The sequence below is a fragment of the Cervus canadensis genome, chromosome 28 (assembly GCF_019320065.1).
Source record: "Cervus canadensis isolate Bull #8, Minnesota chromosome 28, ASM1932006v1, whole genome shotgun sequence".
Taxonomy (NCBI): domain Eukaryota; kingdom Metazoa; phylum Chordata; class Mammalia; order Artiodactyla; family Cervidae; genus Cervus; species Cervus canadensis.
Genome location: NC_057413.1, coordinates 4,017,561 through 4,297,417, shown reverse-complemented (window position 1 = coordinate 4,297,417; position 279,857 = coordinate 4,017,561). Strand labels below are relative to the sequence as shown.

The 279,857-nt window shown below is 48.9% G+C and overlaps 4 protein-coding genes, 3 long non-coding RNA genes and 1 other non-coding gene across 14 annotated transcripts; 4 read left to right on the top strand and 4 right to left on the bottom strand.

The window, feature by feature from the left end:
• Positions 1-8,780: 8,780 nt before the first annotated feature.
• On the top strand, positions 8,781-15,244 carry LOC122429734. Of its 2 annotated transcripts, none has more exons than XR_006266118.1 (3): positions 8,781-8,999; positions 9,828-9,954; positions 13,632-15,244. It is a non-coding gene; the product is annotated as an uncharacterized LOC122429734 (long non-coding RNA). The 2 variants fall into 2 exon arrangements; XR_006266117.1 differs by having other exon boundaries at positions 12,281-15,244.
• Positions 15,245-45,622: 30,378 nt separating this feature from the next.
• On the bottom strand, positions 45,623-68,575 carry RIOK1 (RIO kinase 1). 2 transcript variants are annotated; one of them, XM_043450983.1, is made up of 17 exons: positions 68,302-68,575; positions 65,432-65,636; positions 64,569-64,659; positions 63,662-63,731; positions 62,265-62,307; positions 60,440-60,532; positions 59,130-59,242; positions 58,942-59,022; positions 57,707-57,793; positions 57,176-57,313; positions 56,669-56,772; positions 56,349-56,455; positions 56,031-56,096; positions 54,721-54,840; positions 53,868-53,921; positions 52,535-52,687; positions 45,623-51,487 (listed from the first exon to the last, which is right to left on the bottom strand). In XM_043450983.1, the coding sequence occupies exons 1-17, from the start codon at positions 68,370-68,372 to the stop codon at positions 51,377-51,379; spliced, it is 1,707 nt and encodes a 568-aa protein (XP_043306918.1). In that variant the 5' UTR covers positions 68,373-68,575; the 3' UTR covers positions 45,623-51,376. The 2 variants fall into 2 exon arrangements, with proteins under 2 accessions (XP_043306918.1, XP_043306919.1); XM_043450984.1 differs by lacking the exon at positions 52,535-52,687 and having other exon boundaries at positions 45,623-46,830.
• Positions 68,576-68,853: 278 nt separating this feature from the next.
• Positions 68,854-107,067, top strand: CAGE1 (cancer antigen 1). Its single transcript, XM_043450731.1, has 9 exons — positions 68,854-69,040; positions 73,776-74,278; positions 85,460-86,488; positions 89,124-89,273; positions 91,450-91,560; positions 96,762-96,842; positions 97,025-97,132; positions 100,527-100,631; positions 107,023-107,067. Exons 1-9 carry the CDS (start codon positions 69,028-69,030, stop codon positions 107,065-107,067), a joined length of 2,145 nt encoding a protein of 714 aa, XP_043306666.1. The 5' UTR covers positions 68,854-69,027.
• LOC122430228 lies at positions 95,414-95,549 on the bottom strand. The gene has a single exon (XR_006266301.1). It is a non-coding gene; the product is annotated as a U4 spliceosomal RNA (small nuclear RNA).
• A 5,942-nt stretch (positions 107,068-113,009) lies between the features above and the next one.
• On the top strand, positions 113,010-129,331 carry SSR1 (signal sequence receptor subunit 1). 2 transcript variants are annotated; one of them, XM_043450985.1, is made up of 9 exons: positions 113,010-113,195; positions 115,647-115,759; positions 118,288-118,375; positions 119,571-119,833; positions 121,505-121,581; positions 122,349-122,427; positions 123,837-123,930; positions 124,199-124,213; positions 127,075-129,331. In XM_043450985.1, the coding sequence occupies exons 1-9, from the start codon at positions 113,117-113,119 to the stop codon at positions 127,140-127,142; spliced, it is 876 nt and encodes a 291-aa protein (XP_043306920.1). In that variant the 5' UTR covers positions 113,010-113,116; the 3' UTR covers positions 127,143-129,331. The 2 variants fall into 2 exon arrangements, with proteins under 2 accessions (XP_043306920.1, XP_043306921.1); XM_043450986.1 differs by lacking the exon at positions 124,199-124,213.
• Positions 129,332-151,702: 22,371 nt separating this feature from the next.
• LOC122430167 lies at positions 151,703-153,959 on the bottom strand. The gene is made up of 3 exons (XR_006266251.1): positions 153,123-153,959; positions 152,504-152,593; positions 151,703-152,409 (listed from the first exon to the last, which is right to left on the bottom strand). It is a non-coding gene; the product is annotated as an uncharacterized LOC122430167 (long non-coding RNA).
• A 1,215-nt stretch (positions 153,960-155,174) lies between these two features.
• Positions 155,175-276,379, bottom strand: RREB1 (ras responsive element binding protein 1). 3 transcript variants are annotated; one of them, XM_043450980.1, is made up of 13 exons: positions 276,249-276,379; positions 216,285-216,400; positions 212,579-212,701; positions 211,777-211,989; positions 207,605-207,694; positions 206,423-206,586; positions 188,168-188,312; positions 187,510-187,646; positions 174,817-175,006; positions 171,125-173,984; positions 165,103-165,264; positions 159,575-160,375; positions 155,175-158,531 (listed from the first exon to the last, which is right to left on the bottom strand). In XM_043450980.1, exons 4-13 carry the CDS (start codon positions 211,945-211,947, stop codon positions 158,020-158,022), a joined length of 5,232 nt encoding a protein of 1,743 aa, XP_043306915.1. In that variant the 5' UTR covers positions 211,948-211,989; positions 212,579-212,701; positions 216,285-216,400; positions 276,249-276,379; the 3' UTR covers positions 155,175-158,019. The 3 variants fall into 3 exon arrangements, with proteins under 3 accessions (XP_043306915.1, XP_043306914.1, XP_043306916.1); XM_043450979.1 differs by lacking the exon at positions 276,249-276,379 and adding an exon at positions 275,499-275,900; XM_043450981.1 differs by lacking the exons at positions 165,103-165,264; positions 276,249-276,379 and adding an exon at positions 275,499-275,901.
• LOC122430166 lies at positions 194,253-199,648 on the top strand. 2 transcript variants are annotated; one of them, XR_006266249.1, is made up of 3 exons: positions 194,253-194,650; positions 197,236-197,357; positions 199,545-199,648. It is a non-coding gene; the product is annotated as an uncharacterized LOC122430166 (long non-coding RNA). The 2 variants fall into 2 exon arrangements; XR_006266250.1 differs by lacking the exon at positions 194,253-194,650 and adding an exon at positions 194,945-195,059.
• Positions 276,380-279,857: the final 3,478 nt, after the last annotated feature.

Genomic DNA, 279,857 nt, shown 5'->3' with positions numbered 1-279,857 from the left:
CTCCTGGAGCTAACTCATCATCTTACAGTCATGCATGGCTTGCAAAGCCAAAGAGCCCAAAATGGGTTCAAATCTAGATTTTCTCATTCGCTAGATTGCCGATGGCAGTGATTCCCACCACACGCTCTGTATCAGGTCATCTGAAGGAGCTGGGAAAACATACGCGTTTCCTGGACTCCTTTTCCATGGATTTCGACTCATTCATTCCAGGGTGGGGCCTAGGCATTTAAATGTTTTAATACTATCCCCAGGTGAAGCCAGTTAGATGAAAATCAGTTCTCCACGGCTCTGGTTCTCCAGGCCGGGTACCCACTGGAATCACTCGGGGGAGCTTCAAAAGCTACAAGCCGGAATCCCATCTTCACAGGTGTGGATTCACCTGGTCTGAGGCTCAGCCTCAGCACAAAAGCTGGTGACTCCAGCCTGTCACCACAGATGAGAACCACTGCTCATGGGCTCCATGAACCTTGAATCTCTGTATCAGTCACCTCCCAGGGAAACTTCAGGGACCTGCTCATGGCCATTCTTAAAATTCCAGAGCTGACCACGGATAATAAAGGCTTGCTGATAGACTTGGCTGATGAGGCTTAGTGTTAATGGACAGGTGAGAAGGGAAGGGCGAGCCTAAGAAATAACGAGCATTTAGCATGAAAAGTTCCCGAGGGTGGAAGATAGTCAGTCAAGCAAATGTTACCTTATTTACAAACGCCCAGGTGGCCCTTTTGGAGCAGTAGAGGCTACCCCTCCTAAGCCTGGGATCTCCATAGTCCCAAAGATGTTTCGAGAGTGGGAATGAACAAATTCTACCAACCTTAACTAATTCCTATCACAGACAGAATCACTCTTGACTGAGTCTAACAGTGATTCAGGCTCAAGGCTCTGGAGAACAGGACAACTAACTTACCAGACGCTGTGGTCTGTAGGGGAGAAACTGAGGATGTGATCATGGAGAATATGGCCCACCGGTTGGAGTTCATACCCAAGGAGAGCTATTTTCCTGAAGGGATTTGAGAAGACTTGTTGTTCAGTTGCCCAATTGTGTCCAACTCTTTGTGACCCCATGGACTGCAGCAGGCCTCCCTGTCCCTCACCATCTCCAAAAGTTTGCCCAAGATCAGGTCCATTGCATCGGTGATGCCATCCAGCCATCTCATCCTCTGATGCCCTCTTCTCCTTCTGCCCTCAATCTTTCCCAGCATCAGGGAAGATGACTAAGAAAAACAATTTTCCCCTTCTACGTTATTGAACAAGAATAAGCGAACAAGTAGGCTAGCCAAGCTGTCTAGGCTGCATAATCCCACATCTGGAACACGCACGACAGGGAAGGAATTTGTCACCATATTAACAGGACCTATAAAGCCTTTATTGAATTTGCTTCAATATTGCCTCTGTTTATGTCTTGGTTTCTTGGCCACGAGGCTTATTGTGCCATCTTAGCTCCCCAACCAGGGATTGAACTCACACCCGCTGCACTGGAGGTGACGTCTTAACCACTGGACGGCCAGGGAAGTCTCATCCAAGTATTACTTTTTTCATGAGATAAAGGAACACAGCCTCCTTTTTAAAAATGTAATTGCTCTCAAGCTTGGGGCAGTGATGGTCCAAGGCACTCCTGTACCTGTTGGCACGCGGTCAGGAACAGCAGGTTTGTCCTGCTTTATGAAGATCCAGCAGGTCTGGTGCTTTCATAAGCAGCTGGGGATTTGGCAGTCCTGGGGATGTGCTTGCCAGGCTCAGCAAAGTTGGTATCAGACGCGTGACCGATGAACATGAAGCTCCTATAACTAGGCCATCCATCCATTTGCTGCCAATTCTGACATGGGGATAAATGAAGCACTTTTTTTTTTTTGATGTGGACCATTTTTTAAGTCTTTATTGAATTCATTACAATATAGTTTCTCTTTCATGTTTTAGTTTTTTGGCTGCCAGGCATGTGGGATCTTAGCCTCCAGACCAGGGATGGGATCAAACCCCTTGCACTGAAAGGCCAAGTCTTAACTGCTGCACCACCAGGCAAGTCCCTGAATTAAGCATCCTTCATGCTGGGCAGCCATCATTTGTTTGATAATGTTAAATATGTGGGGATGTGAGGGGAAGATCGCTTAGAAAGATTCACACTCTGGCTTTCCCGGGCACTGGCCGTGACTGAGTTGGCCACAACGTTTGTAAATCAGATGCAAATAGCACGTGGTTTGAAAGTCAGAAGATGCAAATGACACTGGGATGAGATTTTAGAGAAATTCTACGGTTGAGCTTCTGTGTTTGGTTTACCTGCTAAGCCCCATGAATAAAAGGGGCCAACGGAGGTGTCCAAGTAAAACCTCAAATGTAAGGTCTCTTCCCTCGGATACCTCCAAATCTTCAGCACCATCTACAGACTCCTTTTAAAAAACCTAAATACTCAGTCTCCTCACCTGTCCATTGCCTCCGCCTCGTTCCTGAATGTTCTCGCCTCTGCTATTGCTTCGCACAGATATTCTTCATTCGGTACTTTTCTGAAATGAAATTCCTGCTCCTAATATTCTCCAACCCGAATACCCGTCAATATCCACCCCATTTCACTGCCATCAGAAAACAACACAATCAGGAGGTTTTCTTTTCTTCCTAACTTAAATGCCGTCTGTTATAAGAGGAAAGGTAAACAGCTTGCCCTCCAAAAGCACGAGGATACACGAGGTTTTCACACGTTTGTTGAAGGAATGAATTTCCTCTCAAAGAAGAACGGAGGCAGTTTAGAATGATAACATACTTGAGTTTACATGGATTCATTTTCAAAGCCTCTGAGACTTGCAGCTCCAGATGGGATCCCCAGAACTGCAGAATGGACCTCTCCCGAGAATTTCTTAAAAATGTGGCACCGTGGCCTCCTGCTTCCTCCCTCTGCTCCCTCCCCTTACACACACCCCGCTGAACCAGTTTTAATGAAAGTTCTAATTAAAATCTACAGGCAACTATCATGTCATTCAAGTTTGAGAAAAAATTGTCTAGAGCATTGTCTCCCAGCCGTGGCTGCAGGTTGGAATTGATAGGGACTCCAGAATACAGATTCCCCAGGTTCGAGCCCCCAAGAGTCTGATGTTATCAGTCTGGGATTTAGGATTCTTAAAAATGCCCGCAGTGTGCAGCCAGGGGTAAAAACCACTCCCTCAGCATCCTTGCCAGAGCGCATTAACACTCTTGCAGGACGTTGTCCGTCAGCGTCTCTCCTACCCAGTGACTTGTCCATTTTCACTACCCAGCCTTCCCGTATCATATTGCTTCTCCTCTTCCAAGAAGTACCTCCTAGCTTTATTTGCCCATAAATGTTTACTGAGCACCTGGAATTTGCATAAACACAAAACCTGTTCTTAAACTTCCTTTTGCAGTAAATTATCTAAATACTCTTTCTCAGGCTCTTTTTTTGTGAATCCTCTTTTCTAATTTTGTAAGCATTCATTGTTGCCACTATCACGATGGCTTATTATTTTCTGAGAGAGGGAAAGAAAATTAATTACCTTTTGCCCAGTTTTAAAACTACTTGAGCATATACACACTACAAAATCAGCAGATAATGAGCAGACTCGCTATTCTATAATAGCTATTAAGAGAGAAGAACATGAAAAATTACATATATATATATATATAACTGAATCACTATGCTATATACCTGAAGCTACCAACATTGTAACTCAACTATCAATAAATCAATAAAAAATCAAGTAAAAATCAATAAAGTAAAAGTCAATAAAATCAAGTAAAATAAAAGGAACAGGACTTCCCTGGTGGTCCAGTGGTTAAGAATCTACCTGGCAGGGCAGAGGACATGGGTTTGATCCCTGGCCTGGGAAGATTCCACATGCCTCGGAGCACCTCAGCCCCTGTGCCCCAACTACTGAACCCGTGGTCTGGAGCCCTTGCTCTGCAATAAGAGAAGCCCCTGCAGTGAGAATCCCGAGCACCCCAACGAGAGAGGCTCTCCCGCGCGCCACACCCAGAGAAAGCCCACACAAAAGCAGTGAAGACCCAGCTCAGCCAAATCAATAAATTACATTTTAAAAAATAAAATGGGGTTAGAAAAAAAAAAACCAATTTAAGAATTGTTTTGAACCAGAGAGACATCAAAAACTGATTATATTTAAAAGCAAATCACTTCTGTTCCCCAGCCTTTATAAAGGTATCATTGTCCTGCCTTCAGATCCCGTCTATAACAGCTAACTCTTGTAGAGGCCTTGCGCTGGCCATGGCGCTGGGCTCAGCGCATTCCTGTGTTAGCTGTCTCACTTAATCTACCCAACAGCCCTATGAGACACATTCTGTTGTGGCTTTTTTGTTTGTTTTGCTTTTGGGGGCTTTGCTCTTTGTTTTGACACCCCATGCAGCCTGCAGGGTCTTGGTTCCCCGACCCCTGCAGTGGAAGTGTGGAGTCCTATCCACTGGACTTCCAAGGAAGTCCTGAGGAACATCTTATTGTTATCCCTATTTTTTGACGTGAAAATAGTGGCCCAGAAAAGTTCAGTAACTTGCCCAGCGACACCCAGCTTGTCTTCTGACAACAGCATAGAAACCCAGGCAGTCAGACTGAGGACCTGCCTCTGATTTGCTGTTTGTTCTGTCGAAGGTGGTGTTTGGGGGGACGTGTGAAGACATGTCTTCGCATTCCACCCCACGGGGGAGCCTCATATTCTGTCATCATTTTCCACGATGTTTTAGTTCATCTTTTTCCGAACCTTTTTCACACTTTAATCTGTGGCTTATAAAGCAGTTTCCCAGGTATAACTCACTGTGAAGCTTAAAAGGCTTTCATGTTTGGACAAATTTCTTTTGAAGGTTGAGCAAGATAAGAAACAAGTTCTGACTAATACAATGAAAGTCTAAATAAAGAAGCCCTGAATAGTTTATAAAGAAAATTTCCCCTCCTAACCAAATGCAGTTTTAAATGTTAATATCTCTATTGAAGAATAAAAGATAAATCAATGTAATACATAGCCTCTGGTCAGCAGTGTGTGTGTGTGTGTGTGTGTGTGTGCGTGTGTGTGTTAAGAAAAAGGTGAGAACTTTTAAAAACACCAAATTGTATAAAAAAGGCATTCTTTGTCTCTGGGCCTCCTCTATAACCATTGAATTTTTTTTTCTTCTTTTTTTGCCTGCACCTCCTGACTTTCGGAATGTTAGTTTCCCCAGCAGGGATGGAAGCCAGGCCCTCAGCAATGAAATGTCAGAGTCCTAACAGCTGATCTGGGATGGAATGCCCTTTAACCATCCAATTTTAATAGCTCTTTTCTATCCTCCTCTCAGCTAGGAAATGATTTCTTTTAATCCCTTCTGGCTGTTGCAGAGCAGGATTTCCCAACCTGGGACCTGCTGACAATGTAGTGTGGAGAAGCCTCAACACTGTATGGTTTTCAGCAGCATCTCTAGTCAACCAGGGATACTCACAGGAAAGATTAATGCTGACGCTGGGGCCCCAGGCCTTTGGCCACCTGATGCGAAGAGCCGACCCATTGGAAAAGACCCTGATGCTGGGAAAGACGGAGGGCAGGAGGAGAAGGGGATGACAGAGCATGAAGCGGTTGGACAGAATCACCGACTCAATGGGGGCTTCCTGGCTTCGTCGGTTAAAGCGCCTGTCTGGTAAACAGGAGATCCTGGGTTTGAATTCCAGCGAGGCCTTTCTCTTGGGCTTCCCTGATGGCTCAGAGGGTAAAGTGTCTGCCGGCAATGCAGGAGCCCTGGGTTCGATCCCGGGGTGGCGGGGGTGGGGTGGGGTGGGGAAGATCCCCTGGAGAAGGAAATGGCAACCCACTCAAGTACTCTTGCCTGTAAATTCCCATGGACGAAGGAGCCCAGTAGGCTACAGTCCATGAGGTTGAAAGGAGTCAGACACGACTGAGCACCTTCACTTCTCATCTCGTCATCAGTGGACATGAGTTTCAGCGAACCCCGGGAGATAATGAAGGACAGGGGAGCCTGGCGTGCTGCAGCCCATGGGGTTGCAAAGAGTCGGACACAACTTAGTGACTGAACAGCAACAGACTGGTCTACCCACTAGATGCCGGGGCACCCCCACCCGGGGGCACCCCCATCCTCCCCTAGACCCCCAAGACCCTGTCACCCTCACCACTGACACCAACTGTGACAGACAAAAATGACTTCAGATCTGGCTGCGTGTCCCCTGGAGGTGCAGAGCAGAAGGAGAGAGTCCCCACATAACATGCCCCCCGAGCCCAAGTAAGAACCACTGTTCCGGAAATAGTTACTGGAATTGCAAAATCACACATGCACGTGTTCATACTTCAGCCCAAATACTGTCTCAAAAACCTCGGGTGCACAGGCACATCTCCTCAGCATCTTCCCTGCTCTTCTCCTTGTCTGACTTTCTTGGGCCTCCAGCACCAGAGAGCACATGAAGGCCTTAGGGGCTCCGAGAGTGTGATTCTGGGGGCTAGGGGCTGGGTGGGGTTCTGCCCTTGTGGCCACCGTAACTGCACACCGGCTCATTCTTGCAGGCCTCGCTCTGAGACTTACGCGGACGGCGCCTTAACCCGTCCGACACGACTCCAGCTGTTCCTCCTAGAAAACGAATGTCCAGTGGGGTCCATAATCGCAAGGCTTCTCTCTGCCTTACACACATGTACCTAAGGGTAAAGCAAGACTCTGATACATCAGCAGAGAAGACAGAATACATGCAATAAACGCGCTGACTAGAGACGTTGGCTCGTCTGTACTCCACGTGCGTCTTTGTGGTGCGTGTATTCAGAGGTGTACATAGATGTGGTGGGAGTTTATTGTTTTCTTTGGGGGATCAAACTCAAAAGGACACGTTAAACAAGACTGCCCATGGCCAGCTTCTCACTGACCTTCAGCCACGATGCCCGAAGCCTCAACAGGACAATAGCCACTGCTACTGAGCCTCTAGGGTCGGCCAAGCTCTGTGCGAAGAGCCCCGCCTGAGTGTCTCACTCAGACCTTGAAACAGCCCATTCCACAGATGGCAAAAACCTCATGCTCGTTGAGTAATCTGACCAAGCTCATCTTTCTGGCAAACCTTGAAACAGGGATTCAAATCCTGAAGGTTTGTCCCCAAGGTGTGTGTGTATAGATTAATGATGGTAGAATACACGTATCATCAAGTCGCCCATTGCACCCATCCTTAGGTGTACAGTTCAGTGGCATTGAGCACATTCACGTTGGTATGCAGCCATCATCTCCAGAACTTTTCATCTTCCCAAACTGAAACTCTGTCCCACCAAACACCAACTCCCCATTTCCCCTCCCCCAGCCCTTCTACTTTCTGTCTCTATGAATATGACTACCCTGAGTACTTCATACAAATGGAATTGTGCAGTATTTATCTTTTTGCGACTGGCTTATTTCACTTCGAAGAATGTCTTCAAGGCCCATCTATGTCATGGCATATGTCAGAATATTCTCCCTTTTTAAGGCAAATAATATCCCATGGTGCCTCCCCAGGTGGCTAAGTAGTAAAGAATCTACCTGCCAATGCAGAAGACGTGGGTTTGATCCTTGGGTCGGAAAGATCCCCTGGACAAGTAAATGGCAACCCACTCCAGGATTCTTGACTGAGAAATTCCACGGACAGAGGAGCCTGGCAGGCTACAGTCCATGGGGGTCTCAAAGAGTCAGACACAGCTGAGCAACTGAGTACACACAAAATATTCCACTGTATGTACAGACTACATGTTGTTTATCCATTCACCTATTAATACACGGGATATATCTAGTTTCTGACTACTGTGAAAAATGCTACTATGATCATGGGTGTACAAGCATCTCTTTAAGATCCTGCTTTATTTTGGAGTATATATCCAGCAGTGGAATTGCTGGGTCATATGATAATTCCATGCTTAATTTTTTGAGGAACTGTCAAAGTATTTTCCACAGGGGCTGAATCATTTTACACTCCCACCACCAAGGCAAGAGGGTTCCAATCTGTCCACATGCCGGTCCCACTTGCTTTCAAGGTTGGGAGGGTTTTTTTTTTAATAGCAGCCACCCCTCAGGTTTTCAAAATTAATTATATAGCAAGCCTTTCCCTTCCAGAACTTTTCTTCTTAAGTCAGTAGCAGCTGTGCTCATGAGTACACACAATGGAAAGATCTTGATCACAGTGCAGGAACTTGTGAGGCTTCACACCCATTCCCCTCCTCTCTGCACTCAACTTGGTTTCTTTAGGTTGCCAGGATGGATCATATAAAACCTCACCATCGCTCTAGCTCCCAGCTTCCTTGATGTCAAGGTCTGCTTTTTTTTTTCCTCTCTCTTCTACACTCTCAGGCATCTCTGCAAATGAAGTTGCTCAGTCGTGTCCAACTTTTTTCAACCCCATGGACTGTAGCCTATCAGGCTCCTCTGTCCATGGAATTTTCCAAGCAAGAGTATGGAGCAGGTTGCCATTTCCTTCTCCAGGAACTCTTCCCTACCCAGGGATTGAACCTGGGTCTCCCGAGCACTTAGGAAACATTTAGAAAAGAAAGTAAATTGTGTTTCCAGAGAGGTCAGCCTGTTTTGACTCCATTCACTTTAATGGGAATGCTCTTTTCAGGAGACCTGTTGCAACTTGATCGAGGGAGCCTGGTGCAGGCACATCCCCCACCTGGCATTCGGAACCTGGGCACAAGGCGTGGCTGCCCCTGCAGAAAGCCGGGGGTGAGTCAGGCCGGGCACCTCCCCGCAGGGCCCCACCCTGGGCGTGCCGCTTTCCCCTCCGTCTGCTTCAGCCTCTCAGGCCTTCCCTGCTTCCAGCCTCCCTGGGAAGCTGGGGCTGGAATTATGTGGTGATGAGTCACGGCCCCCTGGAGCCCTGAAGGTGAGCCAGCCGCAGCTCCACCAGGACTCCGGGAGCATCCGGACCTGGGCTCCGGGCTCAGAAGCCATGACAGTCTCAGAGCAAGCTCTAGTCCAAAGGCCTGCTGGACAGAGCTGCCCCTCTCGGAGGGAGGGCCTCTCCCGACCTGGAGCGAGGCCAGCTGTAATCAGGATGCCGAAGGACTGTGTGCTCGGTGAGGGCGGTCAGCTGGGTTTGGGCAAATGCTGACGCGTTAAAGTTGCCTGTTGGTTGGTGGGAATGCAAACTGGTGCAGCCATTGTGGGCAGCAGCCTGGAGGTACCGTAAAAACCAAAGTCAGCTTATGCTCATATGCTCTGGCAATCCCGCTCCTGGGCATATATCCAGACTAAACTATAATTAAAAAAAAAATGCACCCCTATGTTTATCGCAGCTCTGTTTACAATAGTCAAGATATGAAGACAACCTAAATGCCCATAGACAGATGAATGAGTAAAAAAAGATGTAGTACATATACACAATGGAATAACAGCCTTAAAAAGAATGAAATAATGCTATTTGCCATGGACTTAGAGATGATCATACCAAGCAAAATAAGTCAGACAAAGACAAGTACCATTTGATATCCTTTATATGTGGAATCTAAAAAAATGATACAAATGAACTTATGTACAGAACAAAAAGATGCACAGACACAGAAAACAGATTTATGGTTACCAAGGAGGAAAGGCAGGGCTGAGGGAGGAAGGATAAATTAGGAGCTTGGTATTAACAGATACACATTACTGTATAAAACAGATCAACAGCAAGGAGCTGCTCTATAGCACAGGGGACGACACTCAATCTCGCAATCACCTATAATGGAAACGAAGCTGAAAATGAATATGTATTTGTAGGTGTAATTGCATCACTTTGCTGTATACCTGAATCACTGTAAACCAACTATACTTCAATAAGCTAAGTTAAACTAAGACAAAATAAGTTGTATGTACTATACGATAAAAATAAATTTAAAACAAAAAAATTATGTGGTTTGTTTAAGCAATAGCACAGAGGTCAGCAATGTGGATGGACCTGGAGATCATCAAACTAAGGGAACTTCGAGAAAAAGAAGTCCCATGTGATAAGAGAAGTGGGATCTAAAACTGGATACAAGCGACAGAAGCGTGGTGAGCAGGGGAGAGGACGAGCCTGGGGGGCAGCTGGGAGGAGCTCTGAGGCCGTGGGAAGGAGTGTGTGCGTCACTGCGGGCGTAAGGGGGACTGAAGGAGACACTGTGAGTGATGTTTTACAAACAGTCAGACACAGAAGGCTGCATGTTGTGTGACTTCAGGTACAGGAAACGTTGATCGCGGGCAGAACACTTCCAGGCAACGCTGGCCCTCGGTTTTCTCAACTATAAGATGAGGTTAGATCAACTGACCTCCACGGTTACACTTAGTTCTGACTCTTGATTCCTTATTAATAAAATGACTGGACAGAAGAGAACCCATGTAACCGGGGCGGGGCGGGGGGGGGTGGGGGGGCGGGGCTGGTGATCCCTCCGTTTCAGCAGTGCTGAGATAGAATGAGGATAAACCTGGAGGTTTGAATTCTTCTGTTAGTTTGAGCATTTACCTTGGGAATGATCTTCTTGTTTAGTCGCTAAGTCGTGTGTGTGTGTGCGAGCACATGTGTGTTCAGTCACTCAGTCATGTCCAACTCTTTCTCCACCCCATGAACCAGAGGCCAGGTTCCTCGGCCCATGGGATTTCCCAGGAAAGAATACTGCAGTGGGTTACCGTGTCCTCCTCCAGGGCATCTTCCCAATCCAGAGGTCAAATCTGATCCCTGGGAATGATCTTAGTGAAAGTGAGTGAAGTCAGTCAGCCGTGTCCAACTCTTTGTGACCCCATGGACACCAGGCTCCTCCGTCCATGGGATTTTCTAGGCAGGAGTACTAGAGTGGGTTGCCATTTCCTTCTCTAGGGGATCTTCCTGACCCAGGGATCGAACCCAGGTCTCCCGCATTGTAGACAGATGCTTCACCATCTGAGCCAACCCTAGGGGTCATTAAATCCTACAGGCCTCTGTTTTTGCATTTCTAAAACCTGGCAGTTCTAGTAGGTGGCGCCTGTGGTCCTTCCCACAGAAAGTGTGAGTTCCAGGGACTGCCTTGGTGGTCCAGTGGCTAAGACGCTGCACTCCCAATGCAGGGACCTGGGTTCAACCCCTGGTCAGGGAACTAGATCCCACATGCTACAACTGAAAGATCCCACTTGCCACAGCTAAGACCCGATGCAGCCAAATAAATAAATGAATAAATATTTTTAAAAACATTAATATTTTTAAAAGATATGTATATATTTAAAAATATACCTTGATTCATGGACCTAACATTAGGGGCTCCCCTGATGAGTCAGACAGTAAAGAATCTGCCTGCACTGTGGGAAACCTGGGTTCGATCCCTGGGTGGGGAAGATCCCCTGGAGAAGGGCATGGCAACCCACTCCAGTATTCTTTCCTGGAGAATCCCATGGACAGAGGAGCCTGGCGGGCTACAGTCCCTGCAGTTGCAAAGAGTCGAACACGACTGAGTGATTAACATCTATTTTTTAAAAAGACTTTATGGATTTAGAAGGGGCACAAATCAGCCACCACTCTGGCTACACCTGAGGTGTGATGAATGGTGAGAAAACAGTTGAAGAACCAAATGAGTGAGGCAAATGCAGTTGCTCTGTTTGCGGGGAGTTCTGGGACGCTCACTGCAGGAGAGAGACCTCCCGCTCCAGCACTAAGATGCTGGTGCGAAGGGACGCCCTGTGGGCGATGCTGCTTCAGGCTCAGCAGATGGCGTGGGGCTGCCCGTGGGCTGGCGCAGAGGTGAGGCTGGAGGCAGGGAGGTCAGATGAGAGGCTGATGCAGTCATTCCAGGTGCGGGGTGACGGGGGCCTTGACCAGGGTGGAGGCCACAGAATAAAAGCAGGAGACGAAGGGGTGTGCCTCGTGGTTGTTCCGGGCACCTGCCCCAGCCGAAGCCTCTCTGGGGACCACATTCCAGCTCCAACTGGAGAACAGTGAGTCCTCTGGAAACGGGAAAGGCGGTGCTCACCAAAGCTGCGTGCGCGCATGCGTGCTAGGTCTCGTCAGGAGTGTCTGACTCTTTGTGACCCTGTGTGCTACAGCCCACCATGCTCCTCCTCTGTCCAAGGGATTCTCCAGGCAAGAATACTGGAGGGGGCTGCCATGCTCTCCTCCAGGGCATCTTCCCGACCAGGGTTGGAACCCGCGTCTCACGTCTCCTGCACGGACGGGCAGGTGGGCTGTTTACCACTAGTGCCACCTGGGAAGCTGTGTAAGGGGGGCATGTAGGTCCACGGACATCAGTGATTCCAGACAATCCCTTTTGCTTCAAGGCTCTTTCAACTCAGCCCCATCCTGGCTCTGTAGCTGGGTCCTCTCTTCTCTCCCAGATACGTGAGTTACCCCAAAACAGATTCTTCTTGGTTCACACAGGCGTTAAACTCACTCCCACTGAGTCTTGGAGGATGAGACAGTTGTATGGCATTGTTAACTCAATGGATACAAGTTGGAGCAAATTCCGGAAGACGGTGAAGGACGGGGAAGCCTGGCGTGCTGCAGTCCCTGAGGTCTCAAAGGGTCGGACATGACTTAGCGACTGAACGACAATCCCTCATCACACCATTTATACACCTACCAGGCTGCCTCTCTCCTCTTCCCTGTTTGTGGAAATCCTGTCCATCTTTGAAGCCCCGGGTTACACACAGCCTTGTCCACACAGCCCTCGGTGACTGCTACTTTTCAGGTAGCACTCTGCCCTTGATGCTTACAGAGTTTCTGCTGAGGGTGGTGAAAGAGCTTTGAAAACAGCAGTGATCCTTGTTCAACATAGAGAATGTACTTAATGCAACTGACCTGTATGCTTAAAATGATTTAACATGGCAAATTTTCTGGTAAATATATTTGACACCAACACATTTTTTAAAATAAAAGAAGAGTTGGCAGGGTTTCCCTGGTGGCTCAGTGGTAAAGAGTCCGCCTGCCAATGCAGGAGACACAGGTTTGATCCCTGGTCCGGGAAGATCCCACGTGCCATAGGGCAGCTAAGCCCGTGAGCCACAGATACTGAGCGCACACACCATAGAACCCAGACTCCACCAAAAAAGTCACCACTGTGAGAAGCCCGTGCATCACAGCATAGAGTAACCTGCACTCACCGCAACCGGAGAACGCCTGCTCACAGCAATGAAGACCCAGCACAGCCAACACTAAATAAATAAACCGATATTTTTAAAAAACAAGAGAGAGAGAAAGCTACATAGAGTTGTGCTACCTCTGCACAGGGATCTGATTTCAAACCCTCCTCCTCTTCTGGGATTCACCATCTGTACGTAGGAAATGGCAACCCACTTCAGTACTCTTGCCTGGGACAGAGGAGCCTGGCGGCTTAGAGTCCATGAGGTCGTAAAGAGTCGGACAGGACTGAGCGACTGAGCTCGCACCAGGACAGCACTGCCTGCACCCTCGTCTGCCCCCTGCCCCCGACACTGGTCTGGGGCTGCCGTTTTCTGACCCATCTCTAGAAAAGCATGAGTATTGAGGTGATGTACAAGGCAGTGCTTGGCACACTGTAGATGCTCAAAATGTGTCTGTGAAATACAGAGAATTCCAGCTCCCTGTGAGACGGACAAAGAAGTGTGAAGAGGGGATGGTGAGGAGGAAAGAAAATGGCATCCCAGATACTGAAGTTTACATTCAGCTTTCAAAGAGAGACACATTTAAAAGAGAGCATGTATGGCCCTTATGTACTTCCAGCCTCTTGGAATATCTCTGTGGTTTTATTTAGATGATGCTAAACCTTCGACTGGATCAGGAAGCTGATTTTCAGGGATCTGTATGATTGAATTTAAGAGTGAGCTGCCTGCAAATCAGACATGTCCTTGAATATTTAAACCTCCTAAGTGATAAAGGTCCTCCTGAAAAGCACAAATGAAAAATGAAAAGAGAGCCTTTCGTGTGAGTATGAAAATAGACACACATCCTTCTGCATAAGTGACGTTTGGTTAGATTTCATGTGGTGTAGATTTCATTACTTTGCTTGATTTTCCTTTATTTTGTTTGATTTGGTTTATCTGGCCACTCTGCACAGCATGCAGGATCTTAGTTTCCTGACCAGGGATCAAAACCATGCCCCCAGAAGTGGAAGCGCAGAGTCTTAACCACTGGACCACCAGGGAAGTCTCGATGGTCCTTTATTATGGTTTCTCTGTTCTACTTGGAATATACTCCGCAGAAACGTTGCACAACTGGCCCTAAAGATGACTTGCTAAGAGGCAGCTTTTGTAGGTAGGTAGATTCTATTAGCATCACGTCTTTAATTACACAACATATTATATACTTCACACATGTAATTATTCATTTATGGCATTATGCCATCCTATAGATAAACAAAGACTTTGAGAACATTTACTAGCTTTTCTGGGAGTGTCCCCAAAAGGGTGTAATTTCCATTCTAACCAATAACTAAGATGGAAACAACCCCAGGAGAAGATCATTAACCTGTTGGAGTAAAAGAAGTTCAGGAATTCCCCTCATTAATTTTTTTTGTCTTTCAGTGTAAAATTGCAGAAATGTTGATCACACTCACATGAACAAAGGACAGTCCTGTGTTGGAAAAACAAATATAAACAATAAAGGATACAATCCTGTATTCAAGGAGCTCATAAGATAGCATGGGAGACTGGCATTTATGTAGGCCATTAAAATATTAAAGTCTGATAAAGACACAAAAAGAAGAGAGGGGTTGAAGGATGGTGATGGTCTTCATGGGGGTTGGAAAAATCAAAACCAAATACTGAAGAATGAATAGGCATTTTCATGGCTTACAAAAGTCAAGCAAACACTCCAGAAAGAGCAAAAAGCATGTGCAAAGAAACCCAAAACAGAATGAGGAGTAGTGGGCTTGGGACAACTCTGTAGATCTATCTTGCTATGAAGGTGAGTGCGAATTCATGGCAGGTGAGACTGAAAATACACGATAGGGCCAGGGCTTTCTATATTTTATCATCAAACGTAATAACAGGTAATTCATCTTCATCTTTACATACACAACGTTAAGTTGAGTTATTGGATTGTAAAAGACAATAGCGTTCGAATGAGCGGTCCCAAGAGGAACTGAACTGAGACTTTTAATGCTCAGGGATACTCTTCAGAGAACCAGTAGTATCAAAATAAGAGTCTCTCAGGACTCCCCCTGGTGGTCCAGTGGCTAAGACTCCCTGCTTTCAATGCAGAGGAACCCGGGTTCGATCCCTGCTCAGGGAACTAGATTCCGCATGCCGCAACTAAAAGTTCACCAGCTGCAACCAAAAATCCTGCAGGCCACAACAAAGACCAAAGATCCTGCGGGCCCCAACTAAGACCTGGCACCACCAAATAAATTAATTAATAATTGATCATTTAAAACAAGAGTCTCTCTTGCCACTCCCCCAGCCCCAACTTAAAAGCTCTGTTTGTCACAAGTAAGCCAGGCAGAAGAGGGCCAGTCAGAGGTGGAGCTGAAAGACCCTGGGCCCTGCTGTGGGCGGCTGGTGTCCTGGGTCTAGAAGGAGAAGATGTGGAAGCAGTGTGTGGCAGGTAGGACGTGCCCCTTGGTAAAGCAGTCTGGAGGACGGGCAGTTCTTAGACCAGAGTCCAGGCCCCTGCAGGGGGGATGGCTCCCCGCCTCCAAGGAGCTGCTGCTGGCAATGCTCTTCGCACCCCTGACCACCTCCCCGCCTTGGAATCTATCAATACTCCCTCTCCTGACGCCTTCTGCTATCTCTGCTACTCAAGGCGGCACAGAGCTGAGACCACCCAGAGCTGCCCCGGGTTGATGGGGGCCACACGGGGTGGGGGCGGGGCACTCTGCCTCTCACTTCCTATTTCCCTCTGATCAAAACGTGGCAGACTTCCCTGCTGGTCCAGCAGTTAAGATGCCTGATCCCGGAAGATCCCACAGGCTGCGCAGCAAGTAAGCCTGTGTGTTGCGAGCACTGAGCCCCGCGCCATACAGACCGTGCTCTGGAACAAGAGAAGCCACTGCCGGGAGAATCCCGCCCGCCACAGCTAAAGATACACGGATGTCCAGTGCAGCTACATCAGGAAATCACGACAGGGCAATGGATGCTGCTGCTATCTCTGCCTCCAGGAGGTGACAGTCTCGCTGTTATCATCCCCCAACACAAAGGGGGAAACCGGGTCCCCTGAAAACAGGTATTCCCGTTTTCAATGCCCCCCTAGCAATGAAGACCCAGCACAACCCCCCAAAAAAATAAATGACAAAAAATAAATAAAAACAAAAATTTGGTTCTAAAAGAGATACCTAAATACCTCATATCCAATTTCAAATCATCTTCCACCCACCCCACTCATGATAGAGTAGAAACTATATCCTCCGTTCCTAGAGCAAAAGCAAAACCCTGTGGTAAAGTTTAACAAAGAGGTTCTCAGCTGAGATGAGCTTCCCTGATAGCTCAGTTGGTAAAGAATCCGCCTATAATACAGGAGACCCCAGTTCGATTCCTGGGATGGGAAGATCTCCTAGAGAAGGGATAGGCTGCCCACTCCAGTATCCTTGGGCTTCCCTTGTGGCTCAGCTGGTAAAGAATCCACCTGTGATTCGGGAGACCTGGGTTCGATCTCTGGGTTGGGAAGATGCCCTGGAGAAGGGAAAGGCCACCCACTCCAGTATTCTAGCCTGGAGAATTCCATGGACTGTGTAGTCCATGGGGTTGCAAAGACCCCATGACTAAGCGAAGACCCCACAACTAAGCAACTTCCACTTTTTCTCAGCTGAGATACAGAGATTGTCGCAGTTATTGAAATGGAGCAGGACCCTATGGTCCTTGCCCTCACCCCTCCACGTCCTCTGCCTGCCTTTTGTCTGTGGAAAACTTTAGTCGAAGAATAAGTTTAATCAGAGAAATGAGAAATGCAGAAACAAAGGAAAACAGTCAAAGGAGATCAAATAGTAATAATGTAGTCGTTAAGCATCATCAAGGACCTTCAGTTCTTTCTCAAGGACTACGAATAATACTCAGAACCATAACCAGGGAGCTGTCTTATCGATACTAAAACCCCAGGTGGAAGCAGTTAGCTACATGGTGACCAGACCGTACCCACGACACAAGCTGCCACAATTCTGAGACTTGGCCTCAAAGAAATGGGAACCCATGGACCCTGGATCCGAAGATTAAATGTACCTAAAACAACAAGATGACCCTGGTCCGCCACCGCTGACCAACCTGAAGATGACTGGCAGAGCCGACCGTCTGTTCCTGCACGCGGCCCCTCCTTCCGTCTGTGAGAGCTCTTGCCCCACTGGTTGCCAGAATGGGCGGGAGGAGCTGGCCTTTGGACAGATGTCCACCTCCCTCTCCTGGGTGCCGGCTTCTGAAAATAAACTTTCTTTTCCACCAACCCGGCCTGTTTATTGGCTTTCTGGGTGGCGAGCAGCCGGACCCCAGCACATACACTTTTTCAGTAACATTATTTGTGGCCATGTAACAAATCATCAGGCTACAGTCCATGGGGTTGCAAAGAGTCAGACACCGACTGAGCAACTAACACACATACACACACACAACAAATCATCTCGAAGCTTGGAGTGGGTTGCCATTTCCTACTCCAAGGGATCTTCCCGACTCAGGGATCAAACCTGCCTCTCCTGCATTGGCAGGCAGATTCTTTACCACTAGTGCCATCTGGGAAGCCCCTCAAAGTAAATTAAGGTGAATGTTTTCACTAATCTGGCTAATCTCAAGGTCCCTTTTGACTTTACCACTCCAGTATTCTTGCCTGGAGAATCCCATGGACAGAGGAGCCTGGTGGGCTACAGTCCATGGGGTCACAAAGTGTCAGACCCAACTGAGCACACACACACACAATTTATTCTGAAGATTTGACGAGGAAAGGAAGATCCCCCTGGGAGTGTTTGCTCCTGAGTCCCTTTGGCCTGAAAAGACCGAGAGGGTCTACACCGTTCTAAGTCAGCAAAGGTGATGTAGGGGATTTCACAAGGGATTGCTCTGTGTGTGTGTCCTGACGGCCTGGCAACGCTGCTGGTCAGGACCAAGCCTGCCTCCGTGAACGGCCTCCTGGGCCAGCAACCCCTCATTAATCTTAAGACTTAGTAAGCCTGAGAAGCGAGCGGGCACACCTGTCTCTAGGGAGCAGCTGTGGGTTGGTCCATGTCTTCTGGATTCCTTCCAGCTTCTGGGTTGGCTTTTTTCTTGCAAATCAGGAATGGGTGTGGGACACAGCAAGCTTCTGACCCCCACCTGCGGCAGCACATTCATTCACCTGCCAACACAAGCCGCAGCTTGCAGGATCAACACTTCACTTCTCTTGTCTAGAGATTTCAGACAATCAGGCCCCCTTCTCATGAGGCCCATATAAAGAAATTGCATTAGAGGCTTCCCTGGTGGTCCAGTGGTTAAGTCTCTGTGCTTCCCCTGCAGGGGCCATGAGTTTGATCCCTGGTTCGGGAAGTAAGATCCTACAGGCCATGAGGTATGGCCATAGAAAAATAGCATCTTTTATTTGAGGAAGGAACATTTCAATTCAGGAACATAGGAAAAAAAAAAGATGAAGAAGAAATTGTGTTAAAAACAAGAATATATACCCCAAACACAATTTCCACCTCTCTCCCTACCTACCCACAAATACTCATGGAAGTTGAATTTCAGAGCAGCCATGCGTGTCTTTTAGAAGATTAGCTTCCTCCCAGTCAAACCAACCAAACCTGCAGCGTCTACTTCAGGTCTTAGTGACTTCCTTTCTTTTAGAATGTGTCATGCTCCCATCAGAGGCATTAAATCTTTCTCTTTTTATGAATTAAAATGTCACAGCTAGGAATTACAACTCAACATTTATCTGCCCTCATATGCCACTTCCTACCTGAGACTTGCAAAACTTTCAAGATAGAAGGACAGCTCACACAGTAGGAAAAAGATAACTCTGAGTGAGTCTGAGCACGTCATTGTCCTCTTCCTGAGATGGTATGTGCAGGGCCAGCACGCTATCACAGGGACTCTTTCAGATCCTTTCTTCCTCGAGTTTATGATGGATTACAGAAAATGCCGAGGACCGTCCCCAGTTTGTGACAGAAATAAGCGTGGTGTGTGATCCTGGCTCTCCATGGTCATTTCTGAATGTTAAGCCTGCCAGTATTCTATTTTCTATTATCTTTCTGAATGAAGCAATAATCATCTCATTATTCTGCCTTTTTTTGATATTTCCTTTTATGCTTAAAAACAGCATCTTTTTCAGATTATAAAATTAGTACTGTTCATTACAAAATTCTAAAATATGAAGAAGTTATGAAACATATCAATCCCTCTACCAAGAGATAATTTAGGAAATTCCCTGGCAGTCCAGTGGTTAAGACTTCACCTTCCAATGCAGGGGGTGCGGGTTCATGCCTGGTCAGGGAGCTAAGATGGACCACATGTCCCACGGCCAAGAAACCAGAACGTAAACAACAAAAGCAGTATTGTAACAGGTTCAGTAATGACCTCAAAAATGGTCCACATCAAGAAAGATCTTTAAAAAATAGATAATGTAATTGCCAATATCAGTTTTGGTGAACTTCTCTTTAGAGTTTTTATGTAAAATCATTTTCCCTCCCCCCAAAAGCCGCCTAGCAGATAAATCAAAAGCAGTTTTCTCATTCTTGACCCACATCCACGTGGGATAACACGACTGGGCCTGGTGGCCAGCTTGTCCCACATGCCACCAGCCCGGGTGCTCCCATCACAGCCTGTGGTGTGGTCCAGCCACCTGACCCCAGCTCCTGGGCCAGGACCCCACAGGACTGCAGGCTGGGGTTTTGAATACTTGTTTTCAGTGCTGTTTGACCCCTTGGACCTGGGGAACAAGGACTGAAAAAGCAACTCTTCAACTTTGCACCTAACATAACAAAAAGCAAGTAAGGCTTTCCTAAATCGACATGCTTTACTGTTTTTGATGCTTTAGAAATTGATCTAGAGTTTTACTCTGCCTCTTTTAAATGGCAACGTTTCCAAAGACAGGGGCTTCCCAGGTGGCTCAGACGGTAAAGTGTCTGCCTACAATGTGGGAGACCCGGGTTCAATCCCTGGGTCGGGAAGATCTCCTGGAAAAGGAAATGGCAACCCACTCCAGTATTCTTGCCTGGAAAATCCCATGGACAGAGGAGCCTGGTAGGCTACAGTCCATGGAGTCGCAAAGAGTTGGACACGACTGAGCGACTTCTCTTTCTTTTCTTTCTTTCTTCCAAAGACAGGAGATGATACCAGAGAGCAGGCACCTTGCCCCATTCCACATGTATCAGCATGTGGACCTTATCAAGTGCTCAACGAATGTCCACAAACACTTAAATGACATTTGTCAGACTCTGGCTTCCTCTCTGGAGGGAATGGAATCAAAGCTTGAGATTAATACAAGCAACAGTAACGAATGTGATCACACAGCAAGAAGAGTGATTAGCTTCACTTTCTGTACCTTAAACTTCAACCCACCTTTAAAGTTTAGGTAGCAAATTCTACTGATTTTACTATATTCTTCTATCTTCTCCAATTGTCTAAAACTTGGGTATCGATGTTTTTGAAAAACAAAATTATATTTTAGAATGTTGCTATTTAAAAGAACCCAGACACTTCATACTCAGTAGGATGATCCGTTAAAAAAAAAAAACAACCCAAAACAGAAAATAAGTGTTGGCAAGGAGCTGGAAGCCCCCGGTTGACTCCGTGGTAAAGAATCCTCCTGCAATGCAGGAAATGGGAGTTTGATCCCTGGATGGGGAAGATCCCCTGGAGAAGGATATGGGAGACCCACTCCAGTATTCTTGCCTGGAGAATCTCATGGACAGAGGAGCCTGGGGGGCTGCTGTCCACGGGGTCGCAAAGAGTCGGACACGACTGAGCGACTGAGCACAAGGATGTGGATAAATTGAAACCAAAACGATATGGAGGTTTCTCAAACATTTTAACATAGAAATTCCAGATGATGCAACAATTCCACTGCCGAGCATTACCCCCCAAAGAATCGAAAGCAGGGACTTGGAGAGTTATTTGGATACTCATGTTCCTTTGTTGTTGTTTAGTCACTAAGTCGTGTCCGACTCTTTTGAGACCCCGTGGACTGTAGCCCGCCAGGCTCCTCCGTCCATGGGATTGTCTAGGCAAGAATACTGGAGTGGGTTGCCATTTCCTTCTCCAAGGGATCTTCTTGACCCAGGGATCGAACCTGCCTCTCCTGCACTGGCAGGCGAGTTCTTTACCACTGAGCCACCAGGAAGCCCACTCATGTTCCCAGCAGCATTATTCTCAAGAGTCGAAAGGTGGAAACAACGCACGTGTCCACCAACAGGCGAATGGATAAGCAAGTTGTGGTCTATCCACATAAAGGAATATAATATTATTTGGCCTTAAAGAGGAACGCAATTCTGACACATGTCACAACATGGCTGAACCCTGAGGATATTATACTCAGAGAAATAAGCTGGTCGCAGAAGGACAACCACTGTATGATTCCACAGGTATGAGTTTTTTGCGTCGTCAGATTCATAGGAAGAAACAAGCAGGGACGTCGCTAGAAGCTGGGGGAGGGAGGGAGGGATGGAGTTTGTGATTAATGCGGACAGAGGTTCAGTTTTTTGTTGCTGTTCAGTCGCTAAGACATGTCTGACTCTCTACGACCCCGTGGACTGTAGCCCGCCGGACTCCTCTGTCCATGGGATTTTCCCGGCAAGAATACTGGAGTGGGTTGCCGTTTCCTTCTCCAAGGGAATCTTCCAGACCCAGGGATCGAACCTGGATCTCCTGCATTGCAGGTGGATTCTCTATCACTGAGCCACCTGGGAAGCCCCAAGGTTCAGTTGGGAAGATGGAAAAGCTCTGGAGATGGATGGTGGTGACGGTGGCAGCAATGTGAAGGGACTTCATGCCGCTGGTTTGTGTTATTGCATGTTTTCCACAATTGAAAAAAGAGCCATAGTTGAGTCCTGCTGTAAAGCAAAGTCTCTTGAATGACGTCAGGCATCACACCACCTCCCCCTCACTAATCTGAGATGCTTAGATTACATATACTGAATTCTCTGAAGCCAGGCACACCTGGGATGTGTTTTGCTCTGGGAGCTGCCCGTTTGCCATCACTTCTTCCAGGAGATTCTATGGAAGCCCCTGATGTACAGACCTTTCATTGCATGCTTGTGTCTAAAACCCACTTTGCGAGTCATGGCCATTTATTCACCTCCATCGCTGTGTGTTGTCAGATGTGTGAAGACCAATCTGCTGCCTGACCACGTCACTGTGTATCTGCCCCACCCCCGGGGGCTGGGGCCCAGAGGCCGTGGGCCCCCTCTCATCACGGAAGCATAGGGAAAAATTCCTGCTCCTTTCACCCACGGGTCTGTGAGTAACAAGGATCTGCCAGCCACAAATGAAGCTTCTTCTGACTCATCCATGCTGGAAGCTGCTTTATCCCCCTCGCCCCACCCTCGTGGCCTGCCGGTCTTTTCCCAGACAAGCCAGGGACAGAGATAAAAGTGGGCAGTCCAGGCCAGAGAGCAAGGAGGCTGCTGAGCGAGGCGCCAGCCACAAAGGCCCCAGTGATGCTTCCAGCTGGGGCCACGCCTCTCACCGGGGACCACAAAGGCCTTAAACACTGGCTTATGAGTCCAAGCAAGGCCCTGGGAAATGACTGGGCTATTCTCGAAGTCGGGGAAGCTGAGGCACAGTGAGGATCACGGTCGTGACGGGCATCACGTAAGAAGACGCTTCAGTAAGAACTCGGGGGCTTCCCTGGGGGCTCAGTGGTTAAGAATTTGCCTGCCGACGCAGGAGACACAGGTTCGATCTCAGGCCCAGGGATAGCCCACATGCCGCGGGGCAACGAAGCCCATGTGCCATAACTACTGAAGCCCGTGTGCCCTAGCGCCTATGCCCTGCAAAAGAGGAGCCACCGCAATTGGAAGCCCGTGCCCTGCGACCAGGGAAAGCTCCGGCGCAGCAACAAAGCTCCAGCACAGCCACAAATAAATAAGTAAAATTATGAAAAACAAGGATGTGAGACTTTCACATTATGTTTAATCCTTCCTCTCTCACCCTTTTTCCGGCTATTTTTTGGAATCGGCTTCATATTCTCAGGGGCTTCCCTGGTTGTTCCGACGGTAAAGAATCTGCCTGCCATGCAGAAGACCCGGGTTCGATTCCAGGGTCAGGAAGATCTCCTGGAGAAGGAAATAGCAACCCACTCCAGTATCCTCGACTGGGAAATCCCATGAACAGAGGAGCCTGGCGGGCCATAGTCCACGGGGTTGCAAAGAGTCGGACACGACTGAGTGACTAACATTCTTTCATATTCTCAATGGAGGGGAAAGGGAATAACAACTTTGTACAAAATATATAAATAGCCACCCAAAGCTTGAGGAGAGCCTGGAGAATTTTGGTTTGCGTGGCTTTTAGGACAGCTCTGGGACTTGCCAGGTTGACCAGTGCTTAGGACTTCACCTTCCAATGCAGGGGGCGTGGGTTCGATATGTGGTCCGGGAGCTAAGACCCCACGTGCCTCATGGCCAAAAAATCAGAACATAAACAGCAGAAGCAGTATTGTGACAAATTCAATAAAGATTTTTGAAACGGTCCACAGTAAGAGAAAAAAAAAAAGCAAACCAAAAAACCCCTTAAGAAATAGAATAGCTTTGCTTCCTACACTCTCCCAGGAGTGTCCTCTTCTGAAAGCTTTATTTCTTACAATATCAGTGTCTTTTCAGAAGGCAGGCTCCTCAGGTTATAAGATGGGGTGTTTCTCAGAACTTAACACTCAGAAAAATGACCCAGAGATCGTACTAAAAATGCAGACTCTGATCCAACAGGCCTGGGAGAGGGCTGAGCCTCTGGATTTCTAGTAAACTCTTAATTGCTGCTGGTGGTCCAGAGACCACACTTTGAATAGCAGGGAGCCAGCCGGGACAGCCACTCGTGGACACTGCATATCTCGAACAATCAGACATGGAGCCCATCCATTGCTGCCCTCAACACCTTTCTGGGAGCTTAATTATCTGAGCCTTTAATTATTCTGGGGCTTCCCTTGTGGCTCAGCTGGTAAAGAATCCTCCTGCAATACAGGAGACCTGGGTTTGATCCCTGGGTTGGGACGATTCCCTGGAGAAGGGAAAGGCTACCCACTCCAGTATTCTGCCTGGAGAATTCCAGGACTGTATAGTCCATGGGGTTGCAAAGAGTTGGACATAACTGATCGACTTTCACTTTTGCTTTTTAATTATTCTGAGTTTAATTATTCTGCCTCTTCAGAGTCTGATTTGCAAACCATGCTCATGTTAGCACAGTACTGGGATGATGATGATGTAGTTGTTTAAAGCCTATATACACTAGGGAGGTGGTTTTATCTCCGATTGTACTTAGAGTTAAAAGACATGCTCCTTCAAAGAGTACTACCAGGTAAAATGGTCTGCTAAGCAATGTAATAGACTGAAAAAGAGAATAAAATTAGTAGGAGGTCACTTAAGTGAAAAGAAACTACCTTTCAAACCAACCATCCATGCATCTCAAGAACAGAGTCCACACACATAGGAAATTTTACTGTGTATGTTTATCAGTGTCTGACATGACCCTTCACCTCTGCCAAGTTATTCATGCACCCAGTGGTTGTCAAGGCAACGCTGATAACCAGCAGTGACTTCTCAACGTCCATGGAATGCTGGAGGGATCGTAACAGACTCAGTTTGAAGCCTTCCAGCCAGTCACGCTATAAACTAAAGGACAGCTGAGGCTCTAGGACAGTTTCTTAGTAATTAGGTGTATTGCTGAGTCTAGGACCTTCCCAAGCCTAAAACCTCAACCCCCAGCCTCCAGGAACAGGAGACAGTCACCGCAGGAGGAACCCTGCCTGGGCTATACTGGCCCGAAAGCAAGAACGGGGACAAACATGGGTCTGCTAACATCTACTGCCCACCAGCCCCTCTCCCCGCCCCCCTGCCCCTCCCTGCACCCCCTGCCTCTCCCCACCCCCCACCCCCCGGCCTTGGCGAGGGGAGGATGGTGGAGATGGAGCTGATGTTGCCCCCAACACACTCCACTGCCCCCTCCCCAGCTGGATGAAGGGGCTGGCTTGGAGGGTTAGGGGGCAACCTCCCCAGCGCTGACTTCCCCTAGACAGCAAACTTTCACTCTGTCCACAGATGCCTACAGCCCACCAACATAAAACTTCACTCACCTTTTTCTTTAATATTGAGAGATATTTCAAATGTACTGAAAAGTGCAGGTGATTTTGCTAATATGTAGGTACTAGCTTTATCAAATATCGACATGAAATGTTTTCAAAAGAAACCAATGTCCAGGTAGAGTTAGTATTCCCTGAGTATTCGCTACCAATCCCTTTTCTCTTCTTTTTTCCAGAGCTAACTATGACCATGACTTTTGCTAGTTGTCGTTCCCCTGCATATTTTATCCTGTGACTTCAGTTGTTAGTGATAATACAAATATGTTATCTTTTGCTTGGCTTTGTATAAATGCATGCCACTGTATGCAGTTTCTTAAAAAACTTTATTTCACTGAAAATTATGTTTATGAGATGTATCCATGTTGACATGTGTGTTCATTCATTTAATCTGCTGTACAGTATTCCATTGCATGAATTAAAAACAATTATTTACCCACTCTCCTGGCCAAGGGCACTAAAGTCAATTACAATTTTCACTCTTGCAAATGAGGATGCCATGAACATATTTGTGAAGTCCCCTTATGCGCAAGTCCTAGATTCATTACCTAGAAGCAGAGTTGCTGGGACACAGAATGGCATAGCTTTCTTTCCAAAGTGAACCAGCTTATGCTTCTACAGGCAGAGGGGAGGCCTCCTATCTCTCCACATCTTTACCAACACTTTGAATAGTCAGACTTTACAGTTTCTGCCCATCTAGTTGGAAGAAAATGGAATCTTCCTCCCTCTTTAAAAACAGCCTCATTGACATATATATTCAGAGACCATACAAATCATACATTTAACGTGTGCAATTTAATGGCTTTGAGGTTACTCACAGAGCTGTGCATCCATCATTACAGTCAATTGTAAAATATTTGGGGGGTTTTTCTGGCAGTCAAGTGGTTAGGACTCTGTGCTTCCACTGCAGGGGTCACAGGTTCCATCCCTGGTCGGGGAACTAAGATCCCACAAGCCTCATAGCATAACCAAACAACAACAACAACAATAAAAAAAAAAACCTGTGAAATATTTTTATTACCCCAGAAAGAAATCCGGTTCCTTTTAGCTGTCCCCCCATACCTCCCTCCTCCCCATCTCCCCAGGCCTAGGCAACCACCGACCTGCTTTCCCTCCCTGTAGATTTGCCTGGTCTGGACCTTTCATATGAGTGGGACCACACTTTCACTCTTTTCACAGATTCCTACAACTTGACCACACAACGTTTTGCTTAGTGTTTTTCTTTAATTTGGGGGAAGATATCAACATGTGGTTGGTGCCCATTTTAATTTGTATTTTCTAATTGCTAGTAATTCAGACAACGTCTTCATAGGCTTATTGGCTATTTGGGATTCTTCTTCTTGAAATTGCATATTTACATTGTTTTATACATTTTTAAATAGGATTGCTTCCCTTCTCCTTGTTCATTTGCAGGACTTACTTCAACATTCTGTGTTAATGTGTGTGCTCAGTTGATGAGTTGTGTCTGACTCTTCTGTGACCCCATAGACTGTGGCCTACCAAGTTCCTCTGTCCACGGGATTCCCCAGGCAAGAATACTGGGGTGGGTTGCCATTCCTTCTCCAGGGGATGGTCCCAGATCAGGGATGGAACCCTCGTCTCCTGCATTAACAGGCGGGTTCTTTACCACTGAGCCCCCGGGGAAGCCCCTCCATATCCTGCACAGGGATCCTCTTCGACTCTATATACTGCTGATATTGTCGGAAGACAATGCTCCCTGGATTTCTCAGGGTTCCCTGCAGTGTCTGGACCTTTCTGAGCAACATGTTATGAGGGTAGAAAAGGCTCCCTTCTCCCCAGACTCATTTTCTCTTCGTTTTCTAAAGGTGATAAGCCCAGAGCCATTTGTTTACATTCCAAGTGGTTGTAAAATCCCAGAGAGCATCCTCTCCTCTCCCCAGAGTGGAATGCTTTAGGTCAGAGAGCAAAGGTCTCTCCCTCTGTGTCCAGAGTGGGAAGGAGGGACGGGTGAGCCCTTGGCATCTACAGCTCTGAGAGCCCTGGATCTCCAGCTCCTCCCAGTGGTACCAGCCCCTCCCGGGCCCATCTGCCCTCGGCGTGTTGCCTGCTGGGAGTTGGCAGTAAGACTGACAATGTCAGCAAATCATCGGTCTCTTCTCTGATCCAGAAACCTCATGCTTCCAGTCAGGATACTAAATGAAGACAGATATAAAAACTTAACCAAGGGACTTCCCTGCTGGTCCAGTGACTAAGACTCTGTGCTCCCAATGCAGGGGGCCCAGGTTCCATCTCTGGTCAGGGAACTAGATTCCATGTGTCCCAACACCGGGAAGATCCCAAGTGCTGCAACTAAGACCTGGCCCAGTCAAGATAAATAAATAAATAATACATACTTTAACTAAAAAAAAAACTTAACCAACATCTTCTCCTGGTCTGGAGCTTATCTTTTCCCCTTGTTTTTGTTATCCTTTCTTTTTTCATTGTAGTAAATAGACATACATAAAATTGACCCCTTTAACCATTTTTTAGTGTAGGTTTCAATGGCATCAATATATTCAGTGTTATGCAACTATCAACTCTCAAAACTATCCATTCCTAGATGCTTTCCATCTTCCAAAACTGAAGGTCTTCACCTGCTGAACACGAAGTCCCCCTCCTCCCTCCCTCAGTCCCTGGCAAGCACTGATCTATTTCTGTCTCCACAAATTTGGTTACTCTGGGACCTCACATAAGTGGAATCAAACAGCATTTGTCCCTCTGTGACTGGCATATTTCATTCAGCAAAAGGTCTTCAAGGTTCACCTGTGTTGAGGCATATGTCTAAATTTCCTTCCTTCCTGTTTTTCAAATCGTGGTAAAATATATATAATAGAGAATTTACCATTCTAATCATTTGTAAGTGTACACTGCAAGGAAAGTAAGAGTCGCATTGTTGTATAACTATTATACATCCAACCCAGAACTCATCCCATTTTGCAGAACTGAAGCTCTGAATATCCATCAAACAATAACTTTCCATTCCTCCCTTTTCAAGGCTGAATCCTATTGTATTCACTGTGTGCATACAGCACATTTTCTTTACCCATTTCTCTGTCCCTGGACACTTGGGGTGTCCCCAGCTTCTGCCTAATATGAATAATCCTCTGTGAACATGGTGCACAGATATCTGTTTGAGTCTCTGCTTGTTTATGCTGTCTTTTAGCTTTTTTATTTTTTTGGTCTCACTGCATGGCATTTAGGATCTTAGTTCCCTGACCAGGGATCGAACTCCTCATTGGAAGTGCAGTCTTAACCGTTGGACCGCCAGGTAAGTTCCTTCTTCTTTTCTCTTTTTTTAAGTTTTAACTCATTCATTTTTTTTACTCTTTCCTGTATGGTCTGTGCTTTTTTGTTTTTTATCCCACGAAACACGATTTTTTTATTTATCACGCTTGCTGCAGTGGCCTGCCTATCTCTGGTTCCTGTTGTCCTAAAATGATAACGTGGAGGCTGTTCACACCTAACTCTGGCTCTAAGCCAACCTGCTCAAACCCAAGCAGTCAGGGCTCGCTGGCTGATTCACTCCAACCTGACCCCCTGGACCCACTGTCCAGGCTCTTCCGTCTGCTCCCCTTGGACCCAACCCCCGACTCGCAGCTCCAGCCTCAGTCTGGCTCCTCTCGGCTGAGTCCTGCCCACTCTCATTGGTGGTTCTAATGAACAGCCTTGTGCCTGAACCCAGTCCCAGAGCCTGGGGCCTCGTGGCATCTGTGCCTGATTCCCCACACCCTCCCCATACCGCCCCGCCCCCCGTCATCGGATTGCCTGAACCTACTCGGCGGCTTGCTCCAGGTTCTTTCAGAACCTCTTGCAGGCCAGGGAGGTCTTAGATGGCCTGAGTCTTGGGGGAGGGTCACTGCTTCTTCCCCAGCGCCGTTTAGACTACAATCAGAGGTACTTACGTTCTTCATGAAACAAAACTGACCATTATTCATTCTGCCTTTTTTATGTGAAAATTAAATCAAGAAAAGGAAAGCAAACTAAAATAGAATCGGGAGGCCAGAAGGGGCACTTTCACAGCCCTCACACTCTGCATCATTCCATCCCAACAGGAAGAGGTTTTTTTTTTTTTTCTTGGCTGAGCTGCGTGGCTTGCAGGATCTTAGTTCCTCAACCAGGGATCAGGGATCGAACCCAGAGCCCTCCTGTGGAAGTGCAGTGCCCTAACCACTGGACGGCCAGAGAACTCCCTCAAAAAATATGTTAAGCAAGTGTGTATTGAGGAGCTAACAGGTGGCCAGCCCTGAAAATGCAAAATAAACAAACAAACCAATTGAAATCGAAGTCTCAAACCTATGTTCACAGCAGTACTATTCACAAAAGCCAGAAGGTGGAAGTAACCCAAGAGTCCATCAATGGATGAGTGGATAACAGAATGTAGTCTATATGCACAATGCGGAATTAGTTGGCCTTAAGAGAGGAAAACTCAGGACTTCCTGGCGGCCCAGTGGTTAGGTTTCCATGCTTCCAGTGCAAGGGGCTCCGGTTTGATCCCTGGTCAGGGAACTAAGATCCAGCATGCCACACAGCACAGCCAAAGAAATAGAAAAACAAAACGAAATGAAAATCTGCCATATTCTACAAAATGGATGAATCTGGAGGCAATTATACCGAGTGAAGCACACTGTTACAAAAGGACGAATACTATATGATTCCACCTAAATGAGGAGCCTAGAGTGGTCAAATTCATAGAGACAGAAAGCTGAAGGGTGGTTGTCAGAGACGGTGGAGAGGACGGAATGGGCATTTAGTGTTTGATGGGGACAGAGGTTCATTTGGGAAGATGAGAAAGTTCTGGAGGTGACGGTGGTGGTTGCACAACAGTGTGAAGGTACCTAACGCCACTGACCTGAGAACTGCAAAGACTCCATTCAACTCCCTCTCTCAGAGACCTGCCCAAACTTTAGCTGGCTATGGCAGTCTCAGGCCCCATCCCTGGAAAGACCCCACTGCCCCCACCCACCCCCCTGCTGTTTTCTAGAAAAGCTCAAAGCTGCCCAAAGAAATTTACCATTTACCCAGCCAACCCCTTATTGATAGGCTTATGATCTCTCTTTCTTGGGGAATTTACTGAAAACATCAAAACAAAACAGAAAAGCTTACAATTGTAAATCCTTCCCCTGTCCTTCTGAGATGCAGGTGTTTCTATTACAACCCAGGATGATTTTTCTCAAAGACCTGAAAGCCATTCCTTTTAAGTGTCATCACCAAGAAGAACAGGGCCTCCGACCGACCCCCAGTGTCTGGGGGAGGGGAGAAGCCTCGCTGAGAAATGCCAGCTAGTGAACACAGCGGGCCTGATGGCATTTCTACTGACCAGCCCTCTCATCAGCGTTTTGTAAGGTTTAATTTCCCTGTCTCTGCTTGAGCCCTGCCTGCCGCTCCTTCCCGCTGCCGTTCTCCCTTGACGGTGCCCAGTCACCTCTGGCAGTTCAGAAGGAGCTCAGCTATTTCCCCCTGAGGTGGGAAAGAGTTCAACCAGATGCGCTGTCTAGTGAAAGAAGCCAGGCACAGAGCCACAGGATATCAATATTTGTTTAAAGTGGGGAGGGGCAAGGTTTACATACATATTTGCCTGTGTACATAAAACCTGCGAAAGTCACATAAGAAACTGGTAATGCTGCCCTTTAAAAAAAAAAAAAAGTTGCCACTTTATTCATTTATTTATTAATTCTTGGTTGCACCTCGGCATGAAGGATCTTAATTCCTCGACCAGGGATCACACTCACGGCCCCTGCATTGGAAGCATGGAGTCCTGACCACTGGACCACCAGGGAATTCCTGGCAATAAAGGCTTTTTTTAAGTTAACTTTTGGAGTGGGGAACTGAGTAGCTGGGGGTGGATTGAAGGGGAGTAAGATATTCTTCTGAGTCTTTTGAATTTTGAAACATGTGACTGATACTGTTTCCAGGTGGAAAAGATTTACATAGCAACAAAACAAGAAGAGTAGGGCCAAAACAGAAGTGAAGTTGCAGAATTGCAGGATTCTTTTGTCTTTTTAGTTGAGGTGTAATTCACATATCATAAAATTCACCATTTTAAAGTGTACAATTCAGTGATGTTTAGTATAGACTGAGAGTTGTACAACCATCACCACTGTCTGGTTCTGGAATATTTTCATCAGAAGGAAAACCCGTTAGCTGTTAGCACTCCCGGGTCCCTTCCCCTGAGTCCTCGGGAACCACTAACCTGCTTTCTGTCTCTATGGATCTGTCAACTCTGGACATTTTGTGTAAATGGGATCATACAACACGTGGTTCTTTTTTATTGGCTTCTTTCACTCAGCAAAATATCCAGGTTCACCCATGTGGTAGCATGTGTCAGAATTTCATTTCCTTTTATCGCTGAAAAAAATTCGATGCTACGGATATACTTGCTTTGTTTACCTGCTGATGGACAGCTGGGTTTTTTTCCACTTTGGGGATGTCATGAATGTTGTTCAGTCGCTCAGTTGTGTCTGACTCCTTGCCAACCCCATGGACTGCAGCACGCCAGCCTTCACCATCTCCCAGAGTTTGCTCAGATTTATGTCCATTGAGTTGGTGATGCCATCCAACCATCTTGTGTCATGAATAACACTGTAGAAATGCAAAATTCTGGCGCACACTGAGTCAGATTTCCTAACACTCAATATCAAAACTGGGCAGCATGTCCAGCTACAAAATGAATGTTTTCTGTACACGTTTTAATACACATTTAAAATAAATTCTAGTGCAAATGTGAAAAGGTCAAAATTTCACTTAAGTCAAATCTTTGCTTTTCTGTCCCACGCACTGTCACCCACCTGCTGCGTTTCTTCTATCCCTTCCTGCCTTCTCGGTCTTCTGCACCCTCTCTCTCTCCAAAAGCCCAGTCCCTCCCCGTCTCCCCCATCCCCAACAAAATAACTAAATTTTCTTCCTCTATTAACAAATATTTACTTATTTATTTGGCTATGCGAGGTCTTAGTTGCAGCATGTGGGATCCAGTTCCCTAACCAGGGACCAAACCCAGGACTCCTGCATCGGGAGCTCGGTGTCTCAGTCACTGGACGACCAGGGGAGTCCCTAATCATTTTCTCCTTTACCCGGCATTTTTTCATTCTGCTTCTGTTTGCCAACATATGTAATCATTATTTCCAAACTAATTCATCCTGGAAAAAAGAAAATTAAAAGCTGGCACTCGGGAGCTGTCTTTGAATAGTCACATTTACCATTCGCTGTTTACCTGCAGGCCAAGAGGTCTGTTGAAACCCGCCTGCCCCGCGGCTCCCACGAGCCTGAAACTGTGGTCTGTTCAAGCCCAGGTTCACTGGGCTCCGGAGACTCTCTCAATGGAGGTTAGGATCAGCAGCAACTAGACTGTATGCAGCTGCAGATAAGATCTGGAGAAGCAGGAGGGCAGGCTCTGTCTCACACACACACACTCACACACACACACACCCCACAGGCTCCCTTCAGAGTGACCTCTCTGCCTGGAGTCTTCCCTGGGAGTCAGAGTAAACACGAAAGATAAGGGCTCAGGTGCTTCCGAGTCTGATGCCATCGCGTCCATCCGGCCTCCGGAGAGACTTCCAAGGAGGGCAGGCCTGGTTGACCGGAGACAGGTCCTTGGGGCCAAAGGTCAGGCTTTCAGGTCATGCTGGTACGGCCTGAATAAAACCTGCCGGATTTTTAAATTATGTCATTGCCCTTTCCGTGGCTAACGTGCTCTTTATGGGAACACAGAAACACACCTCTTTCAGCTGTGTATCACGGCCTCTGTATCCCCGTCTGCCGGGAGCGGCCAGCACCCTGCCTCTCCGGGTCTCCCACCACAGGGCTCACTGCTGCCGGTGCCCGGCGCGGTCCACCCTGCATGGAGACCCAGCTTGATCTCCGCCCTCCCCGTCAGTCACCCCCAGCTCTCACGCGTTCCCGGGACCAGCAGGACAACGTCCCGACCCTGAGCCTGACGCACAGACCTGTACGACATACCCCAACGACGTCCCGTCTGCCTTCACCGTTCTCCGCTCACACCTCCACCCCAGCCGAGCGGGCTGACTCCCTCTCCTCTGAGCATCCCAGGCTCTTCCCAGCCTCCGCTCAGACCACACTCTACTCTCTGACCATGATGCTCTTTATTTCCCTGTTCAACAAATATTTACAAAGTCCCCACCACGTCCTCATGGGGCGACACAGCCAGTGCAGATGGTGTAAAGACACAGCCCGTTCAAATGCAGCACGCAGAGGGTGTCGGGAGCAGGGCTCTTGGGGGGCAGAAATCACTGGGGTGGAGGGGACAGGGAAGAAAACCAGGCACATCGAACTGCTTGCCGTCAGCAACTGTTAGGGAGATGCGGTCCCCGCCATCCTAGAGCAGAGGCGGCGGACACCGAGCTCGTGGCGAGCTCATGAGCGGCCGGCCACCACCCTGCAAGGCTGCCTCCTCCCCCAGCCTCCCCAGACCAGACGGACCTGAGGACGGAAGCTCCTGCCCCCTGCCTTTCATCTGGGGAGTCACTGCCTAAGCCTTGTTCTGGGTGGCTTTTTTAAACTTGGTGTGCGTGTCTCGTCTTGCCTCCCCAGCTCTCCATGTCCCTGTGGGCAGGGTGGAGTTCCATACACGCTGTTTTGTACAGAGTAAGCAGCCAATAAATACCTGCTGAATGAGTAAGTGAATGCATGTCGGGGAATGCGACCCCGTGGACTGTAGCCCTCCAGGCTCCTCTGTCCATGGGATTTCCCAGGCAAGGATACTGGAGTGGACTGCCATCCCCTCCTCCAGGGGCTCTTCTGGACCCAGGGATCGAACCCAGGTCTCCCTCATTACAGGTGGATTCTTTACCAGCTGAGCTACCAGGGAAGCCTAGGAATACTGGACTGGGTAGCCTATCCCTTCTCCAGGGGATCTTCCCAAGCCAGAAATCAAACCGGGGTCTTCTCATTGCAGGCAGATGCTTTACCAGCTGAGCTGCCAGGGAAGACTGTGTCCTCCTAGCTCCTGCCTATCTATCCAAAATCCATCCAAAAAATAGCTCCATAAAGCACAGAGGATTGCTTTTCCCTGTTTTACAGGGAATGCTGAATAGAGTCATTCATCTGTGACCTTAATGAGGCCTGCATTCTTCTGATCAGAACCGCTAAATCTTTAGCAGGCTCACTGACCTAGAGAACAAGCTGTGGTTTCCAGTCGGGAGAGGGAAGGGGAGGAGCAACGCAGAGCTAGCAGATTGAGAGGACAAACTACTATATACAAAACCAGCTACAGGGACATGTCACACAACATGGGAGACATTGTTGTTTAGTCGCTACGTGTCCAGCTCTTTTGTGACCCCAGGGACTGTAGCCTGCAGTCTCCACTGTCCATGGGATTTTCCAGGCAAGAATACTGGAGTGGGCTGCCATTTCCTTCTCCAGGGGATCGTCCTGGATCAGGGATCGAACTCACGTCTCCTGCAATGGAAGGTGGATTCTATACCACTGAGCCACCAGGGAAGCCACATAACCAATATTTTATAATAACTATAAATGAGGTTAAAAAAAGGGAAAGTGTTAGTTGTTCCGTTGTGTCTGACTGTTTGCAACCCCATGGACTGCAGCCTGCCTGGCTCCTCTGTCCATGGAACTCTCCAGGCAAGAATACTGGAGTGGGTTGCTATTTCCTCCTCCTGGGGATCTTCCCAACCCAGGGATCGAACCCAGGTCTCCCTCATTGCAAGCAGATTCTTTACCATCTGAGCCACAGATTGGCCTATTAAAACTGTGAATCACTAAAGAAAATTGTGGATCACTATAGTGTACACATGTAACTTACATGATATTGCACAGCAACTATACTTCAATAGAAATACACATACTGGGTTGGCCAACGAGTTACCCAAATGAACTCCTTGGCAAACCTGATATATGATTAAGAACAAAACCCACCATATATTGGTGGTTGGAAAAATTTTCATAAAATAGAATTTATTTTATCTCATAAAAGGGGGCCTGATTACCCTTCCTTAATAACCATAAAGTCTCATTTACACTGAAAACACACAAAGTGGAGCGCATAGGATAAGGGTAAAAACGCATGTTCCCCTTTTACATGTCATTTCTCTCTTTTGCAGGGTCGGCAGTGATTTCCGGAGGTTTCCCAGGTGGCTCTAAGTGATAAAGGACCCACCTGCCAACTCAGGAGACATAAGAGACGCTGGTTCGATCCCTGGGTTGGGGAGATCCCCTGGAGGAGGGCATAGCAACCCGCTGCAATGTTCTTGCCTGGAGAATCCCCATGGACAGAGGAGCCGGGCGGGCTACCGTTCATGGGGGTCACACAGAGCAGGACACGACTGAGGCGACTTCGCGTGCACGCATGCGCAGTGATTTCTGAGTATGCACGCATGCGGTGATTTCTGAGCACTGGGCGGTGCTGCCAGAATCACAAGACACGTACGCAGCCTTGCCCAGCTCAGGGCTGGCCTCTTCCCAGAGGCTGGAGAGCCCAGCTCCTTCAAAGCCAGGACACTGAAGTCTTGGAGCAGCTTCGCACTCAGCAAAGGGCTGGGGACGCTCCACCCAGGCCCCAAGCACTCGCCAGCTTTTGTCTCTGGGAGAAAACGCTGCTGAGTCCTAACTGAATGTGCAAGGAGATTAAAAGTAATTGAGGGAGACCCAAAGCTCTGCTCCCCACCCTTCTCCTCTGGGCACCTGCGGCTCCCTGCTCCCGGGATGCCTTCAGTGGGAGGCGGCCCTGGGGAGACCACCCCCTTCTTTCAGGCTGCCCTCCATCTCTTTACTTCTCTAGTGGTTTAGTTGGTAAAAAATCTGCCTGCAATGTAGGAGACCAGGGTTCGATCCCTGGAGAAGGGCATGGCAACCCACTCCAGTATTCTTGCCTGGAGAATTCCAAGGATGGAGGAATCTGGCGGGCTACAGTCCATGGGGCTGCAAAAGGACTATAGTCCATGGGATTGCAAAAGGTCGGACGTGACTGAACCACCAACACTCACTCACTCCGTCTGGGTGACGCAGCTGGAGTCTTCCTCCAGTCCTGCGGACTGCTCCTGGGCACTGTCCCACCTGCCTTCAAGGTTGAAGGCAGTGTTCCCTTCCTGTCTTGACTCCTCACGCTCTGTCAGGCAACCCCAGTTTTTCCTATAATGTCAAACCCCCCTCCTGCCCCTACCCCCAAGTGGCAACTCCCGGATCTTCACATCCCTTCACACACTTGCAAACTCATTAATCCCCCAAAGCATCTCATTCTCTCCCCCAAAACCTGATCCCGCCCTCCTTTTCTATCTTGATGGCTTGAACTGCTGTCTCCCCTGCTACCTGCCACCAGGGCCGGGGTCCTGGGAGTCAGCGAGATGCTCCACCTCTGCTCCTGTCTCTACAGCTGCATCTCTACGTGCTGTCAAGCGGGACCCTCTGCATCCTGAGCCCCACTGCCTCCGCATGGCCCACTTCCTTGTCAGCTTCCAAAGCGGCTCCTTCGTTTCCAGAGTGGCTCTTGCCCAGTCCGAATTCCACATGTTGGTCAAAGGGATATTTCTCAGATGACAATCCGATTATGTTCTCTGACCGTGTAAATTCCTTTGGTGGGACTGTACTGCCTAAACCAGTGGTTCCTAAGCCTGGTTAACAGAGCTGAGAGCGTTTTAAAATGTTATTTATTTTTTAATTGGAGCATAGCTGCTTTGCAGGTTAACTGTTTCTGCTGAGCGACAGTGTGATCGGCTGTGTGTGTATTACATCTCCTCTCCTCCCGACCCCAGCCCGCTAGGTCGTCCCAGAGCCCCGAGCTGAGCTCCCCATGTCTTACCGCAGCTCCCCACTCGCCATCTATTTTACACCTGGTAGTGTGTGTATGTCATTGGACCTGAGAGCTTTAAAAAAAAAAAAATTGGAGATTCAGAGGACCAAAGAACGGCTGTGTTGGGATCTCCAGTGAGTAGTGAGAGGGTAGCCCCTGCCCTGGGCCTGGTTTTGAAAATCACTCGCCTTAAAAATCTACTTTAAATCCTTTTGACGCACCTCGGCTCCGACACCTGTCCTGAGTAGCCGTCCTGAATGATCTCATTTCCCACAGGGACAGCCCATCTCTGCCCGGAGCCCTGGGCTCACTCAACGCCCTCTCCAGCTGAAGGCGACCTGCACCCCCAGGCGAAATCAATGCCGTTCTTCCCTGGGTCTCTTCTAGACCTTGTAGCGGAGAAAACCTTCACATACCATATCGTACCTCTAGGGCGTTTTTTAAAAAGATGCCCCTCTCTCCAGCTGGGCCATGAGGCAAGTCTTAAATAGCTTTGCCCCCCTCAAGTCTCAGCACAGAGCTGGCACACAATCGGGGCTCAATAAGTAGGTATCAAATGCAGGGCTAAGTGAAGGTGAACACATTCTTTCCACCCCCAGGATTTTACAGAGATGAAATAATATGAAGAACCACCGATAATTTTTACAGTTTCTGAAATTTTAAAATTTCTGAAAGCCCAGAAACTTGCCAGTTTCTGCCTGAAGTCTGACATCTCCACATCATCACAACAGATTTTCTTTCCCCAGGATCCTCAACCAGAACCTCCAAGCAGCGCTGTCTTAGGAGAGGGAGACGTCAGCTCAGGTGCAGACAGTAAGGGATAGCTCTGTCTGCAATGATTTTAAAGACAGTAGTAAGCCAATTAAAACTCCCTCTGCTTTTTATTGGGACTTCTCTGGTAAAGAATCCGCCTGTCAATGCAGGAGATGCAAAAGACGCAGGTTCAATCCCTGGGTCGGAAAGATCCCTGGGAGAAGGAAATAGCAACCCACTCCAGTGTTCTTGCTTGGAGAATTCCATGGATAGAGGAGCCTGGGAGGCTGCAGTCATGGGAATGGCAACCCATTCCAGTATTCTTGCCTGGGAAATCCCATGGACAGAGAAGCCTGGCAGGCTACTAGTCCAAGGGGCTGCAAAGAGTCAGACATGACTGATCAACCAAACAGCAACAAAAACTGCTTTTTATTTTCACCATGTGCTGGCAATTCTAAACAATGTGAATAATAAAATTCTGTCGGTCCTCTGCCCACCATGTAAGCCTGTCTTCTCATGTTTCTGTCTTTGTTATTATAAGTGAAGATATGTATGATCTTCAAAGCTTTATCAATAAGAGAGAGAGAGAGACCTGAAATCTGTCCGTGATGTTATTTCTACCTCTCCTTCACTTTCCTTGGCTGGCTTTGAAAAGACTCTTAGAATAACATAGCAATAAAGAATTACCCATTCATCCAAATATAATATTTTTGCTTCATTTTCTCTTAGGAGCTCACACCAACGAAGTTAGAGATGGCCAGGCCACCTCTGCTGTGTTTGTATATCCTTCCTTAAGCAGACAGTCCTGCTAGAGTCTGAGATGCGGTTCTGGATAAAGACACATGACGAGCAAACCTAGCTCATTTCATTCCTCCTGAAATGCTAAAAACCAAAGAAACAAAACTGGCGCAGGGCCAGGGAGAATGAGAGAGGAGACAAAATAAAACTTCGGAAGCTGGAAACGATGGACCAGTGGTAAGCAACTTGGCTGACCTGAAAGGGCTGAATGTTACCAATGAGGGAAGCTGAGCACAGCTTGACTTCTAGCCTGGGATCCTTAAAAGATGCGGGAAATGGCAGCTCTGGGATCTCAGGTGAGTCAGTCACCCAGTTATGTCTGACTCTGTGCGACGCCATGGACTGTAGCCAACCAGGCTCCTCTGTCCATGGGATTCTCCAAGCAAGAATCCTGGAGTGGGTTGCCATTCTCTGCTCCAGGGGATCTTCCCGACCCAGGGGTCAAACCCACATCTTTTATATCTCCTGCATTGACAGGCAGGTTCTTTACCACTGGCGTCACCTGGGAAGCCTGGGTGACCTCCTTTCATTGTCCTTTGTTTTCTGGGGACACCTGGGTTTCCATCACGTGGAGGCGGGGCTCACGCTGCCTTCAGGCGCGGGCAGCCTCCCCACGCCACACACCCAGCCTTCAACAGCTGTATCCAAACCACCCCTAATTTGCCTCCTCGGATTGCTCTCCCCTCAATCCACACGGTCCGGAAAACAGATTCCTGCGCCTGCCAGGGGCTGATACTGGCTGGCAGGAGCCCAACCTGAGGCAGGTGGACCAGGGCCGCCTGCTGAGGCTGGGAGGGGCCTCCCTGGGGCTTGAAGACAAAACAGCTGAAATTTCAAACCCCAAATGCAACGTTCAGGGATCTTTACTGCACTTGCCTTCTCGTAGGGGCTTGCCCTTTCTTTGTCACAGATATGTTTTCCTATCATTAAGATCTTTAAGGATTTTTTTTTCTTTCTTCCCAAGACTCCTGATAAGCCTGTTCCAGTCAAAACAGCCAGATTTCCTCCTCCCGACACCTTGAGAGACTGTGCCTCATTCTGGCGAGCTGCCCCCAGAAAACGCGCTCTCTGTGCCCCAGGCCCAGACTCCAGCTCTCTCTGCACCATCCTGGGGCCTCAAAGCCATGCCCCAAAATCAAGGGTATTCAGAGATGCCAGGAGAGTGGATCCAGCTATGGGCCAGGGCTGCTCACTGCTTTTCTGTTGAGGCCGCTTTCTTTAGACTGGCAGGCACAGCCTAAAACCCAGCAGACACATAGCAGACTTGTTGAGAAACCGGGGAAGACGCAGTGAAGTTCCTGCAAGAGGGGCGGGGAAGGTCCTAACAGAGGGCGCTTCCCAGGAAAAGCAAGGGCCCCAGCTTTTTACCTTCCACCAAGCTGGGTAACTAGGGCTTCCCTGGTGGCTCAGTGGTAAAGAATCCGCCTGCAGTGCAGGAGACTCGGGTTAGATGTCCTGATCGGGAAGATGCCCTGGAGAAGGAAATGGCAACCCACTCCAGTATTCTCGCCTGGGAAGTCCCATGGACAGAGGAGTCTGGGGGGCTGCAGGCCACGGGGTTGCAAAGAGCTGGGCTCGACTTAGGGACTAAACAATAACAGCAATAACAAGCTGGGTGACTAGGTGCTCGGTTGGCTGCCTTATGCCGAAAACGAACCAATCAACCCAACAAAAGTCAGCCAGAGAGCAAAACCAGAAAGCAACCACTCTGCAAACAAACCGCGGATCTCCTGGAGAATCCTGACTAACCCTGGAGACCAGCTTGCCTGGGGGTGTCTGGATCCACCAGGGGGAGGGGCGGCCTCGGCCCCGGCCCACTTCCTGGGGGGAGTGCTCACCTCTTCACCTGACTGGGAACGCCAGCCTCTACGGCTCGGGTGCTAGGTGTGGGTGCCAGCTCCCCAAACCAGCTCTGCCTGAGCCCCCAAGCAGCACACCTGAGATCCCATGCCCCAAAGCGGGGAGCGGTTTCCTAAAAGGATGACGCCGACTCCTCCCACCGTTTTAAGCCGGGGCGGGACCGGCCCAACCGAACTGCCAAGTCAGGCAGTTTGGCCACCGGGTTCCTCCACCCTCCCCTTTGTAAGCATCTGCTCGCTCCCCACCCGACCCCTCTGACACTCCCTGCCCTCCGCCTCGTTGAGGTTCACTCCCCAGAAATTCACTACGTACAGTTTGGTGTGAATTTATCTTCAGATGAAATAAAACCCCTCATCAGCTCTTTTTCCAGTAAATTGCTTATAGCTAGATTTCCCCCCTCTGGCCGCTGCGTGGCGGGCAGGATCTTATTTCTCTGACCAGGGATCAAACCTGTGTCCCCTGCAGCAGCAGCAGCTGAGTCTTAACCACTGGACTGCCAGGCAAGTCCCACCCCTCGTCTGCTCTTAAGACTCTCATCCGAGGCAACGTGTTGGTGGTGAAGGCCATTTTCTCCTCTCTGCTCCCAAGGCTGTCTGTAGACTTGACCACTCGCTGCAGAGTCCTCATCTTTTAAGTTCCCAATTATCCTGTTTGTGAAATAAAACGTATTCATTCTGGAAGAGGGAAACAGAGCAAGATACCGACACTGCCAGGGAACTTGCCCTAGCATTTCCTCGAATTCTGAGAGGAAACCAATTATTAATTGAGTACCATCTTCGTTTCAGATGAAGGAGCAAGTTCAGACAGTTTGGTTTGCCCAAGTTCAACTAGCAAATAGGGGAGGTGGAATTTGAAATCAGACGTCTGACTTGCAAGTTCAGCACTTGCAACTGGAAGAGGCCTTAGCAACCACCCTTATTAAGGAGATGAGGAGACAAGGACTTATGTCAAATGACTTTTCCAAGCCCAACACACAGGGAAATCCAGCCAGGCGGCAAGTGTATCAGCCTATGCATGCGCGCTCAGTCGCTCCGTCGTGTCTCACTCTTTGCGACCCCATGGACCCCCACCAGGCCCCTCTGTGCATGGGACTTCCCAGCCAAGAGCACTGGGGTGGGTTGCCATGTCCTCCTCCAGAGGATCTTCTCGACCCAGGGATCAAACCCGCGTTCCTGTGGCTCCTGCACTGAGAGGTGGACTCTTTACCACTGAGCCGCCAGGGAAGCCCATATCAGCCTATAGGTTTTTGTTATTTCACTTCTCTCTTCCTCCAAATGGCTTTGTTCTCTTTATTGATAATATTGAACATGCTGTTTACTAAAGACCATTTAACAATTCTTCAGAGGGTATAAATTATAAATAAAAAGGAGTAGAAGATCCCAGATTAAATTTAAGAGTTTCTTAATTCAGATCTGGGACTTTTTCAGTTAGAACATGTAGGCTCTTACTAACATCTGCCTAAACATGAACAAAACTGCAAATGAAATGGGTGATCCCGTAGGTTCTATGGCAGTGCTGGTACAATGTCATAACTTGCTGTGAGCCATCCCAGTAGAGTCAGAATCTTCTTAGAAAAATCCTTCAGCCTCTATCCTTCATTTTATATGGAACAGCACCTATTAGTAACTAGCTAATACTTAATTTTTAGAGACAGGTACGGTGTGCTAAATGACTTGTCTGCATTAAATCTCATTTAATTCTTACCGTAAGAAGATGGACACTGTTACTCTACAAGCAACAGTCCGCCAACACTAGCCTTACTAGCAACGGGTTTTTAAAGACGCATCACGTATTTTTGGTTGCACTGGGTCTTCACTGCCGCGTGGGTTCTCTCCAGTGGCAGTGAGCGGGAGCCTCTCCAGTTGTAGCGCGTGGGCTCCTTATGGCCATGGCATCTCTTGTGGAGAACAGGCTCCAGGGCACGTGGGCTCAGTAGGTGGGCCACACGGGCTTAGTTGCTCTGGGGCAGGTGGGATCTTCCCACACCAGGGCTCGAGTTCGTGTCCCTTGCAGGCAGGTTCTTATCCACTGTACCGCCAGGGACGTCCTAGTGATCGTCCTAAGATACAATTATGATGGTCCTGGTGTGGACCTCGGGGACCTCAGGCTAAACGAGGGGCGCCACTTCCTGGAACGTTGACGTTACTTGACGGCAACTGAAGACTTTTCCCAAAAGTTCTTTACAGAAATTTATTATGAATGCAAAACTCACGTGGATTCTGTCTTTTAAGCTAAAACAAGAGATCAGAAAAACACGTCCTGTCTGGAGGTGGAGAGGAAGGCAGCTTCAGGCTGTGTTCTTCTGCCTCAGCGAATCCTCTTATTTTTCTTTAAGGTGGACCATTTTTAAAGTCTTTATTGAATTTGTTACAATACTGCTTTTTTTTTTTTTAACCTTTTTGGCTTTTTGGCTCGGGAGGTATGTGGGATGTTAGCTCCTCCACCAGGGATTGAACCTTCACCCCCTACACTGGAAGGTGAGGGCGTAACCTCTGGTCCACCAGGGAGGTCCCTCAGGGAATCCCTTTTGGCAGAAAGTTTGAGGGGCAAACCGAGAAGGCCACAAAATACTGGGGTGGAGGGGTGGGAGCAAGTCTTTAATGTCGCCTTTACGTGTTTAACATTTTTTAAGAGCCCTGTTTCCCCTCATACACTATATGATCGGTATTTAGGCCAACTGGAATGGCAATTTTACTTTCACAAATAATATATATATATATACATTTGAACATGAAGCTTCAGAACTGTCTTATAGAAGATTGGTTGAGATAGATTCTGGGGAAAATTTTGCTCATTCCTTCCTTCACTCATCCCTTGCTCTGTCCTACACACCACATAGTCACAGATGCCATTTAAAATGATCTACCCCACAAAAAAAGTAAACAAAGGTGAAATTAATTCCAATTTACTCTATTTCACCCAATATATGCAGAGTATTATTATTTCGCAAGTAATATCAAAAAGTACTAAGTTACTTTATATCCTTCTTTTCGTACTAAGCCTTCACAATCTGGTGTGTATTTTACATTTGCGATCCAGACTAGCACCATGGCAAGGACCCAGGTGTCACCCGTGGAAAGTGCAGCACAGGAACCATCAGGGGGCTTCACCTCTTCAAGGTCTGCATCTCACAGATGAGGAAACTGAGGCCCAGAGAGGCGAAGTGAGCCTCACAGTTAACAACGGATCAGACTCCCAATCCAAGGCTCTCCATTTAAAATGTGATTTTAATACTGAATACTACATGCCTATGTTTGGGTCATCATTTTTTAAAATTAATTTTTATTGGAGTTGCTTTATTTTTATTAATTTTTAGTCTAAGTTTTATAGTTGCTTTATTTATTGATTTTGAGTCTAAGACTCTTGAGAAGTCTTTGTGTGTGTGTGTAGTTGATGTTCTTTTCTATAAGTATGTGTCTAATTTTAAAGTAAAACAAACAACAACTGATTAAAAAGACTTTCAGGAAATGTTATTCAGCAGCTCTTTCAAAGGACGAGTTTAAAAACCAACCATCAAGCATGCACCCTCATCAGGATCCATTAGTTTAATCCTTCTTTAGTGTTAGTCCCTCAGTCATGCCCAACTCTTTGCGGCCCCGTGGACTGCAGCCTATCAAGCTCTTCTGTCCCTGGGATTTTCCAGGCAAGGATACTGGAGTGGGTTGTCATTTCCTTCTCCAGGGAATTGTCCCAGCCCAGGGATTGAACCCAGGTCTCCTGCACTGCAGCCAGATTCTTTACCGACTGAGCTATGGGGAAAGCTCTGAATCCTTCTTTAAGGGGAATGGAAAGACTTGAACTTGACCAGCCTTCTGCTTCCTACGCAGTCAACAGCCCACAGCAGGTTCCTGCAGTTCGCAGGACGTTCACGATGAGAATGTAGGCACACACCTCCCTCCAGAGGAACAAAAGTTATTGCAGGACAACGAACAGAATCCCCGTCACAAAAAATAGTGCAGGGTAAACACACAAAAACCTGCCTTACGGGATTATGAAACAAGTGAAAAGCAACGCTGGCCTGTGTGGTAACTGACACCTTAAACCCATTTATTGCGTTTTTTAATAAACACTCTTAAGAGATGGAATTGTAACCTGGCCCCGTGGCCTCTGAAGGACCTGTTCTAACTTACTGATCTGCTGCACTTTTTTTTCTTTGTCAGTTGCTTTATCAATTTTATATAAAGCCAGAAATCAAGTAGATGGTATAAAATGTGCCGTATCCATGGAAAAAACATGAGATATCTTTGAGCATGAAATCCGAGAGGCGTTTGGGCGTCCTGATAAAACGATAGCATTTGGCTTAGCAATATCCAGGACGCCTGGAAGACAGTTATTTTAACAATCGATGGCTGTTAATTATTTGCCCTCACACGTTACTTTGTGCTTCATACCTTCTTCCTCAAGCCTTCCTGAGACCCCCTTTTTTTCTAAATATACATTTTTCACACATCCCTTCATTAAAGTCATCCACTTATGCTATGGTTTTTAAAATAACAGAATTGTAAAGAAATTTGATGACCATTTTGTGTGATGAGAAATGCTCCCATGAAGCAAAGTGGGTTATCCATTCCAGCATCCCCTCCCCACCCCAGCAAGCCTGGCCCACGCTCACATGCTGGGCGGCAGGGGGCAGGCTCCCGTCACTGCTGATGTTGGCATCATTTAGTGAAAGAAACCAGGCTGGGCGAGACCAAGCGCCTCCTGACATTCACGCCCACCCCTGGGGCTAGGGTACGCCCTGTGTGTTACTGTAGGAAGTCATCAGCTTCTCAAACAAGCGGAGGAGGTCGTGTTCAAGCTTAGGACCTTCCCTTGAGGAGGAGGTCAAGACAGGGGAGTAGGAAGTGGCGCTAACACCCGCCCCCCCACCCCCCCACAAAAATACATCTGTATCTGGAGGGATTCTCACAGGACACCACCAGACCCACCTCTGGTCATCAGTACGTCTTCAAACTTCCAGTCTATACTTGGGAAGAGATGGCAACACATGTGCATGATGAGCCTTGGCGTCTACCAGGTCTCCCCTTCTCCCATGTTACGGTGAATTGGATTTCTGAAGAAGGCATCAGCTGACCCATGGCTGCCCAAGCACGCTGGCTAACACTGCTGTCAAACGGTCTCACGTGGGCAAAGTCAAAGCCACAGCCCAGGTTCAGACGCACCCGTCCCCTGGCTGGAGAGCTGTGCTGATGCCGCGGTTCTGGGGAGCAGAAGGCTGCAGGGGTGCCCTGTCCCCGACGCTGCTCAGGCTGGTCACCTTAAACTGGGTGAGACCGGGTCACTGGACAGAGGGCTGGAGGGCATGACTAGTCATCATGGCTGGGGGAAGGGGGGGAGGCAGGGCCCAGGGGGAGAGGGATGCAATTGACGTCACAGCCCCATCTTTTAAGAAACACAGTACATCATTCACTTAAGTATTTATTGAGCACTTACAATGTTTTAGACACAATTCTAGGTGCAGGGACACAAAACCGAACAAAGGTAAAAACCCTTGTCCCCGTGGAGCTTATTCTAGTAAGAGGTTGGGAGGTGAGGGAAAGACACATGACATGTGTCAAGAAAATGCAGACACGTACGTACAGGCAGAACGCGGACACTGTGTGCTCGGCTCTAGACCACGACACGAAGCGACTATCGTGGTAGAACAAGTTACATGGAGTTTCTGGTTTCCCGGTGCATATAAAAGTGATGGTCACACTTGAGTGCAGTCTGTGTGCAGACATTATACCTGAAAAAGTTCATTTAAAAATCCTTTATTGCTAACAAATGCTAACCATCACCCGAGTTGTCGAGGTGTAACCTTTTTGCTGGCAGAGGGTTTGAAAGATGGCAAGAATTACCTCGTGACACAGGGGCACAAGTGAGCCAGGGTGCTGGGAAACGGCAGTCAGACGCACTCAACATGGGGCTGCCCCAGACCTTCAATCAGTAAAAGAACCTCGGTATCTGCGAAGTGCGGTAACGCGGGGACAGCCTGTCGGGTAGCCTGTTAGAGCAGCTTTAGAAAAGCAACGCAGAGCAAAGGCCACCAGGACTGTAGGAGCCTCAGCTGAGGGGGCAGACCGCACGCCAGGGAGTGGTCAGGACAGGTCACTGCGAAGGGGACGGTCAGGCTTGGCAGAGCCAAAACTCAGGGCAGCTCAACACACACGTTCTGGAACTGCCTCCACCAGGGGAACCGGAATCTCGAAACCAAAAGGCATGTCAGGGTACCGGAAGGCACTAACAGTCCTCCTGAGGCCTTCCTCTTTGGCCCAGATGATTAAACAATTAAAGACCGGGCCAAAAAAAAAGGTTACTTAAAAAGAACAAACAAAAATACAGACGCTTGTATAACACAGTACAAGTATGTGGCATTACAAGTATGTGGCAGGCCCTGTTTTAAGTACTTAATAGAAACTTCGATTAAAAAAAAACCCCAGCTTTCTTACAGAAATTGTGAGAGAGAAAAGAGTGTAATGAATCCCAACACACCCATTAGTACTCTGTCTCAGCAACTGCTGACCTGCTATTCTTCTTCATCCACCGCTGTCCTTTGGGGACTCAGGAAGGATGGAGAATTTTGAGTCACAGGCATCCAATCATTTCACCCAGTGAGACTTCAGTCCAGGCTCTGAGGGAACCATGTCAAGCATGAATACCATTATGACATCTGGTAAAGGAACAATCCCTTACTATCACCTGACATCTCCACGCTTGCTTTTCCCTGTTTATCTGAAAAGAAACCCCAGAGAGCCCATCTTTTTAAAGCTGGTTTCATCTAACCAGGGTCCAGCTGAAATCCACAGCACTGGGACACAGCTCTTAGACCACTTTTCCTTTTTATTAGACATCTCTTTCCCTCCCCACTGCCCTTTTCCTGAATTCCACTGACCACATCCTCCCAGCATCGCGGATCCTGCTCCTGTGAGCTCATGTTTCCTGTAACCTGACAACCGCAGCAAGAGGCTTCGCGGGTTGAGGTCCAACCTTTCTGGGGAGAGGCAAGGTACTGTCTAGGGGTTTCCGTGAACCTCTTTTCACACCACTGCGGGAACATCGAGGAAGTCAGTGGCTGAGTTCACTTTCACTGGCATGATCCAGCCCCGGCCAAGCTCCCCTGAGCTCCCCTCAGTGTCCTTCACAGGAACCCCATGAAGCAGGCACTGTGCTGAGCTCCATGCACTGGTGGCATCTGACTGCTTCACAGGGTCAGGCTCCCCCCTTCATCGCCCTGAGACGCTCCCCCGGGGCCGTGGGGACAAACGTGGCGTCTGACGCCAGCAAAGTGCCTCATATTCTCAACTGCCCCTCTGGGGGACCCCCTTTCCTTGCCCCATTTAAACGCTGGCTGTCCGGAGGGCAGTGACATCATCAGACACCACACCCCCCATGGTTGGCCCGCCCGCATCCCAGCCTGCTGGAGACTCAGGCGTGTCTCTCATTGACTGTCTAAAACCAGGCCTGTCCTAATCCAGGACGGCCCTTCCAAAACGCCGGCCTCGGTCCCCTGAGCATCTAGCCTTCAATACCCTCCGCTCCCCGAGGCAGCCACGAGCCACAGGGGCGCCTGTGCCCGGACAGCTTTAACCGCTCGCCCCTGCCCGCCCCCCTCCAGCTGAGGCACCCGGGCCCAGGGACCTGCCACCCTGTCACCGACAGGTTCACGACCCCAAGAGAGCGATGTGGCAGATGTGTAAAGTGTCAAATTTTACCCCGAGATGCTGTGGTTGTCCGGCCTTGAAACTACTATGTGGTAATAAGAAATGCAGAAAGGCTCAGAGAGCTGGAGACAGCTCTGCTCACCCAGATTGACACCCCTGCTATTCTGGAAAAAAAGGACAAAGACTAGTGTGGCTCCTCCAGGCAGTACGAGGGCCCCCTCCCGGCGGCCGCGGCTGCCAGCCGTCACAGCAGGAAGTAGTGTGATATAGAAAGTGAAGGAAAGCTGGAAACCACAGTCACCAAGTCCACAAGTTTTCATTACTCAAATTCAAGCCCAGAGGTTCCCACAGCGCTTCAGCTGGGACTAAGATCTCCGGAGAACACGGGTGCGGGAAAGCTATCTTTTCCTTTGGAAACCAGCTTAAATGATTTCAGACCCAACATTATAACCTCCCCCAGAAAGTTGATAAACGCCCTTATGTCCAAGGCAACACAAACCCAAAGGATATGAAAGTTAAAAACTCCAACCAAAATGCAGGGACTGTAACAACCTAATCCAATTCAACAGACAGAACATGGAGCACTCTTGTTTTATGACCACCAGGGGTTGAAAACCTTATCTATCTGACGCAATCACAGGAAATCTTCACAGGAAATTATACAGTGAGGATCTGCTATAGCTTCTGGACTTTTAGAAATGTCAACCTTCAGAGCCCACGACACTCAAGATGCCCTTCGACTGAGTTTTTACCAGCTTCTAGAAGAACTTTCTCAGCTCTTCACTTTCTGAGCTGAGAGGTTAATGAAATCATAGCCACAAAATAGGATGGGCCCTCAACCAAGAAACAGCAAGCTGCTTGCACTGTATTCAACACAAACTAACAAAAAGAACAGATCTTCTCCAACCAGTCTTGGTACCAAACTACAAAACTCTCCAACCTTGAGTCCACCATCACCAAGGAGAAGCAAAAGTTGAAGAAAACTTGATGTCGGCCCCGAAGGCGGACTCGCGTTTGATCAGACCCAGGCAGCCGGCCGCCGAGGCGCCCACCTCTTCACCCCGAGACCAGGCTCAAACACTGTGCTCCCGGGTGGGGGAAAGGGCCTGTCCCTGAACTGCTTCATCAAAGGAAAAATAAGGACTCGGGCTGCAGAGGAGATCGCGGTGACTCTGCGCTTCCATGAAACCACCCAGATCCCTCACAGTCAACTTTGAGAGAAGAAACGCCTGCATTTTTTAAGGGATTAGAAAATCGACAAAATAGGACAGAAAACCAGGTATGTCCAAAGTGGACAAAATGATGTCCCGGCCTTTGGGCCAAGAGACCCCAAAAGCTCACCCCTGCAAATGGAAAAGTCACTGCACAACCAGTGATTCAGGGACAACAAACCCACCAGGTGCACAAATTCTATTGCGATGGGAGCCAGAAGGGGGCTCTGGACGTTTACCTAAGACGGGGCTCCTTCTTCCAGATCTCCTGGCAAGAGTCAAACAAGGGAAGTGGCATCAGACCCGTCCAGCAAGAAGGCTACAGTGGTTCCCACTCAGCCACAGCTACAGCCCAGAATCCAGACGGGGAAAGGGCTACGTCAGCACGTTGTCAGAAAGAAGGCGCCTTGAGCCAGAATCCCCCTGCAGGCCCCTGTCCAGGCGCGTCATAACCCACTTCCTCTTGGCAGCCTGTGATGAGGGCTGGCCAGCCAACCAATACTGGCTCTGCCCAGGGAAACTGATTCCAAACTCAGCGGCTGCACTCGATTCAGCAGAAATGGCACTGAGGAGCCTGACCACCTGGATGAAGCTCACCTGGCCGGGGAGGAGGCCCCGGCCCAGGCCAGAGCCAGAGCATCCTGAAGGTGACGCCCCCGAAAGGGCACTGGACTGCTCAGCCCCCTGTCTGTTTTCTCCTCTGTTGTGTTCACTGTATAGTATTTCAGAGGGGACACAACAGTGTCTCGCTGAAATTATATTTCATACTTGAACTTTTTTCAAGTCGGGAAAGGAGGTTATTATGAAGATAAAATTTAAGCGGTCTGCTTAAAATTTTAAGACCTCAGCTGACCCTGCCCCTCTGCCAATAACCCACCGATTCTCAAACAAGCAGGGGCAAGCTCCAGTTTAGGGGAAACTAGGTTCATCTACACAAATTTTTTTGATTCCGGGGCTAAAATCAGCATTTCTCGTAACACACCCTGTAGCTCCTATACTTAGAATCCAAAGGCTTCTCTCCATGTCCACTGCTACCATCCTACACCAAGCCACCATCATCTCTCACACGGGTCATAATAAATACCCAGCCGGTCCCTACCCCTTGCCTCCTGGTCAATTCTCCATGAAGTCAGAGTGATTGCAATTCTTTAAAAACAAGTCAGATCACATCATTCCTCTGCTCAAAACCTTCCAGGCGCCTACCACCACCCAATCTAAGCCGCTACATTCCATCTCCTTGACCCAACCCTGCCCCCCATGTGGCTACGATGCTCTAGCTTCTGGGGTCTGGAACATTTCAGGCACACTTCTGCTTCAGGGCCTTTGCACTGGCTGTCTGCTTTACCTGGACATTATTCTCTCCCAATAGGCACACGACTCACAGACTTCAAATATGCCCAAATATGGCCTCTTCTAAACGTGCACACCCTTCACTGCCCCAGGCAATGCTATTTCTTCCATGAAATTTACTAAGCTGATACACTGTTTTCCTTAGCTTGATGTCTTGTCTTCCTATTAAAATGCAAACTACCTGAAGATAGTAACTTTTGACTGCTTTACGCAGCTGACCCTGCTCCTCCCTCAGTAACCCATGGATCCAAGCCAGTGCAAGCTTCAATTTAAGGAAAACTAGGATTATCCATGGAACTTGCCTTTGATTTACTGCTGTGTCTCCCAAACCCAAAACATCCTAATGTTGATGAATGAATGAATGAATAGGCCACATATTTGAATGTGAAATAGCTTATGAACTAGCTCAGAAAAGAATAGTAAAGATGAAAAGTAATTACCAGTACACATAGAACGAAGCTGCGATAAACGATCATATCAGCAGCCAACTGAATTCTCTCTATTGGTGAATCTCCCTTTCGTAGAAACAATGGCCTTATAGTCCAATGATTCCAGGTGGGTCTTTGGTACAAACAAAGACAACTTGCCCAAGTTTGTCCAAAGTGCCTTTACACTTACACAAAAGGCGGGAATGCTCAATATGTTTAAATAATTACAATGCTTTAAAAGCAACATTGCAGAAGATAAAAATATACAAAAATAAAATTGTATAAAGTTCATTAAAACAGTGGCTTAAATAAATCCTCTATCAATACCACAGAGCTAGGGAATGGACCTAGACAACAGAGCTCAGAGCTGTTTACATAATTACATGAAAACATGAAAAGCGATCCCCAGGGACACTGCAGTAAAAACCATTTGGTTACAATCAATAACCCATCCTCCAGGGGGAGCTCAGTGCACAGGCGCAAAACCTAACTGATGGAAAATCACTGTACATGATACAGTTCTGGTTCTATTTGCCCCTTTTCATCTTGGCTGCCTTCTCCTTTCTTTTTTTCACGTGTTTAGGAATTTTGTTTTTTCTTTTCTCTCTCTGGGCTTCCTTGACCATCTTTTTTCTTTCCTGTAAAACAAAAATAAAAAGTATGAGGATTTCCTGGCGGTCCAGTGGCTAAAGATCTGCCGTGCAAGGCTCAGGGGCGTGGGTCCCCCTCCTGGTTGGGAATGAAGGTCCCACGCACGCCCCAGCAAGACAGCCCGTGGGATGTGTGTCGCCATTAAGACCCAACACCGCCAAATCAATTAGTGCTTTTTAAAAAAAAAAAGTTTGGAAAAAATCAAAAGCAAAAAATCTGCAAATTTCATTCATTCTGAGTAGTCACATTATTATTACAACTAAATTTTTAATATATGTAAAAAGATAAAAGGTGAGTGTCACAGAAAAAAACTGCAAATGATTATGGCTTGGTGGTGGAACCGGGGGTGAAAACTGTCTTTACAATTTCTTCAGACATTTCAAGACAGTCAACACAGATGCCCATGGGGACATTATTAAATGTATGCCACTACTTTTCTTTATATGGTTCATATTCTAACAGAAATAAATGTTGGAATGAGAGACAAAATACACATTTCCAGGAGACAAAGAGAGAACGTGTACTAGAGATCTGGGGATGTCTCTTGGAAGTCTTGGAACCCACACTCTCCAGGGTTTAAAGGATCAGGCTAAGAATAAGGAATAAAAAAAAAAGAATAAAGAATAACAGTCACTCAGCCGCCATGGATCATGTATCAGTTGTGTCTCTTATGTCTACAGGCAGGAGTGTAAGAAATATCTGAGATTCTGAAAATGGGGAGCTGGGCTGTAAAAACGCCCCTGGAGTGGTTCTTTGGTATTTCACCATGGGGGCCACTCCAGCATCACTTGTACAAGTGCATCACAACCACTTTTAATCAATGCGTTGAAACTAGTGTGTCCTCTCCCTGGGCAGTGCCCAAGGGCTCCTAGAAGAAGCCCAATCTCCAGATGATGTTACCACCAAAGTGACGTTCACACTTCAGGAACTAAAAACTGAAACTTCAGCTACTCTGATCCAGACATCTGAGTACACAGTCCCAAGGGACTGCGTGGTCGTGTTGACAAACGCGGGAACATGCACTCTCAGCTAACCTTTCTATCAACTTCAAGGTCGGCAGGGGGCTTCCTGGAGCCGGCGTGATCCCCCTGCTCCTCAGAGTCTGTGTCAGAGCACTCCACGCTCCCTGCATCTTCTGAATCAGAACCAGTCTCTTCCCGAACCTGACTTTCCAGGAGTGCAGGGACCTTGAAAACATCACAGGACCATGTTATTCTCAACAAGCCAGCTACCTACTGGCATTCAATGTGTTAATGACAGAATTCAGATTTCAGCCTCACAGACTTTGAAAAATGACATCCCGTACTGAAACATCAGAACAACAGGGTCCACGCTCAGCAGGAAGCCTGAAGCAGCCATTCCAGGACGGCTCAAGGACTCTCCCAAAGGGGGGAGCCACCCAGATCAACAACAGGACTGTTCCACCCGCTTCAGCACAACTGGTGGGCTGAGCCGGGATTTGGAACACAGATAGGAGAAAAAAGTGAACATATCTGGATAACTTCACAGCTGTTGGCCTGCAGATTAAATTTCAAGTGGAACATTTGTTAATCCAAGAGGGAAGACAATCTTTAAACAAGAAACATGTTCACTTTTTTCCCTGAAGGTTAGCAGTTTTTAAAGTAGCAGGAAGCATTTTTTAAAGCACGAGGCCTTCTTTTCATAAAAAAAAAAACAAACAGATCTTTACACGGTGATGGTACAAATAGGCTTCCTGGCCAGTCGTAACAGAACCTTCCTGCTCTGGAATTCAAAGCACAACTATCCTCGTCACACCTGCCACAAAAAGACCAGAAACGCAGAATCCGAGAATTCTCCTAGTCCGATTCTTCCCACAAGAGAGAGTCAATTTTCAAAATGTAAACCACAAACCTTCATATTAAAACATCCATTAAGAACATCAAAAGAAATTAAGAGCCACCTTTATTACTGCTTGAATTAGAATCTCTGCTGATTGAAAATGTTAAGACACAATGAAGCTGCTGTAAGAAAAAGCACTACCGGAATCTGCACCATGAAACGGCAGGACCCGTGAGCCAGCTTTCAGCAGCCTGCGCGCCAGGGCGAGACCAGCCCCCACTGCTGTTTCAAGTTGGTTGTAGAAACATCTAGAAGCATGTGGGTACTGTTAACAGCTTCACCAGCGAAGACAGGATACACAACAACAGACCTCTGCCTCAGCAACAACAGACCGATTCAGGGGCAGAGTAAACAACAAACCTCATGTGCCCACAGCTCAAGCTCACGGTTAAAAGGAATGAACACAATGGCCACGGACTGTGAAAGCATCTATAACGCTAAAACTACTTGACACACAATTTTATACCCTTTTGAGTTTTCATGTAAACGAACACACGTTCTTCATACCTTCTGAACACCCGACAGATCTTTCTTCAGTCCCGTGACAGTTTGGTATAGAATCTTAAAACCAAAGAGACAAAAAAAAAAAAAAAGAAAAGAATGAGCATAAAACTGAACACTGAAATCTGCTGCAATATTAAGAAAGGATACTGTTGCCAGCTAAATGACACCTTGTGTGAGTATAAAAAGGTGTCCAAACTGTGTCTCAGGGGACAGAGAGTCTAGCGTGGGTGTGGTTCTCCTCCACAACCACACAACCACAGCAGGTCTGCACGCCCCGGCCGGGGGCCTCCGCTCACCGGTGGCGGCCTGGGGGCTCTTACGGATATACAGCTGTAACCGATCAGTGACAGGCAGTCCTAACTCTGAATCTCAGCTAAGTGCAATGTTTTCTACTCCCCCAAATAACTCCATTCCTTTCTCATTATCATGAAAAGGTGTATGTAGTCAATATTATTAGCATTTTTAATGTCATCAAAAATTGGGGGAAAATTTTTTCTCTCATATAATGACCCATACAATGCCTCAATTTTGTTTCTTGGCCCTCGAAGCCTTAAATATTTACTATCTGGCCCATTAGCAGAAAAAAATTTTCTAAACCTTGAGACGTGTGTCGATGGATCTAGCACAATAACCATTTATAGCCTGGACTTCTATACACATCTTCCTTTCCTGCGATTACAGCCTGTTTGACTCCTTCATTTCCTTTCGTAAAGGCCAGTGGATTGATGTCCTCCGCAAGCAACAGACACAGAGGGCGTGCTATGCGAAGGGAATGAGCCGTCTCACTAGTTCAAAGGCGACACTCAAGACCGCGGCTTCCCTGGTGAACTCGCTGAGGACAAACCAAGCTACTCACGTTGTCCTGCTGGGCGTTCATGGCCATGTCCTCTTCCTTCAATTTCATCATTATATCCATGTCCCTCTCATAGTTTTTCACTTCATTCAAGGTTCTAGGAATGTAAGCTCGCTTGAACACCTAACAGAGGCAGAAGAAAAGTGACGTGGAGACTGAGTCACGGCTCCTCACGTGCACCGAGCCTGCCCCCGCCCTCAGTCACGGAGCAGCTCGTCACCGTCCTCACGCTGGGCGCGGAGCCTCAGCCAGGCTGTCCGCACACTTGGCGCGGCCCGTGCCGTGTGCTGGGCACAGGAGTTAGTGACTAACGATGAAACACAGAATGATACACAGTTTCCCTTGGAATAACACCCCTCCTCTGTATTCCAGAACGTGGCATTTCTGAGTGGGACAGAAGGGAGCCGCCGTGAGCAAGCACTGCCTGGCTACGAATGACAGAGGACGAGGTCTTCCGGGGGAACAGTGTCTACCTTGTGCTGCAGTGGGAAGTATGGGGTGCCTCATACTCACCCATCACACCAAGAGCTCTGAGAATTATTTTTTTAAAAAAGCCTCCTATGGATCACTTTCACAAAAAACATACTGACTCCCAACATCTTAAAAAAATCTTCCTTTTTACCAAACGTAAATATATAAAATCTACAATGTTACTGGAATCAACACTTAGATCGTTTAAAAATTCACATTAACAACAGAAACAGACTTGCAGACTTATGGTCTGAGAATACACTTATGGTCGCTGGGGGGAAGCCCGGGGGGGGTGGGGAAGGGATGACGAGGGAGTTTGGGACGGACACGCACACACTGCTGTATTTAAAACGGGGTCACCAACCAGGACCTACTGCATGGCACAGGGGTCTCTGTTGAGCGTGGCAGCCTGCATGGGAGGAGGGCCTGGGGGAGCACGGATACATGTGTGTGCGTGGCTGGTCCCTTCACCGTGCACCTGAAACCATCACAGCGTCGTTTGTTAATCGACCAGGCCCCAATACAAAGTAAAAAAAAAAAAATTCACATTAGCAAACTAAAATCAGCTTTTCCTTCTTGAATCACATCCTCCAGTCAGTTCTGTAAAAATGTTCTCCATGCAGGACTAGGGGCAAACAAGCGGGAATGGAAGGACATAATGGGATGTAAGCTACACAATTTGGGTCAATTTAATCATGTAACATGTTATCTCAAGAAAACATTATCATCATTTAAAATACTGCATGTCTAATAAAATCAAGATCATGTCCCAGCAATATATTTTAAAAAAAAGACCCCAGGACACAAGTGTTCCCAAGGCTCTAACAGATGATCAATCTCACCTCCTCATCCACATGATCTTGGCTGGACCTTTCCTCCTTGGTCCTTTGAGATGCTATTTCCATGGCCTTGGAAAGAAAACAAAAATCACCTTCCTTCATATTCAACCCACAGAACATATATCCATTACCCAGAAACCTGGCTTTACCACTGGCTTTTTACTACAGTTTGATCCCTCACTTGTGAAATCAGAAGGAAAAGGTCTCTGGAAGCTGTCACGATGAACAAAAATCATGCTAAACCCCAAGTCCTCAGAAGTGACACAGAAATGCCACCACTACCGCTATTTCCTGTTCCTTCCAGTCTCGGCCCCGCCTCACCTTTGAGAGATACGCATCCATGTTCTCGGGTGTAACTGACGGATCCGTGACAAATTCAAAGAGCTCCCGCACAGTCATCACGGCAACGCCATGCTTCAGAAAGAAATCTGCCAGAGAAGATGCTTGTGAGAGCTCTGCGAGGGAAAAGGTTGCTATTCCAACCTCTTCACAGACAAACAGATAAAATTCACCATCGCTGAGCCAAGGGTGTCAGTATCACTGAGTCAAACGGTTCAGTGCCACGGTTCTCTATCGACGGTTTAGCAGAGTACAGAGCCACAGGCGCAAACAAGTCAGGGAGAAGCATGGTTCCCACTCACCATTGACGTTGGCGCAGTCCTTTCTCAAGAACTCCAAGGCGTGCGGGTGGTCGTGCTCCACGGACTGAGAAACGTCGATGATGTACACACCTCCGCCGTGGTACCTGCGTGGGCCAGGGCACAGGGGCTGAGCCAGGCTGCCACCACACTGCCGCAGGGGCTGGGCACGGGGGCCTAGGGGACACCGCTGCTTGCCTGTATCTTACCTAAAACTTTCTATTTTAAGAGCAACAGAAGACACTAACAAAGTGAATGAAGTGGATAAGGAAAAGAGCCACTGTGACTAACAAGAGATGGAAACAGAAAATATCCAAAGTCCTTTTAACTCTACCAGTGATCAGAGCAGTCAATCCTGTGACCGAGGCCACCAAACACGTCCTACCCTGTGACCCTGTGGAAGACAACTTGAAAACTGAGAATTCAGACGACTTCTGGGATTGGGATTTAGTTCATGTCCCTAAAGGATCCGAGGGGACTTGTGGAGGCTCTCACGGGCTACCCACTCACAGCATGTTGAATTCACTGAGGTCCGCATGCACCAGCCTGGCGTCCTGGTACATTCTCCTCATGTACTCGATCACTTGCACGTACAACTCCCGAGCCTTGGACTCTGATAACTGGACGTTTTTCAAGAGTGGCGCTGGCCTTGAACGAAAATAAAGTGAACAACTCAGATAAGCAGACTCAAGTTTTTCTTGCTTTCTGCTACACTGACACATTCTTTTCTTCTATGGCTCACGCTGACCAGTTTAGTTCACTCTAGAGATTCAGTTCTAAAAAGCTGTCCACAAACAGGTGCTCTGCCAGATAAGACATCCCTCAAAAACAAGGTGAGCTCTGCTGCTCTGAAGCATTTTGAGACTTAAAAAGGTTAAACAAATTAAAAACCCATGTACTAACAGAGTGGGAAAGGCTTATTAAAAAATATCCCAAGGCAAAAGGAACTATTTAAACGGGAAACATTCATATATTGGAAGATTCAAAGCACTTAAAAATACAATGCTGGGCGTGTAATTACTAGCCCTCCTGTGCACTCACATGTCGTCTTTGCCGATGAAACCCATGACGAGAACATGACTTCGCAGCAGGATGGGTTCTGGGCACGGAATCTCTGCTGTGTTTAGCCTGTGATATGAAAGCAGGCGAAAAGGACAAATGAGAAGCTGAAACAAACGACCTAAAGCATCTACTCTGAAACAGGTGACGAGCACTTGCTTGCAGCGTACAAGATGGACAGGGCTATGAGCAAACAGCACCCAGGCCTCTCGATTTATTACTTCATTTCATAAACTCTAAGACGCCTGGGATTTTAAGTGGCACCGTTACACGTCACAGAGAATGGTGACTGAACTAGGTCCCACAGCCTCTAACACCCAGCTCAAAGCCAGATGTGTTAAAACTATGAAGACACAGGCCCCTGAGAACTGATGAAACACAGAAGTTATGTTTGCGATTCTTCTTTGAGTTGATTAGTGTGGACAACGATTAATAAAAATAGTGGACTCATGGCCAATTGCTAATTGAGCATAACATTTCAAAAGGACTTTCAAGCAAGTAGACTTGGTTGTTGTTCAGTTGCTAAGTCCCGACTCTTTGAGACATGGACTGCAACATGCCAGGCTTCCTTGTCCTTCACTATCTCCCTGACTTTACTTAATAATATGAAAATACCCAGTGTATGACACCTAGATATAGCATATAAAATGTTAAAAGACATTTGAAAGAGAGAAAGAAAACCTTCATTATTTAAAGCATATTTAAAACTCCAAATGAGGAAGCTTGAAGATGCCTTTACTTGATACAAAGGTGCCAAGGCAAAGAATATATAAATGTGTCCAGAGTCGGACTGAAGAAGAGGAAACTACGATAGAGAGTTCAGGGTCTAACAAAACGGTCTAAAACTCCAACACCTGCACAAAACGACACATCATTCTCCCAACCTGATTGTGTCGCTTCCCTGCTTCAAATCCTGCAGGCTCTTTATCATCCTCACAGTAAACTCAAAACCTTCTCACGAGGCTCCCAAGGCTTTTCATATGACCCAGCCGTGGCAGAATTCTTCCGCAGCGGGTTTGTATGACAGGGAGAGAAGGTGGTTCCTACTTGCCCAGCAACCTCTCCTCTGTTTACCTCTGCACATCTCAGGGACTGGACGTGCCCTGAGCGTCCCTGGCCTTGACAGAATCACAGCAGATCTGCTGGGAGCCAAGTGCCGGGACTGACAGGCAGACACGGCACACACAGACACAGACACACACACCCCAAACAGTCACCTGATTAAGTTCCTCATTTCCTTCTCTGCCCACGTCTTCACCATTTTTCTGGGGTTGCCTTTACAGTAGCCATGGCGAAATCTTGAATGAGAAAAATACCTGTTATTTCAATCATTCCATTATTCTAGTTTTTACTTTTTAGGATATGGAAATTAAGCCACTTGGGGAAAAAAATTATCTGAGCTTACCTGAATTCCCCACTGACATACTTATCCCGGTCTTTGAACACCAGAATCGAAGTCTTGTAAATTTTGATTGCTCTGCTCTCTCCATTTGCTGTGCGAGCATGATATACATTAGCCTATTTTAAGTCAAAAACAAAAGAAATTAAGTCTGTATTAAATAAATATAAATAATATTTTGCTTTTGCAATCTATTTGATTCTATCCTCAAAAGTAGAAGTCCAGTAAACTGAAATAATATGCATAAGGAATACCATCCTCTTTTGAATATGTGAATTAAAATATACAACATAATACTAAAAGGTACAGTAACTATACCTCCTACTTACATATATAGTAAACAACAATTTAAATTATGTTAGATAGACAAAGAAAACAAACTTATGGTTACCAAAGGGGAAAGGTGAGGGGAGGGACTAATGAGGAGGCTGGGGTTAACAGATACACACTGCTATGTATAAAATGGACAACCAACAAGGGCTCATGAGATATATATATATATATATCTGAATCACTCAGATGTATACCTGATACTAACACAACATGGCAAATCAACTATACTTCAATAAAAAGTAATTTAAAAAACAGGTCTTCAAATTAAATACCTACATATATACGTATACACACCTGAGTACTTTGAAACATTTTTATATTTCAAGTATGTGGAAAATATCTGAAGACATTCTTATATCTCGTGATTTATAAAGTGAGTTTCACTGAGAACTGCTTCCCACAGAGTAAGTTGCTAATTGAAAAGCAACATGCCTATCTTTCTCCCATAGGTAAAGAAAATACTGAGAAAGACATGTGCTGACTCAAGAGACTAGACCCCCACCCCTGCCCCCATCATAACTGTCCGACCATCTGAACCAGCGCTGGGCACACCTGGATGGGCTGACGGCGCTGGGGAGGCACGCTTCTGTGCACAACTCCTCCCGGCCGTAACAGTAACAGCCATTTTGAAGAAACGTCACTGACTGAACTACCCTCATTTGGCACAGTTTGTTTACTAAGTGCCCTAGTTTCACTTCTGGGGGGTTTCCCTGGTGGCTCACAGGGCAAAGAGTCTGCCTGCAATGCAGGAGACCAGGGTTCGATCCCTGAGTCGGGAAGATCCCTGGAGGAGGGAATGGCAACCCACTCCAGCATTCTTGCCTGGAGAATCCCATGGACGGAGGAGCCTGCCGGGCTACATCCATGGGGTTGCAAAGACTAGGATACAACTGAGCGACTGCCACTTTCACTTTAGTTTCACTTTGGTATCTGAAATAAGAAAACGAACATGGAAACATTCAGACACCCGAAGACTGGCTCACTTCTTTTCCGGTGCTGATGCAGCCATTGATCTCTGCTATGACTCCCCTCGTCAGCATCTTGAACAGGATCATTCGTGTTCTGGGGTCCAACACCTAAAAAGAAATGCAAAAAAGTAGAACGTTCAGACAGAGTGTACCAATATTTCTCACGGAAGCATTAGACAAGAAACTGGAGCTAAGTGCACTGTGCGATCCTGCTGGGCTGATAGAGTCACTATGGCAGCGTTCTAGTCACTCACTGCAGTGAACAAAATGCGAGATGAGACTCAAAGGAACCAGAGAGGCAAGAAACCAGCAAGTTCACCCAGTCGGGGAAATCAAAGGCCAACAGGTCCAAGGGAAGCAGAAACTGACTTCAGACCCAGGAGAGTTACTAGAAATACAATCAAACCAGAGGTAACTTTGTATTTTTCAGCCATCATAAAAACAGGTGAAATTAATCTCTATTTTATTTAACCCGGTACATCTAAACCACTATCATTTCAACAAGTGGGCAAAGTAAGAAGTCATCAGAGAGAGGTTTAACATCCTGCTTCTCACACACAGTCTTCAAAGCCTGGTGTGCCTGTGCAATCCCGGCACACGAGGAGCCAGCCTGGCCGCTGCCCTGGACACGAAGCTCCACGGCAACCAGCAGCCCTCCGCAGCTCCCGATCAGATCGGCCAGCCTGCTTCCTCTACAGCCTGCAAGCCGGAAATGGTTTCTACATATTGAAATATTTAAAAAATTGGGAATTCTCTGGAAGTCCAGCTGTTAGGACTCTCCACTACAGAGGGCCTGGGTTCAATCTCTGGTCAGGGCACTAAGATCCCTCAAGCGGCATGGTGCAGTCAAATAAAAAAGAGAACTGTGACCCACAATGCCAGAAGTATTTATCATTTAGCTCTGTAAAGAGCTGGCCAACCCCTGCTGGAGGTGGGTAAATCCAGGAAAGGTGTTATCTCCTTAAAGGTTAGAGCAGTCAGTCTCAAGTAAAAAGCAACCTCAGATTCGCTTTAACAAACAGAAGGCAATGAATTTAAAGGCTGTTGCGCCTGTTCAGTAACTCAGAAGAGAATCTGAAGATTCATGTCTGACTGAGTCACTGCTGTACACCCAGACTAACACGGCACTGTACGTCAACAGTGCTTCAACTCGACACTTGGAATGCTCTGGAATACCACTGCTCCAAACTGGGTCTGTGCTATGTGTATGGGACGGGTGGGGAGGCTGGCAGGGGGCGGAAGTGATGGTCTGACCTGTTTCATCACTCTCTTCCCTTCAGATACCTGGGTCAATTCCAATACCCAACCACAACCCTCGACACGTGGTGGGTGAAGTCGGGTTTCCCCCCTCATTCCTGCATAAAGAATAAAACAAGTCTGACTTCTAAACCAAGTAAGGGATTCTAAATGAATATCTGAAGGCATTATCTGTCTCTCTCCTTTTTTCTACACACCTACAGACACACACACACACACTTTGTGGTAGATACCTGACTCACCTCCTGGGAAGGCTCACAAAATTCCCGCAGACCTTGTTTAAGACAAAAGAAAAGATTCCTGGACTTACAGGCAGTTCTGCTTCCCCCAAGAAGATGAAAGCATTGCTGGGTGGCTTCATGGGCCATAGAAGCAGGGCATGATTCTAATTTATCTATTTAAAGTGCTGTTATAAATAAAGCAAAATGTAGATCTCTAAACTCAAAACTATAAGGAGGAGCAATTTTATACAGAAGCAATTCTAGGTGACATTAGCATGACGCAAGGAGGATGAAAGCAAATTACAAATCAAAGACAGAATTACTACTTTGAAGAGCATGCAACACATTCATTTACACTATACCTGTTCTACAGTTGCTCTGTCCGCCTTATCTTTGATGCGATACCTAAGACAAAACCAAAAAATTAAAGGTGACATTCAAAATTCAGAGGAGCCAAAACCGAAAGATTCTAAAGGTACATGATGCCATGATATTCCTAAGCAGGTAGTTCTTTAATGACACATTTCATAACCTCGTTATAGTTTCACATCGTGTGAAACTTCACTGCCTTTAACAAGCCAATCAGTTCCCTAGGGCAAAGGGAGCGTATCTGCAGTAAGAAAAAAACCCTTCCATCCATATTTCAGAAGGGTTAAATAAGAGCAGTGAGGTAAAACAACCTATGCAGGAAAAAGAGAACAAGTCTGTAAGTACTGTTTCTTAGACCATTAATGATTTTCTTAGTACAGAATTAAAGTAATTTATAAGGCTTTCTCTTCAGAGTCCTTTTCTACAAAGAAACAAGCTTTTATCAAGACAGCTACTGCATGAAAACACAGACTCTGATTACTTTGGCTCACATGCTAGGTGACTCAATTCACAGACTAACCTAAACTAATAAAAGATCCAAACAGGCAGTTCAGTGAAATAAAGTGTGCTGTTTCTCAAAAAGCTGGTATCCCTTACATGTAATAATAAACCAGAAGAAAACTGGGTTTTAAGTTCAGTTCTAACACTGCTGTTTTTATGATCTTAGTGTCATTTTCTGTAACATATTGTTAATGCTTTAGCATTATTAGCAATAGGAGGTGAGCCAAAGCTTAAACATTCGGTTTTGAGAACAGAAATGGAAATGGAAACTGTTTTCAGTTAAACTACTTAGTTTTAAATCTGCTCTCACATTTCTAAGGCTCCCCCAGTGGCTCAGTGGTAAAGAATCCGCCTGCGGTGCAGGAGACCCAGGTTCGATCCCTGGGTCGGGAAGATCCCCTGGAGGAGGGAATGGCGACCCACTCCCGTATTCTTGCCAGGAGAATCCCATGGACAGAGGAGCTGGGCATGTCCAGTCCATGGCATTGCAAAGGGTCGGACATGACAGAGCGATTAACTTTCACTTTCACTTTCCATTTAAAAAAAATATTTCATGGAAGGGAGCAATCCTTAATAAGCTCTAAAAAGGGGACATTTTTTATACTCTAACATTTTAAATTGAAATCTACAAGCACTGTTACCCTGAGAGCACTTTCATGAATTTTACACAATTATAGTTTTAGCACAGATTTCTTAAGAAAACTCATCTAATATTTTCAACTTACAAAGTCATAGGATATCCTCACTTAACCTTAAGAATTGGTTTAGGTATAAAAAGGAACATCCTTTGCAAAAGAATTATGAAAGAGACGCTACTAACCTGTCTACAATTAGTTTGTATCAGTCACATTTTATTTACTTTATTGTATATACTTGATATATTACTTACATATCTGCTTCCTTTTGCCGAGACTTTTCGGTGACTTTGTTTATTACAGAATCAGTAACATTTAGCTTATCTAAAGAAAAAAAACCCACAACATCAGCAACATAAGACAAAGTTTCTGAATAGGATACTTCTCCCCTTTCCCTTCTCTACTTTCTAAATATTTTACTACACATAGTAATGCATGTTAGTAATGAAAAGTGTGTTTTGTGTTTTTAAGGGCAAGCACTTACTAACAAAAATGATCACTTTCATCATGACAGGTGTCATTTCTCAGCCAGAGAAATCTAGATTCAGAAATCCCTCAAAAATATTCTATCTGCTCTTTCAGACATTTAATATTTTGTACAACTATCATAAATATTATAATTCTAAAAATGTCAGTTTCACTTCCAATTACAGGTCCGCGCTAGGGATGATCAGATTTGAGAGCTGTCATACCAGGCTCCTAACAGCCTTCGTCTATGAGAGAAAGATGACCCCGTGTTTCTCAAGAGGCTTCAAATTCACACTGTGATTCCCTGCATTCGACGGCTCATGAAATGATTTAATGCCACACCAAAAGTCAAACAAAATGTGATTATATTCAATAGTCAGGTATTTTCACCATTCTACTACAAGATAACCCTACTAAAAATCTAACATAAAACCAATGATAACTTGAATAAGTATCTGTAACTTTGTATTTCCATAACAGGAGAGAACACAGGACTAAAAAAGTGTAAGCTAGAGTCTTTTCTTTAAGTCATGTTTTTAATTACTAAATTTTAATTTCCTCTAAGCTTTATTATTTACCCTGTAACACTGAATATATCCACTGATTGATCTAATAAAATTTTATAACACTTTTTGTTGTCTTTGAAGAGTTTTCTCATTGCCTAGTGAGAGGAACTGTATCTTAAAAACTCACCTAGATTAATTTTATTCTCAAATTTCCGTAAGACTTTGTCTGCTGGAGTAGACATTTTGGCTGCATTGAAGCTGGGAGTCTGTCTATTGGCCTGGAAAAAATGAGTTCCAGAGATGAAAGCTCTAAATATACATACAAGCCTAAAATTCATCACATCTTCCCTTGGTTCATAGTCAATTATTAAAGCATCAATACTTAGGGGAGTACCCTAAAGGAAGGGAAGGATCAATCACATTTGCCCAAGAGGTTTTTAAAAAGTCACTTGAAATATGCTAGACATTCAGAGACGTCTTCTTTTTTAAAAGGACTTTTTGTGGCTCTGGAATTTACAGAAAGATTTTCACCAGGCTATGTTGCCCTGCAGCCCTAGCCTACACGGACTTTCATTCTTCATCATTTCCATATTTCTGATAATGATGTGGATTCATTCCATAATCAGTAAATTTAAAAAGAGTTATTTAAATCACCATAAGAGCCTTAAAAAAACTGCCTGGGAAAAGACACAAATATGCAGTTTACTGCAAACAGTAACAAAACAGAGAAAAGTGCAGCTTAACTAGTAAATAAAGAAAAGCAGATTAAGTATGTAGAGGTGCTTTGTTTTCAATTATGAACTGACAAGAGACACTTAGTGTCTGATGGGGACAGAGGTTCAGTTTAGCAAAGTGAAAACTTCGGGAGAGGGATCCTGTTGAGAGCTGCACAATGTGAGCGTGTGCCGGCCACCGAACACTGCACAGTTAACTACGGTGAAAACACGGTCTGCTTTATATCATGTGACTTTCACCACAACAGAAAACAACAACTACTAAAGAAGACATAAGCAAACAACACAAAGACCTACAGGATTGTGTACAAAATACCTGAGGGTTACTCCCTCCACCTGAAGTGTGACACCGGGTGAGCTTTCCGACTCCATCGCCCCAGGCCCAGTCATCGTCTTCGTCATAATCTCCGTCTTCCTCCTCTTCCGGCTCACTTTCACCCATCTTCTCATTGGCGTTACTCTGAAGGTCTTCAAATACAACATCGTCTTCCTCTTTGACGGTTTTCAAGTCAATGTTTTCACTAGAAATAACAACATTTTAGCCTGTTCACACATTCTTAATTGGACTTACGTATGTATTTAAGAGAGAGTAGACGAATCTATACAGATACATCAAAAAGGTTCAATTATAACATGTATCTCCCAATAAATTCAAACTTAATACCAAGTTGTCCTGTTTCTGAGTTCTATTTCAGCCGATGGGTGATTGCCCAGGTCCGAATAAAGTAGTAGTATTCAGCAGGTTGTTAAATCCGCTCCTGCCTTTGTCATTTTCTCAGCTGAATGAACTAGCTCTGGTCAGTACAGCAGACCTGAACTCCAGGAAAGCCACTCACAAAGCTGCTCTGAGAGCAGACAGGGGAGGCTTTCTGACAAAATGTGGGAACAAGTCTGAAGCTTTATTTCAAGCCTTACCTTGAACTCAATTATCACTCTACAATGAAAAAAGCTTTAGCAAGACTTGTGTTACACAAAGAACTTCAAATCACCCCTGCTCCTGAAAGGAAGGATGGTGACGAGAAGCAGCACAAACGAGAGAAGAGGGCCGGGTATAACTAAATGGGAGAAGCGGGGATTGTCAAGCCCAGAGAACTGGCCCAGAGGAAGGGATCACAACTAACAGGGTCTGTTTTTGCCACGTGAAAATTCAGACCAGCGTCACTGAATCTTCTTAGTTTTTCAAGAGAAGCCAGAACTCTGCACTTCCGTGGAACATCTCCCACTTAACTGGTGTGGTGTGTTCAATTTTAACAGGCCACTGTGCACACCAAACACATGTCTGCAGGTCAGATCCCCGAGAGGCGGTGAGTACTGCCAGTTTTGAGCCATCAGATGGACGGCAGGTACAGAAATCATGTGAAACACTCAATAACATGCATTTCAGCACACAGAGAAGTTTAAGTAAATTCAGATGACCAATCCCAACTCATTAATTAGCCATGGCTTAGAGGGCTCCAAATCTCCATGGACATGGCTGAGAAGAGAACAAATAATCATCAACCCCCTGCTGTTTACTAGAATTTCATAGCCATAATCCATAAATTGATCCTTCAAACTGCCAACCACCTCAAGCGGCATGTTAAAGCTATCCTGTCACTTGCACCACGGCTTTCCCACCTCAGCTGGGCAGTCCCTTGCTGTGGGCGGTGGTCCTGTGCAGCAGCATTTCTGGCCCGAACTTTCCAGATGCGGTAAGCGCACAACCACGCCCAGCTGTGACAACGCCTCCCAAGTTCCTGGAGTCGGCAAAACCCACTGGTTTACATCTTCACAAAGTCCAGTGCACACTCCTGACCGGTAACTACTCACCAGGCGCACTGGCTGTTTCCTCCTCCCACGTGACTTAGTCCCTGGGGACTGCGGCACGCTCACCTGAAAACACTGACCTGCAATGCCTTCTTCATTTCTCTGGCTAAACCCTACCTACCCTTCCAGTAATTAACTTTGCTCAGGGAAGGCTGCGCGGTTCTTCTCCTTTCTACTACTTACCCAAATCTCATACAAATAATTTGTCCAGTTATTCAATACGTTGCCCTTGCTAGAGTGCAAGCTCTGTCACCCAGGGGAGCACTTACCAATGTATCAAGATCAACTGACATGAGATCTGTCACACAGAAAGCGATCAACCTGTATTTACTGAAAAATAAAGCAATACCGTCTGCACGCAGTAAATCCTTACTATGAATACAAAGTAAAAACCCTCTTCTGGGAATTCCAAAATGAACACTACGTTTCATTTTGCTTTCAAAGTAGGAGTTATCCCCAATTTCTTTTGACTCCCACTTCACATCTATTTTATGGTTAGAAATCTGTCCTTCTACTTCCAGAACATCCTGGTCTAGCGCCCATGATCTATGAACTGAATTCCCCTAGTCCTTTTAAACATGTCCACTCCTGCCCTCCAAAACCATCTCCTCCACAGCAGAATGATTCCTGTCAATCACATGCCGTGTGATGTCCCTGCCCTGCTGCAAGTGTGGCTTTCTACAGCATCAAGAATATCTCAAATCCTTACCATTCCTTGTCACTCTCTTAGGCTCTGGCTCCTCACTTCTGCACCAGCCGATCTCTTCATTTACCTCCACCGTGCTCTGGGCACAATGACCTCTAGATCTTCCTTCCACAGCCAGGAGGGACCACACCTACTGTCCCCTCTCCCTTCTCTGCTTCCACAGGTTGGCTCCTTCTTGTCCTTCCGATCTGGACTTAACGTTCCCTGACTGTTAAGTCACCACTTAGTTCTATCAACTGATTTTAACTGTTTGCATAGTATATGTTATGTGTTTAAAAAAAAAAAATTCCATGTACTTATCTGTCTCCGCCTCCTTCCCAAGTAGAAGGGGCTTAGTTTGTCTTGTTCATCACCGTCTTCAGCGCCGAGGACAGAACAAGCACACAGTAGGTGCTCAAACATTTCTGGAACGCTAAATGGTAGTTAAAAGCTCAAACACCTGCTTCCCTGTTTCTCTCCCCAACTCTAACCCCTCAGGGATGCTGACAACCCGGGAGCCGCGGACTAACTGCCGTCACCTGGATCGAAAGACCCAGCTGAGATGGAAAAGCCCCAAAAGGCTGTGAAAAGAGGCCCAAGGAGAGATGCATAAGACCGGTCTCCCTCTCAACCACAAACAAGCGTCAACGCCCCCAGGGGACCGCGGTGGCGGCGGCGCAGGCGCGGCTGCCCACCTGTCCGAGGAGTCCGCGTCGTCAAACTGCCCGGGGACCACCCGACTCATCAGCAGCCGCCGGTAGTCCATTGCGGGAGCAGCACAGTGACGGTTCCGCCAACCGGCCCAACGGCCTCTGCGCGGACGCCCGCCTCAGAACGGCTCAGTGGCCGCCGCGCCCTACGCGCGCGCCACGTGCGGGCACCACACGCCGAACGCCCGGACCTACGTCCGCCCCGACGGGAAGTCCCGCCCCCGAACGGAAGCTGTGTTCCCGCAGGAAGTTCCGCCTCGCGCGGGGGCTGAGCCCTGGATATTGACCTTCCGCGGAAGCCGTCGGTTGTGTGGCGATCTTGCTGTGGTCGGTCCCCGCGGGTCCTGGGCTGGCCTTCCTTCCCGGAGCTCTCCGCGTCGGCTTGCCGTTTTGTCTCCTCCCGTGGAGGCACGTGTGTAAGCTCGGCCGGGGCTGCTGGCCCTGGGGGCTCACTCTGTGTAAGCCCCTAACTGTGTGAATGGAGATCTGAAGGCGCCCCTCGCCGGGCCCGCGGGCACGTCTGAGGGGACGTCAGATGGTCCGGGGGCCGGAACTCGGCGGCCGCGGCTGGGTGGACGTCACACAGGGGCGTTCCAGCGTGTCCGCACCGGCGGCCCGGCGTTGAAGAAAAAGGTTGAAAGCGTTCTCCCCGCGGTAGAGCCCAGTGCGCAGGGAGGAAGCCCGAAATCCTTATTTCAGATCCGAGCCTCTATGGACCCTGGAAGTGAGCATACTTTTGCGACCTAAAAAGTTTGTTCCGATATTGTGAGGTGGAAGTAAGATGAGTGCTTTTCAGAAGTTAAACTTTGACTGAAAATTAAACTTGAGGATATTTGCCAGTAACCCCAGTGACACTCTTTTTATTCCTGTCCTAAAACAGCTTAGAAGTATCTCTGGAATATCTATCCAATCACTTGAATGAGTTTTTTTCTTATGTGTAGCAGAAGTTATGTGAGGACAGAATGAAAGATGAAAAAAGTAAGCCTAACTAAAAAAAAAAAAGTGAATTGGCAGATCATGCCATAGGAACAGAGTTGTAAAAGTTCTAATTGGAAGTTCTGGGTTCACAGACAAAATTTTGAAGAAATAAGGGCCTAGTAGTTTTTTATTCTTGGAGAACAAAGGGATGCTTTAGTCCTCCTCCACCAAGGCCCAAACAGCATTTATGTATTTGGAAGACAGTATAGGGAAAGTGGAAGTTAAGTCGCTCAGTCATATCCGACTCTTTGCGACCCCGTGGACTGTAGCCCACCAGGCTCCTCCATCCATGGGATTCTCCAGGCAAGAATACTAGAGTGGGTTGCCATTTCTTTCTCCAGTATATATTTGGAAGACAGTATAGGTGAGTATAAAGTCAGGTCTTTCACCAATCCCGACTAAGCTGTTTGGCTCACTGGCTTTTTTATACTTTACCAAATGATGACAGGTTTGAAAAAATTAAACCTCAATAAATTATTTATTAATCTGATAGTTCAATAAAATAGCCCAGGAAAATGATTAAGTTGTTTTGATAGAAATATATCATTGGAGTGCAGGATTTAGTCAACATATTCTCTAAACAACTCTGATTGGTTTACCTAACGGGATATTGAAAAACCTTAAATAGATTCTTTTTGTTGTGTTGCTGTTCAGTTGCTGCTGCTGTTGCAGCGGCGCTTCAGTCGTGTCTGACTCTGCGACCCCATAGACAGCAGCCCACCAGGCTCCCCTGTCCCTGGGATTCTCCTGGCAAGAACACTGGAGTAGGTGTTCAGTTGCTAAGTCATGTGTTTGCAACCCCATGGACTGTAGCCCACCAGGCTGCTCTGTTCCTGGGATTCTCCAGGCAAGAATACTGGAGTGGGTTGCCATTTCCTTCTCCAGGACTCCTCTTGAGGTCTGTATAATATGTGAGTTCCCACACTAACACCCTTGAAACAATGGTGAAGACTAAAATAGCATACAAATAATGTGCTGAATTTTGAGATAGACATTTAGACATTGCAGGAATTTTAAAACTAGATGAATGGTAAATAGGAAAGTTTTAGGAAGAGAAGCACCTGCCAGAGCAGACTATTGAAGTCGTAAGGCTCATGATCTGTTTGCAGGAAAGTAAGCCTGATCTGACTCGAGCAGAGGACTGGGTGGGTAATGTGGGTCCAGGCTGCGTAAGGGCTGAAAGTCAAACAGAAGAATTGGATTCAGTGTAATGTGATTGGACAAGTTTTCTACTCCCATCCTCTGACAGACCTGAGGAGGTCATGAGAATGTGGATCAGGATGATGCCACAGTGAGGGAAACAAAGCACGGGTTATGAAAAACATTTTTAAAGTAGAAAAGGACAGGACCTGGAAATTGAGTAGTCCATGGGTGATTAGGTAGAAGGATGCCAAAGACATCTGGTTTTCAAGCCCAAGTGCCTTAGAGGATAAGTGTGGCGCAGGGAAGGGAGGGAAAACTGATGTGTAGTGTTGGATTTCACTTGGTAATGAGGTGAAAGAAATATCAAGTACATAGAAACAGTGTTTTACAGATGCTAACAGTGCTCTGATAATAGTAAGTATCTTTTGATTAAGTGAGAGATCCTTTCACCTTCTGGGTCCTAACACTTCTTTTTGTGCAAATCAGTATTTACTTCCATACAAAGGTAGTAAAGGCAAAGGAGAAATGGAAAGATATACCCATCTGAATGCCGAGTTCCAAAGAAGAGCAAGGAGAGAGAAGAAAGACTTCTTAAGTGATCAATGCAAAGAAATAAAGGAAGACAATAGAATGGGAAAGACTAGAGATCTCTTCAAGAAAATTAGGGATACCAAGGGAACATTTCATGCAAAGATGGACACAAAGGACAGAAACAGTATGAACCTAACAGAAGCAGAAAATAGAAGAGGTGGCAAGAATACACAGAAGAAATATACCAAAAAGATCTTAAGGACCATCGTGTGACCACTCGCCTAGAGCCAGACATCCTGGAATGTGAAGTCAAGTGGGCTTTGGGAAGCATCACTACAAACAAAGCTACTGGAGGTGATGGAATTCCAGCTGAGCTATCTAAAATCATAAAAGATGACACTGTGAAAGTGCTACAGTGAATATGCCAGCAAATTTGGAAAACTCAGTAGTGGCCACAGGACTGGAAAAGGTCAGTTTTCATTCCAGTCCCAAAGAAAGGCAGTGCCAAAGAATGTGAAAACTACTGCACAGTCGTACTCATCTCACATGCTAGCAAAGTAATGCTCATAATTTTCCAAGCTAGGTTCCAGTAAACTGAGAACGTTCAGATGTTCAAGCTGGATTTAGAAAAGGTAGAGAAACCAAAGATCAAATTGCCAACATTAGTTGGGTCATAGAAAAAGCAAGAGAATTCCAAAAAAAATCTGCTTCATTGACTATGCTAAAACCTTTAACTGTGTGGATCACAACAAGCTGTGGAAAATTCTTAAAGAAATGGGAATACCAGACCCCCTGACCTGCCTCCTGAGAAACCTGCGTGCAGGTCGAAAAGCAACAGTCAGAACCAGACATGGATCAATGGACTGATTCCAAACTAGGAAAGGAGTACGTCAAGGCTGTATATTGTCACCCTGCTTATTTAACTTATATGCAGAGTACATCATGCAAAATGCCAGGATGGATAAAGCACAAGCTGGAGTCAAGATTGCCGAGAGAAGTATCAATAACCTCAAATACACAGATGACACCACCCTTATGGCAGAAAATGAAGCAGAACTAGAGTCTCTTGATGAAAGGGAAGAGTGAAAAAGTTGGCTTAAAACTCAACATTCAGAAAACTAAGATCATGGCATCTGGTCCCATCACTTCATGACAAATAGATGGGGAAACAATAGTGATAGACTTAATTTTCTTGGACTCCAAAATCACTGCAGATGGTGACTGCCAGCCATGATATCGAAAGATGCTTGCTTCTTGGAAGAAAAGCTATGACAAATCTAGACGGCATATTAAAAAGTGGAGATATTACTTTGCTGACAAAGGTCCATCTAGCCAAAGCTATAGTATTTCCAGTAATCATGCATGGGTTTGAGACTTGGACCATAAAGACGGCTGAGCATTGAAGAATTGATGCTTTTGAATTGTGGTGTTGGAGAAAACTCTTGAGAGTCCGTTGGACTGCAAGGATATCAAATCAGTCAACCCTAAAGGAAATCAGTCTTGAGTATTCATTGGAAGGACTGTTGCTGAAGCCAAAGCTCCAATACTCTGGCCACCTGATGCGAAGAGCTGACTCACTGGAAAGGACCCTGTTGCTGGGCAAGATTGAAGGTGGGAGGAGAAGGGGATGACAGAGGGTGAGATTTTTGGATGGCATCAGTGACTTGATAGACACGAGTTTGAGCAGGCTTTGGGAGATGGTGAACGACAGAGACGCCTAGAGTGCTGCAGGCCATGGGGTCGCAAAGAGTTGGACACAGCTGAGTGACTAAACAACAACCATACAAAGTTACTGTGACTTTATACCATACTCAGACTAGTTTTTTATGTTTCCAATAACTTTCATGAATGACATTTTAGATATTCCCCCCTCACACCAAAAAAAAAAAAAAAAACAACAACAACAACAACCCAAACACAGGGCCACCAACTTCAGTATGGGTCTTCCCTGATAGCTCAGTGGTAAAGAATCTGCCTGCAGTGCAGGAGACACAGGAGATGTGGGTTCGATCCCTGGGTTGGGAAGATCCCCTGGAGTAGGGCATAGCAACGCAGTCCAGTATTCTTGCCAGGAAAATCCCATGGACAGAGGAGCCTGGTGGGCTACAGTCCATGGGGTCACAAAGAGTTGGACACGACTGACAGACCAAGGAGCACCAGCAGCAGCTTCAGTCTAGTAGTTCTCTCTGGGTGGGGAAGAGGAAGGAATTTAGATGGAAAGGAAGGGTTATTTATTTGAAATACTTTTTTGCATGTTGTCTTTACTTCTAATTTTTTAAAATATTAAACCTAAATAACTTGTCATATTCAGAATCATAAATAGTATTCTAGAATCCCAGCTGCACTGCTTGCCAGCTGTGTTGCGGCAAGTGACTTAACATCTCTTATGTTTCAGTTTCCTTATCTGTAAAAACGGGTAATAACAGTACCTAGCTCATTAGATTGTTGTGAGCTTAAATGTATTTATGTGTGTTCGCTATTATACTATACACTGTGTTTTTATTCTTTTGAAGCATTTTAAAATTAGAGTACCACAAGAGAATTTTGAAGATGTCTTAGAATTTGTTGCAATGGTATTTGACAAGAATGAACTGTAAGAAGCTTTTTTGTGGTAGTCACTTGATGACTTTTTCCTCCATGTAAAAAAGTTTTGTTGCAGCTGCTAGCACAAATAAACTTAATGAAAAAGGTTGAACTTATAATTCTTAAAAGACTCCAACAATTTATTTCGTAAATGTGAATATAACTGTTAACACATAAATTTAAGGTCAGCTAATTCTTATTTCCATCTTTCTTTTTCTAATGAGATGTCAACATTGGAAATTACTCACAGAATGTATTCACTCAGCCAATTGAAACCAGCATTTCTTCCTTGAGAAAATTTGAACCCCTTTGCCAATTTCATCAGACAGAATCATTTAATAATGAAATAGCAGTTCAAGATCTGACGGAAAGCTTATCTTATACAGAGGAGCCAGAATTGCAACATTATGTATGTGATTATGCAGAAGACACCAATATACAGGAAGACTCATTTAAGGAAGAAAACCCGATGGGAACTAGCACTTTCACACATACAGATCAGTTTGCTCTTGAGTGTGTCAGACAGCCTTCTAGAAGCCCACCTCTAATCCACTGCAGTGAAGAGACACTGAAATTCATGGAAATGCCACTGGCTAATAGTACTGCCACGGAATCTGCCCCCAATCCTAGTCAGTCTCAAGACTTCTTGTGTGAGGAAGAAGTACATAGTGATGTTGAACAACCATTTTATAAAGAAAATCTGAGAGCTAATTATGAAGCAGAGGAGGTAAGACTTTTAATGATTAGTACAGTCCATAGAATATTAAAGGATGTGTTTTTATAAAACAAAAAATTACTGCTTATAATCTGAGGCTTTTGGAAGTAGTCCTAAATCATCAGCGTAAGGGACATTGCTTCTCTGGGGAAACTGCCTTCTGAGATCTTCCTCAATTTAGAAACAGTCCTTTCTAATGAAATCAGATCCATACTTGGAGATTAGCTCTACCACATGATAATTTCTTTGAGGGTCAGGATGCTATCTTACTCATCCCTTTATGCACCCCAACATCTACATGATGCCTTGAGTATAGCAATACTGAGCTTTTATGGCCTTCCCTGGTGGCTCAGACAGTAAAGAATCTGCCTGCAATGCAGGAGACCCAGATTCGATCCCTAGGTTGGGAAGATTCCCTGGAACAGGGAATGGCTACCAACTCCAGTATTCTTGTCTGGAGAATCCCATGAACAGAGGAGCCTGGTGGGCTACAGTCTGTGAGGTAGCAAAGAGCTGGACACAACTGAGGGACTAACATATTCCTTTTCAAGTTTTTATACTTAGTGAATCATATTGATTAGAACTCAGAAGTTTACAGTAAGGAAAAGGTTGAGAAGAGGAAGAAATGCAGAGGTATTAATTAAAGTATTTGACAAGAAAAGCTCATGATTTTGCTATTATGTGGAATTTCTACTGATCAGAAAAAAAAAAAAAACATTTTCTACCAAAGTGAAAACATGAATTTGTCTTTGAATTGTTAATTCTGGGTATGTAGTGTCATAAGAGCACTGAAGATGCCAACAGTATAAAGTCTATATAGTCTGTCAATTTAAAAAATAAATAATAAGAATTGGTGTGGGCAAATAGATAACAATCCCAAAGATAGCATAAATAATACCTTTTCATTGTGAGTTTGGTGAGAAAAGCTATGGCTGTTATATTTCACTTACAAGTAAAATCAGGATTTTTTGTTCATTTTATTTGGAAGCAACATTTAAAAGATGAGTCTATTTACCTGTCTTGAGTTCTGGAAAATAACATTTTAAAAAGCTGCTGAATTAGGATCTCTCAAGATTGTAACTATATCCATTGCATCTAGCCCTTCAGTCAGTCAGTAAATACTTTGAGGCATCTATTATGTCTGAGGCCTTGTGCTATGTGTTGGTTATAGAATGGTTGACAAAACCAGAAACAAAAAGATGTGGGCACTGTCCTCATGACAAGAACACTCTCATAGAGGAGACAGACATTAATCAAATAATCACACAAGTAAATATGAATTTTCGACTATGAAAAGTGCTGCAAATAAAAGTTAAATATAAAGTGTATATGTTATAAAATTACATATAAACTGGCAGCTTTGGTAAATGCTATAAATAAAGATGGGGGTCTTCCTGTCCCTGGTCAGGGAATTTGGGTAAGACTTCCCTGAAGTGTAGTGGTGACTGAGCTCATTGCCACAGGATGAGTGGGGGTAGTTAGGTGGGGGGCATGGGAGAGCATTCCACACAGAAGTATTGAGAGCAACTAGCGTGAAAACCTTGTGGCTTCAGGGAGCATGGTCCCTTCCTTTGTGGATCTGAAGGCAGCTTAGTGTTGCTGGGTTGGAGGGATGTTGTAGAGGATGGGGAGGTAGCATGGGTTAGATATCAAGATCAATATCAGGACCTTACAGGCCTCAGTAAGGATAGTTGTCTTTATCCCAGTATGATGAAAAAGCCCTATAATATAAGGGTCCAATATCCCTAAATTCTATCAGTCCATCCCTTTAGAGATCTTTTACTAGCTTATTCTGTCATGTTTATTTTAGTGTTTACTACAACTTCCCAGGGCTTCCCAGGTGGCTCAGATGGTAAAGTCTCTGCCTGCCATGCAGGAGACCCAGGTTCGATGCCTGGGTCGGGAAGAACCCCTGGAGAAGGAAATGGCAACCCACTCCATTATACTTGCCTGGAAAATTCCAAGGACAGAGGAGCCTGGTAGGCTACAGTCCATAGAGTCTCAAAGAGTTGGACACGATTGAGTGACTTTACCTTCACTTTCCTACAACTTACTGTTGGTTTTTTTAACTCCCCCTTCTCCCAAATCTGTATTGTGAGCAGAAAGTCATTCACGAGATATGTTCATCTGACTTGCTGATGTTCCCATTAGAAGTCATAGCATTGTGAGGTAATGGTTTGATGAGGAATCAAAAGGTCATTATTCAAAAGAGGGCTCACCATATATGATAAACCCATAGCAAACATTATCCTCAGTGGTGAAAAATTGAAAGCATTTCCCCTAAAGTCAGGAACATGACAAAGGTGCCCACTCTTACCACTACTATTCAGCATAGTTTTGGAAGTTTTAGCCACAGCAATCAGAGAAGAGAAAGAAATAAAAGGAATCCAGAATGGAAAAGAAGAAGTAAAACTCTCACTGCTTGCAGATAACATGATCCTCTACATAGAAAACCCTAAAGACTGCACCAGAAAATTACTAGAGCTAATCAATGAATATAGTAAAGTTGCAGGATATAAAATTAACACACAAATCCCTTGTATTCCTATACACTAACAATGATAAAACAGAAATTAAGGAAACAATTCCATTCACCTTTGCAACGAAAAGAATAAAATACTTAGGAATAAATCTACCTAAAGAAACAAAAGACCTATATATAGAAAACTGTAAAACACTGATGAAAGAAATCAAAGATGACACAAATAGATGGAGAAATATACCATGTCATGGATCTGAAGAATCAATATAATAAAAATGAGTATACTACCCAAAGCAATCTATAGATTCAACATAATCCCTATCAAGCTACGAATGGGATTTTTCAGAGAACTAGAACAAATAATTTCACAATTTATATGGAAATACAAAAAACCTTGAATAGCCAAAGCAATCTTGAGAAAGAAGATTGGAACTGGAGGAATCAACCTTCTTGAATTTATACTATACTACAAAGTTACAGACATCAAGACAGTATGGTACTGGCACAAAGACAGAAATATGGATCAATGGAACAAAATAGAAAGCCCAGAGATAAATCCACGCACCTATGGGCACCTTTCAAATTTGGAAAACTCAGCAGTGGCCACAGGACCAGAAAAGTTCAGTTTCATTCCAATCCCTAAGAAAGGCAATCCCAAAGAATGTTCAAACTACCATACGATTGCACTCATCTCACACGCTAGTAAAGTAATGCTCAAAATTCTCCAAGCCAGTCTTCAGCAGTATGTGAACTGTGAACTTCCAGATGTTCAAGCTGGTTTTAGAAAAGGCAGAGGAACCAGAGATCAAATTGCCAACATCCATTGGATCATCAAAAAAGCAGAGCATTCCAGAAAAACATCTTTTTCTGCTTTATTGACTATGCCAAAGCCTTCAACTGTGTGGATCACAATAAACTGTGGAAAATTCTGAAAGAGATGGGAATACCAGACCACCTGACCTGCCTCTTGAGAAACCTGTATGCAGGTCAGGAAGCAACAGTTAGAACTGGACATGGAACAACAGACTTGTTCCAAATAGGAAAAGGAGTACGTCAAGGCTGTATATTGTCACCCTGCTTATTTAACTTTATTCAGAGTACATCATGAGAAATGCTGGGCTGGAAGAAGCACAAGCTGGAATCAAGATTGCCAGGAGAAATATCAGTAACCTCAGATATGCAGATGACACCACCCTTATGGCAGAAAGTGAAGAGGAACTAAAAAGCCTCTTGATGAAAGTGAAAGAGGAGAGTGAAAAAGTTGGCTTAAAGCTCAACATTCAGAAAACTAAGATCATGGATCTGGTCCCATCATCTCATGGGAAATGATGGGGGAATGGAAACAGTGTCAGACTTTAATTTTGGGGTCCCAAAATCACTGCAGATGGGATTGCAGCCATGAAATTAAACTTTAGATTGCCATTCCTTTGTTCCCTTTCTAATGTATGGGAGAGTTGGACTGTGAAGAAAGCTGAGCGCTGAAAAATTGATGCTTTTGAACTGTGGTGTTGGAGAAGACTCTTGAGAGTCCCTTGGACTGCAGGAGATTGGGTGGGTGTTCATTGGAAGGACTGATGCTGAAGCTGAAAACCAGTACTTTGGCCCCCTCATGTGACGAGTTGACTCATTGGAGAAGACCCTGATGCTGGGAGGGATTGGGGGCAGGAGGAGAAGGGGACGACAGAGGATGAGATGGTTGGATGTCCATCACCGACTTGATGGACATGGGTTTGAGTAAACTCCGGGAGTTGGTGATGGACAGGGAGGCCTGGCGTGCTGTGATTCATGGGGTCGCAAAGAGTCGGACACGACTGAGTGACTGAACTGAACTGAACTGATGGGCACCTTATCTTTGATGAAGGAAGCAAGAATATACAATGGAGAAATGACAATCTCTTTAACAAGTGCTGGGAAAACTGGTCAACCACTTGTAAAAGAATGAAACTAGAACACTTTCTAACATCATACACAAAAAATAAATTCAAAATGGATTAAAGATCTAAACATAAGACCAGAAACTATAAAATTCCTAGAGGAAAATATAGGCAAAACACTCTCTGACATAAATCACAGCAGGATCTGCTATGACCCATCTCCCAGAGTAATGGAAATAAAAGCAAAAATAAATGGGGCCTAATTAAACTTTAAAGCTTTTGCACAGCGAAGGAAACTATAAGCAAGGTGAAACAACAGCCTTCAGAATGGGAAAAAATAATAACAATGAAGCAACTAACATAATTAATCTCAAAAATATATAAGCAGTTCCTGCAGCTCAATTCTGGAAAAATAAATGACCCAATCGAAAAATGGGCCAAAGAACTAAACAGACATTTCTCCAAAGAAGACATACAGATGGCTAACAAATACATGAAAAGATGCTCAACATCACTCATTATCAGAGAAATGCAAATCAAAACCACAATGAGGTACCATCTCACGCCAGTCAGAATGACTGCTACCAAAAAGTCTACAAACAATAAATGCTGGAGAGGGTGTGAAGAAAAAGGAACCCTCTTACACTGTTGGTGGCAATGCAAACTAGTACAGCCACTATGGAGAACAGTGTGGAGATTCCTTAAAAAACTGGAAATAGAACTGCCATATGACCCAGCAGTCCCACTGCTGGGCATACACACTGAGGAAACCAGAGTTGAAAGAGACACATGTACCCCAATGTTTATCGCAGCACTGTTTACAATAACGGGGACATGGAAGCAACCTAGATGTCTGTTGGCAGACGAATGGATAAGAAAGGTGTGGTACATATACACAATGGAATATTACTCAGCTATTAAAAAGAATGCATTTGAATCAATTCTAATAAGGTGGATAAAACTGGAGCCTATTATACAGAGTGAAGTAAGTCAGAAAGAAAAACACCAATACAGTATATTAACGCATATATATGGAATTTAGAAAGATGGTAATAATGACCCTATATGTGAGACAGCGAAAGAGACACAGATGTAAAGAACATTCTTTTGGACTCTGTGGGAGAAGGCAAGGGTGGGATGATTTGAGAGGGTAGTGTTAAAACGTGTATATTATATGTGAAGCAGATCGCTGGTCCAGGTTCAATGCATGAGACAGGGTGCTCAGGCCTGGTGCGCTGAGATGACTCTGGGGGATGGGATGGGGAGGGAGGTGGGAGGGGGATTCTGGATGGGGAACACATGTGCACCCATGGTTGATTCATGTCGATGTTTGGCAAAAACCACTACAATATTGTAAAGTAATTAGCCTCCAATTAAAACAAATTTTTTTAAAAAATAAAGGCTTTAGAGAGGGAAAAAAAAGAGGGCTCACAAGAGAGGGTCGTCAGCATCATGGTACATTGAGATACTCTCTCGGTCTCTGGTTTTCAATCTACAATTAGTATAACATCCACAGCTCAACAGATGTGGCTCTCCCCAACACACCAGGATGCTGGAGAATTCCACACATCCATACATCTAAAGAAAGATGGACTGGAGCACACAGAGGAGACTGCACTGGGAGACTGTGGAGGTTTGCCTGCGATCCTGGTCCCCCTGGGGTGGCAGCTGAGCCCACAGCCTCAAAGAACCCAGCAGCAGGAGGAGAGGTGGCACCCACGACCTTCTGGCCACTAGCCAACCGTGGGTGACCAGCAGCAGTAGAAGTGGGGCCTGCAACCATCGCTCCAGCTGCAGAGGCACCCATAACTCCCCCCATCAATGCAGCCCACAGTGGCTGCACCCAGGAATCTGATGACACCCCACTCCTCCCAGCTCTCCCCCTCCCTGCATGCAGTGGAACCTGTGACTCAGGAGATTTTGGACCGGGTTGAAGTGCCCCAGAGCCCCAGGCAGTGACATCAACAGCAGCAAGGCACAGCCACCCTAGAGGTACAGGCAGTGACACCAAGGGTGCCTGTCAGAGCCGGAGAGGGTGGGCAGTGCCAACTCCCAAAGGTAACCAGAGCTAGCGCAGGAAAGAGAGACCAAAGACTTAAGCTGTAGATGCCATCTCCTGGAAAACAAAAGAAAGGCCTCTAATTTCTAACCCATTGAGTCATTAGAACCAAGAAAAATTAAAACAAAGCATCTTCACCCAAAGAAGGAAGCTCTTTTGCTACTTCAGATGCAGTGTGCCGAGGAACAACTAAGGCACCGAGGGTGAGCCACAGTAACAATACCACAAAAAGAAAACGGCAGTTCTCCAGAAACTAGACTTAACCACCATGGAATACTGAGATCTAGCTGACAGTACATTCAAAATAGCCATCATAAAGAAATTCAAGGAGCTCTGAGAAAGCTCAGAAAGGCAATTCAATGAGCTAAGGAATCAAGTGTATTGACAGAAGGAACATTTTACCAAAATGTTGAAATCCAAAAAAAGAACCAAACAAATTCTGGAGCTGAAGAACTCAACAAGATGAAGAAGGGATTAGAAAGCCTTGGAAACAGAGCAGACCATTTGGAAGAGAGGATTAACAAGCTTAGGGATAGAAATCGAATAGAAATGAAACAGGTAGAAGAGGAAAGAGCATCTTTAAAAGTGAGGAAATTCTGTGAGAGCTGCACAACTCTTTTAGGAAGGACAATGGTAGGGTAATGGGAAATCCCAGAGGGAGAGACAAGGAGAAGGGAGCAGAGAATTTACTTAAAGAAATAATAGCTGAGGGACTTCCCTGGTGGTCCAGTGGTTAAGATTTCACCCTTCCAGTGCAGGGGGCATGGGTTCGATCCCTGGGCAGGGTATTATGATCCCATATGTCACAAGGGATGGCCAAAAAATAAATATAAATAAGGATTACTAAAACCAAGAGCGTATCAGGGATGTAAAAAGATTAAGGTGAAAAAAAAAAAAAGATTAAGGTGTTTTTTTTTTTTTTAAATAGCTAACCTAAAAAAATAGCAAACCTGAGAAAAGAACTGTATGTACAAATCTATGAAGCTAAGAAATCATTGCTAGTAGATCTTCTCTAAAACATGTGGTATTAACACTGTCAAAAGTCAATGACAAAGAGGTGTTAAATACAATGTGATACTCTGGACTGGATATTGGAACAGAAAAAGGACCTTAATGTGAAAACTAGTAAAATCTGGAGTTTAGTTAATAGCAGTGCATTTGTATTGTTTTAACAAGTGTGCCATGGTATACAAGACATTAACATTAAGGGACCCTGGGTGAGAGGTATAGAGACCTCTTTGTGCTTATAACTTTTTCGTAAATCTAAAATTATTCCAGAATAAAAATTTTATTAAAGATAAAAAAATTTAAAAAGGGAAAAAAGGATGGTTATCTATAAAGGAATCCCCATTAGGCTATCGGCAGATTTTTCAGCTGTAACTATAGGCCAGGAGGGAATGGAATAAAATTCTCAAAATAGTGAAAGATAAAAACTGTCAGTCAAAAATACTTTATCCAGAAAAGTTATCATTCATATATGAAGGAGAAATAAAGACTTTCTCAGACTGAAGAGACTTGCAGCAGCAGCAGCAGACAGACAAAAGCTGAAGGAGTTCATTACACTAGACCTTGCTTACAAGAGATGTTGAAATGAGCTCTTATACCCAAAATAAAAATGTAGAATACACAAAACTTTGAGTAAGGTGATAAATAGAGTCAGAAAATTACAACTTTATGTCAGAATAGATTATTTACACTGTATTATGCCATAGATGTCAAGGGAAAAAAGCAGAAAAAGTTACTATAAATACTTTAAATTGGTAATAAATTTACAACATTAAAAGGGATAATTTGAGAGCAAAAACAAAAGAGGAAGAGGAAAAGGACAGAACCTGTATAGGCATATGAAGATCAGATGCTGTCAGCAGAGAATAAGAACTTTTACCTATAAGATGTTTTAGACAAACCTCATGATAACCACAAAGTAAAGATCTAGAGCAAAGATGTGAAACATAAAAAAGAAAAACATCATAGAAAACCACCAAACCAGAACAGCAGACAGAAACACAAGAAAAAGAAACAGTGGAGATACAGAGCAATCAGAAAATCAAAGATAAAACCAAGTTCTCATCTGTCAAGAATCATCCTAAATGTACATGGATTTAATTCATCAAAAGGCAGATTGGTTGGGGCTTCCCTGGTGGTGCACTGGTTGAAAATTCACCTGCCGATGCAGTGGACATGGGTTCAATCCCTGTTCCAGGAAGAACCCACATGCCTCAGAGCAGCTAAGCCCATGGACCACAGCTATGGAGCAGGCGCTCCAGAGCCCATGAACCTCAGAGAGAGAAGCCCCTGCAACGAGAAGCACACCTCAACAAAGAGTGGCCCCTGCTCTCCAAAACTAAAGAAAACTTGAGCAGCAAATAAGACTCAGCACAGTCAAAAGTAAATAAGTGTGAGTGAAAGTCGCTCAGTAGTGTCCAACTCTTTGTGACCCCATGGACTATACAGTCCATGGAAATCTCCAGGCCAGAATACAGGAGTGGGTAGCCTTTCCCTTCTCCAGGGGATCTTCCCAACCCAGGGATCTAACCCAGGTCTCCTGCATTGCAGGCGGATTCTTTACCAGCTGAGCCACCAGGGAAGCCCAAGAATACTGGAGTGGGTAGCCTCTCCCTTCTCCAGTGGATCTTCCCCACTGGAATCGACCAGGGTCTCCTGCATTGCAGGCAGGTTCTTTACTAACTGAGCTATGAGGGAAGCCCTTATACCTCATAACTCAACAAAGAGTAGCCCCTGCTCTCCAAAACTAGAGAACGCTTGCATGCAGCAAATAAGACTCAGCACACACACAAAAAAAGACTCAGCACAGTCAAAAATAAATAAATAAATCTTAAAAAAAAGAGAAAAGAGCAGTTGGATGGATTAAAAAGCAAGACCTCCCTGCACTCCAAAAGAGATATATTAAAAACAAGATCCAACTGTCTACTCCCTCCAGGAAACTCACTTCAGCTTTTAAAGATAAATGTAGGCTCAAAATGAAAGGATGGAAGATGATGCCCAAAGCAAATGGTAGCTAAGGGAAATTGAATGTAGCTAGATTCATAGCTGACAAAATAGACTCCAAACTCCAAACCAAAAAAGGTAATGAGACAAAGATGGCCATACAAAAATAATAAATTTAATTTACAACAAAGGAGCAAAGAACATACAGTAGAAAAACGGTAGTTTCTTCAATAAATGGTGATGGGAAGCTGGACAGCCACATGCAAAAAAAAAAAAAAACAACAACAACAAGCAGGAAACTAGATCAGTATCTCACACCATACACAGAAGTTAATGCAAAATGGATTCAAGACTTGAATGTTAGACCTGAAACCATAAAAGTTTTAGAACTAATCATAGGCAGTATAATTAGTGAATTGACCTTAGCAATATCTTTGGGTATGTGTCGTCAGGCAAGGAAAACAAAAGCAAAAATAAATGGGACCTCATCAAACTAAGAAGTTTTTGCACAGTGGAGGAAACTATCTACAAAATACAACCTACCAACTGGGAAAAGATGTTTGCAAACCACATAACCAATAAGGGGTTAGTATCCAAAATATATACAGAATTCATACAATTCAGTAACAACAAAAAACTAATTAAAAAATTGGCAAAGGAACTGAATAGACATTTTTCCAAAGAAGACATACAGGTGGCCAACAGGCACATGAAAAGATGTTCAACATTGCTAATTGTTAGAGAAATGCAAATCAAAACCACAATGAGTTTATCACCTCATACTGGTCAGAATGGCTCTCATCAAAAAGTCTACAAATAATGAATGTTGGAGAGGGTGTGGAGAAAAGGGAATGCTCCTATACTGTTGGTGGGAATGTAAATTGGTGCACCTACTGTGGAGAACAGCGTGGAGAGTCCTCAAAAAATAAAGAACACATGATCCAGCTATTCCACTTCCAGGTATTTATCCCCAAAATACAAAAACACTAATTTGAAGAAAGTATATGCACCCCTATGTTCATCATAGCATTATTTACAATAACCAAGACATGGAAACAACCCAAGTGGCTATCAATGGATAAATGGATAAAGAAGATATTTCATATATTTACAATAGAATACTACTCAGTCATAAATAAGATGACATTTCGCCATTTGTGGCAACATGGATGGGTGAATCGTGAGGGTATTATGCTAAGTAAAATAAGTCAGATGGGGAAAAACAAATATGATTTCATTCATATATGGAATACAATAAAACCCAAACAAATAAAAACCAAAAAATAAATGAAAAAATAAGTGAAATGAGTAAAATGGATCAACTGTATGGTAATAAATGGAAACTAAATGTTTGGTGGTGAGTATGCTGTAGTGTAAACAGAAGTAGAAATGTAATATACACATGAGGTTTACATAATGTTAAAAACCAACATTATCTCAAAAATAATTTTTTAAAATGTCTTTGCAGATTTAGGGTAATGAATAACTTTGTTTTAATTCATTTGAAGTCAAAGGAAATATCTTGTATGTATTCAGAAAAGTTTGTGTCATAGATGATGATGAGAGTATCAACGTTTACTTTTTTTTGTAAAAGTATAAAACATATACCATACCTGCTGTGCTGCTAAGTGCAGGACATACATTCTGCAACTAATACTTAAGTATTTTTGTTAATTATATATTAGTGTTGGACATACACGTCACCCCTGTTATTTCAGGGCTGAGAAAACTGAATTTAGGAATCCAGGGTTCAAGGGCAGCTCTCTCTGACCTCAAAGCTCACGATCTTTCTACTCTTTCAGACTTATTTTATTTACTGTAATTTACAGATTGCAAGTTCTTCCAAAGGAGTACAAAATTCTATGGATATTCCTGAGATGTCAGTCAGGCACCAAAAGGAAGTCCCAGAAAAAGGCAGGTGGAGTCCACAGATGGTCTCAACTTGGGCTCCTGCAGGCATTTGTTGGAGTGGTGGAGCGTCTCAGGAGGCCTGCATGACACCTGACACAGAGCAGAGCTTGGAAAGCTTACAACCTCTGGAAGAGGACATGGCTTTAAATGAAGTCCTACGGAAATTAAAACGTACCAACAAAGAACAGGAAACTCGGATCCAAGACCTAGAGCGTCGTAACTCATATTTAGAGAAGAAGGTTGAAGAACTACAGATGACTACGACTAAACAGCACGTGTTTGTGGACATCATCAATAAGCTAAAGGAGAAGATCGAAGAGTTAATTGAAGAAAAGTACAGAATAAAGCTAGAAAAGAGTGATACAGAGAAGACACTGCAGGGTGTGCATGAGATTTTAGTTACCACCCAAATCCACCTTCAGGAATACCAGAGTGAAAAGGAAACCTTACAGTTAGAGTTTAAGAAACTCAAGGGCAATTATGTGAGTCTACAGGAAAGGTACATGACTCAGTGCATGGAGATGGACAGTGCCTTGAGCAAGAAAGAAGAAGAGATAGAGAGACTGCAGCAACTCAAAGGAGAACTGGAAAAGGCCACCATTGCTGCTCTGGACTTGCTGAAAAGGGAGAGGGAGACCAGAGAGCAAGAGTTCCTGTCTTTACGGGAGGAATTTCAGAAATGTGAAAGGGAACACCTGGATGAAAGAGAGAAATTGAAATCTAAACTTGAGAAATTGGTCGCTCAGGTTCAGAATGTACAATTCCTATCCGACAGTGAAAAGGCTAAGAATGCAGAACTCCAGCAGCAGATCAACGAAGTAAAAAATGAAAACACAAAACTTCAGCAGCAGGTTGCAAGGAGTGAGGAGCAAAATTGTGTCCCTAAATGTGAGATAGCTCGACTCAAGGATAACTTAGAGGATGTAATAGAGTCAGATGTGGCCAAGGTATTATCACAAATTCAGAATCTCTAAGGCAGAATTTCAGGAGCTTCTAATAGTCTGCTGAGGTGTATTTGGGCATGGCCCATACCCTAATTTGTTGGTGGAGAGAATTAACAACCAAAAAGAGAGAGACAATGGAGAAGGCGCCACAGGTTTGGAGGAGTTTCTTTGAGTCTCAGATACTCACATTAATGAACAGCCATTCCTGGCCTCTTGCAATTATATTGGTAGAGTTGCAAATGAATGTGGGAATTTCGTGGGTACCTAGGAGTCTGGTGAGCTGCAGTCCATAGTGTCGCAAAATGTCGGACACGACTGAAGCGACTTAGCACACACAGACACGCGTGCATGAGCAATCATCCAAAGCTTCCTCTGAGAAAAGAATTTCTGAGTGGGAATCCTAGTCTTTTCATGCCATGTCTGCCTAGTCAACGGTAAAACTAAATAATACAGCTGCATAATTGGTTTACAAGGCAAAACCTACATTGTATCACACAGTACTTTTGTAAAGTTATAAACATTTTTACTGAGATGGCATACTATATTAGTTTCAGGTATACAGCATAAAGCTTCAATATTTATATATATTGCAAAATGATCATCAAATACATCTACTTAACATTGATTAAGAACAACATGAGAGCCTCATATCAATGTGTTTGGAGAACCTGTAATTTTGTATTTGCAGTTTAGATGGCTTTTTTGGTAGACAACTGAAAGCCAAATAGTGATAATCTTCACAAGCCAGAGCACATCTGCTCTATTTCAGTTTTGTAGGCCTGCCTTAAAATATCTGTAGCGCAATCTTATTAACTTTGCTACTGCTGCTGCTAAGTCACTTCAGTCGTGTCCAACTCTCTGCGACCCCATAGACGGCAGCCCACCAGGCTCCCCTGTCCCTGGGATTCTCCAGGCAAGAATACTGGAGTGGGTTGCCATTTCCTTCTCCAATGTGTCAAAGTGAAAAGTGAAAGTGAAGCCACTCAGTCATGTCCGACTCTTAGCGACCCCATGGACCACAGCCTACCAGGCTCCTCCATCCATGGGATTTTCCAGGCAAGAGTACTGGGGTGGGGTGCCATTGCCTTCTCCGTATTAACTCTATTAGAAGGCTAATCTGAGTCAGAAAAATGTATATGTTTACTTTTATATTTGTCATAATAACTTAAACTGAGTTGATCTGTTGCTCAAAGATGTCCTTAGAAGACTTTCTTTTGTGAATCTCTAATCAGTATTAAGTATTGTTTGCAAGACAAAGATTCTATTATTTTTAATGGCTCTTAGAGAAATACTGTTCTCATAGGACTAAAAATTCTGTCATCTTTTCTCCAGAAAGAAGGAAGGATTATCTAAGCCAGTGTGGTTCTCAGACTTTAGCGTTCATCAGCCTCAGCTGTGAAAAAGCAGATTGCAGGGGCCACCCCAGAATCTCTGATTCAGCAGGTGTGAGGTGGGGCCTGGGCATGTGTGTCTCCAGGAAGATCTTGGGGTCTCGCTGATGCTTCTGGCCCCAGGGTTACGCTTTGAGAACTACTGACCTAAGCAGGTCAGGAAGATCCCTTGGAGAAGGGAACGGCAACCCACTCCAGTATTCTTGTCAGAAAAATCCCATGGACAGAGGAGTCTGGCGGGCTACAATCCATGGGGTCAAAAAGAGTCGGAACATGGCTGAGTGACTAACACTTTCATTTTCACTTTCAGCCTAAGCAGAGATGACCTTCAGTTTGGCTGTTAACCAAACCATGACAAATTTTGAATCAGTAAACACTGAGTAAATTAGTGTAACTGCAGCAGTTTATCCACTATACAATTTTTTCCTTGAACTTTCTTTTTTTTAAAGGCAGCTTTTGCTCTACCTTGACTAATGCGTTTGTTTTTTTTTTTTACTTCTAGTTTTGCTTTTCATTAATCTTTAGGTCCATTTTTCTCAATGTGTGTTCTGGGAGCATCTTTGATGTCAAAGCATTTTCATGGTAATATGAAGACATCATTGCCTTTTTCACTCTCATTCTTTCCCACGTGCACAGTGGAGTTTTCTAGTGAAGCCATGTGACGCGTGATGGTGTAATTGCTTTCATGGTTGATGGACTGTGGAGAGCACAGTGGAGAGTCTAGCTGTCTTCTGTTAAGCCAACATTAAAAATATTTGCAGAAAGTGTAAACATTCCCACCTTTCACTAGTTTTTCATTTTGACAAATGTGGTAATTTTGTATTAAATTGTCACTTATACTGACATAATAGATTTATTGTTTAAATGAATTAGTAAATAAATATTTTTGAATGTTCTCAGTTGTAATTTCTAATACAATGAATATTGATGATATAAAATAGATTATAACAATAAATATTTATAAATATTCCTAATACAATAAATATTGTTATTTAAATGAATTTGTAAATCAATATTTTTGATGTTCACAGCTGTGATTTCTAATGCAATAAATATTGACAGATACATCCTAGCAAACAAAAGCTTTGGGGGATCCTCAATAATTTTTAAGAGTATAGAGCATCCTAAAAATCAAAAAGTTTGAGAACCACTGCTTTGAGTTTTTAAGAGTGGTATTTTATTTAGCATTTTACCTAAAAAGTAATCCAGATTCTTTATTGTGACAAGTCTGAATTGTGTATACGTAGGATGCAAAGATGACACATTCTAATTTGTCCCCGAATCACTCACCTTGTGAAGAAGGGAGCACAAACCCCCCAGACATGAAAAGAACTTCACAGCCGACGTCCAGAAGTCTCAGTCTTCTGGATCTGATGGTAGAACTTCTCCCACAACAGGTAATTATACAAAAATCGTATTTTTTACCAAAAAATATCAAGGTTGGGCAATCAAGTTATGAAAGAAAAATAATGGAAGGAATGATACGGATGGACAGGGAAGTGCAGCGTGCTACAGTTCATGGGGTCGCAAAGAGTCAGACACGACTGAGCGACTGAACTGACTGATAGAGATACTTAAACCAGTCAGTCAGCCCTTCCTTCTCCCCACTGCTTCGTTCTGTCTTTTTTTAATCACCTAATTCCCATAAATCAATAGTAAGATAACATAGTAGGACTAAAAAAATAAGAACTTCACGCAAAACCCGTCCCTCAGTACTTTCCATGTGTTAGGAAAACTCCCTCTGAGCAGTAGTCTTGGGCTCCAGGCCAGCTGCTCCTAGTGATGAGTTCACATGAGTGGGCAGTTTACCCAGTCTGATCTAAAGTGCAGCTTTGGGGCAGGGTGGGCAGTGTGGAGCTGTGTACACGGGAAGAATGAAAATGAAGTTAGTGTCCAGTGAGTTCCAGACCCGGCCTCTCCACCTCTTGGCTGTGTGACCTGGCCAAGGAAATTGTCCTTTCTCAGCCTTAGCTGAAGTGGTATTCGCTGCTGCCCTGGGAAGTGACAAGCCCTACGTCTTAAGGAGAGCACATTTGAAGGGCGTGGCGCTAGGAGCAGCTTCTCAAATTACTGAACTCTCTTCCTCTTCCCTCTGATTATTGTACATTTCTTTGAGCTGAAGTGCACTCCTCTGAGCCAAAATTTGGCAAGGTGGGTTTGCTGTGTTCCTGATCCGACACAACCTTTATTCCTGTTTTCTTTCAGCTAAAATTTGTTGAATGCTAGCATCTATTGAAGGCTGGAAACCAAGCTAAGTAATTTTAGCGGAGATCACAGATTGACGGCCCATAGACTGTATCCACCTGAAGCTCTGTCTTTAAAATGTTTGAATTTGCATGTGTCACCAATGCTTCTTGCTGCAACCTTTTCCATCACCCCTGGCCCTCAGACGTCTGCTTTCTCACCATACTTGCTTGGTTTCCTCCTGTCCCAGTGGCTGCTGCTGTCCTTTCTCAGTCTCATTTGCTGGCTGCTCCTTCTCTCCCAGACCCCTCAGTGATGGAGTGAGCCATCAGCACAGGCCAAACAAATACCTGTTTGCTCAAGGCTTTAAGCTCAGAGACTCGATATGTGATATGCCCTCTGCTAATACAGGGTAAGCCTCTAATAGGCACTGGACAAATATTTGCTGGCTGCCCAACCTGTCCTTGGAGGCATTTAAATTAACCCTGCTTTTCATGGGTTATCTCATTCAACTCTTAACACCATTAAAAAAAAATATTATCAGACTTTTATTTTTTTAACGTGGAAAAACAAACAGGCTTAGAATAGTTGAGTTTCTTGTTCAAAGTCTCACATAAGTTAAGTGGCAGAATGAATTCCCATTCCATTTCAGAGCTGCAGCAGATGCTTTCTGCTGTGCTCAGTCGATCAGTCATGTCTGACTCTGTGACCCCATGGACTGCAGCCCACCAGGCTCCTCTCTCCATGGGATTTCCCAGGCAAGAATACTGGAGTGGGTCATGATTTCTTTCTCCAGGGGATCTCCCCAGCACAAGGATTGAACCCATATCTCCTGCATTGGCAAGCAGATTCTTTACCACTGAACCACCAGGGAAGCTCTAAGTGGCAGAACTCAGATCCAAACCCAGGTAGTCTGACTTTTGACCCTTAGGTTACAAGGGTCTTCATAGTACAAGTACAGTGTATAAGTATCTTCATTCTGGGGGCCACTGAAATATCTAGAGTTTCAATATTATTAAAGATGTCTGAGTGTCAGGTATAACAATTAGTCTAAAATTTGGATTTGTAAACTGACTAGGCTAAGAGGAGATGTATCTATGAGTGTGTAGTCATGTATAGTTATTATCAATCTGTATTAACGTCCAGCAATTATCCTAATTTGTCCCACTTACAATTTATATGCAAATGTGAATCTAGATGAATTATTTCCACATTAACCTGTTACTAGATGTCTTATGATGAGTAACTGAAGAGTTGAGTTCAATATTTTTCTTCCTTCTTTGGTTTGGCCTCTTCTTTTGCATGGGACATTTAATTTGTATTCTTTCCTTCATCCTTTTAATTTTACTGAAAACTTTTTAATAGAGCTTCTCAAAATGTTACCCTTAGGACATCATCAATCCTGATGCTGAACATTTCAAAGAGAATGAGAAAGTTAGTGATACCATGCCACATAAATTGAAGAGTTTTCATCTTAAAAAGAAAATTTTAGATAAAGAGGTATGTATTCTTCATTCTAAAAATTATATCATTTTTAGTGAAAAAAGAAGTAAAAAAAAGCTAGTGTAAAAGTATAAAGAGGCTCCTAAAACTTTGGATTTTTTAAAATAATTATTTCAGGGGACAAGATTAGCTTTACTTTGACTCTAAGGAGGCCTTTTGTTCAACACTTGACTTGTTTTATAACCTAAGTATGTATTAGAAAATCCCATTCATCTACCCCAAAACTGGTATGAGTGTCTTTTCACTTTTGTATGGTACCACTGATTCCTGAAGATAAGTATATTTTGACGTTCCTATAGGGCTTCCTTGATAGCTCAGCTGGTAGAGAATTCGCCTGCCATGCAGGAGACCCCTGTTCCATTCCTGGGTCAGGAAGATTCCCTGGAGAAGAGACAGGCTACCTATTCCAGTATTCATGGGCTTCCCGGGGCTCAGACAGTGAAGAACCCACCTGCAATGCTGGAGACTTGGGTTCAGTCCCTGGGTTGGGAAGATCCCCTTGAGGAGGACATTGCAACCCACTTGAGTATTCTTGTCTAGATAATCCCGTGGACAGAGGAGCCTGGGGGTCGCAGAGTCAGACCCTACTGAGCGACTAAGCACAGCACATAGTTATTACGAACTTTATCACTTGGAATAGTGGATACGTTGGAAACAGATTTTATTTCTCAAGTGAGACAAGTAAGGGAAAGGCCCTTGGAACCTCTTCAATCAGTCTTTTCCCGGTTAGTGGTGAGAGGTGGAGAGAGGGTCAGCAGAGCCAGTGAAGTGCTGTTCAGCTGCACAGGCGTGTCCGACTCTGTGACCCCATGGACTCCAGCACGTCAGGCTTCCCTGTTCATCACCAAATCCTGCAGCTTGCTCAAAGTCATGTCCATCGAGTGGGTGATGCCATCCAGCCATCTCATCCTCTGTCATCCTCTTCTCCTCCCGCCTTCAGTCTTTCCCAGCATCAGGGTCTTTTTTAATGAATCAGTTCTTTGCATCAGGTGGCCAAAGTATTGGAGCTTCAGCTTCAGCATCAATTTTTCCAGTGAATATTCGGGATTGATTTCCACTGGTTTGATCTCTTTGCAGTCCAAGGGATTCCCAAGAGTCTTTTCCAGCACCATAGTTCAACAACATCAATTCTTTGGCACTCAGCCTTCTTTATGGCTTCCCTCGTATCTCAGTCGGTAAAGGATCTGCCTGCAGTGCAGGAGACCGGGGTTCGATCCGTGGGTTGGGAAGATCCCCTGGAGAAGGAAATGGCAACCCACTCCAATATCCTTGCCTGGAAAATCCCATGGACAGAGGAGCCTGGTGGGTTGCAATCCATGGGATCTCAAAGAGTCGGGCACAACTGAGCGACCTAACACTTCCAGCCTTCTTTATGGTCCAACTCTCACATCCATACATGAATAGTAGAAAAACCATAGCTTTGACTAGACGAAACTTTGTTGGCAAAATAATGTCTCTGCTTTTTAATATGCTTTCTAGGTTGTTCATAGCTTTTCTTCCAAGGAGCAAATGTCTTTCAATTTCATGGCTGCAGTCACAATCTGCAGTGATTTTGGAATCCAAGAAAATAAAGTCTGTCACTGTTTCCATTGTTTCCCCATCTATTTGTCATGAAGTGATGGGGCCTGATGCCATGATCTTTGTTTTTTGAATGTTGAGTTTTAAGCCAGCTTTTTCACTCTCCTCTTTCACCTTCATCAAAAGGCTCTTTAGTTCCTCTTTGCTTTCTGCCATAAGGGTGGTGTCACCTGCATATCTGAGGTTATTGATATTTCTCCTGGCAATCTTGATTCTAGCTTGTGCTTCATCCAGCCCAGCATTTCTCTTGATGTACTCTGTATATAAGTTAAATAAGCAGGGTGACAGTTTACAGCCTTGATGTACTCCTTTCCTGATTTGAAACCAGTCCATTGTTCCATGTCTGGTTCTAACTGTTGCTTTTTAACCTGCATACAGGTTTTGCAGGAGACAGGTAAGGTGCTCTGGTATTCTGCTCTCTTTAAGAATTTTCCGTAGCTTGTCGTGATCCATACAGTCAAAGGCTTTAGCATAGTCAGTGGAGCAGAAGTAGATATTTTTTTTGAAATTCTCTTGCTTTTTCTATGATCCAGTGGATGTTGGCAATTTGATTTCTGGTTCTTCTGCCTTTTCTAAATGAACCTCTGTCCATAGTTCTTCAGGCACTCCGGCTATCAGATCTAATCCCTTGAAATTATTTGTCACTTCCACTGTGTAATCATAAGGGATTTAATTTAGGTCATACCTGAATGGTCTAGTGGTTTTCCCTACTTTCTTCAATTTAAGTCTGAATTTGGCAATAAGGAGTTCATGATCTGAGCCATAGTCAGTTCCCGGTCTTGTTTTTGCTGACTAAATAGAGCTTCTCCATCTTGGCTGCAAAGAATATAATCAATCTGATTTTGGTATTGACCATGTGGTGATGTCCATGTGTAGAGTCTTCTCTTGTGTTGTTGGAAGAGGGTATTTGCTATGACCAGTACGTTCTCTTGGCAAAACTCTGATAGCCTTTGACCTGCTTCATTTTGTACTCCAAGGCCAAACTTGCCTATTATTCCAGGTATCTTTTGACTTCCTACTTTTGCATTCCAGTCCCCTGTAATGAAAAGAACATCTTTTTTTGATGTTCTAGAAGGTCATGTAGATCTTCATAGAACTGTTCAACTTCAGTTTCTTTGGCATTAGTGGTCGGGGCATCGACCTAGATTACTGTGATACTGAATAGTTTGCCTTGGAAATGAACAGAAATTATAGTCATTTCTGAGATTGCACCCACGTACTGCATTTTGGACTCTTTTGTTGACTAGGAGGCCTATTCCATTTTTTCTAAGGGAGTCTTGCCCACAGGAGTAGATATAATGGTCATCTGAATTAAATTCACCCATTCCGGTCCATTTTAGTTCACTGATTTCTAAAAGGCCGATGTTCACTCTTGCCATCTCCTGTTTGACCACTTCCAATTTACCTTGATTCATGGTCCTAACATTCCAGGTTCCTATGCAATACTGTTCTTCACAGCATCGGACTTTGCTTTCACCACCAGACACATCCACAGCTGGACATTGTTTCCCCTCTGACTCAGCTTCTCCATTCCTTCTGGAGCTGTTTCTCTGCTCTTCTCCAGTAGCATATCGGGCACTTATCGACCTGGGAAGTTCATCTTTCAGGGTCATATCTTTTTGTCTTTTCACATTGTTCATGGGGTTCTCAAGGCAAGAATGCTGAAGTGGTTTGCCATGCCCTTCTCCAGTGGACCGCATTTTGTCAGGACTCTCCACCATGACCCGTCCGTCTTGGGTGGCCCCACACGGCATGGCTCATAGTTTCATTAAGTTAGGTGAGGCTGTGGTCTATGTGATCAGTTTGGTTAGTTTTCCATGATTGTGGTTTTCATCCTGTCTGCCCTCTAATGGTTGAGGATAAGAGGCTTGTGAGCTTCCTGATGGGAGGGACTGGCTGTAGGAAACTTGGTCTTGCTCTGGTGGGCGGGGCCATGCTCAGTAAATCTTTAATCCAATTTTCTGCTGATGGGTGGGGCTGTGTTCCTTCACTGTAGTTTGGCCTGAGGCCAAACCATGGTAGGGGTAATGGCGACCTCCTTCAAAAGGACTTAGCCAGCATGCTGTGACTGTCAGTAGGGAAAATGATAACAGGACTCCAACAGGAGCCATTTTTAATCTGAGAGGAAAGCAGAAGTGACCAGTTGACCTGGCTGAATAGTAAATCTGGGATTCAATTTTAATATTGTACTAGCAGGAAATGACTTCTCTGAACTGTGAGGTAGATAGGAAATTTGTTGCAAGTGCTCTGGGGAACCTATCTTCTGGCTAACCTATAGAGAAAAGGACCAAGGAATAAACAGACATGAAGAAAAACTACTGGTCTCCACTTTTTTTTTTTTTTTCAACTAGCAATAATTGTGCCTCGGATAAACCTCATTGGCTATGATACGGCCACTGCGCAAAGCTGGTCTCCACTTCTTAAACCAACCTTCAAAAAGAAGCCTCATTGAGGGTTCAAAAGGGATGTTGTGCTTAGCTGCTCCGTTGTGTCTGAGTCTGTCTGACCCCATGGACTGTAGCCCACCAGGCTTCCCCGTTCCTGGGATTCTCCAGGCAAGAACACTGGAGTGGATTACCATTTCCTTCTCCAATGCGTGAAAGTGAAGTCGCTCAGTCGTGTCCAACTCTTAGCAACCCCATGGACTGCAGCCCACCAGGCTCCTCCATCCATGGGATTTTCCAGGCAAGAGTACTGGAGTGGGGTGCCATTGCCTTCTCCAAATAGTTACATGGGGGTTCATTAAAGTTTTTTCTGTTTTTTTTTTAAATTGTTCATAGTAAAAAAAAAATTCTGTACAGCATACTTTATCACTGATATTTGGAGGAGTTAGAATATTGAATATTAAAGATCTATCATTATTATATAGAACAAACAAGAAATGATACTAAATTGTATCTAGAAAAAGTTGGCTAATTTTTTTCTGTAAAGCAGAGTCTTAATAGCGTGGCTGTGAAAGCCATTGAGTATTAGGATAATCTCTGTGGAGCTCCCATGCCCTCCCTCAGGTTTGGTGACTTACAGGACTCACAGGACTCAGCACCCGGTCGTCCTCCCAGTTATGAGGTATTATTACTGCAAGAGGATTCAGAGCAAAACCAGCAAAAGGGAAAAGCGCGTGGGGCAAAGTCCAGAGGAAACCAGGTGCCCTTCCCTTCCCTGGCAGTGAGCTGTGCAGCCCACGTGAAGTGTTCCCAGGGAAGCTCGCTGGAGACTGAGCGTCAGGGTTTCTATCGGAGGCTGCTCGCATAGGCAGGCACCCTCTGCCTGCCACGTACCAAAATCCCAGACTCTCCCAGTGGAAGGAGGCGTTCAGCATAAACCGCATCTTCCGTGCAAACAGGTTAGACACAGTGAGCCTTCATATTAGGAAATGATGGAGACCCTCCCACGATCCAGGTTCCTAGAAGCCAATCAGGGGGCAGCTTGGTGAGCAGGCCTTTCTGGGGACAACAGTCTCAGCCTGTTGTGTGAACTCTGCTACACAAGAGCTCAAAATACAAGACACCTTTGAGACAGGGATTGGGCTGTGCATGGTTTGGTGATTTTATTAGAAATGTTAACTGAATGTAGTCTTATTTCCTCTCTGTCTCTGAAATAGAAAATGCCTTTTTCCTTAGCTACTGAAACATAAAGACAAAATTGCAGCTTTCAGAGAGTTACTTGCTAATGAAAAATCATTTCAACATCAGGTTCCTCAGGTGAGTTAAACATTCACTGTCTCTAACATACAAAAATGCAATTTTAGATCTTACATTGAAAGCATTCTGTTATTGAAGCCCCTAGAGAGCTCTCTGATGGTTTAACTGATAGCGTATCCATTGTCCTTTGGTCCAAGGAAAGTGAACGTATTGGAAGTGAGCACAAGTATGTTTCATCGCAGGTTACAGAATTTGCCTCCAAGGAAGCCAAGAATGTCAGAGACGTGCCTGTTGTACTGGGAGCCAGACTGAACCAGTACCACAACCTAAACGAGGAGCTTGATTTTTTGGTAAGAAATGCCTTCCGTTGCTCTGCTAGCCTTGTTATTCACAGCACTGTCTTAATAACAAGCTGTGGGAATGACCTGCCTTCAGAAGCTTTGCTCCCGGAACGGCCTCACGCGGGCACAGTAGCAGCGTTACTCACCCCACAATACAGAACTGAGGCTTGCACGCTCAGGTTTTGAAATTTTAAATACTGTCCCACCTGATTTCTGTGTAATCAGATTTTTTTTTCTTTCAAAATGCAGAAATTTTCAAGTATGTGCAAGTTTTTCATAGTGAATGAAGCACATTTATATTGTGGCACGTACAACCACCATTCTTAGAGCAGTAGGTGTTTTCAGCAATCGCGATTGAGGGGGTGAGGGGGAAACGGCACTAGTCCTTTGGCTGGCACCCAAAGCCTTCAAGGGGAGTGGTGATTGTGGGAGGGGTGGAGCTAATGGCAGTGATCATTTTGCCATGTATCAGTGTATCAAATCAGCAGGCTGTTCACCTGAAACTTACACAGTGGTTGCATCAGTTATGCATTAGTAAAGCTGGAAAAAAGCGTTAAAGCAGATAAAACAGGAAAAATCTGTGGGAAGAAAATGAAAATACCTTGGTACCTAGAAAGTTACAATCCATTTGGATCCCGCTATCTAATGAAAAAGAGGTTAGTTAACTTCACTGGGTTTTGTAACGTGTATTTATCTCTGGCTGTGCTGGGTCTTCGTTGCCGCACAGGCTTCTCACTAGTCGTGGCGAGCGGGGGCTCCTCTCCAGTCGCAGTGCACGGGCGCTACGCACGCGGGCTTCAGTGGTCGCGACTCGTGGGCTTAGCTGCTTCGCAGCACGTGGGATCTTCCCGGACCGGGGATGGAACCCGTGTGTCCTGCCTTGGCAGGTGGATTCTTAGCACTGTGCCACTAGGGAAGCCCCCAGAAATTATATTTTCATCGTTAGAGAAGTCTGTTGTATTTCTAAATTGTTAAAGGCAGCATTCTGTACTAAATTCATTGCATGAGAGAGAGGAAAAAGCCTGATGCTTTGAGGGCTTACAGTTTTCTTCCTTTCTACTGCATTAATTTTCTTCATTATATAGGTAATTATTGACTTCCTTGAAAGGGTAAGCAAGGCTAGTCAATATGGAGATATTGATGGAAAGTTACATCAAACGGAAGCCCTGCCTCCAAGGAATCTAGAAAAGAAGGTGCGATATATAGATAGCTATTTGGAAGGACTAGAGGGAACCTTTTTAGAAAGAGCTAGGATACACATCCGACAAAGGAGACGGTTGTCGACCAGCTGGAGCTCAGAGGAGGAGCCTGTGACATCCAGGTGGGAGAGGCGCAGAGGACAGCCCACGGGCTGGCAGGGGGCAGATAAAGGGCGCAGGCCCTGCCTGCAGCTTCTGGGCTTCAGGCACAAAAGAGGCTTGGAGTGGACCTCAGTCTCCCCTGGGTGGGAAGCTGAAGTGAGAAAACGCTCACAAATGGCAGCATCTCAGTCACACTATGTTGCCTCTGATATGTGCTGCAGACTTTCTTGTACAAACCGTATCTCAGAGGGACCGAATAACTGATGAAGGAGAGTTCTTCATTGAAGAATGTAAGCTGTTAAAAGCAGAAGGGACTTCCCTGACGGCACAGTGGTTAAGACCTCGCCTTCCAATGAAGGCGGTGCCAGTTGGATCCCTGGTTGGGGGCTAAGATCCCACATGCCTCGTGGGCAAAAAAATCAAAACAGAAAACAAAAGCAGCGTTGTAACAAATTCAACTGAGACTTTAAAAATGGTCCACATAAAAAAAAAATCTTAAAAAAAAAGCAGAAGACACACCTATAGAAAATTACATCTTGCATCCCTGAATAAAATAAGGAATCTAGACACTGAGAATGGCTGCTAAAACCTGTAAGTTCAATACTCACAGGAAGCTTTTAATGGCCCACACCAGAGCCCTGTTGTCCAGCTTAGCCGCACAAAAGGTGAGGTGTGCCGTTGACAGCATGAGGCGTGGGACGGGCGCTGTCCGTGGTGTCTCACCTGAAAGCAAGCTTCCAGACCACGCCACTCCTGAGAGGATAAAGAAGCACATTAAGCTGACCGTGATGAAAATTCCAAATGTGAGAAATTCTAATCCATAACACCTGGCACACGGAAAGGGAGGGAGAGGAAAGGAAGAGCTGCTCTAGACCCAGAGGTTCAAGGTGGTGGTGTTCAGTCGCTCCGTCGTGTCCCACTCTTTGCGGCCCCATGGACAGCAGCACGCCAGGCTTCCCTGTCCTCCAGTGTCTCCTGGAGTCTGCTCAGATTCGTGTCCGTTGAGTCAGTGATGCTAACAATCTCAGCCTCTGCCGCCCTCTGCTCTCTTTCTACTTCTAGCCATGTCGTTTAAAAAACATTTTAAATTCTCTTCACCTTGGGTCTCTCTGTTAAACTGAGGTAATATCTGTACTCCCCACCTTAAATAACATGTGCAGTCAGAGGAATGGGACCCCGATTTGATATTGTCCCCATTAAAATATCTGTGTAAAGAGAAAGAGCAAGAAAGCCGCTGTGTCTGCAGAAAATTTGTTCTGCCATTGTTTCCTGTAGGGCATCTAACCACAGACGTGTAAACATATATAAATAAATATGTTTAACTATTAGAAAATCAATGGCCACTCTTAACATTGTTATTTAAAGGGAACATTTCTGTCCTTTTTCTTCTATAATTGCTTTGAAAATTAAGGTAACTGCTGGGGAACTTGTGAATACCCTTTCTTGCTAATTTATCCTAGACATCATTTTTAGAAATACAAATTTTAAGTTATTAATGTAAAAATACAATGTTCAAGTTGTTAATGTTAATTTCTTGCAAATAGAAATTGGACCAAAAAAATTAAAAAGCAAAACAAAAAACAAAGAAAAAAATTGGACCATAAGTCAGAATGTGATGCACATTGAGCTGGACCTTTTAAAAACTCATTTATACATGTGAGAATATTGATGAAACCTGAAAATTTATCATCAAGCAGCACATCAGTGCTTCAGAGAGAATCAAATATCCATTGGTTATGTACGGAAAGAAGGTAGTCTATGCGTTGGTTATGTACGGAAAGAAGGTAGTCTATGCATTGGTTATGTACGGAAAGAAAAGACTTGAGTCTAATAAGTACTTGTATTTACTAGCAGGTGTCTAGCTACTTGCAAAGCTATTTCATTGTATTAAATTGTAGAAAAGCTGAAACACCATTAAAATTTCTGTTCATGTGTTCTAATTGCAGTCTAACTAACAGCGTCTCTCAATTCACCTATGGTACAAATCAGTGTAAGAGAATATTGAAATAAAGTATAGCTCACTGTTCTCATTGTTCTCAGCATCCATACGTGGTTTTTATGGCAGTTTCCAAGTTAGCATTTTTGCTGATGTTACTCCATAGATTGCAAAATTGGAAAATCTTCTAGAGACAAAAGAAGACCACTGCAACAGACTCACTGAAGAAAATGACAAGTATCAAAGACATTTAGGCAACTTAATAAATAAGGTACAGATTTTCTTACACAAATATATTTTTAACACTATGTCAAATATTAAAACATTAGAATTTGGGTGCGAAAAAGAGATATGAGGAATCAGTTCAGTTCAGTCGCTCAGTCGTGTCCGACTCTTTGTGACCGCATGAATTGCAGCACGCCAAGCCTCCCTGTCCATCACTAACTCCCAGAGTTTACTCAAACTCATGTCCATTGAGTTGGTGATGCCATCTAGCCATCTCATCCTCTGTCATCCCCTTCTCCTCCTGCCCCCAATCCCTCCCAGCATTAGGGTCTTCTCCAATGAGTCAACTCTTCGCTTGAGTTGGCCAAATTATTGGAGTTTCAGCTTTAGCATCAGTCCTTCCAATGAACACCTAGGACTGATCTTCTTTAAGATATGAGGGATGATGTAACACATTTCACTTCATAATGACTTTGTGTCATTATCCTTTTAGCTAAAAGTTAGCAGAGAACTGTATGTGTTCATATAACCTTCTGTTGTCAGCAGTCTCTTAGTCTTAGCATCACTGCTTCATTTGGAGGGTCCTTCTAAATCTTGCCAACATAGTGTTCTAGTTTACCTTTTAAAACTGCATTGTGGACTCTGACCTTGGGTTGACACATACACTACTTGTGTGGATCACAGTTGATTCACTACAGTTGTCCATGTTTTGATAATTTTTCTGCATGGTGAACAGGCACATTTCAGTTCTACTCGTATCCATATTCCTGGTTTCAAAATACAAGGAAGATGTAAAACCTTGCTTGAAACCTGCATTCACAGAGTCATGTAAATGAACTTCAACTTGTGCAGATTCTTAAAAAGCAAAAATATGAACAAAACTAAGTAAATATCCTAGAATCGATCACAGAATAATTGTTTTAGCTAATGTTTCCCAAGGTTACATCTTATGAGGAGATTATCAAATGTGCTGACCAAAGACTTGTGATATCCCACTCCAGGATTGCACAGTAAGTTGGAAAAACTTCGTTTTTAACTTTGTAAACATTTGCTGGTGTATCACTTTCTGACTTGCTGAGTTCATCTTTCAGACTCCTACAAAGAGGGGAATGTGCCATTTTGTAAGTCAAGAAGACCATTCTTCAGTAATGTGTTTATTCTGTTTAATGTCTGGATTACTTGAACACCCAGAGTTTCGTCTTCCTTCTCAGAACCTTTGATGTGGGGGTGGGAGGGGAGCGAGGTTGAGGAATTAGTGAGAAACATCCAAGAACTTTAGAGGATATCACCACAGTGTTCAAGTAAAATAATCTTGCTATGCTTAGAATTTATCCACATAAGGTTTTGAATGCACCCCAAGTGAAACATATTAAGTACCAAACAAACTTTCTCATTTATTGAGATTCAGCGTGAAATATTCCAAAATTAGTGTTTTAAACTCTGCAAAGTTTTTCCACTTATTTATTCTCCTTATTTCTTACGTGCTGTTTCCTCCACCCTCTCCCAGTTTCATTTGTACAGTGCTTGCTGCCATTAGGGCTTAAGCAGAAGGTCTAATCTTACACCCCCTAAACAGGAGCTTGGTATAGTGCTAACTCACCACAAGATAACTGACAGAAAGTGTGGGTAAAACACACACAAAAAACAAAAGCAAACTCATCAATACAGAGAACCTGTTGGTGGTTACAAGGGGAAGGGAGTGGTGAGCCAGCGAGATGGTGAGGGGGAGGGGCTGTGTGGTGATGGATGGTGACTGGACTTCCACTGGTAACACTAGTCATGCATACAGAGGTCAAATTATAACGCCATGCACCTGAGATTTATGTAATAATATATACCAATTTTACCTCACTAAAAAATAAAGAACGGAGAAGGAAATGGCAGCCCTCTCCAGTATTCTTGCCTGGGAAATCCCATGGACAGAGGAACCTGGCAGGCTACAGTCCATGGGGTTGCCAAAGAGTTGGACACGGCTTAGTGACTAAACAACAAACAAAACCAGTGAAGAAGTAACTGTAATTCAAATACACAGATCCCTTTGAATAGAACAAAAGCTTTCACATCACTTAAACACAAAGGAAAAAAAATTAGAATTTATGGTTTAAGATTGTATACTTGTTTACATTGAATTTCAAATCAAAGGACTTAAAAAAATTTTTTTTTCCATAAGGGCTGCAACACATACAAACACATAAATATTTCTGTTTTTAAATAAAACAATTATCTTTGATATTGTGTAAAAAAATAAAGAAGACAATATAAATATAAAATAGTACATTCAATATTATAAAAAGGAGGCATACTTGTTTCTTAGATCTTAAGATTCAATATTGTTAAGACTTATTTCTCCCCAAGCTGATCTAGATTTTATTTTTATCTTTTAAATATGTTTTATTGAAATACAGTTGGTTTACAGTGTTCTGTTAATTTCTGCTGGGCAACAAAGTGATTCAGTTATACATATATATATATATATATATATATATATATATATATATATACACACACACACACACACACACACACATTCTTCGCAAAGGATGCTGAAATCATTGGTCATCCATTTGCAAACAAACAAGAAAACAAAAATGCTTTGACTTATACCTTGTATCACATGCAAAAGTAACTCAAAATGGATACTAGACCTAAATGAAAGAGCTAAAGTATAAAAAATTCTCAAAATATAGGAAAAAATTTCTGAGTTGGGTTGATGTTGGGTTAGGCAGTGATTTAAATATGATACTAAAAACATGATTCATAAAAGAAAATTTTGATAATCGTACTTCATCAAAGTTAAAAACTTTGGCTCTAAGTAATCTTGAGAAAGAAGAATGGAACTGGAGGAATCAACCTGCCTGACTTCAGACTCTACTACAAAGCCACAGTCATCAAGACAGTATGGTACTGGCACAAAGACAGAAATATAGATCAATGGAACAGAATAGAAAGCCCAGAGATAAATCCACGAACCTATGGACACCTTATCTTTGACAAAGGAGGCAAGGATACACAATGGAAAAAAGACAACCTCTTTAACAAGTGGTGCTGGGAAAACTGGTCAACCACTTGTAAAAGAATGAAACTAGAACACTTTCTAACACCATACACAAAAATAAACTCAAAATGGATTAAAGATCTAAATGTAAGACCAGAAACTATAAAACTCCTAGAGGAGAACATAGGCAAAACACTCTCCGACATAAATCACAGCAAGATCCTCTATGACCCACCTCCCAGAATATTGGAAATAAAAGCAAAACTAAACAAATGGGACCTAATGAAACTTAAAAGCTTTTGCACTACAAAGGAAACTATAAGCAAGGTGAAAAGACAGCCCTCAGATTGGGAGAAAATAATAGCAAATGAAGAAACAGACAAAGGATTAATCTCAAAAATATACAAGCAACTCCTGCAGCTCAATTCCAGAAAAATAAATGACCCAATCAAAAAATGGGCCAAAGAACTAAACAGACATTTCTCCAAAGAAGACATACAGATGGCTAACAAACACATGAAAAGATGCTCAACATCACTCATTATCAGAGAAATGCAAATCAAAACCACAATGAGGTACCATTACACGCCAGTCAGGATGGCTGCTATCCAAAAGTCTACAAGCAATAAATGCTGGAGAGGGTGTGGAGAAAAGGGAACCCTCTTACACTGTTGGTGGGAATGCAAACTAGTACAGCCACTATGGAAGAACAGTGTGGAGATTTCTTAAAAAACTGGAAATAGAACTGCCATATGACCCAGCAATCCCACTTCTGGGCATACACACTGAGGAAACCAGATCTGAAAGAGACACGTGCACCCCAATGTTCATCGCAGCACTGTTTATAATAGCCAGGACATGGAAGCAACCTAGATGCCCATCAGCAAATGAATGGATAAAGAAGCTGTGGTACATATACACCATGGAATATTACTCAGCTGTTAAAAAGAATTCATTTGAACCAGTTCTAATGAGATGGATGAAACTGGAGCCCATTATACAGAGTGAAGTAAGCCAGAAAGATAAAGAACATTACAGCATACTAACACATATATATGGAATTTAGAAAGATGGTAACGACAACCCTATATGCAAAACAGAAAAAGAGACACAGAAGTACAGAACAGACTTTTGAACTCTGTGGGAGAAGGTGAGGGTGGGATGTTGCGAAAGAACAGCATGTATATTATCTATGGTGAAACAGGTCACCAGCCCAGGTGGGTTGCATGAGACAAGTGCTCGAACCTGGTGCACTGGGAAGACCCAGAGGAATCGGGTGGAGAGGGAGGGGGTAGGGGGGATCGGGATGGGGAATACGTGTAAATCTATTGCTGATTCATGTCAATGTATGACAAAATCCACTGAAAAAAATAAATAAATAAATTAAAAAAAAAAACTTTGGCTCTTTCATGGACATCATTAAGAGAATGAAAAGACTAACGTGAAAGAATATTTACAAGTCATATATCTGATAATGAACTTGTAACCAGAATACATAACAGACTCTCAAAACGTTGAATAGACACTTCACCAAGAATATAGATATATGGATGACAAGTAAGCACATTAAATGATAGTCAACATCATTAATAGGCAAATTATACCCCAGTGAAGGCCACTACACACCTATTAGAATGCCTAAAAAACTGACCATACCAGGTATCGGCAAGGACATGGAGCAACTGAGATGCTCATAGCCTCCTGGTGGAAATGTAAAATGGAACAACCTCTTAAAAAACAATTTGGTGCCTTCTTTAAAAGTTAAACATATCCAACGTATGATTCAGCCAACCCACTTCTGTGTATTGATCCAAGAAGAAAGAACGTGTGTGTTAACACAAAAGAGAATTTCAAGATAGCTTTATTTGTAATAGCCCCAACCTAGGGACGACCTAATGTCCCTCAAACAGTGGGATGACGGACAAACTGTGACATGGCCACCCAGTGGAATTCTATACAGCAATAAAAAAAGAGTGACCTTGGATAGGTGCAATGTGTGGGTGAGTTGCAAAATAATTAGGCTGAGTGTAAGAGTTCATTACACAAAATTCTACATGGTGCAAAACTGTACTGTGAGAAAGCAGATGAGGATGTGGGGACAAAGAGGGCTGGGAAGGAGGGGTCACTCTCCTTCTTCACCACTGGAACCTTTAAAGGGAGAAATTAATTAAATAATTTGAGTTGCTAGGAAAGAATTCCAAGTTCCCATATAGCTGTCTTCTCAGGTGGCTCAGTGGTAAAGAATCCGCCAGCCAAACAGGAGATGCAGGAGACACAGTTTTGATCCCTGGGTTGGGCAAATGTGGAGGAGAGAATGGCAGCCTCCTCCAGTATTCTTGCCTGTAAAATCCCATGGACAGAGGAGCCTGGCAGGCTACAGTCCATGGGGTCCCAAAGAGTTGGACGCGACTGAACGACTGAGCAGATACAAGATGGGTGGATGATGTATACAAAGCTAGACCATCATTAAATTTACCTACTCAAATCCTCCAGTGACGTTAGCTTAGAAAAGTCCATTTTAATCATAAACTTCAGTTGTTTCTTCTTTCAGTTTAGAAGAGAGAAATAAACAGTTGGAAGATTTAATTAGAAGGTCCAGAGAGAGAGTCAGAAAACCAAGGTAAGTTGTTTCTCTTTCTAAATGATAATGTCTTTAACTTTAGAATATATGCATAATAATGTTAAACATTTGAAAAAAAACACCTTTTTCCTTGTCTTAATTTAAGACAAACAAGATAAATTATGTAAAAGTGCTTGGTATTTTGCCTAGCATGAAATAGTTGCTTCATGTGTTTTTGTAGGACCTGAATTGCAAAGCAAAGTTCACTGCACTCAGGGAACTTGTGATCATTTCTGAGAAAAATACTATACAGATTATGAACTAAGATTTAGTTTACAATAAAACAGCTTATTCTGATATAAATATACAACAGGCCAGATCTTATGATCAGATTTTCTTCCACTGGTATGGAATCTTATAATCTGTTATTATGAACTAAGATTTAGTTTACAATAAAACAGCTTATTCTGATATAAATATACAACAGGCCAGATCTTATGATCAGATTTTCTTCCACTGGTATGGAATCTTATAATCTGTTATTATGAACTAAGATTTAGTTTACAATAAAACAGCTTATTCTGATATAAATATACAACAGGCCAGATCTTATGATCAGATTTTCTTCCACTGGTATGGAATCTTATAATCTGTTGTTTTATTAATAGAAGACTCGCAACTCTCAGTATTCTGTGCTCCAACCTGTATGCACAAACCCTAAGGGGTTGATGAGGCCCATCGAAGGATGTTAAAATAGAACTCTTTCTTGGCCAGCTCCTAAGATGCTATTAAACATTTACCAGGTCTCTATTTTAACCCTCCTCACCCCCCCACCCCGCTTGTTTTTGTTGTTTGACGTTGTTCTCTCTCTGTTTCCTGCAGACCGAGAAGTCAGCTGAAGCTCCTGACCGCGGTAGGTCATACTGATTGATGACCATTATAAACAATGTGATATTTCCATGTCATTGTCAAATTACACGAGATTAAATATGAGTTCCTAGAGTTATATTTCAGTAATCTTCAGCACAGCTTACCCCTCTGCCCCAGATAAGGGCCTCTGGGCTGAGATTATAGTTGGTCTTGCAAATGGAAGCCCCTCCCTTAATTGTATTAGTCCCCTCGATGTCCCAACGTTTTGAAACAAAAATGTTGATTAAAATATAGTTTTAGTATTATCTGTGGAGTTTATCTGTAGGTTTTCCTTGCACCCGTTTTTCATATGTAATCAAGAACATGCTGTTTATGGAATAGGAGTTCTGTATGTGATCAAGAATTCCACATGTAATCAAGAGTCAGCTGTTCTGTTCCCAAATGTCTCTCCTGCAAACTTAAGAAACATTTTTTTCCTTTTGTTTTTAGATGCCAGTTATTTTAGAAGGAAATAGAAATGATTTAGATTAAACAGAACTGAAGATTAACAGTTAATCATTTTTGTCAGCCTCTCCAGGAGCAGAGTCATTACTGAGTACTGTACCCAGATCCATCCACACAAATGATACATTAAAATCTGTATAAGTAGTGAAACTTTACAATCCAAAAGATGTGATTATTTTTCTTCTAGTTTCTTCCTGTGAACAATCAAACATATTCTAATATAACATAAACAAGTGACTACAGTGGCTTCTTTTCTGAATACCTGCCAATTTTCATTCTTATAGCACACCAGTCTTGTATTATTGTTGTTTAGACGTTAAGTCATGTCTGACTCTTTGCAACTCCATGGACTGTAGCCTGCCAGGCTCCTCTGTCCGTGGGATTCTCCGGGCAAGAATACTGGAGTGGCTTGCCATTTCCTTCTCCAGGGGACCTTCCTGACCCAGGGATCGAACCCAGGTCTGCTGTACAGGCAGGTGGATTCTTTACCACTGAGCCACCAGGAAAGCCACTCCCGTATTGCCAGACCTTTAATAACGTTATGAAAATTGTTCTCTTATCTCACCCCAACTTTTTTTTCCTCTCTGGGCAGACAGGCTCTCCCTACTATCAATCAAATTTAAAAAGACTTAACGCTGAAATCGTTTGGAATTAAAACCCAGATGATAGGAGATTTCACCCTTATAACTTCCACCCTAAAATATTTTGAGGGATTAGTTCCAAGTTTAAAAAAAATGAACCAGAGAAGCTGATTTTGTAATATGTATTGGAAAAATGAATGTACATAACAAATATATTATCTTTTTGATAAATCCCAGAGCCAGGGTGGAGGTATAATTATTGAATGAAGATATACCTTGAATGGAGGGGAAGAAATGATTTTATCTCACTGAAATTAGCTTTGCACTTAAATTAGGCAGGTAAGTACAAGGGGGAAATATATGGAGAATCTATATCTGGCCCCAAAGGAAGTGATGAATAAAAAAAAGTATTATTATTGATATTATTTTTGTTGAGGAATTGTATAAGACATCTTACATGAATGTTGAAACAAAGTTAATTTCTCAAATTTAAGAAGTTGCAATACACTTTAAGACAAACCATGAGAAATGCACAGGCAGTTGCAGCTATAATCATGCTTCATTTGAAAAATGTAAGCCCTGAAAGCTTTGGAAGTGATCAAGTTTTTAAAAGAGACATTATTATTAGTTCCATGGGGTTCTCTAGGGAAAGTTAAGGTGTGCTACGAGAAAGGCAAATATTATGATGGCTAACACAGCATCTGGAATCTGCACACACACTTGGTGAGATCTTTGGAAGGGACAGGTCAACACAGGCTGTCCATGAGCAGGGCTGTGTGCCTACGTGCTGCACTCCCCACGTGTGTGATTAGACGTTCATGACCTTTACCTCCAGGCTGTCTCACAGTGAACGTACCTTCTTTGGCACACAGCTCAGGGAGGCAGCATCTAAGCCAGGGCTTCTCCCTATAAACATTTAGTGACTTTCAACACACCACGTGAACAGCCTCTGTATTAGATGCCAAAGTGAAAGTGAAAGTCACTCAGTCGTGTCCGACTCTTTGTGACCCCATGGACTGTTCATGGAATTCTCCAGGCCAGAATACTGCAGTGGGTAGCCTTTCCCTTCTCCAGGGGATCTTCCCAACCCAGGAAGCGAACTAAGGTCTCTTCGGCATTGCAGGCAGATTCTTTACCAACTGAGAGAGGCCAAAGGTACCATGAAAAGCCAGGCAGAGATGGCCAAGGACCACACGATTTATGGGGGGAGATGGATAATTGATTCTTTTCTGGATTGGCACATGGGTCTGACCATCTGGGATGCTCTAGAAGCATAGATGAATTGGCTCTGGACTAGATGATGAGAAAACCTCAGGGCAGGTTTTACAGAAGTGAAGATGCCCGAGCCCGATCCTTCTCACTGACTAGATGTTCTCCAGGTAGACAGAAGAGGAAGCTCCTCTCACACAGCACAGGGGCACGAGGTACCCTGTGATACTCTCTGAACCACAGGTAAATTCTAAAACTTGCCTTCTTCACATGGCAGGAGATGACTATGATCAACAATAATCTTCCGTGCCACATGAAGTGTGAACCTTGTCCTTGTGAGAAGCTCTGAGTGATTTTACGTGGAGGAGTAATGTGGTCGATTATGCATTTTGAGGGACTTCCCTGGTGATCCACTGGTTAGGACTGCACGTTGTCACTGCCAATGGCCTGGGTTCGATCCCTGGTCGGGGAACTAAGACCTGCAAGCCATGCAGCATGGCCAAAAAAAAAAAAAAATTATGCATTTTGAATTGTGATGTATGAAGTGAAATGTAGTGATGGTGGGTGATGCTAGAATCAAAACTACCAGATAAGATGCTCCAAAAAAAATGGAGGCCAGAAACAAAAATCGTGACAGAGGAAACAAAGGAGAAGTTATGCATGCAAAGTGATTTCAAAGACAAATGAAAAGGATAGGTGATCATTAGCTCTGAGAGTGAAACAGGGAGGGGGTTAGGACATCCTTGCTGGGTGAAAGAACACAGAAGTCTTTGCTTGCATATAATAAATGTAACTTTTTTTTTTTTTTTTTGCTTGATAGTTTTTCATTTCTTATTAGGTCTACAGTTGAACTTAGGTTGCAAATTTGTGAAGGGAAGATGTCACTTGTAATAATGCAACAAATGCAACAGATATTTTCTGAGTTACCACCGATGTCAGGTGCTGTTCTGTATCATTGACTCAGTTCAGTTCAGTTCAGTCGCTCCGTCGTGTCCAACTCTTTGCGACCCCATGAATAAAGGTACAAAAATCCCTGGCCCCAACATGTGACAGACAGGCGATGTAATAAACTGTATATTGTGTTAGAAGACAAAACGAGCTATTAAAAAGAAAGAGGACAGAGATAAGAAACTGAGAGTGCAAAGGAAGGGCTAGGGGCTGTAAGTTTAAACTGGGAGTGAGGATGAGCCTCACTGAGGACGTGGTCCTCGAGCTAAGGTTTAAGGCCAGGAGGAAGTTCTTTAGCTACTCTGCTACCTGGGGGAACACCCAGAACAAAAACAAGGGTTTAACAGACAGCATCTAATGATGCTGAGGGAAATCTTAAGAAATCAAAGAAAAAGAAAGCTCTGAACTTACAAATTCCAAGGAAGTAAAATAACAGAAGTGGAGAATCCACTGTGAGTTTGCCTGAGCTGTGAGAATGGGAATAACCAGGATGCGGTATATTTCTGGAAAACACAGACCTTCAAGGAGGTAGATGCGGAAGCAAGAGAGAGAAAACATAGAGGTGGGGACCCAGCGAGAGGGAGGGCTCTGGGTCGGTACCCAGGGAACGCTGCTCATTACAGGGAGAAGGGAAATGGCAATAGTGCAGAATTTGTGAACACCCAGATCAGGGCAAGGATTTTACTCCAGTGAGTCATAGGCTGCTGCTAAGTCGCTTCAGTCGTGTCCGACCCTGTGCGACCCCATAGACGGCAGCCCACCAGGCTCCCCCGTCCCTGGGACTCTCCAGGCAAGAACACTGGAGCAGGTTGCCATTTCTTTCTCCAGAGTCACAGGCTACTGCTTTTTATTTTTGTACCAGTTAGTCACACAGATCTCTCTGTTTTCTGCTTGTATGATCTGATTTTCACTCAAATCTCATCCCAAGAAGGCACACTTTGTCCCTGTGTGGGCACCTTTAGTGGCCAACTGTCTAAAATTCCAGTCCCAAATAAAAATCTCTTAGTAACCATTTAATAATAAAACAAGCCAAAGTCCAGAGTCCAGAGTCAAAGTCCCAGTTTAAGCCTAAACTGCATTATCCTCGTATGTTCAGCCTCTGGAGAAACACATCCTGAGAACCGGAGCCACAGACCTTATTAGGGATCTCTTTAACATCGGGAATGAGAGTTCTCTGCCAGAAACCAGCTCTCTGAGGGAAGAGAGTCCAGGAGACAGCCCTGGTCCAGGGTCAGAATAGGTGATTTTAAATACACAGCAGGATGAGATATAGAGACAAAGAGTTTGAGCAGAGCCAGTGCAGGAACAAACAGCAGACGTCTTAGGCCAGTGAAGCCTGAAGTCTGGAATCAGACTCAGTTCAGTTCAGTTGCTCAGTCTTGTCCAACTCTTTGTGACCCCATAGACTGCAGCATGGCAGGCTTCCCTGTCCATCACCAACTCCTGCAGCTTGCTCAAACTCATGTCCATCAAGTCGGTGATGCCATCCAACCATCTCATCCTCTGTCGTTCCCTTCTCCTCCTGCCTTCAATCTTTCCTAGCATCAGGATCTTTCCTAATTAGTCAGTCCTTCGCATTAGGTGGCCAAAGTATTGGAGTTTCAGCTTCAGCATCAGTCCTTCCAATGAATATTCAGGACTGATTTCCTTTAGAATTGACTGGTTTGATCTCCTTGCAGTCCGAGGGACTCTCAAGAGTCTTCTCCAACACCACAGTTCAAAAGCATCAATTCTTTGACTCTCAGCTTTCTTCATAGTCCACCTCCATACATGACTACTGGAAAAACCATAGCCTTGACTAGACGGACCTCTGTTGACAAAGTAATGTCTCTGCTTTTTAATATGCTGTCAAGTCTGGTCATAACTTTCCTTCCCAGGACTAAGCGTCTTTTAATTTCATAGCTGCGATCACCATCTGCAGTGACTTTGGAGCCCCAAAAAATAAAGTCAGCCACTGTTTTCACTGTTTCCCCATCTATTTGCCATGAAGTGATGGGACCAGATGCCATGATCTTAGTTTTCTGAATGTTGAGCTTTAAGCCAACTTTTTCACTCTCCTCTTTAACTTTCATCAAGAGGCTCTTTAGTTCTTCTTCACTTTCTGCCATAAGGGTGGTGTCATCTGCATATCTGAAGTTATTGATATTTCTCCTGTCAATCTTGATTCCAGCTCCTGCTTCTTCCAGCCCCGCGTTTCTCATGTACTCTGCATTTAAGTTAAATAAGCAGGGTGACAATATACAGCCTTGACGTACTCCTTTTCCTATTTGGAACCAGTCTGTTGTTTCATGTCCAGTTCCAACTGTTGCTTCCTGACCGGCATACAGGTTTCTCAAGAGGCAGGTCAGGTGGTCTGGTATTCCCATGTCTTTCAGAATTTTCCAGTTTATTGTGATCCACACAGTCAAAGGCTTTGGCATAGTCAATCAAACAGGCAGCTCATGTTCCTTATACTAAGCGGCATTACTCTTTAATTGCACAAAGACTTTATCGCACTGGGAACCAGGCTGATCGTCACTCAAATAAAGGAACCCCTAACTGGGAGAGAGGGATGGAGGGCGCGGAGAGCGGCAAATCGTAGGTGGTCGCCAGCCCCCGGCCGTGTTGGGAGGCGGACTCTCGCGGGATTCTCGGAGGTCTCGCGGGAATCTCGGAGGACATAGCAAACTGTCACGTGACTCCCGGGGCGGCCCGCGCTCCCCCACCGCTCAGACCAAGCAGCCACGTCGGGAAGGGGCGTGGCGAAGGCCGTGCGTGGTGCGTGCCCCGCCCCTCCTCCGGAGCCCGGATGAAGAGTAACGCCATTCGCTCCGGAGCCGCCGAGAGCTTTCTCGGTCCGGGTCTGGACGCCGGAGCGCCCGGCCATGAGGTCCCTCCGCCGCCTGCTGCTGCTTTTCCTGCTGGTGTTCCCCGCCACCATTCTGCTCCGAGGCGGCCCGGGAGGTGAGGCCGTGGCCGTGGGTGGAGGGGCTCGGCCTGGTGGGCGGGAGCCGCCGTGGGACCAGACAGGCGTGGGGCCGGAGGCGGCCGCGGCGCTCCCCGGGGCCGGGGTCACCCCGCGGCCGGGGTACCCCAGCGGCCGTGGTCCCCCCGCCGACCTCTCTCGGCGGCCCCCGGGCCCCATCCCCGCCCCGGCGTGCAGTGCGGCCCCGCTGGGACCTGGTCCCGGCACGGGGGGTTCGGGAGGCTCGGGAGGTTCGGGCGCGACCGGAACCTTAGCCGGGCAGAGCCGGGGCGGTAGGCCGAGCGCTCGGGGACCGCTGACCGCCCGCGGCCGCAGCTCCTCCCCCTGCCCTGCCCTCCCCTTGGCGCTGAGCTGACGTGTCCCTGGCTTCCAGGCCCCGCGTCTTCCATTCATTTGCAGAAACCCGGGCGTTTGCGGGCCCAGGCGCACAGCTGGGCCTCCGGTCCTCCCCCCGTGTATTAGCTCAGCCCTCTGCGTCCCCGGGTGACTTGATTTCACTTAAACCCCCGGTCCTCGTCTGCTAATGCAGCCCTGCGTCCAGGCGGGCTGCGGAATCCCTGGGCATGTCCATTACTCCAGCCCTCCTTTTGCTCTCCTTTCTTTGGTAACTTTTTTTGTTTCGTGGATCCATCGCATAGTCCTGAAAAAAAATGTAGTCTACTTCGTTATTTAGGTGTATTCCGACAGTTTATCTGGTGTGACAGTGAATAACAGGACGATAAAAATGTGGAGACTTGGCTTCTTGCCCTGATTCTGTCTTGAACTGCAGTTTTCTCCACGGAATTTAGTCTGACCGTATGATCGCTAGAATTCCTTTTATTCTGTAAGTTTAATCAAGCTGTGTGGCAAAATGAATGATGGTGTCAGCCCTCCACGTGTTCTTTTTGCAAAGAAAAGTGAACTGACTGATTTCTGTTTAATGGGTAGAAAACCAAGTGGGAGAGCTAACCACAACTGTTAATTTATTTGCAGATTTAAATAGAAATGCTTTTCCTTTAGGAGTTGCTTTCCTTGTTGTTTTCATTTTCTTTAGGAAAATTTGGTGATCGTATTTGTCTAGAATCTGGACTATGTTTTTTCTGGCTTTATAACATTTTCTTAAGAAACATCAGTATCTAACTGGGTATCTTTGTGGTTTTTTGGGTTTTTTTTGGTGCCTTAGGGTCTGTCTTTCAAAAGATGTCTTCTCTTAATTTTTCCAATAGAAAAGTGTTAGATTTTTTTTTTTAAGGCACAAAATTGTTACTGGTTAGCATAAAAACGTTTAATAAATGTTGGGTGAAAGCCATTGTATTTATTGAGAAGTCTTGAAATTTAAGTACAACTTTGTTGTGTCAGATGTAGGTAGTCTTCTTGCTAGTTTTATTATAAATTACGAATGCACTGTTTCAGTTCAACAAGCAGTAGAAGCTGGCTTTCAGTTCATGAAGTGTGGTTCAGTGTTAACACTTAACTTAAATCTTAACTGCAGTGAGAACTCAGGGAGGTGGAAAAGGCTTGAAGTACAGAGTCCTTCATATTTACTGTTTCTTCTTGGTTTTACAGCGTGTGCACACGCTTCCTTTCTCATCCCCCGCCCCCCATACTGAATTGCCACATCATCATTGTTTCTGAGAAGTGTTGGAAGAGTCTCTGGAACTTTGAAATTTCTTCTGAGGGCCTTGCCTGAAATAGATTTAATGTGACATGTATTTTTGCCTATAAAATTAGGATTTATAATTTTTGGGCATTATAGTTATGCTTAACTTTCACTATGACTTTAAGTGTAGGGATTATAAGAAGTATCTTAAAAACATGTTTGAAGCTGTATGCAGAAATAAATGCATGCTTTCCCAGCTCTCAACTCTGAAATTACCAATATAGTTTTTTACTAAATCACATGTGTTTTATCAGAGCTAGTTTTTACCATGGATGTCACACAGATGTTTGTTTCTTGGAGTTATATGCTGTGAAATGCTAAGAGTTTTGAGCTGTTGTGAACTTTAATAAACAATTTCTTGCCTAGATATTTAGATTGCTATTTTCCTTTAGACCTGGATTTTTTTTGTTTATTATTTATGGTTAATGATGGATTAAATTGTAGAGCTTTTTAGTTTTAAAACAAACTTACTTTGTTACTTTTGATATGTTTAACAAAATTGCTTGAATTTATTTACTTGGGCTTTACAGCATCTGTAGTTTTAGCAGTTCATTTTTCCAGCTGTTTTTTAAAGTTAAACAGCATTTCCCACTAAAATTACTGTGCAGTTGGTAAGACTAGCAGTAAGATAAGATCGTCTGAATGTTCTTAGATGCATTGTAATTTGGCATCACTTGAGTGGACTGGGAGATTGAGTTATTATTCTAAGGGAAAGTTTTGTTGCCCTTAGAAAAGGAAAAGTTGGTATTCCGGGATAAAGGCTAACTGCTTGTTTGGTGTTTATTGTTAGGCTCTTTGGCAGTGGCTCAGGATCTTACGGAGGATGAAGAAACAGTGGAAGATTCTATAATTGAAGATGAAGACGATGAAGCAGAGGTGGAAGAAGATGAACCGACAGATTTGGTTAGTGCCGTGTTCGATTCATTACATGTATATGATGCATTTAGAGTTTATCCCTTATACAGACAAATATGGTATTAAACTGTTTGCCTTTAGAGGTTTGTTAAGTGGGATCAGAGTGGATTGAAGTTGGGAGAATGGGGCCAGTCATTGAGGATAATTCCTTAGTATTTTTTGGCACAGGGAAGGAGGTGTGAGACAGAACAGTTCCAAGATGATATGGACAGGAATCTTTAAGGTAACAGAGCAGGACCACCAGACCAGTGGATGGGTTTGGGACGCATCACGCTTAACTTTCCACCTTGGGCAACTTACCTCTCTGGGTCTTACTTCCTCTTCTCTCCTTCCTTCCCTCAATAAGCAGTGTATCTGTGAGTTCCTACAACGTGTCAGGTGCTGTTCTGGATTCCCTGGGTGAACAAGTCAGATAGCCTCTCTGCTCTTGCGGTCTTTATGTTCTTGGACAGGGTGTATGCATTTTGCTGCCAGGGGGTGAGGAGCAGACAAAAAAAATATGTAAACTATGTTCCATGAAGATTCATCATAGAGAGAGGGCTTGGAAAAGATCTAGAAGTTGTGTGACTTTGAAGCTCTTACTATAAAATTATAGTATGACAGCAGACATATTGAGCTACACCTAGGGTCCTTGTGGCATGCTTGTAGCTGAAACCTGGCGGGCTACAGTCCACGGGGTCACAGAGTCGGGCATGACTCAGGAACTCACACTTTGACTTCACTTTCTAGCTTATTTTTTCTCTAGGACTACTGTAATTTATCCTAAGTAGAATCTTTTAACCACTTTCAAACTCCAAAATCAGTTTCTCTTTGAAGTCTTCTCAGCAGTGTGGTCTTTGACGTCAGAACGTGAAGGCCATCAGTGCGAACTCTGTCAAGTGATCTGCGTTCTTCTGAATATATTACGCGCATCTTGTCTGCGACTTCCCTTTCAGAGAGTTGTTTTTCCTCTCCTTCAGGGTGGGCCCTCCCACCTTCTCCCCGTCTGGCCCTGTGGGATCTTGCTTATTATCCTCTTTCTTCCTGTGGCTTCAAGCGTTGCGCTTTCTCGGTGACTTTTTCTGCTCAGCCACAGCCGTGCCCGCAGCCCCCCACTGGTGTTCCTCCACATTAAGTTGCTACAGGTTTTTCTTCACAGCTCAGTTCTTGGAGAGTGCTCTGTCCAGCTGTCTCTTCTGCTCGTGTCCCATTCGTTCTCACAGCGGTCGCTCAGCGCCCACGAACCTCGTCAACCCTCCTTGCTGCCGCGCCAGTGGCCTGCGCCCCGGCTGCGCGCCCCTCCTCGCGGCCTCGTGGCCCTGCTGGGTCTTCTCCGTCCCGCCGCCTCTCCCCTCTCGCTTCTTAACGCCAGTGACGCCTGTGCTCAGGTCATGGGGGGTTTCTCTTGTTTCTCAAGGGTCTCCTTTTCCTGTATTTGACAGTTTATGGCTCCTACCTTCCTGTTTCTTGTCTCTTCCTACTTTTTTTTTCCCCCAAAATGGAAATTCACTAACTCGTATTAAATGAAAGGATCATTAAAGATACTTAAAATGTAATGGTTGGACAGTCATTGAACAAGTGTTTTGAGTGCGTTCTCTTAAGCATATGAGGTGGGTGTGGAGAAATTTTAAAATGTAAGATAGTCTTTGCCCTGTTGACATTTTTAAAACAATGGTATTGAAATATAATTACACATCATGATACTTTCTCATTTTAAGCATACGATTCAGTGATTAGTAGTAAATGTTCCAAGTCATGCAAATTTAATTGAATTTCAGGGCATCTCCACCTCATTATTTCCCTGGTCACATTTTTTTAAAGACTGTTTCTTCTGAGTGGTGTGCCGACTTCTTGCAGGGAAGTTGTTCTGTAAATTGGGACGGAATGACTCATAACCAGGCCTGGAGCAGGGGCGGCAGAAGGAGCCCGCGGGCCCGCGCGGCCGTGCCGCCTTCTCCGTGCCGGCTCTGGCTGCTCGCCTCCTCCGCCTGCAGGTGCATACTCGTGGGGGAGACCTCGTGGCTCCCAAGGCTGAAAGGGTTTGATATCTGAGTCCTCAGACTGGCCCTGCCTTCCCCTTTTTTGGGGAGGGGGGTGGTGTGAAGACTGTGTTTGAGACTATTTCTTTTCTTGGACAGTAGTATTCCTGGCATTTAAGGGGGAAAATTAATACTGTCCATTTTAACTAGAAGTTATATGTCCTTTTGAAAAATACGGTTTTCCAAGTTTCAGGCTTTACAGAAAACTTACCCACCTGGGCTCTAGAACCTTGCAGTTCAGAGTGTAACCTGAGCACCAGCTTCATGGGCTTTTGCTGGATCCTTGTTAGAAATACAGAACGTCAGGCTTCACTCTCTGTCACAGTCGCAGAGTCCCCGGGGGATCTGTATGCACGTAGCTGTTCATCCCACTACGGATCCCAGCACAGCCTTGGAGATGCAGTGTACTAATACATTGTCCCAGATCCAGTGAAGTCACTCTTCTTAAATGATGCTATGCTTTTCCCCATAGTAATCTGTTTTCAGCATTTCTCTTAGGCTGAAGATAAAGAGGAAGAAGATGTATCAGGTGAACCTGAAGCTTCACCCAGTGCAGATACAACCATCCTGTTTGTGAAAGGAGAAGGTGAGCAGGGAGTGTGGTTGTAATTCAGACGCAGGGATTTTTAAAATGACAGGCTCACTGTTTGGGGAAGCGTTAATAATGATGAAGATCTTTATTTTTGCAAACATAGTGCAGACACATTTTGGGGGATAAAACCTGCTTATATAGGTATGAATACCCATATCTGTAAAGTATCGTTTCTGGCTTTGAAACTAAGGGGGAAGATAAATACTATCCATTTTAACTAGAAATTAAATGTCCCCTTGAAAGATACTGTCTTTAAGCTTTATCCAAACTGCCACAGTAAAATTAACATTCATATTTTGAGTGTAAACATTAGTGAAATACTAAATATTTTTTACTAAAGCTGGTGTTACGTTAGAAGAAGAAAAATGGCTTACATTTATTGAGAGCCGATGTTTTGAGTATTTTGCGTGTGTTACTGAATCCTAACAGGAACCCGAAGAGAAGAGTTGTTGAACAGATCCAGAGAGGTCACTGTTTGCTCAGGGTCACTCTCTGAGTAAACAGGCTGTGAAGACGGTTTAGACTCAGGCCCGTCTGGCCCCAGAACCCGTGCTTCAGTGGATGAGTAGCTCTGTAGATGATTATTGAATACTTACTATTGGAGATATTCATTTGGCGGGCCTTCTCAAGCTCTGTTTTATTCCCATGTACATTCCGGCTCTGTGTCCACAGAAAGTGTGATTTGATTGAGAGGTTTTTGTTTTCACAGTTTTATTTTTATAGCTGCCTCCTTGGGTCTTAACCTTCAGATCTGCATTCTGAGTAACTGCCTAAAGTAGATAAGGGTTTTTTTAAACGTCTGACGTTCCAGTTTGCAGGTGAATCTCAGGCGTGCCCTCCCTGCCGCTGCTCCCCACTGGCGGCACAGACGGCGGAGCCTGAGCGGCGGTGCTGGTGACCCCTCCACCGCAGGGGCCCTGACGCAGCGCCCGCGTTCACTGGCGGCTTGGCCGCGACTGGGCTCCAGTCCAAGTCCAGGTGCTCCCTTGAGCTCCTCAGTTGGAGCGCTGGCCTGCCGCCGAGGGTTTCAGCTTACACACAGCCTCCAGGCAGCTGCTGGAGTGTTCTCCTGAAACAGGCTCTGAAACCAAGTCAATGCACAGCAGGAAAGGACGTCAGAATCCATTTGTAATGTTTGTGTCTTTGCACCCTTTAAATGTTGTCTAACCTTCCCGTCTCTTTTTCTTAGATTTTCCAGCAAATAACATTGTGAAGTTCCTGGTAGGCTTTACCAACAAGGGCACAGAAGATTTTATTGTCGAGTCTCTCGATGCCTCTTTCCGGTACCCTCAGGACTACCAGTTTTATATCCAGAATTTCACCGCTCTTCCCTTGAACACGGTCGTGCCGCCCCAGAGACAGGCAACCTTTGAGTACTCCTTCATCCCCGCGGAGCCCATGGGGGGCCGGCCCTTCGGTCTGGTCATCAACCTGAACTACAAGGATTTGAACGTAAGGCCCTCCTTAAGTTAGGGGCGCTTGAGGACAGTTGACGTTGTCTAAGTACCGTTGTGTCTGTTCATTCAAGTGCCTGTTTGGTGGTTGAAATTGATGGGCAGCCAGCAGGCATAGATAACACACCTCTCTGTCTTCGAGTCTGTGATGCAGTTGGGTAGAGGGGTAAACACGTCACGGTGTGACAAGTGCTGCATCCTGGAGATGAGAGTGAGGGCTGGGGAAGTTCTAGAAAAGAAAGTGGGACCCACTGCCTCTTCACATGTTCATACATGTTAAGTGATCTTTGTGCTTTTTGTTGCTCGCGTTTTGCCCATTTTACTACTGTGTAAGTTTTAAGGACTTTCTGTGACTATTTTTGTCATTTTATACACTTATAACCAAATCTTTTTGGAATATTAGAAAGGCTTATGGTTTGTGAGACCCAGACAGCCTTTCTGGTGTGTTACTCCCTAGCGTAGGTGTGACCAGTGAGTGAATGCCCCTTCAGACAGGAGTGCATCTAAAAAGCTTTCAGAAAAGGAAGTTTCATCCTTTCTGGAAAGCTTATTCAACCTTTCCATCACCTAGTGTCATAGGCGTATTTATCTCACGCCTGCGTTAAATTTTCTGATGCTGCCATTGTTTTCCTTTTTTGTTTTTTTAAAACTACTTAGTAGAATGTGGGAAAGATTTTTCCATCTTTTTTTTTTTTTTTGGCTGCACCTCACGGGCTTGCGTGATCTCAGTTCCCTGACCGGGATTGGACCTGGTGCATTGAGAGCACCGAGTTGTAACCATTGTTCTGCCAAGAATTCCCCTTCCTTATTTTCAAAACAATGTACTAAATTTCCTCAACTTTATAGTTTAGTAGCTTGAAGGATTATATATTTCATCTTCTTTTTAAATAGAATTAAACTTAATCCAAAAGCATGCATGTAGTTTCAGTTCTATTTGAATGTTTGTTTCATCTTTGTATGCCAGTTGAAAGGTCTTGGAATAAGACTTAAACCATTACATTTTAACAGTGAATAGGGACAGTTTGGAAAAGTATTACCTCAGTGCTTCACACAGAACGCTGACCACAGCTGTGTGTTGTCCCAGTGAGTCTCATGTATTTGAAAACGGAAATTGTGTTGAGCTGACAAAATTATTTCAAGACCACCAAAGAAAAAGATTTTGGTACTGTGAATGTCACTGACCATTTAATGTAAATTGATTTCCAATCCATTGTCAGTATGGACTTGACTTTTGTTCAAGTCTAGTTCTTAAAACAAGGTTCTACTGCAGAAAGCCCATGTTCATGCTTTCCTTTCTTGTTTGAAGGGTTACATAGAGCAGAAGCCAGGGCTTCTAGCTGAAGAGTGTTCTGTGGTCTCTGCTTCTTTCACATTTTACTGTGTATTCACTTCCCTGGTTTCTCACACATCATCGCACCCCGCCTCAAAGAAAGTGGGGACAATTTTAGCGAAGTTGGAGGCATTCTTTGTTTCGTAGGACAGAGTAACATCATAATGTTGAGTCCCTGACATTGAATTAGCACACTTACGTACGGCTCTATTGAGTCTTAGGATATCCTAAGTGATGAGAGAGCCGTAGTGTATGTCAGGATGAAGGTTTGAGGAAATCTTGTAGGCTTTCATTCTTCCAGTGCATCTCAGATTTATGTGATTTATTTTTTCTTAACAGGGCAATGTTTTCCAAGATGCTGTCTTCAATCAAACAGTTACAATTATCGAGAGAGAAGATGGGTTAGATGGAGAAACGTAAGTGAGGTTTCTGGGATGTAGATCTTGGTCTCAGAAGGCGGGACTGGGAGGCTCGCGTCTGTCATCCTGGTGTTTCATGGTGAAAGTGGAGCCTGCTGTGGATGGGGTGAAACCTTGACCACTTAACTCCACACTTTAGATGATTCTTACAACTGTGATTAATAACAGCATGTTAGGAAAGGTAGTTAAAACTAACAAAAATTGTTTTAGAAAGATAGTTCACTTTTTGTTCTTCCTGTCTTTAAATTGTTTACAGTCACCAGCCTAATGGAAGTTGCATGCCTCCAAAATTGCTACTGAAAATATGTTAGGAGATTTTTATCTTGAAAAATGTATTCTTTGTGAATAGTGAATCATTTTTCAGTGTATACTTACTTGTGATTCACAAAGAGTAAGCTTTTAAATAAAATCGTGCAAAATCTAATCTTTGAGGAACAAAACCTAATGCAGTTATTTTAACTGAGCTTAGAATATAACAAATTATGAAGTAATTCATTGTAGATCATATGGCTTTTGGCAGAGTAGGGGGAGACTCATTGATGTTAAAGATAAAGGTAAATTTATGAAACTATTACCTGGATCTTAGTTGAATTTAAATTATTTTACTCTTTTCCCCACAAATTATTTGGAAAACTTACGGTTTGTTAGAATCATCATTGCAATTATCTTGTAAGTCTTCTGAGTTAAAGCTCAGGAATAGTTTTAATGAGCTGTGGTATTTCTTAACGAACTGAAGCAACTTTCTGTCTCTCCTTGGACATCAGCATATTTATGTACATGTTCCTTGCTGGTCTTGGGCTGTTGGTTGTCGTTGGCCTTCATCAGCTCCTGGAATCTAGAAAGGTAAATACACGTGAACATAACTACTGTTGCGATACTTCAGAAGTTGTTACAGTGCCAAGTATAATCTCGTTATTTGTGGCTTCTTGCTCTCACTGTGGGTTTATAGAATTACAGGTTTGTTACACCTTTTTAAAATGAAGCTTGAAGATGAGACCTTGGGGGTGTGTTTGGGTTTGTTTAGAATTTTCTGCCACGTGCAGTTAATGGATATGTTATTTTACTTATTAGCCTTGAAGTTTATTCTTGACCATAGGACTGATTTCTAATTAGCAATTAAATGAGTCTTGGTTTGAAAGAGAGTGAAAATTGGCCAAATTCTGCTCTTGTTAGAGTAGTGAAGTGTTCACATCGAAGCCCCTGGTGTGGTCATGGTCTCCTGGCTTTGAACAGGGTGGTTAATTCTTCCCCTGTGTCCTCATCGCCCTCCCCGCCCCCACCCGCCAAACAAAAGCCCCCAAACGAAATAATCCATGCTGTTCCTTCAGTATGTAACATGGTTTGTGTCAAATATATTGATATCCACTAACTCCAAACAATTGCTAGATGTTTTGGTTAATCATTATTTGTTAAGCAATAAGTCAGGCAGTTAAATCTCTGTGATATTGGTAGTACATGTTAATTAAGCCATTATTCTTTTAAAGAGAAATAGTGCTTAAATGTTCATTTCCATCACTTTCGTTACCTTATTTTCATAATAGCATTTTTGCTATAAATTTATGTATTAGGGATAAGCCATTTTTTTCAGTTGTCTTTCTGTGTATTCAGATCTAGTTTTCAGACTGTAATTAATAATATGGTTTCTTAAGTAAATAATTAGATGGGCTTTTATTATTTTTTAAAGAATAGGACTGAAGAGTAGAGTTCCATTTCTTTTCTTTCTTGCAGTTTTGCTGCAGATACTCAAGGAACAAAGTTTGAGGCTGTTAGCTTAACTGAGATTGTATGTTTTTGTTTTATTTATACCAGCTACTTAAGTGTATTTAGATACAAGGCAGGAGTGTGCCTGCAACATTTCAGTAATTATCCCACATTTTGTTGAATGTGAAAATAAATTTGTTAAGATTTGATTCCCAAAATGAAAATAGTATAAATAGTCATTGTATAAATAGTAGTTCTTACTTGGTCTACCAATTGTATTAACATATGAAGCTTTAGAGCAGAGGAAAAGGTCGTTAAAGCCTGGAAATAAATAATTGTGAAGATTTATTCCTTAGTCTTTATAATTGCTGTAGACACGGTTTCCTCCTGTCTAGTTAAGAAAATAATTGTGCAATACATTTTAGCACTAGAAGAGGACGTGTTTATCTACTAAGATATTTAAGCAGGTAGGCTTGATAGAGGTCTTTTAAAAATTATAGTAAAACACTATAATGGAGCGCCTATAACATGAAGTTTTTATGTTCTCTTAGCGCAAGAGGCCCATTCAGAAGGTAGAGATGGGAACATCGAGTCAAAATGATGTCGACATGAGCTGGATTCCTCAGGAAACTCTGAATCAGATCAGTAAGTACTCAAACTTGCCTGGAAACGTTTCTCTTAAATGGAAGTAAGTGTCTTAGATTTAGCAAAAAAATGCCTGGTCGATGCTACTTAATACTTACCTTTTCATTACTTCCAGAGTCTAATATGATTAATGAATGCTTTATGTTTTTCTCTGTGTACTGTATACTTTAATTTAGAAATACTTCCACATCTGCAGTTTGTGTACAGATGTGTGAGTTCTCTATATTCCTAACCTTTCCCTGTTTCTTTTTCTTTCCTGTTGCTTCAGTGCAGAGTAGAAGAGGTGAGGCAATTTTTTTAATGGTACTTGATGTAGTATTGAGAGCTCTTGTACAGCATGTGAATGCCTTATAGTAAGTTTAAGGATAGTTTTCTGTCACTGTTTATTAGAGAACAAACTGCCATCTACCCACTGTATTCAAAGAATAAACCTATCGTACTGCCTGATAGTCTATCTAATATAATTTCAGTTTTATTATATGTGTAGTTGGTGAAATACTAATCTTTATAGGAGAAGATAGATTTTTCTCCTCCAGTGGTAAGCAGACTTTTTAAAAAACATTATAAAAGCAGTGTGACCTCATTTTTTTAAGGTGAAAAACTTCACATCACCTGCTGGCTCCACCAGTCCCACTTTGCATGAGTAACTGGTGTTCACGTGTCACTCTGAGTGGTTTCCGCGCGTCCGTCAGCGTGCACGTCTGCTGTGTCTGTCTGCTCACAGATGGTGTCGTGTGGCACACACTCCCACAGCCTGCGTGCTCCGGCCTCGGGAGTCTCTGTGGTGATGACTTACATACTTGGTTCATTTTTAACGACCGTATAAATGTGTTAGGATTGATTAAGCCTGTTCTGTGTTGAAGGATAGAACAGTTTCTGTTTCCAGTTTTTTTTTTTGTTCTTAAAATAAATCCTCCAATGAATATTCTTATAAGATGATGGGATAATTTTCGAAATTGAGATGTAGTTGACACGTCACATTAGTTTTGCATGTACACCATAATGATTTGACGTTTATGAAGTGATCAGGGCACCTCGTCAGCACCGTCCCACACAGGTGTTTTCTTGTGATGAGATGAGACCCTTTGAAGGTCTGTTCTCTTAGCTGTGTTCAGGTGGCAGCCCAGTATCGTTGAACTGTGATCGCCTTTCGTGTATCACATCCTTGTGACTTACAACTGGAAGTTTGTACCATTTGACCCCAGGCTCCTATTTTGCCCACTCTCTTACTCGGGACAATTTCCTAAAAGAATAGCTAAGTCTAAGCATATGTATGTCTTTGTGGAAAGTGTCCCAGTTCCCTCCCCAAAGGTAGTGTTCTCAACAGTGTATGATATTTCCTGTTTCTCTTCCCCTCTTACAAATCCTTCTCGAGTGTTACTACATGTGTTAATCTACCTGTATGCTACGAAACGGCACCTCATTTTTCATTTACAGTTAAGAATGAGGTTTGGCTTTAGGCATCATTATTGGGCACTTAGTAGTTCGGGTTTTGCGGGAGGGGGGCGGTGAGGCGGTGGTTTTCCTTTGGAGACAGAAGCATCATTGTGTGCATCAGTTTTCTTTGCTGAAATGAAACGCCACTCTCGAGGCTTTTGTGGCGTTTGGAGCCACTGTCCCCAAAGCTGGGTGACTCCAGGCCCTCCCTGTGTCATTCATTGGTCTGCTGCTTAACTGATGGGCAGATGGGCAGGCGGGCAAGATTATAGACTCACTGTTACAGGTCAGCTGGATCGGGCTGTTCTGCGATGGAGTGAAATTCACTTGTTGAACAAATACGCTTTGCAGGTTCTTAGAGACTCTTTATCATGTATTTCTGTATTTAAAACTCTGCTGCAGGGGTTGACATTGGAAGTCACTAATGACCATTTCATATCTATAGTAACAGCTGTGTCCATGTAAATGGCTGATTCTGAAATATTTTTGTTGTTGTTGTTGGGGGTGGGGTTGGTGAACATTAATTAGTTATTACTTATTTTAAAAAAATCTTTAGAGGTAGAAAAAGCAATTAATTCATAGTCTAACCTTTTTGAAAACCTCCTGAAAGGTGTAGGCTTTCTTCAGAAGAGTGCTTCTGTGCTCAGTTAGGTACTGAACCCCCGAAACACCTCATTACCAACTGGCAGGCTAAAGGAGAGGCCACTCTCGTGTGGTAACTTCAGTCGTTTAATTCTTAAGGACAGTCTTTAAAAAAGAATTTTTAGCTTGTAAATATTCTTTGTAAACATTTACTATGTGTTTTTTATACTGGAAAGATAATTATAATTTGCAACTTATTCTATAAAGAACTTATATTCCTAATAGGTTAGGTGCTCCTAGAAAATAGGAGAGTGGTCAGAGAGAAAACAGTCTTTTACTTTTTAAATAAGCTTCAAGATGACTTCTCTTACTGGATGAAACTGAAAGGAGCACCACCAGGTTATTTTTGGTCTAACAGACCACACTAAGGCTAACGCAAGAGAAAAAAACAAAAGACTGCTTTGCCTGTAGGATGGTTTTTATATTATACTGTATAATTTCCTCTAACCTGCCACTCATTTCAGGTAAATTTGTGAAACTGCTGAAAATTGTGCCAAGTGCATGGTGCTGTGTTTGTAAATACTGTCTTTAATTTGTAACCAGTATCAATTGTTTATGTCGATTGTAAAGATTTTCCTTATGCAGGTATAAACATGCTCAGCTGTAGACTTTAGGAAGATTTTGCATGGTAGCTTCAATATCACAGTGACCAAGATTAGGTCTTTTCCTCCCCTGGTTGCAAAAACTTTTAATGGACAGACATAATGTCATATCAGTTTGGGTATACAACTAATGATAGATAAACACACTGGAAAATGGTCACCGCGGTAAGCCTAGTTATCATCTGTCACTATACAAAGTTACCAAAAAAAGTTTGTGTGGGTGATGATGACCTGTAAGGTTTACTTAGCAACTTACAAGTATGTAGACTTTCATTTTGAGTTAACTCTCTTGAAGGGTTATTTGAAAGTTTAGTTTAAAAATCTGTGCTGGATAAGAAATATTTATTGTTGATGGTCTTCTTGCATGTGTGTTATTTTTTGAGCTAAATGGTAAAATTGAAGAAAAATGCTATTGAACACATTTATATAGTCAGGCAAGTTAAAACTTCCTGTTTTCTTCCAGATAAAGCTTCACCAAGAAGGTTGCCCAGGAAACGGGCACAGAAGAGATCGGTGGGATCTGATGAGTAAATGTTCCTTTGTGCAACAATTCAATCTTTTAACCTGCCCTAATGTTTTTCGGCCTGATGGGAATTAGTGCAGAGAAGCCATATCACCATAGAAGGCGGCTACTACTTATGTGTGGACTGAGCAATCAGAGTCTGTGGCGATCCTATTGCTGAAAATGCACTGCATTTATTTTTCTAAAGTAACAAATTTGGTTTTTTTTAAAACCATTAAAATCTATGTGTGCGCGTGTGTGTGTGTGTGAGCAGTTGGTCTTACCAGAATCATTGTGGGACTGCCTGAAGCAGCCTTTAGAATACTAAACGTATGCACTGTCTCCTTCTTTTGGACATGTGCTGACATTTCCCCCCCAAAACTCAACACTTGCCCAGTATGATTGTAGAGGTCCTGCCTTGGACTGCTAACAGTTGTTTCTTGTTTAGAATAGCTCACATCCTGACTGATGGCACAAATGTGCGTGTTTTTGCTGTTTTACGGCTAGTATTCTAAAGGCGCAAGCAGGAGCAGCTGCTTTTAGCAGTAACATTGCTGGGTATTTTGCTGCTGTTGACTATAATGCACACCTTCAGAAACCTTCCCCAGTGAGTTCAGGGAATTGGGGGATCTCTAGCACCAAAATTGTGAAACATGAAAATTCTGGTTTTGATTCATAAAACCAACGTCACTGTCTTTAAAAAAAAAGAAAATGGTACATTTGTGGAAACTGAGTTGTTGTCCATTGTTCTATTTCTGACCCAAGAGATAGCTGTGGGATGACTTGAGACCCCTCTGGTTTTGTTTTTTTTTCTAAGAGATAATTTTTCTCAACGGAAGCATCTTAAGAAACGTTGCCTTGGTCTACAGACTAAGCAGAATTCTAATAAGAGTTGGATAATTTTTAATGGTTAACCAGTTGTTTTCTATCTAATCTTCGGGGTGTTTTGGTTATTGATTTTTTTAAAAAGTTAATCTGAAGAACTCCAAAATCTTAAGGACTTAAGGACTTAGAATCTCAGAACCAAAATGAATTGGACTTCATAAAATTCCTCTTACTTTCCCTTGCCCTCGGCAGTAACTTAAGTTTGACGTTGTCAGACTGGATAAGTAGTAGAGTAAAATAGTATGAACAAATAAGAGGCTTTTCCTCTCTGTCTTTAAGCCATATTCTTCCATATATATTTTGTAAGGAAATGGTAAATGAAGTTTTAGTAGCTGTTTTATTCCTGATCTGTCTTCATTATAATGAACTTAACCCCTGTTTATTATAATTCCCCTTACACCCATGCTCACACAAGAAAATAACAGAAATGAAAAATCTTTCCAAGTTGCTTAAGTATTTAAACATCTGAGCCAAAGCCTACGTCAAGAAAACGAGTGACTGTATAGCTGTGAGCTGCTTTGTGAGCGGGGCTGAGGTGTCGGATTAGCTGCATCGGCTGTGCTGAGCTGTGACTCTTCTGCGCCTGTGAAACAGTGTTTGGGTTTTTAATTGGGCTGTACGATCAATGGTTTCCTTTGGAAGAGCTCTGTGAGCTCTAAGAAACTGCATGGTTTTCACTTTGATGTAACATAGGAGACCCTCCACCTTTGGACGGAATATATTTCAAAACATTTTTGTGAATGTCCCAGGTTTGTGAAATTACAGGGATATAATGAAGTGAGGTGTAATACAAAATTTAATGACCTCTACAGAGCGTTTTATTGAATTCCTGGTGATACTTAGGCAGTGGCAAAGCCAGGCTCAGTTCCGGGTGCCGGGCCTCTTGACTCCTGAGTAACCTGCCTTATGTACCAGCCCCTCCACTTCTGAGGTCCAAAGCAGCACACGGAAATCATCGGTCATGTTTTATTTTCTTAGCATAGATTGAGAACACTTGAAAATTCTTAAATCCTTAGATGCCAGGGGTCTCTGTAGTGTCAGTGTTTAGCAGAAACTAACTCCATAATGAATGGAATTCAATTCCACACATGGTTTGTTCAAGCACACTTAATAAGTAGCCTGTTTTTTTTAATGTCTTTTTTAAATGTAAATATTTGGATGAAGCTTTTGTTTGTTTTGATATATTAATTTGTTGCACCAACCATGGTTTCAGAATTCACCTTTTGAACGCCTTGGTTCCAGAGTCTGTAAAATGAACTGAGAGTCTTGTGTAACGAGCCTGTCACTGGGACTTGTGGGAGTAACGTGTTGATAAAGCATGGATCTCACCTCACGTGTGCGGCCGCATCACTTATTTCACGGTCTGACTAGAGGGACTTGAGAGACTTCCTCTCCAGTGAACTCCGAGGTAGACGCCTGGGGAAAGGAGAAATCGGAAGGGAAGGATCATTCACTTTAGTTTTTAATTTTAAATAAGCGTCAGAAAATAGTCACTTCACTAGGAGAAAAAGGCAAATTTAGATCTTAAAAAGTTAAAAAGCCCCTGCCCTAATGGCGTGCTTGGTTCACCAGCCTGGAGCTGTGTTTTGGCCCTGTGGGGAAGAAGCTGAGGAGTGGGGTGACCCCAGAGCCCCTAAGGGCTGGTGGTGTCCTGGAGGAGCAGCGTGGGTGAGCGTAACACGTGCCGCGCTCGCTCAGCACGCGTCTCGTGTGGATCAGTGATCCCCCTTCCCTCGGTGTGAGGGAAGACTTACTTGGCTAGTGCATTTAAGTAATGTGATTTTCCTTGACCAATGAACTTGGCAGTACACATCATTTCTACAGGATTTTGCTAAATTACACCCTTCCATTTAAAGACATTTCCAGATGTGAAGTAGTTAGTTTTGGACGGTGTCATTTATAACTGTGAAGCCAGTGAATTCATTCTAATTTTGACAAGTAAAACCCCACTTTTCTTTGAACTAGCATCTCCAGTTTAGTGAAGAGCAGCCTGACACATAAATGAGACCCTGGTTGTCTAGGGAGTGAACTAGGTTCTGTCGTCAGGCTGATCTGTATCAGTAAGATCGTCATCCTCACAAGAGAGCAGGCAGAAGGAACAAAACTTGGGGACTGACTTGCCAGCATCTGAATAATTTCTTCAGGATTCCTATGATTTTATCTTTTTACACAAAGACTGGACTTTAACAGCAGTTAATTATGTAATCTGAAGTTTTAGACTTCAGTTGGAATCATGTAGGAATATGACTTCCCTGGTGGCTCATCTGGTAAAGAATCTGCCTGCAGCGCGGGAGACCTGGGTTCCGCCCCTGGGTTGGGAAGATCCCCTGGAGGAGGGGAAGGCTCCCCACTCCAGTGTTCTGGCCTGCAGAATTCCATGGACTGTGTAGTTCCTGGGGTCCCAAAGAGTCAGACATGACTGGGCGACTCAACTTTGACACAGGAGTACGACTGGGGTTTAGGTTCCATTAAGGCAGTAGGGAAAGAATTTACTAAACATCAACCATGCACTGTGTTCTGTTGGGCCTTTCCGTTTATATCGTAAACTGGCACAGCAGCCCAGGGAAAGGTGGCGCTGTTCCTTTTATGCAAAAGGAAAAAACCGAGTTGAAGAAGCTCACACAAGGTTACAGACTCCCTCTGGGGTTGGCCCGTCTGACTACAGCTCCCCCATCCTTTCCCCCCTCAAACCAAGCATTGGGGCAGTTTACAAATACTGGGTTTTCTAGACTCTGGCAACTAGCAAGTTCAGAAGTCCTCACGGGTATTTATTTCAAAATCATGCTTAAAAACACCTCCTTCAGGAGAGACGTTCGTCTTCAGGGGTCGACAGGCTCCTCTTCGTGTTAAGAGGTGAGGGTGAAGATGCCCGTGCTCACTGCCCAGGGCGGGGAGCAGGGAGACGGGCATGTGGCCCGTCTCCCGGTGCAGATAGGGGTTCCGAGGAAAATGGAGCATCACCTAGAGTCACATAAAGGACGAGCCTCCTGGTCATAGGTCCCAGCAAAAGACGACCAGGCCCTCTTTGCTGTCCCTTCCGGTACCCGTGGTGACGGCTGGTCACCTCGTGGGGTGCCCGCCCCTCTGCTGGCCTGCGGTCCCTGGCTTCTAGTTCACAGTCGCGTGGAAATCGAGCAGGGGTTTAAAGAAGACAAGGCAACGTGGGCCGGTGTTCCCTGGCCGTCTTCCAGAGAGGACTGGTCAGACGCCATCCTGCGGACAGGCCAGGTGGCAGTGCTGCGAGGTGGTTCGGAGGGGTGGGGTCGCTGCGGTGGGCCAGCCGGGGGTCGGGACAGAGCCAGCGGTGACCGCGAGACGGCAGCTTGCCTCAAGTCCCAGCGTTTCCCCCGTTTCCTAGACGGACGCGGGCCTGTGTCCATACAACGTTAAGTGGGTTTTTTCTCTTGCACAGTAGTTAAATAGGACCCCATCGGTCTGCTTGGGCTCACATCCCATCGCCCTCCTCTTGGCTGGGGGCCCTGGCTCCGGCTTGGGGAGCCTGTCCCGTCCCCCCAGGGTTGTGCTGAGACCCCCCGGCAGGTGACCGGGTGCAGCCGCGTCGCGGGGACACGAGGCCGAGCAGTGGCGGTGCTCCGGGGCTTCGGGGTGGGCTGACGGCTCAGGTCTGGGGGGTATGTTTTAATGGGGGCGGGACCGCCTTCAGGCGGACGCCTCGGGCGGCCCGCTCTGGTTTTAATCGTGAAGGGCCCCCCAGGGAGCTCTGGGGTCGGCCCGCACCCGCGCGCCCTGCTGAGCACTAGCGCGCTGAGTGCCCTCGCCGCCCCCAAACGCTTCTGAGCCCCCTCAGGACGTCCTGCGGCCCGGGGCGCCCGCCTCAGCCTGTGTGTCGGGCCGGCCCCCGGGTCTGAGGGCCCCTTCCAGGCAGTGTGAGCGGCAGCAGGGCGCCTGGCTCCGGCGGGCGTCTCAGGCCCGCCTCGCGCCCCGGCATGCGCTCCCTGGCCGGGAATCAGGGTGCCCGGGACGCCGGCTACGACTCCGGGGGACGCGCCGCCAGCGCCCGCGGTCCTCGGGACCCGGAGGGCGGGCCCGCGCCCCTCGCCGCCCGGCGGGCCGTCCTCGCAGCCCTGAGCGCCGCGCCCTGCTCTCGACGGAACCGCCGCGTGGCTGGGCTCCCGCTGCTGTGATTTGAGCGCGCCCCTCCCCGGCGCTGGCTGCGACCTGACGAGGCCGAGGCCTGCGGTCCCTCCTCCCTGGGGAGCGCCGCGGGGGGAGGCGGCCCGGCCGGGCTCTTCGGACAGGTGCCCAGGGGAGCCGGGTGAGCTGTGGTCGGGCCGGCGGCCTGCTGGGTGGACGTGTCTGTGGAGCCCGGGCGGGCGATCGCCGTCTCCCCGGGTGTGGCCCCGTCCCCGGCGTCTGCCCCCCAGGGCGCCCTGGACGGAGATCTTCCCGTCCTCAGCTCAGTGCTCTCCTGAGGCGTCCGCTTCTTCGCTGGGCCGTCAGCTCGGCTCCGCCCCAGAGACCTCTCCTGGGGTCTCATTGTGCGGTCCGCCCCTGGCCCTCAGGTCCCCTGCGCTTCTAACCGCCTGTGACTCACCTTCGCGGAAATGTTTTGTCCTCACCCCATATCCCTCCATCAGTCTCCCGATCTGACTTTTTGTCCTTCAGTAACCTGACTCCCGTTTATCCAGCGTCAGCTCTCAGGGCCCAAGGTCAGTGATTTGCCTTTAAGTACCTAACACATTCTTACTAATTCTACCTCTGCTGTGAATTAAATCGGGCTTGCCTGGTGACGCCTGGTAACGAATCCGCCTGCCAGTGCAGGAGACATAAGACAGCAGTTCCATCCCTGGGTCGGGAAGATCCCCTGGTGGAAGGCATGGCAACCCTCTCCATCTGGAGAATCTCAGGGACAGAGGAGCCTGGTGGGCTACAGTCCATGGGGTTACAAAGAGTTGGACACTACTCAGCACACATGAATTAAATTAGATCTCAGTTCTCTCCATTTCAAAATTGTAAGGATTTAAGGGCTTTTACAAGAAATCTGAATCCACTCGGTACAGGCGGAATGTCTGGTACAGAATGCTTCTTTTTCTGTTTCCTACTTCAGTGCAGGAGGACTTGGGTGTTCGCTGTTTTAATTCCCGCAGCCCTGGATGTTAGTCAGGCTGTTTATGACAGTGTTCTTCTGCAGTGTGCATTTTATCGGTGACTGTATCTGAGAATGTTACCCGACCATCTTTCAGAACTGACTAGTTCATGAAATGTTTGAGGTTAGTTCCTGCTCCTTGAGCATCTGGAAATCGAAGTTTTCCTAGCTTGGTAAACCCAAGAACACCATTTTTTCCTTGGTTATTTCCCTTAGTCCAGTCTCCCCCTGCACTGGTTTTATAGGCTGTCAAAACACATCCTTTTATTATTGCATGTCCCTAATTCAAGCTGATTATGAAAGGATTTTCACGCAATACAAAATGATTCATAAAGTGCCAGTGAGTTTTACTGCTGGGTCTTCAGGATCTTTGAGAAGCACAAAGTGCATCTAAAATATTGAGCAAAAGGATAACTAGGATCTTGATCTTCACTTCCCTCTGGAATTTGTAAAAAGCTTCACATATTTTCAGCTTATAAAACGTAGACATTTCAAGTTACAAAGTCTTACTTGAGATTGAAGATGGTTGAAGATGAGCTTTACATGTGCTGCATGACTTTTCAAATAAGGCCGTAAGACACCTCCCCCAGACACACACACACACACACACACACACACACACACACACACACACATGTACACATGTATGTGTATTAAGTTTTGGTTCCCGGATTAGAGACTGCTTACCCTGACTGTTTAAATGTTTTTAAGTAAGCCGAGATACATCTCTGGTTTCACCAAGTCACCAGAGTCTGTCCTGACTTCCTTCAGGATTTTGTTGAATTAATGGTATTCTTCATAGAAAAAGTAACCTTGGATTAGAAGCTGTGCATATTTAGGGGATTTAGTCTTTGTAACTATGTAACATTTTCAGTCTTGTCTGCTAAAAGGAAATGAATTAAAAAATATTAGGGCAAATCCATGGCTGATTCATGTCAATGTATGGCAAAAACCACTACAATATTGTAAAGTAATTAGCCTCCAACTAATAAAAAATAAATGAAAAAAAAAATTAGGGCAGTAAGAACCAGCATTTTAATTTTTCCTCTACAGCAGTTGAAATACTCAGTATTAAGTAAATGTCAGGTTACTCTAAAGTCTGAAAAGAAATATGCAAAATGGCGAAAGCAGTTTCTGTGGCAGGGTGGTGGTGATTTTTTCCTTTTCAAAGTGTTTGTAATGTGCTTATATTTTATAATGGAAAAAAATAAATATATGTGTTAAATTTACATGAGCCTCCTATGATGAGTGTAAAAGTCCCAGTGGCTGCGGGCAGCTTTGCTGTAGCCCAAAAAGAAAAGTTAGCCCATTTAAAACTTAGATGTTTTTGTCGTTTTTACACATTCAGAGAAAATTAAGGTAGATGGGTAGAAAATCCCTAAAAGCATCTTTCCTTGGGAGGAACCCAGGCCTGCTTCTCAGCTGTTAATAAACCACCTGCATGGCCGTCTGGGCGCGTGCCAGGAACTGGGCCAGACCCTCCAGTGCCCGCAGGCAGACCGGCGGGGGACAGGGAGGCAGCCGGCACCCACAGGCGATGTGGTCCTCACCTGCTCCCCCCACGTCCTGCTTCCCCGCAGTCTCGGCAGTGACCGCATCTGCCCAGGGCTCGCCCCCACGCCGAGGGTCCCCTGTCCCAACCCTTCCCTCCCGGACAGCTCGCTGCATCCAAGCCCCCCCCCCCCCACCGCCACCCCGCCTCACAGTCCCCTCTGGGTTGCCTTCATCCCCACTTGGGTCTGAAGCTGCCCGGTCCTTCCACTGGCCACCACCCCCTTTGGCATTGTAAGCTTCATGAATGATGGCAAGAATTTCCACTTAACCACGTCACTGAGTCTTGAAAACAGTACCTGGCCTATGGTAGGTGTTTATAAATAGGAGTTAACATCCCAGCCCTATAGGGAAGTAGGAACACCCCCATCTTGCAGACGAGGAAAGTGAGGGTACCAGTTAAATAACGTACTAAAAATTGGCTGCCATAAAGCAGCAGAGTTGAGACTGGGGGACTTCCCTGGGGGGCAGTGGGTAAGAGTCCTCCTGTCAATGCAGAGGACGTGAGTTCAATCCCCAGTCTGGGGATTTCCCACGCGCCGCAGAGAAACCAAGCGCGTGAGCCGCACCTGCTGAGCCTGTGCTCCGGGGCCCCCTCGCTGCAATGAGAGAAAGCCTGCGGGCGGCCGCGGAGACCCAGCACCGCCAAAGATAGAAAAATGTTTTTAAAAAGCTCAGGACACGAGCACTTCTGTCCAGAGCCTTCACAGAAGTGCTGTCTCCCAGCCCCCAGTCCCTGAAAAAACAGGTTGCCCTGCCGGCCCTGGGTTCACACAGGCCCACGTCCCGGCGCGTCTGCGCGTCCACCCGGGCCCTCCAGCCTCACGGGGACGGACGGCCGGACAGCTGTGGGATGAGGGTGCTAGGGGAGACGGGGCTACAGCCTCCCCACCAACGCAGAGCCCCTGAAACAGCGAGAGTGCCGGGAGCGGCTCGTGGGAAATCCCGCAGGTCAGCTCCGCAACGGGAGGGGACCGTGAGGGCGTCAAAACCGGGTCCCGTCCCAAAGCGTGAGTGGACTGTAAACCTTACACTTTTTGTTTGTTTGTTTGTTTTGCTTAAATGTATAATCTAAGCTTAGCAAAGTACGCCAGGTTGAGACTGTGAAGCCATCAGAGGTGACAAGCTGTCCCCCCTGCCCCCATGGCAAGACCACCGCGAGGACAGACAGCAAAGAAAACTCCGCAGCAGCCCAAGCCCCCTTCAAGTAGTGTCTGAGGTCAGGAGCCCGGCTGTGTCATGAAGGCTTTTTAAAAAGGGAGGAATTCTTTGCCTGCATCGGTCTTCTTGGTTTCATGAGCAGCAGTATTCCTCCTCTGCCAGAATCCTCCAAGTGAAAGGGAGGCACTTGGAAGCCAGAGTTGCCCCCAGGCCCCTGGGGACGCGGCTGCGCGGTGCGGTTCTGCTGCCCCCTGCTGCTCACGGGTGGTATAGCCTCCAGGTTCATTCCCACGGCTGCTGCCTGGGGCATTCCCGGGCGAGACTCAGGGATTATCCGCGCCTAAAGCCTCCCTTTAGTACTGCAAAACTCTTGCCATCTCCTGTTTGACCACTTCCAATTTGCTTTGATTCATCGACCTGTCATTCCAGGTTCCTATGCAATATTGCTCTTTTACAACATCGGACCTTGCTTCTATCACCAGCCCCATCCACAACTGGGTATTGTTTTTGCTTTGGCTCCATCCTTTGATTCTTTCTGGAGTTATTTCTCCACTGATCACCAGTAGCATATTGGGCACCTGCTGACCTGGGGAGTTCCTCTTTCAGTATCCTATTGTAGTACTGAATTTTGCAGAGTCCATCATGAGAAACGCTGGGCTGGAAGAAGCACAAGCTGGAATCAAGATTGCCGGGAGAAATATCAATAACCTCAGATATGCAGATGACACCACCCTTATGGCAGAAAGTGAAGAGGAACTAAAAAGCCTCTTGATGAAAGTGAAAGAGGAGAGTGAAAAAGTTGGCTTAAAGCTTAACATTCAGAAAACTAAGATCATGGCATCTGGTCCCATCACCTCATGGGAAATAGATGGGGAGACAGTGGAAAGTGTCAGACTTTAGTTTTTGGGCTCCAAAATCAAGCGGATGGTGACTGCAGCCATGAAATTACAAGACGCTTACTCCTTGGGAGGAAAGTTATGACCAACCTAGATAGCATATTAAAAAGCAGAGACACTTTGCCAACAAAGGTCCATCTGGTCAAGGCTATGGTTTTTCCAGTGGTCATGTATGGATGTGAGAGTTGGACTGTGAAGAAAGCTGAGCGCCGAAAAATTGATGCTTTTGAACTGTGGTGTTGGAGAAGACTCTTGAGAGTCCCTTGGACTTCAAGGAGATCCAACCAGTCCATCCTAAAGGAGATCAGTCCTGGGTGTTCATTGGAAGGACTGATGCTGAAGCTGAAACTCCAGTACTTTGGCCACCTCATGTGACGAGTTGACTCATTGGAGAAGACCCTGATGCTGGGAGGGATTGGAGGCAGGAGGAGAAGGGGACGACAGAGGATGTGATGGTTGGATGGCATCACCGACTCGATGTGCATGAGTTTGAGTAAACTCCGGGAGTTTGTGATGGACAGGGAGGCCTGGCGTGCTGCGATTCATTGGGTCGCAAAGAGTCGGACATGACTGAGCGACTGAACTGAACTGAAAGCCTCCCTGGTGACTTGGCGGTAATCTGCCTGCCAGTGCAGGAGACGTGGGTCCGATCCCTGGGTTGGGAAGTTCCCCTGGAGGAGGGCATGGCAACCCACTCCAGTATTCCTGCCTGGGAAATCCCGTGGACAGCAGAGTCTGGTGGGTTACAGTCCATGAGGGACTGAACAACAACAAAAGCAAACCACCTACTCCAACCAGTACAGCTCACCCCGCCGCCACCCCAGACATCAGACTGCTTGTGCTAAGACATCGGTGAGGTTATTTGGATTGAGCTGAGTGATCACATCAGTGGAAGGACGTGGTCACCTGGGGAGCTGGCCACACGTGGTACGTGGTCTCCTGGAGGTGTCTGGTCTCCCAGGACAAAGCCACTGCCCACTGCTGTTCCTCCATCACGTCCACACACGTGTGTTAACTTCTGATGAACTCACCGAAGACTGTGACATGAGTATGATGGTCAACAGCCCTTGTTTGACTCGACTCACCGACTTAGTGGCTGAATAATCTTATACAAGTCACTTAACGGGTCTCAACCTATTTCTTCTCTAAAATGGGGATCATCTTAACTAGTTATTAATGTTCAGTGAGAATTTATAAAGCCCTCGCTATATGCCGAGTGTTGAATTTTTTAAAGATTTTGCACATACAAAGAAGCCGATTCCCATGCTGACCAAGGGTGTAACCTCATTTTCACTACTAGGAAGGTGTCTTTTCCTCATTGCATAAGCAACATTTACTTGTCAGCCAACTGAAAACCATCATCAGCAACTTATTTTCCCTTAGCGTTGTGAGATTCTGTTTAAAAGGTGTGATTTCTTTTTTCCTCCTCTACTTAAAAGAAGAGCCTCATATACTATTAGAGCTGGGAAGAACCTGGAGAGTCATCAGGCCAGCTTCCTGCCCACCTGGCTGGGTGGCCCATCCCATCTTTGGATAGCTCAGCTAGTAGACACTCCTTTCTTGAACCCAAACCCAATTCCTTGTGGTCTGTATCCTAGTCCTGCCCTGCAGACCATCTTAGGAAAGAACCTGCCTTCTCTCCCTTATAGCAATCCTTTTTGTATATGTGAACATCTCTCCCCTGCCTTTGTCAGAAATCACCTTTTACCCAGGCTCAGATACAAAGTAGTAATAACTACCTCCATCTAACTTTTTCCCAAAGGAAATAGTGCCTTTATCTTTGCCTGCTTGTGCGCCTGCTCAGTCGTGTCCGACTCTCTGCGACCCCGTGGACTGTAGCCCTCCAGGCTCCTCCGTCCACGGGATTCTCCAGGCAAGAATACTGGAGCAGGTTGCCATTTCCTTCTCCAGGGGATCTTCCCGACCCAGGGATGGAACCTGCATCTCTTGCTTCTCCTGCATTGGCAGGCAGATTCTTTACCACTGAGCCACCTCGGAAGCCTTTACTAAGATAATTGGAATTTGTCTGCTCACTTAAATCTTTACATATTTTACTGGCTAATATTAAAGGGTCCAAAGTGATGGAGATAAAGGATGAAAACAGCTGCCATTAGTTCTCCCTCTAAAAACGCATCACTTCAACAACGAGTTCTTGTCTTAGGCAGCGTTTGCCAACTTCACTGCCCGTAAGATGGGGGTGGTGGCTGCAGAGGGGTTTGTTCAGGGTGCCGTCCCCAGAGCTGCCGAGTCGCATTGCGGGCCGGGGCCCAGGAATCCGCATTCTAACGAGCACCACCGGTGCTCCCACCGCTGCACTGCCAAACCTTCCCCAGGAGAGTCTGGGTCCCGCTGGCCGCACTGCAGTGAGCCAGGCCGCCCCGCCCACCCCCGGGAAGCCCTCCAGCCGTGAGCGGTAGGCCGGCTTGGGCACCGCAGCGGTGGGCTCAGCCTGGACGGGGGCCCCTTGCTCCCTGCACAACCCCTTCATGTGCTGAGACCCCAGAGGCTGGAGGAGGAGGTGGCGGGGCCGTAATTGACCCCCAGGAGGGCTTCCTCTGCCCCTGGGGCTCCTCTCAGCATTTCCACCGTTGACTCCGGCTGCTCGGGGCCCCAGCCCCATCGCAGGAGGCTCCGACGTCAGTGGTTAGAGCTGAGGGGTGCGGATCCACGGAGGCGGTTTCCGGGGTCACCCAGCTAATAAGAGATGGGGTGGGGCGCTGACACAGGCAGCCTGACTCCAGGAGCCCCCACTGCTGGGCCACGGCCCTGGCTCTCTCTCCCTGACCTGGGGGCGTGAGACCAGCCCGCCAGAGCCCCGACGTCCCGCAGGTCACCCCCCTGCTCCCCGAGCCACCCCCTCCTTCGGGATGTCCTGTCTCAGCGGTGCTGTCCCCTCCGCAGGAAACTCCTTCGGATGGTCCCCGTCCATGTCACCTCCTAAGGGTCCCGAAACCCAGCCGTCCTCTGACCCCTGGACCCTTGTCCCAAGCGGGTGGGCTCCCCGAGGTCAGTGAGCAGGGGACAAACGCGGCGCCCACATGGTGGCCATGCCTGTGATGCCACCACTGGTCCACCCCATGCCCCCGCCACGAGCTGCTGCCAGGATCCCCAGGAGGAGACGGCCTGACCCCCCACGGCCTGCCGGGCACAGACCCAAAGCTCTCCTGTCGATTGCCATGACCCTTGAACCTGAGCCTGCACTGGCCCTGCTCCCACCTGGCCCCCCTGCCCCACAGGCCTTGCCCGCCCGCCCGCCCGCCCCGCTGGTCCAGCACCCAGCCTGGGAGCAGCCTTCAATTTTGACATCATTGGGAGCTAAGAGTTGAGAAATTCTGCAAAGAAATTCCCTAAACCCCCCATCTTCACCTAGATCACTAATTGCCGATGTCCTGCCAGGCGGACACGCGTGATCCACACACAGCCTCCCCTGACCGCTCAGACCTCACGCCCTGAGAGCGGCAGTGTTCATCTGGGGGAGCACGCACTCTAGGCGACCCAGTCGTGGTCGCCACCTGGCCAAGCACCTCCCCTGCAGACTTGTCTTCCTGCTTGAGGGGCAAGTCCAGGTTTGCCCGGTCCATCCACTCCTCGTGGGGCCATAATCGCCTTGGATCTGGACGCTTCCTGGGCCTTTGGGGGACACTGGATCTGGATGCTTCCTGGGCCTTTCGGGGACATGGATCTGGATGCTTCCTGGGCCTTGGGGGGACACTGGCACTTCAAGGGAGTGCAGGCTGGAGGCTCTGCCTGTCCCAGCGGGGGCTCATCCTGTGACTGGACTCAGGTCTGGAGCCACACAGGCCCTGGGCCCGATCCGGCCCAGAGGTCCCGCCGCATCCTGACGTGGACACGGCCTGCGTGGCGGTGGTGCGGTGGTAGGGAGTGTTGGTCTCCTCCTCAAAGGAAGCTTTCTTGGGACTCCCGCCCCCGGGCACCCAGGGCCAGGTCAGGGGGCAGTCCCCATCAAGTCCTGGGCACAGACGCAATGGGACCCCGGTTGTCTGTCCACCGCAGGCTCCGGGCCGGGCCTCCAGCAGAGCAGGGGCTTGATCAGTATTTGCTGAGTGAGTGAAAGAATGAGTGAGACTGTTCCGGAGCTGATTCCGCTCCAAAGCAAACCCTCCGCATGGCCCAGGCGCGCCTGGGCGGCTTCCGCTTTACGCACGGAGCATGGCTACGCTTGCAACGTTCTTGTTATGCCCGATTCTCACTGAGAGCTCGGAAGCCTCAGTCCCAGCAAAGGTTCCTTCTGGAATCCACAGAGTAGACTAATTCTAGAAGCTGAACCCGGATTCAGGATTTTTCCACTTGACTCCTTGTGGGGGGCGGGGTGGGAAGGAAGGGTTTTCTCCGGGTCTTTGGTCGTGAGACCTGGACCCCAAAGAGGAGCCCTTGGGGGCGTCCCCCGGCGGGGCGGGCCGCCCGCGCTGACCGTCTGGCTCTGTCGTTGCAGACGCAGGCGGAGGGAGACGCACTGAGGCCCCGAGGCCGCCGCACGGCGCTGCAGGAAGACCCGCTCCCGGAGGCCCTGCCCGGCCGCGCCGGTTCGCTCCGAGACGGGACCCTTGCCGGGCTCCGCGGAGCAGCCCCGCGGCGCTGGCAGTCGGCCGGCTCGGAGGTGCCTGGACTGCCGCTGTGAGGGGTCTGGGTGGCCGCTCCCCTCCGCCCCATAGGACGGGCCTCGGTGAGGACTCGGGAGCGCGGGGACCCCCGCCAGGTGCCCCGTCCGCCTGCGCGTTCCCGTCACGAGGACTGTGCCCGGGAGTGGGGGCCGCAGACCCCCCAGCCGCGCCTGGCGGCCCTTCAGGGGGCTCAGCGCAGGGAGGGCTTGGGGCCGCCCCGTGGTGCCTGTGGGAGCGGGGCTTTCCTCGGCGAGGCTGCCACGTGCGGGCCTCACCACGCGTTCTGATTATGCCGAGGTGACTGACCTGAACCGCGCTGAATCGAATTGGGTGGAAATGAATTGAATTGAAAGGCTACCAGCGTGTCTACCTGTTTCACTGAGGGCCAAGCCCGGGGGTCAGGACCGCCCTTGTCTCCGCACCAGCCGGGCGGAAACCGCGCTGCTGCGGCAGGAGAGGAGCAGGGTCACCCCGGACGGGAGGGGACAGGGGACACCCTGGACGGGAGGGGACAGAGGAGACAGGGGGCACCCCGGACGGGAGGGGACAGGGGAGACAGGGGACACCCTGGACGGGAGGGGACACCACGGATGGGAGGGGACACCATGGACGGGAGGGGGCACCACGGACGGGAGGGGGCACCACGGACGGGAGGTGGCACCACGGACAGGAGGGGACGGAGCAGGAGCAGCACAGACCGCAATGAAGCAGGTCTGGCCAGCGGAGGACGCTAGACGCATGCAGACACGTTCGTGTGGACAAGAGCATCTCAGGCGTGGCCTGTGAACCCCACATGTGGAATCACCTGGAAGGTCCCCCAGGCCGACAGCAGTCTCAGGGAGCCGGCCCAGGAATCTGCATTTTCAAACAACGTCTACAAGTGGATTCGAAGTTTGAGACTCACTGCGGGGAAGGGGTGGTGGGACTGTGGGGTGTCAGTAATTCCCCGGCTGACGGGGGCCTCCCCCTGGGGCTGCTACCTGGGCCCCAGGGATGCCGGGCGTTCGCCCTGCTGACCTTGCCCCGGGACCCTGGGTGTTCGCCCTGCTGACAGGCTTCCAGCGCCTGATGGCAGTGGGATGGTTGCGACACTTGGAGCACTCAGGTCTGACCAGGCACGCCTTCCTTCTCTTTACACCCATCCTGGATTCCAGGGCTAGAAGTGGGATGCCTCACACAATCAAGAAATGCCCAGCACGCCAGGGTCTGGAGGCGGGCGCCTGAGCCACACTGCCCATGGGTCCCGGCGGAGCGGCTGGAGGCCTGAGGTCGAGGCGTCGGCAGGCTGGTTCCTCCTGAGGCCACCCTCCTCCCCGGGGGCGTCTTTTCCCGGTGTCCTCATGCGGTCTGTGCACACACATTCCCGGTGTCTGGGGCCAGATTTCCTCTTCTTGTAAAAGACCAGTCAGATTGGATCAGGGCCGCCCTGTGCTGTGTGGAATCACTCAGTCGTGTCCGACTCTTTTCGACCCCATGGGCTGTAGCCTACCAGGCTCCACTGTCCTTGGAATTCTCCAGTCCAGAATACTGGAGTGGGTTGCCATGCCTTCTTCCAGGCGATCTTCTCTACCCAGGGATCGAACCCAGGTCTCCCTCATTGCAGGCGGTTTCTTTATCATCTGAGCCCCTGGAATACTGAGTGGCTGAATTCCCGTCCCAGGAACGGAACCAGGAACGGGTCTCCTGGATTGCAGGCAGATTCTTTACCAGCTGAGCTATCAGGGAAGTCCCAGGCTCCTTTTAACTTAATCACCCTGTTAAAGACCGTGCCTCCATACATAGCCACACCTGAGGTGCTAGGGGTACTGATGAGGGCATAATTGAACATATAAATGGGGGGGCTCCCGCAGTTCAGCCCACAACAGGCGGTGTTTCCTTTGCTGTGATCTTGAGCACGCACGTGGAGAAGCACTTTGATCATCTAAGTGCTGTCTCTCAAGTTTAAGCTGCCCTTCTGTCCCTTTCCTCCAGTTCATTTTATCTTTAGATAAACATGTAACACGTGCAGCCTCCAAACTGTGGACATTTTTAGGACTCTCAGCAGCTTCTTGCTGAGCCTCTATCTCTCGTATCAACACAAAATTGAACTGCGGCCCAGAACTTCCCAGCGACAGTGTGTGACCCAGCAGCTTTGCAGTGTGACCCAGCAACCCTGGGACACGTTAGTGACCCAGGCCCGTCATCAGCCAACACTCCTCACACACGCGCCAAGCATCCAAATTTCCCGCCTCCTACGGTCAGTACCTTGTAGATTGTGGAGGAGCCCAGGTCCCTCCCGGCTCCGGTAAGGACCACTGCTGGGGTTGCTGCCAAGAGGGACGGACATGGAGCAACATCTCCAACTGCGACGCCACCTCCCTGACCCAGGGTCCCCACTGCCTTCCAGAAAACAACAGATTCTGGGGACTCCCCTGGTGGTCCAGTGGCTGAGACGCCGCACTCCCAACGCGGGGGACCCGGATTCAATCCCTGGTGGGAGAGATGGATCCCACATGCTGCGTCCAAGACACAGTGCAGCCAAATGAGTACTTTTTTCTTTTTTTTAAAAGAGGCTTCCCTGGCAGCACAGTAGTTAAGAATCTGCCTGCCAATGCAGGGGACCTGAGTTGAGTCCCTGGTCCGGGAAGATCCCACATGCCTCAGGGCAGGTAAGTCCGTGGTCCACAACTACTGAAGCCCACGGACTCTAGAGCCGCCGCTCCACCGCAACGCGAAGCCTGCACATCCCCACCCAGAGGGTATTCCCCGAGCACCGCATCTAGAGAAAGTCCACCCGCGGCAGCGAAAACCCAATACAGCCAAAATAAATAAAGAAACCACACTACTACGGAGTTCTAAACCTACTTTTAAAAATATTCTGAAATGAATAGATGGTGATTTTGCACAGTAGGTAAAAGCACTTAGCTCGGTCACGTCAGGGAGACTATAATCAGAAATAAAACAGGCTTTTCTATCTCAGCTCCTTGTGATGACGGCTAACATTGTCCCAGGCCCAGGCGCCTCTGAAAGGGCCTCCCTGTCCCCACACATCCCTGGAACAGAAGCTGAAGGTCTTCCTCGATCAAGGCCTCAGTTCTCCGGGAGACGCGGGGACTATTGTTTGAAGCAGCTTCTATGTATGTGAAACTCCACACCCACCTGCTGTCCTGGGAGACGGGTATTTTATACGCACTTTGGAGATTAAAGACGCCAAGTCCAGAGGCGCGGAATCTCAGGCGACGGTAAGGATGGGAGTTGAACCCCAGGTTGCCCGGCCCCGCGTCACCCGCAGGGTACCAGTGGCTGGGCGGGCCCAGCCTTCTGCACAGCGGGGAGCTCCAGGGAGCGCTCACACCTTCAGCACACGCACAGCCCCACCCCAGAGACCGTAACTGCCTGGGGCCCTCACCGGCTTCCCTGGTGGCTCAGCTGGCAAAGAATCCGCCTGCAATGTGGGAGACCTGGGTTCAGTCCCTGGGTTGGGAAGATCCTCTGGAGAAGGGAAAGGCTCCCCACTCCAGTATTCTGGCCTGGAGAATGCCACGGACTGTATAGTCCATGGGGTCACAAAGAGTCGGACACGACTGAGCGACTTCCACTTAGAATAAGTCTGGAAGCACTCTCTCCCTTCCCTTTTGCCACAGCCTGCCCTCACCCCGAGCGCGTCCACCGACGCTGCGCGCGTCCACCTGGCCTGTGCAGAAACCCCAGCGCCAGCGCCGACCGGCTGGAGGCATGAGGCCCAGAGCTGTGTCCTGGCCACCGCCTGGACCACACAGCCCGCAGGGTCACCCCCGGGGGCTTGGCCTCCGCCTGTGAAAACACACGCTGAGCGGCTGCAACCAGTGGACACGGGGCTAGGTTCTGGAGGGGACACAGCACTGAGTGGCCGCCCCACCGTGTCCTCCAGCCCAGGAGACAGCTCAGCTAAAAAAAAAAAAAGCGGGGCAGGGGAGGCCAAATATATTCCACTAAATGATCGGAAGGTGGTTCAGCTGATGCTGGGAAAGATGAGGGCAGGAGGAGAAGGGGGCGACAGAGATGAGATGGTTGGATGGCATCACCAACTCAATGGACAGGAGTCTGAGCAAGCTCCAGGAGACAGTGAAGGACAGGGAAGCCTGGTGTGCCGCAGTCCACGGGGCCGCAGAGAGTCAGACACGACTTAGGGACTGAACAACAACAATGTAGAGAACCCGCCTGCCAATGCAGGACACTCGAGTTCCATCCTTGGGTCGGGAAGATCCCCTGGAGGAGGACATGGCAACCCCCTCCAGGATTCTTGCCTGGAGAATCCCACGGACAGAGGAGCCTGGCGGGCTACAGTCCATGTGGTCACAGAGAGTCAGACACGACTGAGCAGGCGCACACGTGATAAGAGCCGAGCAAGAGCCCAGCTGGGGGTGTTGAGCAGGGAGGGCCTGGGGCAGCCCCCTGGGCTGTGTGTGCCCGAGGGACCGTGGGCACAGGGGAGGAGGAGACAGGTGTTGGCCACTGAGAGCTGGCTGACCGTGAGCCCCACCTGAAACACACACGGGGCAGAGAGGGTTTCCGGCCGCTGTGCAGACAGAGGGCATGTGGGTTCTCTGCTTGGAACCCTCCTCTCTTTTCTATCTCAGTCCCCACCCCCGGCCTCAACGATCTCATGCACCCCCAGAACTTCCCTCCCCCAGGACTCAAACGCAGCCGCAGGGCTCACGGTCTCCTGAGCTGCAGACACCCCACCGGACGCAAACTTCCATCCTCCTGGGGACAGCCGCTCCGCCCCGCCCCGTCCTGCCCCCTCCTCCTCTGAGTGACCTTCCCAGTCACTTCTGGGTCCCTGGAGAAGGAGCAGCTGGGGGGTGAGCTGGGGAGCAGAGCCAGAGAAGGTGACTCTGAAGCTGTGCTGGGGCCTGGACGCTGAGCCACCTGCCGCGGGAGCTGGCCCGCGCCGGGTTCTGTCCCTTGCCATCACGGGCTCCTCGAGCAAGAGGACCCACGGCCTCTGGGCCCAGCGGCCAGCTCCTGGCAGCTTCCCCCCGGTGAAAGACCCCCCACCACCCCCCACCCTGCGCCTTTCTGCACCCGGAACCCCTCCCCATCCCCTCACCTGGGCCGGAACAACTTCACTACTTCAGCCCTTTGCTCCTGTGGCCTCCGGCTCCGCTCCGCCCTGCACTCTGCCGCGGGACGTTTCCAGAACCAGCTCTGCTCCAACAACCGCCTTCTTTCACCCCACCTGCCGCCAGGGCCGCATTCCGGACCCTCAACGTGCTCCTCTTGCAGCCCCTCCGAGGGCCATTGGCCACAGCCTTCTCCCCTCACCTCCCGGGCGCCCGCCGGTGGTCACTGAGGCCACCACGTGCCTCCTGGGCCCGCCCCCTCCAGGTGATGCTTTTCAGGCTCCCAGCCTCTTTGAGATCATTGTGGAATCCTTGTGAAACTCGCCTCCAAGAAGCCAGTCTCCACGCTTTTCTTGCTCCCCCAGTTAAACAAAAACTTACACACACACACTGCCACTGGGGTGACTAGGTGGAGCACTGGATATTGGGGGGAGGTGTGCTGCTGGATGCGTGGACGTCTGTCCAGCCCTCAGCCATCAGAGAGGGAGCCCTCGTGTAAACTGCGGTCTGGGTGACAGGCACGCACAGGGTCCCTCCCGTGGTGGAGGCGGGAGGATGGGGGCGGGTGGAGGATAAAATCACAGCGCCTTCCTCTCACCCCCAGAGCTTTAGCTCCCCCAGGACTCAAATGCGGCTGCAGTGCTCACTGTCCCCTGAGCTGCAGGCATCCCCACCAGGATGCCTGCAAACTCCCCTCCTCCTGGTGACAGCCCCCCGGCCCCGAGTCCTCCTCTGAGCGACTTTTTGAGTCACTTCTGGGTCCCCCGGAGAAGGAGCAGCGTGGGGCTGGGGCCTGAGCCCTGGCGGGCTGCAGCTCGGTGTCAATAAAAGTGAGGAGGTGCTTCCCCCTTTCGGGTTCACCCCTCCCCCCGCCCACCTGGCCCCCAACCCACTGCCCGCCTCTCCTCTGCGGCTGGCGGGTCCCCTGACCCTTTGCTCAGGGTCACAACGTGAGCACCCTTCAGCCCCACCTTCCTCAGCAGGATCCAAACCCTGGAGAATCAGTGCTTAACTTGGGTTGGGGAGTGGGGGGAGCTGGGGTGGGGGGGCTGGGCCTCAGTGTTGATGAGCGGGAAGACAGCTGGGAATGATCTGGAAGGTTCTGGAAGGATGCAGGCCAGGCAGGCCAGCGTTCTGCTGGCTGGTATAGTCCCGAGGCCCATGGGACCCAGGGGACGGTGCACAGGCCATGGGGCACAGGCCGTCCAGGGTAGAGCCAGCTGTCACCGAGGCCAGGGCTGGCCAGGGCCATGGAGGACACGGCAGACCCAGCCTCCCTGGTCCTAACCGAAGAAGCCAGCCCCCGGCTGCTGTGACTGTGCAGAACCCGGGAGAAATATGCTGGGGCTTGAGGTTGGAAGAAAAGTTGTGGCCAACCTAGACAGTTTATTAAAAAGCAGAGACATTACTTTGCAACAAAAGTCCATCTAATCAAAGCTATAGTTTTTCCAGTAGTCATGTATGGATGTGAGAGTTGGACTATAAAGAAAGCTGAGCACCGAAGAATTGATGCTTTTGAACTGTGGTGTTGGAGAAGACTCTTGAGAGTCCCTTGAACTGCAAGGAGTTCCAACCAGTCCATTCTAAAGGAAATCAATCCTGAATATTCATTGGAAGGACTGATGCTGAAGCTGAAACTCCAATACTTTGGCCACCGGATGCGAAGAGCTGACTCATTGGAAAAGCCCCTGATGCTGGGAGGGATTGGGGGCAGGAGGAGAAGGGGACGACAGAGGATGTAATGGTTGGATGGCATCACCAACTCGATGGACATGAGTCTGAGCAAGCTCCGGGAGTTGGTGATGGACAGGGAAGCCTGGCAGTCCATGGGGTCGCAAAGAGTCGGACACGACTGAGTGACTGAACTGAACTGAATTGAAGTTGGGGGGCAACTGCCCAAGACACTCGGTCAGTCTGGTGACCACAGCATTTAGCGGCATCTAGAATGATGAACACTCTCCAGAAGATTTTCACTTTACTTTGCCCAGATCCATCAGAAAAACCACTATTTGTGGCAGCTTTAGCCTTAAGAAATGCATTTCTTAAACAGTGAGACTTGAAAGTTGAAATGACGGCTTGATCCACGGGCTCCACCATGGTTGTTATGAGGCATGAAAACAACACAAACCTCAGGACGGCAAGTCGGGAGGAGGCACCTGCCCCCTGATCTCGGGGCCCAGGTTGGGTTGCAGCTTCTTGGAGCTTCTCTTCCTGAGTGTGGCCTGGCCCCAGGGTCCAGTGGGGTCTCTGTGCTGATACAGGTGGGTGAGTAGCCCCACTGAAGAGGTCAGGCAGGGTGCTTGAAGGAAGGTCCTGGGGCGTTTCCTAGATCTGAGATTTGCTGCAGCCTGGACAATTGGCCTTGAGGTTCCTGAGGCTGGTGGTGGGGGGAAGCTGGTGGGCAGGAGCCTTGGATAGTCTAATCTCTGTGACCCCGTGGACTATACAGTCCATGGGATTCTCCAGGCCAGAATACTGGAGTGGGTAGCCATTCCCTTCTCTAGGGCATCTTCCCAACCCAGGGATCGAACCCGGGTCTCCTGCATTGCAGGTGAATTCTTTATCAGCTGAGCCACAAGAAAAGCCCAAGAATACTGGAGTGGGTAGCCTATCCCTTCTCCAGGGGATCTTCCTGACCCAGGAATCAAACCGGGGTCTCCCATGTTGTGGGCGGATTCTTTACCAGCCAAGCTATCAGGGAAGCCCAATCTCTGGGACAGTGATTTTCAAACTTTCCTGGGCTTCGGAATCCTCTGGGAATTTTCCCTCCTGAGATCCTTTGTTGCTTTTTGGTGGGCAATTTCATCCTAACAAGGCTTCCCATTAGCTGGCCAACCTGGGCAGTTCATTTCACCCTCATCTCTGCTCCAAGGTGACAAGGATTTTTTTTCCTTCCCAGTTCACTGGTGAAGACAAGACAAAATTCATGGGAAAACAAGCTGCAACGTGCAAAGCGTTGTATAAACACGTCCGAGGGTGAGGGAGGAAGGGACATTGGGCTTGACTGAAACAGCAATATTCAATCAATAAAAACAATTCTGAGAAGCAAGATGACTGTTTTAATTCCCCCCCACCCCCTTTGCATTTACGGGCTTCCCTGGTGGCTCAGATGGTAAAGCTTCTGCCTGCAATGCAGGAGACCCAGGTTCGACCCCTGGGTCAGGAAGATCCCCTGGAGAAGGAAATGGCAACCCACTCCAGTACTCTTGCCTGGAAAGTTCCATGGATGAAGGAGCCTGGTGGGCTATATAGTCCATGGGGTTACAAAGAGTCGGACACGACTGAGCGACTTCACTTCACCCCTCGAATTTTCCTGCAGCTTCCAGAATCTCCAAACTGAGCAGCATCACTTCTGTCTCACAGAGCGGCGGTCCTGGCAAGAAGGCCTGCAGACCCACTGCAGCCTGGTGGGCCTGGCTCCCTGCGCTGACAGCCGGTGGCGGGCATGGCGGAGGCCGATGTGAAGCGGGCAGGCGGGCACTCCTCCTGTCCTCGGCCTGTGGCTTCCTGCCAAGCGAACTGGGCAAGGAGCGCCCGCTGGTTTCTTATTTAGGACACCGCCTTGGCAGCCAAGAATCGGAGGGGCCGGTTTTACTGTTGTTAGAGAGTAACCTTCAATTTCAAGTTTAAAATTAACCCAGTCCTCTGGCTGCTCCTGGCCGCTCCAGGACCTGGGGGTGGGAAGGGCCCCGGGTGGCCTGGCACCCGGGGCGGGGTGGCGGGTGGCATGCCCCAGGGTCCTGCTCGCTCCTCGGTCCCTGCAAGGGGCCTTTGGGATCTGCGAGTTGGCAGCAGGAATCTCGGGTGGCTGCGTTCAGGCTGCAGTGGGCACGGGGTGGGGTGTGGGGAGGAGCCCCCAGAGGGGCCGGGGTCCGCCCAGTCCTCCGTCCCTAGGATGGGGGCTGGGCTCATGTGGCCCAGCCGTTCAGCTGGTCCCTGAGCTCCGGGGGGGCCGCAGGGCCCACCCCCTCTGGGCGCCCACCTGCACCCCAAGTAGAGAGAACCCGGCTCTGCCTCGAAGGAGGTTGTGACAGGAGGCTGGGCCGGGGGCCCCCCTGAGCTGTGTGTGTGGGGGGGTCTGAGGGAAGCCGGGGAGCTCACGGGGCCCCCTCGTGGTCTCACCAAAGCTCCAAGGCCACCACGGGCCGGCCTTGAGCTGGCGGCTCTGGACCACGGAGCAGGGGAGGCCCGCGCTCCGGGACCGCTGTCTGCAGGGAGCGGCTGGCTGGGGTTGAGCGCCTGTGCTTCCCCGTCCCCAGGCGGTAGGACGTGGGGGCCTGGTTTGGGGGAGCTAGGGAAGGCCCGTACTCCCTCCCTGAGGCCGCCGCGGAGGGCAGAGACCCGTGGTTCACGGCCTCTGACGGGGAGACACGCTGCAGGGAGGAGGCGTCCTCAGAGGTAACAAGACCTGAGCGCCTCCCCAGCCTGCGTGTCCACCAGCAGGTCCCGGGCTGAGAACCCCGTGCATTACCCCGTGGGGTCTGCATGGCTATCCCAGGAGGTGGGCACCGTGGTCACCCCCTCCTCAGGGGGCAGGGAGCAGGCAGGAGGCAGCCTCCCGGCCAGACCCAGCTCTCAGCCCTTCCTGCATCCCCCTGCACCCCAGCACAGGGGCGGGCTGCTGCTGCGTCTTCAGGCAGGGGGACCCCCAGACCAGGCGTGCTGCCTTCCGCCTGCCCCCGCATGAGTTCCAGACGAACACCCCCGCGTCTGAGCGCCTGCCTCTCAAGGGCTCCGTTGCTCAGTCGTGTCCAGCTCCTTGCGACCCTGTGAACTGAAGCCCGCCAGGCTCCTCTGTCCATGGGATTCTGCAGCAAGAGTACTGGAGTGGGTTGCCATCTCCTCCCCCAGGGGATCTTCCCCGCCCAGGGATCGAACCTTTGTTTCCCGGGTCTCCTGCATCGGCAGGAAGACTCTTCACCACCAACACCCCTGGGCTGCCCTGGTGGCTCAGACGGTAAAGAATCTGCCTGCAGTACAGGAGACCCAGGTTTGACCCCTGGGTAGGGAAGATCCCCTGGAGGAGGAAATGGCAACCCACTCTAGTGTTCTTGCCTAGAAAACCCCATGGAGAGAGGAGCCTGGGTGGCCTACAGTCCATGGGGTCGCAAAGAGTCGGACACGACTTGGTGACGAAATCACCCACCATTCTGCCTATCAGACCTTCAGTAACAGGGTGTTGAGTAAATTGTCTTTCAAACACGTGATGTTCTTTCTGCTTACACAGGAACCCAGAGCAGCCAAAGTCCCAGAGACAGAAGGTAGGTGGTGGGGGCTGGGGCTGCGGGAGGGTGTCTCATGGGGACCGAGGTTCAGTCTGGGAAGAGGAAGACTTCCGCGGAGGATGGGGGTGACGGCTGCACCACCTGAATGCATTTAATGCCACAGACTTAAGCTCTCGGGAAAAGGCCAAGATGGCAAACTTTATGTAGTTATTCTACCACACCCAAAACAACACATGGTGTGTGAGAAGCAGCAGCAAGAGGGAAGCAGCCCTTAATGCTGTTTCTGGGGATGGGAAGACAGTGAAACAGGCCACATCGGACCTGTGCTGCTTGGACCTACATTTAAAGGCACAGAGGGGCTGACGGGTCTCCCAGTAGGCCAGGAACATGGACCTTGGAGTCAGGCGAGGCAAGGTCAAGCCCAGCCCACCATTTACAGGCCTTGGCTACAGCGATAAGGTCAGGGGCAGGAGGAGTAGGGTGGTGATCGGCAGACAGTGAGGGACGTGTTTGAGTCCCTGACCCCTGTCCGGGGACACGATCAGAAGTCAAGGCCGGGGCCACCAGGGTTAGTGTCCACTTGGCCCATCAAAGCCGGTTCTGTCCAGGAAGAGTGGCCAGGCTGCATCGGGAGCCGGACACCCCAAGGCCTCCCCCGCGCCGGGACAGTCCTGTGTGGATGTGGCGCCCGGGGCTCCGGCTCCCTGTGCTGCCCTGGGTCCTCACTCGCGTCTCAGGGGAGGACGGGGCAGGCAGGACGGACACCTAAGGAGGATGAAGGCTGGGGGTCAGGGTGGTGGGGGGCGGGGGTCACAGTGGGGAGGACGCTGCTGGCCCTCGGGACCCACCCCAGACAGACTCACGTGGCCCTGGCACCAGCCACTTCCTGGGAACAGGGCAGGAAGGACCAAGGACTCGTTTCCTTTCTCTTCTCTTGGCAAGGTACCCTCTACCGTGCATAAGAAAAAAAAGAAACAAAAAAAGGTTACTTTAAAAAAACAAGTGAAGCCTCCTCTTGTGTGAGTTCATTCTGAGCACTGGGGGGCAGGGCTGACCTCTGAACTCTGACCTCTTGCCAGTCTGGGTTCTGACTTGCCCTCCCCTCCTGTTGGCTCCGCTTGAGAACACAGCCTAGACGGGCCCCTTGTCAACACCCGCCCCCCCGCCAGCTCCAGGCCGCCTCCTGGGGTCTCCGTGCAGCTCCCCGCCCGCCCTCGTCCTGGACCCCCTCCCCAGTGCACTCAGGGCCCCCCCAGCTAGGACCCGGCCTCTCCCTGTCCACTCCTGCCACAGCGGCTTCTGCGGGGCCAGGCTGCTCCCAGCACCTTTCCCGCGGGGGCGTCCCCAGGCCCGGCCCTCGGGGTGACTTCCTTGGGGCTGGCAGCCCACCGCCTCAAGGCTACTCTGCCCTTGGACTTGGCCTGCCTCTGCATCTTCCCCGTCTCTTCCATTTCCTGCTTCTCACCGTGAAAACCCACCTTCCGCAGGGAGAGGCCTGTCCTGCCTGGCTCCCTCGTTCTGCCCCCCGGGGCCCAGGGCAGCGCTGGGCACACGGCGGAGCCTGCACCTGGCTAACCCGACCCTGGAGAAAAACAAGCAGAAACCGCCCCCGAAGCTCCATGCGGTTCAAGGCCTCAGCCTTGTCTTGATGGGTGCAGAAGCAAAACTGATCTTTACATCTGAACGTCTCTTGCTTCCTCAGCTCTCAGAGGGAAGGTGGACCCGAGGATGGGCTCTCTAATGTGAGGAGGCTGAAGGGGAAGTGGGGCTCGCTGAAGACGGCCTTTGCTTCTCTGGGGCCCCCTGCGCCTGACCGGGCTTCTCTGCAGGGTCAGCGAGAAACCCGAACCCACGTGTTTACACGTCACCCGGAATGCAGAGGCTCACGACAGAGATCGCCCTGAGAGCCCAAGTACAGGCTCTGCCGGGAACGCCCGCTGTGCAGGGCCCGCGGGCTCCCGCCTGCAGGACGAGTCTTCCCCTCCTGCCTGGGGTCAGCAGGACGCTCAGCCCGCGGCGGAGGTGGGCGCCTGGAGGAGGGGCCCGCAGCTCGCTTCCTGGGGAGGGGGTCAGCTCACAACCCCGAGCAGGGGAGGGGACGAGGCAGATGAACTTCATCTCTCCTTCCTAAGGAACAGGCTTGCTCTTCTGAGAGGTCCCATCTCTCGCCTCCGGTAAGCTTCCTTCAGCACCGCCCAGGTCTGTGCCCGACACACAGACACACACAGACACAGACACAGACACGCAGACACACACACAGACACACACACACACGCAGACACACACATACACACACAGACATACACACAGACACACACACACGCAGACACACACAGACACACACACACACAGACACACACACACACAGACACATACACACAGACACAGACACACAGATGCAGACACACACAGACACACAGATACACACACAGACACACAGACACACAGACACAGACACAGACACACAGACACACACACACACAGACACAGATACACATACACACACAGACACACAGATACAGACACACACACAGACACACAGACACACACACACACGGGCATTTCCTGGAGTCTGCACTCCGTCTTGGGCATCCCATTCCAGAGGGGATGAGCCTGCGCCCTTCACACGACCACGTACGGTCCTGGTTCCCTGCCAGGAACGACCCCATCCGCCAAGAAGCGGGGTGGCTGTCAGCGTGGCTCAGTGACCCCCACGACTGGACAGGTTGGAGGGCTTGCTTCCTGTGAGCTGCTTGTTGTATTACTACAACTCAGGACCCCTCACTGGATCTCCCCACAGTCTCCTGAGACTGGTGTGTGTAATATGGGAGGTGCAGCAGCGGGGGTGGGGGGTCCCCGACAGCGGGACCTGGAGGCCTGAAGGACCCGAGCACTCAGCGCTTGTAACTGTGACATGGTCACCTTGCTGGAAACATCGACAACCAGCTGCCCCGAGCCCCGCTTCCGTCCAAGCTGCTTTGAGATCCACTCTGGGCTTACAGGGTCTGGGCCTTGGCCCTTCGGCGGCTTTGTGACGGCAGATCCTGCAAGCGCGGCTTCTGACCTGCCCGTCCCCCGAGCCCTGGGGCCACCGTGCTGTCCAGGCCCCTGCCCTGTCCACAGCTGCAGGTCTGAGTCCTGGGAGCTCTCCGCCCAGGGGACAGCTCGACCCCGCACACGCACAGCCCGACTGGACGGGGAGGACCAGCACATGCGTCCAGGGGGCGCGGCCCAGAGACACAGCCCCTGGCTTCAGCTGTTGTGAGTCCCGAGGGGCCGCCGCCAACCACTCAGGGCCCCGAAGAGACCCCCTGGGTGGGCGAGCAGGGACGCGGGCCCGAGGCTGAGAGCTGCTGCCTGGGTGAGGGCTCTTGTGGGAACTCCAGGTGCCCAGCGGGCAGCAAGCAGGCCTGAGGTTCCCCCACTCCCCGCCCGGACGCCCAAGCCCACCCCCCACAGGCAGCAGCGTGAGTGGGGGACGAGCCGACAAGACCACAGCAAATCAGAGGACGGCCACGGGACCGGCAACCTGCCGTTTTTAAAATATAACATTTATTGCTTTTAGATGGTTTGATACAGAACAGCGTTTCTTCTCATTTTGAATTTGGAAGTACTATACAACTGGATACAAAGAGGAACGAGAAGTACCAAAACTGAACTTGTGATTCTCTGTTCATGTGGCATAAACCAGTTTTGTACGTAACATGTAGCAGCAGTTTTTTAAGTTCCCTTTAGAAAAATATGAATTCTACACATTTATTATTGTTTCCTGTTTAATGCATGGGCTGAAATCACCAGGATCAACTTCCTTCTGGAGGAAAGAGAGGAACAGAGCGTGGAAAGAACGGTGAAACTTTCTGAAACAAACAGGCATCCGACTGCCACACGGCTTCCCCGGGGGGCTGGGGGGGGGGGGCGGGAAACAGCCTCGGGTTTTTGTTTTCACAGCCGGGAGTTTCATGTAGTGATTGAATCTCAGCATCGTGTTCATAAATCAAAGAGAAAAAACAAAAGAGAGAAACTTGCACCTCAAAAAACTTTTCAGAAGATCCATATATATATATTTCTTTTTTTTTTTTGTAAAAGCCCTGAGAGAAGGAGAAAAAGAATCAAACAAAATGTATAGGAACAAATTAGCTGGACATGCAAACTAAGCTATGATTCACCCAGAGTTTAAACAAATCACAAATTTCACAGTTTAATATTGGGGGAGGGGACAGAACAACAAACAAATGATACATCTTTCAACCTCACTAATAAAATGTGGCAAGACCTTATCGACTACGAGGGTACAGATGAAGGCTAAATAAAGCTTTAAATCAATAGTGATTATTGCGAGCGGCAGCCTTGGCCGCGGTGCCGGGCTGGTTCCGGCTACATCTCACCCCAGCGCATAGTTAACTCGTGGCTTCTCCCCACAACGTTCCGAGTTTTAGTGTGGAGAGCTGCAAAGGAAAACAAAACACCCAAATAATAATAATAACAACGAAAATAACAACAATCGTCATAAAAAATTAAGGGATGAATGAACTGGTTTTAGGTAAGCACACCACACTTGATGTGAAGTTGATATGGGGTCGGGGTGGGGGGTGGGGGTCATTGGTTCTGATTCGTCTTCACCTAAAGTAAATAAAACCTCATTTTGAAACTGGTTCACACATCCCTAATACAGTTAAAAATCTTAATATACCTCAACCTTTCTCCTTTCACATGCAAAGATACCGCTTTTTCATCATGTCAAGAACACGCAGCTTCCTTTGAAGTCTGGGCAGTTGGATTTTGGCCACCAGGAGTGGGTGAGGAAGTGGAGGGTGGGGGGGTGGGGGGGTTCCCTGTGGTGGGCACAGGTCTGAGGACAGAGGAGCCCTGGGTCCCAGGGGGCCTGAGGCACTGAGGCTGGGGGGTCCCAGGGGGCCCTGGCTAGAGGACAGGCCGCTGAGCACAGCCCAGCTACAGTAGGGTCAGTTTCCAGTCACTGCTGGCAGCTACAGTGAGGGGGTCTATTGCCTGCATACGATGCTCACGGAAAGAAAATCCACCTCTGGGCGCCCAGGGGCTCGGGCGCCTCAGAAACCGGAGACGTGTTTATCTTCAAGCACCAACCCCAGATTACAGGAAGGTAAACATACACCTATTCTTCCTCTTCCATCTCGCATGTGCAGTTTTGTTACCAGTAGTAGAATTCCCTCGCTCTGCAAAGGATGGGGGGCGCAGGCGGGCGAGGCCTGGGCTGGGTTTGGCAGGAAGACCTGGCAAGCGACAGGTCCTGCCGCCCGGCTTCCCTGGAGGCCCCGGTGCCCACCGCACCTCCTCTCCCCTCCCCGCTGCCCCCCGGCACCCCCTGGGGTGGGTGGAGGACTGCGGGGCCCCTGCTGGGTGCTGCAGTCACAGAAGAGAGGCGTGTCTAAGTACAGTAGAAGAGCTGCCGCCCCAGGGGGCCTGGCAGAGGCTGCGGGCGGACGCTCACACGGGGGGCCCAGGCGGGGGCGGCCCAGGTCTCCCAGGACAAATATTGCCCATTTGTTTCTGCTGACTGCAGAGACCAGCAAACTGATGAACTACAAATAATAATAATAATAATAATATTATTAATACATATACCGAAAAGGGTGGGGGGGGGGGAGGAATCAGATATATGACATCTATGCATGTTTTCCGCTGGTTCAGTTGCCAGGGGGACTCTCCTCTGTCTGGAAACTGTAGCAGTAATGGCATGTCTAACGCTGAGAGAGTGGGAACGTGTACCAGGTCGAAGCTAGAATCTTTCCTGGTTTTGGCTTGAACCAAATTGGAAACCTTCATCAACCACGTCCTGCAGTACACCGAGGACCAAATTACAGCTCCACCATGTAGCAAACAGAAAAAAAAAGTCTATTTGAGAAATGAGCATCTTATCCACATTTCCTCTGGGAATTTACATGAAATTCACATCACTTTCTTCCAGTTATTGGCCATAGGTATCCAAGGGCATGTTTGTTTGTTTGTTTTTCTTCTGTTTCCAGCTCACAGAACAAATGTGACTATCACAGATTCGCAAAAACAAGCTCACACACACCAAGACAGAAGGTAATGTTAATGCTTAAATGAAAAGGTCCTCTCCAAATAATTCATAAAATATTTGCTTTGTTTTTCAAAAAGTCATTTTGGAAACACAACACCCAGGACGACACCAGGGGCTGTAAGTAGTTAAGGCACTCGAATCGCTGGTGTGGCCCTTCCCCCGCGGTCTGTAAGGCGATGGCACCCGGGGGGCAGCCAACCCCTCTCTCTCCAGCCCCCCAACAGCCGAGGGGCACTGAGGGCACCTCAGGAAGCGGATTCAGGGCGCTTTGCTCTGCTGGCTCTCGTCTGCGTGCTGGGGGGCGGGCCGGGTCGTCATTCCAGGCCCAGGAGCGAGGCGCTGTCGGCAGTGGGCAGGAGGTGGTGGGCGGGCCTGCGGCCTGGCAGCTCTAGCAGGTCCTGCAGGAGGCCTGAGGGGCTCTCCCGGCCGGGGTCGCCCTGGGGCGCCGGCTCCCGGGGGCTGCCGGAGGCTGCGGCCCTGGGCGTGCTCCTGCCGGCCGCGGCCTGGCTGGCCCCCGCCGTCCGCGCGGCCGCCCGCTCCTCCCGGCGGCCAGCGTCCTTGGCGGCCAGGCTCTCCCTCCGGCTCCGTGTGAGCGCCACGTGGGCGCTGGCGTGCAGGCCCGCATCTGCCTCGCCCTCCGACGCAGGGTGGGCGCCGCTGTGGGCGGACTCGCTCTCACTGTCCTCCTCAGCGCGCTCTTCCCGGTCGCTGTCCTTGCCGTGGTGCTTGGTGTGCCGGGCTTTCTGGTGGACCCGCTGGTGGCGCACCAGGCTGTGCTTCAAGGTGAAGGTCCGCTCGCAGGTCTGGCACTTGTAGGGCCTCTCTCCTGCGGAACCGAGAGGGATTCAGGGCTGTGAGGCTGGCTGCCGGCGCACACTGCCAGCTCTGCCCAAGGCGCAGCAAAGACCCAAGGGGTGGCATGGTGGGCCGGTCGAGCCCCCCACCCGCTCACAGGAGCCTCCTCTGTCCTAATCACAGCACAGGATGGGGAGCAGGGCCGCACAGAGCGTCTCCTCAGCCGTGGTCCAGACTGCTTTCTCACCCCCGATCTGGGACCCTTGGGCACACAGGCGCCGGACAGGGCCCCGAGGAAGGGCGGCGCGGTGGGCCCCAGGGCTGGCCCCATGCGGAGTCAGAGCTGCAGACGCCCTGCTCCCGGACGCGGAGCAGTTGAGGGAACCACCTGCCCGGAGCCCACGAACACCTCTGCTGGGAGCCCAGTGCAGGGCCACGGGGAGGGGAGGAAAGTGGAGACCAAGACGCCAGGGTGTCTTCCTGCTCGGTAGGGCGAGGTGTCCTGAGCACGTCCAGCCCTCCTTTCTACCCAAGCAGTCGCCCCTGCGGGGGGGTTTGCGGCCTCAAGCCCAGAGGTGGTGGCTTCCAGGAGGAGCGAGACTGTGCCAGGGCAGTAAACAGGTGCCCATCCCGTTCAGCCCCATCAACCTGGCGGCTGCATGGCCAACTCAGCACCTGCTGGCTGACGGGCACCCCCCGGTGCCTCCCTGCAGATACCTGGGCAACCACAGCCAGCTGGCCGGCACACCCAGGAGCGCCCCGCACAGGCCTGGGCAACGAGCCCTGCCCAACACCTGCCTCACTGCAGCTTCCTGGGCCACCCTGCAGCGCTTCCTGACACCCGTATTCTTCTGGAAGCTTCTAGAAGACAAGGACAGCCACCACCCCCTTTCTAGAGATAGGGTGACTGAGGTGCAGAGGGCAAGAGCAGGAGGCTCTGGAAAACACTACCGCGGCAGCCCGGGGGTGCTGAGAGGACGAGCCTTCTGCGCGCCCTGTGTGCCCGGGGCCGCAGCCGCCAGCTCTGTCCCTGCTCCCCGCCCCCCTCCCCCCGAGCCTGCCCCGTGCCCTCACCTGTGTGCGACCTCATGTGCCGGGTCAGGTCCTGCAGGGACCAGAACCTCTTGCTACACACGCTGCACACCTTCTTCCTCTTATCCGCCTTGCTGGCTGCGCTCCTGGGCACGTCTATCTTTGGCTTCTTGTCATCGTCACTCTTCTCCAGGGGTCTCTTCTCGGCGGGGCCCTCCCCATCCCCGTCCCCGTCCGAGGGGCCCTCAGCCGCCTCGCTCTGCTTCTCCGCCAGGGCGTCAAGCGTGGCCTCCGCCTCGGCAGGGGGCTCGGGGGCGGGGGGCTCAGGAACAGCTGGGGGCGGCCCCTCTTGCTCCCGCGGGGGCGCGCTCTCGTCGCTGGGCTCCTCGCGGTCGTGGGCCTTGCGGTGGCGGCTGAGGGTCCCGAGGAACTTGAAGCTCTTGCCGCACACGTGGCAGGCGTGCTTGTGGTCCTGAGCGCCTGCCTCACCCTCGGCCAGCTTGAAGCCCATCAGCGTGTTGGCGAGGTTGAGGTCCAGGCTCTTGTTGCTGACTGTGTCCTCCTCGGGGCCGTCGGCGGCCTCGGCCGGCTCCTCCTCCGCGCACTCCTCCTCCCCTTCCTCCTCCTCCGCGGGTTGCGTGTCCTCCTCCTCTGGCTGCACGTCCTCCTCTGCCACCACCTGCTCCGCCTCCTCCTGCGTGCCCCCCGGGGGGTCCTCCCCGGCCGGGGCTGCGGCCGGGCTGGGCTCTGATGCGCCGTCCGCGATCGGCACGGGCGGCTCCCGGGCGGTGAGGTCCAGCACTTCGCTGCCTGCCACCGAGGCCTCTGCGTCCGACTGGCTGTCTGCGAAGCAAGCACGGGGCAGGCTGAGACCTGGGTCCACAAACACACCCCTTCCGAGGGCTCGCCCATGACCCACCCCTCGGGGCCTGTCTCCCAAACCCGAGCAAGGGTTTCTCTCACCCGAATCCTCGTCACCCCTTACATCCCCCAGGCGTATCTGAGGTTATTTTTAAAACGGAGCCTCCACCGGGCACACACACAGGCTGGGGTACCAGGCTGCCTGTGCCCACGACCCCTGCCCTCCCCTCCACCCACTGGAACACACAGGGATGCTCCGGGTCCCCAGGGGCGGGCGAGCGGCTCAGGGCAGCCAGACAGAAAGGACCGCGAGAGGACAGCGGGCGCATTCCAGAGACTCGCAGCGCGAGCGAGGTTGAGGAAGCCGAGCGGGAGGAGTTATTTTCCAGAGCAGAGAGCCGTATACACATGCAGCATACAAAGGACCACCCCCCACCACGGGATCTGGGGAGGGGCTCACAGGACGTGGCCCAGAGCAAGTGCTCGGTGCCTGTGGCCCGCACGCTCCCGCCTGCCGGCTGGTCTCCAGGAGAGCTCGCGGGCAACAGGAGACACATGCACACCTGTCTGCACACCTGCGGGCCCCCTGGCTGCTGTCGGGACCCGGGTAGGGAGCAGAGACGTTTCCTGTCTCTCAACTGGTTCCTACCTGTCCACTCTCCACAGCAAAACCAGATGTGGACAGTCCGCTGGTTTCTATCGGCCTTCTTAAGGGCTGGCCCCCTGGGAACACTGTCGACACCCAAGAGATGACGGTATTGATCAAAAGCACCATCTCCTCGCCATTCTGGTTGAACAAGGTCTTAGCCCCTTTTCCATCATGAGCTCTGACGGTGAAGCTAAAGCTTGCCGAGCCCAACTTTTAACTACAGGTGCAATGGTTGGGGTGCCGCTGCGGCAGCAGGCTGACGGAACCCACTCTTCTGTGGCACTACACGGCTCGCGCCGCCCTCACAAGGCCCGTTCTCGAGCCCGGGTTCACACACCAAACCTGCCCCCCCTGCCGTGCGCAGACCGGCACCACGCCGGCCTGAGGTACAGGCTTTGTGATCTCCCATCGGGGCAGCTCTAGGCCTGCCGCGAAGCAGAGGCATCAGCCCCACCAAGGCCCGCTACACATGGCTCTCCCGCTTCCTTTTCTCCGTTGGTTTCACTCTGACTACGTTTTTGGCAGCCACTGTGCAATATCTCAGAAGCTTTCAGAAGGAAGCAAGTAATTGTGGGGTGAGTATAAACTTTCTGAGAATAAATGGCTTTTGGCAATTACCCAAAAGATTAAAGACTCCCGAGATACATATATATATATATATATATATATATACACACACAGATACACACACATATATATATACACACACACCTCCACACCAACATCTAGGCCATTTTCCAAGGAAAAATCAGATGCTCATTTTCTTTAATTGCTCAGAGAGCACCTTTTAAATGGATTTTGGTGTAAACTTCAAAATAAAAAAGTACAGAATACTTGGTTTCCTATTTATTTATTGGTTCAGTGAGTAGTTACACTAAAACCAAAGGGGCGAGGGGAAGGCCAAGGGGTGTATGTGTGTGTCTGGTTGCTTATATCTGTCCCAGTACATTCTAGGCTGTTCCCCTAATCACTGTTTTCTTTTTCACCAAAAGAACATGGGTTTTTTAAAATTTGACTGCAGTAGAATATATTTAAGATGATAAACTAAGTGAATTCTGAAACCAAACCCAAGTCAGTATACTCAGATCAGCGTTCGGACCGCGGGGCCTTCCTCAGGGGGGGAGATGGAGCTCTCTGAAGGCAGCGGAGGCCAGCTGGCTTCCTCTGGGGAGCTTGGCGCCTTCTGCCCGACGTCCACCAGAGGGCGTTTTCAGTAGGGCAGCCGGGCCCTTCCAGTTGCAAGCCACTCCAGGAGTTTTCTTGGCAATCCTCGGGCACAACGGACTTAACCTCTTGGGTCTTGTGGCTGCGCAATGTACAAGGCCAGGCCCTACGCTGACCTCGCCCTCCCCAAATGCAGGCGGCTGAGCTGGTGACTTTTGTAAGCCATGCAGCTTTAAACATTTTCTGTTCCTGTCAGCCAGGCCCTTGTTTGACACAAATCTAAGAAAACTGCTAGAGGAAGCAGACAGACTCTGAAGGCACTCGTAGATAAGAACTCCAAAGCTCCTCCCGTGTGAGAGTGGAGACCTCCGCCTCAGGCCAACAAGTACACGTCTACTGCTTCTGAGGAATCTCATGCTCTCCAACTGAGTTGACAACCTACACCTAAATATCCATCTGCCTGGGCAGGGGCGCGTGCGGCGGGGAGGAAGGGGCCTGGCCCATGCGGGCACGGGGGGGCGCTTCAGGGCAGCAAAGGGGGCAACAGTTTCAAAACGTCCATGCTGGGGAGCTCCCTGGATTTGATTGCAGTGGGCCCTGGTTCAATCCCTGGTCAGGAAAGTTAAGATTCCAAACGCCACACAGCACGGCCAAAAAACCCAAAAAACTTCACGCTCACATTGATTTCAAAAATCACCCACAGGTGCCCACAAACAGGGAGGCTGTGACAAGCATCACCTGAGGAAGACCCAGGAGCATCCTCCGCGAGGACAAAGTGCCCCTCAGTCTCAGCCTGGCTCTGAATGATCAACACGTCCCTTTCAGCTAACATTGCCCCATCCCAGCACTGTCCGCGTTCCTCTGGGGAAAATCTAGGGCACACTGCTGTGAGAGACCTTCTGTGCTTGAGAAAGTCAGACCTACGTTGCAAAACATGTTCTGGGATTTTCAGAAAATGCAACCTAGGCATATAAACCTAGAAATCCCTCAAGAACGGCCTGGGTCGTTTCCTGCCTTTGTGTTTTCATGGTTTTTCTCCAAAGCCTGACTTTTAACTTCATGGGAAGGAGCCTGAGAGAAACCTGCACCCTCCATCGCCCTCACCTGGTTTGAAAAGCTCTCGAAAGCAGCAAACTCCCGCTCCCCGACCCTCCTCCTCTCCTCTCCGTCTTATCTCTCAGCCCTCTTTCTCACCGCGGACCATGACCACAATTACACCAAACCTCTGTTTTCTCTATGCTGGTTTCTCGTTACGACTCTCACTGAATTTTCTTTTTCCAGAAGCTTTGTCCCTTAAAGGGAACCAGCACACTCTCCTGGCAGGGTGGGGGTGAGGAGGCCGCTGTGAGACTCGGAAAAACCAAACCCAGGACTGCAGTTTGTAAAACAAGTACCCCCACCGGGAAGACATGGAGCTGCCCCCAGGCCACACGAGCTTCGTGTCTGCAGGAGCCCTGGTTTGGGTGCTTCCTGGTCACACAGCTCAAGATGCTGAACCCAAAGTGTACATCGTGGCTGTTACACTTTAAGATTCATCTGCCAGTGTGGGGGCCAAGGGCGCCCCGCAGCCCCCTGGGGACCTTGATGGGCTGTGAGAGTGGGGCCAGGCAGAACCTGACGTGGCAGCTGAAACTCAAGACACTGGGAGGGCCGTCCCAGCGAAGCTGCGCCTTGCCAGCCCAGCGGCCAGCTTCGCGGGGTGAACGGCAGGTCACCCAGCACCATGGGCCCGAGGGCAACAGTCACAGCAAGACTCCGTGGGCGCGCGGACCCCTCTCCAACTCGAAGATCCCCGCCACTCACGTGGGCCTGGAAGCTGGAAGGGGTGTACCCTCCACCAGGAGAGGGTCTGACCACGGCCAAGGGCGTGGCCAGGGCTGCTCCGGCCGGTCTCACTGGCTGGGGGGTGGTGTGTGGCCCTAGAGGAGGTTCCGTATCGACCCCCCCCTTCTCTGCGCCCCTCCCTGTCTCTGACAACAGGAAGGAGGTGGCCAGGGGCGGGGGCTAGAGCCGGCCCTCCAGTCCATGCTCACTCACAGAAGAGGGGGACCCGCGCCCCAGTCAGTCTGCAGAAGCATGGGACACAGTGAAACACTAGGAAACACTAGGAAAACACACTTGGGGCGGGAATCTCCTCGGCTTCAAAAAATGGGGGAAAGTCAAGCTTTCGCGATCTGTCAAACTGAACCCACACCTGCAACCACTTACTCAGCACCAGCCAAGCAGCCCCGCGTCTGAGTCACCCACAGGCAGCCGGTGCTTGGTTTTGTTTTGGGGGCGACGGACACAAACCCCCAGCGGCTGGAGATAACGGAAGGTACTGAACAGAGAACATGAGTAAATAGAGAAGCTGGAAGGGAAAAGGTGGCGGGAGACGCACGGGCAGCCGTTAATTGCTCTGGAGGGCTGGAGGAAGGAAGCGCGTATCAGCACACGAGAATAATACCCGGATTCGGAGCAAGCGGAGATGGGATTAAAGAAAGGACATGCACAGTGCTTTCTCAAACAAGACCAAGGTTTTTACTGGGAAGAGAGTTATTGAAAAGAAAACACCACGCCTGGCCGGCCCCTCCCCATGGGGGGCGGGGCATCGCGGATTCCTGCAGGACCTTCCCAGCGGGCCCATCCCCGCCCGGTAGGACGCGGCCCCGCTGGGGTTTCCGAAACCACCACCAGCCCAGCGCTTTCACATCCCTCTCAGACGTGTTCCTACAAAGAGCGGGACTGTGTACCCTCCCGCACCGCCCAGCTCTAGGGGGCAAAGGGCACGAACCGGCGTCTGGGGGGAGGGCAGGGAAGGTCAGACCTTCCCCAGCAGCTGGGACACGCGGGCTCCTGAAGAGAAAGGGAGGCCGGGCGGCTAAGGGCGCCCCTCTCCACCGCCTGGAGGCACTACCTGTGCTATCACGGGCTCCATCACTCTCTTTTGACTGGGGGATAAGCCCGTTTCTTCTCAGGGAACAGGCAGTAACTCCGTGTTTGCGCAACTGGTGTCGTTCACAGTTAGATTTGGTGGAAAAGAAGGCACCGCATTTTTGACAAGGGAAGGGTTTCTGACCTGAATCAGGGGAAAAAAAATACATATTTACCTGGCTTTCTACTGCAGCGAAAAAGGAAAGTCTGCTTCCGCTTCCTTCTCCGGGGATCACTGGCATTGGTTCCCACCCCCCACCCCTTTCAAGAAAATAAAACACATTAAGAAGTATACAGGGAGAACATCAATAACGCAAATGATCATCTTCCCTCATCCTGAGTAGGATAAGTTATTTGTCTTTAAAATACTGAAAGTTAACAATGAAAGCAAGACACATATCTTTAAGTCTCACAATTAAAAAAAAAATCTTACGTGATAACAAGAACAGAGTTGAGAGGAGGGGTGTGTGCAGGACGCCACTTGTGCCCAACACCCCGAGGATGCCCGTGTGGCATCCCCAGCCTGGCAGCACCGCAGATGCGGGGAACCCAGCGGGATGGAGGGCCATCTTGAACCCCAGGGGGTCTCCGGGGGTCTGACCTGCCCACCTGGACAGGAAGAGCTGAGTCCTCGAATTCCCAGGGTGCCTCCCGTCCGACCTCTGCTCAAGGCTCCTGTGGCTCTAGCCAGCGAGACGGGGGAGGTTCTGCCCCCTCGCTTTACACTTGTGCCAGTGGGAGATGAGGGGCCAGCAGGGCCGAGTCTCCCCAGAGACCACGTGCTCCACCCAGCACCCCGAGTGTGAAGAAGCTGGGTCACCGAGCGCCCCCCAACCTGCCTGTCCCAGCTGCTATCTGCTGTGACCAGCACCCCCTCCTTCCATTAGGAGTCCTTCTGCAGGCTCCATAGCACCTGATCCTGCGCCTGCAAGGATGGACGCGCGGCAGAGACAGGGCAGAGCCTGAAGACAAAGAGAAGGAGAGAGGAGGTGGGCCGGGGAAGGGAGGGGGTGGGCTTCAGGGCGTGGGGCTGTGCTACTGTCTACTGCCTCACTGGCATCCTCTGCTTTCCCCAGCTGCCATGTTCCAAGGTCTCAGCTTCTGAGGTCACTGGGAAAAGGCTTTGTGTAGCAACAAACAGGACTCACTGCTGTCTCATGACCCCAGGGCTGCCCTGGTCGGACACACACACACACACACACACACACACCCCGGTCAGACAGACAGACAGATACACACACACATACCCGCAAGACACAGCAAGCAGGCAGTCAGTCAGCACTGCTCCCTTGACCCGCTGATGGGGGCTGGCCTTCCATTTAGGTTCCGAGGCGCATCACCAGGCCCCAGGGGAATGGACAACACGGGCCTGGCGCCCGGGATTCCCAGGACGGGAAGGACTCACACCACCCGAATCCACACACCCCAAGTTTGAGCATCAGCTGTAACCAAAGAAAGGGACGTCCACTCCCTTCTGAGAGATGGTTCCAGACAGCTGATAGAGGTTTTTAAACACAGATGTCTAGAACCATCAGAGACAGTGCAGTTAGAAGGACGGGTAAGTGGAATCAGAAACCAGTCGTGTGCGGGGCATCCCTGGGGGTCTGGCGGTAAAGGATCCGCCTGCCAGTGCAGGAGACCGGGGTTCGATCCCCGGTCCGGGAAGGTCCCACACACTGCTGAGCAACGAGGCCCGAGGGCCACAACCACTGGGCCTGTGCTCTGGATTCCAGGGGCCACACCTACCGGGCCCACACGCCTCGATCCTGCGCTCGGCAACGAGAGAAGCCAGCACAGTAAGAAGCCAGTGCATGGCGACCAGAGAGCAGCCCCACTCGCTGCGACTGGAGAAAAGCTCGTGCAGAGCAACGAAGACCCAGCACAGCTGAAAACTAAAAAAAAAAGTTACTCTAGGGAGCTCCACGTGGGCCCCAGAGGGTGAACAGGAGAACCCATGCTTCACATACCTCACAGGTGTTTTCTGCTAAATTTATAAAAATGCCCATGTTTTAAAAAAAAAAAAAAGTCATGCTTTTTGTGTGAAGACAAGTTGTAAAACATTTTAACGTTTTCTGTGTGTGTGTGTATACCCTTCAAATTATTTCTTTTCACTAAATGTCGAACCTAATGTTTAATAATTATTCAGGCTCTGTTGTAAGGAAGAAGAAAATATTTTCCCTTTAACATTTCATTCTCCAGAGGCAACAATCACAGTCTGCCTGAGTCAGGCCAGTGTGAAAACAAGAGAACCAGGCCCGAGAAGAAAACAAGTCAGAAGCTGTGAACTGTGATCTGGTTCTTGATTTCAAACAGAGCGGCTGGCTTCTTGCTTCTCCCTACTATATGAGGTACTCTACAACCTCCACACTGGTAAACGCTTCACTTTTAGAGTTGGTTTCAAGAGCCAGGCGGATGTCTCAGGATGAGGAAATTCATGCTAAGGTTAAGTTTAGAAACCAACTCAATGACCTGGAAGTATCATATCCAATTAGGAAGATTCCCAAAGTGACAACCAACAGGAGTCTTTAAAAGTCCCCCTTTCACTGCATAAGTCACACATTTTAAATAGCAGTGTGCCCTCCAGACTGCATGGACAGAGGAAAACAAGAACCCTTCTAGTATTCTATTGTCACAGTCTTCAGAAAAGCCTTGCTGCCTGGTGATCCGTATGGAAGGTATCTGATGATTTTACCCATTTGGTAACAGTCACAGGAGACTGCATTAGCAGGGGTGTTTCTAAATGCACCTGTAACTACCTTCACAGGTACCTTTGCACCAAAGACCTATGTCATCCTTCAACCCACACCCGTGGTGTCGGAACAGTCAAGAAATGAAGAGAGAAATTTTACAAGAGGCCCATGGCGCTGTCTGGCAGGTAGGGCAGGAGGGAATGAAGGGTGAACGCCCAGAGTAAGTGTGATGACCTGGCTTCGCCCCCTCAGCCAGCTCACCATTGCTCTCCTGACCCCCGGGTCTCTTTCTTTTAGGATCAGGCAGAGATGACGCAGGGCTGGCCAGGAAGACACTCTCAGAGCTGCCGCCTAAGAAAGTGAAAAGCAGTCAAATACCAGTGAGGTTGGGAGCACTCTTTGCAGAGGTGTGCATCCCACTGGGAGCGCTCTCCACACAGAGGTGTGCATCCCACTGGGAGCGCTCTCCACACTGAGGCGTGTCATCCCACTGGGAGCGCTCTCCACACAGAGGTGTGCATCCCACTGGGAGCGCTCTCCACACTGAGGTGTGCATCCCACTGGGAGCGCTCTCCACACTGAGGTGTGCATCCCACTGGGAGCGCTCTCCACACTGAGGCGTGTCATCCCACTGGGGGCGCTCTCCACACTGAGGCGTGTCATCCCACTGGGGGCGCTCTCCACACTGAGGCGTGTCACCCCACTGGGAGCGCTCTCCACACAGAGGTGTGCATCCCACAGACTCCAGCCCCCATGTGGGTGTTGGTGAACAGAGGGTGGGAGAGGTAGGTTGGATCCAGGCTGGCAAGAAAGATCAGTGAGACCAACCACAAGGAAGTGGGCGAGGCCAGGGACTAGGACCAGCAGAGCTGGAGGCACCTCAGCCTTCACAGGGTCCTGACGCTCCATTTCACAAGGAGGAAGTCGGGTGGGGCTGAAATGAACCATTTTCTGGCACTGTCTCTTCTACCTGTAGCCTGAAAACACACGGGATGCTCACAAGGGGGAAAGGCGGAAACCAGTGAGCCATCTTCTGAAGAGGCGGCACTGATCAGGCTGAGAAGGAAGGAACCAGGGTGGCCCCCCCCCGAGACACCTTGGGCAGCAGAGGAGCGGAAGGAGGAAGGAGCTGTGAGTGGAGACCGCGCTAGGACACGAAGTGCGCCAGCCACGCCAGCTTCCTCCTGGGACTCGGTTCCTAGAGCCTGAGTCACGCAGAGAAAGGGCTGAGACCACATGTCCCTTGCCTGAGCAACAGCGAGTCCCCCGCTGGACATTCACTCTCTGGGCTGCTTAATGCTGCCTGTTTAGGTGGCGGGATGCCCTGGAAACATGTCTGGGAGACCCCGTAGAGATGCTGGAACTCCCTGTTCCTGCTGCTGAGCACTCTCTAAAATCACTAAGCAGCTTGATGTAGAGACTACCTCTGGAAGCCGAGGCTGTGAAACAGCAGAGGATGGTAAGTGAGCCCACGGGGCGCCAGCCTCCACCTGGGCCAAGGTGTGTGACTAACACCATCCTGTCAGCAGCTCGGGGTCCACAGCCGTGCTGCACCTTATCTCAAGCCACCTCCCCATCCTGCATGTTGGAACGGGTCAGGACACACACGCACCCCACATCCTCAGGCAGGGCAGGGGCGGCGGCAGGGGACCTGGCCAGGCTCCCAACCTAGGACCACCACTGAACACCTACAGGCAAATCACTCAACCCGCCCTGAGCCTCGGTCTCCTCGGGGCAAGATGGGGAAAGCATGGCCCTCATGGCCCATCACCAAGACCAGCTCTGGAGGGCTGCTGCACCTCCAGAGGCAAGGCCCGCGATGCCCACGGCAAGAACACAGGGAAGACAGATGGGGAAAGACTCCCGGGGAGCGCAGTGACTGAGCAGGGAAAACAAGGTCACGCCTGCCCCCACCCGCCCCGTCTCCCGCTCCCCTCTTCCCCGCTCCGTGCCCACACCTCCAAATCTTAAACCAAGAGGACGCCTGGGCGCTCGAAGGAAACTCCTACCAGATGCCTGCAGAGACTTGGCACAAGTCTGGAGAGGAAGTGCCGGCCACGTGGTCCTCTCAGGGAGACCGTGGGCTTGCCGGGAAGAGAACAGAACGTCCAAGAGTTGGGGGGGCCCACCGGGCCCGGGGCACCCGGGGGGAGGAATGGGTGGGCAGGCAGTGCCAGCTCATCAGACCCGACCAGCTGGCTGCTGAGAAGTCGGAAGAGGAGTGTTCACTTCTCAGACACCCTGCAGGTGACAGGCGGGCATTACCCTAACAGGGCGGCAGGAGAGACTGCCGTGGGGGGTGCCCTCTAAGAAACGCTTTCCTCCTGAAGCCCCCGGGGCCCTCGTCACCCACAACGGCTCTGCCACCCCCTCCCTGTGTCCCCCTTCAGTCTACCCCAAACAGTGCATGGGAGACGCATACACTAAAAATTATTTGTTGCTTATTTGAAATCTAAGACTTAACTGGTATCCTGTATTTTATCAGGCAATCCTGTACCATACAACTCTTTTGTTCTGTTTCAGGTCCGATCAATTAATATTTGTGTGGTCATCTCCAAAAGGTTAAGAATCTCACCCAAACTGTCCTTAGTTCAAAGATATAAATCCTGTTTGAATCCTCAGTGACTCAGAATTAAGATGGGAGTTGCATGGTCACCTGACCACTAACCACCTGGTGTCAAATTATTTAAAGTGTATTTCTTATCTTAAACTTCTCTTTAAAAACCAATATATGAAAACATTTGAAAAATACTCTGGGGCTATCTATTTGACAATTTAAACCTGTTACTTAGAAGAATATATTCGCATGTTTCTCTGGAACAATCTACTTTAGTACAAGTAAAAAGTTTTTTAAATTCTAAAACTAGTCTGTCACTGATGATCACTATAACCAGAAGGTGTGATCGCCTCAGTGAACTGAAAAGTGGCTGCACAATCTGCAATATTTTCCTTGAGAATACACAGCAATCAAAAGAACGTCACAGAATGTTTGCAGGTTTTTTTTTTTATGTTTGCAGATTTAAATGTTGCCTTGAGGATGCAAATTCTTCTGTCAAAGTCCCCATGCCCCTAGCTGCCTCCTCCCAACTGAGGGACAAGATGGCCCAGGACCACCACACCTGAAAACACCCCAACACCTCCCTTTGCCAGCCGCCCTTGGAGGACCAGATGCCTGAGCCAGGCCATTCTGGTTACAGAATCTTGGGCCACCAGGCAAGCCCCCCCACTCCTGGGTCTGAAGAGGGGGACAAGCTGGGAATTGGGGTGGGGAGGAGGGCCGCTGGGGCGCCCCCTCCTCGCCGCCAGCTCTCTTACCGGTGTGTGTGAGCATGTGCCTCTGCAGGGAGCTGGCCCAGGGGAAGACCCGCGAGCAGTGCGGGCAGTTGATCTTCTGCAGGCAGTTGGCATAGGAGTTGCGCTTCGCCCGCAGCAGCCTGTCCTCGGGCGGGCTGCCCTGCTCCTCGTCGCTGGGCCCGGTGTGATCTGTGGGGGCCGCAGCCACCTCGTCCTGGGTGTCATCCTCCGCACTCTGCAGAAACGGGCTGAACTTGTTGGTGTCCGTGGTGGCCAGCATCTTCTCGATGCTGGCGAACTCCCCGCTGGAGTCTAGGTCCACCCCGCTGCTGCTGCGCGCCCGGCTCCGCGTCCCCCTCTTCCGGCCCCTCTTCTTCGACAAGCCGGCTGGTCCCTGCTCGGTCGGCGAGGCTGCCTCTGGGCTGTTGGCGGAGGGGGATGAGTCACTGGATTCTCTCGGGCTGGTGACGTCGGTGGTGGCTTTGGGGAGGGTACCCCCGACACCGTCTGAGGCTGCGGCAGTACTGCCGGTTCCCGTTGGCCCTGGGTCGGCCACCTTGGTCTTCAGCAAGGTGGGGGCCGAGGACACGGATGAGATGATCTGGGCGATGGAGGCCAGCGGGGGCAGCTCATCCGTCACGGGGGGCTTTGGCAAGAGCAGGGGGGGCTTGGGGCGCAGCGGCCGCAGCAAGGCCGGGCTGCCGAGGGTGGAGGTGCCCAAGAGCGGAGAGCTGTTGACCAGGGCTGAGGAGTAGAGGGGCACGGCGAGTTGAACGGGGCCCTGCAGGGGCAGCGCCGCGGCCTCCAGAGGGCTGGCTGCCGAGGATGCTGCGGCCGGGACCCCCGGCTTTTCCAGGGGCCCGCTGGCGCCCAAGGTCGCCGGCAGCGCGGGGCAGGCCGGTGGGCCGGGGGAGGCCTGCTCGCTGCTCCCGGGTTCCTGCTCAGGCTTCTTGGCCTCCCCGGGAGCAGCCGCGTCCTTGTCTCCTCTCCGGAAGTTCTTCGGGATGGACAGGTCGATGGGCTCCATGGAGCAGTCATAGGGGGCAGAGGGGCTCAGGAAGGCAGCCGTGTTCTCCTGCTTCACCTGGATCAGGGCCAGGCCCTTCTGGGAGAAGTCCAGGGGCTCGTTGAATTCTGCGGCAAAGTTGCTAGCGGGCTCCACTTTGACGGCAACGTGCGGGGGCAGAGGCTGGGCGGGGCCCGCGGGAAGAAAGCCATTCTGGGGCTCCAGGTAGGCGGCCAGGGGCTTGTGCTCGCCCTCGTCGCCGCGGCCCGGGGCCTCGGCGGGCGCATCGGCGGGGCCCAGGCCGTCGGCCGCCAGGACATAGCTCTCGATGTCGCGCTCGGGCACGTGCAGGTGCTGCTTGAGCACATGGTGGATGCAGTTGCGCTTGGCTGAGAAGGCGGCGCTGCACTCCTTGCACTCGAAGGGCTTGCGGGTTTTGGGGCAGCCGCCCAGGCCGCGGCCGCAGTGCGCGCGCATGTGGATGCGGAGTGCGCGGTAGTGCTTCAGGTCCTCACCGCACAGCCGACAGACGGTGTCCGGGGAGCAGAAGGCGTCCACCAGCTCGGCCGCGCTGCTCGTCACATACTCGATGTTCTTCTCGATATCCTTGCGCGTGGCCTTGAGGTGCTTCTTGCGCAGGTGCCGCTCGCAGTTGGCCTTGACCGTGAAGGGGTAGTGGCAGATCTTGCAGATGTAGGGCCGCTCACCGCTGTGCGTGCGCAGGTGGCGGATGAGCGCGGCCTTGTCGGCGGCGATGTAGTCGCAGATGTTGCACTGGTAGGGCGAGATGCCCAGGTGGGAGCGCACGTGCGCGCGCAGCACCCCAGAGAAGGCGAACACCTGGTTGCAGAAGCGGCAGGGGTAGAGCACCTTGCGCATGGCCGGCGCCTTCTTGCCGCCGGGGCCCGTCATGATTGCCTTGAGGTCCCCCTCTGTGATCTCCTGCTTGATCTTGGCCTCCACGCCCAGCGGCAGCAGCGCCTCCAGGAGGCTGTCCTGCTCCAGCTGCGTCTTCACCTCGGCCTGGCCAGGCAGCTCGAGGCGTGGTGGCTGCAGGAAGAGCTGTGCCCCCGACTTGGGCGGCAGCAGGTGGCTGCCGGGGGCCGCCTCCACCGTGCCCTTGAGGAGCTTCAGTGACGGCGGGGGCAGGCTGGGGCTGACGCAGCCAGGGGAGGCCTGCTGGGTGTTGACCAGAGGCGGGGGCGTAGACGTGGCCACCACCGTGCGCGGTGCGGCCAGGGGCTTTGGCTTCAGAGGGGGCATGTGCTTGAAGACGGCCTGCAGCGGCGCGGCGGGCGCCTTGGCCAGCGGCGGGAGGCCGACTTGTGGTGGTGCAGCTGCTGCCATCTTCAGGATCTGCTGGATGTCTGCCAGCTCAATGGCCGGCTCCCCGGAGATGGGCTTCACCACGATGCTGCTGTCGGGCTGGATGATGAAGCCCTTCTGGAAGGGCTGTAGGGCCAGGTGCTTCATGCTGTCCGTGGCGGCCGGGAGGACGGCGAGTGCCCCGCCCAGGGCAGCGGCATCAAAGGGGGCCAGGCTGAGCAGGCCGGTGCAGCCAGGCTCCTGAGGTAGCTGGCACCGCAGTGCCTGGAACTGGATCGCCTGGTTGTCATCCGGCGGCGGCTCCTCAGCCGGCGTGGGCTGCACGTCCTCCGTGTGCTGCAGGCCCAGCACTGCCAGGAAGACCTTCTGGTCCGGGTCATTGCCCAGCAGGGCCCTGGCCTGCAGCCGGTCTGGGCCCTGGTCGGCAGCCACGTGTGTCTGCTTGTGCAGGGCGAGTGAGGAGAGCATGGGGAAGGCCTTGTCACACGTGTCGCAGACGAAGCGGTGCTGCTCACTGATGCACCTGCGTAGGTTCGTTTCACACCAGGCCTGCGGGGAAGCCAGGCAGAGAGTCAGAAACCATTCCCCGCTGCACAGCAGGCCTGGCCGGGCCCTTATCGTGGCACATGGGAGCCCACCCTCCCCTGCGCTAACACCCCCAGCCTGAGAAAGGAGCACCAGCAGGTAAGCACCTTAGGAACCGCAGCTTCCTGATGAGGGAGGCAGTCCCCAGGGCCTCTGGGCAGAGAGGCAGGAAAGTGCCGTGAAGTACCGCCACCACAGAGGCTGGGTTCTCTCTTTAAAAACGTGGTCCCTACAAACCTAACTGATGGTAACTCCCTGCCATCAGTGGAGACTGGGCTTCCTCTGACTGTGGGCCGCTGGCACTGCCTGGGAAGGGCCTCAAGGGAGAATGGGGTTGGGGGGGGGGTGTGGCTGGGGCTACAGGAGTGCAGAGACGTGGGTACACACGCGAATGTACACATGTGTGTACATGTGGCTGTGTGCAAACGGACATATGCACATGAGCATATATATACAGAATAAGACACTGAGCCTGGGGCTTCTGAAGAATTTCACTGTTGGTATCTTTTACCTCAATTCTTAAAAACTTGAAAGAAGTGACCGCCAAAGTAGCTTTGGCAGGTGTTTTACAAGCAGAGAACAAATGCAGCTCAGGCTAACAATGACCCAGAACGTTTGAATAGAAACTACAATGCCAGAGATATTTAGCTGTGATGTGGACGTTAAAGAACCACTGTTAACAATACAGATTCAATTCAGCTAGGGTTGCGAGGGGTAGACCGAGCCCAAAGGGCAGTGTTTTGAGGAGAGCCCGCCTCGGTGGGGAAGCTGGGTCCCGCCGCGGCCGATGGCGTACCTGAGAGATGCGGGGAAACTTCCGACAGGAGAAGTCGGTGAAGCCCAGGTCGTGGAAGCCGGCGGGGATGGCGGGGTTGCTCTGGATGAAAGGCCGCCCCGCGGCGTCCCTGGGGAGCTGCCTGTGGACCAGCGCGTTGTGACGCAGCAGGCCGCGGTGCGTGCGGAAGGTGACACAGCAGACGTCGCACCTGCAGGAGAGGGCACAGGCTGTGAGGCGGCGGCGGCGGGGAGCTCCTGGCGCCCGCCGTGTGGGGCCTCCTCCTGCTTCATTTCAAGCGAGCAAGATAAAGAGGCTATGACGTCAAGAAGCCAACCAGCTCCTGGTGAGCGACACTAAACTCCTTAAAAAAAAAATAAGGGGTCCTACCGGCCCCCCAGCCTGTGCAGACGGCAGAGGTGTGAACAGGGCTGGGAACCTGAGGCCGCCTGCTCCAACCTGTGTTCACATAAGGTGGAGGGAACATGTCCCACCCCCAGCTCCATGGATTCTGATTATCAGAGATATTCGGAAGCCAGAAAACACACATTTCCACAGCAGCTGGAGCAGTCACACCAGCATCCCTGATGTGTGACTGGGGTAAACGGTGATCAAACTCTCCAGTGGAAATGGGAGCAGGTGACAGTGACCCTGTAGCCCAGTTCTGAGGCTCCCGAGGGCACCCCACAGGGGTGGCACATCGCCTGACCTCCATCTTCCAGGGGAAAACACGGAGGCTCGAAAACCGCCGGCAACACGGGGGCGGCCACACAGCCAGGAAGCAGCAAAGCCGAGTGCTAGCCCTGTTCACGTGCCCACCTTCCCTGCCACCACACTGTCTCCCTGTCCTGGAAGGGCTCTTACAGATGTGGTCACCAAGAGAGCAAAGACTGTCACGCTCCACCTCAGAGACGACCGCAGACATCTGCCCTGGCCTGGGACGCGTGGATGCATCACAAATACCCTTCATGATATAATGCTGTCTCCATTTCCTCCACGTTTCAGATCAGTCTCCTGTCTTCACTTGAGCCCAACCACCATGAGGACATCACCCACACCCTCTGGACTTGCACTGCATACAGATGCCATGAGAACCTCATTTAATCGGAACTGAAACATCCCCAGTCACAGGGGGTCCATCTCACAGGCTCAGCCGCGTCAGGCAGTGTAGATCGCAGGAAGTGCCCCCTGGACAGCACGTTTTTCCAACCACGTACACACCCGCATGTGCTCCCGCAGAAATTCCAGGCAGGTCTTTTTCCGGCCTTTCAAGAAGGAACCTGGGGCACAGAGGGGTACAGCAACCTGCCAGAGCTGACACTGCACACACCCGAAGGGAAACTCTTTTGGCTTTGAAATTCTTCTCTGCAAGCCAAAGATGACACCTCACCTGTGAGGTGGCTGAGCTTCACAGGAGGCACCGAGGCCAGCACCAAGTCTGTGCAGCTAGTTCCATTCCTGTGCCGGGCTGGGATGGCCCAGCTATCGTGGTCCCGTGTCCCCACCCCCCCACCCTCTCTCTGTTGAGAGTCAGTGTTATCATTCCGTTAAATTTAGCACACTGGGTTCCCATGAGCCATTCGGAACACAACCCCCGCTTGAGGGGCCACTGCTTAAGCTCGCCAACGGTGATAAAGGCTTGGGGGCAGTGACGGCCGCAGGGAGCCCAACACCTTTAGGTGTGGAAAGATTTCACAGCTGTGGCTGGTACTGTGTAGCTTCCATGTCTCTGGGCCCTGCTTCCTGCCACTGTTCAGATCCTCCTGCTCCCCCCCACCACCCCCGCCCCACCTCGTCAACCTTCCCCTCTGTCCTGTCTGGGCCTGGAGCTGGTGAAGTTCAAGGAACGGTCTGGAAGCTGGTCTGTGCCTTCTCTGATAGGTGAGGTGAGAGGTAAGGAAGACAGGGAGCTGTCCGTAGCGGGCCCTTGGGCATCTCACTCCTGAGGTCTACGATGGATCCCTCTTCCTAGTTAACCATTAGCACTGATGACATATATTTTGTGTCGAATATTTGCAGAGTGTTTACAATTAATCTTTACCAGCACCAGGACCTCACAACAAACATCTAAGCTCATGGCACCCTAGCAACCCAGCGAGTATGTGATCACCCCACTACACCGGAGGCCAAGGCCCTGTCCCCACTCACCAAGGGAAGACAGCAGGGCGCGCTCCATCTGCCAGAGGCAGGCTCCTTGATCAAAGTCAGGTAAGGGGGTGGGGTGGGAACTTCATTTAAAAAAAGTCATGCACATTAAATATTTTACTCAACCTAAACCATTCAGTTGACCCTTACTATCTGCAGATTCTGTGTTTGTGAATTTGCCTCCTTGCTAAAATCTGCAAACCCACATCAGCATTTGTGGCATGTTCTGGGACAGGGCGGGAGGAATCAGCCGCTCAACAGACACACACGTTCCCCGCTGGGCTTGGTCAAGGAGATGCTCCGCTCGCTCATTTCAGTTCCGGCTGTGAGCAAGTGTCCTTTTCGCTGTCTCTTTCCTGCCACTTTGCTAGCGTTTCAGCGCTTCTTCCTGATGACTCTGTTTAAAATGGTCACCATGGGCAGTACCACTCAGTGTCCCCAAGAGCTAGAAGCCCGTGACGGGCTTTACGGAGAAAGACACGTGTGAGATGAGCTACAGTGCTGTCAGCTGTTTGAGTTCAATGGTGATGTGTTAATGGTATATATTAACAGAAATACACTTAATGAAACAAGTTTATGTATTGATTACTACATGAAAACGTGAGCAGAGGCTTGCAGGAAACAAACCCCATGTTTCCTCAAGGAACAACGGTTCAGTGTTTGCTAACTTTGCGTTCCTGGAACCTTTACAGAACGTACCTACTGCGTGTTCTGTAAAGAGAGAGCCCACGGCTTGTTCCCTCACCTGTCTTTTCTGGGGGCCAAGGTCTAGTTCCACTGAATGAAGATCCATGTCCTTCTCACTGTGAGGCACTGTGATATGACACCTTTGCTTTCTGGCTTTAGATGATTTAAGGTGGAGCAAGAACTTAGATTTCTGCAAACCAAACTCAACCAGCACCTACTTCTCATGATCGTTCCTCTCTCCTGTTCATAGGGGTCTCGTCCACCCTACATTTGACAGAAAAACAAATAACAACAAAACCTACCCAATCTGAATTATGTGCAAGTCTGCCCAACTTCTTTTTCATAGAAACTATTCTTTAAAAAAAAAAAATTCACTGGTTTATAGAAAATGTACATTACAGCAAATAATTACAAGCATTACTGACACTAACCGGTTGGGGAGAGAGGACCCTGACCCTCAGCAGCCAGCGTGTCAACTGCAGGCGAGCAGATGTGCGTGGGCGGAGGGCTGCACTCCTGCTGGACTTTCAGCCTTAGAGCTGAAAGGTTTTTAAGCATATGTCTCATTATCAGCTTGCTGTCTGGAGATGTCTGTGTGTGTTATGTATCTTTTTGTATTTATATACACACATGTATTTGCATGCACGTGTACCAGGCATATTCAGTTCAGTTCAGTTGCTCAGTCATGTCCAACTCTTTGTCTGACCCCATGAACCGCAGCATGCCAGGCCTCCCTGTCCATCACCAACTCCCAGAGTTTACTCAAACTCATGTCCGTTGAGTTGGTGATGCCATCCAGCCATCTCATCCTCTGTTGTCCCCTTCTCTTCCTGCCCTCAATTTTTCCTAGCATCAGGGTCGTTTCCAATGAGTCAGTTCTTTGCATCAAGTGGCCAAATTATTGAAGTTTCAGCTTCAGGATCGGTCCTCTCAGTGATTATTTAGGACTGATTTCCTTTAGGATGGACTGGTTGGATCTCCTTGCAGTCCAAGGGACTCTCAAGAGTCTTCTCCAACACCACACTTCAAAAGCATCAGTTCTTCAGTGCTCAGCTTTCTTTACAGTCCAACTCTCACATCCGTACATGACTACTGGAAAAACCACAGCTTTGACTAGAAGGACCGTTGTTGGCAAAGTAATGCCTCTGCTTTTTAATAGGTCTAGATTGGTCATAGCTTTTCTTTCAAGGAATATTATAAAATATAAAAATAGAAAATTTTAGAGGATGAGCCAAAAAAAAAATCCTATTACTTTGCTCTTGTGCCCCAGAGATCTTTTTGAGCACCCTCCTCTTTCAAGACCACGGCCTCAGTGTGGGGTATACTGGCATTCTGTGTGATGCATCTTGCATGGGTCACCCAGGGGATGAGGGTGCCTTAGAAGGTGGTGATGCGGATTTGCTGCCCACTCTCGCAGCCGTGGATTTATCTAGGAATATCTATTTCCTCCTCCATTCTCTTGCTGACCTTCAATCCCCTCCCGTTTCTGGCACGTAGGACCAAGTTTCACACATGGTAGGTGCTCAGCACACACGTGGCAGAAATACTTAGTGCCAGCCACAGGCCGTGTCCTCGAGGAAGGCGGGTATGGAGCAGTGGGGGATGGGCATGGGACCCAGACGCTGGGAACGGGGAGTTGGAGTGGGTGGCCTTGGACAACTTGTTTCATCTGTATTCCAGCTGCCTGCTGTGTAAAAACTTCCCAGACGTGGCTGAGATAAGAATCCCTCGGGACCTTGTGAAAACCAGGTTCCCAGGGCTGCGGCGGATGGGCTGGCATCAGAGTGACTAGGGGAGGGACCCAGGAATCTGCAGGTGGGCAAGCACAGCAGGTGCCTCTCATGTCAGACCAGCTGGGAAATAAGTGACAGTGAGAAGTAAGCAAGAGGTCTGGAATCTCTGAACAGCTCTGGCTGCAGACTGGGAGAGCTCTCTCCCTTGCCACAGAGCCGGGTTCTTTCCCATCTGTACGTGGGGACCTTCAGAGTTACTGTAACTGTTAACAAAGATAACACAATGCTTGGAGAACTGCAAGGTACTAGACCAAACCTCACCAATACTTTACCATGCTAGGAACAAAAAACCATAACCCATTTCCTGGGAACTACCAGCAAACACAAAAATGCAGAAAACATGGAATTTTAGTTTCAAAGGGATGCCCTGTCCTGTTGCACTCTTGAGAACTTCACAGCACAGCAGCGGGTCTCCCCTGCCACTGGTCCACCTGGGGACGCCCTAGGGGAAGTGGGTGTCCTTTCCAGTCCCTGCCCCGTGCCCTCTGCCACACTTCACTCTGGAGCCACAGCCCCAACTCAGAGCCTCCTCAGGACGTGCAACGAGCCCTCTGTCCACCACATCACACCTCTGTTTCCACAGGATTTCAACCAAGGTGCTCCTGTTTCACTTCTGACATGACACAAACGGTCATCTCACAAACAAACATCTCAAACAGTGGCAGAGGGGAAAAAAACAAAAATTCCCTGCTTTGAAATCTGAAGCACCTCGAGAGGCTGGCTGAACGGAAGGAAAGAACCCTCCTGGGGGAAAAACACTGCCTCCTCTGTCACTTGGATCTCTGTCTGTGAACAGACCTTAAATGAAACCACAGCAGAAGAACATCACCCAGAGATGGCCAGGCTGCCTTTGTCAGCCAGACATTCGGTTCCTCCGGAGGTCCAGTGGGGGTCACTGCAAATCTGCGGGCAGCGCTGCTGGCTGCAGACACTAACCCGGGGCTGGCTGCTAACCTCACACGGGCCTGGCACAGTGGTGAGGGCCACAGCCACTGGTCGGGTGGTCCCCAGCACTCTCCCCTCACCCCCAGGTTTGGGGTGGGGGGGGATCTTTCAACCCTGCCAGGAACTCGTGAACAGCAAGCTGTAAAATATTTAGGTGGAGTGGAACTGTACTTGGAGACACAGCAGAGGGAGTGCTGGAGGACAATTTCATTTTGCAAGTGATCTGACGACGTGCCAGAGGGAGACAGCGCAGATCCGAGAGGCTGCTGTGGATTTTCTGGCAACGGAGATGGCCCGAAGTTGGAAACTGAGGGTAACTTTTCCAAATGGAAACTAACGTCGCTGTCAGTAAGATAAACGCATTTAATGGGGGAAAGTGTATCTAGCTGTAGGGCTTAAAGAAGGTAATAAAATTCCGTCCACTCTTCAGGGAACAAATCCTTCTTTTAAGCCACACACTGGAACAGAGTGCCACAAAGCAGACAAATGTACATAAAGGTGAGATCACATAAGGAACCTCAGAGATGGGAACCACCATGGACATCCTGCCTGCCCCGCCTGACGGAAGGACAACCACCCACATGCGTGCCAGACCCTTCTGCTCACAGGAGCGGTGTTTCTCTGCCCCAGGCAGCTCACCAGGCCCGCTGTACCCAGAACACCTGAGTTCCAGCACATGCTGGCCAGTGCTTCAAGGAGAAAAGAAGCCCGTTTAGTCCAGAACGCTGGGAGGGCACCCTACTCCTCTAACTGTGGGCTCCTTCCTCCCACGGGGCTGTTCTTTTCCTGCGGCAGGGGCAGCGGTTTACTGGGGTGGGGGTGGGGGGCTGAGGTTTGGGGGCCTGCAGAGCTGGAGCTTCTGGAAGCAGAGGGGAGAGGCCACTGTCTGAGGCTTGACCACCTCGCCTGCCGCGTACCTCGGTACCTGCTGCCACCTAGGTACCTGAGGCGTCACTGAGGGGTGTGGGGAGGGGTGAGGTGGAGACAGGAGGGGCTGGGCTGGGGGGCCCCAGAGCAGAGAAATGCCTTGGGGGCGGCACGCAGGGGAGTGAGCCAAGTTTCCACTGTGGCCCCCGGGATTCAAAGGAACAGATGGCAGGACTGGGGGCTGCCGGCGCTGGGCCGGAGGGAGGCAGCGGATCCCAGGCACCTGCACCACGGGCCCGCCCCGTCCCTTCTCCTCCAGAGACCACACACACTCACACGGTCCCTCGGCACTGGGGCTCTGCCCCGACACTGCCTGCGCTGCAAACAGCCCGCCGTGGACGTGGTCAGAGAAGGTTGACCCCCACGGGAGCGGCAGGCCGCACTGACCCAGAGTCCCCCCACCAGTCCCAGCTCCACTCTGGCCCAGCGGCAGGCGGACAGGACAGTGAGGCTGGGGTGGGGCCGCAGCTCCAGGAGGTGGGGAGAGCTCGCCTCTGGTGGCTGGGACTGCCCTTTCAGCTGTCACAGACTCTAATGCAAACGAATGGCGTTCGGGCCCAGATCCACAACTCATCTCAACAAAGCAAGAGCAGGATCTTAAAGGCGCTGGGTGGAGGGCAGTGCAACCAGTGGGGCAGAACGCCGTGGAGGCCGCTCTTTACAATACATGCCCTTCCTTCCTCCTTAGCTGTTTTTCAGACGAAAACTGCAGAATCCTGGGATGGTGTGGGCTCCGTGCAGGGTGAGGGGGATAGGAAGGAGTGGGCCTCACAGCAGGGCTGACAGGGAGTCAGCAGGACTGACTCACAATAAAGGCTTCAGCCATGAGGCGGGGAACCAGCAACCACTATTGGCGAGGGTTTCCTGAGTAACTTTCCTGAAGCATCCACAGTGGGAGGGGAGCTCACACGTTCACAGAAGACAGAGTCAAGTCAAGATAAATGTGGAGGCAAGATCGCCAGCAGAGGGATCTAAAGTGTAAAACAAGGCCATAAAAAAGCTTAAAAAAAACATGTTTTAAGCCCCTGGCTAAACAAATCTGGGTCTTACCCATCTCAGGTTCATGTGGTGACCCTTACTCCCACGCTGTTCCATCACGTTTCCCAGTTAAGGGAAAGACAGCTGACCCCCATTGCTCCAAGAAAGGGTTAAAAATTTTTTTTCACTCCACTAAGCATATTTTCGAAGGACTGCTTTAGCAAATTTCAAACATCAGGAAACACATTTCTTTAGAATCTCAGGTTTCCCCAACTATCTAAGGGAGGCGATGCGCGGTAGTTTGAAGGCATCAAGTTCATTCAAGCTTCTGACCGCCGGGGGTTCCGCACAGTTGGATCACATCATTTGGGAGGCAGGACTCAAAACAAAATCTAGATAGCAATTCAGTTACCTAATCTTTACAAAAACGAAAGGAGATACAGGTGGCTCTTTATTAGATAAAGACTAAAGGCCAAACTGCTCTCCTGTTCTTGGTCAAGTAAACATCAACAGTACCTGGAGAAGCCCTGGAATTTGATGCCTTCTCTCTGTCACTGGAATGGGATTCCCAGGGAGCGACGGGAACCCATAACCGTAAGTGTTGTGAGGTTTAAAATATTAAAAACAACACGTGTTCTAAACAGTAGTATCAGAAGTAAACATTTACTGAGTATTACAGTTTGAGCACTGTGGCTGCCCCTTCATCCTCAAAATGGTCCCCAAGTCCATCTTCCAGACGGGGAGGCTGAGCCCAGGGTCACTAAGATGTGGGCCACAGGTCAGACTGCAGCTGGCTGCCCTGCTGCCCCTCTGCTGCGGGCCGCAGCTTTGGGAGCACGGAGACGGCAGGTGCCCCTGGGCTTTCTACACCGAGTCGCATCCTCAGCACCTGGGGCCCTGCACAGTGGCTGCACTGGGAGTCCTCCCCACACCCCGTCATCAGAGCCTGTGAAACGCCTTGCTGCGAAAGCGGCAGGCACCCTGCTCACTTCCTTGAGATACTAAATGTCTTGCTCATTATAGTGTTTTAATCGAGGGACTGACATTCCTCTTTTAAAAGGATTTCATGCTTCGTTTTTCCTGTTCTGTCTTCAGAGGCTAGAAGGGGTGAGTGCAAACAACCTCTCCTTGGGGCCCCACCCGCCTCAGACATTCCTCTCCCCTCCTGCCCACCCTCGAGTCCCGGCCAGAGAACTGACATCCGACAGCTGCACTAATCTCTCCCAGTTGCTGGGAGCAACGGTGAGGGCCCTGTGACAGGGCCCTGGCCTGCGGCAGCCTGCCCTCCCCACACCCAGGAATCCGCAGGGCTGCATAAGGCGTCCTGACGCCCTGCAGGTCTGTTCGACCCAAGTAACGCTGGGTGAAGCTGGGCAGGTCCAAGGACCGGCTCGACAGGGGCTGGGGTGAGCCCCGGATGGCGGCTACACCGCCCGGCGGGCCTGAGTCACAGAGAGGCCCCTGGGTGGGGTGCGGGGGAAGCCCTGACAAGCGCTCCAGCTTCCGTCCAGTCAGGGGAGGGGTCTTTCCCCCTCTAACCCCGGCGTGTTTCAAACCTGCCTCCCTCTGGTTGGACCTTGGGCCCCTGGGATCTTGAATACGAGATGCTGAAGAGTATTCTGTGATACCCTTTTCCTATATTTAGGATGACATTTAGCAAGTGTGGGACCAGCGCCATGTGAACCGGTCTCAGGGTCCCCGTGCAGGTGATGGAGTGTGCGGGGAGAAGAGGCGCAGTGAAGGGAGGCGGCCACTCCTGGGACACCCGAGAGCCCAGCAGCAGCGGGTCCTGGCGCCGCCCGCCCCCGCAGCCCCGCCCCCGCCTCCCACAGCCCCGCCTCCCCTGGTGCAGCTGCGCGCCTGCAGAGCCCCCTCGGGGCCCCACCTTCCCAAACCTGAATCCAAGGGCATCGGCGCATCCACACGCACACGCACTGCGGGGGCCCACCCCGGGGCCGCCCCGCCCGCCCGCACCTGACCCGCTGCACTGTCACGACCCCTTTCACTGTCTCTACCGTAGCTACTCTCCTCTTAAGTCTGGTCGAGGGCCTGGCACACAACAAGCACTCGTTCATTTGCTGGATACATTTTAATGGAATTAAAAAACAGCCCTCCCAGCTGCAGGTGGGCCTGTCCGAGGCCCGCGCCTGCGTGTGGACTGCTGGGGGCTTGGAAAGTGCGTGTTCCAACGAGATGGGCTGAGATCATGCCCCCTGCACTGGTGAAGACTGTATGAAAGCGAGAATGTAATACACATCGCCGACAGCTTTTGTACGGACACTGTATTTTGGACATACTGATACATCAGCAAAGCGTGACCCACTTCACGACTTCCTCTTCCTTTTTAGGACGTGGCTCCTAGAAAAGTGAACGTGGCCCTCGCGGCTCCCCTCGTGCTGGCCGCTGCTGACCCGGACTTCCCTCCCTCTGACTCTCCTCCGGTGGCGGACAGCCTGCTACTCTGTTCTATTCTTGTAACCAGGCCCGATATCCAACACCAGCACAGCCTCACACAGGGATGTCCCCGCTGCATCCACCTGCTCCTTCAACACTCTGTCTATCACCTCCAGTCCATGGGGCCAGCTTTCAGGAGCCTCTGCTCCTCGTCTGGGGGGCTGGACACAGGGCCGAGTCACTGCTGGGCACACCGGAGCAAAAGCGAACCTAGCACTCGGAGACCACAGCAGCTACGCGTCCTCCTCCTGCTCCAGCACCCACTTCGTTCCCGTGAAACACAGGGGACTGTGGGAGAACGGCCCTGGCGTTTGCACGAGTTTGGATTTTTAGTGCTTTTTATTAAGGAACAATGGGCACCTTGCCAGCTTTGGGGGTGGGGGGTAAGGGCAGGAGAGCGCGAGAGAAAAGCCAACAGCTGCTTCGAGTTATAAACTTCTGTCTAAACTGGTAGCATCCCACTGTGGTTCTGCTGCCTTTGGGGTTTGCAAATGGAGTGGGTGCCTATTTTAGCTCTGGGTTAACAAGCAGTCTCTCCCACCAGCTACTGTCACAGTTCACTGCCCGGCTGGGCCCTGCTGGCTGAGGCCTGCCTCCACTGCATCCTGAGAGCAGGCGCTTGCGTGGAGGGCAGAGCAGAGAGGGAAGAAGGGAGATTAACTCTGTTCTGTAATTAACTCCTCTGGTTTCCAGACACAAGCCCCACCCACTAGACCGGGCTGGCTGGCGGGCCCGTGGTGGTCGCGGGGCAGCCTCTTCTTACAGCTCTGCAGGGGGGGCCCGCTGGCCACAGGCCTCCTGCAGTTCCTCCCCCCAAACAAACGGGGCCAGCACCAAGTGGGCGAGGGAAACGGGTGGGACTGCAGGTTTAACATCACAGCCGTGGAGTCCCGGTGGGTAAGCTATGTCCCAAATCACGTAGAGCACTGAACCAGTGTCCGGGGCAGTTCCCGTCCCCATCCTTTCTGAGCAGCAGGCCCGGCCTGGCCCCAGATTAGGTGCCCATCCGGGAGGCCCCGCTCCGGGAGCACCCATGCCCTGGGCCAGCCAGCACGGACGGGGGGACACCTCATCTCCCTGTATCATGGCCACCCACTGTGCGGTGAGGCTCCAGCTGCTTAGAAAGCTTTCCTGAGAGCCAGGGTGTTTCCCGTTGCAGAGAATCGCCTAGAAGACAGTAACGGGGTAGCTCCTGAGGTGTATCTCATCACAGAATAAAGCCCGGAGTGAAAGAAAACCCGGGGAGGAGCAGACACACATGGTGAGTGAACCAGGCGCCCTGCGGAGCTGGGTCAGGGGCACCAGCAGGGGCTGGGGTCGCCGAGGCGATGCCTGCCTCTGCCCACGACGCAGCACACGAGGCTAGTCTGGTAACGTGGGCTCCACGCATGTGCGTCCTGGTTCCAGAGGACGCTGTCAGCAGTCACTACCCCCGCCAGCCCACACCCGGGGCGCTGCGGGCGCTTAGGAAACCAGGAAGTCAAGCTCCTGACTCTCCTGGAATGACAGGGCCTATGGGCTCTTCTTGGTAGACAGAATGTCACCTGTGAAGCGGCGGGTTTCAGAGTCCAAGGATTTCCAGCCTGAAAGGGAACCCTGGGCAAGCTGGCCCAGCCCTCCTTTGCAGCTCCGACGCCACTGGTCCAGGCCTGTGAGAGCAGCGGCGGGACGTGACCGCCGGCTTTGCCCACGCGTCACACACCTCGATTCCCTTGGACAGGGCAGTCACTTGGAGACATTTTCTAGCACTTCAACTGCTCAGACTTTAATCTCCCCATAAATTCTTTTTTCTCTCTAATGGAAAAATGTCAAGCTAATGTGATGAAGGATAATGGAATCTGACACAGCTTTAAGTTGCTGGGTAATTAGCCTTCTCCCTCAAACACAAATGTCTTTAGCTGCCTTGGACCTTTTCACTCCTCAGACACAACCGAACACGTGCCCCCAGGAAGGAAATCTGGTCCATGGACCGGTGAGTCAGACAAACAGATGTCCACATTTCTGCACTCCCAAGCTGCCTTCTGAAACCGAAAGCTGCAGCCACGTATGCCCTGGCCTCTGCACTGGGAACCTTCAGCTGGGCCTCTCAGGACGTGCTACTTTCAAGTCTCACAAGGCCTGGGGCTCCCCAGGGTAGCCCTTCTGGAGGAAGAGGGGCCTGCCCAGCAGGACCGCTGGGTTCCCTGCCTGATGACGACACAGGGATGAAGGAGGGGAAGGAGAGCTGAGGCCCCCAGCCCAGCCCCACATTCTGCCAGAGGCTTCATCACTACCCGCTCGTCCTGCCTGGGACCACTGGGGATCAGAAAAACCACCCCCGTCACTGCGGAGCGACAGGCTCCATTCAGGTGCTGTGTCCTGCAGGACAGAACTCAGCCTTGCCCCCAGACGCTTTCCTGGGCTCCTGTGCCACCGGCCCAGTCCACACGCCCACGAGCACCTGCCCTGCCCTCCCGTCCTTACCACCCACGCAGGTGCACCTAACAAGCACGGGGGCTGCAACACCTTCTGTGCAGAAAGCCTGGAGGCTCCCCACGTGCAGGGACCAGCAGGGGTGGCCCAGGGGCCCTGCTCGGACTGCAGGGAGCACAGGGCCCTGGGGATGCCTCCTGCAGCTGCAGCCGCCTGCCTGGCCTTGTTGGTGCCCCCAGCACTGTGACGGGCTCAGCCACAGGCTGGAGGGACAGGAGTGAGGCGCGTCACACCCCACACACAGCACGGCCTGCCTGGCCCGCTCCTACCTCAGCCGGTACCTGAGTGCGTCTCCACGCCACCCTGCTCCTACCTCAGCGGGTTATCCGAGTGCGTCTCCATGTGAGTCTCCAGCCCGTACTTGCACACGAACTCCTTGAAACACAGTGGGCAGTGAAACACTTCCTCAGCCTTCCTCTCCGCATCACCCAACTGCCCGTCCTCCACCATCTGAGGGCAAAGGAGAAACACGGAGTCACGAGGGGGCCTCCTGCGTGCTCTGTTTCAGAAAGGCGGAAGGTAAACCCAGAGCCTGAGAGGAGGACGACGTCTCCCTCGCAGGCCTCAGGGACACGGTCGCCCCCCACCCGCCCCTTCCTGCTCAGCCCCCTCATTTGGCTGATGCCCACAGAGCGCCTAGTATCTGCCAGGCACTGGGAATAAAGCAGAGACGACAGGAGAGGCCCCAGTGCTGGGGAAGCCCCCGTTCTAGCTGGAGAGACGAAAACAGCCCAGAACAACAGAACAAGCTCTCCGCATCATCAGTGGGCTCGGCCGGGGGCTCCACAAAGTCAGGACGGATGGGCGCACTTTCTCCTGGTACCTTATGGAACAACGGGGGGAAACACAGCTTAACAGCCTGGGAGTGGGGGTCTGCCAAGTCCCCAGACTGAGGAACTGAAGGCTGGGGTGATTTCGGCCCGGAGCCCCGGGGCCGCACACACATTTGTGTGGGGTGGGGCGGGGAGGACCTTTTTGGCAGGCGCTGGGTCTTCCTTCTCTGACTCTGCATCGTGACTCAGTTTCCTCTTGGAGGACAGCCGCCTGCGCTTCAGTGGGGACGGGGGCGCTGCGGCTGGAGAGCTGTTGGGGTCCTTCTCGTGGATCTTCATGTGTCTGCAAGGAACACACACATACACACAGACAATGTGATCTAGGAAAGAAAACTGGGTTGGTTTATTTAAAACATCTTCTATTTGGGCACTGGTACTTAAAAGTTTCCCTTAGTTAAGAGATACGGGGGTGTAATTTATATAGTGACTTGGTTTTAAAAACCTTATAATCTCCCTGAACCCCTCTTAAAGCTCTCACAATGAAGTGCTGGCCAAAAAAGTGGCTCAGCTCTTGCTCTCTGTTGGAAGATGTTCATGAACTTCTCTGGCACCAAAGAGAGGAAAACAAACCATCTGATGATCTGCTCCACTTATCCAGACAAGCTGTACTATTTTGGGACACATAATTCTATAGGCAAAAGGAGTCCCAGGTACTACCACCAGTTCCCTCGGTGGCCCCGGAGCCCACCCACTGTCTACCAGGAGACTGCGCCCTCTCTCTTCTGCCTTTGGAAGCATGCTGGGGTCAAATGTGAGAAGTGCTGACCAAGCACGTCTGAAGTGCCTCCAACCTGAAAGTCTGCCCTTGCTCTCCCAGGTCTTACGTGAACTCACAGATCATGAGAGTGGCTGGGACAATGGTTAAGTTACCTGTTCCAACCCTGACATCTACAGGACCAGGAATATACATACAAGGAAGGATTACATTAGTATGCACATGCCTGTTCCAAAGAGAGAGTGTTATGGGTGACCTGACCTAAGTGACCTTACGTTATCAAGTTCTAAAACAAACATTCTAGGAACCAGGTCCCAAGAGCTATAGGAAAGAAAGAATGCCGTTACAAAAAGATAGTCAGTCTCAATTTCCTCGATTTGTGACATGAGAGGTTGACTTTTCCTAATGACAGTCGTCATTGGCATCACCATCTCTGAACAGGGTTAAACTATGCCAGATGTGGGAATGTAGCCACGGTGCTTTATAAATAACTCTCTGATGGGATTATCGTACTGGAGACGTTTTCAGAATGGGAAAAAACAGCAAGGTTTTCATAAATGATCCTGTCATACTTCTAAAAAGAAGTTCTGTTCAGCTCATGCTCACTCCCTGCTGCACTTTCTTTACCGGAGACAGGCTTGGGAGGAAAGGGCTGAGAAGCTCATGAGCTCATGAACCATGAGGAGCAACAGCTTAGGCTGTCAGGCCAATGATTCAACCGGAAGGCTAGAGTCTTCACCTCTGCCTCCAGGGATGCCCGAGTCCTCCTCCTGTGAGTGTGTGGAGGTGAGAGCTAGGGCTTCCCTGGTTCTGACCCTGCAGACATATTCTTGAGGGTGGACGAGTCCATGGGCCAGCCCCTGACCACACTAACCCCTGTCCAAAGAGCACCAACCCAGTAATCCACCAGCAGGTGAGATGTGGCCTCACCTTTGAGGAGTGGGTTCAGGGAAGGCAGCTCAGGCCAACCCTCTGCTTTCTTAGGGGGGCTCAGTGTGGTGGGTCAGAAAGATCTAGTGGGAGAAAATGGAAAAGGATCACAGACAACCGTCATGCCCACGTCCACACAATTCCTTGCTCAGGTTATCAGGTTACGACGCTTGATTATTCTTCTTGGCCCCTTAAAGTCATCAGAGAGTTAATGGGAGACAAATAGCTTTGTTCTAAGCACCCCCTCTATTTCAAGGCGGCTGAGAGTTACGGAGACCATCACTTAATATCAGTGTTTGGAGGAAAAAAAAATGGCTGGCAAGTTTCTTTCAACATTTATCATATGGCACATTCCAATCTCAGAAGTGTAAAAAAAAAAAAAAATTTTTTTTTTAAAGCATCTAAGAATTGAGGAAGTGTGATAATACTAAGGGATGTAAATCAGTACCATACCCATCGTTTCAAGAGATCACTCAAAATTTAACTTCAAAAATGAATACCCTTTCTATAGTCGATAGGGTATTTATTCCTGACTGGTGCGATTAACACGAGGCCATGATCACCGTGAGAACCCTGGGAATCAGAGCTGACGACTGCAAGCAGTTCACGAGCTCATTTCAAGCTGCACCTTTTCTACCATGTGACACCAACGGTCATGAGATTGATGCTTTATTATCTAGCTCCTGGGATTTAGGACGGAAGTGGTTTTCAGGCAGCAGAGGAGGTGGGGGAGACTGGAACACAGGAGGGTGGGCAAGGAGGAGACGACCCCGTTTCTCTCCTTTAGAAGACCTGGTTCTGTTGTTCCGCCAGGTTTCATTTAAAGGGCTAATTCATCTAATGTCCATGTATCCTGAGAACCAGCAAATCACACAAGCCTCAGGACTGGAAGTGGGGTGAGATGCTGTCCAACCGGCCACCTGGCACAGAACGTCTCTCAGCCCTGCGCCGCCACTCAGCTCTGACTTGATACTGGCAGCAACAAGGACTCTCCATCTCAACGAGGCCAAGTTTAAAAACCATCGACAGTCTACCTTCTCTGCTGCAGGGCAGCCCCTCAGATAGTTCAAGGTGAGGTCTGAGTCTCTCCAGAGTTCCTCTACCTGAAACCAAACAGCTCAGGCTCCTGCAGCCAGCGCCTCCCAGTCCTGCCCTCCAGTCTGCAGGTAGAACCGGTCATGCTCATCTTGGAATCCTCTCCCGTTTGTGAACACCCTTCAGGAAGTGACGGATCAGAAGTGAACACGCGTCTGGATGTGGTCTGAGTGTGGGGCACACACAGGGCTGGGACGACATGTCCTGAGGTTGTGCAGGCTGAGCTGGGGTTCCAGGCGTGGGTGTAGCAGTGACGTGACCCCCTCGGCTCCCGCTCAGATCCCCGCGAGTCCTCCCGTCAAACTGCCGTCGAGCCCCGTGTGCTCCATCCTCTGCCTGGGCAGTGAACAGCTAGCTCTTTGCTCGCCAGAATGAGAGAGGTCAACGGTTTCTGTGGAACAGGAAGCTACAGAGCATGAAGGCTGCTGTGGTGTAGAAAGCTGGCTCTCACGTGCCATGGATGGGGCTGAACACTGGTAGCAACTTTTCCGCAAAGCAGCTGAGTGACAGGGATCCGAGTTTTAATCCATATGCCCTTTGTACCAATAATTCCACTCCCGGAAACTTGTCTTGGAGGCTAATAACTGGAAAAAAGTTGAAAGACCTGTGCGCAAGGACTAACTCAGATGGAAATGCAACAAATGCTACCAGCCACAGGACTCCTGACTGACTGGTCTTGACACTGACCGCCCTGCTGTCCCTCTTGTCCCTCCTCCGCACTGGGCCGGGTGAGCTTCTAAAGCATGGATTCAGGCCCGCGCTCCCCGTCGTCAACGCCTCTGGAGGTCTGCTTTTGGACCTGCCCGCTTCTGGGGCCTCCCCTGCGGGTCCCTGCCCTGGTCCTGGGCACTTTCACCCCAGCACTCCCCACGCCTGCTCACGCATGACAGTCGCTGGACTCCAGTCACGTTCTTCACCCCTTGGCGCTGCTCTCAGAGTGGGAGGCTGACACTTCTTGGACGTTAAGCGTTAAACCTCTCCCAGGCTCATTCTTCAGTGTACCAGCAACCCTGCACAGGTCCACCCGGGAGACAAACACCCCACAGAACTGGGAAATGAAACCTTCTTATCTCGGGGGTAAGAGTCCTTGAAAAACCTGCAGCAAGTTTAAAGGAGCACCTCAAAGAAGGTGTCCCCACGGCAGGTCTCAAGCCTCCTCCAAGCTTGCCTGCGTCTGGTTTACGAGTGAAGGTCAAAGCTCAGGCAGGATCTAGACACCACCAGGGTTTGCTCGCTTCTCAGCCTGAATTTCTGCACAGGTTTCACTGATCTGGGGGTCTGAAAGACTTGACCCTCTGAGAGAATGGCATCGTGAGGAAGGTCACCCTTTTCAGTCAACAGGACGCGAACCATACACTAAACCAGCACCCAGCACCGCTCGCGGCCCCGCCAGATTGCAGTCAACAGGTTTGCACAGGTTTTTACAGCCTCGTTACAGACGACTCCCCATCCCTACCCCGGGCTGGCTGTGCTTTTACAACAAAGCCTCGTGATAACCAGAGAGGGAACGGACGAGATTAAGAGGCACTGCAGCCCTACGGCCTACTTTCTGGGCTGAAGAAAAGTTAAATCTCCAGAAGGATTTGTGTGTTTTCCCATCAGAAGTTGGGGGAGGAGTTCCAGGGTTCTGAGCCGAGTGTAAGTCAATCAGGCCCTGGGCAACGCCCGGGCGGGGAGTGAAGACAGGCGGACGCGGGCCCACAGGCACCTTCTGGTGAGCGGGTGTTGTCAGGCTCGGTCACGCTCACCCAGAAGCAGGCCCGCCAGCTGCGGCAGGGTGTGGGGAAGGGGGTGTGGGCCGCCTCGCAGGCTGAAGGGACAGAGTCTTGGGAAGGGTCTAGAAGGCAGCTGAGCGTGAGGTGCAGGCCCCAGAGACGTGTCCCCCGCAGTCTGCGGGCCCGTGGCGGCATCCTCTGTGGGGAGCTGGCAGCAGGGCGGTTCGGGTGAAATGGTTGGACACTGCATATTCCCAGCGGGCCGGGCCTCTGCCATGCGCCACGTGGCCGTGGAGGCTGCGACCACAGGCTTCCTCCTGGTCCCCGCCACTCGAGGGAAACATATCCTGACACCAGGGGCCCGCTCGCTCTCCTTGTGCCGACCACAGCCTGGTCCTCTGGCGCTGCTGTGCCAGGACAACTCAGCCATGTGGGAAGTTAGGGGATCTCGGCTCAGGGCAGGCACAGCTGGAGCCCAGGGCCATGGACCTCGTGAACTCGCACCCGCCTCTGCCCTCTCCCCAGCCCCGCTTCGGGCGCCACTCCCGTCTCTGGGTTCCTGCTCCGTCTCAGTCTCATGGGAGGCCTCGGGACAGACACTTTTGCACTGATGGGCCGGGGTGGGGTCATGACTCCTGAGGAGCATCTCTCCTCCTGCCCCCCTTCCGCAGGCCGTGTTCTTCGCTGACAATGACAGCCGCTGCCTTCAGAACAGGATCTCAGGATAAGCCCCCAGCCGTCTATTCAGACGACAGAGCCCGTACTGCTATTCTCAAGTCCTCCCCTCCTGACTTTCAAATCCAGCGCTGGGAGCTTGGCGGTCGGCCCCGTCAGTAAATACCAGCTCGTAAAACCCCTATTCTAGACCTGCTCCTTACCTCCCTGCCTTTGAATCCGAGTTCCTTGAACCCTCCTGTATGTTCCCCCCGTGCCTGCCCTTGTTTTGCTAAAATAATCTTTCACTTACTGTAATACTCTCCGTGGGTTATTTGGCTCCCTTGTTTAGAATACTCATGAAGACACCCAGTACCTATTTCCATGTAAAACTATGGATTCTGAAAAGAACAAAGGGAAGACCCCAGAGGCTTCGAGAGCTGACTGCTCTCCTGGTCCATCCTGTGTTAACACAGAGAATCCAAGTGACCGCTCTCCTCTCCGACAGCCCCTGGCGAGTTCAGGGCAGCCGCCTGGTGCGTGGACTCTTCTCACCCCCAGGCTGAATGCCTCCATGTCTTCAGCCTCCCCGTATGCCCAGGGCCGGCTGTGGCCCAGCAGGGCCTGGATCTGGGGTCTTGGCCGAGAGAGGCCTTCAGCTGGGAGCCATCCCCTCTGAGGGCAGCATCTACTGCCCGTCCCCCCCAGAGAAGGCCCTTCCATGGCAAAGAGCTAAGAACCAACACTTCACGGCGAAATGGAGGCACACATGGCACCCAGATCTTTCCTCACTTCAGCCCCAAGGGGAGCTCGCCTTCCCCTTCTACCTGGATGGCAGAACCCAGCTGTTCACATCCTTTTTCATCGAGGAGGAGGAAGAGATGCCTCTCTGGGGAGTAAGGGGGTGCCCAGGCGCTCTGGGCTGCTCCCCAGCCTTTTAAAAAGAGGAACAAGAAGTGCCTGGGCTGGGCCATTTGAGATGGCCTGCCACGCTGCAGGGCGAGGGCTGCCGTGGGTGCGGGTGCAGGAGATCACCACCGCCGCGGGGACACCATCTGGCACAACCTGAGGGCCGGCGAGAGACAGAGAAAATGACCGGGGTCCGCATATGAGCCTCACCTGGGAACACCAACTAGACCACACAGCCCTGCCTCTAAGTATGGCTTATGGCCCCAAGTCTCCGCAGAATGAAGGCTCGCCGGGGGCGACACACAGGACCACGGGATGTGCTGTGGGGGAAGGAGGGTCCAGGTGTGCCTGTGCCCTTGGCTGAACCCCGAGCCATTGCAGACCTCAGTCTTCCCGCCTGCAAAATGGGCAGGCCTCCCAAGGGCGCTGGGTTATATAAGCCGAGAGTGAGGCTGGAGAGCAGTTGCTGTGTCCCAGTGACCCATTATGCAACCGCATGTCTGGTTTAAGGAAACACACTCTCTCCCCGCTGAAGGCCAACTAGCTCACCATCAACCCGGAGCCCTGCAGGAAGCAGGAGAAAGGCCACAGAGGAGGAGGAAGGTACGCATGCACACACACCCCACGAGTGGGATCTTGTGTGGTAAACACACGGGCTAAGATTTTTGTGTTGCTCATTCACTCTTCTTTTTTTTGGGGGAGGGGGTGTAAAATTTGCTGCTAATCACCTTCCTTAACAAATCAGAAAAAACGTTGACAGTTTCGATGTTTGCTTGCACCAGCTTGTTCAGCCCAAACAGGTTGGACAAGTTGAATATTTAAACAAAGGTGGAAAAATGCGAGGTATAAAGCAGGACGAGCCGAGTGGCCTACAGCCAGCGCCCTGCAGGTTTAAGTTTGTGATCCAGCGCTGGCTCCCTCTCTTCCTCTGTCCTCTTCGCTTTGCTGCTTTCACGTTATCACACTGAACGGGACACAGACTCGGGATCGGCTCAAAGTTCCTGGCGGTCAGGTGAGGGGGGCGTGTGTGAGAGAGGGGAGCAGAGGCCGGCTCCCCACGCTGCATTCTGTTCCAGGGCCTGGCCACCCATGACCCGACTTCCACGGGGCACAGCTGCCAGGCCGCTCAAGCGTGGGCAAGCTAGGACGCTCCAGATTTTGGTGCCATTCACCACTTTTACCTGGTGCAACTGAGCTTTCGAAATATTTAGACAATATAGGCCAAAAACACCATACTTCCTGCACCCAACACTTCTTTTGCGTCTGCTTAGTCTCCAACACAAACTAAGAGACAAACACCACCTCTGCCAAAACAGCAGACAAGCTAAGCTGTAAACCTCAGCATCCAGTTGGCCAAATGGTAAGAGACAATTTAATTAGGAAGCAGATCATAAACGTGAGAAACAGTGATGCAAAGGAAAAAACGCCTGGCTGGTGTTTACCATCTGCCCATGCTGGGATGGTCCTATGAACAAACTCTCTCCAGCATTAAATGGACTTAAACTGGTCCTTCAGAAGAATACACAGAATCAAACTGAGAGACATTTTTCAAATATCATTTCAAAAAATAAAATAAGCTCTGCTGGAGGGGTTGAAGGGGTAGCTCAGCTATTTCCTTATACTTACTGTCTTACATGAGGAATAAAATCCTATGACAAATTCCTGCCACCTGTTCTTTTTCTCAGAGAAGAGTGGTTGCTTTCTACCATGTGCAGACTTCTCAAATGTAAAGTAAGAATTCTGAAAATGACTACAGACTATCATCCAACAACAAGCGCAAATCCACATAAAAATGTAAAAACACCACAGAATAAGCAATTCAAAAAAAGAACAAAACCTCCAACTAATAAAAAAATTAAAAAAAAAAAAAAAAAAAAAAAAAAAAAAAAAAAAAAGAACAACAAACTGGAAGTCTTCAAATAATGATGAGGGTGTGCACAATTCAGAGAAGATAGAGGAACACAAAATCCTGCTCTCACACTGTCACGTTCTTAGGACGCAGCCTGAAATCCTCAAGGTCAAAGGGCACAGGGTCTGTTCTCTTGGTTTTGTAAACACTCATGCTCACCGTCATGGAGGAGGGACTCGTGGGTTAAACCTTCCTCAGGGAGAAGAGAAAGAAAGCAAACTACAATCTGTTGAATATTTTATGTGAACCAGAGGCGTGGGTATGTGTTATAGCATTTAAGCCTAGAAACAACAACTCCTAGCAAAGCTCCACCCGCGTTACAGACGAAGGGATGGAGGCCCTCGGCCCTGTTCTGAGGAGCATCCTCTACCAGCTGCAGCCAGAGAAGAAGGAAGAGCTCTCAGGGGGCCCACAGAGAGGCCGCCTTCATTTCAACAATGACTGAAGTTGAAATAAAAGCGTACAAATTTCAATTCCAGCCAACGAGATGTAAAGAAAGGCTAAAAACATTTAAATATAATCAAACAATAAACCATTTGGTGAAAGATTTGGTGAAAGCTATTGGGGGAAAGTGGTAACTTAAGACATTCTGCTGTGATAACCGGACTTACAAATGTTCACTCTCAGGGGGAAGTTCTGGGCCTCTTAATAATGCAGACTTCCAAGAGAGGGAAAAGCATATTAAGTGGAATGATCAGGGAATGGGGTATTACAGTTCAATGACTTTTTTTTCCTGGTTAAAGAGAAAAAAGTTTCCACCTTCGTAATAGAAAACGCTTCTTAAACTGTTCTCGAAAACAAACAAAAAAATAAACTGTACTCGAAATATGCCTATTCCAGTAGAGAGTACTGAATATACTGAAACCGCCTTGTAACCAAGTACTATCATGAAATGACCAAATATTCACAGTACAGCCGCCAGAGCTGAGGGTCACGTGTCCAACACAGTTCACACAGTTGTGCCGACTATAAACGAGGTTAAAATCTCAATTCACACAAACCCCTCTGTCTGCAGAGGGCTGTCAAGTATATCATCTCCCAAGTGCACCTGAAAGTGGAAAGACCTCTGAGCACCCCCAAAAGGCATTTTCTGCTCATCCGTCTTTCCCTCTAGGGAAGGGGACACTCAGTTACAGATAAGAACTGTGTTGGCATTTTCCCCTGCTTTTTAATAGGAATATCCTCAAGGAAACAAAATGCTCATGTAGTCCTGCGTGGGGTGACCCCCAGACTCTTATCCTGAAGTGATTTCCTCCTGATACCTCCCTCTTCCTCACAGGGACCAGGGAGCAGTGCACCTGTGACTAAGACTTGTTTCTCGGTGGGACGGGCCGAGCTCTGCGTGTGCACCTCCACTCCTGAGAAGCGGCAGGGACGAGACCAGTGAGAGGGCACCCGCAGGTACTTGACCATCACCGTGGCTACATTTCACAGGGCGCTTCCTCTTGCTGGACCCAGAGGGTACAGAAGCAACCCTCTAGACACGCAGCCCCGTCTCTGTTCCTCCTGCCTTCAGGGCCGGCCACCTGTGCCGACCCCCAGCACAGCGGCAGAGGCCGGGCCTGGCTGCGGCTGAGCGGCTGAGAGTGCCGTGCTAAATTCAGAGCCTCCGCGCTCTCATCTGTCATGGAGCAGGTCACATTTCTGTGCGGCCAATGTTTTCTTCCAGCATAATAGGAACACATAAGCCTCTGTTCCTGAAGACTACCCATGATGTGGGGGCATCCCCGGGGCCCGAGTCTCCTGTGCTGGGGGATGGATGCAGCTGTGTCCACAGCAGGAGGAGAGCAAGGCAATCAGATGACACTCCAGGGTGTCCCCGCCTCACCTTCACCTTGTGAACACAAGGCTGAGGTGAGGACATACCCCTGCTCTTTCTGTGCCCTCCTCTAAACAAAGGAGAAGTCGGAAAAGCTTGCTCCTGCCAGGGCCTCTCTCCTGTGTGTCCCTAACATGACAAGGACTCCCAGACACTGTTTACAGCTTAAAAGTCTACAGTGTGTAAGGTGAGGCGCAAAGGAGAAATTAATTTCCTATATTCCGAGGCCATTATAGTCTGCAAAAAGAAAATCCCCGTTTCAGAGCTCTGATTCTTTCCACAGGAGATTTGCTGCCATTCTCTCTTTCAAGCATCATCGCTTCTTCATAGCTCTGCCGTCCAGCACTTTCTGGAAAGTTTTTGCAGATTGCAAAGCTCAGTGCCCTTTTTCCTACACTGAGCTCTCCCAGAGGGCGTGCTCTGGCTCAGTTTCCCAAGTTTGTTTTGGAAGACAAGCACCGCTCAATCCAAAATTTCAACATGGGAGCAACTGATAAAGAGTTCTGGGAAGTTAAAAGCTGGAGCTGCAGCAATGTTTCCGTGATACCTGTTTTGCATTGCGATGGCAACCTATTAGTCTGCTTACGAACTAAGCTGTGGTTTGAAAGGTTTGGGATAAAGGATTTTCAAATTCAAACCTCAAAAACATGAGAATCCGCAGACAGGGAAGTGGTAACTTGAAAAACTGTCCCAGATATGGTAATAAATTGAGATGGTCTCCCCCGAAACTTCTTTAAAATAAGCTGGAATCTGTATCACTCCAGTCTCCCTGTTTACCAGATATACAATTACTTTTAAAAATAATTTAAATGTATTTCCTGGAATGAAATGATAGTAAGTTATGGGCTGTACCTGAGCTACAGTGCAACTATCAACACAATGACATACTTTAATCTGCTTTCTGATTCTGCGAAGTTTATTTTTCTTTTTATTAATGTGATAATTCTACTGGGTTGACTACAAGTTGATGGTCCTCTCATAAAACTAAGGTAAAAGAAACTTCAAAAAGGTCGATTAACCTAATAAATGAAGATAACAAACACATTCTCATACAATAACTAGTGGCTGAAGGAGACAGAGTGGCTTGCTTTTATACAGAGGGTGGCTGCAAAGGGTACCTCGTTAAAATCATCTAGAAGTAACCGAACTGAAAAGGACGAAGTTCTGGGGGTCTATGCTGTGAGATGTGTGAGCCCCTCTGGGTGCTGAAGCAGCCAAAGTCAGGGGTGGAGCCCACATCTGCCTCCTACACTGTTGCTCAGCCCTAAATCCAGGGAAGGTGGGGCTTATCCAGGAGAAAGTGCACATGGAGGCTGGTGCAGCACAGGTGTGCGTGTGGACGACCTTAGGAACGGGGTGAGCAGGAGGCTGAGGGAAGGGGCACTAGAGTTCCCAGACTAGCCTCGGGGAGTTGGATCTTGGCAAACTGGATCTAGAGATCCACACCACAGGTACTCGCGCTCCAGCAGGGTTCTTACTGAACCTGCACCCCCGAGGGGAGGGACTGAAGATCAGAGCACGGAGCTGTGTCACAGGAAACGGCGCGGGAAAGGGGGCCCGGGACAGGCTAGAAACAAGGCAGAACAGGGATGGGGGTGGGTGTCCCGGCTGCACAGGCCCGGCCTCCGCCTGGGCTCCGGGGCCCCCGGCTCCCCCGGCCCAGATGCTGCGGCAGACCTTGGGGAGCGGCAGGGCGGCCATCGAAGGAAAATGAGAAACAAAGCTTTGGTCTCGAGAACCAGACGTACAGCCCACTGACTTCCTTCCAGGCTCTGAAAGTCAAGCAAGGGTACGGCTCATCAGAACCAGCGCGTGCACGGTCTCTCCAATCCCAGAGCAGCTCTGGCCCCTGACGATGTAACACAGGTACGTGCCCAGGAGACACCACAGCTCACCATCCGGGTATCAGATCCTGGAACAGATCCACTGGGCAGATGAATCTAACCCTGCTCTCTCTGGCACATTTTTGTAAGTGTTTTCACATTTTTATAATTTTTCCCCCCAAAAAGTACAGTTTCACTAACAAACGAAGGTGGTGATGATTGTGACTGATTACCAAACACCAAATGTTCTTTTTAACCCATGGTTTGCAATTTTCTGCAGAGAAGAAAAAAATAAAAGGAGTGTAATAAGCTCAAATATTCTAAGTAAATTCTTTTAAATTTAAATTATAGGTTTAGGATAGCAAGTCAAAAGAAGAACCTCTTCATTTATTTTCTGGCGTTTTACAAATAGTCAGTCAGTCGCTGTGTTTTTCTTCAGTGGCACATACAACATTAGTGAAGTACTAATTAACTAACATTATCCTATGTGCACTGCATGTGTTAATTCCCACATTCAATTCCCACTGAATCCCCACAATGTTCCCATTGGTACAGACATCACTGCCTTCTACCGATGAAGTAATAAGCAAGACACAGAGAGGTCAATTAACCTGCCAGGGTCACAGAGTGAGGAGTGCAAACCTCTCAGAGATTATCACAGGATGCCGTCAGCTCTGAAAACACAAACTCAGAAACACCCTCCAGCCAGGACATTCCCCAGGTCACTGCAAGCCTTCACAATGCTTTCACAAACACTGCACTTGAGTGCAAGTTCTAAGTGAGGTTTTACCATGCCACTTTGGTGAAGTATAGAAAAATCAAAGAGATTTCTGAAAAGTTCTGCAGAATTAAAACTAGAATTCAGTCCCCAGCAATTAGTCCTCTCCTGTAAATCAAGATGACTCACACTAAAATCAGCACAAAATCAGAAATTAGCACAAACATCCCTAAGGTCTGCTTTAAAAAAAAACAACAACTTATAAACAGTAATTTACATAAATGAGAATCTCAGGGTAATATCAACGGTTGGTCTATAAAAAATTTAATATAATTTCTAACAACACATGCATGCTAAGTTGCTTCAGTCATGTCAGACTCTTTGCAACCCCATGGACTGTAGCCTGCCAGGCTCCTGTGTCCATGGGATTCTCCAGGCAAGAATACTGGAGTGGGGTGCCTCGCCCTCCTCCAGGGGATCTTCCTGACCCTGGAATCAAACCCGCGTCTCTTATGTCTCCTGTATCGCCAGATGGGTTCTTTACCACTAGCTCCACCTTATAAAAATCAATAAAAAGTGATTCCAGGCTCACCAAAGAGAGTGGACTATGCTAGCTGGATGGCTCAAATAGTTTAACATTGAAAATAATGTTTTACAACAGGAAATTATTTTGAAAGAGGGTGAAGCTTGAAAGAGTGCTTTTTTCTAATATACAAAGTGACACAAAGCTGTATCCATTCTCTCATGGCCTCTAAGCCTGACAAGCCGATGTTCAAACCTTGGCACTGACTCTGATCCTAAGCAAGCTCCCTCATCTGCAAAATGGGACGGTAACTGTGCAAACCCTACAGGTAGAGCAGGTGAAGATAAACAAAGGTCTGTGAGGAGACAGGACAATGCATAAACCAGCTGGGACCGACAGCACCTCTAGAAAACACTCCACCCAACAACAGCAAGAATACACTCTTCTCAACAGCACGAGACGTTCTCCAGGATAGACTATATGCTCGGCCACAAACCCAGCCTCAATACATTAAAGGAAAAAAAAAACTGAAATCATGGAAAGCTTTGTTCAATTAACAGGCAATGAAATTCAAAATTAGTAACAGACATTTGAGAAGTTGTAAATATGTGAAATCAAACATACTCCTTAATAACCAATGGAAAAATCACAGAAAAATTAGAAAATATTTTGAGATGAATGAAAAGGGAAATACAACATACAAAAATTTACGAAATGTTATGAAAACTATGTTTAAAGAAATATTTATAGCTGTAAACACCTGTCATAAAAACATTCTCGAATAAATAGTCTAATCTTCTACCTGAAACACTAGAAAGAAATGAGCAAGCTAAACTTAAAGCAAACAGGAGGGAAACAGTCATGTTTAGAGCGGAAAATTAAAAAAATAGAGAACAGAAAAGCAACAGAGGAGAATAAATCAACAAGCTGAAAAGTTACTTCTTTGAAGGTTAAGCTGCTTCACTAGTGTCCAACTCTTTGCAACCCATGGACTGTAGCCCGCCAGGCTCCTCGGTCCATGGGATTCTCCAGGCAAGAATACTGGACTGGATTGCCATTTCCTTCTCCAGGGGATCTTCCCGACCCAGGGATTGAACTTATGTCTGCTGTGTTGGCAGTTGGGTTCTTTACCACTAGCGCCACCTGGGAAGCCCCTGTTTCTTTGAAGAGACGACCAGTAAAATTGTTAAATGTTCAGCTAGACTGATTAAGGAAAAAAACTGAGAAGACTCAAATTACTAACATCAGGAAGGAAAGAGGCGACATTACTGACCTTACAGAATAAAAAGGATTGCAAGGGGACATTAAGAACAGCTGTATGCCAGCCAATCAGATAACTTCAACGAGATGGCTAAATTCCTACAAAAGACGGAACTACTGAAACTGACTCCAAGAAGAAACAGAAAATGTGAACAGACCTATCACAAGTAAAGAAACTGAGTTAGTCCTTTAAAAACTTCTCAGAAAGAAAAGCCCAGATGGCTTTGCCGATGAGTTCTACCACATATTTAAATGAAAGGAATTAATATCAACTCTTCACGAACTCTGCTAAAACAGAGAGGAGGACGGAATATTTCACAACTCACTCTATGTGGCTTGTAATTACCTCAAAGAAATTCAAGCAACCTGGAATATCCAAAACAATCTAGGGAAAGAACTAAGTTCAAAGATTCACATCTCCCAATTTCAAAACTTACCCAAAGCTACAGTAATCAATACCATGTTAGGCCTTGGGACAGATACACAGATCAATGGAAGAGAACTGACAGCACAGAGATAAATCCTTACGTTTACGGGTCATTGAATATTGATAAAGGTGCTAAGACAATTCAATGGAGAAAGAAAAGTTTTTAAACAGTACAAGACTGAACCTGGATTCCTTCCCTACACTATACACAAATGCCAACTTAAAATGAAGTGTAGACTTAAATGTGACAACATTAAAATTATGGACTCATGGGATTGCACTTCATCCCTGGTGGGGAGGCTGTCATAAAGAAGACTGACAGTAACAAGTGTGGGCAAGGGTGTGTAAGGCTGCAGTCCTCTCACACTGCTGGTGGTAGTGTAAAATGATGCAGCTCCTCTGGGAAACAGCGTGGCTATTTCTCAAAATGTTAAACATGACCCAGCAATTCCCCTCCTCAGCGGCTACCCAGGGGAATGGAAACACACGTTCACATAAAACCTGTACAAGAATGCTCACAGCAGCATTACTTGTAAGGGCCAAAAAGCAAAAGGACTCAAATGTCTGCTGACTGATGGAGAGGTGAATAAAATGTGGTATATCCCTACAATGGACTGTTACATGACAAGAAGAAAGATGCTACAACGTTGATGAATGTTGAAAGCATTAAAGCTAAGTGAAAGAAGTTGGTTAGAAAAGCCCAAAAGCCCGCACATTCCATGAGAAGTCCACAAAAGGTGAATGCACAGGGGAAGAGTAGATGAGAGTCTTCCCAGGGCTCGAGGGTGGGAAGTAAGGAGAAGCAACTGCGAATGGGTGAGGGTTTCCTTCTGGGACAATGAAAATGCCCTAAAATGGGGTAGGAGAAAGCGAGGAAACCACCCAAGAAGGTAATACTTCCAGGATTAGATTTTGAGGGCTCAAATACAGAAGAACAAAGAATTTTTTTTTAAGCAGGAGGAATAAAAGGGAGGAAGCAAAACAAAACAAATGGCACACAGAAGGCAAAACGATATTAACAGGCTGATGTGGAAGCAAAAAGCTAAAGCTAAAAATTGTTGTTGTTTAACCTCTAAGTCATGTCTGACTTCTTTGCGACCCCATGGACTGCAGCCCGCCAGGCTCCTCTGTCCATGGGATTTCCCAGGCAAGAATATTGGAGTGGGTTGCTATTTTCTTCTCTAGAGGATCTTCCTGACCTAGGGATCGACCCTGTGTCTCCTGCCTGGCAGGCAGATTCTTTACCACTGAGCCACTTGGGAAGCCCAGGAGCTAAAAAATTAAAATAAACAAAATGAAATAAAATAAAATAAAACATAACTAGGAGACGAGGAGCAAAAAGAATAGGAAATTATATATATATGTATGTATAATATATACATATATATAAAGGTAACACCCTTCATCAAAATCCTTTAATATACTGATACATTTCACAGCGTCATATTCTACCCTGCTTCGAGGAGTTCAGACTGAGACATCCATAGGATTCAAATTATTGCAGCATTACTCAGAAATGCAAATAACAATAAGTAACACTGGTTGCCTGCCAACCATGTGCTAAACTCATTATCTCCTAATGCCCATCCTAGTCCAGCAAAGTGAATACTATCAAAAATCTCAATTTAAAGAGGAGCAAAGTCAGGTACAAAGGTTATGCAACTTGCTCAAGGATGGAAAACTTATAAGTAGCAGAGGTGAGATTTGAAATCAGGACCTAAATCCAAAAATCCATAAATTGACCACTATAACAATGAGTCTCGGGGTGAAATGTCCTATAGATATCAATTAGGTCTAGCTGGTCCATTGTGTCATTTAAGGTTTGTGTTTCCTTGTTAATTTTCTGTTTAGTTGATCTATCCATAGTTGTGAGTGGGGTATTAAAGTCTCCCACTATTATTGTGTTACTATTAATTTCCTCTTTCATACTTGTTAGTGTTTGCCGTACATATTGCGGTGCTCCTATGTTGGGTGCATATGTATTTATAATTGTTATATCTTCTTCTTGGATTGATCCTTTGATCATTATGTAGTGCCCTTCTTTGTCTCTTTTCACATCCTTTATTTGAAAGTCTATTTTATCTGATATGAGTATTGCGACTCCTGCTTTCTTTTGGTCTCCGTTTGCATGAAATATTTTTTTCCAGCCCTTCACTTTTAGTCTGTATGTGTCTCTTGTTTTGAGGTGGGTCTCTTGTGGGAACCCTCTTACACTGTTGGTGGGAATGCAAACTAGTACAACCGCTATGGAAAACAGTGTGGAGATTTCTTAAAAAACTGGAAATAGAACTGCCATATGACCCAGCAATACCACTTCTGGGCATACACACTGAGGAAACCAGATCTGAAAGAGACACATGCACCCCAATGTTCATCGTGGCACTGTTTATAATAGCCAGGACATGGAAGCAACCTAGATGCCCATCAGCAGATGAATGGATAAGGAAGCTGTGGTACATATACACCATGGAATATTACTCAGCCGTTAAAAAGAATTCATTTGAATCAGTCCTAATGAGATGGATGAAACTGGAGCCCCCTTATACAGAGTGAAGTAAGCCAGAAAGATAAAGAACATTACAGCATACTAACACATATATATGGAATTTAGAAAGATGGCAACGATAACCCTATATGCAAAACCGAAAAAGAGACACAGAAATACAGAACAGACTTTTGAACTCTGTGGGAGAAGGTGAGGGTGGGATATTTCAAAAGAACAGCATGTATATTATCTATGGTGAAACAGATCACCAGCCCAGGTGGGATGCATGAGACAAGTGCTCGGGCCTGGTGCACTGGGAAGACCCAGGGGAATCGGGTGGAGAGGGAGGTGGGAGGGGGGATCGGGATGGGGAATACGTGTAAATCTATGGCTGATTCATATCAATGTATGACAAAACCCACTGAAATGTTGTGAAGTAATTAGCCTCCAACTAATAAAAAAATAAATAAATAAACAAAACAAAACAAAACAAAACAAAACAATGAGTCTCAAGTACACCATCAGTGGATCATAATTTTAGGTAGAATAAATGGGACCATCTCATTTGAGTATTTATATATGATAAAATACCAATTTCACAACTACGTAAACTTTTCTTTTGAAATAAATATGTAAAAAAAGTTAGCCAACTTTTTAAAAGAAATCAACATAATGCTTAAAATGGAATATGGAAAAATAAAACAGCCTGATTTTTTGAGAAGGTGAAATGTGGGTCCCTTTAAAATGTTTTCCTAGATTTCCAATGTTCCTAAAATATTTGTGTAAAAAAAGAAGACAAGTTTGTTCTAACCCCTAAATTGTAAGTACTCTTTCTATTAAGTATATTTTCCATTGGTTCCTCCCACAACATTTTTAATATGCCCACCACTGAGCTTTCTCCCACTTCTGAGCCAGCCTCCTTCTCCCTCAGGAAGTAAATTCCTGACATTTATCAGATTTTTCCCTTCATTTTATCCTATCTTATCCTGAAGCTCTCCAGCCCACTTAACTATTTATTCGATGCTCCAGAAATGTTTCGCCCTGCAGGAATCTGTAGGCATATGCAAATAGTTTTAAAAAGGCAAGGGTTACTATGCTAATCCTCTAGGGTTTCTCTGCGTCTGATAAGCTGCCCACCTCCGGTATCTCAGCAAAGAAACTCCCAACTGGCCAAGGGTCACCCTGAGGATTCCCCCATCAGCCAAAGACCAAGCCCCAGGTCCTGCTGACTCCCGTGAGCAGACACCTCTGACACACTGGAGACTGTACACGGCTGGCAGACGGAACCAGCTCTGGCTTTTCCGAACAGGAACAGACCTCCTCTAGCCTTTGAGCAAGACGGCTGGGAGGCCACTCTGCTTTCGGTCAACCTCTGGACTTGAGGCAGCAGGTGAAGGCCGCCCGCACCCACCTGTGCATGTTCCCGTTGGTGGTGAAAGACTGCCCGCACACGGTGCACTTGTAGGGCCTCTCCCCGGAGTGTACCAGCATGTGGCGGTCCAGGGAGCTGGCCGAGCTCAGCGACTTCCCGCAGATGCTGCACGAGTGGTCGGCCCCGCCAGTGTCCGTGTTGTGCTGCGGAAAGCAACGATTACAGCATCACTGAGGAGGGCAGGTCAAAACTCCGCGACCGGGAGGTGTAAATTCAGGGCTTTATACATACACGCATATATAAACACACATACACATATATATGCATTAAAAAGTCAGCAATGCTTCTCAGCTATTTTTTTTGTTTGTTTCATTTTAAATGTCTTCCTGAATGTCAAAATCTGTCGGGACCACAGACAAATAAATATATTGTTCGCTCTTCTCTTTCCGTGTCCCAGTATTGATGAGTACTTCTTCCGCAAGGCTCAAAACGAAGGTGGGGTCTCTGCAGGTCTTTCTCAGACACATATAATAGATGAACGGACCACAAAAACTAACATGGGCAGAAAGACTCAACTATGAGGCAAACGTGAAGGACGGACCTCACATGAGTTCTAGTTTGATGACTCAGTCTAGCCATCAGAGAAAGAGAACTGCAACCTGCCTGGTTTAGAGTTCTGGCCTCTGAAATATGTTAAGAAGGAACATTTCTGTCCAAACCCAAGTTACTAAACGATGCTATTATTCAGCAGCATGTTATGATTTGACTATTGTCAGTCCTTCACCGTTCTAGATTCAATACTATCTCATGAACCATCCACAGCAGGCAAGGGAGAAGGATAAGTCTCCTAATAAAGAAGAAAAGCCAAAAGAGATCCCAAATCAAGGGAATTCCCTGCTGCATGATGAAAGTTCACAGCAGTGCAAAGAATCGGGGTCTACATCTACAGTCTCACCATGCTGTGAGGAGATTTGGTTCATGTATGGTGAAAAGTCTGTTATTTGTGATTGGTTAACTAGATGTTTGCTAAATTCTGAAAAGGTGCTCTGTGTGACCTGGGACTCTGTGACAGTTAACATGGACACACGAAAACTATTTCATAACCGCTCCTCAAAATTCTTAGAATATTACATCTAAATTAAACAGCCACAATTCATCTGTTAAGATAAAGTCACCTCCCCTCTTAACGAAGAGCTATTTGAAACAAAAGCAGCGGCAGACCTGGCGAATGTGCATGGTTAACTGGTGCTGGGTAGTGCAGACCTTCTCGCACAGGGGGCAGTTGTAGGAAGACTTCTCCTCTTTCGTCTCCTGAAAAGAGAGGATAAAAGCATCCACTTCAACGCACAGTGAACTGGTGCCTCTCACGTGTAACACACGTGTGTCTCACAAGCGGCGGCAACAGAGCGGCTGAGAGCATGGGCCCTGGAGCCTGGCTGGGTGTGAGCCTGTCTGCCTCGGTTTCCTCTTTTATAAAAGGGGAAAGCCACAGCATCACGCTGCGACGGGGAGTAAATCAGCACACAGAAGGCGTGAGAACAGTGCTCGGTCCAGGGCTGAGTGCCCGATAAACATCAGTGCTCTCGTTAGGCACCGCTTAGTGAGTCATCGGGGATGGTGAAAAATTAAGCATCAAGTCACAGCCGCACCAGAGAAGGGCTGTACTCCTGCCCAGGCCTGACTCAGGCTCCAGCCACTTGCTTCTGCCTGGTCTTGAGCCCCCAAGATACACGAAAGGGGGTAGAGTTCTCACGACAAAAACCCGCCCTCCTGAGGGTGCAAGGCCCCAGTGCCCCCCTGGGCGCCCAGGGACCATCAGTGGGACCCCTCACTGACTGGAGCACCTGCCCACCACTGCTCATAAACGGTGACTAAGCGTGAGGGAGGGAGGGAGCCAGCTGTGGGGCGGACCCTCAGGCATTTTCAACCACCCTCTTTTTAGTTGTACTCATTCGACTGACTCTCTGTTCCCTGTGAATAATACCAAGTATTAAACAGTTACTATGTGCTAGACTCTGCTCATGTGAAATGGTGGTTTTTTTTCACACAACGATTAGAGATGGCCAGTTACAGATCCCATTTTAGGGGTGAGGAAACTGGGGTACAGACAGGCAAGTAACCCACCCCAAACCAGAGCCAGGATTAACACTCAGGCCAGCTGCTCACAGCCCATGCCCTAACCACTAGGCTACACAAGTCTGACCCAGAAAGGATCGACCCCAAGGCACATAGAGCAAACACCCTTGTGGCTGGCTCATGAGAGATGATGAAAATAAAATAAAAGCCACCCTGAAAACCATAGAGACAAATGGCACCGGGCACCGTGCAGGGTGGAGTGAACGCACAAAGGGATCTAGTCCTTGGCTCCTACGGGAGGCCCCTCTCACTCCTCAGAGGTGAACAAGCCCCACGTTAAGTAACACACACCTTCTCTCCTTGGGTCTGAGGAATAAGTATGCTACACATTTTTTCACTCTCATATTAAAAAAAAAAAACACCACCACAGATGTGAATTTTAAGGAAGTATATTAACCCAGAGATAGTTAAAAAACAAACACACAAACAAACCCAACCCTGCAGCCTCACTCAGCCATCATCCGCCTCCACCCCCTCCAGAGGCAGAAGGGGTGTGCAGAAGGGGTGTTCTCCAGACAGAAAGCCGAACAACACAGCAAGGGCGCTCGCCCGGCACTGAGGGATGCCTCAGGGCTGGCCCAGACTTGGCCTCTGGGGTGTTTTTATTAAATTATTAGATTAGCGATAATGTGTGTTAAAAAGCAGTTCTGGGGGCTTCCCTGGTGGTCTGACTCCATACTCCCAGCACAGGGGCCTGAGTGCCATCCTTGGTCTGGGAACTAGATCCTATGTACTACAACGAAGATAAAAGGTCTCTCGTGCCACCACTAAGATCCAGCACAGCCAAATAAACAAATATATGTATTTTTAAATGTGGTTTTTTTTTTTTTTTTTTGGTCACCCTTCATGGCATGCAGAACTTCCCTCACCAGGGGTTGGATCCGTGCCCCCTGCAGGCCAAAAAGAAATTTTTTTAAAAGAGATTCATTGGAGGACGGATATAAATGTAAAAAGCCAGGCCTCCAGGAAGCCAGCCTCCTGAGGATGAAAATTCCTTAAGAAAAAAAAAAAATTCACCCTGTGAGCCCCTTGAGGCAAACACCAGAGGCGCTGAGTGGCCCCTGGGACTAAAGGGAGTGACTCCGGGGTCTACTATGAACTGTAGCCTGACCCCTCTTGGAGGCGGGCAGCGGTACGCTGCAGACCTCAGCACGGAATCGTGACATCCATGATGGTCTGAGAGAAGGAGTCTCCAAACTCAGACTCAATTTTGAAAACAAAGCAAACAGAAGAGGAAGCACCACGATGCTGGCGGAGCCCTGCTGGAGAGGCCCAAATCCAGTGACCGCGGCTATGCTGGGAGAGGGAGCTTGCTTCCTGAGCTGACAGATAAAATTAGCAGCTAATGTGATAACTAACCATTCCATAATGAAACAATCTGGCACCCTTGCTGGCTTCCGGCGGTGGCTAATCTGCCCTGGAACTCTGCTCCTCAGGGCGCCCTCCAGCCCTCCTGTCTGTCCTGGTAAGGACCACGCTGGGATTTTCTAATGCGCTATCCTCCCCATCCTGCCTCTCGCCCAGACCTCTTTCAAAAGCCTAAGCCGGTGCCCTGAGGAACCCCCGGGGACACAGGAGGCGGGTGACCAATGGCCCAGGCAGCCCTGTGGAGGCCCCTCCACGTCCCACGTGCAGATGGAAGGCCGTGGGTCCCTCCACGGCTCTGCCTGCTCTCTGAACCCCGGGATGGGACCCGAGCCTGGACTGGGGCCAGCTCTGCCTCTGCTGGGCTGTGCTGGGCTCTCTCAGAAGGAGCTCGGCACCTGGCACACAGTACCTGGCTGGAAGGAAGAGGTGGGGGAACACTGTGAAATGGGGGGATGGATGGACGGATGGATAGATGGATGGACGGACAGTCAAGTGAGAGTGGAAATAAACCTTTTCTTCCCAGAGCTAGTGCTCCTTCTTGGCTCAGGCCACAGTCAAACAGGCTAAGAATTTTCTCAGGTACCCACAGGAAGAGAAGCACACGGAGAAAAGGAAAAAAAGAGAGAAAAAGTATCAATGCCCCCACCCGACAGCATCATTTAACGCCGAGTCTTCAGCCTTGAGGAAGAGGCGGAGAAACGGACCCTTCTCGGTCGCTGGAGGGATGTGAGGCTGGGACAACTTTTTCTGGAGGGCACCTTGTATCAGGGGCCCTAACTCATGCTGGACTTCTACAAATTCACAGGAATCCATCACGCTGGGCTGGAAGAACTGTGCACAGACAATTCTGCATAAGATCAGTCACTTTGGGATCATTAATAAAAAAGAAAACTAACTCACAAAAGTCCAACAGGTTTACCTTCCTGCCCATCTCCGGTCTCCAGACAAAGTCAGAAGGCTGACTTCTCCCAAGGGTGTGGTGGGACTCCACCAAGTCAGGGGAGCCAAGCACTGAACGCTCACACCATGTGGACGCAGAGCAGAGGGGCCGGCCGCCTCGCTCCTCCGGCACTGTCGGGGACGCTGCTGCAGGACAGCGACACCTGCTCAACTGTGCCGTGCGGGCATTAAGACTCATCTTATTTCCCAATGGAGGAGACACGGCCTTTCACAACATCCCTGGCGTCCTATGCCCCTGCGCACCACCCTGATCTCTGAAAACCCAAGAGAAACACAAGGCGTCCCGAGGGGACCCTCAGGCACCCAGTTGTATGCCTTGTCAAGGCTGGGGAGCTGGGGAGCAGTCCAGCAGAGTGAGGACTCATTGGCTACCTGTGCTGCAGACGCTTAAAAAATCAAGGAGGCGGCATCATAAAACCAATTAACCAGCTGTGTGAGTGAAGAAGGAACCAAGTCACAGGAGAGGAGTAAGCTGAGCTCTCTGCCCCGCCTGTACCATGAAGAAAGCGTGTGTGTGTGGCTCAGTCGTGTCCAACGATGGACTCACTTGGGCTGCTATTCCCTTCTCCAGGGGATCTTCCCGACCCAGGGATCAAACCCGGGTGTCCTGCATTGCAGGCAGATTCTTTACCATCTGAGTCAAGAAAGCTTGGGTTCAAATCAAGTCACAAGGCCACAGCATGTGGGGGAGGGGGGGGCAGGTAGGGGTGCTCTCACCAACACTGAGACCTCAGCACTGAAAACCTTCTTTGCGAATGGAAACCAACCTAAGCTACAAGCAATTAGTGCCTGAAAAGGGATCACGGCCTCTGGGTGCACCTGTGCTGTTCAGACCAGGTCCATGGTTCTGGCTCAGGGCGCTGGGGTGCGAGGGGACATCCCGCCCCCAGTGCTCTCATGGAAGCCACCGCAGGTGCACAGACGCTTACCTGGTTCCTTCGGCCGATCCGATTTGGTCCCGGAGGCTTTGTGGGGGACTTGATGCTCTGGGGGCTCCCACCATTCTCGGCGACCTTCCCCACACTCATGACTGCTGACATCATGGTGTTGATGGAAGACAAGTCTGAACCCTCCAGGCCAATGGGCGAGCTTGACGTCATTGGGACAAGGGTTTAAGCTTCTAGAAAGCCTCGGCCACAGAACTGAAAGTGAGAAACTGCTGATGTGATCACTGGGCAGTTGAGGTGTCTGTCAGGCAGGTGGCAGGGGCCATGGCTACCCCCCGCTGCAGCTAGGTTAAAACTCCCCTTCAGTTCTAGCTGACGCGCGTGCCCACATGATCGAAGCTTTCATCTCAACCAAGCGCTGTCTCACTAAACTGTTTGCCTCACTTCCTTTCTGAGCATGGGCCACTGACAGGGTGACCCCAGGCAGGCCCTCTTCCTCTGCTAACCTTTCCCCAGGTGGAGTGGGAGAGGCTCCAACAGCGAGTAAGGCCAGGAGGGCCCATCTGGCCGGTGGCCTCCTAACAGCCTACTCATGACTATGTGCACGTTCTAGACCCTACAACGGAAGATGAGAAACCTTGGCTTTCACCTAACTCCAGGCCGCGATACCTGATTTTAACGGGGGGTCCAAATTGTATAAGACAACTGAGAAGCCACACTACCACCCAACGTTACAACCGAATTTCAATCAGCATAAATGGCTGCTTCTTATAACACATGAGGATGTAACACACCTTCCCCCAGAAAATGGAAGGGAGAAAACCCAGCCCGCACTGGCAGCTACCTCCATCGTCTGCCCCAGCTGATGCACTATGAGCACGTCATCTGCTGCAGGGGTCGCGCACGCGGAGGAGGCAGCGAGGCTGGGGGGCTCCTTTTTCTCTTCTCTCCGTGTCCCTCGTTGACACTGGAAGGGAAGCAAAGGCAGAAAGGCTCAGAAGGAAAAACAGAAACCATGTGTGCTGTAATCTCAGACTACTGCACTCACCGGACTTCAGGGGACAGTACGGGAGGAGATGGCTGAGTCTTCTTTTTCTTCCAAAAACCACATTCTGTGGTTGTTTTTCATCCTTAACTGACGTTCCCTACAGCGTCGTCCCCTCTCTCCCAACAGCCAAAACGATTCTGTGGTATTTTATTTTCTAAGCTCACATTTGTCCACAAACAGCGAACTTTATTTCACACTCTACCCTTGTTCCCCACAAGGAGTCTCAGACTCCCACCTGACCTGTGTCCCGCCTCCTCCTAAAACTGACCAAAGATAAGGCAGTGAAGGAATCTGCGAAAGACTCAGTGTCTAGGATGGACCTTAAAAAAACCTGGTAATATGGCAGGATGACTGCAGGGAACACTACAGCCCCCGGACGCATCCAGCTTCACCTCTCCAGGCCTCTTCTAGCCATGCTTCTTTCACACAAGTATTACTGGCTATAGGAAGTTAAGTCTCCAGGTAACCCATTTCCCTTCTTTCATCTGGGAGGACTCTCTCTGCCCACGTACCCTGCTATCCTCCAGTGTGCATTAAATTCCGCAAGTCCACAGCTGCCTCAGGGATCAAGCTCATGATCTCAGGATCAAAGTGAATACTCATGAGCAGCCCTGGAGAGAACATGATTTTCTGCGGTTCCCCTTCCGCCTCTACGAGAAGTGACCCAGGTAGGATATGACAAATGGGAGCTCCTGGAGCAGCCGCAAACGTGTCCGGCAGCAGAGCAGGAGAGGCTGGGGACACGACTGGCAACGCCGTCTGATGGCTTCATACGACTGCTGGGCCATCAGCTGAGAAGCCCCAAGCGAAAACCCTACCCAAGAGCCAAAGAGAACCTCAGCAACAGCATGCTCCTTGTCAAGAGACAAAATCTGCCTTCCTTGTTAGTAGACACTTTGAAGAGCATGTGTGTGTACGTGCTAAGTTGCTTCGGTCATGTTCGACTCTTTCCGACCCCGTGGACTGTAGCGCCCTAGGCTCCTCTGTCCATGGGATCCTCCAGGCAAGAATACTGGAATGGGTTGTTGTGCCCTCCTCCAGGGGATCTTCCTGACCCAGGAATGGAACCCACACCTCTTGTGTCTCCTGCATTGGCAGGCAGGTTCTTTACCACTAGCTCCACCTGGGAAGCCCCAGACATCTTGAAGATATGAACCTAATGGTTTTCCAAATGCTAAGTAAAAGGACCAACTGCCAAACACACAACTGTTAAGACCACTGATCCAGCCTCACCCTTATATCTTCCACATTAAAAGAGGGAAAGGAAACCTCAGTCCAAAATTAAAACAAACAAAAAAACAAAACAAGCCCCTCAGCCCCAAAGCTGTTGTCTTTCCATGAAGCTTCTCCCATATGGAAGACCATTTAAACTTATTAAAAACTGTGCTTCAAAACTTGCCATTCTGACTGTCTTTGAAAGTTCATTTGGGAAATTCCTCTCTAGGAAAAAACATTCAACACATGTGCACACAAGGAAGTATACACACACATACCTCATTTTCTTTCTTAAAGGATTTCTAACGGAAGTGTCATCAGTTGCCTAGAATTGTAATCTAGTCAGTGTACAATTATTTCCTTGAATCATGTAAGGTGCACCTTCTATACTAAAACCCTCTCGTTCTTTTAAATATATATCGCCCAGAGGTTTGCTTTTTAAAATACTTATTTATTTGGCTGTGCTGAGCTGCAGCACGTGGGATCTAATTCCCGGACCAGGGATCAAACTCAGGTTCCTCGCATTGTAAGTGCGAAGTCTCAGCCACTGGACCACCAGGGAAGTCCCCCCGCCCCCACCATAGTTTTAATATACATCACATCATAAATGACTAGAAATCTTCTTTACTGTAATTATGTCAGTAAAAATTATCTCAACCTTTCTACCATTTATAGTGGGATAGTTTCAAGACAGATCTTGCTTTTGTCCTATTATGGCACTTAGAGAAGAAAAATGTAGAGTTTTTCAGATCAGGAATAGATTTAAGCAAGCACCTTTCAGATCAACATAAAATTAGAAGTTACAAACAACATGGTCTAAATCTTTCACTGAGTAGGGAAAAAAAAAGGGACAGAAGGGAAACAGTCAACAAGAAAATTAATGAAAATATATTCACCAAGAAGAGTTAAAGTGCTGGTAAGAATTTCTGTCACAACCACTAAGATGACAAAGAAACCTTCCCTGAAAACTACGTAAATGCCCTAAGTATAGAAAACCCAGCAACAGTCACAACTGCTCACCAACCTATGGACTGAAAGTTGCAAGCACTTACATCCCAACTGGAAAATGAGAAAAGTCAGGCAAATTTGCTGTTTCCCACTTTGTCTGGACAGGAAGACATTTGCTAAATTTATTTCCTCCTTTGGGATAAAGTGTGAAGTGTGACACTGCCCAGTGATGACGCTGAGATCACTGACATTTACTTCCTTTTCCTAGTTCAAATGTAAGTAAATGGTAATATTTTTTAAAAAAGTAGAGACCCTTCTCATCTCTGATCGGAAAGTGCAATTAACAAAATGAAACTCCAAGTTACACTGTTTGAAAAGAAAATGGTCAGTGGACTCATCCTTGGCACCTCTTTCAGAAGTACCCAAGCCAGCCTGCATAGAAAATCTTTTCTAAGATTTTCCTCCAGGTGTGCGCTTGTGTCTTAAGCGTGACTTCTCCTTTGGGGAGGATGGAACAGGAAGAATGGAAGGGACCTGGTGTAAAACAATGTAGCTCATTGTTCCCAGTTAGAAAAAACAAATCCACCTTAATATTAAGGTGCATTTATCCACTCATTAAACCAGAAGCCAGCAGCCAGAATTAGTCAGTCCTCCCTGCCCACGCCTGACCCTGGACCACACTAGAGCAATGACCCAACTGACCAACCTACACCTTCTGATTCTCAATCTCAGGGGATGAAAGGCAGGATTAACAGTTTAAGGTCCATTTACAAAGCACATTTTTCTTTATAAATATTTACAGTCCTAATATTTTCATTCTCTGCTCCCGACACCAATCTATACATCTGCTCTATTACTGCAAATAAACATAATAATAATAGCCATAATGAAAAAAATAAAAACCACTGGCCCCATTCCAGTATCATCTCCTTTATCTGGGACCAGAGAGGACTGGAAACCCAGATGAGATCCCAAGTCACAGACATGAAAGGAAATCTCTATGACATGGCCAAGTGGACTGGACTGGCGCTCTAGCTTTGAACGCAGAGTCCAAATCTGGGGGTGGCAAAGGAGAAGCAGGGAACAGGGGTGCCTGCAGCATGGCTTCCCGTGAGCCAGGGCCCCGGCACCCTTCCCAAGACTTCTCATCCCACGCCCCAGGCCACTAGCCCGGGGAAAACTCGCAGTCCACAGTGACAGTTTCTCTGTGGTTTTCCATCAAAGCCTCAGGAGGACCCCAAGCAGAGGGTGGACCACTCCAAGGGGATGTGGGGACGTGAAGGAAGACAACACTCCAAGTTACTGTGACTCAAGGAAAAGTCAATCAAGTTAGACTGACCTGTCTTCTTCGTCTTCTCAAGTGGGCCCTCCTTGCTGAGGAGCTGGTGCTGGCGGGGCGGAGGGTGGGCAGGGTCACGCCTCAAAGCCACCGCCTCTGGAGCAGAGCGCAGCAACCTACAGAAACAAGAAGCAGAGGCATTAAGAGAGGGTCCACGCCAGAGAGGGCCCTGGCCCTGCATCATGTTCTGCACTTGCACCACTGGGAGCCACCAGCTAAGGAACAAGGCATCCCCCTCCCCTCCTCGTGTTTCTAAACAAGCTTCCAGCAATGAGGTCAACTCCACATGAGCAACAGCGACTGGAATCAAGTGTGACCTGGAGAGAAGGAGCCCCGAAAGCACAGCCTAACAACGTTGCGGGCAACACCACATGGGAATGGCTCCCAGGGGAGCTCTGGGCACCTTACTGGTGTGCTGGCAGAAGGTGAGGGTGGATGACCAGTTTCAAGGTGGAGAAGAAAAGACAGCAAGCACTCAGTGCTGTCAGAAACAGGAGGAGAGGAGAAGAGAACTGAAAGGAAAACATGTGGAACTAAACAGCCCCTTAACAAAAAAGAGTGACAATCACACCTTTTCCTGCGGGATAGAGAAAGTGTCCTAAAGTGTATCTTTCCTTTTCTGTAAGGGAGACACAGAAAACTCAAATTACACACACCCTTTGAGGGTCTGAGAAAGTCGGCTCAGGGGGGTGCCACCAGGGGTCTCAGATCCCTGATCCGGGAGAAAGCTGTGTCTGGCCCTCTGGAAAGTTAGAGAAACCTGGAACGTAACCTTCCCAGAGCCACCCAGCCAGCACGTTCTGTCTCTGAAACAGCCTCTGAAGAGGACAAAACCGGGCAGAGCAAAGGAGGGAAGCAGCTGCCACATGGACAAGTGCTGGAGAAATGTCTGCTCGATGCGCTTCTATCAAACCCTGAGCAGCGCCTGCAGAAAAGCTGGCCGGCACGTCACACGCCCAGCTATCACCCTGAATCTCACTCTCATTGTCCACGCGGTTACTAAGCGCCTAAGGTGAGCAGGCTCCCGCTGGACCGGTCCGCCGGCTGGTTGGAAACCCAGCAGTGCTTCCGGTCAGAAGCAGATGCTCAATGATTTCTGACACCACAATAGCTTCTCTCTCCACACCTCACCGCTTCAGGGCTCCATCCTTTTCCTTTGTGCCCTTCTCTTTTGAAAAGGCCTTTGGATTTTGAACAAATTGTCAAAGAAGCAACAAGTAACTCCCAGGGACAGCCCCTGAAAGACCAGAGACCTCCCCTCATCCCCGGTAAACTTGGAGGAACCCTTATTACGACCCCAGTAATTCTCTCCGTGTTTCTTGTGAGCAAGACCCTCCTTGAGGAGCTGATGAAAATTATGGACCCTTCTACACATAAAAGGACATACCCCACACCTAACATTTTCCTTCAGTATCAAAAGGATCAGGGACCCCAGAAACTCATCCTGAATAAGCAGGGTGAGAATCTTGGTTTTACTTGATATATATGAATTAAGACCATTTTATTAAAATTCCCATAAGGTTTCAGAAACAAACAAAACAGATCATCCCCACCCATCTAAATTTAAAGATGCCTAAAGGTGAAATTACAAACTGTTTTAAAAAAGAAAAGCAAGCAAAGTTTCCCTATATTGTTACTCGTTTTTATTAATGGCAAATATTATCAGGAAGAAAATCTGGAGAATAGCTCTGTGGTTTTTTTTCCCCTAGAAACTGCCAAGATTTCCAATTGTAGTTTGAACTATAGTTTTTCACATAATGAATAAAAACGTATGTCAAAGAGACAGGTCTCTGGAGTTGAAACTGTCCAAAATATAACTAAGATTCTCATTAAAATGTGGACCCTCTCCCTCCCCTCACTTAAAAATGATACTTTGAAAGTCCACCAAGTAACCTCTTCCATCCACACGGGGGAACCAAGGAGAGGAGAAGGCCAACCTCACAGACTTGACCCTGGAAGTCCCTGCCTCTGATCTTGGATGTAAATGATCTGAATATCAAGAATGTTGTGCGATTAAGCTGACTAGCAAGAGTCACAAACCCTGTTTGTTTTGGGTTCCACCAGGCCTAAGGGACTCACACAACTCAGAGAGTGGAAAAGTACAGGACAGTCCTTGGAAGGAAATTCAAGGTACCTCTTACTATCACCACCGCCTCAAAAAAAGGGGGAAAAAAAAAAAAGACCCACCAGGAGAGACCGTACCTAGAGACAGGAATCCAGGAAGCTGGAGGTGGGGTCCCCGGCTCTGGGGAAGGAGCCTGCATTTCCAGATCGCATCCCCACACAGGCTCTGTCCAGATCAGACCCCAGGGAGGCAGGGTGGCTTGGAGCCAGCAGAGGTCCAGGCTGGGGCTGCGGGGAGGGGCAGGCCGGCCCCAGCCCCTGTGGAGATAAGGGACCCTGCTATGCTCAGCCAGAAAGAGGAGATTAAGGACCCTGTCTCCAGGTCCAAAGAGATAGCACAGGAAAGATGAGAGATGAAAGGGAAGACGGTCCAGAAGCAAGGCTTCCAGCCTGCGCAAGCCCGCAGGGTTCTCGGCGTGAGATCTACAATCTGTCCTGAGGCCCCCAGGAGAGACTGGGGAGGCGCGCATGCCGAAGATGACAGCGGAAGCCTGAGACCAAGACGGTGGGGAGCTTTAAGGCAGCGGCCAAGACGCCGCTTGTCCAGATACCAGAGATGGCCGATCCTCTGGTGGGAACAGCCAGTTCGGGCTGACCCGGGATGGGCTAAATGAGTGTGAGTTTAGAGGAGTTCAGAGACTAAAGTGCTCTGGGCTACGATGGGGCTTAACTAGCAGCAACCACATCTCTCTCAGGATGAGCTGACACAGGAAGTCTTGGCTAGGCTGGGATGAAACCCAACCAGGCAAGCTGTGCACCAAGGCCGTGCCTGTAGAGCTCGGGGCAAAACCGTCTCCTCTAACCGGGACAGCTTTGCGTGTGCTCTGAAGGCTGACAGCTGCGATGACTGCTCTGAGTTCCAGGAAGTTGATGTGTTTCTTGGCTAAGGGTTCGGTGTGTGCCTTGGGTAGGGCGGCAACCCGTGCACGGCCCCTCCCCCTCGCCGGCCTGGGCTTGGGTCAAATGGAGCAAAGGAGCCGCGGAGCGTCACGTACAGCCTCAGAGAGGACCGGCGCACGCCTGGTGCGGAAGGGCACCGCCAGCCGCGCCAGCCAGTCCTGCATCCTCCCGGGGAGGGGGGTGGGCCCGCTCATGCGGGAGGGGAGCAGAAGCACCCCTTGGCACAGGCCACGATCCAGAGAGCAGAGCTGGAGTTGAGGGAACGCGGCCTCCGCTCCGCGCCCCCCCCACCACCCCGCACCCCAGCTGTCTCCTGGGCTCTGCCCCCACGACACGTCTCCTTCTAATGGAGAGCTGGAACCTGCCCCGCTTCCCTCCGGGTCTTCCTGCCCATTGGGCCCCACTCTGCGGTTTCCTCCCTCAACCCCATCCTCCAGGGGCCGCTGTCACCACAAGCCTCCCTGATCCCCAGCGATGGAAAATTCTCGGCTCCAAACTCGACCCCCACAACACTAAGAGACTAGAACCGGGACTAACGATAAGAGCGGAGAACATGCTCTGACACGCGAACACTCTCAACACTGCTCGCCACAGGCTGAGTGCATCATCTCATTAACCCTCTTAACAGCAGCCCCGCGAGGCTGAGCCCCACGGAGAGCCCCCCAAGACCACGGTGGGAGAGCAGAGCGAACCCAGACTCTGGGCCCTGCTCCGTGTCTGTTGGCCACACTCCCGTCGCCCGGCGCAGGCCTGAGCCCAAATGCGCTCCTGCAGTCACGTCCTCCAGCTTCTAACAACTGTCTCTGAGTCATCCCTGCCCCTCCAGGCGGCTCAGCGCCCACCTCCCACTTCGGCCCGTTTCTAGGCAAGAAAAAGGCACTCTGGGCTTCCACCTTCGTCCTTGGCAGGAGCAGGACTGGACCCGCATCCCAGTCTATGTCCACGCACGGCCCCTTCTGTGCAGAGACGGGGGTCCACATTCTGCACCCTGCTTCTCCAAGCAGGCAACTGGAAGGATGCCGCTAGGCTCCTGAAATCCCAACAGCCCAACCCTGTCCAGGAGGCTGGGTCCCACTGACCCAAACACCAAGAGCTCAGGCTGAAGAGGGACCCGAGTCCTCACACATGGAGGCAGTGCTGGAGGGCAGGAGACGGTGAGCGCAGATGGCAGAGTGAGAACCGCACAGATCATACCAGCACCAGGACCCCGGGAAGGAAGCCGCACAGTCCCCTGCAGCCGCCGAGCTCCTGGCCCGCCCTCCAGCACAGCCACCCCGGAGGCCCCCTGTCCAGCAGCATCACAGACCGTGCTTGGAGATGCAGATGCTCAGTTCACGGGAGTTGGTCAGGACCCTGTCCACCTTAAATCCACACAGCGCTGTGTGTCAACTGCATCTCAATCAAACTGAGAGAAAGAAGGCAGGCAGGTTCCCAGGCCTGGCCACTGCCCTGGAGCCTGTGTACTGGCTCCCAGGGGGTTCAATCCAGCTTCGAGAACCAGTGCTTCACACAGATTCTAGAAGAAAGGCGAAGGATCTCCCTGAAAAACGTTCTTTCTATGACGACCTGGAGGAAGGCCCTGGTTTATCACACTCCTGGGAGCAAAACTCCAGGCTCTGGAGCAGAGAGACTCACACCCCAGTCCTAACTTTAGCTTTATGTACCACAAAGAAATAATTTGGGGGCTCCCCTGGTGGCTCAGATGGTAAAGAATCTGCCTGCAATGCAGGAGACCTGGGTTCGATCTCTGGGTTGAGAAGATTCCCTGGAGAGGGAATGGCAACACACTTCAGTATTCTCTCCTGAAGAATCCCACAGACAGAGAGGCCTGGCAGGCAATAGTCCACAGGGTCACAAAGAGTCAGGTATGACTCTGTTAAAAAAAAAAAAGGGTGAGAGGACAGGGATCAGAAATCGATGTATGCAGGGCCTATTTTAGCTTCCGCAGGAGCAGGGGACGAGTGGGATGTGCGTTTCAGGCAGGGCAGGGCAGCCTGCAGTGCACAGAAAGCAGAACCACTCGGCCTGGCACCCAGGCAGCTCTGGATCCTCAAAGCCCTCTGCAGCCACAGCCTTCACCAACCTGTGTGCCCCCCGGAGAGCCTCCTTCCAGGGAGCTGGGAGCCGGTCTCCATTTCCGGCCTGGACACCTCTGGTCCCCCCAGGCCCCTCCCTTCTCTGAGGCTCCTGGCAGGGGTGGGGGCGGGGGGCAACCTCACAGCTCTCCCAGCCTCAGAAGGAGCTCGCATCTCCAGCGGGTTCTCTCTTAATGGGACCCCACAGTGGAGGGAGGAAAGTGGAATGGACATTTTCCCCAGAGCCTGGAGTACCTGCCCCTTCCCGCCCAGGTGTCAGGGGCCCCAGTGGAGCCCAGGACTAACAGAGACTGCTGATATCACCTTTCAAAAGGAACATCTGCTGTCTTCATGTCAAGAGACACTGTAATGCCCAAGAAAATGTGGGAGGAAGGAGTGCCTTAAGGGACAGGGACAGTCTCTCTTTTAAAAATAAAAACCACTTGAATGTTTTAATTGCGACATTACACACACTGTCAGCAAGGAGGTGTGTTGGCTGGGGAGACTGGGTCCTGCTCACCAAACTTACCTAAGTTGAGCCTGAGTGAATTCACTACTGAACATATGAACCACGGGGAAGGCAGGGAGATGTCCCTGTCCATGCTGGCAGGAACCGTCCTGTGGGACCCATGCGCCTTCCTGCACCCCTCCGTGGGGCCTTTCCTGTGAGGAGCGGGCTCCTCTCTGGTCCCCTCACCCCGCCCCCCACATGCAGGATGCTCTCACCGCTGCCAGAGCCCAGAGGGGCGCCGCCATGGCCTGGCAGCCACTCGCTCCCAGGGGCCTCTCTATGGGGAGGGGCCTGGCGGCCCGCGGGCACAGCTCTGTCCCTCTCCCCAGGTGAGCCAGTCTTTTCCTGGCCTCAAGGATCTAGTATTTCATCACCTTCTTGCCCAACTTGGCAGAAACCTGTATGGAGCTCTGCTCCACAAGGAAGCTGCTGAGATGGGAGGTGGGGGAGCCCTCGGGCTGAGCAGAGGGACAGAGGACCCAGAGCATGCTCACCTACCCCTGGGGCAGGGCAAGGCAGGGTCTTCCCTAAGGCAGGAGACAGCTCACAAGAGGACCTGCAGGGGATATGGTCTAGGAGCCTCCACCCCACCCACCCACTCTCAGATCTGCTCTGATGGCTTATCAGAAAGGGTGGGGAGAGGCCTCCACAAGTTACCTTGGCTGAGGAATTTATAAGACAGAAAAGAAAGCTATTGCTAAAAGAGAAAATAGGGTTTTAGTCAGAGTATGTCACAAGCCTAGTGTTTATCCAGTGACCTGTGTTTCACAGGATCCCTTCTCTAATAATGGGGTATTATCTATTGTCTGGCTCTTTTCAACCCCATGGAATGTACCCACAAGGCTCCTCTGTCCATGGGAGTCTCCAGGCAAGAATATTCAAGTGGGTTGCCATTTCCTTCTCCAAGGGATCTTTCCAACCCAGGGATCGAACCCAGGTCTCCTGCATCAGGCAGATTCTTCACGTCTGAGGCAAAAAGGAAGCTTTTTGGTAAGGACCTAATAGAAGTAGAAAAGATTAAGAACAAGCAGCAAGAAAATACAGAAGAACCATACAAAAAAGGTCTTAATGACGCAGATAACCATGATGGTGTGGTCACTCACCTAGAACCAGATATCCTGGAGTGTGAAATTAAGTGGGCCTTACGAAGCATTACTACAAACAAAGCTAGCGGAGGTGATGGAATTCCAGCTGAGCTATTTCAAATCCTAAAAGATGATGCTGTTAAAGTGCCACACTCAGCATGTCAGCAAATTTGGAAAACTGAGCAGTGGCCACAGGACTGGAAAAGATCAGTTTGCATTCTAATCCCAAAGAAAAACAATGCCAAAGAACGCTCAAACTACCAAACAACTAGGCTCATTTCACAGCTAGTAAGGTTAGGGTCAAAAGCCTTCAAGCCAGGCTTCAGCAGTGCAGGAGCTGAGAACCCCAGATGTCCCAGCTGGGTTTAGGAAAGGCGGAGGGTCGGACTGTCAACATCTGCTGGGTCATAGGAGAAAACAGAGGATTCCAGAAAAACACCTCTGCTTCACTGGGCTATGGGAAAAACTAGACTCCGTGGATCACAACAAACTGTGGAAAATTCTTAAAGAGATGGGAATACCAGACCACCTGACCTGCCTCCTGAGAGATCTGTATGCAGGTCAAGAAGCAACAGTTAGAACCTTATACGGAACAACTGACTGGTTCAAAGTTAGGAAAGGAGTAAGACAAGACTGTATATTGTCACCCTATTTATTTAACTTATATGCAGAGTGCATCATGAGAAATGCTGGATGGATGAATCACAAGCTGGAATCCAGATTGCCAGGAGAAATATCAACAACCTCAGACAAAACTGAGTACACACGCACCTGCTTGAAAGGAAAGCTATGGCAAACCTAGACAGCATATTGAGAAGCAAAGACGTCATTTTCCCGACAAAGGTCCATACAGTCTAAGCTGTGGTTTTTCCAGTAGTCATGTACAGATGTGATAGTTGGACCATAAAGAAGGCTGACCACCAAAGACTTGATGCTTTCGAATTGTGGTACTGGTAGAGTCCCTTGGACTGCAAGGAGATCAAACCAGTCCATCCTAAAGGAAATCAACCCTGAATATTCATTGGAAGGACTGACGCTGCATCTGAAGCTCCAACACTTTGGCCACCTGATATGAAGAGCTGACTCACTGGGAAAGACTCTGATGCTGGGGAAGATTGAAGGCAGGAGAAGAGGGCAGCAGAGCACGAGACGGTTGGATGGTTATCAGGGACTCAACGGACATGAATTTGAGCAGACTCTGGGAGACAGTGAAGGACAGGAAAGCCTGGCGTGGGGCAACCCATGGAGTCACAAAGAGTCTTAGTGACTCTGCAACATGACTAAACAACAAGAACAACATTTATCTACTGGGGCATAAACTCTGGGCCAGAAACAGTGGTAGGTACTTTGCATACATTTAATCCTTCCCCAAGCTGTATCAGGTAATGAATGCTCTGCAGGGACGGGGCCAGGATTCTAGACCAGTTGTCTGACTCTGAAATTCTTGCACTTTCCAATGCCAGAAAAAGCATCATGGAAAAATCATCTGGAGAAGGTGGTTAGCAAACTAGAGTACTGGGAAACCAAGTGAAGGGGGAAAATGGCTGAAGGAACTGGAGACACCTGAAGGCCTGGCGCATAGGAGAGGCACACACTCTACCCCTGTGTCCACCACAACAGGAACTTGGTCTGGGTGGGAGGCACAGAAGAACTGGTTGGAATTCCATCATTCCTTATACCAGGGCTTTGAACAACCAGAGCTGCCCACAGATGGAAAGAGGCCCCGTAAAGTCATGAGCTTGCAGTCTCTGGAAGTAATCAAGCAGAGGGTGGATAACCACAACCCAGTCCTGCAGGGGGGCGGGAGACCATGTCAGATGAGCCTTCCGACTTCCAGATACAGTGCTTCAAAGAGGACAGCCCCCTCTTCATCCCACTGTGAGGCACAGAAGGATGCACAACAGCCCAAACAGCACACGCTGGGCAGCCCCCAGCCTTGCACTGGACATGGCCTGCCACCAGTGGAGCAACTTCAACTCCCAGTTCTCTCATCTGGAAAACGAAGCTAGTAATACGAGCCCTCCGTACTTTACAGAAATCAGTCAGAGGAATATTAACTAAAACACTTTACAAACAGCATGGCACTTCCTATGAGCTGCTGACAGCAGCCCCGACATTCCAGGTTAGCTGAGCCCGGGGCTGACCCCCCCAGCCCCTCCAGCACCTATGGCGGCCGTGCCCTCTTGGATTGCTAACACTTGGCGGGCAAGGCCCAGTTTGCTGATCTTAAAAAAAAAATTTCTGCTCCAGCCCCTAAGTTTAACAATGAAATATAAATATAATTTAGCTTATCACAAATGCAACCCCATCCACAATTAGGAGAGGAACAGCTGCTGCCAGCTTGAGGGGCTGTGTGGCCAGCAGGAAAGAAAACGCCTCCGGCTTCAGGTCGCCGCTGAAACAAATCCTGGCTGGCCTCACATATGCTTAATCGGGGAAGTCTGCGCCCGGCTCTGCCCACCCTGTGCTGCCTCTCCCCACGCGGCTGGAGCGCCCGGCCTCGGGGCAGCTGACACCCAGCCTGCTGCCTGCCTGCCTCTCAGCAGCTGGGTGGGAGCGCCTGGGCTGTTTTGGACACTCCTCTGACCAGGGCTCGGAGGCTTCAGTCGGGGAGGAAGCTGGGGTAAAGTTCAGAAGCAGTTTGCAGGGAGTTTTAGGCAATATCCTGCAACTCTTTCATAGGCCCCGAGCTGGGCGCTCCTCTCCCACAGGCTCGGTAAAGGGTCAAGCTTCAGAAACAGGATTCTCCGCTTCTCCCTCGAGGGGGAAGGAGCTGGAGGCAAGCTGAGCGCCCCAAGGCAGGTGGTTAACCCTGGGTCTGACTGCACATTCCCAGAATTCGGTGGGGGTGAGGGTAGGGGGGCTCAGCACGACGCCCCTTAGAAGACCCAAGTGACTTTGTGGAAGAGACAAGTACGGCTGGAAACGCTCAGGGGCAGTGGAGGTCACATCTCCTCCCTCTCCCGCCCGCCGGCGGCCCGGCGGTCAGCTGGGGTCCCCGTCCCACAGTGGGTAAGGGACATTACAAGCTGAGAATGACTCCGACCCACGGAGCCAGGCACCCAGTGGCTCGGAGGACTGCCCGCGGGGTCTCCTCATGGGCGGCCATTCTCCCTTCTACTTTGCCTCTAAGAAAATTATTCACTACTCTGTCTACAAAGAAAAACAAACACTCTTGAGATATATGAAGCTCATATGTGTTTATCACAGGCCAGCCAACCAAAAACACTAGCAAACAAATGGTGTTTCTTCACGTAAAATGAGCAAACCCCAAAGCGGCTCCCGGCAGGAGAGGGGACCCTGGGGTGCGGTCCCCCTCCTCCAGCCCGCAGCTTTAAAGAGCTGCTGGGCAGAGGCGCCTGGGTAGTCCGGTGGTGCTTCCCCCCGCAGCCAGGAGGGTGACCAGCTCATGACAACTGCACTTCCTGGGGCGTCTGACTGAACCGACACAGAGGGCTGAGGCCCTGGCCCCGCGGCTCTGAGCCAGTCACGACGGGCCAACAGCTCGTCCTCCTCTGCAGCGGCCTGAGCTTGCGCTGCCCAGGCCCCGGCTCTTCAAGGCGGCGGTCACATTTCACAAGCCCCACCCTGAGAAAGCCACTACCCCTCTGCAAGCCCCGAGCCCTCCCCAAAGTGACAGGGGACAGGAAGGGACACCTCAAAGGGGAGATCAACGCCCGTCGGACAGGTCTCCTCCCTTCGGCCCGGGTCCTGGCCCGCCCAGAGACCAGCAAAGAAGTCAAGGGCACGCTGTGGCCTCGGGCACTCCCTCGGGGTCTGCTGTCTGCTCAGGCCCTCCTGTGGGTCCCACACCTCCACCAGCAGTTGGAAGCCCTGGCTAACGCCCACTTAAGCTACCAACACTACAGACTTAGGACCGCTGTGGCTGAAGAAGCCCGGCCGCTGCCCGTGTTCCCGTGACACACACCTGACCTCAGTGTGTTCGGGAAGCCCTCTCGGGCTTCTCCCGGAGAGCTCTCTAACCCACGTGCGAGTGTACAGCTAAGGGTCTCCCACGCACCCCTGGCTCGACTTGCGTGCCTGTGATAAAGGCCCCCTCATGCTGCTCAGAAAGAACATCCCTGCTATCCCCCTTTTATCTTCCCTCCACAGTCTGCCAGCCGGCGATAGGCGGGGACTCGCCTCAACAGTCCCGGCCTTTTATCTCCCGCTGACCTGCCCGTGCTGTTGCACGAAGCCAGCACTGGGTTTCCTGCAGCTCGCTGAGAGGGGCTGTTTGACTCGTTCAAAGTATGACTGGCCTCCGAAACCCTGGAACCGTGCCGAGCAACACCCACCCAACATCCATTTCAGTTCCAGCTTTAAAAGCCTCCGAGTGCGGGGGCCTAGCCCTCCCCAGGCCTGCGAGTGGGAGAGGTGGCGGCTTCCAAGGAGAACTCACTTCCCAGGCTCACACACACATGTGCTTTCTGTCCACAGCTAAACTAAGGGCCTCTCTTCATCCACGTCCAGAAAGCCCAGAAGTTAGCTACAGTAGCTCCAGTTAATGTCTGCGTTTACACTGCTATTATTAAAATAATTCAGGAGTATTTAATAACATCCTTTAATCACTGGAACGCAGGCAGCACACCACGTGCTTCCGTGCGTTAATAAGCAAGCAGCCTGGGACACCCAGACCTCTCCTCTGCACAGCGAGGACAGGCCGTGACCTCTGACGGCCTTCCCAGGCCTGACGCGCCTGGGAGACTCGAGTCTGCCAGGACGCCTGGGTGTCCCCAGGCCTGGTCTCCTAAGACTTCCACCTGCTTCATGCTCGGGAGTGCCCGTGATTTACCCGGGCCCAAACTCCACCTCTTAAGAGTGAAGGTGGATGTGGGGCTGTGTGCCACTTCCAGGCTGGGACGACCAGAGGGCGTGCACCCTCCAGAGCACAGAGGGCCCCGGCTCCCTGAGTTCAAGGCCAGGACTTCCACTTTCTTGGCATCACACCAGCATGTGTGAAGTTAACAGGTTCTGGGGACGATAAGATCAGATGTTTGAACCGGTCCCCCAGAGTTCCCTTCTGGGATATGAGGAATCCTTCAGGAGCCAATTAAGAACAAAAGGAAAAACTTCCTGGCCTAGTAAGCAAACACCCCCAGCCCCTCCCGGTCTTGGAGGTGAGAGGGCTGGGTGGGAGAGGCCAAGGAGTGGTGACACAGGCAAGGCCGTGGGGAAGACGGTGGCAAATGAGCGTTAAACCCTGACACCAGCTCCCATGCCCATGCTCCACGAGGGAGCCGGCACTTTCAGGATCTCTTTTTTTTGAGGCTAGATACCAAGAGTAAAAATGTCTACGGAGACCGGAGTGGCCGCGCTGCGCCCAGCGGGCCCCTCTCCTGTAGCCAGAGGACTGGGCCGGGTCGTTGGCCCGACTGAGGATAGGAGCCAGCCCCACCGGCCAAACAGCAAACGCTCCACATCCTCAATTTCCTCCCAGCCATGAAGTGAGGAACAACCTGTACAGACAAAGAAAACAGAAAACTTGCGAAACAACGGCATCTATCGTGCTCCCTGAATATGCCCGAGGAAACTTTTTCAAAGCTCTGTGGAGATGCTTCATTACAGTTCTGGAAGGAAAACGCAGTCCACTGCACCCAGGCACGCACATGTTCACACAAACCCGATTTCATGCTCTGCCAGCCCCACAAGGAAAACGCAGAAGTCAAAATGTAACTCCAGAGAGTGGCCCCCTGGTTACTGAACAGATCAGAATTGTAACTGACAGTTTTCCAAAACTATATGAGAGGCCAGGGACATCTTGGCAGGTTTCCAATCTGGAAACAGAGTTTTCCTAAGGGTGGGGGGGAAAGGCCTAATAGACTATACAGTTGGTACCTGGCTGCAGTGAAAACGCCGTCCACAGGAAAGATGGGGAGGGTAGGGGGGGTGTGTGGGGGAGACCTCAGTGTCTCATTATTCTTTGCAGTTAACCCCTAATACTGTGCTGGAGCCAGAGTATAACCCTTTCAAAGGCTTCACCCGCAAGCACCTACTAATTGTGGCGACGGCTTTCTTCACTCCATCAGCCAAGAGCCCTGTGATGGGCCCAGAGTTTGGAAGACAGATATGCAAAGTAATTCTAGTCCCGCCAGCCTTACACCAAGATTTTCAAAGGACCGTGCAGTTGGTGCTAGTCACACATCCCGTACAACCCACATGTACAGTCAAATATCATTCTCACTGACAACATCAGGCAAATGTTGTTTTAATTTTTTTAAAGCTTGAAGAGAAAAACAAAAATCCATCAGAGTTGCCAGGCCTTAAAACTCTCGCACTTATCATGTCTACGTCCTCAGTCACCAAACAGGTTTCATTTAAAAAAAAAAAAAGAGAGAGGCCTGGCCAAATGCACAGAAAATGCGTGTCCTTGCGGGGGTTAAAATGAGTTAGATGCGCTATACTATTTTTGTGCCCGAGATGTAAGGCAAGACTGGGTCTCGTTGTGAAACCCTGACATGGAAGGATGCGCGCTCTCACACATTAGTCTCACATTATTCTACTCAGGTTCCAGGTGTGAGAAGCCCCAAGAGCTGGGAGACAGGAGGAGACAAGACAGACTGATTTGCATCCCAGGGAAAATGGATGATGAGTCGAAGGCTGTAAAGGCTGCAGGGCTCTCCAGGGGTAGGTCATCAAGTGTGAGGGAAGTGAGCGCGTGGGAACACCCAGCCCCAGAAGACAGGGCGTCCCCGTTGGAAGGACATGCACGAGGGGAGAGCATGGCAACCCCAGAGAACGTGGAGGGCACCAGCCCCTACAGGCCTGCGTTTTCACGCTTCCCCGGCGAAACAAGGAAAGTCAGGCAATTCACTGAGATTCTCACAATGCTCGAATGTATTCTTTTTTTTTTTAGGTTAAAATGCCCTCGTTTAAGAGGAAATGATAAAGACAGTAGATGGTTCAGACATTTTTTTTAATGCCCTTACTTGGCATAAGAAAAAAATGGCAATCCCCTGTGTAACTGCCAAAGCTCTGCCTTCAGTCTCTGCCCCGGCAAACAAAACCCTTGGGAGTCCTGGGGCTGCACCAGCCCACTGTGCAAAAGAGGAAGCACGGAGGACGAGCACAACCTTGCTGGGGTCACGGCTCCAGCTCACAGTGGTGAACTTTGCCCTGTGGCTGTGGGAACCCACTGAAGACCCCACCCCTCTTCTTTAAAAAAAAAAAACCCAAAGAGAAACCTGTGGGATGAAATAATCATAACCATATTTTCAAAAACTTTTGGCAGCAGTTTTAAAAATTGATGATCAGAGCATATAACCCAGTCAGGAAGCTACTGCAATGCAGTCTAGGGACAGACCTGAGGAACGGGGGTGGTTGGGGGGCGGGGGTGCCAGGAAAACATCCCCAAGGAACCAACCTGGCTGTGGGGAGTGAGGGTGAAGGTCAGGGAGCCACACGGCAGTTAGCTTCACGTAGGAGAAATTCCTAGCACAGGAGAGAACAAAGAGAATACAGCAGGAAGGGACTGGTTACTGGGTAGCAGGATTAAGCAAGGGACTCTGTTTAAAAGAAAACCAAAGACTGTCCCTAGCCAGAAAGGAGCAGACGGAAAAAAGGAGAAGGTTCTGGAGGAGGTGAGCAAGGAGGGGAGGCAGGGAGGAAGGGGGAGCTGCCAGGCACAGGAAGATGAAACACTTGTGGGGAGTGGAATACGTTAACATATGCAGCTATACACGAGGCATTCACTGTCAAATCGGCCGCTGGTGTGGGAAGGAGCGCCTTAAAAGCCTTGCCTTACACATTACAAGTCTACACAAAACTCTACCAAATATAAAACAAGAGACCAACAAGACCCATCCTTCTTTCTCTTTCCAAGAGCCTAGCCTGTAAGATTAGGTGCTGGGTAGAACGTTTCACTGAATCAATATGGTCTAGAGCAGCGCTGTCCGAAGATGAAAAGAACCTTTTTTGCTGTCTAGTCTCATAGCCTTGAGCCATGCAAGGCCCATGAGTACATGACATGAGGCTAATGTGACTAAGGGGCTAAACTGTAAATTTTCACTTCAGTTAAATTTAAAGGGCCACGTGTGGTTGGAGGGCTGTTGTACTGGACAGTGTAGATCTATGGTACTCTTTTTCTCCAGTAAGCTTGAGCTACTAGATTGGAGTCCTTAATTCATCTGCTTCCCAGGGTTTTCAAGCCCTAAGTGAAATCACTCAGTCATGTCTGACTCTTTGCAACCCCATGGACTGTAGCCTGCCAGGTTCCTCTGTCCATGGGATTCTCCAGGCAAGAACAGTGGAGTGGGTTGCCATTCCCTTCTCCAGGGGATCTTCCTGGGTCTCTTGCATTGGATCACAGGTGGATTCCTTACCATCTCAGCCACCAGAGAAGCCCTTTCAAGCCCTAAAGTAGGAATAAAGACCATCATGTATGGCTTTAACTGTCAGGCACGGGAGGGCAGTGAGCTGACCCCAGAGGTAACTTCTTTACTATGATTCTTCATTCTCCCCAGGGTTTATCAGAGCTTCAATGTACTAAGGGAAATAACCCATGAAACCAACAAGAGAAGGACATCTCCTAAGCCAGGCGGACTTCTTCTAGGTGAGTCACCAGCTCCCTGCCCCATCTACCCAAAACCTGCTCAGGCCTGGTCCCACCTCACATGTGAAGGTCAACGTGTGAAAACACGGGGAAATGTTTGTAAGTTAGACCAAGGTTAAAAAGCAACCTAGGACATTCAGGCATTCTATGTTACATTCACAGATAAAGCCTGGAAGAGGCAACCTGAAATGAGACGGTGTCATGGGACTAGAGTGATTCTTTAAAAATAAAAGTAAAATAAATAAAAGTATAATTTAATGTCACTGTAAATTTGATTTTTATAAGGTTGTTTTTTTAAGATACAAGAAAGAAAGAAATCCCACTGCATTCTTTTTAAGATGTGAAACTGTTCCCTCTCTTTCTCCCTTCCGACGTATCTTTAGTTGAAGCCCAGGGCCCAGCACACAGTAGGCTTTTGTTTAGTTTATCCTAGAAACCTAGGCCTATTATGGGCCCCCTAGTAGGGGTGATGTGCTCGGGTGGATGAGCTGCGCTCCACAGGCAAGTGCGAGACTCATACCCTTGAAACTATGTAAAACTGACATGGTATCATTTGGGGCTGGCACGGGGAAGAGTCCATCAATTTGACCAGATTTTCAAACCTTCCTTTTTCCTCTGAAGATGAGATTAACCATGCAATTCATTTCAAATAGTGTCTGATACATGACAACAACTCAGTAAAAGTTAGTGACATCAATTCCCCCAACACACTCCTAATGCTTGCTATGAACAGTTAAATTTTAGGCGGGGGAGAGGTCTTTGTGAGCCCTGTCTGTATCACTGTGTTTACATGCTTTTGTTCTGTTTCTGCAATTCCAGAAATAACCGATGGAACCAAGTTAGTTTCCTGATGCCATTAGGTTAAAACAGTGCCTATTATCACCAACTCTAGGCCATCGAAGGCACTGAGGAGGTTTGTTCTAAGATCCATGTATAGGTGTAAGTGTGACCCAAGTATTAACAATTCCTGGGAATCTCAAAGGAGTCCCAGAATAGAGGGTGGTCTTCTGGAGGATGTTTGTTTTGCAATTAACAAAAGGTAACGGGGGCGTTAGTGAGCCTTTTAAATAGGAACCAAGAATTAAAACTGATTCCCTCTATGTAGTCCTTGTGTCAATTGCAATGCATAAGTAAAATAAATTGGCTATAAAAGGGAGGATTATATCCGCTGTAAACCTCGAGAGTCACGGCCAGGGGAAAGTGACCATGGTGAGTGTGATTAGAAGGTGGGGGGGGGGGCAGTGTTGGCTTGGTCCTTATTTTCTTATGTCTCCTCTGAAGGTGAAAACTAACCCATTTTTTCCTGACCTTCAAGCTGTCAGAGGTTAAAAAAAAAAACCTGTCTGTAAAAATAAACAAATGAGACCTGCAATCTCCCTTCAAAAGGTGGCGGGGAAAAAATACTCCACCTAAGGCCCATAAATATTTCCTGATGATTGTTCCCTCAATTAGTAACTATCCATCTGCTATGAGACTGGGGAGGGCAGGTGGGGGGACAGCGGGGGGAGGGGAGAAGAGGCGCTCCGGAGCTTAGCACCTGGATGAGCAGAACAAAGAAGGGGCTCTGAGAAGGTAAGAGAACTCAGAGCTGCCTATGCAACACTCATTCTAAGTCCAGAAATACCACTGGCTCGTCTAAGTGGAGGAGTGTCCAAGGTGGCAGAGAGGATGGGGGAGCTGATACCCAGAAAGGACCACGAGGAGGCGGGGAGCCGGCTCCTGCCTGCACAGGGAGCTGGGGGCGCCAGGCCGGGCCAGCAGCGGGTGTGGGCTCGGGAATCGGGACTCGGGGCTCGGGGCGTGCACGAGATGATGAGGTCAGAGTTTTAAAGAAACCTGTTTGAACACGGTATGGGACCGCAAGGGAGGGAGACCAGACTGGAAATGGGAACAAAGGGAACAGAGAGGGAAAGATAAACCTGAATGCCTTTCAAAGAACTGCAGAGACCTGGAGGCCGCCTGGATCACGCCGCCGAGCAGAGGGAGCTGAGCAGGAAGTCACTCTGGCCACAGGCTCAAACTTCCTGGAAGAAGTTTTCAACTGTTTAGGGGGTTGGGCTCAACTATTTTTTAGACACTTGGCAAGTGAAGAAATGGAGTGGGTGAGAAGGGAGGGTCTTGGTACCAGGGTGAGAAATCAGGGCTCCGGAGTGCAGGTGTGATCCCCCCTCCACAGAGGAGGGAGGCCTGAGCCGGCTGAGCTGAGATTCAGAGGCGAGAAGGTACAGGATGGGGCATGATGAACAGCCATTCTGAGCCACAGACATGGAACAGAACCAGGGTTGGGAGGAATGAGGTCCCCAGGAGGGGGAATGAGTGTGGAAGCCTCGGCAATGACAGGGCGTGGAATCCCCCCCGCCCCCCCTGCCCCCCGGGGAGAGAGATCAGGGCAGCTGAAGGAGGCACAGAGGTGAAGGGTCCTAACCTCGAGCACGAAGCGGCACTCGGACACTCTGCGGATTAGTAATCTCAAGAAAACAGGCAGCAGGCCATATGCTACAAGGAGGAGGAAGAGAAAAGGGGAACTGGTAGCTTTAGGAGCAAGGACCCCAGAGAGGTGGCAAGACGGAGTACAGTGGCTGAACGGGGCTGGGGGGGGCTGGGGGTGCTCTTAGCTTAGGTCTTTACAACCACGTGACCACAAGAATGGGCCCAGGAGAGGGGCTGGGGGCCCTCTGGAGCCCGCTCCTCCTACTCAGGGTGAGTCCAGCATTCTGTTTCCGACTCTGGATAGCTGGCTAAGGGGAAGGGAGAAAATTTCAAGTGGCTGTATCTTTTATTCCTGCTATTTGCGGCAAGCCTGTTACGTTTCTTCCAGCAGGTGCCCAATTCGCACAAGTAGCTGCTCCCCTCACCAGTAAACAAGTGTATGCTATCTACAAACAGCAAGGGCACCAGGTCTGTGAGGGGAGAGAAAAACCCCCAAACGCCCAACCCACTCCAAATGGCTTTCATGATGTTTTTTCTTTTCACCAGGGCTGAACTCTGCAACTCTCACCCAGATGCGCCTCAGTGTGAAATGCAGCCGGGAACCACTGGGGACCCAGGAGTCAGCCATTCCTGAGAGGAATGCGGCCCACCCTGAGCATGGGTACCGCATCCCGAGGTTAGCGGGTCCCAGCAGATCTGCATGCAGGGCCCGGTGACTCAATTAGTGTGACTTCAGTTGCTCCTTTTCAGGTCAGTTCTCTCTCCTTTTGTTTAGACCTGACTCAAGATTAACTTCAATTATCTACACCTCTGCTAGAGGACCTCAACAAATTAAAACTGCTGAAAGTGAAGAAGGAGAGGAAGGACCTGGGTCTCTGGAGAACACACAAATGGTCTCCTCCCTCCCCCGCCATCATCTCTGTTCTCTTAAATTACTCAACTAAACAAGCAACTGTTTCTCACAGGAAAACTCGAGACTCTGAGTCTGAATGTGAAAACCCCGTGGTTAAGCCCTGGCTTGCAGAAAACTAAAAACTTCAGTGACTCTGGAATGAGATGTTAAGTTCAGAGCTATACGAAGCGCTGCAGCTGTTCTCAGCCAACATGGAAACCGAAAGGGGTGATACTATCTTTATCCTCTACCTACGGCCAAAGCTGATCCCATCCCGGGCAGGAGTCAGCTCAGTTTTAGGCTGCTGAGCCCCAGAGACAAGGGAAAGGAAAGCAGGGGCTGGCAGGGCACACCTCAGCAACAACACACAGCAGACCCACCGGGAAGAAAGAAAATGCAGTTAATCATTAAAAATTTGAAAAGGATGCAAGGAAACGGAACCGCCTGAAAAGCTGTTTCTAAATGCCATTTGGAAAATCTGTTTCGATTGGGTCAAAATTCAAAAGACTGGATTGCATCTAACTTGACCTGAACTTCCCAAGTGGAAAGAGAACCCTTTTATCCATTTTCTTGGAAGAAAAAAAACACACTTCCCTATGCAAACTCAGACAGCGTCTTCAAACCACCTCATGGAGTCAGGCCCTAGGTGAGAATCTCAGAGAGGGCAAGATGATGATGGAAAATGAGCCCAATCAGGACGGAAGGCGCTGGGGACAGGGCTTCATCCCAGCCCGGAGCTGACACACAGGCGGACTGAAGAGCACGTTCCCTGGTGTGATGGCACCGCCTCAGTTTGGGCAAACGTCTCCCCCCAGCCACTTGGCTCTGCCCCTAAGAGCCCCAGGCTGCAGGCCATCCAGACTTAAGTGTCCAGGGGCCGCTGCTCCTGGCCGTGCACCCCCAGCCCCAGCCAGCCTGTCGGCAACACAAACCACCAACAAATGAAGCTGTGGCGAGGGGCTTGGCGCAGTGTGAACTGTCACCGACACACCACACTTCCTGCTCGTGCCGCCAGCCTGTCTCCATTCAAGAGACAGTGACAAAACGACCGCAGGGTGGCCAGCGAGAAGAATGGCACGGGTGCTGGCTAGGACCGACTCGGGAGCCACACTGCCCTGTTTCAAATCTGGCCTCTTCCACTTGCCTGCTGTGGTGGAACCACCCTCAGCTGCAGAACCTCTATCAGCCTCAGTGTTCTCAAGACGATGGTAACACCTATTTCGTGTGGCGGCTACGAGACAGAGGAGTTACCTCAGGAAAGTGCTTAAACAGAGTCTGAAGACTTCCCTAGTGGTTCAGTGGTTAAAAGACTCTGTGCTCCCAATGCATGGGGCATGGGTTCAATCCCTGGTCAGGGAACTAAGATCCTGCATGCTGCACGGTGTGGCCAAAAAAAAAAAAAAAAATACACACAGTCTGGGGAGGAGAGCACCAATTCCCACATGAGCACCAGGACTTCAGCGCTGATTTGCTAAGAAGCAGTCCAACAGGCCCCAAAGACATTCCATTCACCCAGGGCCGTGCTTCACAAACTTTAACACGCTTCCAGAGAGCACACTGGAACAGATCTGGGCCCCACCTACAGGTTCTCACTGGAAGGTCTGGGGTGGGGCCTAACAATCTGTGTGTGTATCCAACAAGCTCCCAGGTGATGCTGCCGCTCTGAGCTTCACACTGTGAGGACCACGGCTCTGTGGACCACTTGACTCCCTGTGTTCTATGCTTCAGGCCTAAGCCTTAACCTGGTTTATTTATCTGCGCAGTGAGCCTGGATGAGATAACGTTAACGACAATGGCAAAGCGGTTTACTGTGTGGAGAAGGCCCAAGGGTTCTTCCACACTGCCCAGCACCTCTGCACCTTCACACGCGGCAGATGACAAGTTCTGGCCAATGGGCTGCGAGCAAAGATGACACACATCACTTCCAGGCTGAAGCTTTTAAAAGCACCTGCGTGGCTTGCTGGCTCTCTCCTTAGTGGCGGCCCGGGAGCACACACAGAGGCGGGGGGTGGGGGTTGCAGGACCCTGGGTCACTGCCTGGAAGGGAGCTACTCGAGAGAGCTGCTGGCCTGCAACAGACTTCACATGAAAAGCAATGACGTCTTATGCGCTGAGCCACTGAGATTTTAAAGTTTGTTTGATAGCTTCAGCTTAAGCCCACTGAAACAATTCCTATCACCGTTATAAAAAGGACCTTTACACCAGCCTTAAGTCCATTCTATCAAACACAGATGTGATGTATCTTATAACAAAACTGGTTAGCTAGGATTTCTACTGTCATTCACTTCATCAAATGAGTTTTTTTTTTTTCCCCCCAACGTCCCATTTTGGGGTCTGTTTTTTCACCAGATATAAAACTTCTTCACTGCAGCATGATTATGTAACAGTTACCAACAATTTAGAACAATCTAAATACACTAAGAAGCACTGTGAAAAACAAATACACTGAAGGACTCAGGTCATGAAACGGTGTAAGTGTGCACGTGTGTGCGCATACACACACACACACCAACCAGAATCCCTGGACTCTATAAGGCAGGCCAGAAGGAAAGGGTTTCAATATATTAAACCATGAGCAAACTGATATCATATTTTGCCCAAACAGGAAAAAGTAATCTCTTTAAGGTAAAAGCATCACCACTGAACCACAAAACTGCTCTTTAAAATAATAATAATAATAATAATAATAATTTCTAGTTAACCTAGAAAAATTTGCAACTTGACATCCAGGTTGAGCTGTCCACAGTATACTACCTTCCATTTTATGTGGAACAAAACAATAAATCCCCCACCTCCAAGAACCGCATGGCCAAAACAAAATGAAATCTACAACAACCCATCAACTAGAAAATTTATGAAATACACAAAACTGAATAAATGGGGAGAGAGAACTTTAAAATATGAGCTAGAACCACACACAGGTCCTTCTGGTCTGTTAAGCAAACAACACTTCTCTGGAGGCCTCTCTGAGGAGGACTTCAGCCGAGTGGGATCTATGACGTACCTCGGAGGTGGGGGGCTTTCTTGCTGGAATTCTCCCTAGCAGGAGAACAAGCCCCTTGAACACACACACACATACACACACACACATTTTAAAACTCAGCTCCTCGGGGGCTGGGGGGTGCTCTGCTCCCCCACAAGCACCGGCAGAGCTGAGCGGAGATGAAGAGACCCACTGCTCTGGCCTTCTCAAGTTCCTAGGCCCTTGAGCGCCTCATGCTCTGGGTGTGTCACATTCCACCTCTTGAGGTACTTCCACGTGGCCAAAAAGGAAAAAAAAAAAGTAAACACTTGTACAATGCATTTGCTCACCTATTATAACTCAGCTGTAAAATCAGCTAAAAATAATAAGGCCCAACACTAATTTCTCTAATATGTCTCAGCAACTGCTGGATTTTACTGGTGAGTAGATTTTTTTTTTCACTTCTTACAAGAGACATGAAAAAGTCACCTTTAAAAAAAAAAGAAAAGAAAAAATTAAAAAAAAAAGAAGAAAATCTGAAAATTGAAACATTTCTATTTTCTTTAAAAATCTCACATCTACCTTGAAGACACCAGGCAGAACAGTAAAGTCTCCATGTAACCCTGAAAACAGGGTTTACTTCTCTGCTTTTCATTAAGGAGCTAATAACCCTGGGGAACCTTCTCTTAGGATACAGGATAATAGGAATAATGTGCAATCAGACAATCGGTGGATCTATTAGTAATCATGGAATTAAAGAAACTCAGCAGCGCATCCATCCTGCCAGGACCCTCCCGCAAGGCCCCCGAAAACTCCTCTTATTCAGCAAGTGAGCTGACAGTGCGCATCGTGTCTGGTTCATGATACATCTGCATGTCAGAATCACTGTGTGTACAACTGCAAGAGATGCATACTAGGAACATTCACGTTCAGAAAATGAAAGCCAGAGAAAAGCAATTTCATGTGATTTTGCAGTCTAATTTGTTCAGTTTATTTCTTCCATAATCCTGTTCCTATTGAGAATCAGTCTATAAGTCAAGGGCCAGGGGTTTATAAACATGATGCTTTATACAGCCAAAAGCCCCTTTCCACTTCTTCTACCCGAAGAGATCTGCGTGGCCGAGTCCTTCCTCCCCACTGTCCACATGTCCTGGTCCTTCACAGGACGGCTCTCCTCCGGCAGCCCCGCGCTGCACTGCGGCGTGCTCCCCGGTGGGGCTGCTGCCCTTGAGGTCACTGCAGCTGCCTCCTCCAACTTGCTCCCGAGTAGTAAATCTCAGGCCATACAGATACCATGTCCCCATGAGGTGCAACTTTTACGCAGACCTGAGGCTACGACCAAAACCAGTTCTGGGCTCTGCGACTCCCAAGCCAGCCCATCCCACGCGCTCCACAGCTTGCTCTCTCCGTGGATGCCCCAGCTGCCCACAAGGCGACTTGGGGGCTGGTCTGCAGATCATATGACAGCCCGAATCCCTCGGACACAAGCAGGCATTGTCCACTTTTCCTTGAAATCTCAAAATCCTGGATAAGACCAGCCATCAGTAACACTTCAATCCTCCAACAACCTTAACTCCACTGACCCAACTCTTCTCTTTGGGTCTCAAGTCCCCCTTTATAAACAACGTGATGTCCAGGAAAAGCCATTTCAGGCGGTTTTTAAGGCAGACCCACAGCACTTACTTTCAATAAAACATTAGGATTACATGGAGGGGAAGCGTGGAAACACTGAACATGATGGACTGAGCTGCTGATAACGGACCCACAATTTCTGTCATGTCTCTAGAGTGCTCTGGGGACATCAGAGTATAAATGGATGGCGCCCTTCCACTCCACAGCAGCCTTCAGGCCCATAGGTGAGGCCGCTGTGACGCACACAGGCTGAGCTCCGGGCAGCGAGCAGCTGCTCGAACCCACGTCTGGATGCTGCCTCTCTGCTCCTCCAGCCCAACCATCCCAATCTCTCAACAGGTATCCCGGAGCTGGCCAGCCTGCGCTGGATGCCGTGCAGACACCATCTCAACCAAGCCAACGCGAGGAGCTGCAGGCCTGCACAGGCCACCGCAGAGAAGGAGACCAAGCCCTCCCATGCCTGCCACGCCCCTCCCTCCCCAGCCCTCTGCGCAGTCTACACCCCAAAGGCCAGCCTGAGATCCGCTCCCTGCTTCCGGGCAGGTACTGGGTTTTACTGCTTTTCCATCTGCTGCGAGTGTCTAACATCCAGAGACCTAATTCTTATTTCTTACATGCAATTTATATACATTTTCCTTCCCTGACAGAGTCACAAACATCCAACTCGAAGAGAATGCTTGCCACCTTTGGCATGGCAACCAGAAGGTACAGTTCCCATGGATACCCAGAAGACCAAATTTCAAAACTAATCACATTTCTAAAAGGAACAATTTCTCTTGGTTAAAAAAAAGAAAAAAAAAAGAAAAACCAAGTGCACAAAAGATATAAATTTAATACTGTTAGACGCTAATGTGTATTTAAAATGCATCTATGAGTATGATTATTAAAGTTCAGGCTCAGCAATACTCTATACTTAAGCAGATAAAATCAAAATGCTAGGGAACTACTAAGGAGGTATGAGTTACCCCGGGGAGTTTTCTACTCTGGGATTTCCATGAAAATATCTGCAAATACTTAATGATGCCAAGAGATTTTCGGTGTATCACCACAGAGTGCCACAGGGGTCTCCATCTGTAAAATGGAGCTGCTGAGAATAAAATTAACAAAAAAGCTAAAAAATATACAGTCATTTCCGCCCAGTGAGCACATTTAATTTTTCAAGTTATGATTAGTCCTCCCGCCGAAGAAACCACGCAGACGCTACCCCAATGACATGGGCACAGACCTGAATTGTGGAAGAATACTGCGTGAAATAAAGGCAAACTTCTAAAAACAGGCCAAGTGACCTCTAAAGTGACCTTCCAACTCTTAAGTCCTATGGTTCTTGGAAAGAGCCTAGAGTTGGGATGAGGGGGGAAAAACACTCCTTCCTTCCGTTTGTCCTTTGATGACTTACACTTAATTTTTTTTTTTTTACACTATTTAAGTTTTCTGAGGCTTCCTTTACATTCGGAACTCCTTCTCCACAAAGACTCCACCTCCCAGGGTAACTATGACATCTATGGTGGCCACCAGATGGAGGGCCTTCTCTAGCCCCTGCTTTAAAAACTCCATGACATTCTGTGTATTAATATTTCAATTAAAAATCGGAAAGAACAATTCACATTAGGAATACAGAAAAGCAACCCTCATAAAAGTATCTGAACATCATTTGAATCTGTTAAAGCATCACTTTTTTCCTCCCTGCAAATTTGGTCAAAACAAGTAATATTTTAGTATATATGTGAACCCACTGGGTTCGAACACTGCACATTAGCTCATAAAGCAGCTGCGTATCACTGAGGAGAATTGTGGAGGTAAGTGGGGAAAAGTATCGAGAAGTTCTTTTTCCACATAAAAGTCCTGGGTGTAAATCTCTCTAAAGTATCTTTCAAACTTCCTCATCCCCTTAAGCACAGCGCGGTGAATCAATGTATGATTAATCCAGCCTTTTTGGGTGATGACTCAGGATCACTACAATGAACCACCATTACACAAGGCGCCTGTGGAAACCACGCCACGGCCTTCCTCCTTCAGGCCTGCTCCTACACCACCCGTGGCCTCGGTCGGCCACGCGTTCTGTCTTTTTCACTGAAACTTGCTGAGAGCGTGTGGGTACACAGGCAGCTTTAAAAAACAACACAGAAGGTGCCTCTGTTCACTTCGCTGAAGCTCCCCCGGTGGGGACCAGCTGTGCCGCGTTAAGTGCGCCCGTCTTATCTCCTGAGAGCCTTTCTCGCGTGGCTCTCGGAACTTCTCCTTCTGATGGGTATTTTCCACCCCCAACCACCAATCTGGCCTCTGATTTCTTGTTGACTGGAAAAACGGGAGACAAGGTGGTCAGGGTTGTATCTACAGTGAGAAGAAACAGTGCTAAATAAAGTGTGGGTCTAAAAGGACCATCAGGAATCAAGGGGAGGAGTCTTAGTACTAAAACTTCCTAAACCTGCCTGGCTTCTCGCAAGCTTTATTTTGCATATCCCCCCCCCCCCCCCCCCCCCCCCCCCGCACAGGCTAAAGATTCCGGACCTCAGAATGCCAAATAAGTGACCTGCACATAAGTGATATATTACTTTTGAGTCAACCGAATACTAGCTAAGCAACTGCTGCTTCCATAACTGGTAACTGGTACTCTGGCAGTACCCAGTGTCTTACTCTGAACATTATCTACCAAACACTGTTAAGAGCTTGACATGAAAAGACACAGCCTAAAAAATATTTCTTTTTTTTTTCTTTCTATCCTGGACACACTGATATTTTTTAGAGAAGCTTTAACCTTGTACTACTTGGAACACTTCAATTATATAAGTTAAAGGAATGAGGTTATAAAAAAAGATACAATAAAGAGCATAATAAATGTGCCTTAGAGACTTCAGTAAATAAGAAAACTGTCACTTTGTTCTTCTACTGTGTTAGGAAGTTCTCAAACAAAGAGGCTTGATGTAGGCAGACAGACAGGGGCTTATCAGCTTAAGAAACGGGAAGGATGGTACAATTAACTGTCACACAGTCACATACAGTTCACTCTGATGAGGCCCATGGAAGAAAACAAGGCACAGAGGGCGCCCATCTTGTCTCTACGGAACACCCAAACGTCCCCGTGTAGTAGACTGCCTGTTCTTCCAGGGTTATCCATACACGCAGCCTGGGAAGACGAGGAGCAGCCTTTGGAGGGAGGGGGGAAGGGAGGAAGAGAAAAGAAGAGAAGGAAGAGGAAGAAGTCTCTGATCTGCCACAAAAGCCTCCCGCCATCTGCTCCCTCCCTCCAACAGGCTGAAGTGCTGTGGCCTAGGTATTCCAGGGGGATTACACACACACACACACACACACACACACACACACACACACACACACACAGACAGCATTACACACACACAGCATTACACACACACACAGCATTACACACACACAGCATTACACACACAGACATTACACACACACACACAGCATTACACACACACACAATTACACACACACAGCAACACACACAGCAACACACACACACACACACAGCATTTCTTTCTTATTACAGTCTCCTCTGCTCCACAGACCCAGCCCTATCAGGAGGAGAAAGGCTGCCCTCAGCTTGGCAGAGAGCTGACGCTCGGGCCTCACTGAGTGAAGGTGAGGTGTTGTAAACGCGTGGGGACAGCCCAGCGAGGATGCAGAGGAAACACAAGAGCAACTTCTCCTCCGGCCACGCCAGTAACGCGTTGGGGGGGGGGGGGGTCGGGGGGCGGGGTATACACCCTCACAGCGTTAAAGGATGCTCCAGAAACAAGCACTGGAGGACCAGGAACCATGAAACATAAACCGTGTGTCGTGTGAGGGATACCAAGAAAAACAAGGGTTTTGTTCTAAAACAGATGTACAAAGAGAATCCGGTCTCTCCTCATGTGACGATACAGTTTCTTGAGTTTTCACCGTGCCAGACACACTAGCATCAAAAACATGCTTCAAACAGGGTGAGGATCAGAAAGAAGAGAGACGCCTCCTGCATCCTCCCTCCAAAGGAGAAAAAGGAAAACGGCGACAAGCCAGAAATAGCCCAAGCCTGCTTCTGGGCGCCGGGCGGTGCGTCGGGTGAGGCTCCCCTGCAGCGTGTGTTACAGTGGCTCCGCGTGACTATATATGGTATGTTTACGGAGGGGTTCGACACAAACACCACTCAGAACCCATGTCAGACCAGAGCTGCCTTCTTAAGAGCTCGGCTTCCCTGAGCTGATGGCCACAGGGCATCCCTGAGGCTGACGAGCTGCGGGTGCTTCAGGAAGCAACACCTCCTGACCCACCGGCACTGATGGGGGCGCAGGGACGCCCCTCGCCGCCGCCTCTCCCTGCCGCCCAGCCCCCCCATCGCAGGCTGCACACCCCGCGGTCCCACAGAGGCATAAATGCACACTCAAGAATGTCTCTGGTGAATGGGGCCTATGTTACATGACAACCAGCACAGACGGCGATTTCTCCAGAAACAGCTGGCAAGGCCGAGGCCTCTCGCACAGGCTCCTCGTTGCCACAGAGGATTTTCATCACATCAAATGTCCTGCCCGGGAGAGGGAAAGCCAGACAGTGCAGTGGGGAGGGGGCGGGGGGGGGCAGGGCATGGGGGTGAAGACTCCTCCAAGTCCTGGGAGAGGAGCGGGGAACAGAGGAGGAAGGAGAGGGAGAGAGGGGGAGGCTCCATCACCGGTTCAGAGTCTCGCCCAACCTGTTCTGCGGTGTGTTCTTGTTAACTCCTTTCTGGCAGAGGGACGGACAGAGCAGCCCTTTCTCCTTCTCTCCCCACAGCCGTGCTGCAATGGAAGGCAGACTCGCAGAGAAAAGTCCCAGAGAGAAAGGCTAAACCCATTCCCGACTGGACTCAAGCCCGTAATTTGCATCCTGCAGCAGGAGACCTTCCCTGCCAGCTCCCGGCGTCTTCTCCACCAGCTTCCCAGCCCTCTCCATCGCCTAACTCCTCTCCTCCCCTTGGAACCGAGGAATTCAAGGTTGGGTCCTCGAATACAGCTAAGTACAGGTGAGGCTGAGCGAGGCCCGGCTTTCACCAGCTGGAACACCGCACTGTGTCAAGAGGAAGCAAAAGTTGGTTTTTTCTTGTTTTCTGCCTGACAGTAGGCACTTACGGGGTTAACAGACAGCCTGCAGACCAGAAATTTACCTGCTTAGCAACAGAAGCATCAACTAAGCCACACTGGTTGTTTTGACACAGGAAAAGCAGTTTCTACCTGGTGAAAATACCTGGTGATGTTTCAGTTGCCATTTTGAGCAACACACATATTAATCACATGAGAAGGGCAGTCAAGAAAGCACGGATGGTGTAGGGAGAAAAGCCCACAGAGAAGTTACCCAGCTTAAACGGGCAGATCAAAACCAAGCATGAACCAAGCATGAAAACGCTGGGCTAGGCAAGGAAAGGTGTTCTGGAAGCTAAGAGCAGACTCTCAGGTGAGAACTGCTCCTGGAAGCCCTGAAACCTGGGCTCACTGTCCTCCTAACTTGTTGCTTAGTCTTTTGGCAGCCTTAAGGATTCTTCAGGCAGTGGGACAACCTTTACAAAATGACAGATTTTCCCCCAACTGAATGGTGAGAAAGCATGAATCTTACAAGCGATCACACTTTCTTCCTTACACATAACTTTATGTCTCAATTTTAACAAAAAGGTAAGGGCAACCCGGGGCATCCATACCCCCTTTGAAAGACAACGAGTGAACACAGTCCTTGAAACTTAAATATCTACTGTAAAATTCAACCACAGAAAGCTGCTGCGTTTTCGGCAAATGGCTGTTTCATTTTTGGAAGCTCCAGGATGCCAAGGTTTGTAAAGTTGGTTGCTGTAGGATGTTTACTGCTATTTTAACAGAAACATGTCTCCTTAGCCAGAGCAAGGCCTAAAAGCAATGAGAACTAACAATCTGGTTCAGTTGTTGAATATGTAAAATACAGCAGAAAAATACACTAACACCTTCTTTCACCCAAAATACAATTAAATAAAATGCAAAGGAGGAATAATGCCAATGTATGCATATATAACACATACATAATTACAGAGTTAAAGAATGTATGCAAAAAGAGAGAAACAAAACAGAAGTGAAAATTTTAACATTACTGGTATCATTTGGGGATGGAACCTGGTTTCAACAAGAGAAAGCAATGATAAACAGTCATTTATAATGATATATTCAATTACTCTGGAAAACCACATTGCACTTTTACCAGCTTTCCTTAAAGTCTAAACTGAAGACAGTACTTGATGACAAAGAGATTTTGTGTAAAGCGTAGGAGAGACTATGATCTAGGGAAAAAACCAAACTTTCTGACTTCAACACAGTTTAAAATAAAATTTCAAAGTCACATGCTTCTTTGATATTACAAAAAAAGAGAGAAAGCACATATGCAAAAACCAAGCCACCAAAGTAATCTCCTCCTTTAATAAAGTAAAATACTTGCACTGATTCAGAACCCCTATACTAACAGTTAGAGCAATTTAAGCCTTATTTCTGAAATTTACATTAAAAAAATGTAAGCTGGGTCAAAGAAACTAGTGTGGACAAAATGGTGGTATTTAAAGCAAAAATCTGGTATGCAGAGGCAAAAAAAAAAAAAAAAGGAAAGAAAAGGAAAAAAAAGACCACAGTGATGCACTCTGGTCGCAGGCAGAGTGGGCTGCAAGGCCAGTTGTATCTAACAGTTGTGCGCCAAACAACAAATGGTGCATTCATAAGCCGCGAGAGCAGAGGCTGTGAATCTGCACACGAACTGATGAGCGGCTGACTTTCCTGTTGTTTCACAGTCAAGGAGTGAAAAAAAGACTGGACTCAGTCAGAGACACAGGCTGTCTCTTCAGCTGTGGCAAAATGGTGAGCAAGAGGGTCCAGATAAAGAGGCCCAAGTACCATTTATCCTCTTCTAACAAGAGCTGGGCCTGATGATAATTGAGTAAACACCTCACCAGAAGATAATGCTGCAAGAGTTGTAGGGGATGGCAGGGAAGGCCTAGTGGAAACCAGGACAGCCTCCCCTACCCATTTTTTTTTAAAGAAAACATTCAGCACCCCTAAATCCACAACCTCAGACCAAAGGATTAAACGTTTGCAGCTTTATGACCTGTATGTGACGTTACCTCTCTACGGCCTTAACAAAAGAAACATCCAGTACCAGGTACTCAGCATCCCTGATAATTCTGTCAGACCGCCAACTTCTTAAAAAATTAATTAGTGGCATTTACACCTGCCAGTGCAGACGGCCTATCAGGGGTCTAGCCCAGGCACCACAATACCTGGCTTAACAGGAAACTCAGGGTTGCAACAAACAAGCATCAGACAGGAGAATTACAAGGTCTATGTATCATGTCCTAACTCTAGAAAAAAAAAGAAAAAAAGAAAAAAAAAAAAGACCCAGTGGCTGAAATGTATTCATTGGTCTCTCAGACATAAATGTACAAGCAGTAGCCTGTTTATAAACACATTCTTTGAAAGCTGACCCCCAGAAGCTTTTTCAAGTGGAGAAGCCCCAGCCTCACAAACAGACCTACTGAATCTGAATCCCCTGCTCTTAAGAATCACTGGATGCTGCAGCCCAGCGAGGCGTGACCACCCAAGAAAGCACACCAAACACCAGACAAGTCAGTCACAGATCTGAGGGGGGCTCACCGGAAGTGCTCTGGGTACCAAGCTGCTCACGGAAGGGGGGCCGGGGCTCCTGGGTGCAGGAGGCAGCAGGGCCCTCGGTGGGCGAACCCGCCTCATGCTCGCACAGATGTGCACGCCCGCCGTGCCCGCTGAGGGCAGGGCCTGCGGGGACACAGGGCACACTGGCGGGACGCCTGGGGGCAGGACGGCCTTGAGCCCCGCGGGGGGAGCGAGCCCCAGTGCTCCCACAGGCCGTGCTGTCCCCTCTGGACGGTGGGGCCTGAAGCACAGAACAAGGGGCCGGCGCCCGGCTCAATGGGCTGGTCACTCCGAGGGCCACGTGGACCCCGGAGGGGGCCTGGGGAACAGGTGCCTGGCAGGGCGGGGGTGGGGGGGCGTCTGCCTCCCTGTGAGAGGGGATTTAAAACCTGAGGCCACGGGGGGCTTGTTCGGTTCTGTGCTGAAGGCGGGTCACATCGGAAACGAGACAAACAGCCGCCCAACACTCAGGGTAGAGAGGACCCGACGCCGCCGGCTTCCCGTCTGTCAGCAGAGACGCTGCCCCTGTCCTTCCTCGTCCCCTTCCTTCCCTGTCCTCAGGCTCCTGGTCTTCAGCCTCCAAAGGGCTCGGCGACATCTTTTATCAGCCCCGCGCTGTTCTCACGAGAACAGCCATCAGGTAAACCCAAGCCCTTTAAGGCGTACTCATTCTGGGCAGTAACTCAAAGTGCGAGTGGGCGCGCTCACGCCTATGAAAAACTTCTGGAAATTCACCTGGTCACAGGTTAAAAATGGCCTCACACACACCCCAGGAAAAAAAAAAAAGTGGGAAGACTTCTCTCAGGGCGCACAATTTTCTAAACTCTCCCTGTGAGGAACCCCTTTCTAAACAACCAACTCAATTACTAGACGGGCTCTTTGAAGGCCTCCGGCTGTCCACTGGATTGCCGCCCCGGCCACCGCGGGCTGAGGAGAAAGCGCCTCAAGGTCTTCGTGGAGGCGACGCCGGCGCGGCCCACTGGAAGGCGGCCGAGCCCCGCCCCCCGCCGCCCGCTCGGCCAATTGGCGCCCGCCGCCCTGACTGACGGCCCGGCTGTCCGCTCACTGGGACGCCCCGCGCTGGGCGCCGAAGTGGGCGGGCGGCGCCGAGGCCCGGGCTGGCCCAGCGGCGCCCCGCGACCCCGCCGCCCGGGCTGTCGTCCGCCCCGCTTCCCGCCGGCCGCCGCGGCGGGGTGGGCACGGGCGAGTCCCGGGACGACGGCCGCCGCGCGCTGTCCTGTGCCAACGCGCTTCTCTCAGACGGTCCCCCGTGTGCTCGAAGGCTCCGCGGCCCCAGGAGGGCCGGCTGCCCGGCTGCCTTCCGCCGCGTCCTCCCAGGCCCGGCCGCCGGGAGCCCCAGGACCGAAATCCATCCCGACGGCCTCGATGCGGGGCCACCGGGGAGGGGACACGACCCTCGGGGCGCAGCTTGCAGCCTCACCCTCCGTGTCGGCCACCGGTGCGCAGGGGCAGCCTGCAGTGAAGGACGGGAAGAGGGCAGTTCCTACTGTCCCTGCAGTTTTTAAAATGTGCAGATACTCTTCACTAAAAAAGAAGCACAAATCACATTCCTATTTTCGGAAAAGAGGCATGGGCGAAAGTTTTAAATATTACACGATTTCCGAGGCCAGCACATTGACTATCTGGCCATATTTCATCTAGCAGGCTTGACTGTGCTAACTCCGGAAATGAAATTATAGCGCTCAGAGGGCCATCCCAATTAATCTTTCAGAAAGGAAAAAAAAAAAAAAAAGGAAATCCCTGTAAAATCAGATATCGTCAGAATTGTCACAATATATGTTATAGTACTTTGCTGGGACCTTGAGAACTTTTCATCCTAGAAGGTGGGTCTTCAGTTTTTTTAATGAAGGAAAAGAAAAACTAATGTTTTTAAAATCACTTTTCTTGCCATTCAGAAGGAGCATCTGAAGAAATGGTTTTAACCCCAGGACATAGAAAGGGCAAACCAAGCGGCCCTGTCTTAAGCCCACATAACTGAAGAGAGTATATTGAAAGCGTGAAACTTGATGTCTTTCCCCCTAAATTCTCCATAATTTTTTAAAATTCAACATCCATGTGACCTTGGACTCTACATTTTCATCTGTCTCTTGCAGTACACTCTCTTTGCTAGCCATTCAGCACACTGCAAGCCCTGATAAAAGTAGTTAATGTTTACTGAAACCTGGGCATGAACTGTACTAAACCTGATAGGAGTGAAAAGGCAAAGTTCTGTTAACAGCATCCATGCACAATAAAAATTTAAAAAAAAGAGGGGGTGCAATTCCAGGAAGGGAAACTTTTCTCTTTCTAATTTGAACTTAAAATCTGTCACTGATGAATATGTCAGTTATTCATCACCAAAAGATGCTTTTCATCTTTTTTGTTATCTCTCTGGAATATTTTCAACCCAAGTACACTTCAACCGTTTCATATTTTTCCAAATTTTTCTTCATAGATTTTATGACTGAAACCAATCTCTTTGTATCTCTTGTTCTGACTTTTTTTGGAAGGTCCGGCGACCCAATGGATAACCAATTTTAATGATACTATTCTCAAAGATTTATTCATTTGAATAGCTGCTTACAAGTCACAGATAAACAACTATATTTCATGCAAAAATAAATTTAACATTTCAGTGGATTTCATCTAAAATATTTTTCTTCCCTTGAGTTTTTTAGTTTATCAAATGTGAAAACAGTTAACTGCAGGATAATCAGATCTTTAATTCTAACATTTCTCACACCATTACCTTCCAAGTATATTTGTATCAGAACTTAGTGATATTTTAAACCTACTGATATCTATTTCTTCCTCCCGTTTCCACACTATCCCTCTTCCTCCCATTACCTCAGTTAAAATAATAATTCAACTTACACACATACACACACAGAGACTGTATCCTCAACAGGATGCTCTCAGGTGTTTAAAGCCAACTTTCTCTCTCCCCATCCCCCCCTTGCTTAAATGGCAGCAATAGAACCAGTCACCTTGGAAACAAACATCACCCAGTGTTTGCAGAACAAACAATGGTACCTTTTCAGCCAGTACCAAGCAGGCAGGCCAAGGGACAGCCAAGCAATTCTGGGCCGTACAGGAGTTTTAACATATTGCATTCATTCAATGCACCAAAAAGTAGTTCAGTGCTGAAAATGAAGCGCTCGCAAACGTGTGAACCTTTGGCTAGAAACCACAGACAAAGCCAGGAAGGCTGGAAGGCCGACAAGGCTACCCTTAGTTAGAAGAAAATCCTTTCATTATTTTTGGAATTGTTTTTACACACGTCATGAATGAGGTAAACAACACTCTTGTCACTGAGAATTACCTTCTCTGGCAACTGGTAAGAAATTGCTTAAATTTTTTTTTTAAAGCATGTTTTATCTAATTACTTCTATAAAACCATCATGGCATTTAAAAAACATATGCCACTAAATATTGGTTTCTAAAATGTGTCTATTGCTTGGCACCTAAGCCCTGTTAGACAGTGCCAAACATATATGAATCTGTAAGGACTCTAGATAGTAACATGCCACTTTTTGACCTTGGATAACAACAAGTATTAAACTTTCATTTCTTAAAGACTTACAAGGGCTAATCATTTGGGGTAGCTCAAGTGTGAGAGGAGATTCTGTTGTTACTCTTTTAAAAAAGCTCAACTGGACAGTTAATAAAAAAACACACACAGGAGTGTACTTCAGATCCTTCAGAACGAAATTTTTAAATGTTAAATGCAACAGTTTCCTCCTTATTCTGGGTGTGTGCCTAGCTTTCCTTCCCACCAATTAAAAGAGAAGGCTGGGCCCAACTGAATTATTTGGACAGGAGTTTGATGTCAGTTAAATACCACAGTAACTGGCATTTTCTATCACCTCCAGACTTGAGGGACAAATGCCTAATTAACATGGACCAACATGCAGCTTAAACTGGAAAAGTGCCTGTCCTTTTTCTTTCTTTTCTTTTTTCCTCAACGATTTAGGTCTTTAACATCCTTGAGTTAAAGTGCACAAAGAGGGTCTAATGCCATCTGACTGAGGTGTAAAAGTCTAATTAACTAATGCTTTTTTTGCAGCGACAGTAAATCAGTTAACATTATTAATCTTGCTGACTGGGCCCGAGGAAGGGAGGGAGGGAGGCTTTTGAAAGGGAGCTAAACGGTTAGACTGGATGCCCTTGAAAATGAAAAGGAACCCTGCAAGCGATGACCGATAATCCTAAAAAAACGACTGAGAAATACTTTAAAATACCACCGCTGGGCGTAGCAGCAGGCTGATCCTCTAGAAACTGAAGCTGTGGTTCCAGGGCCGTGAGAGGAAGAGGAGGCGTCTCCCCAATCCTTCCTTCCAGCATCACAGAAGGCAGAGCTGCTCTCCCTTCTCTGACCCTGCACTTTTCCCAGGAATGGTTTTTTAAATTTTTTTTTTTTAAGTAGATGGAACAAAAATGACTCCCTAGAGCAGCTGGGGCAAATGAGTCCTACAGTTTCGGCCAGCTTCAATTTATGGGGAAAACCACCATCTGAGTATATTTAGATGGTTCTGTTCAAACTCCAGCAATGCACATGCGTGTCACACTCAGGTTAGCAAACCATAAACGGATCGCACGAATGCCACCTTCCAAGACAACAACTTCCAAACCACAGCCTGGTTTGTACCCAAACAATGGCAGTGACTGCCATCTGCCTATCCACCTCACCCTCTGCTCAGGCCTCCCCTTCCCTGTACCCCATTCCAGAAGGTGGCTCCTTCCTCGGGGGCCCAGGAGGTACCACCTCAGCTTCCCCGCGGGCCCTGCCGCCTCCCAGGCCTTCTCTGGAAAGCTGGGGACAGGAAGAACCAGCGCTGGACTTTAGGGAAGGACTCCCAGTTCTGAGCCAGAGACACAGGGACACCCAGGGCCATGACCCCAGCTTGCTCATCGTCTCAAAGAACATCTCAGAAAGGCAGAGCTGGGAAAGAAAGAAAAGGGAGGCCCAGGTACCAGGGCAGCTTTATCCTCTCCTGTCCCCTCAGTATTTCTGTTACAGTAAGTTTAAGTTTCTGTTTCACTGTCCCCTCTCCTAAGGACTATGTAAAGTGATGCACACCTTTTAGTGAAATTCTGTGAGAAACCAACAGGTCTGATTAACAGCATGCTCTTACAAGCCACTGGATCATAAAGCAGTCTGGAAAGCATCAGAACTCAATCTATTTTTGAATAAAGATATATATGCTTTAATAGATTTAACTGTCTTTAGAGGGTGCTACCCATTACTTCGTGCACCCTTATACCTAAAACTCATCTTTTCTCCTGTTCAGAAAGGAAGGTAAGTTCAGAGAAAACTTTACTTATGTATCCCTAAGTTTATAATCTATTAACCCCCCTCTTCAAATAACATCGCTTACAAAAAGCTTGGTTATTTACTATTATTCCATATTGCCTAAGCATTGGGACCTGAAACCAGCTACTGAAGTGGGGAAAAAACTCCAACTGATTAAAAATTCTTCAAAATAAACTAGGCTAAATTCTTCAGATTGGAGAAGGAAATGGCAACCCACTCCAGTATTCCTGCCTGGAGAATCCCGTGGACAGAGGAGCCTGGCGTGCTACAGTCCATAGGGTCGCAAAGAGTCGGACACGACTGAACAACTAAACAACAACAAATTCTTCAGATAGAATTCATAGCTTCTGTTTTTTTTTCAAAAAGACAATTACTAACATCTACAACACAAAGGCATGAGAGGGCACAGATGGAGTCCCCTGTCAGAAATCAAACCTTTCTTAGAATCAGAATTGTGAAACTGCTTTGGAATTCTGGAGATGATGTCTGGAGAGGTTTTGCCCTTGGAAACCTTTGTGAGGTCATCATCCATCCAAAAGTGACCACTGCCCCATCATGGTGAGTGCTGGCCCCACTGTACAGGTGGTCACAGCTCTGTAACTGAGGTCAGCTCACCAGGCCCACTTCATGAAAGTAATTCTTCCACATTGGGCCTAGCTGATATGGGCTTACTGTGTACCTTGTTTTGCTAAGAAACTCTTGAGGATTTTCCAGAGCAACTTGGAAAGGCTATAGAAGCTTCAAACAAAGATGATGGTCAACATATTTTGAAAATACACAGACATCACATAAAATTTAAGCATAATACAGGCTCCCAGCCCTGACTCCTAAAAACGGGAACGCTGGGATGATTCTTCTTCATCTGATGATACAGAGACACCACAAATGAGGCAGCTTCTTCGACCAGAAACTGGCGGGGCTAAACAGTGCAAGAACTTTGTTCTCAGAGCTCAAGACTAGTGCCATACGAGGCATCACTCTAACAAATCACTAAGAGAAAAACAGAACTCTAGGAGAATGGAGATAAGATTTTTGAGGAGGGTCTCAGGCCTTGCTCTGTTGCCCTGCCCTAAATAAGTTTTGGAGATGCTTAGAATTTCTCTAATGTTATGGTACTTTTCCTGGGACAATAGCATCTAGCCTCACAAAGGATTTTGTTTGTTTTCACTGATTAAAAAGAGAGAAAAATGCTGCTTGGGGGCATCCGTGTGTCACCTCCTAAGAACACGATAAAGATTCTGCGCATTTTACAGATGGAAAAACTGAGGCCCAAGGTGTAACTGACTCATTGGAAAAGATCCTGATGCTGGGGAAGACTGAAGGCAGGAGAAGGGGACAGAGGATCAGATGGTTGGATGGCATCATTGACTCAATGGACATGAGTTTGAGAAACTCTGGGAGTTGGTGATGGACAGGGAAGCCTGGCATGCTGCAGTCCATGGGGTCGCAAAGAGTTGGACACGACTCAACGACTGAACTGAACTGAAGGTGTAACATCTTTCCATTAACTGTAATTAGGGCTGGGCTTGGGTCCCTGGTGGCTTAGAGGGTAAAGTGTCTGCCTGCAATGCAGGAGACCCGGGTCCGATCTCTGGGTCGGGAAGATCCCCAGGAGAAGGAAATGGCAACCCACTCCAGTACTCTTGCCTGGAAAATCCCATGGACGGAGGAGCCTCACAGGCTACAGTCCATGGAGTTGCAAAGAGTTGGACACGACTGAGCGACACATTTGTTTGGGTTTAGGACCTTAGTCTCTGAGCTGACAAATCCAGCCCTCTCTCTAGCAGATCATGCAAAATGTGTGAAAAGGGCCAAGGGAGATAGTTCATCAGGTTTGTTCAAGTTTTCCTGATTCTATTCCCTTTTCCAACATCATTCCTTCCTCTGAAATGATAAGGAGAGCCAGGTGGGGTGGGCCCCTCTGGAAACTTCAGCAGTGAGCAGGTGGGAACAAAATGCATCTTCCTGACTTGTCATTTAGTGGCCCCCAGGTAGTTCTTGGAGTTAGAGAATTCCACTTGCCCTTCAGAACGGATCTGATTGTTATCTACCTAACATCAGGCCTCAGAGTGATTCACATTCAGGCTCTATCTTCCTCGAGGGCAAGGGCCTCCGAGGAGCTATTTCAGAGGGTAAATCAAGGCCCATCAAGCATCTACGGACCTTGCAAACTGCACACACGTATGTGCTATCGTTGGGCAAGATGTATGAAGACGTATGTATGAAGATGTTATTGTAATTTAATAAAGAGAAGTTCCACTAAAAGTATTATTTTTCAAAAAACATTTTGTCAGAGCTTCTCAACAGAGTCTAAAAATACAACTAAAATTATGCTTATCCTGGAAACATTTTTTATTAATACATTAAAAGAGGTCCTTATATTAGAAAAGACTGGGAATAGCTGCACTAAAATGTCAAATGACATTGATTAAAGCAAAACATCCGATTAAAAATACAACCAAAGGAACATGACATACCATCAGCCCTAACACTCACCCCTGTGACCTAATAAGATGGAAAACACCTCCTTATCAGGAGAACTTGACCCTTTGGAGGGACTTTTTGAACTGCTCAATTTGCTTTTCACTGGTGTTTGTTTGGAGCAATAGGATGACACATCACAGGCTAATCAAAAAATAAATAAATGCATTTTGTCAGTTCAGCATTTTCCTCTTTAGAATAAATCAATTTCCACTTACCTATTCATAATTTACCTATTCAAAATTTTAACCCTAAATTGGCTTTATTTAACCTAGGACCAGTGGTTAAGACTCTGCACTTTCACTGCAGGGGACACAAATTCAATCCCTGTTCAGGGAACTAAGATCCCACACGCCACACAATGCAAGGAAAAAAAAAAAAACTGAATAAAGAAAACCCCAAAACTAACCTAGGACCAGTGAGTGCCAGAAGTGCAAAATAATCAAAATATTAACCTACGACTCTCCCCTCCTCAAATTGTGCCACATCAAAATAAAGTGATTTTCCTGGCAAAGAACATTTGGATACATCAGAAAATACTTATCATATTAAGTTTTTAGTAGATACGGTATAATTTAAAGGCATATACAAAAATGGGCTTTTTATTGTTCACAAATGTAATAAATCCCATTTTTGTAGTAAGTGTATGTATTAAGAGGAAGGAGATGTACAACAAGGAGACTTGTGACTCATGAAAGTAATGTTACTTTCTTACATGCTTTACTCAATTTTTTTTGTTATTGTTTATTTAGAACTTTTCTATGGTGACTAGCAGGTAAGTGTGCAAAAAATAAAAAACCTAATGGGAAAAACCCTTCTTAATACTTAGGTTTATGGATATAATCTGCTCACTAACATCCCTGATGAGAATAATGGTGATTCCACCACACAAATGTTCAGACAGCCCCCTGCCACGAATATAAAACTCCAAGCATCTGGACTTGGCAGTGTTGCTGCCATTGAAGAGAACGGACCATCTTACATGGTACCCCAGCCCTGCCCCTGCAACTCTCCAGGCCTGATGTTCCTCACCTGTAAACTAGCTAGCGGGGGTGGAAGGAGACAATCTGGACAAGGATCCTGGAGGCCCCTCCCAGAACAATATTCTGACTGGAAACAAAAAAGATGAAAATCAGCTTAATCAACACCTTGCGAGTGGTGACCACTGGCCCAGGGTAGCTTTAAACGGATTCCATCAATGTTACCGCTTCCATCACTTGCTAGATAGTACAGCCAAGACAGCAACCTTAGATGAATAAAAAGTACTTTTTCAGATGAATGAAAAGCACTTTTTAGAAGCTCGGTGGCAGGCACATTTGAGCCTGGCTAATCGGTACGGCAACCCTGCCCCAAAGGAAGACAAACACAGACAAGGGAGCGGAGACAAACCCTCCCAACGCCACTCTTCGATGGCTGGTGAGGTGCCAGGCACTCTAAGTATTTATAGTGTTTTATATCATGCCCTCCAATCCCATGACATAGATCCGATTACTCCCGAAATTTTACATGTGTTAAAAAGGTCTGCTGAGAAAACAAGAGATCTGAGGTGTGACCAGCAAGGGTTATTTGTGCCTGTAGGCAAGGCACCAAACTGCTCTGTCTGAATGCCTCTGCCTCGGACAGGGGTTTAAAACGACCTCTTTCATTCATTCAGTGCTGCCTGAGCACCCAGGCTGTGCCAGGCACTAGGGTGGGTGCCTGCGGTCATGGGTGAACAAACAGGGAAAATGCAGCAAGAAGCTCTCGGGGAGCTTACACTCTGGTACAAGGAAAACAGATAACCAAGCCTAGAACGGAGTGGGGCGTGCTCCGGGACTGGGTGACGGACAGGGAGGCCTGGCGTGCTGCAGTCCATGGGGTCGCCAAGAGTCGGACACGACTGAGTGACCGAACTAAACTGAACACGGGAGTGGGCGCTTGACAAACAGCTCCTCCCTCCTCCTTCGGGAAAGGGAAAAGCCTTGGAAAACACACCCAAGAGAAGCCATCAGCTCTAAGCCAGCCCCAAGCTAGCAAGTTTTATTTCATAAACAAATACAGAAGAGCAAAGATTAAGGAGTACAGCAGCTCCGGCTCAATGTCATTTACCCTGGAGTGGCCTCGGGCAAGTTCTTTAAACTCCCTAAGCCTCAGCTTCCTCACCTGTAAGATGGAGATAACAGTGACCTCAGAAGTGGAAGCAGAGGTTAAATGAAACAAAACAGAGAAAGGGAGTGGGGGGAGGGTCCAGGGCCCCCGGACCTTCAGGGTAACGGCACAACTGGGTGCCAGCAGAACGTGGCTAACAACACCAGCCTGGTGGGCTTGTTGTAAGCAGTATGGAAATAAAGCATGAAAACCATTTACAGGACTGCATGCGACGTCCGTGTTTGCTTCTTTAAAATGCCAGTGACACTGATGAATGGGGAGGTGCCCACCATCGCACCCCCAGGCCAGAGCTCAAGACAGAAAGCTGGGGAGGCCACACCAGGGGCTTTAAGAGCCTCGTAAGAGCACTTTGCTTCGAGCACAGGTGGGGAGGGCACCTTTGGGGCGGCGGCAGATACCAGAAGAGAAAGAGGTGCCAGAGGACGAGATGGTCGGATGGCATCACAGACTCAAAGGACAGGAGCCTGAGCAAACGGGAGCCAGTGGAGGACAGAGGAGCCTGGGGTGCTGCAGTACGGGGGTCGCCAGCAGCTGGGCACCACTAGGACACAACTTAGCAACTGAACAACAGATAACGCAGGAAGTGTGAGTCACTCAGTTGCGTCTGACTGCGACTCCATGGATTGTAGCCGGCCAGGCTCCTCTGTTCATGGGATTCTCCATCCAGGCAAGAGTACTGGAGTGGGTTGCCATGCCCTTCTCCAGGGGAATCTTCCAGACCCAGGGATCAAAGCCGGGTCTCCTGCATTGCAGGCAGATTTCTTACCATCTGAGCCACCCGGGAAGTCAAAGACTTGGAAACTGGATGCGGGGGAAGGATCAGGAGCCCGGGATCAGGCCCCACCCCGGCTGCGACACCTGGGCTGGGGCAGGTCCTCCCAGAAGTCTCAGGACCCATCAGGAAAGGCTCTCTGCCCTGGTTTCAGTAAACCAGGGTTAACCCCTACACCAACATGCCAACACTATAAACGTGATCCGGCATTTCAGCAGACAAGTCCCGCAAAGAGGCAAACCAGAACACAGAGATCTGAACCCGAACCGCCTCCATCGGGGCCTAAACTGGGACCAGGTCTCCTGCTGCCCTGGGTCCTTCATCTCACGGTGGCTCCTCTGGAGCTGGTTAACCAAGAAGTCAAATATTAAGCCAGAGTGTGTGAGTCAGCTTTGAAACAAGTCTGCGGCTGTAAAGAAAGCAAGCCCCCCGTTCATGGACATCAGTCTGGCGGAGCAATGCAGCGATCTGCCTGCTGCTGGGCTTGTTCTGAACCAGCTGACTGGGCTGGGCTCTCTGCCTCAGGCCAGCAATCAGCAGTGACGGGGCCCCCAGCAGCCACCCCAGGGACAGCCGTGGCCATACTCCCACTTTGAGGATGTCTCCCAAGCCTTATCAGGTGACCGGTCACTCCTCTGTTCAAAACCTTAGGACTGCGTCCCACGGACAGAAGGAAAGCTCCAATTCTGCCGCACCCCCCACCCCAAGGAGCCCTCCAACTCCACCACCTTCCAGGTCATGGTCCTCCACCCCAAATGACACTCAGCCTGCCCCTGCCCATGGGAGCAAGGCGCGGGGGCGACCCTGCCTTGCACCTTTTCATGATGGGAACTCCCCCAAGTCAAGAACCACAGGGCTTCATCACACCTCAACCCGGTGTCCTACATGTAGAGGCACTCAAATGTGTTGAGCTCCAATTCCAGCGAACTATTAAAGAGTCCAGATCAAGGTTCGCAGTTGCTGGGCTGGGAACTCTCTCCAGGCACCCAGCTGTCCCGAGGTCCCTCGGGACTGGAGAACATCTTTCAGTCTGTGGCTGTGGCCTAATGCTTCCCGGAGGCCTGACACCGCCTGTGTGATCTCAGAAAAAGGTAACTCCCCTAAGCCTCAGTTTCCCGTCTTTAAGAAGAGGAGGACGACACCTCTGCCCTGCCCATGGGGTCACACCGGCAAGCACCCCTGGGTCCTGGCGCCGAGTGGGGCTCTCCTTCCTCAGTGATCTGCCCTGGCTGGTCACGGGCAAGGGGAATCCACTCAGCACTCAGAGCCCCCCATCTCTGCTGCAGCTCCCCGCCTGGCCCCCCAGAGCCCACCCCAGCTCACAGCATCCCACCTCCTCCCGCACAATCCCAGCGCCAGCGAGAGAGCACGGTTAAGGAACAAAACAGAATGAGAGAGGCTGCCAGCAGTTCATAAAACCTTACCATATAAAAATCAGTTTTAGGTGATGAAATTATTAACCTTAAGGTATGCATCCCGTCCAACCTGCAGGGGCCTCCCCACATTTTCCACAGCCCTCTCGGCCAGGTCCCTCGGTCCCTGAGTTCAGGCCTTGAAACGTATGAAGTCACGCGTAGTAAAAAAAGAGACCTGTTTTCCCCAGAGGGAAAGGCAGCGAGTGCCTCCACCGTAATTAATCAACCACTAGCGTCTCTGGGGCCCGCTAGCTGCCTTCATGCCCTGCATCCCTGTGGGTCTTTCCTGGCTGACCTCACCGGTGGGAGGATGTGAAATCTCTGCAGAAGACTGGTAACACCATGGCAGGAGGGGGCACAGGGCAAGGGCAGAGGCTACCCAGGTGAGACACCCCTGCTCCAGGCAGCTTCGTCTTTGTGGGCAGATCCTACATCCACGGCAACTTCCAGAAATCTCCATCCACAGGCTCATCAGCTCGCCCTCCAAGCCCGCCTTCACTCCCAGCTGACAAACCAGTGACCCTATCGAGTAAGTAGCTCCCCAGGACTCCCAGCATCCAGCCTGAGTATTCTCGAGGGAACAGAAATGAGTCTAATTGCCTGGATGAGTCTATTGCTCTCCCTGATGAGCTTAAGTACCAAGCAGTAAACACAATCTGGCAAACCTTGGTGAACTGAATTCTATTTGCTGAAAATCAAGCTCCCACCTTTGAATGATCATTTAATACCACCTCAGACGGCAGCCCCCACATCCTGGACTGAAAAAAATCTCTTCAAAAAAAGGAAAAGGAATAATTCTGTTCAGTACAGCACCAATGTCAAGTTCGTTCTGCCAGACATGCCTCCTCTGCAACCTGGTTTTTCTAAAGGGTTAGCAGAGTTTCTCTCCAGGACAGAACTTCTCACATCACAACCTGGCTTCAAAGCACTCCCTGGCGCACGACTGCTTCCACAACCGGCCATCTATTCTGCCAAAGACACCTCTCAACACCCCTTCCACCCAGACTCGACACAGCACCCCGACCCTGCTCTCTGGTCTCATCCCAGCGCCTGTCCATCCCACCCCCAGGAAGCCCTGTGCTGTCGTTCCCCAGGGCCTCCACTCACACTCCTCAGCCTAGACGTTCATCTTCCTTTCCCTACGTGCTTCCCCACGTGGCCGGCCGTTCACCTCTGAGGACCTCATCACTTCCTCTTTTCCCGACCGCTTCCCACTGCCTGTCCTGGTGTCTCTGCCGGCTGTGACGCACTGCTTCGTTTCAGGGCTGGACCACGTCTTACGCATCCTGGCCTCCCAGGAGCCTAGTGCCCGGGGGACGTGTTGAGCAGCATTCCGATGCAGGACGCTGATTCCAACCCCAAGGAAGAGACAGCATGGGATGCTTGCTGGTCTTCAACCCAGACTTCTTGCCCCGCTCTTTCACGGGAGCTGTCAAACTGCCGCTAGCAAAATAGCAACGGTAAGAATCAGGGTGGGAGTAAGGGGAAGCGAGGTCGGTTACAGTCAGGCTGGCAGCACAGGAGGCTGAAATCCTCTATTTGCTACTAAATTTCAAAACAACCCTTCTCCAACAGACCCACCGGAAACAGGAAACAGGCCATGAAGCCCTCATCGCAATTTAAGACTTGCTGGTTCCACAACTTGCTCGAGTGGGCCCCCATAAAAGGGTAGGACACCCCCCACCCCAGTAACATCCAAAGGGAGACAAGCTGCCCTGCAGTCCCCGCAGCTCCTACTGCTTAAGAAGCAGGGGGGGAAAAGCCCTCCTTGAGGCTATCTCCCTTAAATAAGGAGAGACTCAAAACATCAGGTTAGCAATTCTTCAGTCGCTCAGTCTTATCTGGCTCTTTGCGTCCCCATGGACTGCAGCACGCCAGGCCCCTCGGTCCATGGGATTCTCCAGCCAGGAATACTGGAATAGGTTGCCATTTCCTTCTCCAGGGGATCTTCCTAACCCAGGGATGGAACCCTTGTCTCCTGCATTGCAGGTGGCTTCTTTACCGCTGGGCTACCAAGTTAGCCCCAGGTCAGTAATCAGACCAACTGCGCCGACCTCCCTGGAACCACAGACCAGTGGCCCCTTAGATCACTGATCCTGACCCCCAATACTGACTCTGAGGCAAAATGTTGATTTTATAAATTAAATGAAACGGCAATGCCCTGTTATGACAGCAAACAACAAGGGACCTGTTTGGAGGAACCGGGCTCTCCAGGAACCCTCGTCCCCAGACACTCACAGAGCCGACAGTGTCCCGGCTCTCCCAAAAGTGGCCGACACACCATGCTTACTTGGAATCGGTGATCAAGCACTTTCAGTGAGGTTAAACGTGGGTGTCCACAAGAAAGAAGCTGAGGGGCAGGCGTGTACCCCGCTCCCCACCTCACACAGGACCAGCAGAAGCCCTGAGTGCAGGCCCACCCTCCCCACCCCCTGGAGCGTCTGACGGGTTGGGGACAGTGAGGCCCCCAGCAGGATGATCAGGGTCTCTCCCCACTCTCTGCAGGGTCTCCCAGGCCCCAAGTGTTCTGGGACAGCCACTCCCCGCCAGCTGATTTGTCAACCAGCAGCATCTCTGCAACCCACACCCTGGTGCTCAGTGGTAAAGAATCCGCCTGCAAGGCAGGAAGACCCGGGTTCGATCCCTGGATCGGGAAGATCCCCTGGAGACAGAAACGGCAACCCACTCCAGGGTTCTCGCCTAAAGAATTCCATGGACAGAGGAGCCTGGCGGGCTGCAGTCCATGGGGCCGCAAAAGAGCCGGACTTAGCAATTCAACAACAACGAAGCACCTTTGCAGGCCTCTCTCTCTAGCAACCCTCCCCTCCCCCTTGATCGTCTACAGAAGTGATGGCCTAACTCACTTTGTCTAAAAACCAGATAGAAGGACTCGTTTCACGGGTTGGGTTTTAAGCTGCTATTTCCAAGAGCCAGCAGGCTTTCGGGGCATATTCACTTGGGGACCACGTCACGGCATTGTGGGAGACGTGGAGCGCTGGCTGCTAGCACGGGCCGGGCTCAGGCTGTTCGACGACATTGAGCTGGCCATCTCGCTGGGTCTGTTTCGCCCTCTAAATAAAGAGGATAATGATCATACCTACATCATGGGGGCCACGAGGTGGGTGTGAAGGCGGAATGGGATGACCCACGTCAAGAGTTCAGGACAATGACATAACTGGTGTGTGCCTGAAACCTTAGTTCACATGACCGCTTCCTCCACCACGCAAGTGTTTTTCCAGATGAAAAACTCAACCACCATAGCATGGTGGAAAAGTGTGGAAACTTGAGATTTTTTGACTTAAGATTGGAGTCATATATGGATTAAGTCTAGCACAGGCAGGAGACAGCCTAAACTACAACATCTTAGGTTTATCTGATTTAAAGCAAATACAGGTGGGCTTTGACTACTGATGCTTTTCACCAAGGGCGGCCTGCTGACTGTATTTAAATGCACGCTCAGTGATTTGTTTATAATATGAATAACCAGGTCACAGTTTCTGCTGGATTTCTATGACTTCTGCTGTCTGTAGATACAGAACACAGCAGGAAGAATCACTAGACTCCCCAGCCAGCCAAAGGAACCTCCCCAGATTCCATCTACTATAAAGGCAGCAGTGATATAAACCCGCTGAGCCATTTTGGTTACGATCTCTAAGTGCAAAATAATTGACCATCCCAAGCCCTTCAAGAACCAACACCAGGGATTAAACAAACACACAGCCATGTAAAGAAGAAACCACCCAGCAGATAGCAAGAGTTGTCACCATTATCCAGCAGTTATGGGTGGGTTATCGGCAAGCGAGCTTATAACTTCGTCACCATGAACTGGCTACTGGACGTACCACCCACCCCAATTCTGGACACATTACAAGGCCATCCCTGTTAGCTATTTTTGTGACAGACGTATTAGACCTCCAAACCCACGCTTCGGCTTGGGTCATGATGAGGTGGGGGGCTGAGCTGTGTGCAACTGGACCTTAAGATTTAAATTTTCTAAAAGATGCCATAAACTCGGTTTCTCAAGTTCCCCTCCCAGCACGCCCTCACCAAGCTGTTTCCGCTGGAAAGGGTGGGAGGGGCAAGGTCCCTGTGGAGCGTTTCCCGTCATCAGCTCATCAGCTCATCTTATCAAATGTACGGCGGGAATAAAGTGCCATCCGTACAGAGAAGAGTGAGGCTGCTGATGCGGGAACATCTGTGCTTTTTAAGCAAAAGATGAAAAATCATGTTCTCCCCGAGCGGGGCAGCGCTCTCTGGGGACCAGCAGTGGGGTGACCTGGGTCAGGATGGATCCCATAGAAAAGAGAAGTAGCGGGGGGCGGCAGCAGACTGGGGCCCATGGGTGGTTTGGATGAGTCATTTCTATGACTTCGGAGAGAAGCTCTACTCAAATCCAGCAGCAGCACTGTTCATGCTTTCTAGGGGTCTGGTTGAAGGAAGGTGTCCTAGCTCACACCCAAGAGGGTGGCCGTGCAGGCCAAGTGAGGCAGGACCCCCTCCCACCCGCCATGAAGCAGGAATTCCAGTGCAGGAGGAAGTAAGAGGGTGGCAGTCAGTCCCCAGGGACTCTCTGGGGGTCAGATTGCACAAGCCCGCGGCCTGTCCTCCAGCTCCTAGCTTTCACCAGCTCAGCAGAAAACACACCACGTTCTAGCTCCATTCCAAAAAGATTCTGTTTGCCTTGAGAAGAATGAAAAAAAAGCTAACTAACGCAGTAAAACCCCACGGTCTGCCTCGAAGCAGACAGCAAATCTGCCATCACCAGAGGTGTTCGGACACAGGCTGGACCGTGGCTCGGTGGGGCCCAGCCCTGGGCAAGGATGGACTGTCTTCCTTTGGCACCCTTGGGAGACACGCGGCGGGTTTGGTTCCCTGACGGGACTTTGTTTCCACACACATTACTGGTCAAGCAAAATACTGATGTTGTTCTAAGACACTCAGAGCATCAGCAGGGACTGAAAAACTTAAGAAAGTGGGAGAGTCAGGTCAGCAGAAGAGGTTTGACCCTCTTCAGTGGAAACTGGGGCAATTTTGAGAGTGCTGCCTCGGTTCTTGACTTGAGCCTCTGCCCCCGAGCCCCAGGCTCCCAAGTCAAAGAGATAAAGCATCACTAAAGCAAAGAGAAACTTAAATGTGCTCAAGATTTTAGTCCTATGTCTCATCTGAAAACCATTCGGAAGCTTGGGCTACCGGCAAGAACTCTTCCAGCTTCCTTTTGGCCTCAGGAAATTAAAAAGGAGAAAAAGGAAAGAGGAGGAGGGAGGGGAGGGGAGGAGGAAGCCATAGGTAAGAACCTCACTTCTGTCTCTCATTTTTATAGACGTCCTTTCCGGGCGTCATCCACGCCAGGTACATTAACGTTTTAACCCATGAAAACAGTCCAAGTAGAGAAAATGGTGATAAAGTTCAAACACATCACTTCTTTAAGGGCAGGGAACATACCTGGCTTTATCCGGCAACCTGATCCCAGAGAGAGACAGCACCAGCCGCCCGCCAGGAAAGCCAGAGGCCTGGAAATCATCTCGCCCAGCCTCCAGCCCTTCCTCCGGCCTCCAGCTCCAATGAAGCTACCCAGGCTCCACCTCGCCAGCCAGTCGGCCCCGCCACTGCTTCTCAAAGCCGCGAACCACTAACCTTCTCGACGGTCTCGCAAACAGACGGCGAAAAGAGCTGCTGTCTTCTGCTCTAGATTATCTTCCACTCTGGCCAGGAGTGGTCTTTAAAAATGCAAATCTCATCATGCCAGTCCTTGGCCTGACATCCTGCAAGGATTCCCAGGGTTCTTCAGGATAAACTCCAAATACCTGCGAGGGACGCGCCGCGGCTCCGGCCCCGCCCACCGCACCACGCGGTCCTCAGGCCTGGTGGGCTCCTCTCGGCACTCTCGCCTCCTCGCCAACCTCGGGGCGGCAGCACCACCGTCCGTGCCCTGCACGCCCCTTCCTCCTGGCATCCTCCGCCCCGCCAGCACATCGCACGCTCCTGCCGCCCGGACCAGATCACTCAGTGGTCCAGCGTCTTTTCATGTCTACGAAGCTAGCCACTACCTCTTTCTCACACTAGTAATACCTTTGGTCCTTATCACAGTTGTAGCATCGCTGAAGTTCAAAGTTGTTGCATAAATAAAGATCTATGAGTTTAAAAAAAAAAGAAGCTCTAGGAGGTTTGCAAATTCGGGGGTACAAAGTACCTGTTTTCCAAAAGGAGGCTGAATGGGATACTGAATCCAACTCGATGCAGTATTTTAGGAAAGGGAGGTTGTAAAGCTTCACTAGGGGCTTCCCCGGTGGCTCCAATGGTGAAAGACTTCACCTGCCTGAGAGCTCAGTTGATAAAGAATCTGCCTGCAATGAGGAGACCCCGGTTCGATTCCTGGATCTGGAAGATCCCCTGGAGAAGGGATAGGCTACCCACTCCAGTATTCTTGGGCTTCCCTGATGGCTCAGTCGGTAAAAGAATCTACCTGCAATGCAGGGGACCTGGATTCCATCCCTGAGTTGAGAAGATTCCCCTGGAGAAGGGAACGGCTACCCACTCCAGTATTCTTGCCTGGAGAATTCCATGGACTGTATAGTCCATGGGGTCGGGAAGAGTCAGACATAACTGAGCGACTTTCACTAAGCAATGCAGGAGAACCTGGGTTGGGAAGATCCCCTAGAGAAGGGAATGGCTACTCACTCCAGTACTCTTGCCTGGGGAATTCCATGAACAGAGGTAAGCTCTCAAACCACAAATGGTTTTCAGAAAATTTATTTTCATGATTTTAAAAACAAGTTTAACTTAGACTAAGGTGTGGGAGTTGAGCCTCCTTTAAATCATACTTGGTTCAAAATTTTAAGTAGAACACTTTGATCCACTGTAGTTTTAACTGACCAAGTTGTGAAAACCTGTTTGAGATGCTCACTAGCCAGTTTTATGTAATTACCCCTCCAAACAATTAAAAGCCCTAAAGTGGAAGAAAAAATGGCTTTAAAAAACACACACAAAAAAAAACCTTTTTTCACATCAGAGAGGAAAATATATAAGTCTTCTTAGAAATAAGATGAAGTTGGACTAATATACCTGAATGTATGTGCCAGATCTGAGCCTAGATAACTCTAGTTATCAGGTGAGGACATTAAGGAATATTTAAGGGTAGCAATAATGTACTTTTAATCGACTAGGATTTTATCTTGTATAAAGGATACTAAGATCTTCTAATGTAAAAAAAAAAACAAAACTTAATTCCTTATTTGAAAAGGAAACCTATCCACATAGTTATAAACATAAAGGTATAAAAGGATCCATAAAATGCCTCTCTCACCCCATCTTTACGGTGTCTTCCATATTCCCCTATTTCTGAAGACATATGTACGTCTTTTAGAAGAAAGCTAAGAAAAGATTTTGAGATGATTTTGTGTATTTGCAGTATTTGTTTTTTTTTAAAACAATAAAGTCTCAGCATAAAGGAATTTCCCATAGAACAGTGAAAATGATTCTTTCTATAAATATGATCTATAATCAACTTCTATCACATAAGTATGCATGTATATTGTGCGCACACAAACACAAATAAAGCAAGATCTGTACCCTGTTGGTTTCTGGTTTGGCATTTTGTTTTAAATCCAAGCAGTAATGGCAAAAAAGAAAAGTTAAATTATACACAGACCAACACTCCTATTAACTCATACCACTAATGAAACAAAAATCTAACTAAGCAGAGAAAATGGGCCCACACATTGGAGCTCTGAAATGATTCTGGTCTTTGATCTGTGTGCCCATCTCTTCTATTTAATATAAACTTCAAACCAAGAGCCATGAAAAGTGGTTATAATTAGTAAGGGCCCCAGTGTGACAGCTTTTAGAGCAATCAGGCATTAACAACGTTTTTTTTTCCTCTTTAATTCTGAGTAAATTAAGCTGAGCAAACTTTTATTTTAAAATTTCTGTAATTCAAAACACTTTCCCACCAGTGTGCACTTAGCACTCAATTTCTGGGAGACGGGTTTTGCTGAAAAACGTTAGTTTACTTCTGTTTCCTTCTCTTAATTTGTACCGATATTTAGGACTTAGCTTGTCAAATTATAGTGCTCTTTTCCAAAAATAACCTGCACCTCTTCAGAAAACTCTGTGTTTTTTTGTATTTGAAAATGGATTCAACAATAATTACTGAATAAGCATCAACTACGCAACCCTTGAGGCTTCCCAGGTGGCTCAGTGGTAAAGAATCCGCCTGCCAATGCAGGAGATGCGGGTTCAATCCCTGGGTCAGCAAGGTCCCCTGGAAAAGGAAATGGCAACCTACTCCAGTCTTCTTGCCTGGGAAATCCTATGGTCAGAGGAGCCCTGGTGGGCTACAGTTCATGGGGTTGAAAAAGAGTCGGAGACAACTGAGTGACTAAAATGACAACAAATGCAACCCCTGAGCCAGGTACAGAAGATGGAAAAATACGGTTTGAAGTCACTGCCTATTCTCCAGATGGGGAAAACATGCCAACAGGTAAATTACAACAGACAGGCCGACCAGATGGGATAAGGGTTATTCTGATGGAGGACCTGATTCTCCGTGCAAACGGTGGTGTTTAAGATGGGTCTTGAAAGAAGAGTGAAGAAATGTTGTTTGCAAGGAGACTGGGGGTGGGGACAGAGTCCAGTGAGCGATCCATGCAGAAGCAGAAGCTCTTGCACTGTGGCCGCCGCGTGGAGTGGGAGTGGGAAGGGCTGGAGCTAGGAAGACCGTCTGGAAACCGCCGACGAGGTCCTCGTGTGCCAAGTCGACGAGTTTGGATTTCTTCTTGCAGACAGCAGGGAGCCAAGACATATTTTTCGGCCGGCAAACCCCACGCGTGGCTAGTGTCCATCGAGCGGAGGGTGGACAAAGGTGCCAGGAAATTGACTTGGGAGGTGTCTGTGACCCGAGGAGAGCTTTGGTCAGGACAGCGGGGCAGCTGACCCCGGAGTCGGACGGCACAGGCGTTTCCAGGGAGGTCTGGCTCGGGTGGGAGACCCGAGTCAGGGACTGGCCTGGAAGGCTGGGCGGATGGTGAGTTTCAGTTCACCTTCCAGAAGTGGGGGGAGGGACTCCTCTCTGCAAGTTCCCTCTGATGCACCTGCAGGCGACCCTCAGTCTGGCAAAAGCTGTCAGTGGAGACAGGCAGCAGCGGTAGCCAGTTTATAGGGTGCGGGAGGGGGCGGCGGGGCACCAGAAGCAAGGCTCTTGCCACCCCAGGAGCCGCGTGGAAAAGGTGGCTTCTGGGCAGGTCACGGCCACCATCAGCCCAGAGGGACGTGAACCGAGGGACCCCGACAGTCTGTCGGCAGGATGAGGACATAAAGAAAGCTGCCTGCAGAATGTGCAACGCATCTCTTAGGTAAGTGCATGCCCAGATGGTTCTGGGGGCAACTGTCACTTCCCACCACAGGCAGCCCCACCCTTTTGGGAGTCGTCCCCCGCCTCTTCCTGCCTTCTTCTTGTTCCAAAGCTTCCCCCTCACTCCCGCCCCCCTGCCTGTGAGCTGGGAGGTGGGGGGTGGACCAGGACACGGGGCAGGCAAGTGGCACCTGTGGCTAAAGACGGCTCCCGCCACGCTCCTTGGTCATGTCTGGTCTGGGAAAATGCAGTTTAATGTTTGTATACCACATTTCCTCTTCCTTCAAATCAACCTCCTCTTGGGGTCTTTGAGGTCCAGGAGTCCCCAAAACATAAAACTCACCACTGTCTCTTCCCCCTCAATCCGTCCCCTGCCCTCCCTGGGGTCAGCCAGGTGTCTGCTCAAGGGGAGACGTGTGGACAGAAGCCCAGGTCCCCCCCAACACTGCACTTTAACAAGGGTGGAAAGTTATGTAAGAATTTTGCAAAAACTTAAGAAAACTTAAATAAGCAAGCCTACAAGGGCGAAACCATGAACTGTCAAGGAAGTAGAGGCTTGTTCAAACACTGAGGGAAAAAACAGTGGTGGAAGGGGGGTACAGTGTGGTATCCTCCACATAACTTAGAACACGAGGGAGACGGGGCGGATGATAACACCGGAGTCAGTTTCCTAAATAAGCAAAGAAGTACCACCTACCAGAGCAGCTTCCCAGCACCCATGAATCTGGTTTGTTTCAGAAGCAGAAAAGTTCTGGAACTTTTATTGACTACAGGGGTTTTTAAATACACGGAACGCCACTGAAATGTTCTGCCCAACCCCCAGTCTCCTGTGACATCTTGGACCTGCCGACAGAAGGAGACCTTACTCATTCCACGAAATTCCACATCCCCAAATATGCCACGTGCAGCACAGCGAGACCACCAAGGGGTTTGCACACGTGACGCGGGCCTGGACCTCTGAAGCAGGCTTTCTCATCCTCCACCTACTGACGTTTGGGGCCGGATGAGCCTTTGCTGCGGGGCTTCCCAGTGCATTGTGGGAAGAGCAGCAGCATCCTTGGCCTGGACCACTGAAGGCCGCTGCATCCCCTCCCCCAGCAAGGCAAGCAGAGTCTGCAGACGCTGCCAGGCACCCCCTGGCGGGGGGGAGGGGACCACCAAGCTGAGAGCCACTGCTCTCAAGAGCGCACCCAAAGCTTACCAGCTGCCTGTCCCTTAAAATTCATCCCTAGGTGATGGCTCAACAGGTAAAGAAGCCACCCGTACTGCAGGAGACATGGGTTCGATCCCCGGGTCAGGAAGATGCCCAAGAGAAGCAAACGGCAACCACTCCAATATTCTTGCCTGGAAGAGCCCATGGACAGAGGGACCTGGTGGGCTACAGTCCATGGGGTCACAAAGAGTCAGACACGACTGAGCGACTAAGCACACAAGTAAACTTCGCGAAGAATAATATGCTGGCCTGTTTGTCTCTGGGCACTCGAAGCAAACATAAACTCTGCCTGAGTCCTGGAGTTGTGCACAATTCTGGAAAGGAAATCCAGAGTGGATACCCACAAAGCTTCCTGCGCTCAAAATACACCACTTTCTTCCATATATAGATTCTGACTTTCTGAAACATTTATTTTATCCTTACAATGATCTCAGGAGGTAGAAAACCTACCGAAAAAAAAAGTCTATAATCATGTTCATCAAGAAAAACGCTGCCAAAAGCTAAAAAAGTTTCTTTTTTAATTGCCTTACATCTTCGCCTTCAACCACAGAATTGTTGTCAAAGGATCTGGTCTCATTTTAAAAGCACACACACATAGATAAACAGGCCCTGTATATTTGATGCTCTGTCTTCTGAGGCCAAGCTGACTTGAAAAAGCAGGTGTTGTTTGGAGTGAGGCTGGAGCTGGGAGTTCTGGGTCCTGGGCTTGATTTATTACCAGCCACCGGGTGGAGGCTGGCACAGCTGGAAAATGGGTTAATACACCCACCCAGCCCTCACTGTGCCGCTCCTGCTCTGAGGATAAAATTCAAATCTTTGTTCAAGGCCTCCACAAAAGCAGGGTGAAGTTCACTTTGTCCAGGGTCCGCCCTAACGAAAAATGAAATGTCCCAAGTAATGAAACCACTAAGAGCCTCCAACATTCTTAGAACCGTCTTACCCCGAAGCTTCTGAAAGAGGCGGGGAGAAGAGATACCAAGCCAGCCAGGGGGAAAAACAAATAGAGCCATTTAAAAGCTTTATCTAATTACCCCCACTGAGCCTTTTTCTCCGCCCGTCTGGCCGGCTGACAAAGAATGTGGGGCTTTTGCCTGGGCTTTCTCACCCCCATCGGGACCACCCGCCCTTGGCGAGTCTGAAAGGCCTCAGGTGAATCCCGCTGGACCTCCCGTACCCAGACTTGGGGACTTCACAGAGGCTTTCAAATTCTATTAGCACTGCTTGCTTGAATCACACTGAACAAACAGTCTCCACCCTCTCCCACTTCTTTTGTCTAAGCACCTATTCACTGGCAGCCACCTTTATTGATGGGCAGACTGGCTCACCTGTACCCAGAGTGCCATCCGAAACAAGATGCACCAGTCGCTGCAGGGACCGCTCCCCGCGCCCTCCTCTGGGGTGTCCCTCCCCTCCCCACCCTCGCCCCCAGTCTCCACCAGCCGTTGCCAGCTACTCTCAGCTGCCCTTCCTACAACACCCAGGGAAGGCGACGAGGGAAACGGAGACCAGCACAGCAGGTGACCCCATCCCAGAGGACAGCTAACAGAAAAGGAAAAAGCCCATCACCCTCCCTCCCCATCTTCTTCCACTTCGGTCATCAAGACAACCCCGCAGATGGTTTTCCTCTCTGTATTCTGCCTTCCTCTGGGTGTGGGGGAAATTAAAAATAAGTGATGCATTTCAGAAGGCACAGTGTATGCCTCCCTCTTGTTTCAGATCGTACACCTTTTCCCTCTGGTTTATAGGTAGGCCCCCCAGGGTGTAGAGATCACAGGCTGACCCCTGCTTTTTGAAGAGAGCCATGGCTATTTCTACTCAGCATCCACTTTCCAAGGCTAAAAGAGAGAAAGAAAACTCACTAACTTTGCCCCTCCCAAGAAAACCCATCTAATTTCTTCACTGTATTTGGATATAAAAAACATTACTCAACTTTGCCTGTTTGGCAGGTCAGATGCATACAAGTAACCTTGAGACTGGGAAATTTCTGAGCTGCAGTGAGCGTGCTTTTCAGCCAAGAGATGGCTACCAACCATGGCTTCAGTTAGACTGCAACCCCCTTTTTTTTTCCTCACTGAAAAACTCCAAAATCCTTCAAGTGTTGCTTTTGAACACTTGGTCCCAAAGATACTCTACATCTAATGGAATTATTTTCAAAAAGGGGCTGAAATAAACTGAGATGGGGATGTGGAGTGAAAAGGAGGTGCTCTATCAAAACTTAATCTAATAGCAGAAAAGGGGACGAAGACCACTGTCCTGGGATCAGGAGAGGCTCGACTGCCTTCATCCTGCTGATTGTCTACTGCATTTCTAGCTTCCAAACTACAAACCTGTTTAGTAAAGAGCAAAATAAGACATCACTTCACGGATTAGGTAGGTTTTCCAAACTAAGCCATCTGTTATTAATAAATGAAATAAGGTGATGTTACACACACCTTTCCTAGGGAAGCGAGGATTTAATCTGAACACACAGGTTAACAGACAAGACGCTCACCCAGAGAAGCTGCCATTTGACACCAGGTCTGGTCAGAGCATGAACTTCAATAAAAAAGACACTTACAAAAGAGAGATTATTTAAATATGATAACAAAAACAAAACAAACTCAACATCCTACTTTCCTAGGCCAAAGGACATGAAGGATTCAGAAATTAATTAAATCTAGTTAAATAATGTAAAACAGGGGAGGACTCCCTTTCAAAAATGCTTTGGTTAATTTTAGCATCCTTCTGTTTAGCTGCTTAGCAACCCTTATCCTATGACCTTTTAAGCACCACCTACTTTTCAGAAGGATAATGAATAGAAACATCAAAAGGATTCACTTCTGACTACTTCGAGTGAGCACTTTTAATCAATTTTCTGCAGGAGTTAAATTTATATTAATTATGCCATACAAACCCCCCCAAAGGGTAGACTTTTTTCTTAATTTCATTAACTGGGAAATGTCCTTGACTGAAGGTAATAAATGATGGCAACAACTGAGCATAACACAACCAGCAAAGATTTCCAAACTGATTTTAGGAAGTGGACTAGCACAGCAGTTCAAAATTGGGTAAAAATGCAAACCACACAATGGCAACTGCATAGGGCTGGGCACACAGCAAGGAATCCATCAACAACTGCTGACGGGGTGATGCAGACTGGCTCAGTAGGCTTACTTCCCTCCTTCAACATTCTGCACCTATGCTGGATACAGAATGTGTCCTACAAGTGAGACCTCAGGAGCCTGCCTGAAGAAGTCTAAAATAAAAGACCCTTCCATCAAAAGGTCATTTGTGAGATGATGCAAACAGTTAGGAATGGATGCCCCACCTGTGCCAGCTGAGTCAGACCCATCTTCCCATCACACAACAAACGCTTGTCTGCCATAAGGGCCCCGGCTCTGAATTTCTGATGAGAAACAAAGTGATATCCAGAAAAACCCAGAGAATGATATGCCATATAACAGAAAAGGTCAGCAGCATTTTCTTAAGAGTATCGTGTAACCAGCAAATCCTCTTTAAAAACAAAACATCCTAAAATGCAACCTGTTTGGCAGTATTTTTAAGAATAATAAAACAGTGCAAGTTCATTAACAACCTAAAATGAAGCGCAAGGTAAACAAACAACAAATCAAAGGGCTCTCCCTTTCTTTTGTAAAGGGGGCTGGGGTGGGAAGGAAGGTGTTTTTTCACACATTTAAAACTTGATAAAAGCCATTCAAATGTTTAATTCATCAGTGTAACCAAAGCCCAAAACACATCAAAGCAAGATCCATGAGAGGATACCCAGAAGTTTCCTCCAAAGGGCAAAGGTAAAAGATACAGGGGGAAAAAATAACTAAAATTAGTGACTCACCTTTACATAAATTACTTGAAGAATAATTTGTGTGATTGTGTGACTCTTGAAGGAAGAGAAGAACTACACGTTTAAAAAAAGAAAGCGCGAGAAAAAAAAGAAGTTTCAGCCAAGGCTTCAGCCTCTAACAAGACTTCCGGGTTACATTAGGACTTAGAGCCATACCTGCCTGCTCGAGAAGGCACCAGCCCTAGAGGATGCTTTTAGGGGCCCTGGGGAAAAACAAAACAAAAACCATCCTTTTCTTTGCAGTTCCCTTTTATCCGCTTTCCACATCAATTAAATTCGAATACACTCGCGCGCACGCACACAGCACTGCATATCTAGAAGAAAACTATCTGGGAAACATTAACGACTCGGCAGCCTTTGCAGAAATCACCTCCAGTCTCTTCTTCAAGACAGAAACATCTCGCTATTTCCAGCATCTCTATCCACCAGGCAAACTTCATTTCCACTGGCTTTTAAATCTAAACTCTAAAACAAGCATGGGGTGAATGTTTCTGCTGCTGAAAACCCTCAGACAGGTTTTTCAGCATACCCCAGCGTTGTGTTTTTTTTTTTTTTTATTCGCCTTTCCATCTCTCTCCACCACCGCCATCCCCAAAAAAGAAGCCGAAAAAACTCCAAAGTGGCCCGAATGTGTGCTGCTGCTGGCTCTGAAGCCGTGTAGAATTTCGTAATGGAATGTGAACTGCTCGTCCGGATCTGGGCTCACGTTCTATCTTCTAACCAGTAAGGAGCCAGGCAGGGCAAATGTGCTGAGCAAGGAGAAATACTTTTCTCCTCTTTTATAACCCATCACGGATGCACCGCGGACGCGGGACGCGAGTTACACGCGGCGCCTGTCAACCGGCTCGCCCGCCGGCCAGTCCCCGTGCCCGGGGAGGGGGTCCTCTGCTGCCCCCCACCCACACCCTCCCCCCGACCCCCGGCCCGCCCGAAAACCAAAGTGGCCCCGCCGAGGAGTGGGCTGGAGCGGCGCGCCCGGCACTCACGCGCCTCCCCGGGCCCGGCGGGCGGCGGGGAGCGAGCCCTCCCATCCTCGACGCGACCCTCGGCCCGGTCCAGAGAACGCGCCGCTCCCAGGGAGGGGGCCGGCGACGGGAAGGACCTCCCCTGCTCCTTAGCAACCATTAAGGTCGCAGTTTCCTAAGAGACCGCGAGCGGGGAGGTGGGGGGCTGGTGGGCGCGGGGGGCCGGGCCGAGGAGGAGGGGGGCGCGCGGAGGGCGCACTGGGTCCCCCAGCCCCTGGACGCCAGCCCTCCCGCCCCCAATCCCGGCCTTGCTGGACGCTGCGGGGCTGGGATGGGAGGAGGCAGGGAAGCCCCACAACTCGGCAAAAAAAAAAAAAAAAAAAAAATTGGTCCAGCGGGCGGCGGACAAAAGTTTCCGAGCGCGCTCCACAGCTGGGCGGCGAAGCGGGCCCCGGCGGCCGGCCCCGCCTCGGATGCTCCCGGCCTCCTTCCTGTGCTCGTGACGGCGCCGGGCGCCGAGGTCTTCCCCCCCCCCCCAACCACCCCCCCCCACGCGATGCAGGCTCCGCTCCACACCGATGGCTCCCACGAAAACACGTACACCGCCAGCGGAAAGGCCAGAGAACAATACGCGCGGACGCGCCCCCCCGCCCCTCGTGCGGTCACCCGGGGCGCGGTGGTTGGCGGGGGGGGGGGGGGCGCGATCGTCGGCGTGACCAGCAGCCACGAGCCGGGAGCGGTGAAGGCGCAGGGCCCCCTTCGGGGCCGGCGCCGTCCGCCGGAGACGATCAAAGTCCGCAGTGCAGGGCGCGGCGGATGCTTCCCACCGCGCGGTACCCCCCCACCCCCGGCAAGCACCCCCCCTACCCCCAATCGTGGCACCCCCCGAGCGTGGCACCCCCGGATACCTGACGGCGGCGGCTGGCGGGCGGGCGCCGTCATCTCCGCGCTCCTCTCGGCCCGAGAGGGACTCGAAAGTATGTAGGAGAAGAGTTTCCCCTCCCACATGGGGGGGGGGGAGGAGGGATGTCGGGGGAGAGAGAGAGAGAGGGCGGAAGATGGAGAACTGTGCGCTGGGAAGATGTCTCTGGCCGGCCGGGCGCGCACCCTCCGAGTCCCCCCGGCGGGGCTCGGTTAAAAATAAATGCGGCGGCGGGAGCGGCGGCGCGGGTCGGGCCGGATTCCTGCGCTCGGACGGCTAATATGGATGCGCATCAGGTCCCCCGGCGGCGGGGCGCTGCGGCCGGCGGCTCGCGCTGGGAGCTGGTTGGCAGAGCCGGCGGCTCGGGAAGGGGAAAGGGAGCGGAGGAAGGGGAGGAGGAGGGAGGAGGAGGAGGGAGGAGGGGGGAGGACGCGGGGAGGAGGAGCGGCCCGGCGCGCAGCAGCCCGAGGGGCGAGGGCTGCCCGGCTCATCCCACGCCGGCCCCCCGAGCGCACGCAGCGCCGCGGCCGTGGGGTGCGGTGGGGGGTGGCTCCCGGGTCCTCGCGGCCCCCGGGGGAGACGCGGAGTTCGCAAAGTACGGCGCGCCCTGCGCAGACCTCACCCTCCCCACATCCCCAAAAGTTCTTCGGAAAGGTCGCCGCTCCCGGCTCAGTCCCGGACATCTCGCGGCCGCCCGAGGGACCGCGAGCCGGAACGCCCAGGGGCGCGTACTCACGGCCGGGCCAGGGCGCTGGGGGCTCCCGGGCGAGGACGCCGAGGGGACCGGTGGGCTGCAGGGAGGGATCGAGCAGAGATGCAAACTTGTTCCGGAAAAGGAATCAAAATGGCGTTTCTGGATGTGCAAAGTTCATCAACTCCGCAGTCGCTTCCCCCCCAACCTCCGCTTCGCCCCGCGGGGAGGGAGGTGGGCGAGGAGCTGGCGACCCCGGCGCCCCGGCCGCCGTCCCGGCCCCCGCCCCGGCCCCCCGCCCCGCTTGCCCGCCCGCACGCTCAGAGCCCCGCTCTCCCCCTCTCACCCTGATAAGTAGACACATCACGTGTTGCTCCTGCGCGTCTCCTGGGGACGTGTTACTGAGCGGCGGCGGCGGCGGCGCTCGGGCCGGGGGGCGGGGGGGGGGGGTGGACCGCGGGCCCAGCCGCAGCCCCCCGCCCCGATCTTAGAGGGGTGACTGCAGCCTCCATCCCAGGGATGGAGGGACGCTTCAGTCCCCCACCCCACCCCCACCGCAGCCCCAGGTTGGCCCCCACGCCCTCCGCGGGCGCCACGGGGGCCCAGGGGGAGGAGGGCTTGGGTCGCCCCCCTACCCTAGGAAAGGGTCTCGGCGGCGGGGCCGCGCTCGGGCCGGGGGCGGGGGGGACCGCGGGCCCCGCCGCAGCCCCTCGCCCCGATTTTTGCGGGCTGACTGCAGTCTCCATCCCAGGGTGGCGGGACACTGCAATCCCCCACCCCAGCCGCAGGTTGGCCCCCACGCCCTCCGCAGGCGCCCCCGAGGGCTCAGCGGGAGGAGGTCTTAGGCCGCCCCCCCCCCCACCAATCCCCGGGGGAAGGGTCTCGGCGGCGGCGGCCGAGCGCGATGCGACCTGCGCGGCGCTCTTTGCCGGCCTGCCACCTTCATGGACCACCGCGCCCCCCCCTCCCACTCCAGCCCCTCACTGCAAGCGACTCCCCGCCCCCGGCTCTCCATCACTTCATCGGTGGTTTGTTTCACTATTTTAACGGAGGAGGGGACGAGGCAAAGACGCCTGGGAGGCGCGAGAGGGGTACTTCGGAGGCCGGGAGGGGGGTCCCCTGACCCGACGCCGCCCCTCTTGGTCTCAGAGGCAGATGGGGGGGGGGGCGAGCCCCACCCGCGCGGTTCCCTCCCCACGCGGTCCTCGCTGTGCAACCAGGTGGGACAGGCAGACTACGGGGCGGGAGATGAAGGAACTGGCGCTTCACCCCGCCCCCAACTCCGGGCCGTTTCTCTCCCAGGGCCCAGTACTTATTGCTCTGGGACTGCCGCCCCGGCAGCGCATTCTCCATCCAACTCATTCAGCGCTGACTCGACGTCTGTCACCTTCCCTTCCCCGCGCTCCACAACTGATGCTTCGGCGGCGGGGGCTGCCTTGCCCCCAAGCGGCCGCCCCCTGGGTCCCCACCCCGCGATGGCACGGCTGATGCTGTGTCATCCTCGTCGCCCTCCTAGGCATCAGGGAAGCCACATGCAATATCTCTTTCTCTCAGAGGGCTCCTGTTTCAGCTCTGAAAAGCTGGGGCCCTCCTCTGAGGCGTTCGCCATCTCCAGGGCTCCAGCCACCAGCTTCGCCCTGGCTGCGGCGGCCCAAGTTATCACCCAAGCCCAGAGGAACCAGGCCTGGGCTGCGCTTCCTCCATAAAGCGGCTGACATGTTTCCAACTGTTAATACTTTTCCTACCGAGCTTCTGAAAGGGGCCTGTTGTCAGCCTTTGGAAACATCTTCAGACAGATAAGAGTGATTGTGGTTGTAGAAAACAAACACTGCACACCCCCTAAATTCTAAAGATGATGAGGGGCCTCTCAACTAGGTGCAGAGAACGCTACTGCAGAGTCTCCTGTGTGAGGCTTGTTAAGCAAGATGATGTTATACAGACAGAAAGCTGGCTACTATCTACTTACTATGACCTTCGACCCTGTTCCACGCCAGTTCCTCTGAATACACTTGCACACCATCCAGAGTTGTAAGCCCAGTCCCAGGCGGTTAATTGGTGGCCTTCAGTGGATCTCTGGTTTTCAGGACAGCAGACAGAAGTGTCGACCCAGGGATGGATTAAATGGATGGGTTCTGGCCAAGACAGAACTCTCTTGAACCAAGCAAAAGCAGTTGGACCATTACCTCTGACTTGAGATAATCAGCTGCCCAAGAGGGAACTGATTCAGCTGGCTGTTTCTCTGATGTCCAGAGTCATCAAAATTAAGTTTTCAGAACCTGTTACGTTTCCCAGGGTCTGCTGTTGACAGAGGAAAACTCAAACCAGAGAAACTTAGCAGTGGCATTTCTCTAAGCCTCCTCTCAAGCCCTGCCACATGCCCCCAGTTAGGAGTCACCTTTCCTGGTCTTCCCACTCAGTGGTACATTTTTGAGTAGGAATCATATCAAAATTGGAATTTTGCTTATTCTGTAAAATACATTCATACCTGCAAAGCTACATGAATTTTTAGGACAAATCACCTTGATAGCATCACTGAGCTAATACTGGCAACCTATTTAAGTTGAGAAAACAGCCTAAAAGTAACTTTTGAAATGATACTGAGCTCTGCATTCATCTTTTCTAGCTAATTGATAATCTTGGAAGTCAAATGAGCTGTCCAAAGGTCTGTTTGTTCATATTACATATAAATATTCTTGATCCAACAAATATTTTTTGAACATCTAATAGGGAGAAAGAGTCATGCTATCAAAACCACGATGACCCTGAGGAAACCCAAACTGAAAAAGACACATGTACCCCAATGTTTTTGCAGCACTATTTACAATAGCTAGAGTATGGAAGCAACCTAGATGTCCACTGACAGATGAATGGATAAAGAAGTTGTGGTAGATATACACAATGGAATATTACTCAGCCATAAAAAGGAACGAATTTGAGTCAGTTCTAATGAGATGGATGAAACTAGAGCCTATTAAACAGAGTGAAGAAAGTCAGAAAGAGAAAGATAAATATTGCATATGTATGGAATCTAGAAAGATGGCACTGATGAATTTATTTGAAATGCAGAAGTGGAGAAACAGACATAGAGAGCAGACTTATGGACACGGGAGAGGAGAGGAGAGTGTGAGATGTATGGAGGGAATAACAATGGAAACTTACATTATCATATGTAAAATAGATAGCCAATGAGAATTTGCGGTATGTCTCAGGGAACTCAAACAGGGACTCTTATCAACCCAGAGGGGTGGGATGGGGAGGCAGATGGGAGGGAGGTTCAAGAGGGAGGGGACATAATGTACACCTATGGCTGATTCATGTTGATGTTTGACAGAAAACAACAAAATTCTGTAAAGCCATCATCCTTCCAATAAAAAATAAATAAAAAAATTTTAAAAACCCATGATGAGACACCACTTCATAACCACTAGGATGGCTGTAATAAATAAGGCAGATAATAATAAGTGCTGTCAGTGGGAGGATGGAACTCTCCTTACACATTGCTGGTGGAAATGTAAAACGCTACAGTCACTTTGAAAAGCAGCTTTTTAATGGGGAGCCCCCTGGTGGTCCCATGGTTAGGAACCCACCTTGTGATGCCCGGAACACAGATTTGATCCCGGGTTGGATGCCAAGGAGCAACGAGGCCTGAGAGGC

What these genes read in the sequence shown, in the direction of transcription:
- RIOK1 (XM_043450983.1), bottom strand. Translation starts at nt 68,372, where the DNA reads ATGGACTACCGGCGGCTGCTGATGAGTCGGGTGGTCCCCGGGCAGTTT. An exon ending in TGGATGCGTATCTCTCAAAG is followed by an intron (nt 56,097 to 56,348) that starts GTGAGGCGGGGC and finishes TTTCTTTCCAAG; the next exon opens with GCCATGGAAATAGCATCTCA. An exon ending in TGAACGCCCAGCAGGACAAC is followed by an intron (nt 53,922 to 54,720) that starts GTGAGTAGCTTG and finishes TTTGGTTTTAAG; the next exon opens with ATTCTATACCAAACTGTCAC.
- CAGE1 (XM_043450731.1), top strand. An exon ending in AGAAAATTTTAGATAAAGAG is followed by an intron (nt 91,561 to 96,761) that starts GTATGTATTCTT and finishes CTTTTTCCTTAG; the next exon opens with CTACTGAAACATAAAGACAA. An exon ending in TAGGCAACTTAATAAATAAG is followed by an intron (nt 100,632 to 107,022) that starts GTACAGATTTTC and finishes TGTTTCCTGCAG; the next exon opens with ACCGAGAAGTCAGCTGAAGC.
- SSR1 (XM_043450985.1), top strand. Translation starts at nt 113,117, where the DNA reads ATGAGGTCCCTCCGCCGCCTGCTGCTGCTTTTCCTGCTGGTGTTCCCC. An exon ending in CCTGTTTGTGAAAGGAGAAG is followed by an intron (nt 118,376 to 119,570) that starts GTGAGCAGGGAG and finishes TCTTTTTCTTAG; the next exon opens with ATTTTCCAGCAAATAACATT. An exon ending in GATGGGTTAGATGGAGAAAC is followed by an intron (nt 121,582 to 122,348) that starts GTAAGTGAGGTT and finishes CTTGGACATCAG; the next exon opens with CATATTTATGTACATGTTCC.
- RREB1 (XM_043450980.1), bottom strand. Translation starts at nt 211,947, where the DNA reads ATGACGTCAAGCTCGCCCATTGGCCTGGAGGGTTCAGACTTGTCTTCC. An exon ending in CACTCGGATAACCCGCTGAG is followed by an intron (nt 175,007 to 187,509) that starts GTAGGAGCAGGG and finishes CCTCTCCTGCAG; the next exon opens with GTGCGACGTCTGCTGTGTCA. An exon ending in TGGAGCCCGTGATAGCACAG is followed by an intron (nt 160,376 to 165,102) that starts GTAGTGCCTCCA and finishes CTTGCTTCGCAG; the next exon opens with ACAGCCAGTCGGACGCAGAG.